Source organism: Talpa occidentalis, unplaced genomic scaffold (genome assembly GCF_014898055.3).
Source record: "Talpa occidentalis isolate TD23 unplaced genomic scaffold, MPIMG_talOcc4v2.1 talOcc4.9, whole genome shotgun sequence".
Lineage (NCBI taxonomy): Eukaryota > Metazoa > Chordata > Mammalia > Eulipotyphla > Talpidae > Talpa > Talpa occidentalis.
In genome coordinates this window covers 114,489,381-114,733,173 of record NW_023605305.1, presented here as the reverse complement: position 1 = coordinate 114,733,173, position 243,793 = coordinate 114,489,381, and the positions used below count along the sequence as shown (strand labels likewise).

The following is a 243,793-nucleotide window of genomic DNA, read 5'->3' as shown; positions in this document are numbered from 1 at the left end:
GAACGGTGACATTCCAGGTGGCATCTAGGGGCATAACCACAAAAGTGACCAGTAAATCGGCAGCTGCTAAATGGGCAAAGAGTCGCCGGACTGGAGAGGGGCGGAGCTGGGTGGGTTGCGGCCTCGTTACTGACCACAGCACGGCCAGGTTTCCTGCGGCCGAAGAAACAAACAGTACAATGGTCACTCCTACTCGGACCTTGGCTGCAGTTGAAAAGGTGGGCAGCTCTGAGCCCTCCACCTCTACTCCTGAACCCGCCCAGGCCTCCTCCCCCGCTGCTGATCCCCAAGGGGTGCTGTTGGCAGCAGACATGTTGCCCTGGAGCAGGAAGGGGCGGTGGGGGATGAAGAGGCCAGCTTCGACCCCTGATTCGTCGCCCTCCTATGTGGAATCTGGAGCTGGTTACTGCGCACTTCGTCCACTAAGGCTCTGTCTCTGCAGACTCTCCATCAGTATTCTGGAGGGCACCTGTCCTATGGTCAGGGTCGTTCAGGGAACGGGTCCGCTGCTGGCTTCTGCGTCCATCTAACTCTTTAGCCCCAAGTCCTGCACGCGCCCGAGCGTGCGGGCGTGCTGGGGTGTGTGTGTGCGTGTGCGTGTGCTGGGGGGATCCCGGGATGCACCCGGGGCCACGGTCCGCGCGGGTGGCGGGACACTGCAGCCTTCCGCCCCGCCCCCGCCCCGCAGCAGGCCCCGCCCCGGCAGCAGGCCCCGCCCCCGTCCCGCAGCAGGCCCCGCCCCCGGCAGGGATTTAAAGGAGAAGGCCCGCGGCGGCGCGCTGAGGCCCGGGAGGCCGGCGGGGAGGAGAGCGCCCCGGCGGGGACGCCCCGCAGTGCCCGCCCAGAGACGGCGCTTTCGCCCTGGAGCCCCGTTCAAGTGGCCGCGCCGCTCGCTTTCTGTTCCGATGACGTTTGTCCCTCGCGCGGCCCCGTCGGGCGGCCCGGGAGGCGTGCCCAGGGGCGGGGCGGCGCTGCGGAGCCGGGGCCGCCGCTGTCATGGACTCCTGGGTCCGCTTCAGCGCGCAGAGCCAGGCCCGCGAGCGGCTGTGCAGGTGCGGCCCGGCGGGCGCGGGCGGCGGGCGCGGGCGGCGGGGGACCCTCGCGGGCGCGGTCACGGCGCTCCGGGGCGAGCGCGGGTCAGCCCGGGCTACGGGGGCCCGCACGGCCCTCGGGGCGCGACCCGGGCGGCCCTGAGGAGACGCGTGTTCGCGCCCGCGGGGAAGATGGGGGCGCTGAGGCACGCGCGGGCCGGCGGGGAGGCCGCGTCCGCGTGAGGCCGGCACTTCCCTCGCGGGGCGGTGGGGAAACGCGCGTCCGCCCGCCGCGGGAGCGGCCCAGGCTCCGGGACGCCGAGTTTCCGCGCCGGCTGCCCCCGGGACGCCCCGCCCCGCCCCCGCGCAGGCCCCGGGACCGCCCGCCTCCCGGTCCGGAGAGTAGCCCGCCGCCCGCGGCCCCCGCCCTCCTGCCTCACGCGCGCGACGGACCCCGCGCCGCTTCCCTGTCCCTTTAGGCCCCCTCGTTGCCAAACCTCCCGTTTTCTCAGCTCCGAGCAGTGCCCCCTGCTACCTTTGCGCTCTCTTCCATCCCTAAGCTTTTCCCTTCCTCTGGCCGGGAGGAGAAACGGTGAGATATGGGCTTGGCGAGGAGGCCAGGAGATGATCTCAGCTGGGGAAGGGGAAAGGCCGTGCTGGAGGACATTTTTGGGGAGCCCGGGGAGGTCTCCGTCTTACCTGTCTGCTCTCTTCTCCAGGGCCGCGCAGTATGCCTGCTGCCTTCTTGGCCACGCGCTGCAGAAACACGGGGCCAGTCCTGAGTTGCAGAAACAGATTCGTCAACTGGAGGGTCATCTGAGCCTAGGAAGAAAGCGTAAGTAGCCGTGCCTTTCTTACTAAGAGCTGGGGTACAGGCCAGAGATGCGGGGGTGTGAGAGGATTCACCAGAGACAGAGCAGGGAACAGAACAGGCAGACTGACTGAAGTACACTGATGAGGGGAGCAGCAGCCAGTGAAGAGAGGTCTGCCTCACCATGTGGGTTGCTCCTTGGCTGGCAGGGGGATCAAACTCGTGCTGCAGAGGCTGCGGATTGCCTCATAGTGCTGTGCTTAATCCCTTGTGCCACCAGGGAGGCCCCTCTGCTCCCTTCTTTACCCTCCTTCCCTGCCTTCACGTTTACCCCTCGGTGCCTCCCAGTTGGGATATGAGAACAGGGTAGGGGAGCCCTAAGGGATTGAAGAGTATGGGGCAAATTGAGGGAAACTGAACTGTGACACTAATTAAAATTTGAAGTTAAAAAAAGGGTTTCTGCTCTTTAATTTTTTTAAGTTATGCTATTGTTTCTGTCACTGCTGGACTTTTACCCTCTTGCCTTCTCTCTGTGTGATTTGCTCTCTGTTTGCCGCTCTACTTCCAAATCCTTACTTTTCCTTGCCAATTCCACCAGTTCTGCGCCTGGGTAATTCAGCAGATGCCCTTGAGTCAGCCAAGCGAGCGGTGCACCTGTCAGACGTTGTCCTGAGATTCTGCATCACCGTTAGTCACCTCAACCGAGCCTTGTACTTCGCCTGTGACAATGTTCTGTGGGCTGGAAAGTCTGGATTAGCGCCTCGTGTGGATCAGGAGAAGTGGGCTCAGCGTTCATTCAGGTTTGATATCTTTTTATCCTACAAGACCTTTTTCTCCATATTGCATAGCTTGCCTTTTTTGAGAGAAGGATCTCTCAAGTTCTTCCTAAAATATATACATCTTGGGCCTCCCTGGTGGCGTAGCGGGTTGAGCGCAGCGCTGTGAAGCTGTCCACAGCCTCTGCAGCACGGGTTCAATTTCCGGCCGGCCAGGGAGATTCCCACATGGCGCGGCAGACCTCTCCTATCTTGCCCGCTGCTCCTCTCAGCAGTGTGTTTCAGTAGATCGGCCTGTTCTGCTCCCTGTTCTGTCTGTGGTGAATTCTCTCACCCTCCTGCGCCTCTGGCTTGTATCCCAGTGCTTGTATAAATAAATAAATCTTAACCAAAAAAAAAAAAAGAATTAAAAAAAAAAGAAAATATATATTTAAAAATATGTTTTTTTAAAAAAAAATATATATATACCTCTTAACCAATCCCTTAGCTTTCAATTTTCATTTAGATCTTAACTATCAGAGAATAATGAATGGGAACAGATGGAAGACAGATGCTCCCCTGTGATGAATGATGAAGATTGGGCAAGATAATATTATACATTGCTTTAATTCTGCTTCTGTCTATTCTACATGTTATGCCCCTGACTGCCTGCTGATTCATTCACTCTAGAAATACTAAGTAGGAGCTTTTGTGGTTTAGGAATTCAAGCAAAACATCAAACACATATGGTTTTTGCTCTCACGAAGGTTCTAGTGTAATGGGGAAGCCATATAGTAAATAACCACCAAACCAACTACTGGTGGAAAATGACATACAGAATATTATGAGATATATAACAAGGGAAGTTAATTTAGATTGAAAGGCAAGAGAAGAACTCTTTGAAAAAGCAATGATTTCATTCAGACTTGAAGTCTGAAGAAAAGAAGACATTTCCAACCAGAAAATAGTATGTTCTAAAGCCTTTCTCTAAGAAAGACTTTAGGAAATAGAGAAACAGAAACCCAGTGTGATGAGCAGTATTGAATATGGGCAATAAATTCACACTGTAGGGCCTCCCCTGGTGGCGCAGCTGTTGAGTGCTGGGCTGCGAAGCTGCCCGCAGCCTCTGCAGGCTCTGCAGCCTCTGCAGCACCGGTTCAATCCCCGGCCGCCAGCGAGGGTCCCACATGGAGAGCAGACCTCTCTTGCCACGCCCACTGCTCCTCTCAGCAGTGTACTTTGTCTGTCTGCCTGCTCTGTTCCCCGCTCTGGCTCTGGTGAACTCTCACCGTCCTGCGCTTCTGACTGTACCCAGTGCTTGTATAAATAAATAATTAAAAAAAAAAATCTTTAAAAAAAAAATAAATTCACACTGGAGAGCTACCAGACATTTTAAGCAATGGTAAGGTTTATTGTTTAGTTTGGTTTTTGTTTAGTTTGGTTAAATTTTACCCTAAGCACAGTGGATTCTGAGCAGGGATGTGACGATTCAAAGTGTGTCTAAAGAAGGTCTCTTCTGCTGCAGTGTGGAGGATGGATTGTGTGGGGCAAGAGAAGAGGAGTGGCCTGATATGGCCAAGAGATGGTATTGGCTTGAACTAAGGAACTGCCTGGTAATGAAGGTGGAGAGAAATATGATTTGGGAATGAAATTATCTGTGTACATATCATCTGTACTACTTTTTGTTTCCCTGTGATTGTCTTTGTGCTTTTATATTAGCAGCCATTCTTTTCTTCTTTCTCAGTGATTTACAGCAGCAAAATAGCTTATACTATATGATGGGTGAGCCACGCAGGTCTAGGGAAAAGCAGCTTCCTGGAAGAGTTTATCTCCTATGTTCATGCATTCATTCAACAAATTTATCGAGCTCTTACTATGGTGTAGGCACTGGGCTAGACACAGGGATACAGTGAGAAAAACCAGCAAGGTCCCTGCTGTTATGGAGCTTACATTGTAATAGGAGGAGACAGACATGAAGAAATAGTATGTATGAGAAATATCAGGTAGTAGTTAATGCTGAGCAGGAAATTAAAAGAAGGTCATGTGATACAAAGTAACTGGCTTGCTACTCAGAATGGGGAATTAGAGAAGGCCTCTCTTGAAGAAGTGACATTTCAGCTCAGTTCCAAAGAGCAGGAAAGAGCCAACCATGTGAAGATTTTGGAAGGGAGAATATTCTAGGTAGAGGGACGAGGTGGTATAAAGTCCCTAAGCAAGAACAAACTTGATGGGATCAAGATATAGAAAGAGGGCCTTCCCTGGTGACGCAGTGGTTGAGTGCTGGGCTGCGAAGCTGCCCGCAGCCTCTGCAGCGCCAGTTCGATCCCTGGCCGCCGAGCGAGGGTCCCACATGGTACGCAGACCTCTCCTGCCACCCGCTGCTCCCCTCAGCAGTGTACTTCGGTCCTTCTGCCTGTTCTGCTCCCCACTTTGGCTCTGATGAATTCTCTCACCCTCCCACGCTTCTGACTGTACCCAGTGCTTGTATAAATAAATAAATCTTTATAAAAAAAAAGATATAGAAAGAAGCTAATGTGATTGGAGCACAGTGATTGGGAGGAAGAAGGTGTGAGATGGAGTCATAGAGGCAGCACTAGGTGCTGCGTTCTGTAAACATGCCTGAGTTATCTAAATTTTATTCTAAATGTGATAGGAAGGAGTTAATGTTTATGACAGCTACTATTTGAGATTAGATCGGTGGGGTTGGGGGCAATGGTGACCATGGAGATGTCAGTTGAAGGGCTAAGACAGTAGTTCAGGCAAGAGGTGATGGTGGCACAGACGATGGTGGTGGAGTGTCAGAGAGATGTGGTTGGGTTCAGGACATGTTCTGGAGGTAAGACAAGTATATTCACTACAGACCACAGTTGTCAGAGAACATTAAAAATCAGAACCATAGGCTGTTCTTTTTTTTTTTTTTTAAAGATTTATTTGTTTATTTATACAAGTACTGGGTACAGAGAATTCACCAGAGCCAGAGCGGGGAGCAGAATAGGCAGAAGGACCAAAGTACACTGCTGGGGGGAGCAGCGGGCGGCAGGAGAGGTCTGCGCGCCATGTGGGACCCTCCTCGGGTGGCCGGGGAGCAGCCGGGATCGAACCGGCGCCGCAGAGGCTGCGGGCAGCTTTGCAACCCAGTGCTCCACTGCTGCACCACCCGGGAGGCCCCATAGGCTGTTCTTAAGGAATTTATAAGCTAACATGCTTAATACCTCTCTGCCTCGTTTTTTGTTAAGGATTGGATTTAGATGATCAGTAATATGTCTGAGTCTCTGAAACAACTGAAACTTGTTCTTTCCCAAAAAATTAAATTATTATAGATCAAATTTCTTTTATTTTTAAAAAAGATTTATTTATTTATGCATACAAGAGCTGGGGTACAGGCCAGAGATGTGGGGGGTGAGAGGATTCACCAGAGACATTGTGGGGAACAGAACAGGCAGACTGACTGAAATACACTGCTGAGGGAAGCAGTGGGGAGACAGGAGAGGTCTGCTGTGCCATGTGATTTCTCCCTGGCCGGCTGGAGATCGAACTCATGCTGCAGAGGCTGCGGATTGTTTCATAGTGCGGTGCTTAACCCCTTGTGCCACCAGGGAGGCCATTATAGATCAAGTTTCAATGTGTGTATGCCAGTGAGTTGCCAAATGGAAAAGTGAAACTTGAGGTTGATCTTGGAAGACTTCATGATGCTCATGAATTTTAAGCCGGGACCCTAAGTTGTACATAAACACATTAGTTATAGAGAGATGGAGGACATTTCTAATTGTGGGTAAAATAGCGTTCACTTCTGGTGTTATGATCTGTATGATCCCTTTGTGCCATGGGGAGAAAGGTTTAAGCATTCTGTTGGCTAAGCTGCAGGGAATACGAGCTCTGGCTGACCCTTCTACCCTGTCTATCCCAGGTACTACCTGTTCTCCCTCATTATGAATTTGAGCCGTGACGCTTACGAGATTCGCCTACTGATGGAGCAAGAGTCTTCAGCTTGTAGCAGGCGACTGAAGGGTTCTGGAGGAGGAATCCCAGGAATTGAAAATGGGGAGCCTGGGGGTCCAGGAACTCCAGGAGGAGGCCTGCCTCAGCTGGCTCTGAAGCTTCGACTCCGACTCCTGCTCCTGGCTCGGGTCCTTCGGAGCCACCCCCCTCTTCTCCTGGATGTGGTCAGAAATGCCTGCGATCTCTGTATTCCACTGGACAAACTAGGCCTCTGGCGCTGTGGTCCTGGGATCGTGGGGCTCTGCGGCCTCGTGTCCTCTATCCTGTCTATTCTCACTTTAATCTGCCCTTGGCTACGACTCAAGCCCTGATATTCTGGCACAGGATAAGGAGGGAACCTGAATTGGTGAGATGGACTCTTAGATCATCCCCATCATATCACCCTCATTCTGCTTCTACTCCTTGGTCAAAGTTACAATCCAGAGATGAAGGGTTACGGGTGGATGAGGTGAGGAAAGGTGACTTGTGAAGTTGATTCTAATGTTCAAATCTGCCAGAGCTTTTGTCCTCTTCTTCCTTCATTACATTGTCTGTGTCTCACTAACTCTTTTTCATCGTCTCTCCTACATCTATTTAAGATTCTGTTTCTGCATCTCTCCCCCTGCTTCGTTCTCTGTCTGAGGAATTTAATCGGCAGAATTACTTTTTAGTAAGGGAGACAGAAGCTGTGAGCTGTAGCCTCTAAACGCCTTCTTTTCCTCACAAAGGTGACGTGTGGCAAACATGACCCCCTTCAAACTCCATATCATAATTTTAAAGACTTTGTGTCCAGTGGACTCTTCCCTCATGCACCAAAGGCGGTTTGATGCTTCCTCTTCCCTCCTCGTGTCTACCTCACCAACCCCTCCCTCCTGACTTGGCCCCTAACCTCCCTCCACTCATCCCTGCAGATTTCCGCTTACACTTCGATTTCAGGACTCCGTTCCCTAGTCTCTTCTTACCCCCTCTTTGCCTATCCAGAGTGATGCTGTGTCTAGCATCTTGCTGTAAATATTGTACAATGATTCTGTGTAAATAGCTGTGGCACATGCCCAAAATGTAGAGAAACCTCCGGGGTCAGCAAATTAAAGATCAATTTGCTCACTGATGTTTTGTCTGGTCCTGTGTGTTCTGGTCATCTGAGGCCTCTTCTCCGCTTGTGGTTTGGGTTTTCCATGGGATTAGCCACTGGCATCATCACCTAGACTCCCCTATTGAGTACCTGTAGTGTGCAGGAGTCACAGAAAGCCAGGAAGCCCTGTGTGCCCAATTTCAGAAGCTTATAGCTTTGTTAAGGAGACAGGTTCTAATGTGAAAGTAACTATCCTGGCTGTACAAAACCTATCCCATACCAGTTTATAGTTCATAGTCCCTCCAAACACTGTAAGGCCGCAAGGAAGCATAGGCGAAAATCACAAACAGAACTACATGGAGCGGGCCAGGTCAGACTTCGCGTGTGGGCTGTCTTTACATGTCAGGGCTCCCCTGGGTAGGTGAGGAGATATTTCTCTTAGCAACTCTTCCCAGGCCCCAGGTTGAGCTAGAAAAGGCTATGGAGGGAGGACGTCCCTGGTGGCGCAAGGGATTAAGCACCGCACTATGAAGCAATCCACAGCCTCTGCAGCACGAGTTAGATCCCCAGCCAGGGAGCAACCCACGTGGCGCAGCAGACCTCTCCTGCCTCACCCACTGCTCCCCTCAGCAGTGTAATTCAGTCAGCCTGTTCTGTTCCCTGCTCTGTCACTGATGAATCCCCTCCCGCATCTCTGGCCTGTACCCCAGCTCTTGTGTGCATAAATAAATAAATCGGTAAAAAAAAAAAAAAAAAAGACAGGCTATGGAAGTACAAGGAGTCTGTCTCCTATGTCTCCCTTCTTGTTCCAAAGCGGGGAGGGCCTGACTGGCCACATGCAGGACAAAGACAGCAGAAAGGGTCACGAGCTGGGTGTAGATGACGCCTCCAGGGGGCAGCACCAAGGCAGAGAAACTGAGTTTGCTCAGCGTCCTTGCCTTGGTCTGGGGCTCCCCACACTTCCCCATCATCACTCCTCCCATTCCTTCCAACTTTATTTTTAGCTGCCAGTGGGAGGGGGCAGGATGGGAGGGAAAGTAAAGAAAACAGAAAAGGAGAGGGACAGAGGCTCGGAGGACTTCTCACACGGGCAGAACCACCGGGCATGGAGCACCCCCTCATCCCTCACCTGTTCTTGCCCCTGCTTTTCCTGACAGGTGAGGGAGGTTAGCTTCTTGTTTCTGGTGGGAATGGGCGCGCTCTAACCTGTTTGACATTGGGACTTTTTTTTTTTTTCAAACATTTAGTTATTTATGCATACAAGAGCTGGGGTACAGGCCAGAGGTGCGGGGGTGGGGTGGGAGGATTCACCAGAGACAGAGCGGGGAGCAGAACAGGCAGACTGACCGAAATACACTGCTGAGGGGAGCAGTGGAAGAGTCAGGAGAGGTTTGCTGCTCCCTGGCCGGCCGGGGATTGAACTCGTGCTGCAGAGGCTGTGGACAGCTTCATAGCGCGGTGCTTAACCCCTTGCGCCACCAGGGAGGCCGGACATTGGACTTTTAGGGTTAAAGGTTCTTGAGAAGTTATGGTGAGAGTCTACATTTCACGCCGCGTGTGTGGAAGTGCGTGTTTGAATGCTTGTGTTCTTAATGCCCACATTCGACTGCTTCCATATTGAGGCTGGCGGAGCCTTGTGTGAGATTTGTGGCCAATGATCTAAAGCCTTTGTCCTGAGCCCTGGAGGAGTGAGGTGGCCAAAAAGAAACAATGTGAGCTTCCACATGGCTCCTCTGACTCCCATTATCCTGCTCCCTACTTCGCCCTACCCTTGGTGTTCCCCTGGCCTGAGCTGTAACTGCCTAACTGTGTGGCCAGAAGTCTGGGTTTATCTAACCAATGAGCTCCGAGCTACAGCTCTTGCTCACACAGCCCGGCCGGTTCCCGGGATGCAAACAGCCTCACATTCAAAACACCTTTCTGAAAACGAGCATGACTTAAGAAAGAGTTATAGTCATGGGTAGTAGCTGGGGTGGGGTGTGGGGGGGGGGCGCAGTTCACCTGAAGGGGGTTGCCTGAAAGGAAAAAAGACACAGTTGGGGAGAAAACTATGGGAGGGACAGAGGCCTGGAATTTTTCTACTTCAGTGCCCTGTAATCTTTGTTTCCTAAAATATCAACTCTGCTTGTAAAAGGATGGGATTGCAAGGGAAGAATCAGCCTGGATGTGTTGGTGGGGGGTTGTCTTTAGGGTGGGCGGAGGCTTGAGGAAGACATGCAGGTAGGCAGGGCACACTTGGGGCGGTGGATGAGTTAGAACGGAAGCGGGTTGTGAGAAACTTGGGGCAACGAGACCCTTGGTACGGGTGGATTTCAAGCCCTGTGTGTGGGCAGGCAAGTGGCTCCACCCAGTTAATTACCACTGAGGTTTCCAGGGCTGGAGCCAAGCAGAGCCCTTGACACTGGACAGAGAGTGAGCGTGTAACCATGATGCTGAGAGTCAAGAAGAGAGAAGGAGAGACCCCAGCACGCAGAGCCCGCGAGCCTCCTTTCGTTCCCTGCCTTGCTCTTGGTGGGGGGAATTTGGAAGGAATAGCTGCTCTGGGCCTTCAGGAAGGCCCGCTCCCTCTTTGGACCCTTACAGCTCAGGGACGAGGATGTGTAGGAGGAATGATGTAGGAAAGAGGAACTTGACCCTTCCAGACGCGTCTGTAAATGAGATTTCAGGGTGGAAATGGAAAGACAGTTATGCACCAGCGTGGCAAAGCGCCACCAGCTAGACATCAGGCCCCGACCCACGGAAGAGGTCATGCTGCTCGGCGCTCTGCTATAGGACGTTGACAGAGGCCAGGGGAGCGCACGAGCAAGGCCCAGGGAGACAGATTGAGGTCAAACTTTCTTGGTTTCTCTCTGGGGGTGCCTTTCTGGACACCCCTTAGCCCTTCTGCTTCCTGTTAACCTTACGCTCCTGCCCCCAGGTCTCAGCTCCCCCTTTAACCTGGACGTGCATCACCCACGCCTATTCCCAGGGCCACCCGAGGCTGAATTCGGATACAGCGTCTTACAGCATGTCGAGGGTGGGCAGCGATGGTGAGGAAGACGCCAGAGGGCCCCGGGAGGGCTGTGCTTGACTTCCGAAGGGGGAGGCAGGGCAGAGAGGAATCTAAAGCCATCTGGGGGTTGGCAAGTGTCTGGGCGCTAGACTTGCCATCCCCATGTGCTTTCCTTCTGGCCCACCTCGAGGGGCACATTCATGCTGTGCTTATATTCACATCCTTCTCCCAGGATGCTGGTGGGCGCCCCGTGGGATGGGCCTTCGGGTGACCGGAGGGGGGATGTCTATCGCTGCCCTGTCGGGGGCTTGCACAGTGCCCCATGTGCCAAGGGCCACTTGGGTAAGAAGATGCCGTACTCCGCCACACCCAACTCCTGACCTTTCTAGACTAGTAGCTTTGACCCCCTCGCACCCCACCGTCTTCACCCCTATAACCCACTACCCCCATCCCTACATGATCCCGATCTCTCTTCATCCTCTTCCCAAATCAGCCTACACTCAGGCACCCCACAGTTACCCCATAATCTCATTCTCTTTTACCTCCCTCCAACCAGGTGATCATCCCCTGGGAAATTCTTCTCGCCCTGCTGTGAATATGCACTTGGGGATGTCTCTCCTAGAGACAGGTGGTGATGGGGGGTTCATGGTGAGTTCAAGAAAGGGGGTGGTGGGGTCTCTGAAGAATTGTGGCTGAGAAAAGAGCAAGGGGGACCGTCTGTGTGGAGGGGCCAAGCGTGAAACTCTAGGAAGAAAGGGGGAGCACCTCAGGGAGCAGTCCCATGCTCCTGGAGGAGGGGTGCGTGCCGCAGGGGCCCTCCCAGGCTGGGGGTGACTCTCTCCTCCCCAGGCCTGTGCCCCGCTCTGGTCCCGTGCCTGCGGCTCTTCTGTCTTCAGCTCTGGAATATGTACCCGTGTAGATGCTTCATTCCGGCCCCAGGGAAGCCTGGCACCTACGGCACAACGTGAGCCAAAGGAGGGGCCCGAGGGTTCATTCCCTGAGCGGGGTGCAGGGTGGGAAAAAGAAGAGGCCACAGGGTATGATGCCTGGCAGGGGCCTTCACAGCTGATGCCACCCAGTGTGCCTGCGAAAGGTCCGTGTTTCCTGACGGAGTAGAGTCAGACTCTACCCAGGCATCAGGACACCACGACCTGTTCGACCCAACTTCAAAACCTCAACTCTCGCTTCCACCCGTTCTCTCTGCATCGCCTGCCTTTTGGCCTCCATCTCCTTTTGCTTGAAATGTCTCTGCCCAGATGCCTCTTCTTATATCCTTCCCTCCTCGGGCATCTTCAGCCCTCAGTGTGTTCTCAGTGGCTGCTTGGCGCGCCGCCATCGGACGGACCCTCCTTTGGGGCCACAGCACAGAGTCGGGCTTTGTTTCCTCCTGTGCTTCATTCCTTCTTTGTCTTTTTAGAAAATTGTATGCGGGCCCATTTCTACATCTCTGCAGCCCATTTCTACATTTCCCCAGGGCCTTACCGTCCTTGCCTGGAAAAGGTGCCCTAGTGTGACCTCTCCCCTTGTCGCCCCCATACCTAGTGTCCTTCTACCCCTCTGTGCCCCGTCACCACACCCCTCCTTCTAGGCTGCCCCACATACATGGACGTTGTCATCGTCTTGGACGGTTCCAACAGCATCTACCCCTGGTCTGAAGTCCAGACCTTCCTGCGAAGACTGGTAGGGAGACTGTTTATTGACCCGGAGCAGATACAGGTGAGAGCGGGCCCGTGGATGCTCGGGGTGGGGCGGAGACAGAGAGGGGGTAGATACAGGGAGTGACTCTGGTGGTGTCCAGATGCTCATCACCCCGCCCTGACAGGCCCCCGGGCCCCCATGTTCCATGTGGACTGTGTGCACACCTTATTCTCAGGTGGGGCTGCTGCAGTATGGGGAGAGCCCTGTCCACGAGTGGTCCCTGGGAGACTTTCGAACCAAGGAAGAAGTGGTGAGAGCAGCAAGGAACCTGAGTCGACAGGAGGGAAGAGAAACGAAGACTGCCCAAGCAATCCTGGAGGCCTGGTGAGGCATCGCGCAGGGGCACGTGGGAGGCAGAGTAAGGAGGCCTGGAAAGACCGGGGAGGATTTAAGTGTGGTGTGTGTGTTCCCAGGAGTCTCTGCGGCTTGTCTCTGCACACTGCTGGCAGGTGCGGGAGGGCTGAGTTGGCCGTTATTGCTCTCCCTCGCACACATTTCCACAAGGCGTGTTCCTGCTTTGTTTGTCTCTGCAGACAGGGCGTTCCACCCCTCCATGCCCTCGGGGCTCTGGGCCCTCACACTCCCCAGCGGTCATGTGCTAGCTAACTCTCCAATCGTGATTCTGAACTCATCCCTGGGCATATTCCTTTCACCTGACCGTTCTCCTTTATTCCACATCCACTTTAATATCCGCCCTCCCCAAAGCAATATTTGCGGAATGAACCTGTGAATGGGTGGGTTTTGTGTTTGTGTCCATCAAGGGTGTGGCATTCAAACATGTGTGGCGTGTGTGGCAACCTCCACGCCAGAAGCTATGGAGGAGACCCGCTGAGAGACAAAGTGCCTGGTCTTGGTGAACTGCTGATCACACCTCACTCCTTTCTCTCTTCTCAGCACAGAAGGGTTTAGTCAGTCCCGGGGAGGCCGGCCAGAGGCCGCCAGGCTGCTAGTGGTTGTCACGGACGGAGAATCCCATGATGGAGAGGAGCTTCCAGCAGCGCTTGAGGCCTGTGAGGCTGGAAGAGTGACACGCTATGGGATTGCAGTGAGGACCTACTCTGGGCCTGGGAGGGCGGGGAGGGATGGAGACTGTGGGCTGGGAACTTGAGGAAACGAGGGTGCTGACTACAGCCCGGGGGCCAGCCCTGTGTCTCTTTCCTCGCTTTGGCTGGCTGAGTTCCGCACCAGCTGCGGCACCTCACCCCAGGCTGCCACACGCCCCTCCTGGGTGTCCTCACTCTAGGTCCTCGGTCACTACCTCCGGCGCCAGCGAGACCCCAGCTCTTTCCTGCGGGAAATTCGAGCCATTGCCAGTGATCCAGACGAGAGGTTCTTCTTCAACGTCACAGACGAAGCTGCTCTGACGGACATTGTGGACGCACTAGGAGACCGGATTTTTGGCCTCGAGGGTAATGATTACCCTGGAGAAATAAGAGGACGGGGAGGGGTATTCCGGAAGTGGAGGAGGGTGCTGGAGTGAGTTCAGTAAGTCAAAGGGGAAACTCTCTTCCCTGATATTGTCTCCATTTTTCCTTGGCTTGAGGGTCCCATGAAGAAAATGAAAGCTCCTTTGGACTGGAAATGTCTCAGATTGGTTTCTCGACTCATCGGTTAAAGGTAGGACAGACTCTGGCCCCTCCATGACCCCTTTCAACCTCTGACCCTTTCTAACCTCTGACTGAGAAAACTTTAACCCTAAGGCTCTTCTAGATTCCTCCTTTAACCAGTGTCCATGCAAACCTTTCCAGGCCTTTCCGGCTGACCCAGCAAGCCCTCGGTGACCCTCTCGCTCCTGTCTTGCTCCTGTTCCTCCCTGTCTTTCCAGTGACCCTGTCTGGTTCTGCCCTACAGGATGGGATTCTCTTCGGGATGGTGGGGGCCTATGACTGGGGGGGCTCCGTGTTGTGGCTCGAGGAAGGTCACCGCCTTTTCCCGCCGCGGGCGGCTCTGGAAGACGAGTTCCCCCCTGCCTTGCAGAATCACGCAGCCTACTTGGGTGAGTGGAGAGAGCTGCAGAGGAGTGGGGTGGGGGCCCAGTGCAGGCTGTGCGCTCCACCCTCTTAACTCAGGCCATTTCTGATCTGCTAGTAGCCCTGGGGCTCCTCTTGTGCCTCTGCGGCCCTCCACCTTGATTCCTGATTCCCACCCATTTCTAGGTTACTCTGTTTCTTCCATGCTTTTGCCGGGTGGACGCCGCCTCTTTCTCTCAGGGGCGCCTCGTTTTAGGCATCGCGGGAAAGTCATCGCCTTCCAGCTTAAGAAAGACGGGTCTGTGAGGGTTGCCCAGAGCCTCCAGGGGGAGCAGGTAGGGCATTAGACTCTTGGTTCTGGGGGGCCTCCAGGCTGTGGGGGAAGAGAGTGGAGGGACAAGAGAAGGGTCCAGAAAGTCCGTGCTGCATCTTGGCTGACACAGTCCGTCAGGGGTGTGAGGACCGGACTGCAGGTTGCTGGCGCTCCCCACTTGTCCACTCACCACCCGCTTTCTCCTGGGCCCTCACTGTCCAGATTGGCTCCTACTTTGGCAGTGAGCTCTGCCCGCTGGATACGGATGGGGACGGAACCACTGACGTCTTGCTTGTGGCTGCCCCCATGTTCCTGGGACCCCAGAACAAGGAGACAGGACGTGTTTATGTGTATGTAGTGGGCCAGGTAAGACGTGCGGGAACCCCAAGAACTTGTTTGGAAGGAGTGGCAGGGAAGGTAGATGCATATCAGCATCTTTTGTCTCTCCTCACTGCACCAGCAATCCTTGCTGACACTCCAGAGAACACTGCAGCCAGAGCCCCCCCAGGATGCTCGGTTTGGCTTCGCCATGGGTGCCCTTCCTGACCTGAACCAAGATGGTTTTGCTGATGTGGCTGTGGGGGCGCCGCTGGAGGATGGGCACCGGGGAGCGCTGTACCTCTACCATGGGGCCCAGAGTGGAGTCAGACCCCGGGCTGCCCAGGTGAGAGGTGCTCAGATGCCCAGGGGCATCACAGAGGGAAGGGCAAGAGAGGGGTGTTTTTCACTTATCCATGGCCCCTGGGCTTGAGGCCCAAACTGAGCAGGTGCTTTTTTATCAGTAGTCACAAAGGTGGTGGTGTGGGATAGCTGCTGTGGCTGTACTAGTGACCCCAGACACAGCAAGTTTCTCTTATTCCTTCCCACTCTTTTTTAAAAAAAGGTTTATTTTTATTTATTTATGCATTCAAGGCCAGAGGTGGAGGTGAGAGGATTCCCCAGAGACAGAGCGGGGAGCAAAACAGGCAGATCTACTGAAATCCACTGCTGAGGGGAGCAGCGGGGAGACAGGAGAGGTCTGCTGCGCCATGTGGGTAGCTCCCTGGCCAGGGATTGAACCGAGGCCTCAGTGGCTGCAGATAGCTGAGGCTTTAAGCCCTGCGCCACCAGGGAGGCCCTTCTTCCCACTCTTGATGGGAGAACTAGAGAGAGCCAGGCGGAGGCCTGGCAAAGCAGGCGCGGGAGTCCCTGCTCAGTCTCCCGTCTTCCTGTCAGCGGATTGCTGCGGTCTCCATGCCGCAGGCCCTCAGCTACTTCGGCCGGAGCGTGGATGGCCGGCTAGATCTGGACGGGGACGAGCTGGTGGATGTGGCTGTGGGTGCCCAGGGCGCAGCCGTGCTGCTCAGGTGAGCCAGGTGAGGGGTCCTGGCTCTTAAAGCAGTGGGCAGCGCAGCGCAGCTGTTAAGCCGCGACTCTGCAGTGTGAGACCCAGATGTGGACGTCTCCGTCGACTTTCTCTGTGTTCATCTCCTAATTATGAAAGGGGCCCAGCAATAGGCCCTACCTTAGTCTCGTCTTCCAGCAGCTCGCTGTGAGGACTGAATGCGACGATCCATGCACAGAGCTTAACACGGCACCTGGCGCGGGGCAGGGGCTCCTTAAACCTCAGTCTTTCTCTTGCTCTGGCCGGCGGTTCAGCGGTGGGTGGCCCGCGTGCTCCTCACCCCTCTTTCTTCCCTTTGACCCCAGGGAGGCCGGGGTGGGCATGACGCCTTCCTCCATGGCACACGCCCCACTGCTAGAATGTCTTTCCCACCCTGTCCCCAGCTCCCGGCCCATTGTCCACATAGTCCCTTCACTGACTGTGACCCCGCCGGCCATCAGTGTGGTTCAGAGGGACTGCAGGCGTCGCGGCCAAGAGGCCGCCTGCCTTTCTGCGGCCCTTTGCTTCCGAGTGACCTCGCGCACTCCTGGCCGCTGGGACCGCCGATTCTGTGAGTGCCAGGCTGACCGGGCGGCTGGCCACCCTGCTGCGGCCTCGGACCCCGGTCCACTCACTCTCCCGCCTCCTCAGATGCGCGGTTCACGGCTTCCCTGGACGAGTGGACGGCCGGGGCGCGGGCGGCGTTCGACGGCTCCGGCCAGAGGCTGTCGCCCCGGCGGCTGGGGCTCAGTGTGGGGAACGTGAGCTGCGAGCGGCTGCTCTTCCATGTGCTGGTAAGCGAGGGCAGGAGCTGCTCTGGGAGGCCTGGGTCGGGGGTTTCTGCTGAAGACGGGGGAGCCAGCAAGTTCACTCTGGAGCGGGGCTGACCCCAGCTCCACCATTTGCCGTCACTAGCGGCGTATCCCGAACCTCAGCTTCATTACCTGCAAAGGAAGGATGATGGTGACGACGATGATGATGGTGATGATGATAATACATGCATCAGTGGGATTGATGAGCCTGGCCTGGCCCCCAGCAAGTGCTTGATAAACGATCACCCCAATGATACATTCAGCTGGGGGCCTGGGTTGTCCCCCCCACCCGGGCTTCCCATGATTCTTGACTCATTTCCTCAGGACACATCAGATTACCTCCGGCCCGTGGCCTTGACTGTGACCTTTGCCTTGGACAACACCACGAAGCCAGGGCCTGTGCTGGACGCAGGCTCCCCCACCTCCATTCGCAAGCTGGTCAGCGGCCAAGCCCCGCTCTGGCCCCCACACTGCCCTCCCCAGTGAACCTGAGAGAAGGGGGGGCAGGAGGTCACGGTGCAATCTGGGGGCCCATTCTCCTTCCCACCTCCCCCAGTGCCATTCATTCCTCTCCTTCCCCTCCGGTCAGCCCTCGGCCCCTTCTCTCTCCCGCAGGTGCACTTCTCCAAGGACTGCGGCCCGGACAACGAGTGCGTCACAGACCTAGTGCTGCGCGCTAACATGGACGTCAGAGGCTCCAGGTGGGACAGACAGGAGCTCGCCAAACGGGGGTCACCTGAGACACATCGGAAGGGGCTTGAAGGGAGATGGGGGAGGGTGTTTACCCAGGAAAACAGGAGGGAGACTCGGGTGCCCCTTCAACTGCTGGGCTGTCCCTTATCGACACATCTAGGAAGACCCCGTTTGTGGTTCGAGGTGGGCGGCAGAAGGTGCTGGTGTCAGCGACTCTCGAGAACAGGAAGGAGAACGCCTACAACACCAGCCTGAGCCTCAGCTTCTCCAGAAACCTCCACTTGGCCAGTTTCACGCCTCAGGTGCCCTTGGGAGAAGGGGCTTTGTGGGGGGAAGGAGGAAGGAGATTGGGGTGTTGCCTGGGCTGTGAGGGGCTCTAGAGAAAGGCTCAGCGTTTGGCTGCGCCCCATCCTCTGCTTTCAGAGGGACAGCCCGGTGAAGGCGGAGTGCACAGCCCCTTCCCCTCACGCCCGGCTCTGCAGTGTGGGGCATCCTGTCTTCCAGACTGGAGCCAAGGTGAGTTGGGGCCCAGGAGAGAAAGGAGCACAGAGGGGGTTCAGGGAAGGAGGCCCCAGGAGTCCTGCTCCTCCTAGCTGCTCTGGGAAGCCCTGACACGCCTCGCCCCCTGCTCCAGGTGACCTTCCTGCTGGAGTTTGAGTTCAGCTGTTCTGCCCTCCTGAGCCAGGTGCTCGTGCGGCTCACGGCCGCCAGGTGAGAACAACCTCACTTCCTGTGGTGCCTCCTGTTGGGTCTTGGGATTGGGGTGTGAGGGGTGGAAACAGCTCTGACTTGTCTACTCCAGAGCGGGGTGTCTGAGAGGGGGCTGGGATGTGAGGCTCTCCCCCGCCCCACAGCAATAGCCTGGAGAGGAACGGGACCCTTCACGACAACGCCGTGCAGACCTCAGCCTACGTCCAGTATGAGCCCCAGCTCCTGTTCTCTAGGTACGGCTCGGCTCCCCCTGGAACCCCATTCTAATCCCAGACTTATACTGTCATGTTTCCTCCCCTCCCTCTATGTCTTCTCGTGTTCCCCCAAATCCTTGGGGACTGCGCCACCATTTTGCTCACACGCCCTCACGCTAACCCTCTCTCTAAGCCCCTTCAGGGGCTTCAGCTCTCGGGTCCTCGGGGCTGGCGCCGAGGGGAGGGTTATGGGGTGTGACATACGCTTGTGCCAAGTCCGTGTGGTACCCCATTTCCTTCTCCATGGTGTGTCCCCCTCTCTTCACCCCTGTGCTGGCCCTGCCTCCCCGCCCTCGTGTGCGCCCTGCTGTGACCACCTGCTTCCGGGCTCGGCGTCCGCCAGTGAGTCCACGCTGCACCGCTATGAGGTGCACCCGTATGGGGGCCTCCCCGCGGGTCCTGGCCCTGAATTCAAAACCACTCTCAGGGTGAGACACTGGGAGGGGGGCGGTGGGGCTTGGTGGGGGTGGAGGGGGCTCAGCATGAGCAGAGGGAGGGGGAGGAGTCCTGGGCAAAGGGTGGGAAGAGTCTCTCAGGTTTCACTGGGATTTAGGATCAAGGGGGACCGATGAGGAGAGACTGTCTGTGCCCCTCCTCTGCCCACTCCCAACCCTCCCGCAGGTCCAGAACCTTGGCTGCTACGGGGTCAGCGGCCTCATCATCTCCGCTCTCCTTCCAGCTGTGGCCCACGGGGGCAGTTACTTCCTGTCGCTGTCCCAGGTCATCGGCAGCAATGTGAGTGCAGCTGGGCTGTGGGGACCCCCACCTCATGGGTGTGCTCAGTAAAGGCGGACCCACCTCCCCCCTCCTCTGCCCTCTCCCCCGCCCGCCTCCATCGGCTGGGTCACTGCTCTCCTCCTCCACCCCGGGGACCCTTCTTTCACACACCCGGCTTCTCTGAGAAAAAAAGAGAGGGATTCCCTGGGGAAGAACATCGGGGTCCTGATTCCTGCTCAGCCGGAGAAGCTGGTCTCGCCATCAGGAGGCCCCTCAAGTTGGCTCCTCCTCTAGGCCAGCTGCATGGTGCAGAACCTGACTGAGCCCCCAGGGCCCGCTGTGCACCCCGAGGAGCTCCAGCACACTAGCCGGCTGGTAGGAGACCAATGGGGAAGGTCCGGGTGGGAAATGCAGAGGGGAGCAGGAGGCGGGAGGAGGGGCCCTTCGCAGTCCAAGGTGCCAACCCGGCTCTCTGCTGGCAGAATGGGAGCAACACTCGGTGTCAGGTGGTGCGGTGCCCCCTCGGGCGGCTGGCCAAGGGGACCGAGGTCTCCGTGGGACTGCTGAGGCTGGTTCATAATGAATTTTTCCGGAGGGTAAACGTTTCCCTTTCTACTCTTCTCTCCTGCTTCTCTCTGGGCCTTCGCCGCGGGTTTTAGAGGCCGACGGTTCCGGGTTCACTTTCCAACTTCGCGTCTCACTGGTTTCAGACCCTGAGCAAGTTATTTCAACTCTTTAAGCTTCTTTCTCCTCATCTCTGATACAGGGAAGATAATATATCTTCATGGAGTTGTGAAGAATAAGTGAACAATGAAATAGATTCATTAAAAGCTAGTTATTATCCTTGTATTTCCCTCCATTTTTCAACCCTTAGTGCAATATCAATAATCAATTAATTCAATCAATTTATGACCTATCAAATGTCTACTACATAAAATGCCCTGTACTAGGTAGACACCGAGGAGAATTTTCCAGCATTTACTCCCCTGGTAATGCCATGCCTAACTCATCGTAGTGACTTCATACATTTTTGTTAAATGAATGGTTGATATTATATAAAAAAATAGCTGATATTACATACAGGAGATGTATTATTATGTGCGTGTGTCTGTGTGAGTTAGAAAAGAAGATTTATTGTAGGTAAAGTACACATTCAAGAAAGAGCGTGGGCAGAGTCAGAGAATCACCCAGCTGTATTAGACAGTAGTGGAAGTGAGGGCCTCCCTGGGGGCCTAGGGGTTAAGTCTCAGCACTGTCACCTCTACAGGTGAATTTGATCCCCACCCTGTCGGCCTACACCCCAGTTCTTCTACACAAAAATAAATAAAAATTTTTTAAAAAAAGAATGTATAGTTAAGAAGGATGTTCTCTAAAATGAGGGAGATAAAACTGAATTTGCTGAGATGGCAGTCAGGAGTCAGCGTGAGCGCCTAAGTAAATGGCGCCTGTAGAACAGTAGCTCAGTACTGGGGGTCATAGTGTCCTTCCCTTATACCATGTGCTTTGAGCGAAACAAGATCCCTGGTATATGTAGGCATATGTTTTAGGGACGTTAACTCCAACAAACCACCCTTCTTGAAGTCTGGTTCTATCTTCCGTGTCCTTCATTTCTTTATTCCTTCAATAAAGATTTATTTATTTATTTTTATTTATTTATTTTATGCAGGCAAGAACTGCGGTGTAGTTCTGAGGTGTGTGTGTGTGTGTGTGTGTGTGTGTGTGTGTGTGTGTGAGAGAGAGAGAGAGAGAGAGAGAGAGAGAGAGGATACACCAGAGACAGAATGGGGAGCAGAACAGGCAGATCTACTGAAATACACTGCTGAGGGGAGCAGCGGGGAGACAGGAGAGTTCTGCTGCGCCCTGTGGGTCAGCTCCCTGGTTGGGAATCGAACTCGTGCCCTGTCCCAATGGCTGGTGAGAGCTTGATAGCACTGAGACTTTAACCCCTGTGCCAGCAGGGAGGCCCTCAACAAAGATTTGTTGAGAAGCCACTATGGATGTGGCGCTGTGCTAGGCCCGGGGCACTAAGGACAGACACACAGGCCTTGACCTTAAGGATTTTATAGTTTAGGGCAAGAGAGGAGTAAACACAATATTATAACCTGACCAGGATGGTGGAGGTAGGAGGAAATGCTTCCCTCTTCCCAGAGGGGATGACATCTAAACTTTGACCCAGAGGGGTTAGCCTAAGAAAAAAGGCCTGCGATGTGTTTCAAGCCATGCAAACAGTGTGTACAAGGCAGAGGCTTCCCACCCACTGCCCTTCCCCTCTGCCCCCACTGGTCCTAACCTCTCTTCGGACTTGAGGGTCATGGAAGTTGTGCCTCTGAGCTTCTTCTGTCTTACTGGGGTTCCGAGGGCCACACCACTTGGTGATGGCTCATTTAAATACCTTCCCAACTACTTGTTCCACAGGCCAAATTCAAGTCTCTGACAGTGGTCAGCACCTTCGAACTGGGGACCGAGGAGGGCAGTGTCCTACGGTTGACTGAAGCCTCTCGTCGGAGTGAGGTGGGGCTGGCGTTTGGGAGCTGTGAACAGTGATGGTGGCCGTGGGGACGGGCGCCTGTGGGCTTTTGCAGGACAGCGACTTCTTTCAGCAGCAATTGGTGATTCTCCAGTGATGGCTCAGGATGCTGGGGTCCCCCTGCCTCCATTTCTGCCTCAGTTTCTTTCCTTTTGTGCCGCTATTTTTTTTTAATGATTTATTTATTTATTTATTTATACAAGAACTGGGGTACATGCATGGGATGGTGAGAGGATTCACCAGAGACAGAGTGGGGAACAGAACAGGCAGACTGACTGAAATACACTGCTGAGGGGAGCAGCGGGCGAGACAGGAGAGGTCTGCTGCGCCATGTGGGATTCTTGCCGGCCGGCCAGAATTGAACCAGCGCTGCAGAGGCTGCGGACAGCTTCACAGCGCGGCGCTCAACCGCCTGCGCCACCAGGGGAGGGCCTATGCTGCTATTTTGAGGCTGACTTCGCTATGATGTGGGGTGAAGCTGGCTGGGTTGGGGGGGTAAGTGAACATGGGTTCTCTTCCCAACAGAGCCTGCTGGAGGTGATTCAGACCCGCCCCGTCCTCATCTCGCTGTGGGTCCTCATTGGCAGCGTCCTGGGAGGGCTGCTCCTGCTCGCTTTCCTTGTCTTCTGCCTTTGGAGGGTAAGCGCGGCTTCAGTGGGGTGTACGGACACGGTGCCCTGGAATTGAGGATTCCTTCATCCCAGCAGGGGGACCAGGGTTTGCACTGGGCAGCTGCAGGCTGCGGTGTTATGCCAGCTCTCCTTCACTCTGCTCCACACATGTGGGTTGAATTAAATTAAGCCAAATAAAATAAATGTGAATCTCCTTTCTGGAAGCAGAACAAAGGCGAAGACTTCAGATTCATCTGAGGGCTGTTGGCAAGGTCCTCGCACCGGGCTGTGGTGATGACCTTATCTCTTCCTTTCCAGCTTGGCTTCTTTGCCCGTAAAAAAATCCCCGAGGAAGAAAAAAGAGAAGAGAATTTGGAGCAATGAATGTAGAATAAAGAGCTGGAAAGTCTTCCCTGGCAACTTCTCCAAACAACTTGCACAAGAATGGAGGTTTGGGGGCTCAGATAGAACCAGAAGAAGCCTCTGGACTGTCTCCCCAGACCTGCAGTCTTTGAGTCTGGAGGATGCTGCTGGCTGGAGTGAGGCCTTACCTCAGACAAGAAGGGCGGGCACCAACAGGAGGAGTACCCCCACCCTGCAGGTCCCTCCTCGGGGTCCTGGTACCCCAGCCGGCCTGGACACCCTGTTCCCTAGCTCCAGAAACCAGGACCAAGGTCCCTGAGGCCTTCCAGACGCCATGCACATCCTCCCTCACCATGGGGACCAGCTGAGGATTGCCTTCCTCTCTGTCTCTGTCTCTCACCTCCTGCCTGCGCCCAGCTCCACAGGAGGCAGCCGATGTTGGCTTGAAAGAAGTAAAGTCAACATCTGCTGCTTTCCTGTGGAGTCTGGTGATTCAGAGCCCGGATGGGGAGAGTCAACAGGAAAAAAGGAGGGAGGGGAAAAGCCACAAGAGACATTCTGTACAATTCCAAGGAACAGAGGAGCCTTTAGACGGGGAGCTGCCGGCCGCTGAAACCTGAGCCTCGCGGGCGCTCGCTGCCCTCAGGTGCTGGTGAAGCAGCCGCCCCAGACCTGCCGGGCGTGGGCCCGATTCTCTGGAGCCAGGGGCCCCCAGGCGGCCGGGGCTGGGATAGCAGAGGACCCTGGCTCCCCCAGAGTGCTTTCTCCTCTCTGGTGTCGTCCACTCTTGAGCCCTCCCTGGGGCCGCCTTAGAGAAAACGAGAGTGAAGGGAGAGGGTTGTGCTCGTGGGTGGGGAGCCTTTTCACCTGACCAGCTTTGCGCCACGCGGCCCGTGGGGTAAGAACTAGTGGGGGGAACTAGTGGGGTCTGCATTAAGGAGGAAGCCCATGGAGTGACAGGCAGTCTCTGAGGATCAAGTCCTTAATTGCTCAGCAATGTTGTGCAGCATTCCGGTTTCTAGGGGATGTTTCTGGGGCACCCCCAGACACACCTTGCAGGACTTCCCCAGCAGAATCGGCTTGCCCGCCTTTACCTGATGTTTACTGGAAATTCCCAAGTTGATTTCCACCTCTGGATCACCACTCTCACCCCCCGCCTGATTTTTGGTCACGGCCAGTAAGAGAATTAGGTTCTCATGTACAAGTGGATGGCTTTTGTTTCCTTGTATTCAAGACTCTGGATGCCAAAGGCAGTTGTTGATCTCTAGCGTGCAGCTTTGACAGCCGTTGGAGGAGTCAGGGCTGAGAGGAGAGGACAGCAGAAGGGGCAGGTTTCTGAGGCCATGGAATACCCCCCACCACCACCACCACCAGGCTGCTGCACTTGAGGCCTAGCCACAGTGTTTGCTTTGGGTGTTTCTGGCCTTTTGCAGAAGGCATTGTCTCTGCTGTCCAGCAGGGTGGACAGCATATCAGGTGGTCAGAGCAAATAAAGTTCAGTGTCAAATGACTTCTGGCTCTGTGTGAGTTCCCTAGGATATGAGCTGGTAAGGGGTGGTGAGGGGTGGATTCTTGGTTCACCTGAGACCTTATACAGCTGAGTCTCTGGAAGGCAAAAGGTGCAAAGTGTTTGAAATATTTCTCTGTCGCCCCCACAGGTGATATAGTCTAGCTTCCTGCAATCCTCACCTATTTAAGTGACCAGGAGTGGGAAATGTGTCGTTTGGGAAGTACACAGGTCTGACTGAAATCTCAGGTCTGCCACGTATTAGCTGTGTGGCCTTGGGCAAGTCCTAAGTCTTGGCTTTCTTGTCTTTACACTTACTGTGATGTGAAGGACCAGATGAGATGATTCAAGTAACCTGAGCATAGAATAAGGACTCAGTAAATAGTAACTATTGTTATAAAAATAGTTTGTTATAAAATGATCTACCTTACTTGTATGTTGTGAGGATTAAATGAGAAGGTATGTTGCTGTGTATATCACCCCTTCACAGATGCCTAAGAGTTGCCTCTTCTAGGCGCTATAAGCTCATCCTGTGCCTTCTTCCCCTTAAATCAATCCTAAGCTGATAGTTGGTTAGCTTAAGATCTAATGGTAGAGGGCCTCCCCGGGGGCGCAGCGGTTGAGCACTGGGTTGCAAAGCTGCCCGCGGCCTCTGCGGCGCCGGTTCGATCCCCGGCTGCTTCCCGGCCACAGGAGGAGGGTCCCACATGGCGCGCAGACCTCTCCTGCCGCCCGCTGCTCCCCTCAGCAGTGTACTTCGGTCCTTCTGCCTGCTCTGCTCCCCGCTCTAGCTCTGGTGAATTCTCTCACCCTCCCGCGCTTCTGACTGTACCCAGTGCATGTATAAACAAAACAAAGAAAGAAAGAAAGAAAGAAAACATGCCTCTATAAAAAAAAAAAAAAAAAAGATCTAATGGTAGAAATCAAAACTGATTGATTCTTTAGACACCCAGGGTTCTTCTAGTATCCTCAGGAACATGTGCAGTTAAGCAGTGGCTTTCTTAGAGGTCCTGCCTTAACCTCTCTGGCTCACCCCAGAGAATAATGGTCTGTCTGACCTATGAGTCAGGGTCAGCCGTCTGTGGCAACCTCATGAGGTGTTATTTTTGGTGGCAGGAGGAGCCCATGGTGGCCCTCAGCACACTTCACATAGGTTATAAGTTGATCAACATTTCTAGGACAGAAGGTTTCTGGGGCTGGGCCTGAGGCCATGGTTTTGATGGCAGAGCTCCCCTCTTTCTCCTCATTCAGCCTTCTCGGGTGCCAGATTTACTCGGGGACTGGTTCATCTAATTCTTAAAAAAAAAAAGAAAAGAAAAGAAAAGAAAGAGGGCCTCCCCGGTGGCGCAGCGGTTGAACACTGGGCTGTGAAGCTCTGCAGCGCCAGTTTGATCCCCGGCTTCTGGGCAAGGGTCCCACATGGCGCGCAGACCTCTCCTGCCACCCGCTGCTCCCCTCAGCAGTGTACTTCATCACTCTGCCTGCTCTGCTCTCTGCTCTGGCTTTGGTGAATTCTCTCGCTCTCCCAACCTGCGCTTCTGACTGTACCCAGTGCTTGTATAAATAAATAAATAAATCTTTTAAAAAATTGATTTTATTTATTATGCATACAAGAACTGGGGTGTAGGCCAGAGGTATGGGGTTGAGAGGACTCACCAGAGATGGTGGGGAGCAGAGCAGGCGGATCAGGTGGATCTACTGAAATGCACTGCTGAGGGGAGCAGTGGGGAGGCAGGAGAGGTCTGCTGCACCATGTGGGTAGCTCCCTGGCCGGGGATTGAACTGTGCTTCAGTGGCTATGATAGTTTGATAACGCTGAGACTTAACCCCTGTACCACCAGGGAGGCCCCTAGTTCATCTAACTCTTTACCCAGATGATTAAAAGAACACTTTTAATTTTTTTTTCTCCACTTAGAGATCCTACTCCTCTCTAGCCCCAGCTCCAGAGTGGGATTTCTCTAACCCCAACCTCTGCCTTAAAACGCCTCTTACTTTTTCCTTTGGAGCAGAGCTGGCTTAAGAAGCAACTATAGGAGCCACAGACTTTCACCAGACTCCCAAGTATTCCTTTCTTCTCATTGTTGCTCCTTCATTTCCTCATTCATTCACTTGGCAGGTATTAAGCACCTCATATGTGACAGGCAATGGGAATAATATAAAATGCAGCTCCTACTATCAAAGAGCCCAGTCTAATAAGGGGAACAAACATGTAAACAAACAATGGCGGGCCTCCCTGGTGGCGCAAGGGGTTAGGCACTGCACTGTGAAGCAATCCACAGTCTCTGCAGCAGGAGTTCGAACCCCAGATCCCCAGCTGGCCAGGGAGCAACCCACATGGCGAGGCAGACCACTCCTGTCTCACCCCTCAGCAGTGTATTTCAGTCAATCTGCCTGTTCTGTTCCCTGCTCTGTCTCTGGTGAGTCCTCTCACCCCCCGCATCTCTGGCCTGTACCCCAACTCTTGCATGCATAAATAAGTAAATCTTTTAAAAATAAATAAATAAATCGAGGGAGGATTTATCACCAGTTGGGAAGGGGATTGTAGTGGATTAGAACAGCTTGAGATTGGGCTCTTAGGTGAAGTATTGAGAAACCAGGCTGGAGAAGGCGCCCTGCAGCTCCTAATAAGCCTCGTCAACTGCTGCAAGCACTTGAGGCTTCATCCCGCAGGCCTTCGGGGCGGCTGAAGGGGTAGACCAGTTGGCTGCGACTGGTTGCTGGTTCAAGCAGGGCCGGCGGGAACGCCAGTCTGAAGGGCAGTGGAAACGGTGCACCCCTTTTGCAAGCTTTCTTTTTCTTTTTTCTTTCCCGGCCCCTCTGCCCTTTGCTAGCAGACGCTGTTCCCCCAAACCCCCCGGGGCCATGCACCAGCCACCCCGAGCCCCCCGCAGCCGGGCGCTGCCTCCTCCCGGGCTTCCCGCCTGCTCTGTCCCAACTCTCTGTTGTCACCGGGACTTTGGCCCGGGAATGGAGGGGTGCAAGTCGCTAAGCTGGCCGAAGCTCTCGGGGTGCAATAAAAGCGCCGTCACTAGCAATAATAAAGAAGAAACGCACCGCGGGAGCCCCCCGGAGCCCCCCGGAGCAGCCCGACCTCCGCTCGGGGCCGGGGTGCTCCGGCGAGCCGCGCCGGGAGCTGCGGGGAGGGGCGCGGGGTCCCCACGCCCGCCCGGGGCAGGTCGCAGCCGGGGCGCTGGGGTTGGGGCGCGGGGTGAGCACCCCGCGGCGGGCGGGCGCGCGGCCTCTGCGGCGGCTCCGGGGCGGGGCGGGGCCTCGCGGTCCCGGCCCCTGACTGGGCGGGCGGCCCGGGGGCGGCCCTGGGCGGCCGCGGCTTTGACAGCTCCTCCCGCAGCGCCCCGAGTCCGGTGGGTGCGCGAACCTGAGCCCCGTCTCCTCGCGGCCCGTCCCCCCGCCGCCCGCCCGGCCATGAAGCGCATCTTCTCCTGCTCCAGCTCGCAGGTGGCGGTAGGTGCCGGGCTGTGGGGGGACGGGCAGGGGCTGGGGTGCGGGTCCCGGGGTCCCGAGCCCCTCTCCGCGCCCCGCCGCCCTCCCTCTCCCCGACTTCCAGCTCCCCTGCCCCCGCAGTGCGGCCCCAGCCCGGCCTCGGGGTCCTGTCCCCAGCCTCTGGCTCGCCCTCCTCACCTTTGCCCTCCCGAGGTCGCGCCCCTCTGCGCTCTCTGGTCCCCCCAGCACCCACAGCCCCCAACTTTGGGCGCTTCCTGCAGTCCCGACCCCCCTGCAGTCCGCGCACCCCTGCGCTGTCTCCTAGGGCTGAGGCACCGCCAAGCGCCTGGCTGACCCCTCGCCCCGCTCCTCGGCACCCCGCTTAGCTCCGGGGTCCTGCCTCGTCCTCACAGCCCTGCCTCCCAGATGCCCTCCCCGCGCTGGCTCCCGCCAGTCCCAGCACCCCTCCCAGCCCCAGCGACCCCCAGCCCCTCTTCATGGTCTCCCTGGCCTGCCCCCTCCCACCCCATGCCTCTCCCTCTCCCAACCCCCTTCTCGCGCCATCACCGCTGACCCTTAGGTGTCACTCCAGACCTCTCGCCACTGGGCGCTCCCAGGTCAGCCTTCTCCTGTTCGCCCCTCTCTCCCTCGCCCTCTGCCCAGCGATTGTCCAGCCTTGCTTCCCTCCTTTGGCTGGACCCACTTTGGCCTGTCCTTTGTGGGTTAATCTTGCAGCCTGGTCAGCCTGGCAGGCGCTGCCAGAGGAGGCACAGTTGCCTGGCTGCTCCCCAAAGATCTGGGTGAGTTCCTGCAGAATCTACCCTGGCCAGTTCCCCTGCAGTGCCTGCTCATCAGACTGGTTCTTGGGTCAGTCAAGGTCTTCTACCTTATTCTCCAGAATCTTCCTTCATTCCAAATCCTCACCCACTTGTTTAGGGCTTGTACTGTCAGCTTCCTTTGACTGAGTTAGAGAAAAGCATCCTGAAAGAAGAGGCGAGAGGACTGGCTCGGAGTCCCCCGCAGGAGTCACTCTACTCCCTGCGCTGTCTCAGAACAAAACACAAGGAAGGTTAGAGAAGGTGGCGTCTCAGGGAGAGGGTAGCTTCTCCCAGCCTGGAGATCTCTCACAGACAGATTCCCTGTCTGGGGATGGAAGTGTGTGTGCGTGTGTGTGTCAATTTGGATTATGGCTCATTTAGAAGTGAAGTAACTACCTACCTGTAGTGGTATCACTCAGTCTAACCTGACTGAGGGTGTCATTTATAAGTAACCGTGAGAAATGCTCACCCTTCAAGGGCAGGTCACAGAGGCTTGGAAGGCAGCTATGAGGCAAGAGCAGGAGTTCTGTTGAGACCTGTCCTTGTCCTACATACATTTGCTCCTCCACTTAGTTTCTGCACATTGACCAATCAAAAGGCATTTATGAATGAATACCAGAGGACTAGAAACTGAGGCTACCCAGATGCTGCCTTAACTCATAATGATTTTTTTTAATTCACATGGACTCTCCCTAGTTACTGAAAGTCCTCTGCATTGCCCTTCCCTTTCTGGGCTGTGGAGTCTGCGTGCTCCCTAGGGATGGGAAAACTACCTCCTCTTGCTAATTCCTGGCCAATGCCTCCTTTCTAAGATGCTGGATGAGCAATGGGTAGATGCTGGGATTTGAAAGCATTGTCTGTCCTCCTTTACCCCAACCCTCGAGAGGCTTGGCCATGAAGAGTTCCCACCCATTCTAAGCTCTCCATAGCATAACAAGATTATACGAAGTCCCTTGGGTAGATTTAGAGCTATCTAGCTGGAAAGAAAACTCTTTCCTCAGTCAGGTTGAGTTCTGAAAAGTCTGAAAACAGGCCAGTTGTAAAATGTTTCCTCATGAGACTTCCCAATACTTCTCATGTTCAATTCCTCCACTCCTGGGCAGCTAACTACTCTGCACCCACTTGTCAGGAAGCAGTGTGACAGCCTTCCTGTCTGCTCTTAAAGCCTGGCTTGCCAGTCTGACATCTTCGCAGCCTGGCTGTTATGTAACAATGACTGACAGGAGCAAAATCCCTTCCTCTCACTCCCCTGGATGAAGTATTCTGAGCCGGGAATATTCAAAATGTGTCCAGCAAGTCTAGGAAGCCTGGGGAATAGAATTAATATTTATTGTGCTGCTATTATGTGACAGACACAGTGCTAGGTGCTTTATAGAGGGTTCTAGCACTAGGACGTTCCAAGAAATTGTTGCTCAGGTGTGTTAGAACTGGGGTTTTAAGCACAGAATTTGCAGGTTGAGGGCTACTGGTGGCAGTACCCTGTGGGAGAGGTGTAGCTCCAACAGCCAAGAGATTGCTCCGACCCGTCCCACCCCTACTCGGGCTTCAGGCCAGAGTCCTGTACCCTCAGATTGAGGCAAAGACTAAAAGATCAATGATCATTTTAAAATTACTCTAAGTTATCCAGAACATCATAATATCAACAATGAATAAATAAAAACCAGCTCCTATAGTCTCATGTTATTTTAGTCAAGCAGAGGCTGTCTTTGAGAGTGTCTTGCTTAGTCGCTTGCTCTGCCTACATAGGAAGTGGACCAGAAAATAGCTACGAGCAGTTGGCACTGGCTCAGTTAGAGGAAGGTCAATTACATTTTAAAAATTGAGAGTCAGCTCCTGTCCCTCCAGGGCAGTCTTTCCATCCCACTCACCTGTCCCAGAGCAGCATTGCCTGTTCTCTCCACACTGCCGGTGCACTCCACCTTGACGGTGCTTAGAGATGTGCAGCCAGAGATAAGGAGAGGATGCAATTACTCCCACAAAGGTCCCCTAATCGTGGCTACAGAAATCCCAGGCTTAGTCTTGTTCTGAGTCTGCCTATTAATTTGGTGATCACTCCCTTGCAGCTATGCTAATCCACTGCCTCTCATCCAGGGTGCTGGATAAGGGGCGCACTGCAGTACATTTTGGAATGTGGTCCTGCTTCACCCCAACTCTGCACAAGTTTGGTCATAAAGAATTTCCATCCCTTTAAACTCTTCTCAGTATCACACAGTTATAGGCTGAAAATGGGGGTGGATTTAGAACTATCTAGCCAAAAAAGGCAATTATTTACATTGCTAAGAAGTACCTTTACATCTTCACAGCCAGGCTGTTATGTAACAATGACTGACAGGAGCAAAATCCCTTCCTCTCACTCCCCTGGATGAAGAATTCTGAGCCGGGAATATTCAAAATGTGTCCAGCAAGTCTAGGAAGCCTGGGGAATAAAATTAATATTTATTGTGCTGCTATTGTGTGACAGACACAGTGCTAGGTGCTTTATAGAGGGTTCTAGCACTAGGACGTTCCAAGAAATTGTTGCTCAGGTGTGTTAGAACTAGGGTTTTAAGCACAGAATTTGCAGGTTGAGGGCTACTGGTGGCAGTACCCTGTGGGAGAGGTGTAGCTCCAGCAGGCTACCTCTCGAGGGCAACCCAGTCCCCAAGGGACAGTGGCTAATGTGTTCTTACAACATAGAGTCTGTTGGTATGTGGAGCGGCCATTTTGCTTATTTTGTCCTTTGAGAATTCACCTGTTTGGAGACTCTTCTCCATGCCAGGAGCAGCATCAGGGCGGGCAGCCCTGCCTTGAAGGCAATCCTCGGCTCTTTATTTGGAAATAGTCCTGTCATCGTGTTGACCTGGTGGTGAGAACTAGGGCTGGGCAGCAGGTCACCTGGCTCTAATCTCCATTTTACCACTATTTTGTGGTGTAACCCTGGACAGTTATCTCACCTCAGTGAGCCTCAGTTTCTTCTTCTGTCACATAGATACAATAATATCAGCCCTGACTACTCTTCAAGGATGTTGAGAAGCTGACTGCACACGGCCCTCGAAAGGCACAGAGGAAGCCCAAGTGCTGTCCAGGAGTAGCACCTGAGAATCCCTCTACCCTCGACAAGTTTATGATTTGGGCCTTGACATCTTTCCTGTTTTTCATGAATAACTTGCCCTAGCTATGTAAACAGCGTGTGAGTTATTTGGCTTCCACGGACCCTATTTTTCCCCACTTGGTCCCCAGCCTATCGTTGAGATGACACCTCATAAAAGGCAGTGTGCTACCACCAGTCCCCCGCCACTTCCTGTGTTGTTATAAGGATGCCACACACTCTGTGACTCTTTGCAGTTTACAGAGGGATTTTATGCACATTACCTCATTTAATACTTACAACATGATGAGGTAGTTATTATTTGCTCCATGTTATAGATGAGAAAACAGGTGGAGGTGTTGAATGGTTTGCTCTAGGTCACAGAGGTGAGAAAGTGCCTGGCCCAGACCCCAAACTCAGGTCTGCTGATGAAACATCCATCTTGGACCCTTTTCATCGTACTGCAGATTTTTGAGTCTCGTCTTCCTTTTCTTGTCCTGCTCTGGATCAAACCAGTTTGCTCTGTGCGATCAGCCCTGGCTGTTTTACACGGCTCTCTCTTTCACACCCTGTGAGACTTCAATTATTGTAATTACCCCGCCACCCGCAAAACCCAAGTAGAAATGATCGAACAATGCCTGCCCAGGTGTGGCTGTTGTCTGGGACAGCTGCTCCCTGCCAGGAAAACCAGGCGGGAGGGGTGTGAGGAGAAGGGGGAGCTGCCTCTTGCTCCTTCAGCCTGGCTAGGGAACCATCTTGGCCTTTTGGCTGTGGTTGCCACCCGGGGGAACAGCGGCAGCCATAGGGCCTGGGTATCTGAGGGAGAAACCAACTGTGCTTCTCCTCCTGGTTTTGGGGCCCAAAGCCCGTGGGCAGAGACGGTGTTTTCCTAGGCATTTGGTCTCTGAGCTGTGACCTGGAGCAAGGTGCCTTGATTTGTCAAAAATCTGAGCACAAGAAAGCAGGGCCTCCTGGGGAGGTGAGAGGTTGGGGAGCTGACCTGGGAGTGGCCAGTTTGGTTCTGCTGCTCCAGTGAGACCTAGCAAAGGGGGAAGGGTTTGCTCCGAAGCTGGGTACCTCATGGCAGTATCACAGTGATGATGAAACAGATGTTTGAAATACTGTGTATTCAGCGCTTAGAATCCACGCTCCTTTTGGCCCACGGCTGGCAATAACTGGCACTAGTTCTTGGTGGCATACGAATTAAAGATGGTGTAACCGGTCCACTGAAGCAGGACTACATGGTCTAGGCTGAGTGACTTGGCATCCTAACCAAGTCCCTCCTTTCTCCATCTCACCAAATATTCATGCGACGTGTGGCTCTCGACAGGTGGAGAGATGGAACCGCCGTGATCAGAAGTTGCTGGAGGCAGTGCAGCGGGGGGATGTGGGACGCGTGGCCGCCCTGGCCTCCAGGAAGTCTTCCCGGCCCACCAAGCTCAACTCGAACGGCCAGTCCCCGTAAGTAAGTCCTGATCCTACCCTGAATATGTGGTTCCCTCTGAAAGCCCTAAGCCCCAGCCTGATGTAGGATTGGGAGATGCCTACAACTTCAGAGCCCTTTTGCCTTAGTTAGCCAGCGTGTCAATACATTTCTCTAAGTCAAGCGCCGCATGCATTGAAGGATGAAGGCCCACCTTCCAGCCCAGGTTGGCGGCATGGACAAGAATCGGCCATAAGGCCGTGAAACAGCCATGCGCAGAGGACACACACACTAAAGAGAGTTCTTCATTGCATAAGTAGGGGGTGTTTATGCTTGGGAAATGAGCAATGAAGCGGCAGCCTCCAGAGTCACAGGGGTAGGAGTTGTTAGGATCAGGGGAATTATCTCTTGCCTCTGCCCAAGTCGGTGTGCAAATGGCCAGCCTCCTGCTGCGCTCCATGCACCTCCACGCGGCTGAGGGGGCTGTGCTCCCTGGACACCCCTGCAGTAGTCCAAGATTATTCAAGACCTGTCGCTCCTCTTTCTGCTTTGCTTCCCCCTTCCTTGGACTTCCCGGGAGGAGGCCATGCATACAGTCTCCTTCTCAGTCAGGCTGGGGGGGTCTTTCCTCTCCGCTTTTGGGGTTGGCTTTGGGGTGGAGGCGCAGAGCAGGCAGTGCTTACGAAGATCCTCTCACTGCTTGAGCCTGGTCCCTTCATCCTTCTGCCTCTGGGCCTCGATTCTGGCAGGTTTCACCTGGCGGCCTCCAAGGGCCTGACCGAATGTCTGACTGTTCTGCTTGCAAATGGCGCCGACATCAACAGCAAGAATGAAGACGGTGAGTTCACTGAGCCCCGGCCACGTGCTCGTTCCTCGCTCTACAGCAGCGGTGGGGGCCAGTGCTGGCTCCTTTCCAGCTGTAGCCCCCTGCTTCTTTCCTCATAAGCTCTGGCCTGGATCCTTCCAGGGGTCCCTGCCCTGCAAGCTGAGCATACCTCACCCCAATTCCCATCTCCACCACAGGTCCCAGCCACCGGGGGAACAGGAATTTCTAGCCTGGTGTGACTGAGAGCTTCTCTCTCTAATCTCCCTCTGATTATCTGTGCGTCTCTTGCTTCCCTCCCTGTGAGTCACCAGCATGCGTGGGGCCACCCTCTCCCTCTCTCTTTCTCTTTCCAGGAAGCACCGCCCTGCACTTGGCCACCATCTCCTGCCAGCCACAGTGTGTCAAGGTCTTGCTGCAGGTAAAACAACCCCTAGATGTTAGCCCTGGAAGGGAAGAGGTGGATCCAGAGTGCCCTAACTTTGTCTCGTAGCCATAAGCATTATTTGGCCAAGTATGTCCCTCTGATCTCCGGGAAGAGAGCTGGTAATCATCTCGTCATCAAGTCACAGGTCTCCTAACACCTACTATGTGCAAGCACGGTGCTTAATGCTGCCCCGAGGACAAGTCACAAAGCAGTCACCAGGGGTTGACGCCAGTCTGCCATGGCAGGCCCTGCAGAGAAGCCTGCCTGATAATGGGCAGGCAGAGGAGGGCAGAGGCGTGTAAATTACACCCGGACCCGACTGCCTGTGTTTGAGGAGCTTCTAGCCTAGGAACACAAGGCGAAATATACATATGAAATGACATGTGGACAAGTTATAAACGCGTCTCCAAAAGTATAAAAGGCACAGCTCCGCGGGCCTTGGGCAGTCTGTCCTGCTTTTGATCTTCTGGCTCTTTCCCAGTTTCCCAATTAAGTTCCTAAAATACCAGTGGTGGCCTCGGATGTCATTTTCTCTAATGTGTTTACTTAGTTATCGTCCAATTTTTCTTAGGCCCTTGAGGAGCCAGGGCTGAAATTCCAGGCCAGGTATCCTCTCAAAGAATAACTAGGCTTGCCCAGCAGCTGGCCAGAGCCACGGTCCTTCTGCCCCTCCCCAAAGCACTATGGGAGGTGGTGACCCAACACAGGGGATGGATGGGATGTTCACGCCATGCTCCATGCTGCTTCCCTTTGTGGCTCTTTGCAGCATGGCGCCAACGAGGACGCTGTGGATGTGGAAAACCGCAGCCCGTTGCACTGGGCAGGTCTGTGATGAGGACTGGGGGGGAAGCAGGGCCGCAGGGAGGGCACCTGGAGGGACTGCCGAAAGGGTCAGAGGGATGCGGGGTCACGGTCTGACGAGCATCCTTCCTTCTTCCTTGAACCCAATCACCCCTCCACCCTCCCAGCCTCCTCTGGCTGCGCCTCCAGTGTGCTCCTGCTGTGCGACCACGAAGCCTTCCTGGACGTCCTGGATAATGTGAGTGTCCGCTGGGAGGTGCCCCCCCAGGTGGGTGCTGCTCTCTCCAAACTTGACTGGCCAAGTTCTGTGATCAGAGGTGGTACGGGAGCACCCCCTCTCCCTTCTCCTCTTGCTCCTCCTCGCCCTCTCAGAGGGACTGAGCCTTGTCTTGTGGAGAGCATGTAGCCCGCTGGAAAGGAGCATTTAGCCCTGACATCTGGGTTTTTTCTGAAGCAATATGGGGAGAAGGGAGTTGGTAAGATTGTGTCACGCCCTGGCACTCCTTGACTGCTGCTGAGCCCCTTTCACGACCTGTGCAGGATGGACGGACACCCCTGATGATTGCTTCGCTGGGTGGTCACGCGGCGATTTGCTCACAGCTGCTGCAGAGAGGCGCCCGGGTTAACGTCACAGACAAGGATGACAAGTGAGCGTTCCCCAGATCCAGACCCTGGCCCCCCGAGAAAGGAGCCACTGAGCAAAGTGTGGTGTGCGTGTGTGCGCGCTGCATGCCTGCACATGTGCTTATGTACTGGGGAGGAAGGCACGTTGGTCTCCGTCCTACTTCCACGATTTCCTCTTGGGGAGTTGAGCAAGTTTTCCTGTCCAGCTGCAGCTGCACCTCCCTTGCCTGGCTGACTCCGAAAGTAGAATCATTATCTCTAGACCCATTAGTTTAACTTTCTGGTTTTCAAATTATCTTCTAAGCAATGGGATCCTTTTTTTTCCAATGAAGAATTTATGCAAAACCTCAATATATGAAACAGCTGAAAATGGAGCCCTTCCAATCAGTCCACTGATTTCAGATGCTGCAGCTCCAAGAACATTTGAAAAGTTCCGATCTGTCCTCACGCTTTGTCGTTGTTGGTCTGTGGGTGTCCTGGCCACGCTGGGCGCTGCCAGCCCTGTGAGTGGGAGTTCTGGCACCAGGACTTCGGATCCGCGGGAAGGGCCTGTGTTCATGATTGTTCCAACCCCCAGGTCGGCTCTGATCCTGGCCTGTGAGAAAGGTAGTGCAGAGGTGGCAGAGCTGCTCCTGAGCCATGGGGCCGACGCAGGGGCGGTGGACAGCGCGGGGAACGACGCCCTGCACTACGCCCTGCGCACGCAGGACCGCGCGCTGTGGAGGCTGCTGAGGCAGGCCCTGAGCCGGCGGCGGCGGGGAGGTAAAGCCATTTTTTCACTTCAGGCTTCTTTGAACCGAGGAAGATTTTAGGGTCCCATTTCTTCCCATGGAAATAACCCATTTGGCAAATAATTGGCACTTTAGTTGAATGTATTTTTTTTAGATTTATTTTTATTTATGCATCCAAGAGCTGGGTTGGAGGCCAGAGGTAGGAGTGGATTTGCCAGAGACAGAGTGGGGAGCAGAAGAGGTGGATCTACTGAAATACACTGCTGAGGGGAGCAGCGGGAGACAAGAGAGGTCTGCTGTGCCCTGTGGGTCAGTTCCCTGGCTGGGGATCGAACTCGTGCTGAAGTGGCTGGAGATACCTTGATAGCGCTGAGACTTTAACCCCTGTGCCACCAGGGAGGCCCTAGTTGAACATGTTTCTTTCAACCATTGTAAAAAGATCCCAACTCCCAAAGCGCAGCCTCAGTAGCCCTGAAGGCAGCCTTGTCTCTCACTGAAGGCGATCCTGGCTAGACCATTGAGAAGCTGCTCAATGGTATGTACTTGTGTGACTTGCTGGTCAACCTCTCTTGCCCTCTTAGACCATAAACCCCTTGAAAGATAGCTCATTTCCACTTTGCTTACCATGGAGCTCCTGGTGCCTCAAACTGCCTGGCACAGAGTCTAATAAATACATGAGTGGCCAAAATGGATGAGCTGGAATAGCGTTGGGATAGAGCACCAAGTCTGCCAGACCATTCGGGACCCCTGAGGAGGATGTGTACTCCTCAGCTTACTTCACAGAGCGGCCGCTCCTCTCAGGGGATGTGTGAAGACAGAGGACAAGCTGAGGCACATGGGCCAGTCTTTGCCCTCATTTCCCTGTGTCTTTTTGTCTAGGTCATGGGCTAGTTCAACACCCGGATGCTGCATCCAAGGTAAGACCCCAGGAGCGCCCCTCTTTTGCTCCTGACCTCCCTGTCTATCTCACTGGGATGTCTTCTAGGGAGCGACCCAGGGGTACTGAGACCTTCTGAGAGAGGAGAGGCCCTGCTGGGGCTAGGTTAGCCGCCCCCCTTTATTCACTGCTCTGTGTTCTACCTAGGCCTCTCTATTAGACTCTCAGGTGGGTTCTCCACCCAAGAGTCCATGGAAAGCAGAGCCTGGCGAGGAGCAGGAACAAGAGGAGGATGAAGTCCCATGTTCAGATGAGTGGCGGTGGAAGTTTGAGGAGGAGCAGCAGAAAGTGTCTCAGCTGGAGCAGGAGCTGGAGCAGAAGATAGAAGAGTGTAAGGCCCAGGCGGCAGCCTACCTGAACCTGGAGAACCAGATTCGAGAGCATGTGCAAGATCTGGGAGTCCTCTTATTCCAAGACACTGGCGCTGCAGGGGGACAGGGCTCTCATCTCCGATCTGGGGGAGATGGCATGGAGCAGGGGTGTCCCCTGGACATGCTGGCTGAGCGCATACAAGAGCTGAGGAAGCAACAGCAGGCGGCAGCTGCAGCCTCGGCCACAGCAAAGCCCGTATCAGAGTCCAAGAAGCCTGAGGATTCGGCCCCAGGAGAGACCCAGTATGAAACCAATGGAGAGTCTCATCCCGAAGAACAGGTCCTCCCCCAGAGCCCACAGTCTGAGGCCATTGGGAAAGCCACAGGACAGCAGCTGGCCACCAATGCAGGACAGGTCCTTGGCCCTGATCCTACTGACCAGCTGCATGCAAGCCAGAAAGAGAGACCCCAAGCCTCAGGGGCTGGACCAGCAGACACAATGGCTGAACCTGTGGGCTCAGCAGCCATGAACCACGCTGACCAGCTGTGTGCAAACCAGGAGAGACCCCAAGTCTCAGGGGCTGGACCAGCAGACTCAGTGGCCGAACCTGTGGACTCAGCAACCGTGAACCACACTGACCAGTTGTGCGCAAACCAAGAGGAGAGACCCCAAGTCTCAGGGGCTGGACCAGCAGACTCAATGGCCAATCCTGTGGGCCAAGCAGCCGTGAACCACACTGACCAGCTGCATGCAAACCAGGAGAGACCCCAAGCCTCGGGGGCTGAACCAGCAGACTCAGTGGCTGAACCTGTGGGTTCAGCAGCCATGAACCAACTCCTGCTACAACTGAGGGAGGAGCTGGCTGCCGTGTGGCAAGAAAAGGATGCTGCCAGAGGGGCTTTGTCAAGACCAGTCCTAGAGGGAGCCATGGGGACACCTCGGGCCGAGGCTGCAGCAGCTGCCTGGGAGAAGATGGAGGCCAGGCTGGAGAAGGTGCTGGTGAGGCTGGATCGGGCAAAGGCAGGACTACAGGTGAAACCTGAAGCCCCTGCCCAGGAGGTTAGAGAGGCACCCCCAAAGGCACCTCGGAGGCTCACTGCTGCCTTGGATGAAGGGAGGGAGAAAAGGGCTCCGGGGGCGCGGGGGGAGCCTCTAGGGGCCCCTGGAGGGGAGCCCGTGTCAGGAGGCCCTGCAAAGGGACAGCTGGAGAAGGAGGTGTCAGCGCTGAGACTGAGCAACAGTAATTTGCTGGAGGAGTTGGGGGAACTGGGGCGGGAGCGGCAGCGATTGCAGGGCGAGCTGCAGACCCTGAGCCAGCGGCTCCAGCGGGAGTTCGTGCCCAAGCCAGAGGCGCAGGGCCAGCTGCAGCAGTTACGGCGGAGTGTGGGGCTTCTGACCCATGAGCTGGCCTTGGAGAAGGAGGCCACCGAGAAGCTGCGGGAGCGCCTGGCCTCCCAGAGCAGTGGCCTCCGGGGGCTGTGGGACTGCCTGCCCCCAGACCTCGTGGGCAAGGGGCCTGTGGGGAGCAGCACCGCCCAGCCCCTGGAGGAGCTGCAGGCCTGCATCAGCACCCTGGTGGACCGGCACCGCCAGGCCCAGCAGCTGCTGGCCCGGCTGGAGGAGGAAAACCAGCAGCTGCGGGGGTCCCCTGCCCCACTTGGGGAGCCAAGCACTTCTTCAAAGGCCCCAGCGGCTCCCCAAGTCGCCGCTCTGGAGCAAGACCTGGGGAAGCTGGAGGAGGAGCTGCGGGCCGTGCAGGCCACCATGAGCGGGAAGAGCCAGGAGATCGGGAAGCTGAAGCAGCTGCTGTACCAGGCCACGGAGGAGGTGGCCGAGCTGCGCGCGCGGGAGGCGGCCAGCTTGCGGCAGCACGAGAAAACTCGGGGTTCGCTGGTGGCTCAGGCCCAGGCATGGGGGCAGGAGCTGAAGGCTCTGCTGGAGAAGTACAACACGGCCTGCCGCGAGATGGGCCGGCTGCGCGAGGCCGTGGCCGAGGAGCGGCGCCGCAGCGGGGACCTGGCCGCGCGCGCCGCCGAGCAGGAGCGCCAGGCCAGCGAGATGCGGGGGCGCTCGGAGCAGTTCGAGAAGACGGTGGAGGTGCTCAAGGAGAAGATGGAGCACCTCATTGGGGCTTGTCGGGACAAGGAGGTCAAGGTGAGCAGGAGAGGCAGCCCGGGGCGCACGGTGGAGGGTTTCTTTGTGTCTAGGGATTTGCCAAGGCGGATCCACCTGTGGCCAGTCAGACTAAGACCCTGCACATCCTCATCTGTTCCATGCAAGGACCACACTGTTCCTCTGGGCCTGGAGGGTTTGGGGTTCAGACTGACAGTGGGACAGTGGAAACACAGAGGCTTGGGCACTCAAGTCTGGGACTCCGGAGCAGTGTGGTCTGGCCACCGCGGCTGAGCACTGTGGTTTATTGGCGCTATGGCCTGGGAAGAGGTCTAATAACATGGTGGGTTGCTGTGGTTTGCTGGGCTTCTGAGCGTGACTCAGTGGCCAGTGGGGTAAAGAAAGGCCACCAGGCTGTGCTCCTCCCCTCCCACCCCAGTCAGGCTCTACAAAAGAATTCCTTGGCAGAGAAGGCGCCATTGCAAAGGGGAAATGTGGAAAATCACTTAGATACCCGAATTCCTAATGACTGCTACGTCTGGCTTCTAGGAGATAGGTTTTATGAATTCTAGGTAATCCATTTACAAATGAATTTAGTAATTCTAGAACTGTGACATGAATGAATTCAGACACATTATAATTTATGTACGTGATCACATTTAGAACGATCAAAAACAGAAAGTGCGTGAAAAGTGAACAGAACAAGAATCGCGTGAAGTGGGGTTAATGAAAGAAAGGAGGGGTTCGCGTTGGTGTTAAAGGAAAAGATGCGTTCAACGTGGGCTGTGGTTGTCTGGATTTGAATTTTAGTTTCAAAAACTCCTGGATGCTCTTGGGCGAGTTATTGACGCCTCAGATTTCTCATCTATAAAATGAGCACAGTGATGGGATGTTTGTGAGGATTACATTAAATAAAGACACGGTATTTAACATACCCACCATTTTTGAAAAGATTTATTTATTTATGCATACAAGAGCTGGGGTACAGGCCAGAGATGCGAGGGGTGGGGGTGAGAGGATTCACCAGAGACAGATTAGGGAACAGAACAGGCCGATCTATTGAAATACACTGCTGAGGGGAGCAGCGGGTGAGTCAGGAGAGGTCTGCTGTGCCATGGGGTAGCTCCCTGGCCGGCCGAGGATCAAACTCATGCTGCAGAGGCTGCGGATTGCTTCATAGTGCTGTGCTTAACCCCTTGCGCCACCAGGGAGGCCCGTACCCACCATTTTTTTTGCGTGTAGTAAGTACTCAGTAAAAGTTAGCTGATGTTAGGTTCAGAGAGTGGGGTCCTTGAGAAAAGTTTCATCAGAGCGCCCGAGTTTGCAGTGAGTTCCCCCCTGAAGCAGAGCCATTTCCAAAAGTGCAGGCTCATTATAAAGAGAAGGGCAGGGGCGGATGCTTGCACAGACCCAGCAGTTGGAAGAGCTGCCCCGGAGGGGACACGTTTGTGGAAGAGACGCCTGCAGTCCGCCTGCAGTCCGAGGCGGGCAGCCATGGAAGGGGAGCTGCCACTGCAGCTTTATAAAGAGAAGGTGGGTGAAGGGGCAGGAGGCTGCCCCTTGCCAGGGCAGAAGCAGCTCAGATAAGACTTCTCTCTGGGAGGGTCTGTTCCTTTGTTAACTGCTCTTAAGTTGTTTTTAGGGTTAGCACCTAAGGAGTTTTTCTGTATTTGGTTTGACTAGGTCGATTGGAAAGAACCAGTGATTATTTTACAATAGCCCTCAATCTCCATATCTCCTCCTCCGCCCTCTTCTCTGGATACTTCACTTTTCCACGCGTTAACAGCTATGTTAATCATTTCTACCCCCACCTCCAGGTTCTGGTTTTGTGCCTCCTCCCCCGATTTTCTACTCTTAGCCTCCATCATCAGCCATTGTTATTCTACCACCATTCTTATGACTGCTGGTTATCATTAACTGCATTTTTGCCTCAGCCTCCCAAGCCACAAAAACTCAACCCTATTTCTCTTTGTAACTGGCAGCCAGAAGTAGGCTCAGGATTCAGGGCCTGAACCATGAATTCAAAACGATCTTGGTTCAAACCATGAATTTCATCACTTGTTAGCTGTGTGATTTTGACAAATTACTCAGTCTCCTTATCTATGTGAATAATAATACTTCTCTCTGAAGAATATTGATCTTCTCAGAACATAAGAAAAGCTGTTTTGAGCTCTTATGAGAGAATGTGGTTAAGTATCTGGAACATATTAAATAGCCAATAAAAGGAAGCTGGCCTTGCCCCTGGGTGGTGGTGGGGTAAGAAATGACTTGGGCCCACTGGTTCCCTTTCTTTCCCTTTGGTCTCAGATCAAGGAGTTGTTAAAGAAGCTGGAACAGCTTTCGGAGGAGGTTCTAGCAGTTAGGGGAGAAAATGCTCGCCTTGCCCTGCAGGTGCAGGTATGTTTGGCCCCCCGAGAAATGGGCACTGCTGGTAGGCAGAGGATGTGCCTGGGGGAGATTATGGGACGAACAGGGTGGAGGGGCAGAGGTGCTGGCTGGCCAGTGCAGAGCCGCGGAGGCTTATCCAGCTCAGCTGACCACTTGACTGTATCGTCCCTCATACTTGGGGGTGGGATCAGGGTGTGGGGAGGGTGAGCCTAATCTCTCACTGATACTCCCAGGATTCACAGAAGAACCATGAAGAGATCATCTCCACATACAGGAATCATCTGTTGAATGCTGCTCAGGTGAGCATGGTAGAGATTTTGGGGAGGCAGAGACAGAAAGCGGGGCAAGGGGTGTTGCATTTGGGGGTCCCTTTTCTTACCAGCACACACTTGTCATTTCTCGGAGAGCTGGATTTTAGACATTGTGGTGTCAGCCAGGTCTCTGGGTCTTATTAGATCAAGAGAGGTTGTACAGGAATGTGGCGCTGGAGAGGGCGAGAGGGAGCTCTTAGCTCCTCCCTTTCAATTCCCTGCCCCACTATCAGGCCTTTTCCTGCATTTCCTTACCTGTCCCTGAAGCAAAAGGTCTTTTCCACGCCTTAGTTCTCTCATGGCCACTTACGCCTTACCAAGGAGGAGGACATGGGTGGTTTGCTCCTTCTTTATAAATAATAACAAAAGAATCAAATACCTGTTGTGCACCAGGTGGTTTGTTTCATATTCATAGTTGTAATACTCACAGCAATTCCAAAAAGCCAACCTCATTGTCTTCCTTGTAAAGATGAGAAACTGCCACGGAGAAGTTAAATACTACAAGGGAAGGCGCATGGTAAATAGCATGCTGTTCTGCTAGAACCTTCCCACCTGTGTGTCCTCTTTTTCTCTTCTTCATCTCCTTTCATTTCTTTCCTGTCACCTCCAGGGCTACATGGAACAGGACGTGTACAACATCCTGCTTCGGATCCTCAGCATGCAGGAGGGGTGAGGCAGTGTGTGCCCTGAGGGATGTGGGGTTTCTCTGTTGTGGGTTGTGGATCCAGGGTGTGAGGAAGGAGCTCTGAAAAAGCCCTTGGGAAAGGAGGCTTGAGGACTGGGGTTGGGGTCTCCTCTGCCCTTTGTGATGGCCGACAGCAGGGAGACCCAATCTGGGGGATCGTTAGGTGGAGCAGGAACCAGTGAGCAGGTAGCCTGGAGGTCTCTTATATATGGGATGCAAACAAAAGCGGGGTTGAGTGATTATCTTGAGGTCTGCAGTCCCGCTGTACCAGGAAAGATGAGTGGTGGGGGATGGTGGTGCAAAGTCGTTTTCTACAAATTCCAGAATCTCGTCTTCAACCCCATACCTCTCACTCAAAGAATAGCCATCAGTTTTCTTCCACCCCAGTGCAAGCGGCCATCACTCCCAGTCCAGATTGATGAGGTCCCCTTTAACTCCTTGGCATGGGTGGGAGACTGGGGATATGAAAGTGTGTGCATTTCACTCTTGAATTTCTTCTTTCAGGGAATAAGAGCGCCCTTGGTTGGCAGAGGCTCCATCAGGCTGTGGTGGGATGGGGTGGGGTGGGGAGGAGGGGGGTGGCCACTAGGGGAGGTGTGGGGAGCACCGCCTGACACTACCACCCGGTTCCGGAAGCCTGGAACCCACATGGACGTGAGCAGGGGTGTGGGTGGGGCCAACTCTGTGGAAAATAAAGCAGGCGGCAGGATGGCGCAGGATGTGATTCTTTCTTCTGTCTGAAGGGGAGCAGGGGACGGGATTTTTTTTATTCCTTTTTGATCACAATGGTCCTAGCGGTCAGCAAATTTCAAACTTTGATTAGGATTCATAATAACAAATACATTTTACACTGTTTTAATGCCAGTACCTGAAACACTATTTACCTTCACTATTTCTATTCTGTTCTTTACTGTTAAGCTACACTGACAACTACTGGCCACCGTAAATGCATTCGTGGGCAAGACAAGTTTGACAAACAGTCCTCCGCGAAAATGGGTCTTGAGACTCAACCCTGTCCCTGAAGGGCCTGCACAGCGCCCATGTTTCCCCCTCTACCTTGGGACTCCCGGGTCCACTGTCTTTGTTAAAGAAGAGAGATAGAGAGACCGGGATTTTCCTCAAGATGGACAACCCAGGATACAACCTAACACAGAATGTCTTAAACCACCTTTCTAGATGTGAGGCGCAGCGTCTCATGGATCACCGTTTGCCCCAGGTGCAAAGGGGATGAAAATGCTGGCTTTGGGGATAGGGATGCAGGAAAGGTCAGACTTGGCCTCTGTCCTCCAGTTGTGTTCTCCGGCTGAGAAAAATCCTTCGTGGCCACTTCTGGGTCTCCTCCCCTTCCTGCCCCATCCACCAGCCAGACCGCTAGGTGAGGGTGAGGCCGAGCGCCTCTGAAATCTGGAATTGCAGTTTGGCGGCCCTCCCGGCCCGCCCCCCGCTGGGTTATGCTGGGTCAGCCCGCCGCGGTTTGGCAGGAAAGAGACGGGCTGAAAGCAGAGCGAGGAGGGGCTGCAGGAGGACTGGGGGCCGCGCAAGGGCCGAGGTCTGAGCCGTGGTTCAGATCCCAGAGAAGAGGGGGGTCAGCCTTGGGGTTCGCATGGGTGGGACAGGCCGCGTTTGGGATGGGAGAGGGGGGAGTGGAGGGGTGATGGAGAAGGGGAAAAGGAGCAGCTGCCAGAGGAGCACCATAAGGTCGCAGCCGCTTTATGAGGGGAACAGAACCACCCTTTTTCTTCCTGCTCTTGGAGTTCCCAGAGAAGGACTGTTAAATGTCTTGCATATGGGGTGTGGGGTGGGAGGAACGAAGAAACTGATGAGAGCAGGGTCCAGAGAGGGGGAGATCACTTTGGCTCAGCTCAAGTGTGTGAGTCAGGAAACTGCTTTGCTCCCTCCAGGGCTCCTGGAAGCTAATTCCTGGACGGCTGAGCTGCTGAGCGTGGCAGTGTGAATGTGACGTTAGCACACCACCGAAACCTTCCCCAGTCCCCGGTGTTCCCCCAATTTTCCTCTGTACAACCCAGAAACTGTTACACCAACAACACTAGGGCCTCAAATGCTCCCCAAAGTAACACTCGTTCTAATATTCCCCCCATTCCTCCTGGGACTCCTGGTCCTGTTCCTCCGGCTCCAGAGGCAGTGCAGGGGTGACAGGAGGTGAAGGTGAGTGGGCCATGATGGGTGGGGCCAGTCTTTGCATGCCCTCAGCTTGAACTTGGCCCTGAGTTGCAGTTTTCTTCCTTTGTCTAGTGACATTAATTTGTTAAGTTGATATTTAAAAAACCTTCTGTGTGCCGGGCACTGGGGCTAGAACGTAGACAGTGCAGAAAGGTTCTTGGAGCTTGTTTGCAGGATCGGACTCAGGTGCCCTGGTTCCTAGTTTTCTATTACCCGCAGGAAGGCTAAAACTTGAAACCTCAAATTAACTATTAAAGGAGATCCTTCCTTTATGAAATCACTAGGAAACAAAGTGAGGTTGACTTTCTCCTTTTCTTTGACATTTTTACGATTTTGAGCTATCATTGACATATAATCAACTACATATACTTAAAGATTCAACTTGATGGTCGGACACATGTATGCCCCCATAAAACCATCACATGATGAAGATAATCAACATGTCCATCACTTGCAGAGGGCCCGCCTCTGCTTTTAATCCTATCGTTGTTCCCCTCAAAACACTGAAAATTCTGGAAGGTACATATTATCCATAAAAACTTTGGATCCATAGGACTGAACTGGACACAAAAAATGAGCTCAGGGTCTCAATGAGGGGGCAGTTGGGACTTAGGCCCAAATATGGAGCAGGAGTGTGGCTTGAGATCCCACTGGCAGCAGCACAGCAAGGAAAGAACCTGAGTCAGGAGAGGATGGACAGCTTTCCCGGGACCAGATCCACAAAGTAGCTGGGCCTGGTCCGGTCCAACAAGGACCTGGGGTTATGGGTGGACTGACTCTTCTGCCTCCTGCTTTGGGTGAGGTCCCATGGGAAGGATTATACTGCAGGTTTAGGCTAAATGAGGGGATTATTCATATTGTTTATTAAAGTACTCTTTGTATGCCCATTATGGGTTTAACCGCCCTGGTCTGCTGCTAGAGGGAGAGCTCCTGTAAGGGGTTTAGGTACTCGGCACCTACCAATCTCTGAACAGCATTCACATATTTATGGAACAAATGACATTGTCCCTTGTCCCAGCCAAGTAACAATAAAATGTTACGAGCTTTCCCAGGACCTAGAATGGGCAGACTCACCTAAAATGGGTGCTGCCACGGCTGGGCGTGTGAATGGTGATGAGCTTGGTTGGGAGAGGGGCCTCTGGGGTTCGAGGCTTTGGAGCAAGGAGAGGAGGTAGTTCAGAGAGAGACAGAAAGATGCCTTTTTTGGGTAAGAAAACCTCTTCTCTGTTCACATTCAACTACACCACGGTGTGGGATTTCTGGTGACAGACTGTATTTGGGGTGGATGATGGGGGAGGTTGCGCCAGGGCTTAGGCACACTTCGCATTTCCCACTGGACGGCCTCCAGCTGGCCCAGACGGTCTCCAGGAACCTCTCCACGCCGTCGGGGGCCTATCGGCGCCGTCTCGCCAGCGGGGTGCCTGCGCCCCAGGCCCGCACACCATGCAGGGGCCGGAGAGATCAGGACCCGAGGAGCTCATCTCTACAGACTAATCGAGGGCTTCATCTCTCCAGCCCCCCGACTCCGAGCCCCTCCCCGGCCCGCGCAGACTCCGCCCCCCCCCGCCCCTGCTCTGCGGTCCGGGCGGGCTCTCCCTGGAGGGGGCGGCCCCAGCCCCGGCTGGTCCGGGCGGAGCTCCCGCCCGGGCGGAGCTCGCCTGCAGCGTCCAGCCGCCGCCGGACCGACCTCGGGGCGTGCAGACCGCGGGAGCGGCGCCGGCCCCCCCTCGCCCCGGCCCCCCCAGCCTCCGCGCCCCCTCCCCGCTCCCCGCAGCCGCGCTGGTAAGTCCTGCGCTCCGCTGCAAACTTTGTTGGCCGCGGAGTTTGAGCTCGGCCGGGCCCCGCCGGCCCCGCGGCTGGGCGGGGGCGGGGGCCGAGGGTGGGCGCCCCGAAATCAGCTCTGACGCCATCGCCCCGGGCGTGGGCCTCGGGTCGCCCCCCACCCCGCCTCGGCGGAACCGGACCCCGCAGTCGGTGGAACTTGGGGCAGGGAGGGCGCCCGCCGCAGCCCCGCCGCCCCGCCCCGCCCCGCGCCCGCAGCCGCGCCGCCCGCGCCCCCCGGGCCCTGCGCCCGCGCCCCGGGCCCGCGGGCCGCCCCGCCCCGCCCCGCCCCGCCCGGGCGCGCGCGACCTTCCGGCCCCCCGGGCCGCGGGGCTCGCCTCCAGGCCGAGGCGCGGGCCGGGCGGGCGGCCGAGGCGGGGCCGGCTCGTCCGGGGCCGCGGGCGGGGCCGGGAAGGGGAGGTTTCGGGGCCGGACGGGGCGGAGCAGGCGGCCTCTGCGGCCGGCGCCGGGTGCGGAGTTGCGCGCCGGTCCCTGGGCCGGGGCCGGGCTCGGGCCTGCGATGCCTCAAGATGGCGGAGCTGGGCGAATTAAAGGTACCGGCCCGCCGTCCCGGCCGGGCGTCCGCGCAGCCGGCGGCGGGGGCGCCGGGGGAGCCGGCGGGGCCGCGGCGCCGGGGGCGGGGCCGGCCGCGGGGGGTGGGGCGGGGGTGCCGCCGGGGGCCGCGGCGCGGGGGCGGGTCGCGGGGCGGGAGGGGCTCGGTGGCTGCGCGGATGGAGGGGCGGGGGTGCCGTCGGGGCGCCGGGCGAGCCGGTCTGCCGAGAGGGGCGGCCGTCGGGGCGCGCGGAGGGCCGGGGCGGGCGCTGGCGGGGGCGCCCCGGGAAGCGCCGCCGAGGGGCGCGGGGCGTCGGGCGGGGCCGGGCCGGCCGGCGGGCGGCGGGGGGCGGGGCAGGCGCGTCATTGGCGGAGACGGGGTGTGTGGGGAGCCGGCTGGAGGGGGGAGCTGTGGGCCGCACCGACGGGGAGGCAGACGGGATGGGGGCTGGGGCGAGGGAGGGGAGTAGGTTTCTCATCACGTGCTCAAGAGGGGCCCCCGCCTCGGGGCTTCCAGCGCGGGAGGACGGAGCCGGCGGTCTGCCCTTAGGGTCCCCCGGGGTCCCCGCGGGGAGTCACCACGGGCGGGGAGCTCGTGCCCTGCCCTCTCGCAGCTTCTTGAGGCAACCGATGCTGAGGGTGTCTGCGGGACCTGAGGCTGCAGGCGTCGGCCCCAGCAGACTGGCTTCATCCCGCCCTTTTCCATGGAGCTACAGGCCTGGCGTCCTGTCCCCCGCGCCCGGGGCTGGCCACGCTGCGCCCTGGCTCGGAGCCGCAGGTGTCCTCTGCCAGGGCCTCTGCGGGGAGCTCCGGCCTGCTTCTCCCACCCTGTTGAGGGGGGTCAGGAGGACAGGGTATTAGGTCCCGCAGCTGGTGCAGACATAACCAGGCAGGACGCCTGGACTGGGTGACTCTGGTAACCCCCCGCCCTGTCTTGGTCATTTTTCCCTCCTAGAAAAATAGGCCTGAGGGGTGGGGTGGTTCTGTGAATGACACTGAGAAAGGCTTCGGGGGAGTTGGGAGCGCTGAACCCTGGCCTGGAAACCCTCAGAGGCTTGGGGGAGACAGCTGAGGGGCACTGAGGTGATGGGAGGACGTGGCTGTGGGTCTGACTCCCCCAGCCCCGCGGCCCCTTTCTTCTTGTGGGGCTGTCTGACCTGAATCCTCTTCTCAGCTCCTCTCCCTGTCTCCTCCCAGGAGACTGGGATGGGTCTGAGAGTCTGAGAAAGAGCAGGAGAGGAGATAAGCAGCTTAAGGGGAATCCAAGCTGGAGGGGGGGGGGTGATGGAGGTAGGAGGCCCTGGTGTGTACCCCGCCCCCACCTGGCCAGCTTCCAGGCCTGGGAGGCCACCCGGGTGCTAGGACTATGGAGGGTAGAGCGGTTGACTTGAGGGTTGCTAAAATGGGACTGGATTCCCTTTGGCTGAGTTGGCTGCCTGGCAGTCACCCAGTACCTGCAGGGCACCTTTCTGATCGCCGCCGGAGGGAAAGAGGTGGTGCCCACCTGCTAGCTCAGCCCCAGGCCTCGGCCAGGCCGTCCCGCGCAAGGTAGGCGTCTTAAGCATCCCTCTCGTCCACAGCACATGGTGATGAGTTTCCGGGTGTCTGAGCTCCAGGTGCTCCTTGGCTTTGCTGGCCGGAACAAGAGTGGACGGAAGCACGAGCTCCTGGCCAAGGCCCTGCACCTTCTCAAGTCCAGCTGCGCCCCCAGCGTCCAGATGAAGATCAAAGAGCTTTACCGCCGCCGCTTTCCCCGAAAAACCCTGGGGCCCTCTGATCTCTCCCTGCTTTCTCTGCCCCCCGGCACCCCTCCTGTGGGTGCCCCTGGCCCTCTGGCTCCTATCCCCCCTGCCCTCTTGGCCCCTGGCACCCTGCTTGGCCCCAAGCGTGAAGTGGACATGCACCCATCTCTGTCCCAGCCTGTGCACCCCGACGTCACCATGAAACCACTGCCCTTCTATGAAATCTATGGAGAGCTCATCCGGCCCACCACCCTTGGTATGGCTCTTGGTGGTCCCCACGTCTTCCGGGCTCTATACCCCTGTCCCAGGCCTCTCCAGGCATTAGTCTTGGGGGCTCAGCACCCTGGGGTGGGCAGCCTCTGAGTGCTTCTGTATGGGCTTGGGAGTCACTGTCCCTTTGCGTCCTCAGCATCCACTTCCAGCCAGCGGTTCGAGGAAGCACACTTCACCTTTGCCCTGACCCCCCAGCAAGTGCAGCAGATCCTCACGTCCAGGTACAGCTCTCAGACTTGCTTCATCTTCCAGGCACACCCTGGACTCTGCTCTCTCTCTCCTGCCCCACGCTCCTCACTGTCCCTCCTCCTGCACCTGCTTTGTCTCTCATTTTCTTCTCTGTCCCCTGGACACTCACCTTCCCCGCTCATTGTTCACCCTTGCCCTCTGGGGGCGCCTGCTCAGGTACCTTCCTTTCCCTCCCTATTACAGAGAGGTTCTGCCAGGAGCCAAATGCGATTATACCATCCAGGTGCAGCTCAGGTGAGGTGCTCCTCCCTCCCTGCCTCCCTGGGCTCCCACAGGGGATGGGATGAAATAGGGGTATTGCAGATTGACCTGTCAGGAGAGTCCCCTGCTCTGTCTGACTGCCTCACCCTGTAACTCTCATTGGGAGATGAAGGTTACAGATGCCCAGGACCGTCCCCTCAGGTCCCTGCCGCTGCAGAACAGATTCAGTTCCAGGAACCGCCTCTTAACCCGCTCCTCTCTTACCAGGTTCTGTCTCTGTGAGACCAGCTGCCCCCAGGAGGATTATTTTCCCCCCAACCTCTTTGTCAAGGTCAATGGGAAACTGTGCCCCCTGCCGGTAAATGCACCTCCCTTCTCCTGCGGTGGCCCCTCCCCTGTGTCCGCTCCTGTGTCGCCTGTAAACCTGTCATCATCTGAGTGACATGAGGAGACACTCCTGGCACAGTGCCTGGCACGTAGTAGGTGGTCATTTACTGACTGAATTGGTGTAGTCAAGCGAGTGCTAAGAGGACTGAGCAGGGTTCCTGTCAGCCCAGTGGAAGACATTGGTTCAATCCAGAGGTTCAGGGAAGAACCTCCGAAGTGATGACCCGGAGCGGGGAGTCGGGAGAAGTGAGGCGTCCCTCCTCTTCTTTCTCAGGGACTCAGTGAGTGGGTTCCTGTTTCCTTGGTCAGTGGATAAGTTCTGCTTTTCCTCTAGGAATGAACCCCTCAGATAACCCTAGCCAGTACCCCAGTTTAGTGTGGCCCTGGGTGGGCCCCATCTCCTTAGTGATCTCGCCTGCCTGTAAGGGGGTAGCCCAAGATGAAAGATCTTGACCAGCCCTTCCCGTCCCCAGGGTTACCTTCCCCCTACAAAGAATGGGGCTGAGCCCAAGAGACCCAGCCGCCCCATCAACATCACCCCCCTGGCTCGACTCTCGGCCACTGTCCCCAACACCATCGTGGTCAACTGGTCATCTGAGTTTGGACGGGTGAGCGTGGCTGCGGCGGCGAGCCTGGGGAGCCGGCACGGCATGAAGGGGTCAGCCAGTGTCCTGGGTGGGGAAATGCTGTCCTCTCTCTGGGTCTCTGCCTTATCCCGCTGGGTCCCCGTGGGACAAGGAGCGGTGGTGGTGGTGGTGGCCATGGTGGTGGCGGCAGCGGTGGCTTGCGAAGCAGAGGCTAATTCCCTCCCCCCACCTCCAAGTAGAATTACTCCTTGTCGGTGTACCTGGTGAGGCAGTTGACTGCGGGGACCCTGCTACAAAAGCTCAGAGCAAAGGGCATCCGGAACCCAGACCACTCCCGGGCGCTGAGTGAGTGCTGCCCCGGCCTCTGCACACGCCGTCCATTTCCCACGTCTTTCTGGCCCAACAGTCTTTATAACCAAAATAGCCATCTTGTGGCACGGACCTCCCCTCTCACTGGACCCCAGCCCCAAATGACACCCTTGCGTTCCCAGTTACACCTCTGCCTCGCTCCTCAAAGACTAGAACCGCGGCCCTGTGCAGTGTGGCTTCTCCGGCCTGGGGCCTTAGGGCCTTCTTAGCTAACCGACTTGTGATCTTTCAGTTCCCCCTATTTCCTCTCTGCCAGAGTATCACCCAGCTGTGTTCAAATATCTTCAGAGATGGGGAATCGCCCCTCTCCGGCCCCAGGGCCTTCGTAATTCAGCCCCCGCAGACACCTCGCTGGCCTTCGAAGGCTCTCTGCTCCAGCCTCTCCAGTTCTAGTCTTTTCTCTTCGGCCTTGCTGACCACATGGCTCTGGCCTCACTCTTGTTTCAGTTAAGGAGAAACTGACTGCTGACCCAGACAGTGAGGTGGCCACGACGAGTCTCCGGGTGTCACTCATGTGCCCGGTAGGTGTTGGGGAGCAGAGCAGGGGAGGAGGGTTGGGTTAAACAGCCTTGGGCTGTTAGAGTCAGACTTTCTGGGATGTGGGGACCTGACCGGAGGACTTGTCTCTCCTCAGCTGGGGAAGATGCGCCTGACTGTCCCTTGTCGCGCCCTCACCTGCGCCCACCTGCAGAGCTTCGATGCTGCCCTTTACCTGCAGATGAATGAGAAGAAGCCGACATGGACGTGTCCCGTGTGTGACAAGAAGGCTCCCTATGAATCTCTGATCATTGATGGGTAGGGCCATTCTACTTTCTGCTCCCTCTTACCTGGGACATCCGCTTGTCTGTTTCTTGCGTATGCGTGTGTGTGTACACACGCCTGGCTACAGAGAGCAGACTTCTGTCCCGTGAAGGTTGCTGTGTGGTTGGCATCGTGCTGAGCACTCTGCATGTCTTACATTACTGAATCCTCCTCATGACCCTGTGACATGGGTGCTGTTATCACAGATGAGGAAACTGAGGCCTGCTTGCTTGAAGGTAGTTAGTCCCCCACAGTGTATCAGAATGTGATACACTCCTGATAATGACTGAACCACGTGCTGAGCACAGCAGTAAGGGCCTTCGGAGGTTCTGGACGTGCCCTAGCTAGTGCGGACACCCCAGCACCTGCTCTGGAGTTCTGTCCCAGCCCTCTTGCCGAGATGGTCTGTGGGAGGCTGGATCGCTGCTCCCTCTGGCTTGTCCCTGGTACATGAAACAGGTGCCAACAATGGATTGTTTCAAAACTTAGCATTTAAAGTTTGCAAAACTCTGAATACCTTGTTATTTGATCCCAACAACAAAGAGAGGTCAGCAGGATGGGTGATAGCTCTGTTTTCCACATGAGCACACTGAGGTTCAGCACAGTGAGTCACAGAACCCCCTGACTTGTGTTCCTGCCTGCTCCCAGCCCCGCCAATCCTCGTCTCTTTCCTCCCCCAGTTTATTCATGGAGATTCTTAATTCCTGCTCGGATTGTGATGAGATCCAATTCATGGAAGATGGTTCCTGGTGCCCAATGAAACCCAAGAAGGAGGCATCTGAGGTTTGCCCCCCGCCAGGGTATGGGCTGGATGGTGAGTGACCCCCTGTCCCCTAGCTTAGCTGAGTCTTGGATCTCCTTTTCTCTGAGACGTGTCTTTATACCTCCACAGGCCTCCAGTACAGTCCAGTCCAAGAGGGCACGCCCTCTGAGAATAAGAAGAAGGTTGAAGTCATCGATCTGACAATAGAAAGCTCGTCTGATGAGGAGGACCTGCCCCCGACCAAGAAGCACTGTCCTGTCACCTCCGTGGCTCTCCCGGCCCTGCCCGGGAGCAAAGGGTACGAGGCAGCAGAAGGGGCAGAGGGAGCAGTCAGGAGTGCTTCCTGGTCGCTGGGCCAACCCCGGGCACACCAGGACAGAAGGACTGGGGGGCCGAGCTGGCTGAGGGCCTCTCTGCCTTGCTGGCTACCGCAGCTCCTGTCCCCACAGAGTCCTGACGTCCGCTCACCAGCCGTCTTCGGTGCTGCGAAGCCCGGCCATGGGCGCGCTGGGCGGGGAGTTCCTGTCCAGCCTCCCGCTGCACGAATACCCGCCTGCCTTCCCGCTGGGGGCTGACATCCAAGGTAGGACGCTCATCACAAGGCCCAGCACCAAGCCCCAACTCCTTGTCCAACCTTCCTGGGTCTCTAGAAAAGGGCCACAGTCTAGGGAACTTCTTTGTTTTTATGGTGGCGAACGATCAGAAAGGAGGCTGACTGTAGTTTTTCTTTTCTCACCAGGTTTAGATTTATTTTCTTTTCTTCAGACTGAGAGTCAGGTAAGAGGTCTCTTCCTTCTCCCGCAAAGATCTCAGATTTCTGAAGCTTCATTTCCAGCCATTGCCGGATCCCCTGACCCTCCATCCCTCACCACGCCTTTTTTTTTTTTTTTTTTTTTTTAAGATTTATTTATTTATTTATTTATTTATTTATTTATTTATACAAGCACTGGGTACAGTCAGAAGTGCGGGAGGGTGAGAGAATCCACCAGAGCCAGAGCGGGGAGCAGAAGAGGCAGACTGACGAAATACATTGCCGAGGGGAGCAGCGGGCATGGCAGGAGAGGTCTGTCGTGCCTTGTAGGACCCTTGCTGGTGGCCTGGGATTGAACCGGTGCTGCAGGGGCTGCGGGCAGCTTCGCAGCCCAGCGCTCAACCACTGTGCCACCAGGGGAGGCCACTCCCACCACATTTAAACCTTCCCCTGTGCAGACAGCTTAGTCCCTTCCTAGCCTCCCTGTTACTTCCTCCGATCCAGTGTCTTCCTCGACACTGTTACTGTTCTGTCTCCTTTTGAGTGTCCTGCCCTTGCCTGCTCACCTCCCCACCCCCGTGCTCTTGAGCCAACCATGCCTGCCCGACCGGACATTCCACACATTTCAGCCGCCCACAAGGCCCAGGGAACCTCGCAAGCCCGCAAGCCGGAGGGACTGTCTCAAGGCAGGGGGTGGGGTACGGTGGGAAGGGGAAGGAGTTACGGCTTTCCACTTTGTACCTTGGGATCAGAGGGGTTGCTTTAGCCCGTGTATGTCTGAGATGTGACTGGAGCTGAGGAGCCAGGAGAAAAGCCTAAACTCTGCCCTTGGTTCCTCCCAGCACTACGGCCCCTCCGTCATCACCTCACTAGACGAACAGGATGCCCTCGGCCACTTCTTCCAGTACCGAGGGGCCCCTTCCCATTTCCTGGGCCCGCTTGCCCCCACGTTGGGGAGCTCTCACCGCAGCACCACTCCAGCACCCCCTCCTGGCCGTGTCAGTAGCATCGTGGCCCCTGGGGGGCCCTTGAGAGAGGGGCACGGAGGACCCCTGCCTGCAGGTCCCTCTCTGGCTGGCTGCCGATCAGACATCATTTCCCTGGACTGAGTCCCCAGAATTCTGGAACCTTCGCTGCCTCCCAGCACTCAGCAAGTATATTGTGGAGTCTGAGTCTCTGGCCACTGACCCCTCGGGGCTTTGGCCAAAGGCCAGAAAGACCTTCCTGGACACTTTTTGGCTCATCGTTGCCTAACAAGGCCAGCACCCAGAGGGTTAATATTTAACCTTTTTTTAAGGACATTTGGGGTGTAATTTTGGAAACGCTCTAGATGGCGGCTGCAGTCTTCGGCTGTGTTAGCCGAGGCAGGCGAGGGGATGGGCCTTGGAGTGAGGCTGGATCTCAGCCCGACTGTCAGGAAGCTGGTGGGGAAGGGCCCTTCGCTGGTCCCTCAGACGCCCCCTCCGCATCCCCAGACACATGGCTCTGTTCCCCCAACTTCCACCGACTGTTTCCATGTCCATTCCGACTTCTTTGTCCAAACGGACAGGCGGACAAAGTGATACAGGCAGACAGATGGACAGAGAACTCTATTTTGGGTTGCAGATTTTTTGTATATAAACAAGAAAAACCAAAATACTCCAAAGATGACTTCCCGTGTGACTGAGGAGGAGATAAGGCCTTTGTCCTGATCCCCGAGGCTTGGGGGCAGGGCCTGGCCTATTGCCTGGGTCTCTATTTATATATTTAAGTTCATGTTGTTCCTTGTGCCCACCAGCCCAGGGCCTGAGCTTTTGGCTGCCCCCGGCCCTGAGGTGAGACTTGGCTCATTTTGCACCTTTCCTGGGAGGTGGGAGGACCCTCGTGCTCTCTCCAATCTCCTTTTTTTAAGGCTTTTCCAGAGCCTAGCACCTATGTTCTAATTTTACTTTTTATTCCCAAAGTTGTAGCAACGTTCTCATCCATAATAAAGATTGTGAATGTTCTGAGAGCGTCATGGCGGCGGGCAGGGAGGGGATCACGCGCTTCGCTTCCCAGGCCCCTGGTCTGGGGGAAGGTCTGTGTTCTGTTCTTCCTTCCCTGGTCCTGGACCCGACTGAGTTCCTCATCCACATGGTCAGAGCGCCACGCTGAGAATTTCCAAGGACACTTGTTTCTTCCTCCTCCCTCCACCCCACTCCGCCCAGTGCTGTCCTTCCTTGGCCTTACCCGCCCAGATGCTTCAGCCAGAGCCCGAGGGCAAACTTGGTCCCAGTGCTGACCCTCTCGTTGTCCTCTGCCGTGACTGGCGTGGTCCGCAGCAGTGTGCCCAGGGGCAGGGCCAGGGGCCGAGTGCCTCCATCCGCCTCCACACCTACGGCACTGCGTGGTGATAAGGCTGTCTTCATAACTGTCAGGGCCCCTCATCTTCCCAACTGTTGGGGGAGCTGGGGAGCTGGGTGCTGACCTTAACCATTTAACCCAAGGCGGGTTAAATGACTTGTGCCTGAGGGAGAGGGGCACTGGGTCTTCAGGGCTGTGCAGCTGGAGCAGGAACTCCTGAGTGGCAGGCTTCATTATCACTTAGCTGACTCCTGTCATGCCCTCCCGCCTCCCGTGATGCCCCCAGGAGGGGATAGCAGCTGCACCTCTCAGTGGGTAAGTGCTGGCGTGTTGGAGGCCCTGGAGAAGCTCTTACTTACGGGACTGAGGGTGGCAGGCCCTGGAGGCCTGGCCCAGGAGTCTTGGTTCCATCCTCTGAGGCAGCCACCACAGCGGCTACATCTGGTCCCAGCCACGTGAGGGCGCTCACCTCACTTGGGTTTGGCTGGATCCGGGCCTAGGGCCACACAAGTTTCTCCCTGAGTCTCCTCCCTTCCCTCTGGGGAAACCTGTCCTTGATGGCAGTTTATTGGCTGCTAAGGACAGAGATTTGGCAGGAGCTGGGGAGAGGCTCTAGGATTTCTGGATGATTTCTGACCTCCCACCTTCCCTACCCTAATTACAGTCAGAACCATCCCCTCCCCCCGGCACCTGCAGTTGCTGCTGGGACTCCTGGGAGACCACAAGTAGATAGAGGACGATATGATGGTATTTGGGGAGCCCCCAGCTCAGCCTGGGCGGGTAGGCAGACTGAAAGAAAAGAAAGTGAGGATGACTTGTGTGGAGAGACGCAGCTGAGGAAGTGGGTGGAGGTGGTGCAGCATCGACACAGGTGAGGGTGGTGGGCTCAGGGACTCGGAACCGCCCACCCTCCATTGTTACCCTGTGGCCAGGGCCTGGGCTGTTGGGAGTTGTTGAGGCTCTTGGTTAAATTGGCAAGGAGCCCGCCCAGGTTCCCTCCTCACCTCCCATAACCCCAGAGGGACCCAGGAGAACCCGCCCTGGCGCAGCCGCAGCCCAGTCTCCTCCCGGAGCTCTCGGAGGCCGCCATCCAGCAGCTGGGAGTCAGAGGACACGTCAGAGGTCAGTCCTTTGGCCCCTTCAGCCCACACCCAAGGTGTGGTGGACAGGTCTGGTGGACAGGTCTGGGTTCGGGCAAGGTGCCCTTTGGGTCAGCTGAGTGGTTACCTCTTCATCAGGTTCTGCGTGCCCACCTGGAACGACAGCAGAACCTGAAGGTGGTGGGTGGTGGTCTTGGCCCGGCCCCACCCTCTGTTCACACTGCCCCTTCCCCAGTGGACACGGGTGCAGCTGCAGGGCCCCCCTCGCCCCCCCGCCCCGGGGTGATGCGGGCGCCCTCGTGTCTGGCCCTGTTACAGGGCAGGGACTTCTCTTGTCCTGGGTCCCACCTGTTACAGACCCACTTCTCCTGAGACCGGCGCTTTGTCCAAGGGTCACTCACCTGGGGGTACCCAGAGGTTGGGGGAGACGCGGAGGGTGCCGGCCCTTCGGGTCAGCAGGACAGTCCGGTCGCTGGATTGGAGGACGACGGCCACGCCCAGGTCCACCCCGCGGGCGCCGGGCAGCTCGGCCGCGGGGCGCGCGGGCTGCGGGTCCAGGGCCGCGAAGGGGCAGAAGGGGGGGCGCTGGCGGGAGCGCGCGGTAAGGCTCGGCCAGTGGGGCGGGGCTTTCGGGAGTCGGGAGCCCCCGCCGCGCCCCGGGCCTGCAGCCTCCCGCTCCCACCGCGCCCCGGGGTGCCCCTCCCCGCCCCGGGGTGCCCCTCCCCGCCCCCGACCTGCAGCGGAAGCCTGACCGAGGCGCCGGGGAACGGCCGGTCCGACAGGACGAGCTGCCCCCGCTTCAGGGCGCAGTGCGCGGGCCACGGCCCGGGGCCCGGGGCGGCCCCCAGGCGGCCACACACGCTGCGCGCGAAGCCCACGGGCCCCAGGCGCGCGCCCTGGAGCAGCAGCACTCGCGCGGCCGCCATGCCGCGCCCGGGGTCCCCGCGCTGGGCGCCCCCTGCTGGCGCCGCGGAGCCTCCCCGCGGCGGGCAGAGCCCCGGCAGTTCAGGTGTGACCTGTCGGGGCCCCCCGCGGTGTGAAGCTGGAGACTGACCAAGACCACCTCCAAATCCCCGGCTCATTGCTCCCCATCTTCTTGGCCCCGGACAGTGACGCTCAGATGAATGACTGGACCCCCGTGCCTCCCACCGGCCGCGGCCCGCGCCTGCGAGGCCCCTCCAGAGCGGCGCGCAGCACCCCCGGGGTCAGTCCCATCTGTCTGCTAGCCAGACACTCGGGAGGCGGCCCTAACACCTCCCTTTCTTTCTTCTTCTCACTCAAATGGCACCCCAGTGCAGTGGATTCTACTCCCTAGCGCTTCTAAAGTCTATGTCTTGCTCTCCAGTCTCCACTGCCCTCGTCATCTTCTACCTTCAATCTACTGCAAGTCTCAAAAAAAAAAAAAAAAAAATTCCCGCCCCCTGTAAGAGGTAAGGGAAGGCGCAAGCTCCAAGCAAGTGCACCAGGCTAAAAGCCTGCTTGACGGAGCTTTTCAAACTCCACCCCAGTAGGGGCTGATGGGAGTAGGGCTGAGTCCAAGATGGGGGTCAGCAAAGTTCGTGGACTATGTCAAACTCTGTCAGGTGTATTCTGTGCAATAAGGATAAAGAGGGGGTTTCAGTATAAGGCTCTGCAACTTATCCCACCACAAGGAATGCATTCAAACACCTTTATTTTCCCTCCCACCCCCAATATCTTTTGAGGAAAATTCTTCTGGGTCATAGCCTCTTTATGGTGCTCTCGATGTAAGACTCCAGCAAGAAAATGGTTTCATCCACCTGGATCTCACTGGCATCCAACCTGAGTGAAAAAGTGAAAGTACTTGCTCAGACTGGTCATTAGCATATTTAAGATTAGCAGCTGGGCTGGGTGTGGCATGGAGAATTGCTTGATTACACTTGAGAGAAATGGGAAGAAAGCAGAACAAATAGATCATTCCCCCGTTCACTGAGCTCCTCTCTCGTGCAAGGTATGGTGGGGACTGCTGAGGATTCAAAAGGTACAGCCTCTGTCCTGGGGTAATTTCAGTCTAACTTGAGGCAGGAGAAAGAATAGCACATATAAAGGCCCAGGTATACAAGGATCTTGTGTGTTTTAAAATAGAAATTGGGGCCTCCCCGGTGGCGCAGCGGTTGAGCGCTGGGTTGCGAAGCTGCCCGCAGCCTCTGCAGCACCAGTTCGATCCCGGGCTGCTCCCCGGCCACCTGAGGAGGGTCCCACATAGTGCACAGACCTCTCCTGCCGCCCGCTGCTCCCCTCAGCAGTGTATTTCAGTCTTTCTGCCTGCCCTGCTCTGGCTCTGGTGAATTCTCTCACCCTCCCGCGCTTCTGACTGTACCCAGTGCTTGCATAAATAAATAAATAAATAAAAATCTTAAAAAAAAAAAAAAATAGAAATTGATTGTGGTCAAGGCATAAGGTGAGTAGTGATCAGGAATAGAGGGCAACTTCCTTAGCCCGATACAATCCGTCTTGGAAAACCCCACAGCTAACATTATATTTAATGGTAAAAGACGGGTAAAATTTTACTCCTAAGACCAGGAACAAAGTAAAGGTGTCTACTCTCACACTTTCATTCAACCTTTTACTGGAGGTTCTAGCTGGGCAACTAGGCAAGAAAATGGAAATATAAGGCATCCAGATTGAGAAGGAAGAGGTAATATATATGGGTATGATCCTATATATAAAAAAATCCTCAAAGAATCTACAAAAAAATTGCTAGCTAATGGCTGAATTCAGCAGTTATAAGAAATAAATTCAAGGGCCTCTCCTGGTGGCGCAGCGGTTGAACACTGGGCTGCGAAGCTGCCCGCAGCCTCTGCAGCGCCAGTTCGATTCCCGGCCACCGGGTGAGGGTCCCACATGGCGCGCAGACCTCTCCTGCCGCCCGCTGCTCCCCTCAGCAGTGTATTTCGTCAGTCTGCCTGTTCTGCTCTCCGCTCTGTCTCTGGTGAATCCTCTCACCCTCCCATGCTTCTGACTGTACCCAGTGCTTGTATAAATAAATAAATCTTTAAAAAAAAAAATGAGTTAAAAAAAGAAATTCAAAACACAAAACCAGCTTTATTTCTATATACTATAAATGAATAATTCAAAAATGAAATTAAGAAAATACTAAAATTAAAAAAAGGAATACATTTAACAAAAAAGTGCAAGACTTGAACACTGAAAATGACAAACAGCATTGAAGACACTAAAGACCTAAACGAAAAGACCTCCCATGTTCATGAGCTGGAAGGATTATTGTTGCTAAGAGGGCAATAGTCCTGAAAGCAGTCACTACCAGGGTGAACGGTGAGGAGTGAAAGGAAATGAAGATGGAGACAGGCTGTTGTGAAACTGTGCAAGGCCTTATATGAAACACCAAGGAGTCTGGTATTTGTACTATAGATAATATAAGGGGGCAATAAAGCTTTTAAAGTAGGAGAGGAATATCATCAGCCATTTTAAAGACAGTAGCTCTGTGAGCATTATAAGAGATGGTTTGAAGGGGGAGTGACTGTGAGGGTCTAGGAAAGAGGTGATGACGGTCGGCCTGGGGCCTCAGAACAAAGGCCAGATTTGAGAGAGATTACTGAAGTCAAATCAAGAGCTGTGAACAGAAGGGTGGGGTGGGGTGGGGTGAGGGAGAAGCTGAGGATATCTTCAGAGTTTTTAGCTAGGAAAATAAATGGATTGTGTAGGGTAAGTATCAGGCTTTTCTGCCCTCCCACCATTAGGATTGATGATAGATCCTTGTGGTCCTGAATGCATGCTTGATGGCAGGCACCTGGAGTGGGGTGTGGGCATGCGTAAGTGGGTACACCTGGGCTGAGATACTGAGCTTATAAGGGCGGCATCATGGGGACGCCAGCAGAAGCACAACCATGAGAGAAGCAGAGACCACCAGAAAGCCCAGATAGAGTGAAGGCTTGCTGGGGGCTGGGAAGCCTGCCAGCCTCCCGGCCCCCCAGCATTCCTGCCTGCTGTGTACCTGATAAATCCCAATAAAAGCCTGAAAAGCCACAGAGGGCTCCAGGACTTCTCTTTACCCCGTCTGCTGGAATCATAGAAAACCTCCCCTGTGCCATTCCTGCCGCTACAACTGAATTCGGTAAATTGTCCCGGGGAAGACAAGAGTGGGTTTAGGTTTGCTTGTGTTAAGGTGGAAACGTTGCAGGATATGGAGGCAGATTTGTCTGGAAAGGATTTTGAAACATAGGCCTGAGTTTTTGCTTACTTGTTGACATTACGTTTCAGGGTCTCTAGCTGCTGGCGTTCAGGGGCTGTGATCATCTCCTCTATTTCTTGCAGCTGTGCCTCTTCCGCACCAGTGGCCTGCATAGATGCGATGATGGCCTCTACCCTCTGAGACTTTTCTAGCAGACGCCTGTCAGAAACACACGATTCTGAGGCATGCTCTCTAGCCGAGGAGATCCTCTTACCGGTTAGCCTGAGGCCAGACTCCCTCTTTTACAGTTTCTAGTCAAAATGTGGATGATGTCACTCTTTAAGGATGCTTTTCACAATCTAAATTTTTTTCCATTTCTATCGGAAATTTCCCCTCAAGTTTTTGACCTTGAAAGATGTAATTATTCAACTGAAAATACTCACTTGTTCTCTTTGGTTTCAAATTGTCTCCTTTCTATCAAGTTGGCTATGCTCTGAGGGGAGAGAAGAAAAATAGGAAATGCACACAATTCTATTTAACTCAGGTAAAATGGCTAAAGAGGACATGGGTGTGAGATCTGTCTGTGGGCAATGGGGAGACGGTCTAGAAGTTACCTTGTAGCACCTGTGCAGCAACATGCGGGCAGCTGCCAAGATGTTCACAGTATATAAATAGAAGGTCCTGGATGGGGCATGGTCTGGTGTTTTGGGAATTTCCTACTTGTCCATAGAAAGAGAAAGAAAAGAAATTATACTGATCTTCACAACTGGCAAGGCGCACACCTGTCCCATCGGGGCTACTCAGCCCTCTCTCATACGGTCACTTGCATCTGTGTTTATGGCATAGTCACCACACGGAGAGCTGGGCTGAGCAGCTCTCAGGTGCCAGGTAGGTTGTACTTGGTCTTTACGGAGAGCCATGTTATTCTTTCACCTTTACAACAAACCATCCATCACCGTTTCAAAGACAGAAAAATGGGTAAGTTGCTCAATGTCACTGTGTTAAGAAGCAGAGTTGTGATTCTGACTCCAAACCCTGTGTCCTGTTTTCTCCTGGGGTCTGTACTACGTGGCTCTGCGGAGTGAGACCCCAACAGATGTTTTGATGGGCTTACTCTATAGTCAGCCTAAGGCTTGAGGAAAGGACGAATCACAGGGGGGAAAAAAGGACAGGGTGATTTCTTGGCCGTGCCTCTTTTTAAAAGGTCAGTTAAGGGCCTCCCTGGTGGCACAGGTGGTTGAGCGCCGCACCGTGAGGCTGTCTGCAGCCTCTGCAGCGCGGGTTTGATCCTGGTGGGCCAGCGAGAATCCCACATGGCGCAGCAGACCTCTCCTGTCTTGCCTGCTGCTTCCCTCAGCAGTATATTTCAGTCAGTCTGCCTGTTCTTTCCCCACTCTGTCTCCAGTGAATCCTCTTACCCCCCACACATCTGGCCTGTACCCCGGTTCTTGTATAAAAAAATAAATAAATCTTTAAAAAAAAAAAAAGGTCAGTTAAAGCTCCACAATCATCTTTCAAGTGCTTGTTATGTCTTTGTTACAATCACTTTTCTGCTTCAGAGCTAGATACAGAGTTTGCTTGGGGTTCAGGACATCTGCCTCGGGAGTTTCTCCACCCTAGGCCAGTCTGCTGGCTGGTGATTATCACACCATTGGTTACCTGGAGTGATATAAAATTTTCTGAGAGCATCTTATAAAGCATATCCTTTGCCTCCTTTGCTGGAATCATTGCAAAGTCTTCCACCTGTTTCTGCTCCAGGTGCTTCTTTTGCAAAACTAGACGGAATATTCTGGCACAGCGAGACCCAAATCTGGAAAGGAAGGAAGAAAGTAAATGCACACCAACATGGACTACCTTGAACTCCTAGTCCTAGATGGTGGTGGCTCTATTTCTGGGGGAGGAGCTAGCACCAGAGAGGAGCAGTGATGTGCGAATTTCTACGGCTCCATAGAGTGATGGTGGCACCGCCAATCGCTCGCCAGGCAGTCCCCAACCTTGACCCACCTGAGCGCCTCAGTTCCTACATTTGTGAGCAAAGACTTTACAAAGGGTAGTTAATTGGCATCACTGAGAGTCATGCAGTAGGGTATTCAGGGTTAAGAGTAAGGGACTCATAGCCATTCAGTGGAAAAATGAGGCAAGATATGCCATTACTGGTTGCTTAATGATCAAATTACTTGTTCAAATAAGGTATGGAAAGGAAGTATTTGACCCCCAGACAAGTCAGGGTGCCCCCCTTACCTCTCCTGTACGACAGACTCCAATGCGGCCGTGGCTAGGGACGTTAAAGCTTTGTGCAGGTCTTTGTGTAGAGGGTTAAGGTCACACAGTCTGTGTTTTGGCCTGGCCACTGTGACTTAGTTTTATTTAAAGCCTATAATTTGTAATTAAAATTTAAATGCTATTTTGTTTTGCACATTGGTTTCATTTGTGGTATTTCAAAACCTTACTTAACTAGGGTGGTTAAATAAGGGTTTTGCTTAACTAAAATTTGGCTAAAAGTCCTTTTTACTTCTTTATCGATGTATTTGTGAAATTTTCTAACTTATTCAACACACTGAATATTACCCTATCTTTTCTTTCACTAGTCGACATTGTGTTCTAGAGTTCTGACTGCCTGACTATAAGGAAATAACTGGCAAGGATACTGATGACATACATTCCTCCACCGCTGTCGCCAGACTTTCCAACAAACTCTAGCTATTAAAAGAAGAGAGAGAGTGTTAACTGAATGGAAAGTCCTGTGATTTTATTCCCAAGGGAGCAAATCTGGTCAAGTGTCTATAGCAGGTAGCTCTTCCTATCAGATGATGGTGGGGAAATTGTTTCATCTGGCTGGGTAGAGAATGAGGCCACAGGAGAATGATACCAGGTACCACTGGCAGAAATGAATCGTAAATAGAGCAGAAATAAGAAAAAAAAAAAACCACACTTACTGGATCATCTGCGAGCAGAGTGAGATACTGATCAAGGATTTGTTTAGAGATATTATAGCCAACAGGCAGGGATCTGAAGATCTATGGAGCAAAAAGAGAAACTGAAAATGACAAAATTGCTGATATTACTAAAATAAAGAAGTTTTAATTTTAGATATCATAAGCATAAAAATGTCCAAAAATATTCACAGCAGTATTGTTTCTAAGAGTAAAAAACTAGAAACAATCCAAATGTGCAATAATAGGGAATTAATTAAAATAAAGCACAGCATGGCTATTAAGTAGAATCTGACATGGCCATTAAAAAGAATGAGACAGAACTATAAACATCGACATGAAAAGGTTTCATATACTGTCATATGAAAAAAGCATATTAGGGGGCCTCCCCGGTGGTGCAGCGGTTGAGCGCTGGGTTGCGAAGCTGCCCGTGGCCTCTGCGGCGCCGGTTCGATCCCCGGCTGCTCCCCGGCCACTGGAGGAGGGTCCCGCATGGCCTTGCAGACCTCTCCTGCCGCCCGCCGCTCCCCTCAGCAGTGTACTTCGGTCCTTCTGCCTGCTCTGCTCCCCGCTCTGGCTCTGGTGAATTCTCTCACCCTCCCGCGCTTCTGACTGTACCCAGTGCATGTATAAACAAAACAAACAAACAAATAAAATAAATAAATAAAACATGCCTCTATTAAAAAAAAAAAAAAAAAAAAAAAAAAAAAAAAGCATATTAGAACAGTATGTAGTATATAATCCCATTTTAGGGGTTAAGAATATAGCTATAAAGCTATATATATTAGACTATACCTGGAATAAAAGATCTGAGTAAAGATATACACTAAATTATAAATAAAGATCTCTGCAGCTGGGGTTATGTAAAGCTATATAAATATTTTGAGTTGAAATACATGTTATATACAATAAGCAGCACAGATCTTAATGGTTGAGTATGATGAGTGCCGACAATTGTACACACCCATGTAGCCACCTCCCACAACAAGACACAGAACATGTCCACCATTCCTGAAAGTACGGGGAACTCTAACTTTTTAAAAATTGTTAATTTCTCTGCTGCTTGAATATAGGTCATGTGATTACTCTGTCACACAAAAAAGCTTTTATTTGAAATTTTTTAGTAAGTTAAAAAAATTTTAAATAATATGAAATAAAAAGAGTAACTATATTTCATATGGATAAATATTATAAAAGTAATAAAAATAAGCGTTTAATATATTAAATATTAGTATGTTAAGAAGACAATCTATTAAAAACAATTTTAAGGGGCCTCCCCGGTGGCGCAGTGGTTGAGCGCTGGGTTGCGAAGCTGCCTGCAGCCTCTGCAGCGCTAGTTCGATTCCCGGCTGCTCCCCGGCAACTGGAGGAGGGTCCCACATGGCGCGCAGACCTCTCCTGCCGCCCGCTGCTCCCCTCAGCAGTGTACTTTGTCAGTCTGCCTGCTCTGCTCTCTGCTCTGGTGAATTCTCTCACCCTCCCATGCTTCTTTTTTTTTTTTTTTTTTTTTTTAAATAGAGGCATGTTTTATTTATTTGTTTGTTTGTTTTTTGTTTATACATGCACTGGGTACAGTCAGAAGCGCGGGAGGGTGAGAGAATTCACCAGAGCCAGAGCAGGGAGCAGAGCAGGCAGAAGGACCGAAGCACACTGCTGAGGGGAGCAGCAGGCGGCAGGAGAGGTCTGCGCGCCATGTGGGACCCTCCTCCGGTGGCCGGGGAGCAGCCGGGGATTGAACGACCGCCGTGGAGGTCGCGGGGAGCTTCGCAACCCAGCGCTCAACCGCTGCGCCACCGGGGAGGCCCCCTCCCGCGCTTCTGACTGTACCCAGTGCTTGTATAAATAAATAAGTAAATCTTTAAAAAAAAAACAAACAAACAAATTTAAGATATACAAAATTAATACACTGAAAAGAACCAAATGTAAGGGGTTAGATAGTGGATTCTCTGAACAATTATGAATACCTTACTCTTAGACCAAGAGAATGTACAGGCTTTTATAGGTTGTACTGACCCCCTGAAGCCAATCCCTATTCCACTTTGAACAACAAATATTCTTTCTTCCAAGGCTCAGACCTCAACCTAATCCCAGGCTCCACATGTAATAATTACAATATCCAAGAGTCTATCAGAAAACTCGCAGCAGGAGCTGCAGCTCACCTCATTGGAAGCCAGCGGCTGGGTGAAGGGGGCACTAGAGGGCGTGGTGATCTCACTCATGCGGAGCATTGTTCGCACAATCTCGCTGCTGGTCTGGGTTTGAAAAGTGAACTGGAATTCAGAATTTATGCAATTGTGCTGGCTCTGGCTACATGCCAATGGTCATATCTGACAAATAAGTGACTGTCCCTGGTGGCCACTGACTCAGCCATTTAGATATCACCTGGTCCATCCTGTTGGCAACAGCGCTGACAATGGCTTGGTCCCGGAAGTGCTGGTGGAACCTGTCAAGGTTAGCCTGCCAATAAATCCCATCATCTGGAATGGGCTGAGGAAAAAAACGGTTAGAAAAAACATTTAGATAGAGTGAAGAGTTTTCTGAAGAGAAGCCTGGACTTAACTATTACTACTTCTTTTCCTAGCCAGTAGCAACTATGTTGGCAGGCAGAAAATCATATTGTGTTGATTAGTGTCTTCACAGTAACAAATCCACTGCCCCCAACTTGAAACAACTTCTCTAAGCTCACTGCCAACTTTCTATTTTAAATCTTTTCCATTATCCTCTAATCTCACATTTTCCCCTCCTTTCACACTCTTAGCAGATGACCTTGCTCTTGTTTCACAGAGAAAATAGAAACCATTTAGGCCAGAAGTCACACAAGTGTGTCCATACATCTGGCCCTTATTTAGAGAAGAATGCTGGTAGATCATTTAGGAGGGTATTGGCATAGTACTGACAAGAGAATGGCTTGGGCTAGGATGGTAGCAATGGAAGTGGTGAGAAATTGTTGGATTTTAGGTCATTTTGGTAACTAGGCTAACAGATTTTACTGTGAGACTGGATGGTTCCTAGGATTTCAGTCAAGGCAAATGGTGTCCTAGGTGGTTGTCTTGGGGGTGGTGACCTTTACTAAGACGAGAAAGCTTAGGAGGGAGCCAATCCTTGGGAGTGGGATACTTAATTTTTGTCCTGGCATACTTATTTTGAGATGCTTAATAGACATAGGAGTGGTGAGGAAGAATCTGAATGTAAGAGATAGGCCTATATATCTTTCAGCAGATTATTGAAGCTGATTTCTTTTTTCCTTTTTTTTAAGATTTAGGCCAGAAGTTATTGTATTTTTATACAATAACTGTGATACAGGCCAGAGGCGTGGGAGGGTGAGAGACAGAGTGGGGAGTGAACAGACAGATGGACCAAAATACACTGCTGAGGGGAGCAGCGGGTGAGACAGGAGAGGTCTGCCTCGCCATGTGGGAATCTCCCTGCCTGGTTGGGGATCGAACAGCGCTGCAGAGGCTGCGGACAGCTTCACAGCGCTGCGCTCAAACCGCTGCGCCACCGGGGATTTCTTATCACTGGCCCACACGGGTCTGGATGTTTCTTTTCCAGCCATACCAAACAACAGGCATGAACAACAGACCTCTTTTTGTATAACCTGTTTATCTCTGTTCAATGACTGAAATAAGTTAAGTCTCAGAAGGGAGAATGCAGTAGAATTCACTCTTTGTTAGACTCTCCTGGCCGACATTTAACGAAATTCAAAACTGTGCTGCTCCTCAGCCCAGGAACCTTTACGCTCTCCCGGGGCTTATTATCTTGGGGCGCATCTGGCTTGAGTCAGGGTGAGGATTCCTAATCAAGAAGCCCCATTACCTCTTTGTTATCTGGAGTATGTTTTGGTCTCTTGGCCTTGGGCTCCCCAGCAGCATCTTCGTCAGAAGATCTCCTCCTTTTACCTTTCCCTGCCAAATAAAAACAGTGAACAGTTGGCTACATCTCATGTGATGCCAAGAAATGACCCAACACAAGAGCATGTATCTCTCTACCCTGAAGGCATCTGTAGCTACCTCTAGGTTACAGTTGCTGAGGAGACTGAAGTGCAAGAGACTACATTTAAGCGTGAAGTTATCCCCAACTCAATATGATCAAAAGGAAACTTGCGATCTCTCCCCCTCAGACTGCTCTGCTCCAATGCTTCCTTTCACTGGAGCACCGTCATGCTCCTATACGTGCAAGTCAGGTGTACTGATGTCGATCTCTTTCTCATCTCCGCGATAATCTAAATTTTCACTGGTTTGTCTCCATTAAATTTTACCCCATTCTTTCTGCAGACAGGGAAATCTCTAAAATGCAAATCAGGTCCTGCCACTTTCCTGCTTAAAATCTTTTAGTGATTTTTCTCTGCTCTTCTATTAAAAAAAGATGCTTTATAAGGTCTTACGTGATCTAGCCCCTGCCTCTCTCTCTAATCTTATCTCAGGGCTCTCTTTCCTTTGTTTACTGGGCTTTGAACTATACTGACCATCTTTTACACTAGTCCCTTGGCAAAATGCTTATCCTTTGTACCCCTTCATACCTTTTCTTACTGGTTGGCTGCTACTTCAGCTGTAAGTCTTAGCTCAAATGCTACTTTCTCAAAGAAGCATGTGCCCTAAACTACCAGATAAATCAAGTCCCCTGTTATATATTTTCGTAACACCTTATACTTTTCTTTCACAGTATTTATCACAGTTTGTTATATACCTATGTGGTTGATTAATGTAAGACTCCTATACTAATGTCCCATAAGGCAGGGACATGACAGTTTTTCATCATTTTACCATAGAATCTCGCACATAATAAAGCCTTGGTATCTGCTCAATTGATTCATTTTTAAAACAATTCATTGAAAAAGAAGCCACAGTCAGGGCAATTCCTGGAACTCCAGGGATCAAAAGTCCTTACCTATTAAGCTTAGTTTAGGAACCAGGTACATATCCTTTTCATTGGTGACAAGAGTGGGGGCAGGTGGTGGTGGCCCAGGGTCTGCATTCTCAGTAGCAGGCACCAGCGGGCAGCGCTGCACAAAGTGTGTGTCTGCTAGTCGCACAAATGTGTTTGAGACCTCAGCATAGTCCATGGTTTTGCCATCTGTACAACAGGAGGAGAGAGGAAGGTGAGATGGGCTATGACAGCTGAGGGTCCACGCGCCGTGTCTGTGACAGTTGTGGATGTAGTACTGACCCTCCATGGTCTCTGTGAGCCGGTCTGCCACTTTCTTCACAACAGCTGACATTGTCATCTTGCCATTCAAGAGCAGCTCCTCAACAATCAGCTCCCCCGTGTCACTGTACAGTGTCTTGGCAGTATATATGTACCGGGGGTACCGAAGCATTCGCAGCACCCGGCTGCACTGGGCCTCATACTCTACCACGCCACGTTTGTGCACTTGATAGAGCACCAGATTATGTTGGATGAGGACACAAAGGGCTTTCTTCACCTAGAAAGGATCCAAAAGAAAGAGGGAAGAGCTGAGGACCTAATACATTACTGCTGGCAATTTTTGGCCAACAGTTTACTAAGCTTCAAGGGATCTCTGGGCACAAATCTGTGCTGCTTTCCTCCGTCTACTGGAGAGGCTAATGAAAATCACATGTTAGTGGAAGACATCAGGAAGATGCCTTGCTATGCTTTGATGGTCAACTGATTCTTACCTGCCACAGCATAACTTACTTCCCTTCTAATATTCTCATTCCTTACAGGTTACACTGGATGAGTGGACCGGAGTAAGTGAGGAGCGGCAGAGGATGAGCAAAGACTTGCTGAAGAGGCAAGAATGAGCTAAGAACACTTTGAGAAGCAAAACTTTGGGGCTTACGTCTCATCTTCTTTCCTCCCTCTATGTAACACTGTTGTGATACAGGGGCAGGCTTTCTCCCCTTTCCATTTGGGGAGTAACCATATTTAAGGTGGGCAAAAGGAACTGATGAAAGGAAAGCAAATTAATGTCATCCAAACATACCTGATCCAGGGATGTTCCTGTGTCATGGGCAATTACTCTCAGTGGCTGGCTGCCAGTTCTGATTAGGTGGACTCCAATTTTCTCTACAATCTCTCCAAAATGTTCTTGCAGCAACAAAGAACACAGCTTAATTTCTGCTTGAGTCATTGTACTGGGGAATCTCAGAGCTAGAAAATAAAAAGGCTTTACAATAGAAAGTTTTTCTTTTATAGTAGGAATAGACGTGTTGAGTGTAAATTCATGTACATTCTGGAGGACAATTTAACATTACATATCAAAAGCCTTAAAATATGCATGCCTTTGACCTAACAATTATGTTCCATCTAACAATAAGGGATTAATTTGATAAGTTATGACATACCCACATAATGGAATACCATGCCAAGATTTAAAATGATTAAGTATAATCTGCATTAACATAGAAAATGAAAGAATGGAATCGACAAATGTTGGAGAAATTGTAGTAAAAAAGAAACTATCACCCAGTATTGGCGGGAATGCAAGTTGGCGCAGTCCCTGTGGAAAATGGTATGGAGGTTTCTTAAGAAAATAAAAATGAAAATTCCCTATGATCCTGGAATACCTCTACTAGGTATTTATCCAAATAACATGAAAATTCTAATACAAAAAAGTTTATGTCAATGTACATAGCAGCACTGTCCACAATTACCAAGTCATGGAACCAGCCTCAATGCTCTTCAACAGACAAATGGATAAAGAAATTACGGGATATGTATGCAATGGAATACAACACAGCTGTGCAAAAGATGAAATAGTGGCAGTTGGGGCAAAATGGATGGAACTCAAGGTGATTATGTTAAGTGTCAAGTGAAAAAGTGAAAGGCAGATATTGGATGGTTTCAATCATGTGTGGAATCATAAGTAATCAGAAAGCATACGCAGGCAAAATGTAGCAGAAATAAATCTTGAACTCAGTAAAAGAAAAAAAATGTTTATGTTGTATTAAGTGAAAGAGGAAGGTTATAGGGCCTCCCCGGTGGTGCAGCCATTGAGCGCTGGGTTGTGAAGCTGCCCGTGGCCTCTGCGGCACCGGTTCGATCCCCGGCTGCTCCCCGGCCACTGGAGGAGGGTCCCCCATGGCGCGCAGACCTCTCCGGCCGCCTGCTGCTCCCCTCAGCAGTATATCTCGGTCTTTCTGCCTGTTCTGCTCCCCGCTCTGGCTCCCGCGCTTCTGACTGTACCCAGTGCTTGTATAAATAAATAAATCTTAAAAAAAAAAAGACTAAATTCCATTAAAAAAAAGAGGGAGGTTATAAAGCAAAATGTAGAGTAAAATTTAATATTTGTAAAAAAAAGTGCATACAAAAAACCCCATCACTGTTAGAACGTACATCCAATTTATCTTTATGGGATTATTTGTGATTCTAATTTTCTTTAAAGATTAGGGGTAGATGGTTTTGCGATCTGTCACAGAACGAGATTTTATACTTCATTGGAAAAATCAAGGTTACTGTTCATTGGGAGTGAACAGGGAGTGTCTCTCCAAGCCCATAAAGGAAATGCCAACTTGGAAAGATAAATTTAGAGTAAATGGAGAGCTTCTCAACCGGGTGCTTCAAACAGGAGATGAAGTATGTCGATTGCAGGGTGGTTTAATTCTGAAATTCCTATTTTTTTTAAAAAGATTTGATTTCTTTATGCATACAAGAACTGGAGTGCAGGCCAGTGGTGGTGTTAGGGGGGAAAAGGATGTCCCAAAGCTAATTCCATACAGGCTTTGTGGACTCCACGCCCACCCCAGGTCAAAGCCAAAGACACTGGGAACTCCAAATCCCATCCCCACCAAAGGGAAGGTGGCTGGGACCTGAGGGTGGGGTTAAGCAGCCAGGTTGGTATAAAGCCAGACACGTGGGCTTTGGAGGGGTCCCCCATTTTTGGCTCTCCGCCAGCTCGCAGCATCCGGCCAGCTCTGAGAGTGACTTTGGGTTTCCAGGTCGTCGGATCGGGTAGGACGCATTAAAGACTTTATTTCCCTATTTTCTCCCTGAGTTGTACATTTTCCTTATTTCCTTTTCTCTTGTAAATAAACCTTTTATTAACCTTTTGTGTGTGTCTGTAGTAGAGTATTCATAAGTCCCTTTAAAGCGCGCGGGTGAGGACCCACAGCCAGGAACCCGTTTAATATCGGGGTTGCTCTATAACAGTGGGGGTGTGTGTGAGAGGAGTCTCCAGAGACAGAGTGGGGAGCCCAACAGGCGGATCCTCTGAAACACACTGCTGCGGGAGGCAGCAGGGAGCCAGGCGAGGTCTGCCGCGCCATGTGGGTAGCTCCCTGGCCATGTGGGTAGCTCCCTGACCCTCGCGCAGCAGCGGCTGGCGACAGCTTGAAGGTGCCGAGACTTAACCCCTGCGCCCCATTTCAGGGAGGCCCCTGAAATGCCTATTTCTTGACAAAGTAGACATAAACAAAACAGACTGTTTCTTATGATCACAAACCGCTGCCCAAAACTGCTTTGTCCACTTACTCTCCCGGGTCCTCAGAAGCCGTCCCGGCCGCTCAGCCCCCGTCCCCCCACTCCCGCGCCCGGGGCGAAGCACCCCCAGACCCTCCGCCGTCCCCGGAAGGCCTCCCCCAGACGCGAGGCCCCTCGCAGGTCCCGCTCCCGAACCGGCCCCTCGGCCGGGCCCAGAGCCCCCTGGGCCCGCGCCGCCCACTGACCTCAGCCGACGCGGCCGCCGGCCCGCGGCGCAGGCGACGGGGCCCGCGGAGGACCCGGCCGGGACGCGCGCGCCGCTCTACCCCGCGCGTCGGTGGTTTCCGGGGACGCTCTGGCCGCGCTCTCGCTGGCAGGCTGGAGGACCGGCGGGGGCCGCGGCGACGGGCGCTGCTTCCTGCGCGGCTCAGGGGCCGGGGCGGGCCGGGGTCACCGTCCGCGTCGCCGCGGCTCCGGCCGGCGCCTCACGTGACCGACGCGGTTCCGGCGCGGCCGGCGCAGCGAGGAGGCGGCGGGCGGGCGGGGGCGGCGACCGCAGCCGGGAGGGAGCGGCCTGGCGGGGACGGGAGCGCTGCCCTCTCGGACGCCGCGGCGGCGCAGGAAGATGGCGGAGGCCTCGGCGGCCGGGGCGGGCGCGGGCGCGGCGATGGCGGCGCACCGCTTCTTCTGCCACTTCTGCAAGGGCGAGGTCAGCCCCAAACTACCGGTAAGCGCCGCGTCCTCTGCGCGCGGGTCGGCGCCGCCCTCGCCCCGGGGGCCGGGAAGGACCTGGGGGGCCCCCGCCCCCGAGGCCCCCGGACACGGCTCCCCGCGGTCCCGCGGGCTGTGCCGGCCCCGAGCCCCGCGCGTCGGCGGGCCCGGGCTCCGACCCCCCGGCCCCGCGGAGGCCGCCGCCCGCCCTCGGCCCCCGGCCCCCCGCACCCCGGCCCGCCGGCCCCGCGGGGTGCTGTCCCCCTCTGCGAGTGCCCGACGGCTCGCCCCGGTTTGCTCGCGCCCGCCCCACCTCGCCCCTTCCGCGGGCGACCTCGCCTCCCCCCTGCGGCTCCTCGCCTTCCTGTTCCTCGTCCGCCCGCAGCGCACCCCTTCCCCGCCCGGGGACGCGGAATAGCGGGGCGCCGCGGGCCCCCCTTCGCGGGTGTCCGGGGACGGGCGCCGGAGGCCCGGAGAGGGAGGCCAGGGAGGGGATGGCGGGGAGACGGTCGCCCCGGCGCCGGGGAAGGTGAGGGCGCGGGCGCTGGAGCATGACTTGCATGGCCTGCGGCCCCGGCGCTGGGGGAAGGCTTCGGGGGGACGCGGGGCGGCCTTTCAGCCGGGTGGATTCTGGTGGTCCTGCTGCCGGTGTCGTCAGCACCACCCCCGAGCGCCCCGGCCCCATTTCGCCCACTTCATCAAAAGATCCAGGACAGAAAATTGGTTGTGGCGGTGCCTGTCGGTCTGTGCGCCCCGGAGGCAGCCGAGAGCTGTCCCTGCAGCGTGTCGCCCGCTCCCCAGAGCCGGGCTGGGGTTCTGACTGCCGCAGGGTGAGTGGCCATCCTGCCTCAGGCCGCCTCTTTTGAGAAGTACTTGTGGGTGTTCTTTTTCTTTCGAGTAGCCAGGTCCAGCCTTAGACAGCGCGGCTCCATAACAACTTATATAATTTATAGGGTCTCAGATAGCGTCCCTGAGAAAGCCTGCTGGAGAAAGTCTGTGTGTCTTAGTTTAGAGAAGCGCAAATGGAGTTCAGTAAGTAAAAGCCTAAAGGGTATTTTAGCTTTTTCACCCCCAAGTTGTGCTTTGCAGCCTGTGGGGGTGTTTTCCTTTCTCCCTGTTTTTTTTTTTTTTTTTTTTTTTTTTAAGCTTTGCTTTCTGATTTAGCTGTGTGTGTGTTCCTGCTTCTTGCCATATTCCTGTGCTGGGAAGGGCAGATGCCTTCTTTTTTGTTATTGGACATCAGAGCCTCCAGAACGCTCTTACCGCAGTGAGGGAGTCTGGAATTCAGCCAATACGTGTGACCGTGTTGAATGTGAACTCTTTTAACTCTTCGAATCTTTAAACTGCTGCTCACTATTTGCCTTTAAGAGTGAGAAGCGTCTAACTTTCTATAACTTCTATCTTCTTACCTCCCCACATCATTTATTTCAAAGTGCTTTTGAAAAGGGATACTTTTGAAAGACTTTTAAGGTGTTTTTCTAAACCTTAGTTTGATGCCCAGAGAAGTTATTGATCTTTAGTTTGATTCATAATCTGTGTATAATTTGGGGTCCAACACAATTAAAATGTGTGCTATTCTCTCTGAACACCTGAGGCAGAGTATTGTTTGACATTAGCTTTTTTTAATGTTCATGTTTATTTTTAACTGAAGTGTGACATATATACAGCACGCAGATTCTAAGTGTCCAGCTCAATTCATTTTTTATGTATATACCATGCCCTCAAATCTCTCATCAGAGGTTTTACATTAGCTTTGAGTGAGCTACTGCTAGGTATTTTTCTTCACCAGTCAGTGGGAAGGCTGCTTCACAGCCATCTCATCTCTTGCCATTTTATTCACTACACAGGAGTTATAATTGTATTCAGTGGGACAAGATTGGGAGTTTTTTGACTCTTTATTTTTCTCCCTCTCCCAAACTCAAGGAGATAAGACTCCTTGATACATTTGGAAGTATGTGTAGTCAATAGCAATAGTGTACCCCATGTTTGGCCCTGTAATTACCCTTAGGTTATTTTTAATATTTATTTATTTTTCAGTTCTACTACTCTGGAAGATCTTGGGCCCAGCTAACTTTAATGTCTATATTGAAATAAATATTTTTGGTTGTAACTTCTGAGAGAGATTGGAGTCTGCATAATGTCTTTACTGCTAGTACTGATCTATCCATGTTAACTTTTGTTTCTTTGGTTTGGATCCTCCCTTTCATTTAGAAAGAAGGTATTAGGAAATGAGGGGAGGTCATGAAGGTAATATTACAATGAAAATATATTCATTACTGTTACAGGTTTCAAAAAAGAGTCATCATTTAAAGGTGAACATTGAGGGCCTCCCTTGGTGGTGCAGCGGTTGAGCGCTGGGTTGCGAGGCTGCAACCTCGCAGCGCTGGTTTGATCCCCGGCCACCAGTGAGGGCCCCACCAAAAAAAAAAAAAAAAAAAAGTGAACATTGATAGGATTTCCTCTTATTAAGAGTGTTTTCCTGGGCCTCCCCGGTGGCGCAGCGGTTGAGCGTTGGGTTGTGAAGCTGCCCGCAGCCTCTGCAGTGCCGGTTCGATCCCCGGCTGCTCCCCGGCCACCGGAGGAGGGTCCCACATGGCGCGCAGACCTCTCCTGCCGCCCGCTGCTCCCCTCAGCAGTGTACTTCGGTCCTTCTGCCTGCTCTGCTGCCCGCTCTGGCTCTGGTGAATTCTCTCACCCTCCCGCGCTTCTGACTGTACCCAGTGCTTGTATAAATAAATAAATAAATAAATAAATCTTTAAAAAAAAAAAAAAAAAAAGTGTTTTCCTATTTAGAGTGAAAATAATTTTGGTAAAACTACTATTTGGTTTTAAAAATAAGAGATTTTGGTAATATGGTTTGAATCCCTAGGGTTTCATGTTTATATATGATTGGGTAAAGTGACATTATATACTTTTTGGTCATCAAATGCTAGAAGAAATAATTAACTTAAAATTATTTTCAAACACAGCAGAAGCTTCCACCTGACCTATCCTATTAAGAGACAGTGTGAAACCAAGACAGTGGAGCTACTGTGCTACGTAGAAGGATGACTGGCTAGTACAGCACAGGGCTGTGTCATGGAGTGTAAAGGTGTCACTCTGTCTGCACGCTGCCCTCCCTTCCTATTAAGTAAAAGTCAGGGAATATTACCTTTTGAGGTTAAATCTGGTAGAGTCATTAAACAGGATAAGGTAAATCATATTAGGAGTGAACTCTGTTGGTACTGATGAGACTAGGATGGGTCTTTAGTGCTATGGAGATTGGGGCATCCAAATCCGGACAAGACACCAGCCTAAGTAAGGACTTCCGGTGAGTCGCTCATCTCTGAGGCTCTACCTGAAGGACTGTGGGTCTGCTAGACTTAAGTGGCCTGCTTAGCCACCTTTATGGTTACCTGCAGTTCTGCATTCCTATAGAAAGGTCAGAACTGTCCAGTCACAGTCATATGAGCCAAACCTTTCAAGGTGCCTTTCACATCAATCAAGAGCAGAAAGCTTGATCACTCTGGGAAGGGTATGCATCAAGAGGTATGACCCGGAATGCCCGGGGGGCTGAGGACGGATGCATGAACTTACTGCCGACTCATACATCATGAGGTATGACCAGGAACACCCGGGGGGCTGAGGACTGATGTATGACAAGGGACCCCAGAAGCTGATCAGTGGAATGCCTTATTGATAAGATTAGGACCGTGGCCGGGGGTCTGGGGTCTAGTTTCGATGACAACACTTGGTCATCAAGCTGATACATGGCCAGCAGACTCGTGTCCCCAAGCCCTCGATAACATTCCTGAGTTTCACCATCCTTTTCTCCTTGTCCTAACGCACGTAGCTGATGCTCTATGATTATTTTGTCAATAAAAGCAGCCAGGATCTTGCTCTCAGCAGCATCCTGCCTTGTGTAGCCTGCTCCACGTGTCTTTGTCAGTGTAGTGTTGCCCGACACAATAGAGGACCTTCTCTCCCTCTCACATCACCTTCTTTGATCTAATGAAGGCCATTGTAATCACTAAGTAAGGTTACCTAAAGCTGTACAAGTCATTATCACTGTGTTCCACTTGTGGTGACTCCAACACAGGAACACTCCCTACCACATCATAATAAGAGTAGCTAAAAAGTAGATTTCTTGAAGACTTTGTGACTCCTAAAAATTTAAGTTCACTGATCTTGCTTTTTAAGTTGCATGATTCTTAGAAAGATCCCAGGCAGTCTAAGTAATGTTAGTTAGTAGTGCAGTTGAAGCATATGAAGGAATTTAGTGACTTGGACTAGGTTTGAGGGTTTTTCATAATTAGATGTCTTAAATTCTGCTATTGGTGACTTACTAGTTAACAAATCTGCCTGACTAGTATCTAGTCTGGTGTTATGTAACCTTTGCATATTTAATATTTCTTTTTCTTTTAAAGATTTATTTATTTATGCTTACAAGAACTGGGGTACAGGCCAGAGGTGCAGGTGGGGGGAGCAGAACAGGTGGATTGACCGAAACACACTGCTGAGGGGAGCAGTGGGCGAGACAGGAGAGGTCTGCTGCGCCATGTGGGCCACCTCTCTGGCGGGTATCAATTTTGTGCAGCAGTGGCTGCAGATTGCTTCATAGTGCTGCGACTTAACCCTTTGTGCCACCAGGGAGGCCCCTAATATTTCTTGACATAAATGAATAAATGATCTGATGAGTTGAAAACTCAATGGTTGTGAGATCTTTATCTAAAAGGCTTCAGTGTAGAAAATGCAGGTGCAACCATGCGAAGTTGGAACATACATTGTCAGTAACTAATCTCCGCAGGCACCTAGAGACAAGACGCAGTTATCTATATGGGGAGAAAGCTTCTTTAGTCTTTAAATTCTAATAATGAGTAGATGCATATTTGGGGAACTCTGGGGGACTTTTCAGTATGAGGAAGAACAAAGATCATAGAATTTAACTCACTGCAGAGAAATTCCCTGTATTTTTGGTGAGGTACTGATTGCTGCTAGCGCTTTGTGTTTCTTTATGCTTACTTGTTTTTTATGGCCTTTGCTGATGCTCAGGGAGGGAGTGCTGATGTCTTCCCGATGGCCATCTTACTAAAGGGGGAAAGAAGGTGTGGATTGGTTTTTAATCTCTGCATTCAAATTAGAGGGGGGTCTAAGAGTATGAAGTCTGGGGGCCCTGGCTGCTTTGCATCTCTCCGCAGCCCGACCAGGAGCAGTGAAGGACATGGCGTAGTGCTTGCTCTACGGGGGTGACGGGGGTGTGCTTGCTCGAGGGAGGGCACCTGATGATGTCCAGTGGACATTTTTCATTGTCACAAGTGTGGGAGGGGGAAGGATTTTTGGCATTTGGTGGATCGAGGCTCGGGGTGCTACTAAACATGAAATGGCGCACAGCAAAGAATTATTGGGGCCAAAACGTTAAGTGTGCTGAGGTAGAGGAAGCCTGGGGTAAGGGATCGAGGGCCAACGTTTATCCTCTTGTATCAGTGAGCCGAAGGTTTTGCTTTGATAGAACTTTAATTCCTAATTTTGGGATCCAGATGGGAATTTTCAGTAAGATAGTTGGGACCATAATAGAATTTTTGCCAAAGCCCTGATAGACGGGACTGTCTTGGGTGGCAGCTAGTGGCTGCCATTCCTGTTATAGCCTCCGTTGGGGCCACTTTCCCTCCTGTAAGACCAGAGGAACTGGATCCCCTCTCTCAAGTTACCCACTCTAGATTAGAAGTTACAGCTTCTGAGTTAGAAGTTACAACTTTTAAGTGAAAAGTATCCAAATTTTTGTCAGCTGGAACTGACAAGGGCCTGACAAATGAAGGCTGCAACACTACATGTAACTTAGTAAGAGAGCTGGCTGTTCCCGTTTAAAAACAAAAATAGACAGCAAGCCTAACTTTTAGTTTTTCTATAGCTCATCATAGCTTTAGTCACATTTTACTTTCTCTTATAGCTCTTAGACATTTCATGAGCATAGGCGATTTTGTGCTTAAGCTTTTAATTTCTTTAAACTGTGGTGGAGAAGAGAAATTGAAGTTATTGCTACTTGTTCTATTGCTAATTCTTTATGAGACTGGAGCTGAATCATCTGACCCTCTCAGTTTACCTCAATATATCCTGCCGTAAAATGATACTGAGCTGCATCTCTTGGAAGCTTGACTGAGCATTCAGAGAAATGGAACTATGTGATCTTTGATTGAAAGGCAGGTAGAATGAACAATCCTTATTTTAGAGAAATAGGATCTGTGCCATATAGAAACAGCTTAGGTTTCCTTACAGTTTCACATCCAGGCGTTTAGATTAGATTTTAAGTTCAAGTGTTAGCAGGTCCTTAGAGGTCTCCAAATCAAATAGAGGTGAGTTGGCTCTGGTGAACTTAAACCAGGCCCACTTTTCATGTATGTTAAGTAGACTGTCCAGTCTCTTCCCAGGTTAGTTTTGTTTTACATAAAGATGTGTTAAGATAGCTGGCCCCTCTTGTTTTCAACAGGTTTCATAGGAAACTTCTCAGGGAAGGTATCCTATATTCTCCCCCTTGCCATTCACTCTGACGTGCAAATTTGAATAGACCTTAAACATGGAGAATGTTCTTCCAGTACAGGCTTCAGTATGTTTACTTTTCTTCCTTATTCTGAATTTGTTTTCTGGAAAGTAAGAAAAAACCCCCATGGTTACGTGCCCTTTTCTGCCTTTTTCTGGATTAACCTGCAGGTATTCTATAATGATGTTGACCTTCTCGCCAGGTGGATCACAAGCCCATCAGACCTAGTGCCCTCTTATTATAATTTTTTGAAGTATTCCTTTTAATGAAATGATTTTTATAGGTAATACAACTTTCCTATATATGCAGCTTTTTTTAAATTTATTTTTATTTTTAAAGATTTATTTTATTTATACAAGAGCCGAGGTACAGTCCAGATGCGTGGGAGGGTGAGAGGACTCACCAGAGACAGAGCAGGGAACAGAACAGGCAGACTGACTGAAATACACTGCTGAGGGGGGCAGCGGGCAAGACAGGAGAGGTCTGCTCGCCATGTGGGTTGCTCCACGGCTGGTGAGGTTTGAACCAGCACTGACGAGGCTGCAGACAGCTTCACAGCGCTGCACTCAACTGCCCGTGCCACCAGGGAGGCCCCTACAGCTTTTTTAAAAAATGATTCTCTATAAAAATAAAGTACAGTTGTCTTTGCCTTTTTCCAGTAATTGCTTTTTGGGACACTTAGTGTACATTAAAATTATTCAAAAAGACTTGGTATTTATATGTAGAATGGAGTTATGTCCTCAGCTTGATAATTACAATATAAAGATTTTTTTTCAAAATCTGGAGGGGCCTCCCTGGTGGCACAAACAGTTAACGTCAGCACTGTGAAGCTATCTGTAGCTACTGCAGCACGTGTTCGATCCCTGGCCAGGGAAGTGACCCACATGGCGCAGCAGACCTGCCCTGTCTCCCGGCAGCTCCCCTCAGCAGTGTATTTCAGTCAGTCTGCCTGTTCTGCTCCCCACTCTGTCTCTGGTGAATCCTCTTACCCCGCACCTCTGGCCTGTACCCCAGTTCTTGTATGCACAAATAAATCTTTAAAAAAAATAAATATACTTAGCTATCCACATGCAGTTTGAGAATAGAGACATTTCTTTTGTGCTTTCTTTTTTTTTTAAAAAAAGATATTTTTTTTAAATTTTCAATGAAATGCCATTATTTTACATCCTTGCTAATTTTTGGACAGTTTAGGATTTCTCCTCTAGTCACGTGGCTCCCCTATCACCGAAGCGCCCACAGTCCTCCACCGGAGCCCACTGTGCTCACCTCCCCCTCCTTCCACCTCTTCTCTCATGGCTGCCTCAGGTCTGTGATCAGCTTTCCAGGGTTGTTTTAAAGTTGGTCTTTGTCTGACCCTTTGTTTGGTTTCTCTATATTCCACCTCTAAGTGAAACCATCTGGTATTTATCTTTCTCCTCGGACTTATTTCACACGCCATAATCCCTTCCAGCGCCATCCAAGTTGTCACGATGGCATGAGTTTGTCTTGATCGCTGAGTGGTGTTCCATTGTGTGTACAGACCCCATCTTCTTGTTCCACTTACCTGTTTTTGGACATTTAGGTTGTTTCCATATCTTGGCAATTGTAAATAATGCTGCAATAAACACAGGAGTGCAGATTTCCTTTTGAATTAGTGTTTTTGTGTCCTTTGGATAGATACCTAGGAGTGGAATTGCAGGTCATATGGCAGATCTATTTTTAGTCTTTTGAGAAACCTCCACATTTCTTTCCATAGAGGCTGGACCAGTCTGCATTCCCATCAGCAGTGTAAAGGGTTCCTTTTTCTCTTTCTTGTGCTTTCCTGGCTCTGCCCATTAAATGTCTGTGACATTTCTTAATTATTGTGACAACCAAAAATCACTTCCATGGTTGTCCAGAATGTCCCTTCAGTGAGCATGTTGTCCTTTAGGCAATTTCTCCGATATGCCTTTAAATTTCTCATTTACTCACCACTCTTATTATTGCTACTTCCTTTTTCACTAGTGATTAGAACAGTGCCTGGTATTGATTCAGTATTTGTTGCATGAAGGAATTGTAATTGAAAGCTATTTTCTTGCCAGTTTCTGATTTTTATATATGTTGAATATCATGGTAGTACTACTAGTGTTCATAAAATCACCTTAAAACAAAGCACCAACCTGCAGATTAATGAGTAAACAGTTGGCTCAGAGCAATGGACTGATGAACCACTTGTCATTAGTAAATGACACGTGGAGTTGCGCCTCGTTTTGAGTATGGCTTTGTTTCTGCCTATGTCTGTTGTAAAGCAGGAGGCTTCCCCTACTTACCTGCCCTCCAGGCGGACATCTGATTGGCTTTTAAAGCAGAGTTGGCTTTTTTTTTTTTAAGATTTTATTTTTATTTGTTTATACAAGCACTGGGTACAGTCGGAAGCGCGGGAGGGTGAGAGAATTCATCAGAGCCAGAGCGGGGAGCAGAGCAGGCAGAAGGGCTGAAGTACACTGCTGAGGGGAGCAGCGGGCGGCAGGAGAGTTCTGAGCACCATGGTGGGACCCTCCTCCGGTGGCCGGGGAGCAGCCGGGGATCGAACCGGCGCTGCGGAGGCTGCGGGCAGCTTCGCAACCCAGCACTCAACCGCTGAGCCACCGGGGAGGCCCCTAAAGCAGAGTTGTCTTAATAATCATTTGCAGCTGAAATTGTCAAATGGAAATTAGCTGCTTATAGATTTTCGATAAATTAGGTGATTGTGTGAGGCGCTTTATTCTCAGACAAGCTTACTAGGTTGTTGGTTCCTTGATTTTAATTTATGGTGCTAGATATTACATCCTGGTCTGCATTATAGTCTCTGTTGGTTGTTTAGAGGCCTTAGTGCTAACTAGTTAAGACAGGTTGAAAGTAATAGTAACAAGTGAGAATTTCTTTAAATTTTTTCAACCATGTACTAATTACTAACATTACTGGCTTATTATTCTATGTCAAGTGTATATGCCTTGAAGGAAACTTGCTTTAATATCATACTAACATTAAATTTTAAGATAGATCAGTATAAATGCGCAGAGATGGCGGGCACCTGGAGTGGGGTGTGGGCATGCGTAAGTGGATACACCTGGGCTGAGAGACGGAGCTTATAAGGACCGCGTCAGGGAGACGCCAGCAGGAGTAGAAGCAGAACCACGAGAGAAGCAGAGAGAACGCGAGAGAACACCGGAGAGCCCAGAAAGAGTGAGGACTTGCTGGGGGCTGGGAGGCCTGCCAGCCTCCCGGCGGCCCTCCCCCCCCAACCCCCCCAACCCCCCCAACCCCCCACCCCCCGCACCCCTGCCTGCTGTGTACCTCATAAATCCCAATAAAAGCCTGAAAAGCCACTGCGGGCTCCAGGACTCACTCCTCCTTCACTTGTCTGCTCGGGTCATAGAAAAGCTGCACTGTACGCATTCCTGCCCTTACACAGACTTCTCAAGGTTTTTAAGCTTAGCGATAGAACATAGGTCTGTCTCATCTTATATCTCTAGTGCTGTAAAAGGTTCCAGAAGTCTACCTGTTGTTTTTTTTTTTTTTAAGATTTATTTATTTATGCATACAAGAGCTGGGGTATAGGCCAGAGGTGTGGGGTTGGGGGGTGAGAAGATTCAGGAGAGTCAGAATGGGGAGCAGAAGAACAGGTGGATTTGACTGAAACACACTGCTGAGGGGAGCAGCAGGCAAGACAGGAGAGGTCTGCTGGCTGCGCCCTTTGGGTCAGCTCCTAGATTGGGGATCGAACTCATGCTGCAGTGGCTGCTGATAGCTTCACAGTGCTGAGACTTAATCCCTTGCACCATCAGGGACATGCCAAGTCTACCTGTTTCTATTTCCGAGTATTTTCTTTAAGGAGACACACAGATATTCTGTATTTGTAGAATATAGCACTTTGATTTGTTTGATAATAACATTAAAATAATAGGTACTAGATCATGCAGTAATAACAGCAGTTCATTTGCTTTTGTTCAATCACTATTGGTGCTTATTCTATTCCAAGAGCTGTTTTAGTCCTTGAGCTAGTACCTTTTGGGGGAAGTGAAGAGATCGAATGTATTGGGAACAATGAGTAGTGGAATTAGGATTTAAATACTTCCCCTACTTTTGATTTTGTGTTTGAACATCCCCGGCTGCTCCCCGGCCACCGGAGGAGGGTCCCACATGGCGTGCAGACCTCTCCTGCCGCCCGCTGCTCTCCTCAGCAGTGTACCTCGGCCCTTCTGCCTGCTCTGCTCCCCGCTCTGGCTCTTGTGAATTCTCTCACCTGCCACGCTTCTGACTGTACCCAGTGCTTGATAAATAAATAAATAAAATCTTTAAAAAATAATATAGTGTAATTATCTTAAGATTAGAGCAAATGCCTCTTGGCCCACTTTAGGCCTGAGATATGTTTACAAATGGTAGGAAAGGCCTTTCAGAATAAGCAAACTGACTGCTAATTATAGAACTAATTATTAACTCTTATAAATGTTACTAGCTCTTTCTGTAGTTGATTTTATTTGTTTTAATTATTACATATAAATAGTGTTATAGAACTGTAGGGAAAAAAGCTTAACCTTTAAACAAATTATTGAACCTTCTGTAAAAGGAGGCATTTGTGTTTATTCCAATCTATAGTGACTTGAGCTCCTGGATATTTTTGGATCTTGAATTTTGTTCTGTTTGACATACAGTGAAATTAATCTTACTGGTTTGACATACAGTGAAAGATTGTTTGACATACAGTGAAATTAATCTTACTGGTATTTAAATTTTACCTTTGAAATGAAGAATCTACTTAGTAAGTTACAAGCTATATTGTCTCATATTAAAATAATGAACAATCTTAAAAATGATAGGATTAAGGACATTATAATGCAAAGCAGTGCCAAGATTCTGTTAAGTCAAACAAAACTATTCATTCGTAATGCTGATAATGTTGACTGAATAACTGGAAAGCTTTTTTCTTGAGGTCTTGGGATTCAGTGACAGGTAAATTTGACTTGGGATAATTTCTTTTCAGGACTACTTTATTCCTTCTGAAAGTTCTATTCAGTTAACTCATTTTGTAATGGTCAGTGACTGCTTTTATCAGCCAGTTTGTATGTGATCTTGCTGACCTGGAGGTCCTTGCTGTGAGGTGAATTAAGTCATACTTTTAGGTTCTATTAGCTCATTGATGGAAAGCCACTATTAGAGTTTCAAATACTATTAGTATTTCGATGAGAAGGTGTACCTCAGAGGGCCTGGATGGCTCTGTGGGCACAAGACAAGGAGCGTGGTGCTAAATTACTTTATTTAAAAGTTATTAAAGTTCTGATTTTTGGTGTTAAGTTGATACTTAGTTTTTTTTGTTTGTTTGTTTGTTTTGAGTATAGAGCTTAAAATATATTTGATGAGTGAATGATGTTGTCAGTTTATGTAAGAATAGAGTCTATCAGTCTACACTGATCCTGTCAGTGTAAGAAGTACATTTGTCCTCCAAACTGTGGTGGAACATATCAGAGTTAAACATGACTTTTTGGATCTTTTGCCATTTTATATGTATGCTGCTGTGTTTCCCTTCTTGCTGCCATTGGTGTGGGCATGTAAACAACTCTATAACTAAATCTTTTCTGGCTAGATGGTGTTATATTCACTTAACTTTTTCTCTGATGATTCTTATAGTCAGTCTGGTTTTTCCTTAGAAAATTTGGCTTCTTGTCCATCCGATCAAGCTTATATCAAGTAACGCTTTGTCTTATGACCTGATATCTGCCTTGTCACAGAATGAGCTAAAGAAGGTTGGTTGATTCTATGCACTGTTCGGCGTTCTCGATAATGTCAGAACTCAGCCATGGCCTGGATGAAGGAACAAAATGCTGAGGCTGTGGATGTTGCTGTTCTTAGGGAGTGAGACTGAAAGTCAGGCCAGATTTACTGGCCTGGAACGGAATCAGCTTTTCAGGCAGTATTTGAGTTGTGTAGGTGTGTGTGAGCCTAAAACTGTGACCTGATTTTTTTTTTTTTTTTTTTTTGTAAACTGGTTTTCTTTCTGACTAATCACTAGGATAGTAATTCCTTAAGATTTCTTGACATCAGAGAACTAATTTCAGAATGTTCAAACTGTAACTTTTCATTTTAAATGAGTAGTTGGTGACATGAATGGGCCAAGACAACCTCCTTGCTTTCCTGAAAGAGTTAGGGGAGACAGGTAAAGAGAACAGCATTTGTCTTCTAATTTTGCAGATGGTAAAACAGGTCTTCACAAAGATCTTGAAAGTTATGATGGAACTGGGAACAGAACCTCAGAAATTCTATTGTCTTTATTTTGGGGTTCACTTGATGCTTTTTGAAAAGACATAATCATAGGGGATTATGGGAAAAATTTCTTAAAGCAATATCTTTGACCTAAAGATGTGAGTTGGCATGAAATTCAGGGTGTGGCAGGTTCTGATCTAGGAGCTGTGATGTATTTCAAACAGCCTGTGTTCCTAATCCTCCTAACTAGGAGTTTCTGACCAGCTTTGTCATGTAATATACAAAGAGAATGTGAACAGGAGACTGTGACTAACTTAATGCAGTGATCTTAGACTTCGGCTCTTAGATGAGACAGAAATAGGCTCATTTCTTTTTCAGACAAAATTAAACAAAAAAAAAGACACTTTGACATTGATAGTGAAGATACAGAAATAAAAGCTGTGGAAATGGGAAATAAATAGTAAGCCTATATCCTGCATTTCCTACGTTGAATAAAGGTGGATACAAATTTGTATAACAGCTCAATGGTATATAAATTTCACATTATGGCACTCACTATAAATCAATCCTGGCTTGACTGTCCTGCCAAGGCATCATATTTTGTGATAAATGATCCCTTGAAATATAAAAAGGAAAAGAAAAGAGTGCATTAATCTCACCCTTTGCCTTTCTTTCCTGTATTCCAAGTGTTTTGTGTTTTCTTGTGCTAAGTGGCTACGCCTCAGGGCTATGCTAAGCTAGGGTGCTGTTCCTGATTCAGACTATTAATGGTAAAAGAGATTTCTTTGAGTGTTTTTAGGTGAAACAGGTGGTGGCACAGCTGAAGCAGTTCACTCAGGTGTACCTGCTGTGGCGCATCTTCACCGGTGTTGTGTGCAGTCACCGTTCAGATCCTGGGGAGAAAGCAGCTTAGTTTGGTGGAAACTACTGGGTTCCTGTTTATAATGATTCAATGTTAGTAACTTGGGTTTGTTGTGCTTCTCTTTTACAATGGGATGATAGCAGTGACTTAAAGAATTTTTAATAGACTGTGGCTGTGGGACTATAGTCTTGGGGGGGTTGGTTTGAAAACTTGACATATTAATATTTAAGCAGAAGAGAGATTTCCATAGTGCCAGATATATAACAGGCCTCTAGTTCATTATTGTTTGTCCATCCCCACCCCCCACACCAATATAAATCCCTTATGCTTAAAATTCAAAACTCTGTATCTTGTTATATCTGGATGATACTAAGGCCAAGGTCTGGGTGTGGCTGGAGTGTGGAGACAGAGAAGAGCGTGTTTGGTTTCTGTTTCACCCCTTTATAAATTTTCCTTAATTCATAAAAGTTCCCCCAAATTGATTATCTTTGAAAAAATAGGTAAAATTAAAATGTAAACAGCTCATTTTTATAAATGACCAAGAGATAAACACTTAAAATCCAATTTGTTTGTGATCACAGTGTAGAGCATGGCTACACTGTGATGGTAACTAAGAAAATATAGCCAAGTAATTGTATTATATTCTATCAGGAGAAAGAATGTTTCTATCAGAAGAGAGTGTGGGATTATGGTCACAGTGAAAGAAGAGATACAAACTGTGCTCCTCCTGGTGCTGCCTGGAGGAGCCAGATGTCAGGTCCTTGAGTTGGAGAATTTGGTTTATGTTCACGTGGGGATGGGTCTAGTAGGCTATCCGTGTGATGACGTGAGCTGTATATCATTGTGGTCTTTCTTAGATTCTCTGCTTATTGAGCAAGTGATTATAATCTGGGATAACTATATCAGATGTCTGCTAGTTAGGTAGTTAAGAATTTTGCAGCATCTCAGTCTTGACAATAAAACCAGTGAAGCTAGCATTTCCATTTGACAGATGAGGAAATTGAATTCCAGAAAGGAAATGTGACTTCCCTAAGGTCTTGCATCTAATAAGTGGAAATCTGAGGAATTAATTCAGGTCTCTGGTTCAAAACTTATATTTTCTAGGTAGATTTGCTATTGAGAAAGACTGGGCTGAGTAGTGAAAGTTAAAGTGTCACTTGGTGACTCCTTTTCATTGTAATTAAGTAAGTTGGCATTATGGGACACACACACACACAATTTGGTTTTATGTGAATCTTCCCTTTTGAGACAGGACTTCTCTTGGTCTGCCAAATTAGGTCTTTGGACTTGCAAACTGAAGATTTCTTTTCTGGGTTGTATGCTCTTCAGGGTACTTCTCCCCCTGTAAGGGAGAAGAGGCTGCTGAATTTTCCAGGGCCTCTTTTGGTCTTGTCACAGATCTCACAATCTTCAGCAAATTATAGTTCCTGTCCCATTCTCTAAAAAGTTATTTTCAATCAATGCGGTATGATAAAAAGAATATGGAATTTCAAATTCAAGAAAGACTGATTTCAAGACTTTTACATCTGATGAATGTAAAATTATTCTGGTTTTCTATCAGTGTCTAACAAATCATCCAAAATTTAGTGGCCTAAGCCAATAGCTTATTATTTCTTGTGTTTTTGCTGATTTCCACATTCAGCTGCTTAGTTCTTGCTTTCCAGATAGTGTCTGGAAAGGAACCATCGGAAGCCTCTACGGGGCTTGACCTCCAGGATGGTTTCCCCCGTCTGTGTCTGAGTGCCCTCCATGTGGCCTTTCGGTCCTGACACTTGTCAGATTCAGGAAGCATAAACTGTCAGGCAGTTAAGGGCCTTGCCTGGAACTGGCTCAGTTATCTGTCAGTGAAAGGAGTCACAGGATCTGCCTTCCAGAGTCTAAGGCGGTGGAGTAGAAGGTCACATTGCAGAAGGGCATGTGGGTTGGGAGACTTTGTTGGGGCCATCTTCGGAAAATCAAACCTACCACAAACAACTTATCTGTAAAACAGAAATAACAATATTCACTTTTACAGAATGGTTAAGAGGACTAGCACAGTGACAAGCACATCATAGGTGTTTAATAAATGTTAAGTGCCCTTCCCCTTCTTTAACACACAGATTATTTCTAATCTTCTGCTTTTACTTTGGGTCTCAGTTTGTTCAGTATGTGGTTTGGTTAACATTTTCCAATGTGACATCTCAGATTGATGTAAGTAAAAACCAAAACTGTTTATCATGAAAATTTTCAAATGTATCAAAAGTAGAGAGAATAAGAAATCCACATGTACTTGGCTTTAATAATTACCAACCCATAACCAAACTAATTTCATCTCTACCCTCACTCAACTTCTTGCCCCTGGATTAGTTCGAAGCGATGATGTAGTTTTTGAGTCTTTTGGAGTTAAAGGGTGCACCCTTGGCGTCGCTGGGCATCAAAGCAGTGACTAGGGTGACTCGAGGGGAGAAGTGCTGGTAGCGAGTGGTGTGCTGTCAGGCCTTATAAAAGAGCACCTAGAAACTGGAAGTATAGCAGAATATTATTTTGAATATTATTTTGGCGTTTGCAGGCTTCCAAGAAAATGGAAATGAGATGGTTTTATGAGACCAGACATTTGTTCTGAGATCAGACTGTTGAAGTATGAAAGGAACAAGTGCATTTTTTCCTTTGATAACTAGAAAATGGCACACTTGTGAGTTCTAAAAACTTCTCTTGTATTTCCTGTAATGTTGATTGATGGAGAGATATTCCACAGCAGACAGATTTGTTTATTTTATAATTAGCTGCTTTTGTCAAGAATAATTCACTAGAATGTTTGGAAAGAATTTGGGTTCTCTCCCCTGTAAGCAAAATAGAATTAATAGAAAGGTTTGGGGGTTGCAAATGGAAGGAGTACCAAGTGACGGGAGGAAGCAGGGGATGCGTCTGCATTTCAGTTTCTCCCTCTGAAACGTCTTGTTCCTGTGAAGGCACCACTGAGGCTAAGCCTGATTCCTAGAGCCATGCCTGGGATCCTGAAGAGAGGAATTGCATATTTCTCTTCTCTAAATAAGTGTGATTCTTGCTTCAGTGTCTTCTTTGTCTTCCCAATTGTGATGCCTACCTTTTGAAATCGATTTCTCTCCTCCATAACTTCAAACAGCATTTTGGAAGATCAGTTTCAAGGTAGATGACCCTTTAACTCCAGGACTTTCACCCCTGCTGGACTTTAGCTCTCTACTCCCAAAGCCATATCTTGGATCTTGTGATCAGCCAGAACAAACATTCTACCTCTGAGGTCTCAGGCGCCACTCCCCACGATCAGGCTGCAACTGAAGTTTCTGGCTCTTTTCATACTTTCCTTCCCCTCTGCCCATTCGCTGACTATAGCAGATTCATCTGGTGTCACTCCACCTTGTTCAATTACTCAGTAAATATTTGTTGAATACTTGTCTTTCTTAGGCACAAAGCAGTAAATAGAATTGATATATGGACCCTGCCCTTTGCAACAAAGCTTACTCAGTGAAGATATTTAAAAAAAACTTTCAACATAGAACCACAAATTCTGATAAGTGTTATACGGGATGAGGAGAGTGCTGTAGAAGGAAATAATAAGAAAGTGACAAAAGGAGGTTTTTCTAACCTGGCTAGAGACCTAAAAGATTGGCGGTGTCTTGCCATGTGAGAAAGTTAGGGGGATACAGTGTTAGTTACAGGAGTATTATGTGTGGAAGCTTAGAGACTGGGATGAGCCTGAAAGCAGGCCCTTGTGGCTGGGATGCCCTGAGGGAGGGAAAGGGCAGGCAGACGGGAGTGTGGCAAGGCGAACAGAGACCTGCGGAATCCGGGCCTGTAAGACGTGTTTAAGACTTTGATTTTATTCTAAGTATTTTGGGGACTATTGAAAAGGTTTTAAATCGGGAAATGGCAGGGTCTGTTTTATGTTTTTTTTTTTTTTTTTAAAAAGTTGTCCTGACTTCAATAATGCAGGACGACACTTAGAGGGAAGATGGTCACGTCTAGAGCCAGTGCTGACATGGATGGCGATGGAGCAAAGAATAGATTCGAGAAATGTGCCAGAATTTGATGTTTGGATGTGGAAGAAAATAGAGAGGTGTCAGGAGTAACTCAGGTTTCCACTATGAGCAAACAGGTATGTCCCCTCTTGAGGGGGTGTGTGCTCCTTAGGAGGAAAGAGAGCACCGAGAGGGAACGAACGTGAAGAGAACTGGAACAGGAGTTTAGAAGCGTGGCCTGGGTGGGAGCTGCTGGAATGAAGGAGACGCAGAGGGAAGAAAGCAGAAGGCCCAGCACTGTGATTGTGATGAATTAGATTTTTCAGTTGGTTCTTTTTTTTTCTTTTTAACCACAGACATTAGAATCAATTTGAAGTTAGCTTGCTAGAAACAATCTCCATTCAGCTCAGCTGTCTTTGTGGGAGAGAAAGTGATGGGGTTCCTGTGGCTCAGGGGAGGTGACGGTAGGGTAAAAGGAAGGAGTCAGGGATTTATATGGTCTCCAGATGATTTTATTTCTGGAGTAGTTCACAGTATGGTAAGTATCTCTCATCCTTCATTCATTTAGTTTAGGAAAAAAGATCGAGAAGGTAAAGATCAGGTAATCCTAAAATTACCTGATTGTGGTCATCATACCACACTCCTTTTCAATCTCCATGCAGACTATATTCTGTGGTTATGATCCTTAACCCATAATTTCCTTTTTTTTTTTTAAAGAATTTTCTAATTTTCTTTTTTTTTTTTTAAATTAATTTATTTATTTATACAAGCACTGGGTACAGTCAGAGGTTCAGGAGGGTGAGAGAATCCACCAGAGCCAGAGCGGGGAGCAGAGCAGGCAGAAGGACCGAAGTACACTGCTGAGGGGAGCGGCGGGCGGCAGGAGAGGTCTGCGCGCCATGTGGGACCCTCCTCCGGTGGCCGGGGAGCAGCCAGGGATTGAACCGGCACAGCAGAGGCCACGGGCAGCTTCGCAACCCAGCGCTCAACCGCTGCGCCCCCGGGGAGGCCCCATAATTTCCTTTTTCATTAAGCAAACACACTCATATTTTAGGTCTGCATTTTAGACAAAGCCTTTCCTCATTCCCTCAGGCAAACTTGGGATTTGTTTATTTATGTCCCCAAAATATATTTATTATAGCAATTACTTAAAATTTTACTGTTTCTTAGATTGACTGTCTCCTCACCAAACTAGTCTTGAGAGAAGGAGATTTTTCCTTAACAGATGTCTTTTTTTTTTCTTTGTGTCTCTTTTAGAAGAAAGCATTTGAATATTTGTGTTACCATTCTGTGTTTGAGTAGACAAATACAACTTAAATCTTTTTTTGATAAACAAAATCTAGACAGTACAGATTTAGAAAGTATAGGGAACAAGGAAATAATTGAAAGTGTTCCTCATATCTATTGTAATAGATAGTTAAAAATAATACCTTTCAAAGCTATGATAAGGCTATCTCTCAATTGTAGTCTTATCAGCCCCAAAGCTTGATATTTTTTATCTAAGAGGAAGAGCATTTACCTTAATACAATTGTTTTGTTTATTTGAATCAATATTTCTATAGAATAATACCTGAGAATATTGTTTTATTTGGAATCATTGGTAATCAAAAAATAGGTTAGAAATATAAAACTTCACGGTAAATTACTAGTCTGCAAATTGACTTACACTGTGTGATTCAGTTTATTTCTTCTCAGTGTGGTCAAAAAAATAGTTTCTGTACCCTTTAGTACTATGGTCTTTTGTTCCTCTGATATATCTAGTAGCGCTTCCCCACTAACTTTAGAGAGAAAAGTAGATCGTGGATTCATCCCTGTTTGAAAAAAATCAAAGCAAATTAAAATGAAAAGAATCTTTAACATTCTCCTATTTGATTCTTGTTGGGGTCACGTGTGAATCTGCCCTGCAAACGTGGGAGTCCTTATTTGCCAGAGTGTAGTGGGACGCCGTGCGGGGAGTCAGCAAGCACGCACGGTGTCCGCTTGTGTGCTGCGTGTGTTCTGAAACTGCATGCTTAACTTCCTGATGACTTTTTTCCCTTCTTTTCTTTTATAGGAATATATTTGTCCCAGATGTGAATCAGGCTTCATTGAAGAAGTGACGGATGATTCCAGGTATCGTGCAAGCGTGTGAATAAATCAGGCATTTCATTATCAGAGTCCTTTTCTCTTAGCATCGATGGAGTAGATTGAAAGGAATTTATTCCTGAAAGAAAGATTGTGAGAGAGTGAAAAAGAGAATGAACGAGGGAAGTGAAAAGTGGCAGATGGGAGGGGCAGAAAAGTGGGACTTTTGGACAGTGGCGTGGTCGTGGCTGTGAGGAGATTGTTGCTTCTGATTGTGTGTGGCAATTCCCGAGAACCTGTGTATCCTAAGAATCTGGTAAATTTTCATTTATTTTCTGAGACTTTGGAATTTTCTTAGATTATTGGTTGGTTTTTAGTGACTCCTCTGCTCCCTGAAGATAAATTTCTGTTATACCTAAAAAAGTAAAGTCTGTTCTAGTCAAAGAAGTCAAAGAAACTAGGTTATTACTCTACTTTGGGGAAGCCTCGGGACCCCCGTCCTTATCAGAATTATTGCTGTCAAACTTATGCCATTTGCCACTAATGTTAATACTTGGGTTTGTAATGCTTGAAATAGGCACTCATTGGTCTTAGTAAGGTATAGAACCTATAAAAAAGGGAACTGTTTCTAGAAATGAAAGTATTATAGATTACTTTTTCGCTAATATGAATAAAACTATAATAGATAAAAGAAGATTAGCGTTGATAGGATGGTGTTTTTTGGCCAAACAATAATGGCCTGTTCTTTTGTGGCTCTCTGGGTAAAGTTGGTTGGGTGATTTAAGTACTGTCTGTAAACTGAAGCTTTTATTCTTGGAGTGACTTTGGGGATTTTGATGACAGTAAATAATTCCTTTACTGTTGCTGTTGGCAGAATCTAAAGTTGAAGGTCCTTCCACAACCAAGAAAAACTACACATTTTACAGTATGTACTGTTAATTTAATTTTATTAAGGACTGGTGAGTATATGTGTACATGAGCTGGAGCTTCTAGGGCAGTTAGATGGCATGGGATCTAGTTTGGTCCAAACACTTAAATGTTGATCTAATAATCTTTGTTTGAAATAACCCAGTACCGGCTCTAAGCCTGTAAATTAGCATGACATCCAAATTAGCAGTTTTGTGTGGATGACCTACTAACTTGGAATAGCTTTTATTTGTGCTATAATAATTGCATCAAATACTTATTTCAGGCATGTATGCATGTATTTAATAAAAGGTATATTGGTTGTTGGGGGGGGGCAATAAGTAGACTTATTTTTTTCTAAGTTTCTAAATAGTAATTCTGATTTCTTTAGGCCTGTGTACAAAGTATGATTATAAGTGAGGTAGTGATTAATCGCAGGGTGAGTCTTTTCTAACAGGGAACTGTGTACTCTGTGGATCCTGCTTTCACTTGACTTGACAGTTCTTTTACCTTGTGCCTTTGCAGCTCAAAGATTGTCCTGTACAGGTGCTATTGGTGGAAAATACTCAAATGCAAAGATAATGTGTTGTTTTTTTAAAAAAAGATTTATTTATGCATACAAGAGCTGGGGTGCAGGCCAGAGATGTGGTGGGTGAGAGGATTCTCCAGAGACAGAGTGGGGAGCAGAACAGGCAGATGTACTGAAATACACTGCTGAGGGGAGCAGTGGGTGAGACAGGAGAGGTCTGCTGCACCATGTGGGTCACTTCCCTGGCCAGGATCGAACTTATGCTGCAGTGGCTGTGGATAGTTTCATAGTGCTGCATCTTAACCCCTTGCACCACCAGGAAGGCCCCAAAGATAATGTCTTTGGAAGAAATCTTTTCTTAGAATCAGTGTCTTAGAGGCAGCACTTCTATAAAGTTCGTAAACATTTCCTGATTTGAATTCTTAGCAATTAACAGTGGTAAGTAGGGGATAGTAAAAATTAATGAGAGGAAGTCCTTGCATGTAAATGCTTGATAATGTGCCCCATTTTGCTACCTGATATGCATGGAGAGGGGCACTTTGTAAGTTTTCTTAAGCTTTTTTATATTTCTTAGAATAATGTGGTGATTTTTATTTTCCCTTGTCTGTAGTTAGCCTTACCACTCTTAAAATACAAAGGAATTTTAAGGAAAGGAAATGCTAAGGGAATTTCAAGGGGAACAAACCCCAAAAGATAGATTGCCAAGGATGTCTGGATATGAGGAGCCATGCAGTAAAGGCAGGATCGAGCCCTGAAAGCCTGTGGAGGCTTGAGCAATGAAGTGGGGACGCAACCACGCTACCTTTTTGTGTGTGTGTTTAAATAGTGTGTTAACATAGGTATATTGGTACTTCTGGACTTGCTCTACATTTGAAGTGTTTTTAACAAAAGTGTTTTTAACTTCTGAGACAATATAGGTGTTCTTCATTTCTCATATGAGAATAAGGCTTGAGAATGATTCCATAAAGAATGGCCTTGGTTTTGCTTGCTCAGTTGTGGCTTCAGACTAACCACTGTGTTACCTCAGTGAGCTCAGCACAGTGCCTGGGTTAGTGTTGCAGTTCTGAAAATGAAAGCTACTTGTCGTTGTTTGTGGACTGGATATCATTGGTGTGAATGTTTGCGTACATGTTTGTGTGCTTGTATATGTCTCATAAAGTGTTCCGGCAGTTCTTGCGATTCTTTCCATCCCCCCAAAATATTTCCTCTGTTTATAAATTTCATGGGGACAGTGGGATCTAATAATTGTCCTTGCTCTTTGGGAATAGGTATATATTGTTTATACTTGTGATATTAATTCAACAACCTTTATTTTTGATTTATCAATATAGGCTATAGCATTGCGGGGCTTTTAGAGGTGATAAGTGCTCTGTATGGCGGATGACACATACTTTTCGTATATTTGTGGAATTACTAAAATAATCTTTGCCCTCTGAAGTTATATTTATGAGAGCAGGGAAAGGAGTGATGAGATGGGTGAGACAAATCCTAGACATTACAGTAGGTAGAATCCAAAATCAAGAACGCGGCGGGGCATGACCGAGTCTTGTTTCATTCGTGAGTTCAGAAAAAAGCTTAATAGAGGAGATAGCATTTGAGGTCAAGGATGGTAGGATAGTCAAAGAATAGGTAGGATAAACTATCCGAAGAAAAAATATTTATTGAGCCCTTTTATAATGTGCTTAATCTAGTACCAGACTCTTTTCAGTACTCATTTAGTCTTCCCCGAGAAATGTTAACCAGTTAGTCTTAGAAGCTGTCTTCATCTGTTTTTTTAATGAGACATTTATCTTGGGGATTTTGTTTGTTACAGTCTCTGTAAGAATAACAGTTTTTCTTCTTTTGCTAGGTCAAATTTGACTTGGTTGCTGGCTTATGGGTCCTCCTTCCTTCCCTGCGATGGTCCCTCGGCCCCATTTTTCACTTGATTTATTCTTGATTTTGTAGTTTGTTATATGACTTTTTCATAGATTAATCCCCATGCCAGTTCTTCAACATTTGTTTTGGAGGTGTCATGTTGGGATGAGTTATTTTTCCATATTGGGCTTTGCTCTCACTGTGCCATTCTATATTTAGCTTCTGGGAGGAAAGCTAGTTCCTGGGAATAGAATCACTACTCATTCCTATTTCTCTTCAGTTTTTTAGGTGGTGGAGGCACTCGGATAGACAGTAGCACATCAACACATTTTGCAGAGGTAAGTTTTCCTCTGGGTGTAGGGATTCTTCAGGTAGTGGACGCGTGTTAAAGATTATGACAGATTTTTACTGCCCGGTGCAGCAAGACATCAGAATGTGTAAGAAGAACCTGGGCAAGCATAGCCCTTAGAAAGATTTGTGTGTTATACCTGGGGGCCGTGGCTTGTTTTGGTGAAACCTTGCTTGGGAGAGAGTGAGAACCTCAAGCTGTGCGCCTTTAAACCTGGTGATGTTTTCAGCTTCTCTGTTGTGTTTATTGTGTCTGAATAAAAAGCTTGTGTTGTTTTTGAAAAGTGGTGTGATGGTCAAGGGAAGAGCAGACCAGGATGAGTTGTTAGAAGAGTTAAAATGAGGCACAGTCTTCATCTGGATGCAACCTTATACCACTGGTTTTTGGAGATTACCTCTACCAAGCATGGTAGTTTGGTATAATTGGAACCAGGGGCCCACGTTAAGGATAAGAAATTTACTTGCCTTCCAGATCTCAAGATAGGACCTATAATTAATGTCCAGTTGCTTGTGTAATGGCAGCATCCATATATTTTGGGAGAAAATGTTAATGTCTTAACTATGATTTCGAAATAAGATACTAGTTGAGTCCTTGAAAATTGTTTTCTGTTAAATTTGGATTAATTTTCTTTTTTCACTTTCTCCATTGACTTAAAATATCGTTTAGTTTATCTGAAATAACATTTTGACCATTTTAAATGAATGATTCAGTGGCATAACTCTTTGTTTTTAATTATTTAGAGACTATACCCATCTATAAGGGATAAATTAGCCAGCCTACAAAAAACACTGGTTTGCATTTTATACAACTTGCTTGGTTTTAGAAAGCTTATAGATGAGTTAAATCCCATAGTCAGAATTTCTTTGTGTTTTAGGATTATAGTAGTGCAAGTGCCTAGAGAGCTAGCGGATTTTTTTTTGGCATTCATTTGTGTGTAAATTAAAGCTGTTTTAGCAATATATTTGAAGAATGGTGTTCAGTAAGAAGCCCATAAAACTCTAGGCCTCTTTTATCCTTTGAAAATTATCTTAAGAACTGTAGGCCCCTAGACACTGCGTTGTTAGTTTGTAGTCAGGAAAACTTGATGAAATGTTTGGGTAATAAGTCTGTTTAATTAAGGATATTTTCTTTTACATAAGGTCTGTGGTACTTCTTAATAACCAGTATTAAGTTTTTGGGTAAATTCTGAATTACCTTGGCTCATGGGTTTATTAAAGTGAGATTCAAATAGATCATGTCTTTGAACTTCCATTTTTATTTTCTCATTTTAATGGATTGAAAACATTATTTAAAATTTATTCTGCTTGCTATGCCTGGAAGCGCTTCTGATTTTAGTATGTTTTTTTTCTCCTGTGTGTGCTATTCCTGATAACACAGCTTGGCACTTGCCGATTAGCATATGAAGAAGAAACATCATCTGATTTCCCTTAAGTGTTCTCTTTTAGGAAATAGAAATAACGTTGACCTGTCAGTTTTATAGATATGACTCAACAGAAGGAGATGCATTAAGAAGAAAAATAAACATATGTAGTCAGTTTCCTACTTTAGTAATGCTAAACCCCACGCTGCTGGGCTGGGCAGTCCTTAGAGGATAAAGCAATTTTGCTGAGTCATAGCCAGTGACTTCATGTTCATTAGGGCTATAAAGGGCATGAGTATGCCCATTTTCCTTCCTTATAATCCCCTTTCTCCATGTCTGAATATTTCCGTGTTCTGTTTTTTTTTTTTTTTTTAATGAACTTTACATTTAAAAAAATAGAAAAAACATCTGACTATAGCATTTCAAAAGTTGCCAGCGATTTTTAAAAATCAGTAAGTATATGTTGAATTATATATTGAGTGCTTTTATGCACAGCCCTCTGGCAGAAGGAGGGGCAAGAAACTTGTGTACAAGAAACTTTAATTTATTTGGGAAACAAGTGGCAACCCATGAAGCAGGAAAGCAAGGAAGAGTATGCAGAGAATAGACTGAACGCAGGGAGTGTCACAAACACAGTGTAAGGGAGAGCTTGGATGGACTCTTTGTGTCTTTGGGAAAACAAGTCTGTAGGAAGAAAGGTCGTGGGGCGTAATGAGTGATGTATGCTTAATTGTAGTGATTCTGAAGACTTCAAGTGCTGAAACCTTGAAGGGCAGGTGGACTGTAGATAGGCAAAGAGGTGGAAAAAAACTCTCTTAAGACAGTGGTCCTAGGCTATAATGTTGTACATCCACGTCCCTGGAGGAAAAATTAGAAAATTATGTTGTTATTTTTCTTTTTCACGTTTTAGTTGCTAACTTTGGTAGAGACATGCTCAGTTTTGCTCTGTTTTTCTTCAGCCAGAGCTGCTTGTGCAATGAAAAGGTTACAGGAGTCCCCGCTTACACACAGTTGCAGTCACCTTTTGCCAACCATGGTCCAAAAACACTATGTACAATAAGATATTTTAAGAGTGACAAAGAGACCACAGTCACATAACTTACAGTGTAGTATAGTATTATAATTGTTCTATATTTAGTTTCTGTTAGCCTCTTACTGTGTCTAATTATAAGTGAAATTTTGTCATGGGTATGTGTCCATATAGGAAAAAACAGTATATGGTTCAGTATGCACTATCTGTCGTTTCAGGCATTCACCGGGGGTCTGTATCCCCCTTGGATGAAGAGGGGACCACTGTGTTTTCTATAATTACCATCTACTAATAGCTGAATTCTTAAAATTCAAATATATTAGATATATTAAGAGGTTTGGTCTAAGCAAAATTTCTAACAAAATCAATATTGATTTTTCTTTTTAAACAAGGATCTGGGGTGTGGAAGTAGAGCAGATGAGGATGGGGTGAGGGTGGGAGGAGAGTTGCTGGTTATTTGAGAACCGTGTGTGAGGAATGTGTGCTGGCTAGTGGAGAGTGAATCAAATATGTTAGCGGCTAGTCCGGAGCGAGTGCGTCGCCATACCGATGTCCCTGGTGACTTGGGGACTTGAGTCTGCGACTACCTGAGGGTTTCACTGATTACTTGACAGCTTCTGACCGTGACCCTGGTGCCAGTAAGTCATCTGATCTGAGAGTCTCAGCTTACCAGAGTGGATCACTTCAGTGTAAGAGGGGCTGTGGCTGCCACCTCAGATTAGCAGGAAATAGGTGGCTTTCTGAAAACAAGCACAAAATTAAAAACAAAACTCCAGGGTATGCACAAGAGGACAGGGTGTTCTGAGACATCTGACTTGTATCTGTTTTAATGAAGTTTGGTGCATATGCCACATTTCTTTTTTAAGATTCATTTATTTTAAAGATTTATTTATGTATACAAGAGCTGGGGTGCAGACCAGGGGTACAGGGGATGAGAGGATCCACCAGAGACCAAGTGGGGAGCAGAACACGTAGACTGAAACTCACTGCTGAGGGGAGCAGTGGGTAAGACAGGAGAGGTCTGCTGTGCCATGTGGGATCGAACTCATGCTGCAGTGGCTGCTGGTAGCTTCATAGTGCTGCGATTTAACCCCTTGCACCACCAGGGAGTCCCCAGATGCTGCAGTGTAATAATAATAAAAGGATATTAAAATAATCTTGAGTCCCACTATTCTGAGAGTTCCCCTTTTTTCTATAGTTTCTTTCAGGTTTTGTCCTGAGGCATAGATACTGAAAGATAACTATAACAACTTTGTAAAGATTTTTAAAAAATGAAAAATCTTCCATATTTTCATTGCCCTTTTTTAAAGCTTTGTTTTTTGGCATAACATTTCATTTCTCATAAGCATGCTTTATAACTGCCTTCAGTTGCAATCTAGAGTATACTTATTATATTTCTGCTTAAAATTTTCTTAGCGTCATAAATCTTTCATTTAATATAGTTTTTTCAAGGTTCACTCATGTAGCATGTGTCAGTATTTTAGTCCTTTTTTATGACGTTGTGGCATTCTATTGTGTGGGTTCGCCACATACTATTTATCTACTTGTTCCTATATGGACATTTGGGTTGTTTACACATTTTAACTATTATGACTAATGACATGCTGTGAATGTCCCTTGTTGCTCTATTGAGTACAAATTTTGGTGTGAACATGTTTTCACTTCTCTTAGGCATAGAACTAGAAGTAAAATTGCTGGATCATCTAGTAACTTTTTGAGTAACAGACCATAATATTTTAAGAGGTGCTAATTGACCATGGTTAGTTTATAGTAAGTTTTGCTAAGTGAAAGACACTGTCTGTTTTTATTGTCTTTTTTATGTTGAAATATGTAAATATGTCAGCCCACATTTTCACAAGTTTTGCTTTTCACCTCTATTCTGAGTAATGTGGAGTTTTTCAATACAAAATTTATCAAATAAACTGTCTCTGTGAATGATTCTTTTGTATTCTCTATAAATAGTGTGCTCTATTAGTTTTCACTTATGTAAGCCGTGTCCTGAATACCCAGTTTTGTTGTATGCGCTGTTTTTCTCCCATGCTTGGCTAAGTCTACTGAGGCAAATGACCTGAAATTTTTCCTGTTTTTTTTTTTTTTTATAATTTTTTTTTTTTTAATAGAGGCATGTTTTATTTATTTATTTGTTTGTTTGTTTGTTTGTTTTTTGTTTATACATGCACTGGGTACAGTCAGAAGCGCGGGAGGGTGAGAGAATTCACCAGAGCCAGAGTGGGGAGCAGAGCAGGCAGAAGGACCGAGGTACACTGCTGAGGGGAGCAGCAGGCGGCAGGAGAGGTCTGCGCGCCATGTGGGACCCTCCTCTGGTGGCCAGGGAGCAGCCGGGGATCGAACCGGCGTCGCAGAGGCCGCGGGCAGCTTCGCAACCCAGCGCTCAACCGCTGCGCCACCGGGGAGGCCCCCAAATTTTTCCTGTTTTTAGTGTCAATTGGGTATAAATTTGTGTGCTGTGCTTTTTTATCCTATGGTCAATGGGTAGAATGCACCATTATTTTTTTTTATTGCTTAAAATTTTATTTTCTTAAATTGTTGTTCATTTTTGTACAATGCTTGATTTCTCCTCTCAGGTGTAGCCCCCGCAGATCTCCTATCACCACATTACTGGTGAGCCATCACCATCATCCCTAATGATCCTCCCTCCCCTGTTTTGACCCCCCTCCCTTACTCTCCCCTGCTCTATGCCTCAGATCTATAGTTTGCCTGCAAGTTTTGTCTTTTTTTTTTTTCTGACTCTTTGGTTTCCCCATATTCCTACTGTAAGTGAAACTATCCTTTATTTTTCTTTTTCCTTCTGACTTATTTCACTGAGCGTAACTCCTTCCAGCTCCTTCCATGTTGCTGTGAATGGCATGAATTTTATCTTTTTGATTGCCGAATAGTATTCCATCGTGTATATAGACCACATTTTCTTGATTCACTCGTCTGTTTTTGGGTATTTAGGTTGTTTCCATATGTTAGGAATTCACTATTATTTTGAGAAAATACATTGACTTAAGTCACTATTCGTTTGCATTAATTTGCAGTTTTCAAGCAAGTAGAAAAATGCCTCATGCTGATGTTGAAGCTGCATTCCTTCAGAATTTTGACATATGGTGGCGATAACAATTTATAATCATCTAGTGTATGTCATCACTAATACAGATTCACGATATTATGAGCATGGTGCTTGATTTTTCTTCTAGTCAAAGTCCAAAAACATTCAGTTTTTATGTTATTTATAATAGCAATAATGATTGCTTGAAGACTTCTGGAAGCAAAGGTGGAACACTTGACTCATGTAGTGATGGAATGGGAGAATTCGTTCTGTGGTTTATACAGGAGAGGTAAATGGTTGAGAACATTGAGTGGGGCTGTTCATGTGTTTTTACTTACTGAAGAGCAAGTACACTTTTGGACTTTTAAATATTGCATTTATTTTAGAATTTCAGGTCAAAAAAAACCTTGCATTGTTTACCAGTTTTCAGACTAGAAATTAGTGCTCTTTGAAAGATGGAGACTGTCACTAGGAAGCAAAGGAAAATAAATCTAAGTACTAATAGTGGTTAAAAATGAAAAAGGGTGTTTTACTTCATTAATATTTAGAGAAATATTGATTTTTTTAGTGTGCATATTATTGTTTACTCTTCAGATTCGATATTAGAATTTAAAAAATTTTAAGCAATGTTAGCAAGAGTGTGAGAGAATGTAAACTTTATATTCTGGAGGAGTATATATTAGTTTATGTTCTATTGATAGGAAAAAAATTAACACACTGTCTCTGAGGAAGTACGGATATTAGACTTATTAGACAAAGGTAATTTTGTAAAATTTCGTTATTTTATATTGAGGTAACACTGGTTTACAGCACTGTATATGATTCAGGGATCTTGGTTCATACCTCTTCTGATGTATGTTACCACACCACACCACACAAGCACCCACAATCCTCCACCAGAGTCCACTGGGCTCCCCTCCCCTTTCCGCTATACCCTCCCACCCTGTCTCTCTGGTGGCCTCATTTTACAGTCAGATTTCTAGGGTTTGTTTTGATTTAGGCAAAGACTTTAAATCAAGTGTCTCAAATGTTTTCAAAGAGCTAAGGAAACCGAGAGAATTTCTCAACCAACAAAGACTATCAATAGAGGTAGAAGTTTTAAAAAGGAACCAAATAGACATTTTCCTCCATTGACCGGGACAAAGTGTTCACTTACTGCACCTTCTGTGGCTCATTTTAAGTAGCGAGGCCAGGTTGGCTTCACGAGACACTGATTTTACGTATCAAATAATTGTTCCTTTCAAGACCTCAGCCAGCCCCACCATGTTGATCATTCCTTTATTCATTCATGCTTTCATTTAGAAACAGTTATGGATATCGATATTTCCAAATTAAAAAATCCAATCCTTGTATTTTTTAATACAAAGGGGGGTTGGAAAACAAAATGGAAAATTCTAGAGGAGTTCAGCACATTTAAGCATATGGACGAAAGATCCAGCAAGCTTGAAGATAATGTCAATTGAAATTGTTCAGCTTGAGAAGCAGAAAGAAAAAATGGGCAGAACCTAAGAAATTTTTGGGACACCATCAGAATGTACCATGGAGCGGAGAGGGAGAGAGGTATAGAAAAAATATTTGAAGAAAGAATTGACAAAGCCATTAAGAAATTTAACAAAGGACACGGTCCTATATATCCAAGAAGCTCAACAAATTCCAAATAGAATAAATGCAAAGAGATCTACACCTCTTTAAACTGTTTAAAGATTACGAGAGAACTTGAAAGTAAGGAGAAAAGTGAATTTTAATATACAAGGGATTTCAGTAAGATTTATAGTTGACTTCTCAAGAGAAGGTGATGGAGGCTAGAAGGCAGTGGAATGACATAAAGTGTTGAAAGAAAAATATTTGCCAACCAAGAATTCTAAGTCTGGCAATTCTGTCCTTCAAGAGTGAAGAAATTAAGCCATTCCTAGATAAACAGTAGCTGAAGGAATTTATTACAAACAGACCTTCTTTATAGGACAGGTTAAAGGGAGTCCTTAAGGTTCACTGAAGATTGAACTTATTTTCTGGAATAAGGAATATGGATTTTAAATAAACCCTGTTGATTCTTATACACCAGAGCAAAAAGCAAAAAATCAAAAGCCTCACAAGGAGATGTCTTTTTCTATTCTGCAGCTTGATTAAAAAAAAGTGAAAAATTAAAATTCAAAAGGGTATATAACAAGTGCTTTCCAGGATTTTATACAATGGAAAGTCTTCATCACTCCGTGGATGTGTAAATTAGTACAACGACTTTGGAAAACAACTTGGTATTATCTAGTACAGTTAAAGGTATGTAGACCAATATAGTAGTTGTACAGAGTAACCCCGTACCTCTATAGCAGAAGACATATACAAAAATACTCATACTGGCTGTCATAGAAAAAAACTGGAAACAACCCAGATGTTTATTGAGAAGAGAAAAGATCTTAAAACGTGTGGCATAAAGTGTGTGGGAAACCGAATGGGTCACAGCTCCATGCATCAGCACGTGGAGCCAAGAAAAGCCAGCACTGCCATAGACACTGTAATCAGGCACATCTTATTTGGATGTATACGTCTGTAGTAAAACTTGAAGGAAAGCAGGCAATGAAAACAAATTTAGGGTAGCGGTTTCCTTTGGAGATTGAGAGAGTGAGGGACACAGGATTGGCTTTGGTGATATAGGTTATGAGATGGTTGTGGGCATATTTTTTATTTTCAATATGGTATGATACTTTGCATGTATCTTAACTCTAGTAATAAGATAAAAACGTTAAGTACGGTGTAAAAAAAAGTCTATGCTTTGGTATTAAAAAAGAATGATACAACTGTGTGTTCTGAGTCAATATAAACATTTTTTTTTATTCCAGGGCATTTAGCCCTATTTAACATATCCTACAGTTTCTTCTTCCTTTTATTTGGAGCGTGGGAGGGGGTCTGTCTCTTCCCACTTGAAATGAAATCCATTAGGACAGACAGTTTTGTTTTGTTTTGTTTTGTTTTTTGGTTTGTTTGTTTTGCTTCAGTGTTTTTTCCGCTGGTTTATCCTAACACTTCCCAGAAAATGATTGGGGCTTTGTATATGCTCAGCAAGTATTTGGGTATGAATGAACATGTGTGTGTGTTTACTTGTGTGTGTGTTTTAAAGCCCAGTGTATGTGTAGACATGTGTACACACAGGTGATTAAAGATACAGAATTCTCCACACTCGCGGTAGGGAAGTATAGCTGGGGGGAGGTGTTGGTGAGGGCTGAGTGAATGAAGACTCTATTGTACTCTTTTATATGTTCTGCATCTGCACTTTATCATAATTTGTTTCAACTTAAAAGGGAGGAAACATCTTTGAAAATCAGTAAGTTGTAAACTAGAAAAAATGAGTAAAAGAATAGCATTTTTGGCAAACCTAAACTAACTTTGAAAATTGATTTGACAACTGTTGGGGATAGTAGGTTGAGACTAGAACAGGGTCTGGAATCAGCTCACCTTAATGTGCCAGGGGGCTGCTAGCCCTCTTGCTGGGAGTTTCTGGAGGATTCTGTTCTTAGTATGGGCCTCTGAAAGAAAGGATAGTCTGGGAATGGAGGGGCTGTGAGGATTAGAAGGCCTGTTTATAAACTGAGCAGTTATGTGTCCCTGTTATTATAGATGCAGCAAATAAGTTTTTGCCTGTTGTGAAACATGACAAAAACCAGGTTATGAACAAGATACATATATGGTTGGATAGAGTGAAATAAGGCATATTTGATGGAACTCTTGAAATATCTGGTGTACAGATACATAAAATTTAATTTTTTTAGAGGTGATTTGTTTTTTCCATTCACTCATTGCTTGGTGATCCCATGACTAAACCCATCCAACAGCCAAAGATACTTTTGCCCCCCGACCCCCACCCCTTTTGTGATAAAAGCAGGTTCTAGTCTAGTGGATGGTTTTAGTCATATTCCTGCACTGTTTTGCAGGGGTCTGTAGACCCCTGTCTCCACTTGGTGGTAATGATGCTTTTTTACGAGTGCGTAAATGCATCCGCTTAATTTAAATCTTAGATTTTTCTAAGTGTGAATGTGAATGTCATTTGTTATATTATTGATCTAAATGATTATGCTGAGGAAAGCTGTTCGTGATCACACTTGCCTCGTGTTTTTATTTCGGAAGGGTTAGCTGGCCACAGGCATGTGGACTTGAGCTCAGTGTTAAGTCATCAGCCATTGGCTTGTCCCTGTGAAGAAAATTAAGTTTTCAATGTTTTTCCCCTTTTATGCATGCACTTGAGAGACTTCTCTTTTTTTCCTCCATGAAAATGGACGGTGGGGGTAAGGACGTTTCTTTTGTTGGGGGCTACTGAATCTTGAACTGTCAAAAGTTATTCTCTTTTACCGATATTTCTTTTCCCCTCTCGCCCCTGTTAAATCAATAACATGGTTGATTTCTGGTTTTTATTAGCTCTGGGACCATTTGGACCATACGATGTTTTTTCAGGATTTGAGACCATTTCTAAGTAGTAATCCACTGGACCAAGACAATAGAGCCAATGAGAGGGGTCATCAACCTCACACTGACCTCTGGGGACCAAGTCGACCGCCACGACTGCCTATGTCTCGGAGATACAGGTCACGCGGAAGTACTCGTCCCGAGAGATCCCCAGCCATTGAAGGGTGAGTGCTGAGTTGTTTTTAAGCTCTCTTTAAAGACAGTTTCCATGAAGGGTATGTTAGTACAGTCTTTATGAGGTTCTAATACTTGTTACCTTAGTGGGCAGGATGGAGATACAAGGACCAGTACATGAGGTTAAATTGAATGTCAGTATTTAACTAGTATGGGTTAAAGGGTCATTGAAAACTAAGGTCATTAGACACTATGCTAAATGCCTCCGGTTAACGTTTTTATTATTGTCTCAGATTAATACATAGATGATGTGTTTATTAAAATTTCAGAAAGTACTAAAAGGGATATCAAATATGTTGGATAATGTTAGGGCTTAGGAAGACTTGGGAGATTGGAGCAGTGGACTTGCTGTGACATTGCATAGGCATAAACACAGAATTTGTGACTACCAAAAAAATTCATAAAACATATGGTTGTTGAGTGTTTTATGCCAGGACTCAGTCCTGGATGCTGGGGATGTAACGCTGACCAGGACAGATGGTGGTCCTTGACCTCTTGGACCCTATTTAGTAGGAATAATAAGCAATATTTTTCCCCCTGAGATTTGATTTAAGCATGTGGGGGGCGCTGTCCTTGACAGCTACCTTCCTTGTGGCAGCCAGGACGTTACCCAGCTCCCCTCTCTTCCCCACCCTTCTCTTGATGTTCTTGAGGGCCCGCTTGTCCTTGGCCACCAGGAAGCTCCATAGTGTGCTCCCGTGGGGCCAGAGCCTCACACCTCCTGGTCATGCTCTGCGTGAACTTGGGTGTACAGGGGGAGGTGGCTGTGTCTTGGCTTGCGTGTATCCTTGGTCACCTCGTGGTGCTCACTGAGGCCTCGGCCATGGGGTAGCACAGAGCCATGGCTGCTGCTCTTCAGTGGCTGCTGAGGTGGAAGGGAACAAGCATTCATTTTAAAGATATATTTGCCATACACACAGGATTGTGCTTCATGCTTCTTCTGCATGTCTTATTCAGTCCACTTGCGTTAGTGTGCGCTATAGCTGTTCTCATTTATGAGAATATGGGGCCTCCCTGGTGGCACAGGGGTTAAGTCTCAGTGCTCTCAGGCTAGCGCCAGCCACTGCAGCACAAGTTCGATCCCTGGCCAGGGAGATGACCCACATGGTGCAGCAGACCTCTCCTGTCTCACCCGCTGCTCCCCTCAGCAGCATGTTTCAGTAGGTCTGCCTGTTCTGCTCCCCACTCTGTCTCTGGTAAATCCTCTCACACACACACACACCCCCACCCCCCGCCCCGCCCATGCCACACCACACACCTCAGGCCTAGCTGATCTTGTATGCATAAATAAATAAAATAAATCTTTTTAAAAAAAATAAACTGAGACTCAGAAATCAAGTAACCTGGATCAGGTATATAAGACTCCTGTGCTATATTATCTGATATGGTCGCCACCCACCATTTGTGGTTCTAGCGATTTCAATTATTTATTTATTTATTTATTTATTTTTTTTTTAAAGATTTATTTATTTATTTATTTATTTATTTATTTAAGCACTGGATACAGTCAGAAGCGCGGGAGGGTGAGAGAATTCACCAGAGCCAGAGCAGAGCGAGGAGCAGAGCAGGCAGAAGGACCGAAGTACACTGCTGAGGGGAGCAGCGGGCGGCAGGAGAGGTCTGCGCGCCATGTGGGACCCTCCTCCGGTGGCCGGGGAGCAGCCGGGGATTGAACCAGCACCGCAGAGGCCGCGGGCAGCTTCGCAAGCCAGCGCTCAACCGCTGCGCCACCAGGGAGGCCCCCCGATTTCAATTATTTAAAAGCCAGTAACCACCCTCCCCCACACCCCCAGGACTATGTCAAAAGCCCTTCCTTTGTGCTCCCCTGAAGCACCTACATTCTAACCCTTTGTCATGAGCATATGCAGAAAAACAATGAAAGTTGACTGGGGCCCATGTTTGCATATTTAATCCAGTATTCCACTTATTTTTTTTTTTTTAAAGATTTATTTATTTTTATACAAGAGCTGGGGTACAGGCCAGGGGCGTGAGAGGGTAAGAGGATTCACCAGAGACAGAGCAGATTGTAGAACAGGCAGAAGGACCAAAATACACTGCTGAGGGATCAGTGGGTGCGACAGGAGAGGTTTGCTGTGCCATGTGGGATTCTCGCCTGCTGGTCAGGATTGAACCCACACTGCACAGGCTGTGGACAGCTTCACAGCACTGCGCTCAACCCGCTACGCCACCAGGGAGGCCCAGTATGCCACTTATTTAACTGCTGCTTCTGCAAGGAGAAACGTTTAACAGAATATCATTACTCTTAGGAGAAATGAGTAAACTTGGCAAGAAGGTTCTCTTGCAAGTGAAACAAATTCTGGTTAACCTAAACAAAATGGCCTCAGTCTCCACCATAGCATTGGAATTCACCTCAAAAACTCAGGTTCCTGATTTGGTCAATGCCTCCAGGGTGCCTGTAGAAGCCTGAATTGCACTTGGGCAGTGCTGGTATTTTTTCTGGTATCTCTCGAAACTGTTGGGAACTGAACATTAGGTAATGAGGAAGTTTGTAGACTGGTGATCAGTGCTGGGGTTGGGAAGCTGATAGCTGTCAAATAGGTTTTTCAAGAGTGTGAAAACGGAAATTTAAAGTTGGCTTTGATAAACAATTTAAACACTTTATCTGTAATGCTAATTTGTGACCATCTTGAATCCTATAGCCAAATTAGGTGGAAAATATGGTTGACTTTATTTAAAAGTACATCTTTGCTGAGTTCAGTCTTACAAGTCATCTTGGGTCAACTTTATCCGTAAGGCTACTGGGAAAAGTCATAAAGTTGGTGTCAATACAAGTTCATGGTTTCCAGTCCAATCTTATGTATTTACAGTTACTATTGTCATCCCTAAGAAGGAATGAATTTGGGAGAGAAGATTTGAGTTCAGTTGTGGACATAACTTTGAGGTGCTTAAGCATATCTAAGTGGTATTGGGTAGAGTTCTTGACTGGAGAGAAAATGAAGAATTTGTGGCTTATGTATGATATTTAAAATTATAAAACTGCGTAATTGCCAGAAGAATGAAGGCAGAAAAGAGAAGAGCTCAGAGGATCGAGCCCTGCGCTCATTGATTAGAGGTTTGGAAGATAAAGAAGCGGAGGAAAGGACAGACAGAGAAGCAGGAGGGAAGCCCCGAGAGAGTGCAGTTCTGGAAACTAGGTGAAGACTCTTATGTGATCTTAGTGTGTCTTTTCCCCTCCAGACTCTGTGGATTCATATAGACACCCCCCTTCCATTTTAGCTACCTTGTGTCTTAAGAGGAGAGGTTATGTTTTTAACAAAACAACAAAAGTCAATGGAGATGACTATAGGTGTCATCAGTTGAAGAGTGTGTCCTGACAACAGCTCGGACACTCACTGGTAGTTCTATTACTGCTGTAATGACCTGGAACCAATACCCAACTGCCACAGAGTGAGCAGCCAAGAGAGAACAATCAGCAGCTGATCAGATGAGATGTCCCTGGCAGCTCCAAGCTACAGGAAACAAAGCTTTCTCTCGAACTTGATTACCACTAACTTACTGCTCTATTCAAGGATGTGATGATTTGCTCTTCTAGTTACTAGAAAGCAGGGAGGTATACTAGTTATTTCTGCATAACATAATACCCCAGAATTTAGAAACTTGTTGCAACAAGTTTCTGAGGGTCAGGGATTTAAAAGAATTTTATGAGGTTAGAATGAAAATGTCAACTATGGCTCCACTTTTATCTGAAAACTTAGCTGGGGCTGGAGGATGCACTTCCAGGATGGTTCACTCATGGCTGTTGGCAGGAGGACTCTCAGTTCCTCCTCCCATGGGCCTGTCCTTTGAGCGCCTTCAGTGTCCCCGTTACTTCACGGATGGCTTTCCCCAGAGTAAGTGATCCAATGGAGAGAAAGGGAGAAGGAAAGAAGCCATAATGCCTTTTACATTCTGACCTTGAAAGCCACACACTGTTGTTTCTGGAATATTTTACCTGTAAGAAATACCACATTCAAGGGGAGGAGAATTGAGCTCCACCTTTTCAAGGAGTGAGTATTAAAAAATTTGTGGCCATTTTAAACTATCTCAGTTTACCCTCTGTCCACCACAGATTACTTATATTTCTCCATGTGCAAAATTCATTTCTTCCCAAGACCTACCCAAAGTTTTGTCCCGCAACAACATCAGGTTGAAATCTAGATTGTCATTTAGTTATGTCCGAGTGTGGATGAGGTTCCTTGGGCATCAGGTAAAAAGAGCAGCCTCATGGACTGGAGAGACCTGTGACTTAGATGAGGGTAGTGAAAAGAGATTCGATGCTAGTACCAGACACCTCTCGTTAAAGAGGTGTGAACCCCTTTCATCCTCTCCTCCTGTTGCTGTTGGGGACCCAGGAAGATAGTTTGAAAAACTATACCATATAGTCAGATCCCTGCACAGTTTAATTCACAAAAAAAAACCTATGAATTCCCAAGAAAGCAGCACTCAGGTGGGTAGCCATAATAGCGTACTAGTTTCTGGTGCTGTCGACTGGATGCTGGTCAGTGAAAGGCCACTGTGGTTTAGGGCAGGAGTTGGTGATTGGTCAGCCATGGCTATCTGCAGAATACTTTCGTTATCCTGTTGGCTTACCTGATTTTTTCTCCTCCAACAGAATAATTCAACAGATTTTTGCAGGATTCTTTGCAAATTCTGCAATTCCTGGATCCTCACATCCCTTTTCCTGGTAAGTAATTAATGCCTCCTGTCTTAATCTGCGGGACTAGTGTCATTTTAGGTACTGTTGTTTCTCTGCCATAGTGAGAAAGAGCTGCATAGGTGAGTATATAGATGTGCTTGGCAGGCTGTTTAGACTGCTGATTTTATCTGCTGAGCCCAAACTTAATCAGAACTTATTCCTTATTCAGACTCCAGAGCCATCCTGGCTGCCCAGATGTCTGGGTGTTGGATGTGTCTCGTTCCGCTCATATTCTGGTCTGAGGGTTGTGTCGAGGCCAGGAGTGAGATGGTCCCTGCTAGGTTTGGTATCCGATTTGTGGATTTTCTCCTTTCGAGCATATGGGAAGATTTTATTCCTTAGGAATTTCAGAAATTGAAAACATACTGCTTACCTTCCTTTTTTCTAAGTGGGTTTTTCAGAAGAAGCAAAAGGCTGGCCATATTAGAGTGACACTTGTGTGTGGTGGGGGCTAGAGAGGAAGTTCCTTCTTGTCTGGACAATTACTTAGCACTTCTGACTCTGCCCCAGGAGGCGTCTTTGCTCCGAGTGACCTCAGTCCTTCCAAATGCAGTTACCCTACTTTCCAACCTCTAGTTTCTCTAAACACGTTCCAGCCAAAGACTGGATACCCATCGTCCAGGGTGGTCATGCACCCGCAGCTCCGCAAACAGGTGCTGCCAAGGCCCTTTTGTAATTGTTCTGAGTTGTGATTTAAAGACGGCGACTGCTGCTTCACTACTTGAAGCTCCAGATTACCCACCACTGCAGGCAGCCTGCTAGAATCAGAGAAGTCTGTAGATGTTAGCCAGTCACGATGGGAAAACTCTCCTTAAAAAGCAGCTCCATCCATGTTTAATATCAGTGGATGCAAAGAAGACAAACTTCTTAACCAACAGTCAAAGAGTCACGCTTTTTGCTCTGGCATGTCAGGTGGTGTTCCGATAGCATCACATTTTGTGTTCCATTCAGTCAAGTAAGAATCCCTAGAGAATGAGACACTGTCTCTGGGTAATCTATTGAAAATATTCAGAAGTTCTTTGCCACTCAATTCTAGATGACCAGTTACTTTCCAGCTCTGAGAGAGAACAGGATCCCTCTGCCAGTTTTTTCTGTGGTGTAAGGCAGAGCCTGGTCACTCCATCTAATGCTGTCTGTCTCATCTCACGTATAGGAGCGGGATGCTGCACTCCAACCCTGGGGACTATGCCTGGGGTCAGACAGGGCTTGATGCCATTGTAACCCAGGTGAGGAGCTGCCTTTTGAGGGTGTCTGTTCAGTGTGTCTCATGGTTCCACAGGCTTCCTGCTTTCCTTCTGCTACTTTCTGAAATAGCAGTCACTCTGCTTTCCCTAATATTTTGAGCTTATGGATCTCTATTTTACTAAAGGGTTAATGGTTTATGGGTTTAGCTCAGCATTCATGTACGTTCTGGGTCCTAGGAACTTTCTCGAAGGTAACTACTTCCACAGGAAGAAATGACTTCTATAACAAACAGTATTTTGTATTTCGGGCTCTTGTTCAGTTGTATGAGGATCCTGTTATATGCACTTTACAAAAAGGAGGGTCTGCTTACATGTTGAAGCAGGGAATTCTGCTAGATGGAGCAAAGTAGGGGAAGGAAGCAGAGAAAAAGGTATTCCCATGCCATGTGTAAGTGCTTCCACTTGTTTGTTTTATTTTAATTTAATTGGATTTCATTTCCCTTGTGGACTGCTGAGAATAGAAAGCATGTCATTTATATTCAAGTCTTGTAGGCAGTAATTTACCTGTTTCTTGGCTTACCTTACGCTACTTTCCATACTCTCAATCCTTTTCTTCCTTCCGGCAGAACGAGATTTTTGGACCAACTAAATACCACTTTCTGTTAAACTGTAGTTTTACTCATGACATCACAGCCCTTTTGCTGCCTCTGAAGTTGTTTAATGTCTAGTAATGGGCCTTGCAGTGATGGGTCTGTCTGGAGACTTACAGTAATGTCACTCCGCAATTGTAAAGCACCCGAGTGTTCTGGCAGCAAGAAAGGGAAACCCAGCAAGCCTCTCAGTCTTGCAGAAGTAAGAGCAACCAACATCTCTAATACCGTCACTGTTTGTTCTCAGCTGGAGCAGCTCCCACCCCAGGGATTGGGAGGTGTCTGCACTTCTTCATTTTCTTTTTCTTTTTTTGTAGCTTTTAGGACAACTGGAAAACACAGGGCCTCCCCCAGCTGACCAGGAAAAGATCACATCTCTTCCCACAGTGGCGGTAACGCAGGGACAAGTCGGTAGGTTCATTTTCATACTTTGTGCTGTTTGTCATCAACTCCTACCACCTTTCTTCTTAAGGACCTTGGAGTGAAGCTGTCGCTCTCCTCAGACAGGAAGCCATCTATTCCCTCAATAGGGCGAGTCAGCAGGTACTTCCTGAGCATTAATGTGTCCCTTTCCTAGATGCAATACAGGAAATAAAACAGTACAAAGATATGTAAGACTTGATTTCTTGGAGAACTTACTAGGGGAAGCAAAATTCAGCAAACATTAGACAACGTTATAAAAAATAGCGTTGACAGATGGTCCTAGCTTGGGGAAAGAGGAGGTGATGAGCAGGAGGCTGGAGTCTGTATCACACCTGCCCCGCGCTGGGGACTTGAGACATCAGCATTGTGGTGTTTACAAGCACTGAAGGAATGTAGTGATAAGGAACATTATTTGGCCTGGAGTTTCTTTTCCCAAAAATTCTAGTTTATAGAGTCAGAGAAGATTTTAAAGACAGGATGAACCCTTGGGGAGAAGCCATTCTGTTCGAAGGAGAACATAAACCAGCACGAGAATGTCAGCATGGACTGATGTCTGAAGCTAAGAGCAACTTTATTAACCCTGAAATAGAATCCAGTTTGGGGAACAGTGTGAGGTGTAACTGCTTAGAAGAGTGGGGCTTCGTGGGTTTCTTTTTTCTTTTACCCTCTTCTTCCCTGAAGTGGGACTTTGTTAAGGCCCTGAAACTGGCAGAGTAGTTAGGGCTAGATGTTTTAGGTAGTAGGTAAGTTTTGTGGGTCCCCAAATGGAAGAATGAGAGAATTTAAGTAGTCTTTAGGGGAGGCTGGTTTAATGCTGTTTAAAATAGTGTTTAAAATAGCTTGCAAGGGGGAGAAAGCAGAAACAGTATCTAGCATTCAGGTGGGGTCCATGTGATGGTGTCAAAGGTGGAAAGAACAGACTCAGAAGGTCATTTTGGAAACAGGTCTTCAGCACTGGCTGCATGACGGTCTGAAGGAGGAGGGACGGTCTGAAGGAGGAGGGACGGTCAAGGACAATGTCAGGATTTTGCAACTTTGTAGCAGCAGAGATATGCTGCTTCAGCAGGGATGGGCATTTGTGGCAGGCCCTGGTTTGAACAGGGAGGTAATGTGATGTTTTCACTTTTGAATGTGTTGATTTTGGGGTGGCAGCTAAGAATTCAAGTGAAGGTGAGCTGGAGAGTGCCGTGAAGCTGGCCTTGGGAACATTAGCTGGTCGCAGTGTGTAGGAGATATAGTGGGAGGGTTGAAGCCCTGGTGCCTGGGTACTATCGGGGAAGCTATTGCAGTAGAGGAGGTGTAAGAAGTAAACACTAGTATTACCGGCCAAGGTGGTGGGAGTGGATTGAACCCATTAAGTGGTAGACTCGGGGCAATGCTGTGAGTGTTGTGGGGCATGAGCGCTAGAGAGAGAAACTAGCTGGTGGTGGTAGTCACAGTTGGGAAGCTCAAAAGTTTTTACTTGGTGCTGCCACTGTTAGTTTGCAGCCCTGGCCTCTCTGAGAAGAGGGGTTCCTGTTGTGAACTTGGAACCTGAGCTGTACTTGGGCTTTGTCATCCTGCAGCACCACCTGCTGGTGCAGCTTGAATGGAGGGCTTCTTGGGAATCCCCCTGAAAGAGGCTGTGTGGTGTGGAAACAGTGAAGCGAAAGTGACTGACTCTAGTTTATAGAGTCAGAGGAGGATAGGATGAACCAGAGACTGGAAGCCTGCTGGGACGAGTCCCTTGGATGTGATGGACAGGACACCAGTGTTTCTTAAGTGGGAACTATCAGAAGGATATTACCCACTTGCAAAATTTTTTTTTCTGTTTTACTTAATAGATCATTTAAGCCCTGGTTTATTTCTTCAAATTCTTCACATTGAAAAGTAGGCCTTACAGAGTTCTTGTCCAGGGCTTATCAGACAGGCCATTTTTCAGTCCTTTTCACGTCCCTGCCAACTGCTACCTCTACCCCATTTTGAAGTACAAAGCCGGCTTCTCACCTGCCTCACCGTGGGTGCACTTTGTGCATCCTTGGGCTGTTACAGACATTGGCCTGTTTTTTCTTCTTTCTTTTGCCTTATTTACCTTAAAAGGCATTTCCTCTTCCAACAGATATGGGTTTAGAGTGTCCAGTGTGCAAAGAAGATTATACAGTTGAAGAGAAAGTCCGGCAGTTACCCTGCAACCACTTCTTTCACAGCAGTTGTATTGTGCCGTGGTTGGAACTGGTAAGAGCCGTCGACTGTGATGGGAAGCCTGCGCCAGTCACGTCTCCTGTGGGGCGGGTGTTCGGAGTGAGGCTGTGCTTAATGCAGTTGCTGTTGGGACCAGAGATCAGATCTTAGTGCCTGGCTAGTTCCCAGTAGCACCATGACTGTTTTTTTTTTTTTTTTTTTTTTTTAAGATTTATATATGTATGCATACAAGAACTGGGGTACAGGCCAGAGGTGTGGGGGTGAGAGGCTTCCCCACAGACAGAGTGGGGAGCAGAACAGGCAGATCTACTGAAATACACTGCTGAGGGGAGCAGCAGGGAGACAGGAGAACTCTGCTGCACCATGTAGGTAGCTCCTGGCTGGGGATTGAACTTTTGCTGCAGTGACTGTGAATTGCTTCATAGTGCTGCCTCTTAAACTGTTGCGCCACCAGGGAGGCCCTCATTACTGTTTTTTTTTTTTTTGAGATCACTGTCAGGTTGGAACTTCTCTGACCAGGTGTTAGCAAACTGCAGTCCACAAGTCACCATGGCCTGCTGCCTGTTCTTGTAAATGATGTTTTATTGGGACACAGCTATGCTCGTTTGTTTGCAAATTGTCTGTGGCTACTTTTGTGCTACATCAACTGAGTGGAGTAGTTGTGACCCAGGAGGTTTGAAGCCTAGAACATGCACTACCTGTCCCTTGACAGAGTTTGCTGACCCTGCTCTCAACCACGGGGGAGTATTGCTATCCCAGAATTCCTTAAATTCTTTCTAAAGTTTTCTTTGGGAGATATCTGGTCATGTTACACCTTGGAATCTAGTGTGCAATTTTTAATTTTTCTACTTGCTGATTCTCAGTTTTCTTGAGGGTTTAGTTCCTGGCATCTCAGCTGGGCTGCTTACCCAGGCTGTTCACTTTCCGTTGCAGCATGACACCTGCCCCGTGTGTAGGAAGAGCTTAAACGGTGAGGACTCCACTCGGCAAACCCAGAGCTCTGAGGCCTCTGCAAGCAACAGATTTAGCAGTGACAGCCAGCTACACGATCGATGGACTTTCTGAAAACTATAGACCGTGTCTGAGCTAGGACCATGGAAGTTGTCTTGCCACAGCTGTAAATTATATCAAAACAAAAAAAAGTAGATGGATTTAGGAATCACATAAGAAACCCCAACCCATAATATAATGCAATGAGTGTTTTCTTCTCTAAAGTTAGTATCTACACCTGGAATTGTATCTACAACCAAATGCCTCTTATATGGGAATTCAGAGTGGTAATTTTATAAGTGTGAAATTTAATTATGTGGGTTCCCCCTGCCAGAGTAGCATCAGTCCCCAATAGCTAGGGTCCTGCTCTTTGTCCTGTCACCTTGTAATGGGTGTTCCCACTTCCTTCTCCGCCCTCTACCCTCCCATTAGTGTATTTTACAGTAAATACAGTGGAACCAGGCCCTAAAGTCCTGCTGACATAAAGTCCTTTTGTTTTAACTGTGTAGAAGTGTTTACTCCTGGCCACATGAGCCATGAGGTAAGGTCAGGATCACTCAGGAATCTGAGACTAATGATTTTCTTTTGTCTTGGATCCTCAGAGAGCAAATCAAAGAAAAAGTACAGTGGGCAGGAGAAAGTAACTTATCATTGTACTCTGTGGTTTTCTCATTTTAATTTTCACAGATACTTCACAAGATACAGTTTCCCCAGAAACCAACGTGACATGCCTTAGGAGTGTCGTGTTGGTAGGAATCTGATTTTATTCCTTTTTGGGAATGAGTCGGACAGCATGCTGGCAGAGGACAACAGATGTTTCTTATCTGTGATGCTAAGATTTTTTTTAATGACCCCCCCCAAACTCATGGTTTGCTGTCTTTTATTCTGAGAACCATAATTTGCTACGTGGAAAGAGAATTTCTTTGTTACTGCTACTACAGCTAGCTCACTGTTTTTAGAAATTCACTGGTCTTCAGGAATTGTAATTTTACATTGTCTCATGAATATTTTAAACCCCGTTTTCATCTCTGCAACTTCTCTGTTCTGCCTCATTCTGGCTATACTTGGCGTCAAATCGATTGTTGTGATCATGCCCAAAACAACTTGACTAGGAGAACTAGCCTTATTTTTTCAGTCTGACCGTGTCCCATGCACGTGCACATGCTTCTTGGAGCATGTAAATGTTTAAAGTTGAATAAATGAAGACGAACCAGAATGTTGTTGGAACTTCACCGTCTCAAAAGGAACTGCAGGGAAGAGGTAGCTGCTGGCGTGCCGAAAAGGCAGCTGATGGACACCGTTTATGTGGCAGGTCAGGCCTTCCTAGTTTTGGAGCGATCAGAGCCAGAAGGCCACTCTTCAGGGAGTCTCTTCTCGGCTAGGAGTCTCTACCCAAAATTTGTTGGCTGTCATATGCTGATGTGGGAGGTTGCATGTGATGTGAGGGTTAGAGATATCTTTGTCTCTACTTTGGTACAAGATGAAGGAGTAGAGGACAGAAGAGAAAGTGGGAGAGTGCCTTGCTGAATTAAGAGCCTGCATCTAATGTGGCCATAAGGTATAATTCAGGCTGGGCCCAGAGGGAATAACAGATGTTTTCTCTTCATTGTGCCTCTCACGTCACACATACCTTCTTTGCAGAAGATGAGCTATTTATTATAGCTTTTGACACGTAGCCTGAAATTCTATATTGGTTTTGAAGGGAGGATGGGTCGGAGGCCTGGGGGGAGAGGAGAGGTATATGAGGAATATTTCATGACCACTACTTAGATGGAGGAAAGCTGTTCTGAAGTGGGAGCACATTGCAGCTTTCAAGTACAATAATACCGGCTGTCTCAGAAAAATTAGGATGGTCTGGAAATTTTTGTCTGCCTATTAGTGTGTGTAGATGCCAGTGCAGGCAATTGTGATTTTACTTATAACTAGAGAGCTAGTAGGATCTGAGTAGCTTCACAAAGGGAGGGAAATTAAAGTGCTGGTAGGTTGGGATTTATTTACCTATTCAACACAAATAGCGAACAGTATCAGTCTGAGTTACCGGAAATTTTCTTCACTTATTTTGCTCTGACAGAGGATATAAGGTCATTTTTGTTTCCTTGACCCCTCCCAGTTAATGACTTGGTAGTATTTCTTCCTAGAATAAGAGGCATTGCAAACTTCCAGGTAAATTTAGGCTGAGGGAGTACAGTTCAGGTTCAAAGGCAGGAAAAAACTAATAGCCCAGGGCCTCCCCTGGTGGCGCAGCGGTTGAGCACTGGGTTGCAAGGCTGCCCGCATCCTCTGCAGCGCCGGTTCATTCCCCAGCAGCCGGTGAGTGTCCCTCGCCCCCCCAAAAAAAAACCACCAATATCCCAACTGAAGCAGTTGGGCAAGAGGCATCCCCCTTGCTAGCAGTAGTGTTGCCTTTTTGTTCTAGTCAGGCCTTCAACTGATTGGCTAAAGCCCACCCACGTAGTGGGGCAGTCTCCTTATCTGCTGGTCCAGATGTTATCTTACTTAAAAATACCCTCAGAAACACACCAAGGATAACGTTTTTATTAAATATCTGAGTGACGCATGGCCTGTCACATTGACATGTAAAATTTACCATCACAAAGAAGAAAAACAGAAATCGTGCCCACAGCAGTGATCCTCAACCCACTTAAAGTTTTGCCAAGTAAACACTGTGTCCTGTGAGAAACCTCTGCCTTGCCTGGAGCCCAGTGGGTGTGCTGTGCACCAGAGGAAGTGTCCGGCCCCCACCAGGTATCATCCTGTTTTTCGTCCTCAATCTAAATTAGCCTGAAAGGCCACACATTCTGGGAAGAAACTTGCAGATTCATTAGTCTAACATGAGACATAGTTGGGGTTGGGGACTTATTTCTAGGAATGCTTTGCATTCAACTCTGTGTTTCAGGCATCATTTAGATAGAGTGCCCATGGCAGAGGGCGGATCACCTGCATTTTTCAGGTATTCGTTTCTTTACAACTGGAGGGCTGACAGACTTGGGCTTCTGGAGCCTTTGTTAGCGTCAAGGGAGAGGTGATTCGCCCTTCCGCGACAGTCAAAGAGAAGGCAAATCTTACTAGTTCCGTTCTGCTCTTTGACTTGAAGCCTTTACACTCACATTCCATGGCCTACCCTTTGAGTTTCGTGCAGAACTGAGCGGGTTGATTTCTTATTCATGAATGTCTTTTCTGTAGCTCCCTCTTATGAATTATAATTTGAAATAAGAGAAAGGAAAGAGTTTTTTGTCTCAAAATGACTGCTGTTTTTCTGGTAGTTTCCAGGTAGCCCAACTCATGTTCAGTAAGTTAGTTCTGGCTGGACAGAACCACAGCAGTTAGATGGGAGGGGCATTTATTTAGCTGATATCTTTAACATCTTTAAAGTTTCTAACCTGTTGAGTTGGGAGCAGGGAGCAGGACAAATTCTGGTAGTAAACATTGTCCCTCAGTGCTTCTGTTGCCCATTCTCTGTCTGAAGAGTTCAGAAACAGGGAGAATCCAGAATGACACTTTGCCCTTATTGCTACAGCTCCTTGACTCTTTCCTTACAATAATGTTTTAGTTTACCAGAAAAATAAATCACTCTAGGTAGAAGATGTGGAAGTGGCTACCTTAGCTTATAGAACCTGTGAGTCAGTCATGGACATTTGCCAGATTGCCATTGGACACGTGCCTGGTAGGTCTGTCCCTGAGCAGTGCTCTTTTATCCAGGAGTGGTTCTCAAGTTAGAAGGAAGATTTGGGGAAAAGAATTTTTCCCCCCAAGTCGCCCTCTAATTAAATAGCTATTAGAAAGATTCCTTGTTCATGTCTTTGTATTGTACATTTGGGGGGGGGGTGTGTTCACAGAGACATAGATGCACATTTCACACTAGAGGAAGAAAGATTATGGGGGGTACCAGAGTGCCGGAGCCTCACAGTCTGATCTCTTGTCTTCCATGCATCCGGCCTTTGTGGTTCCATTATTCCATTTGGGGGTGCTGTTGGTTTTGGCAGGTACCCTGTTACATGGTGTGTGGTAAAGGGTAGGTAAAAGTGCTTTTACCAATGCAGGCAAAAGCCTAGTCACTTTTAAGGGTTTAAGGCTCTGAGGAGAGGGCATTGGCCATCCATTACTTCTGTATTCTAATTAGTTTAACTCTAACACAGTTACCTGTTCAAAAATTTTTTTCTTGATAAATAATTGACACCAAATTGAGTTTTCTCATGGCCTTTTGCATGCTTCCCTTTCCTTCTCTTTGGTGTCCTGTTTGTCCTGTTTCCTCAAGGAATGCGAGTTAAACATAACACTCAACACAAGCCAATCAGGAGGGACATGTCGTCTGTTGTAAACAGTATCAGAATGGCCTCTTGGAGGTACAGGGCCCTTCAGAGTCTGGTGTTAACTGCTGACCCTGGCAGACTGCTGACCTCTGTGCAGCATGAAGATCGTAGGAGGAGAAGGCGCATGGCTGGGAGTAGGTGGTTGCCAGAGAGCTGCCCTCTGTGGGTGCAGGTGGGAAGGTAGAGTGTAGTTACGAGAATTACCAGGGAAGAATTGGGAGTTTGGGAGACTTATGGGAGTTCCCCTCAGCCGGGGAACCACAGGGCTGGGTGAATACAGCGTGTGCAAAGGCCATGCTTTTTAGGTCAACACAGAGCCCTTGCGTGACCCAGAGGGCATTAGGAGGTTCTGATCTGTCCTGCCTCCCTGACAGGTAGAATTCCAGGCATTCAACTCTAAGATTTTGTAAGTATAAACTTCATGTTTTGCTGCCAAATTACACTTAGAGGTGTCCACAGAAGTGGAAACTATACACAGCCTTTCCTCTTTCACCTCAGACACTTCTCTATCTGTGAGTCCTGGGATGGAGGCTGGGAGTTGTTCACGTTTTCTAATAAGCTGTGCCCTTTTTAAGGTCTGAAAGTTATTAGCCCCCTTCCCAACAGGATGATAGTTGTAATTTTAAGTATCTTTTGATGAAAAAAAAAATACATAAACAGTTGCTATTTCAGTAATGCTTTTTTAAGAAGTCAATTTGTCTTTTTTTGTTATACCAAAACCTATATCCAGTTGACGTACACTATGTATGTACACATTTGTAAGATAGATTAATTATTCAGACTGAAATAATGCAAATGCAGATTCTTAGCAATAATTCCAGGGCTCTTCCACAGGTTCAAAATCCAAGGGTTGTAAATCAGTAGTAAAGATTGGGGCAAAGATGTGTGTCCAGAAAACTAACTGCTTGTATATGAAAACTCACAGACTTGTGTGGAATCGGTGGTATCAAATCCCTTTTAAAAACCGAGGTCTGAGCATTTCAAATTTCTGTTTAACCAAGTCTTGAGATAAGCAGAATAAATAAGTTATTTAGAAGTGGGACTTTGACTTACAGTTGCTTTGTTTATTCTGCTTAGTTCAAGCCGGGAGGGGTGGCCCACGCCATGAGGCCTCGGTGAACAGCAACCAACACGCGTCTTCTCGCAGAATGTTCCGTGGACTGTTAACTCGCGCCGCACAGAGGAGCTGGGTGGATTTCTCTGTGAGGCTGCCAGTGATTGTATCAAGTTAAATAGTCTCAGAAGATTATTTTAATAATAAAAAGCAAAAGCTCCCACGTGAACATAAAGTTTAGTTAGAAATAAAATTAACATAGGCCAGGGAGAGAGGTGACAATGAATATAATACAGTGGAGAAAACTTGGGAGATTTTGGAGGCAGAATTCAAGTGGTGCTGGATTTAAAATTTAGAATCTCATTGGATCCCGCGAACAGTGCTGGAGAGGCCAGTCGGCGTAGGCGACGGCCCGTTTCACAGAGGAGCAAACGGAAATCACGCCTGGAGTCTTCACGTGCCGAGACACGGCTGCTTCATTGTGGAGCCAGAATCAGGAGCCCTTTTCTTCTCTTTGGCTTTTTCACAAAAACTCAGGGTTACATTTCACTCCTCGTGTGTGCACGTGCTTCACCGAGTCCCTCTTTTCACTTCACACCCGGTCTCTTCACCTCCGTGAGACACAAAGTCCTGAATCCTTAGTTTGAGTGTGACCATCACTCATAAGGGTGTCCCCTCTCTCAGCTTTCTCTCTCTCTCTCTTCCCCAAACCTGAGCTCCCACATTTGGCAGGTGCTGACCGAGGATGACACAGGTAAGATCTGTTTCCTCATGTAGCTCCGCCCGCAGGGGCGGCCCTCTCCCCTCAGCTCACCTGCGACAAGAAGTCCCTTGTCCAGAGGGCGACAAGGGGCTTGTGAGTTTAGAAGAAGAAGGAAGGCTCCCGATACTGCTGAGGACTTTGATATACCAAGAGCGAGAAGTGACCCGAGAGGCTGACGAGGCCTTAGTTGAAGCGAGATAGTTGTGATCTCTGGCGTGTGCCCGGTTTGCACAGACCTTCCTCTTCCTCCAGCGGTGCTGACACCGCGGTCCTTCGCTGCCCATTTTCATGCCGGGTCAGTCCCTGGCTCTCGCCTTCTTTGCTCTCCCACGCACCTTTGCATGTCCGCTCTTCGCTGGGCAGTGGTAAATAAAACGTTCTCCCCCTCCAGAATCGGTGTTCTCACCTTCGTTTGCCTTGCGTGTTTGTTTTGCTGTGTTGGAGGGGAGGGAGGGACAGCTCCTTTGGGGTGCAAAACACATGTATTCACCAGTGTTTGAGAACGCCACACCGGCTGCCTTTGTGAAAGGTGCTCTTCCAGTTGGCGACGGGGTGGGAGAGCGGTGGGGCTGCTCTGCCGAGAGCAGGGAGTGCAGGAATGCAATTTTTTTGCCTCATGCTGCCAGCTATTTAGTATCTTTTCCCATGTCCTGTTTTTTCCTTCTCTGTGCATACATTGTAGTGTGAAAGGTACCAGGCTAAAGAGAGGCAGATTTATCAGGTTGCCACTTATTTTGAAAGTTTCTTCTGGCACAAGGCTTACAAAACTGTAAAAGAGAAAGTTTTCATTACTGCCGCGCAGTTTAGCAGACGGCCGGTTGTAATTCGTGCTGGGATGGGTATTCACTGGGCTCTCCTGACTAGAGAGGACATGGAAAAGAAATGTGTCCTGTTGCTAAAGTTGCAGTTGTGAGCTTTAGTGTCTAACATCCTGGTGACAGTGGGTGCAGGAGCCAGGCCTTGACCTCCCCTTGCTGGAAGGGGGGGCAATCAAGGACGAGACAGATGCCACTTGAGGCGGAGGCCGGTCTTCCACACGCGGCACTGACCAGTTGTCTGGTGGTGGGACGGCCATCCTCAGGGGAACGTGTGTGATCTGAGAAGATCAGTAACTAAGAGAGTTAGGAGTGTTAGATCTTGTTTCTGGAAATGGGAGGGAGGCACAGGGTGAGGAAGGCCGTTAAGGAGTTGAGAGAGATGGTGCTTTGCATACAGTAGGTTGTTACTGAGATCACAGGGTTTATATTAATTCCTGTGAATCGAGGCAACGTGTTTGTGTTCCAGTGAGGAATCGGGGCGTTCGCCTGGGTGGTTGTGTGGAGTTAGCGTCACGAAAGCCTAACCCATCATCGACCTCCTTTTAACAAAGGTAATAAAATCCTTCCATGCGCCTGGTGCTGTCTTTTTGTTGGGGTGGACAAGACAGTTTCTAGAGCTTGTGTGCTGGTGGTGGTCAGACAGCGATGGTTCCTGCTTTGAGGAAAGCCTGGCTAACATGGAAGCAGGAATACCCAGGACAGGCAAGAACCCGACTATGCAAAACATGTAATGACATCACTACAGCTCTAATGTCTGTTATCTGACAAACACTCTGACTCATACTGGCAAGCGACACACACAGGCCTCAGCCACTACATGTGTTTGATGGACTCATTCTGGCCACCAACCCTTGCTGAGGAGGTGCATTGCCCAAAAGCCACCCCCAGACCAAATGCGTCTCAGGTCTTGTTCATCTTCACACAGTAGCCAAATTCTGTTATTTCAACTCATAGCCTTGGTCGTTCCAGTGAGCAGAGGTAGCTCATTTACTTCTCCCGTAAGCTTTCTTTCCTAAGAGGCCTGACCTCTTCCCCAAAGGCACGTCTGATTCATCCATATCCCCTAGTCAGTATGGAGTCTCTAGTCCCTGAGGACCAATTTTGCCCTCCTCCTTGTTTGATGTTTTCCTGTGGACAACCAGGGTCGAGGGGCGTGTCCCTCCCCCTCTGGACTTCCGTTCCACGCTTCTCCTCCTGGAGAGTGACTAAGGTGTCGAGGGCCTGCACCCTCGTTGCTGGGATGCCGAAGGGCTGTGTGAGCATACCTTGCAGGGCCAGCAGGCTAGTGACCAGCACCACCCAGGTCTGTTCTTGCAGGAAGCCTGAGCTGAGCGCACTTCTGTTATGACTGAAATTGAGGTGTCTTATTAGCTTCACTCCGTCCACTGTGTAGTTCCCTGTTCCTGGTTCAGAAGATAATCATGGACAGAGGAGGGTTTTAGAAATCACTTGAAATTACTTTTGCATCATCTCTGAACATCTTTTTTATGGTCTCCAAGGATACCTCTCAGCTTAATTCATTGCCCGAGTAAGTATTTTTTAACATTTGTGGGTGATGATGTACTTAAGCAGCAATAAATAAATATAGAATCTGCTGTGTATCACATTGGGTATGCAAGTACGCCTACCTAGAAGTCTTGCCAGAGAGCTGGAATAGTTTAGTCACTTTGGAATTGGGTATTCCCAAATCGTATTGAAAACCATCTTCCGGAGTGGCCCAAACAGCGTAACTTAGATTAAAATCTTGAACTTTGGAATAGATCTGGATTTTTAGGCACCGATTATGAGTGGAGTGAACTCACACAGATGGATTAAATGAAATACTCATATAACTTAGCATAACAGCTGGCACACCAAAAACAGGTAATAAATGGTAGATATTGTTTATGAATACATTAATCCCTCTGTGTCCTATTAGTTTCACCTTCCAAAAGCAACTCTATATTTGGTACATCAAATGTGCTGACCCTGATACTTTAATAGACCGAGAGCATGAGATAGGTATGCTAACTTAGGGAGACCATCTCAAGTAGAGCTATCTAGGGCATATTAGGAGAACATAAATACTTGGTTGTAAGGAGCATTTTATTCTCCAACACGTAGCACTGCCTGCGATATACAATAACTATGTTAGAGGAAAAGCAAAATAGAAGAGTTCCCTCTAGTGAGATTAACTGGGACAGAATATTCACATAAATAATAGAATTTTGTAGCCTTCACTGCTGGGCTAAAGTAATCCAGACTTTGTCCCATAGAGAAAGTCATTAACACTCCTCAGTGGTGTGGCATATACAAATTAGCATGTTAGATAAGTCTGGTGGTGGTAGAAAATGGACTGGAGGCAGAAACTATTTAGAGTCCATGAATCATTTATTAGCAGCACAGTGACAGGCCCCGAGTTAGGTGTGGGAGAGTGAGATGCATATGACACAGCAGTTAGGAGACCATTGGAATATTTTAAGTGTGAGATGATGCAGACTTGGAAAATACCTTTGGGGGAAAAAAAATGAACGTGGGAAAGACCTAACAATACTTAATAACTGACATAAAGGGGAAGAAAAAAAAAGGAAGAACCAAAGTCTTGACTGTAAATCATAGAAACAGGGTGGAAGGTGGTTTGAGTCTGAGTTTGAGGACATGATAGGGTCTTCCGGAGCTAGGAGTTGTCCGTGGAAATGTTGAAACTTAGGAAAGAGATTAGAACTGGAGAAGGTGATTCGCAGGTGAATTGCAAGGAGGTGCAGGATTAAAATCATGAGGGTGGAGGAGAATGTAGGAAAGACAAAAGAGACTGAAGGGTTGAAGCGAATGAGTATGTCTGAGAGATGGGAGAAGGAAGTGGAGGCCAAGAAAAGAACTGCCAGAAAGGTAGAAAAACCAGAGGAGCTGTGGATTATAGAGCCCACTGGAGAAGAGAGTTCGATGAGGGAGAGAATGGAAGTGCTGACCGCCCTGGCTCCGTCAGATGGGAAGACACCAGGAAGCAAGGAGGTAAGTAGAAATCAAACTAGACTGAGGTAGAAAATCTGAATTCACTACTACTAAGCACAGATGATGAGAACATTTGTTGAAAGGCGCTGGGCTAGCGTTTTACTTGGGGACAGGGTGATTGGGTTAAAAAGTAAGATATTAATATTTGAAAGTTCATAAAGAATACTAGCAATGTCCTTTCACGCTCCTAGGCTCTTTCTCCAGAGACACTACCATCAACTCCTTGAGATGTTTCATCATATTTCTAAATATAAACAATTTAGTCATGTTATACTTCTTGATAAAGTTTAGACATTATGGGCTTTCTGACACAGAAGATAAAGGTATGGTTCTCTTCAACCTCTGCCTACTTCTCTCTGTCTTTCAGAAATTACTATATCACATTTCAGTTAATATTTACATAATTTGGAATCTGTACATGTAAACTTATTACATGAGTCGTATGCTTTGATTTTCTTCCTTTGTAAAATTTAGTGTTTTTCCTGGAGATAACAATCATCTGACTTTTGTCAAGCTGAGTTTTCCACTATCCATATCTTTAATCCTGCGTCCGATCAGTCATGGGCCTTCAGAAAGATGATTCTGTCATTCTATTTTTAGCCCCTAGGGGATCTTGCAGCTTCCCTTCTTTTGTTCTTTTCTGGCTAACTGCCTTTTGGAGCCTGTTTTCAACCTGGAATTTCCTTATTCCTTTCCTCTATTAGGTTCTTTGTCTCTTGGATGCCATTTTATCTTATTGACTCACCCATCTTGTTTGAATCACATCCTCTGGTCACTTAAGAAAAATCACACAAAGGCATTTTGTTGTTGCTGTGTAATTGCATGTCTGACATTGTCACTATTCTTCCCTCACATTTGATTGGTAGTTTAACTGGGTGTAGAATTCTAGGTAGAAACTAATTGTCAGTTTTGAAAGCTTACTCCCTTGTCTGGGAATATAGAAATGCAGAGAGTAACTTCTTACTGGACACTTAAATGAGGAAATCATATATAGCTGTAGCTGGAATGGGCATTCTTAGACTTGCCACAGTAGTGACAGGGCAGGGGGCATGCACGAAATGAAGGACACAGGCAGAGAGGAGAAGCCTTGTCCTAAAGAGAGTGAGACGAAGAACCGTTTTGGGTTCAATTGGCTTTTTGTTTTCTGATTTCAGAAGCTGTAAGTCATGAGCACTGGATGTAATTTTTGCTTTACTATTTTCCTCCTTTATGCCAGTGTGGGTTTTTGTTTCTTACAACGAAATGCTCCTTAAGATAATCTTCCATTTGTTCTTAAATCCCCTCACTGTGCCAGTCTGAAGTGTCAGTGCCCATATTTTGAAATATAGGCACATCTCTGAGAGATGCTCTGAATTTGGAGTCGGGAAGCCTACATTCCAGACCTCAACACCTGCTTTTACTGGCACTGCTCAGTGAGTGGTACTGGACGTGCTGCTTTTCCTTTTATGATTCAGTATCAATAAACATGGGGTAGCTGGCCTCCCTGGAGGTGCAGGGGGTTAAGTCTCAGCACTATCAAGTTATCGGCAGCCACTGCAACCTGAGTTTGATCCCCAGCCAGGGAGCTGACCCACATGGCACAGCAGACCTTTCCTGTCTTGCCTCCTGCTCCCCTCAGCAGTGTATTTCAGTGGATCTGCCTGTTCTGCTCCCCACTCTGTCTCTGGTGAATCTTCTCACCCCCTGCACCTCTGGCTTGCACCCCAGTTCTTCTACATAAAAATAAATCAAACAAAAAAGCTTCGGATAACTATGATGCAACTTAACTACCTCGGTAAGATTTTTTTAAATTAAAGACAAAACGAGGTTAGCTTTGTATTCCTATTTTGAGGAAAGGCAGCACTTCCCAGGGGCAGTGATGGAAAAGGATGGAATAATGGGAAGGACTCTTCCCGCGGAGACGGCCTATCTAGAGCCTGAAATAACCACTTCTGTCTCCAGTTGTCAGCCTTGCTTATTTTCCCACCTGGGGTACAGGGGTATAGGAGACTCACCTGTAACTGAAATGGAGAAAATATGGCCCTGTGCCTGCATATCTGGCTTCATGCTTCTGGCACTACACTGGTAGGTCCCACCATGCGCCTCTGTGACTGGGCTTATTTTGTATACCAGCTGCACCTGGCTCGCATCCCATTTAGGTTTCACTTGCATCAAGCTGGTCTCAGGTGACCTGCTCGAAGATACGTTCTTGTGCAGAAACACTGTCAGATTTTCCACCTTTTCATTCGTATAATTCACGGTACAGGTGATCCGCAGTTCATTTCCTTCCTGGATCAATAATGTGGTGATGTTCATGTTCATGCATCCTGGAATGGGAAGGGAAAATGACTCCTGTGGGCACGTACACACGGTAAACTAAATTCACTTACACAGAATGTTGGGGAGGTCCCCCTCTCAAAAGCCTACTCATGGGCTTTGCCCCTATCTGAGGGAGACCTGCGATCCCAGCTCATTTCATTCAGAAATGGTTTATATTCTATTTCTGCTCTCCCACGAGCTCCCACAGGGCCTTTAGCTATGACAGTGCTGTGATACACACCTAGTCCTTGGGGCAGCCCTAGAGACAGGCATTACTGTTCCTGTTTCGTACACAAGGAGATGGAGGCTCAGAGTGATCCAGTGGGTTGCTAAAACGGTCAAATGTGGTATCAGGATCTCAAGCCCGGGTTTCATAAATGCACAGTGTCTAAGAGGCTGAAGGAATCTTAGTGCACAGACCAGATGGCCGGGCTCCTCGGGACACACAGTAGCAGCAGAATGTCTGATGGGGAGGGCTCTAGTGGTTCTAACAAAACAAATGGTATTTTTTTCAGCTTTCATTAGCATTAAGGAGGGTGGACGCTTTTCTCCACCAGAAAAACAACATGGAATCCACCCTTCTCCGTGACTCTAAGATCCTCCCACGGCTGTCTCTCTCTCAGGGCCGGGGAGGGGTCGGCTCACCTCCGAGCTGGCTGTGGATGCTGACCAGCAGGAGGAACAGGGCAAGGCTGCCCCTGCTTGACGCTGGCCCCATCCGTGCACTGTCAGCAGTCGCAGACCCTCGAAGCGAAAGCTGGTTCTGCTGGTGTCCTTGACTCAGTCTCCTGAAAGCACATCCTAGATCAGTATCTAAAGAATTGTCCCCCTCTTTAAAAATTGCTCTACAGTATTCATGATTCTGTCAAATTATTCCCAAAGTGAGCATTCAGTTTATTTCCAGCATTTTCGCTTCTAAACCATGCTGCAGTACATGCATCCTTGTACGTACATCATCTTGCAAACGGTGCATCTCTAGAAGCCGCACTGCCGTCAAAGGACGTGTGCACTTGACGTGAGTAACTTGGCCTGCGCCTGCCACAGGGTCACCCCCTCACTTCCCCCCTGCACCACATCTCTTCCAATATGTTCTGCTGACTCGAAAGAAAACATTGGAAGTTGCGTGATGCGTTCTGCGTCCAGCTACAAAGCATCATCTGATTTGAAAAGGAAAATAAAGATGGATTGCAACACCTCATTCAGCCCAGGATTAGGGTTAAAAGCATCGACTCTGGAACCAGACTGCTTGTGCCCAAGTTCTGGTACTAAAACTTACTAGGTGTGTGACAGGCACATTTCTGAGGCTCCTGGAACACTACTCAGCCCTTCCTAAACGGAAGTATTTGGCAAACAGCTATGATGTGTCAGACACCAAAGGCTGCGAGGGATGCTTGCCCAGCAGAGGCCACCCTCTACTTGGACGTTTATCCTAAACGCAGGCTGTCGAGTCCTCAAGGACAGGTTTGTAAGCTGACTTTGAAACTTATGAGCTGTGAAATATTGAGCAAATTTCTTTCTCTCTCCAAAGGTTAGTTCATTAATCTATTAAATGGTGACAATAATATTCTCTTCCCAGGGTGGTTGTTAAGTCAGAACTTACAGGAAGCACATGTGGTGCCTGGCGTGGGGTCAGGCCTCAGTGTTAGTCATTTTTTTATAGCTCCTCATACTTGAGGCAACTCATACCATGTCCAACCCACCTGATTGTGTTTAGTTCTTGCAAATTACTGAGTTCTTCCGGTGTTGTTTTGATTGTCATTTGTGCTAAGCACGGGGAGGCTCAGGGAGGAGTTAGGCTGGCCTAACCCGAGTTTCATTTCCCCCCTTTCTGACGACCATCAGCCCTTCACACGAGCAGGGCTGTGATAACAGCAATAAAGTCATCAAGTTTATCCAGGAATAGGGAAGAAGCCCTGAGAGGGGGACTCAGCAAAGCTGCAGGCGGGAGCGGAGCTGGGCTCTGACACAGGCTGCGGACTTGGGGGGTGGAGCGGGGAGCGGGGAGCGGGGCGCTCTGGCTTCCAGGCCCGGCTCTGCACTGGCCGGCTGAGCCCCGGGGTCACGGGAGCCGGGGGTGGGGGGGGTGGGGGGGTCAGGGTGCTCTGGAGGGCGATCTTGATGCTCGTCGGGGGGACGCGGCGGCCCCGACCGGGCGCGCGCTGCCCGCTAGAGGGCGCTGCGCCCGCGGACGCCCGGTGGGCCCCGCCGGCTCTCCGCCCTGCAGCGGGGGCCGTGGAGGGGGGCGCGCGGGCTGGCCAGGGGGAACCCCAAGTACAGTGGCGGTGTGGGGGTACAGGATAGGGGCCGGTGGGTCTTGGGGCGCAGCCTGTACTAGAACTGACCCTTTACAGCTGGACGAGGAGGCGAGAGGGGCGCCCTGGGGACCTGCCAGGGGCGGTCTCGGCTCCACAAAGCGGGGTGCTCCCCGGAGCAGGCCAGGGTGAGGATGGAGATGGCGTCCTCGCCGTTGGGTCTCCCTCTGGCTTCCTAACCCCGTCCGTCGCCCGGGAGCTTGGGGCCCAGGGTGGAGGGGGGCGCCTGCGGCGACCCCTAGTCCCGGGACCTTGCAAAGTGGGGGGCGGCTGGAGAACTGGATTCAAACCCGAGCCTCGTGTGCTCGCCGCGGTACTAACCTTGCCCAGCCTCACGTTTCTCTTGTTTAAAGCTCCCTCAGCGGGTGGGTTAGTGACACATGGAACTGCAGCCAAAGGTTTCTGGGGGGCGGGGTGCAAGGCCCTCGGGGAGAGACTCGGTTCTCTGCCTCCAAAGCCCCATCCAACATATCAGAGGAACTGAAATTCAGCAATGAGCTCCAGAAATCAGCCCTGCCTGCCATCACACAGCGCGGAAAATGCGGCCCTAGGCTCAGAGATGGGGTCTCATCACTTGCTGTCACCCCAGCTTCCTTTAGGTAGATCCAGATTGCAAGAAGGCAGAAGGCAGGCTGGGGGTCCTTGGAGCAGGAGGCGAAGTCGTCCTGAGGCCCCAGTTCTGACGCCCTGGACACAGTGCAGCGGGCTTCGGCCCTCCCATCAGTGCACTGGGGACCCTCCCGCTGGGTGGAACCGTCGACCCCCAGCCCAGAATAATGTGGAGAGGTTTGTAAAATAAAATACGTAGAACAACTAAGGAAACAAACATTATCCACACAGTTGTCCAAACATTGAGAAGCCGCGGGACCCAGCAGCGTTTGTGCTGCTTCAGATGGAGCGAAATTCGAGCAGTGGGAGCGCGAGAGAAACCTGAGCTCTGAGACTCTGTAGCTGTGATTTCTGGTGCTAGGAGTTCTGGTGTCCTTGGTTGCTCCATTCACAGTTGAAGCAAGTGCTAACTTTCAATTAAAGAGTGATAGACGTCATATTTTCCCCAGATTCACAAGTCCCGTGAACGAGTTCATGGGCCCCCAGTTAAGAACCCCTGCACAACAGGCACCTCGCTTTGCAAGTAGGGGACTGAGGCAACCAGGTCCCCTGATTCCCTGGTGCAAGGTCTTCCCTCCTAAGCACCAGCTCTGGAACTGGGGGAGAACTCTCTCTACACCATTATTTTCACCCTGGAATTCCCAGGTTTACTGTGCCGGAAACGCAGCGGAAGGCGTCCTTGCTGGCATGGCCCTTGGGCATCGCGGGGGTGAGCTCCCCTCTCGGGCCAGCTCTGAGCTCCGGGCTTTCCTAGGCTCGGTGAGTGAGGTGTCCAGCTCTTGGGAGCTCCCCTTCAGTAACTGAATGACCCTTCTTTGTTCATTTATAAGAATGACCCTTTGCTCTGCCCCTGCCCCAGGAGCCCTGATCCAAAGAAAGGAGCCGGGAGGGTGGAGAGTGTGAGGTCCAGGCTCTGTCGGCTACAGCTGCTTCTCGAGCTCACCTGCGCGTCCCCCCAGGAACACACAGGGCGGCCTCTCCCACTTCCAGAAAGGGTCAGATGGCGCCCGCACTCCTCTGGAGCCGGGAGAGAGCGAGCAGGCTGAGCAGGGCTCAGGGCGGCTTCTCAGGCTGCAGAGGGGCGAGGACATTGCCCTCCAGGGAACAGCTTCTCCCGGGCCTCACCGAAGCCTGTTGGCCCGCACAGCTCGTGGCCCCCTCCCTGGCCCAGACCCCAGGCCCAGTGGGCTTGTTACCTGCGCTCAGGAGCTCTTCTTGCCAGCTGTCTGGCTGTCCGGCTGTCCTGTTGTATGACTGTCCTGCTGTCTGGCTGTCCTGCTGTCCAGCTGTCCTGCTGTACAACTGTTCTACTGTCCTGCTGTCTGCTGTCTGGCTATCCTGCTGTCCACCTGTCCTGCTGTACAACTGTCCTACTGTCCTGCTGTCTGGCTGTCCTGCTGTCCGACTGCTGGCTCTGGTGGGAGCACTTGAGTGAGCCTTGTTCAACTTGTGCTTTGGTCTTATTCAAGCCTCGCTTTCACATCCGGCTGCGTCTGCCCTCCTTACATGTCTGCGTGGTCTTTGGAAACCACAGAACTGGGTGGTTGCTTTTTTTGTAACTTTTCCTTTTTAGCAGCCAAGGGTCTTCCTGTCCCTCTTCCATCTACCCTCACCCCTGACTGTGGGACTCAGCCATCCTGTCCACCTCCGCCTGCTCTGCTGCTCCTTTTCGTGTGTGTGTGCGTGTGTGCCCGTGTGTGTGATTCAGAAACAGACGACGGCACTGAGCGGGTGGATAATGGAAGAAGTAGTGGACGTAGGACGGAATGTGCCCTCGCGCGTGAAGGAAGCTGCCGGGACAGCCAAGGCTGTGACCAGGAGGAGGACAGAGGGCAGAGCTGCTCAGGGCAGGGGGTAGAAGGGCGGGGGCTGTGCAGGGCGAGGCCAGGCGCGGGCGAGTAGCGCGGGCAGTAGGCCGTCCTGTAGGTGGGGGTGAGGGCATGGATGACAACCTCACCCCACCTTTGGTCCCCGCGCCCACTTCAGCCTGTGTCGGTCTGTTGCTGGGACCGCAGCGACTGTTTCTACCGCAGGGCTGTGCGCCGGGAGGAAACGGGCTGAGCACGGGAGGGAAGCTTTGGTTCTAACGCTGCAAGGCTGCGCCAGGCTCTGGCCCGGGAACCCGGGGCGCCAGGAAGACCCGCATTTGGGGCCCGTCAGCCGTGCCCGGCTACCCAGAGGCCTGGGGGGTCAGCAGGTGTGGGGCTGGGAATGCTTTCATGACCGAAGTGGGGTCCTTGTGCAGACAGGGGATCCTGCCTCTGCAGTTTTCTGCGGCCCATGACCACACTCTGGGGCGGGGGGGGGGCAAGGCCTTTCCACCGAGCCACCAGCGTCAGTCGTGTGGCCCAGGCCTGTGTCTTGATTCCCTCGATGCGTTCAGTGAATCCCCGGAGCCCCATGTTGGGGAGGGGGTCTTTCATCCCGACTGCATGTCGTCTCTACTCCCCATGGCCCACAGGCCGCCTGGCCCCACAGACATGAACTCCAAACTGGGTTCGTTCTCTGGTACCCCAGGACCCTTATTCAGGGCCCCGATGAGGTGGCCAAATGTACAACCCACTCTGTTCTCTGAAATGGAGATTTGCCGGTCCATGTCTCTGGGGTGCCCGGAAGGCTGGCTGGGGAGGCCCCAAAGCATCCCTCCACTCCGGGGCTCTGCAGCCGTGACTGTGGTGTGACACGGACCTGCGAGGCCGAGGGGGCCCCAGCTCCAGCAGGCGCAGCGTGTTCATGCTCGTGGTTGCACAGACCTCAGTGTTCTGCAGAGGCCTGGGGCTTGCAGTCGAGTCACAGAAGCTTGCTCCGGCCACACCGCGCCTGCACAGCCTGCAAACAGGTGCACACGCCGTTTTTGAAAGTGCTGCTTCTGATCCTGCTCAGAACTTTGTTGTGTGGTGTGGCAGGCGCGGTGGGTTGGCAGACCTTGCCGGTCCTGCCCTCCCCGGGGAGGCCCAGCCCGTGGTGAGAGGGCGGAATGTGCCAAGTGCTGTCAGGTCCCCAGAAGCGGCGAAGCTCAGCGGGAGTGAGGGGGTGGGGGGCAGTCCTGTGGGCCAGACGCTCGGGGCGGTTTCGTGAACAAAGTGACACAGGCATTGAACTTTTAAAAATACGTAGGACTTCAAAGGGGGAGTTTTGCAGAAATAGGAACGAGATGAGCCAGGAGCGAGGACACCATGGCTTGCTTGGAAACCGGTGAAGCAGCGGAGGCTGCTGGCGTGGAAGCTGCCCCCTGCCCCTCGCCACAGCCTCCTACGTCATCCTGCTGCTGGCCTTTGGGTCCCGAGGCTTCCCGAGTCCAATTATACTTAGCCACGGAAATATTATTTTGCAGCCATCACTACTAAGTGTGCACGTTAAAAGAAAGTCCGACGGGGTGTTCAATGCTGTTGTCTCTCACTTAGAGAATCGGGAGGTCTCAGGTGGAAGGGGCAGGGCCGGGATCTGGTCCAGTCGGGCAGAAAGTCCCGTGGCCGTGGCTCTCCACCCCGAGCGTGTGTCAGCGTCCCCAGGGCGGCTGGGACAGTCTGGGCGGCCGTGCCAGCCAGAGCCCTGGAGCAGCAGGCCTGGGTCCGAGGCCCATCTTCCCAATAAGTCCACGGTGCTGCTGCCGTACCCTCCTCGCCAACCCGCCCAGCTTCCACGCTCGAGCCGCCCAGTGTTCTTTGTCCTGTGCCTCCAGCTGCGGAAATCCCGTCCTCGCGTTCCCTCCAGGCTCGCGTCCCTTTAACTCCCAGCCGCTCCTGGTTCTGCCTCCACCCAGGACGTCCTGGCTCCACCCAGGACAGGCATCGACAGGGACCATAAGTCACGGGCCCGGAGGCCAGACGGCCTGGGCTGTCTCCTGCCTCCACCTTGGAGTGGACTCACCTCGGTCGAGTCACTCAGGTTTTCTCCTCCACAGCATGGAGAGAGTGACTCAGGCCACAGGACAGATGTTTCGATTAAACGAAAAAAAAATAGGCAAAGCAACCAGCCACGTGGCCCACCCTCCGCGCTCGATAAATCTGACTTGAGCGTCACCTGCTTTTGCCCTTCTACACGGGAGCCCTTCAAATCTCTGAAGCAAGTCGATCATTCGTGTCAATATTTCCCTCCTGGGCTGCGTGGCCCCGGTTCCTTCAACTGCATTTCCTCCGTCCTTGTCACTCCTCTGAGCTGAGTGCCCCTTGTCACGATCCCTTGTCCAGCGTGGGGCTCACGCCTCCCACCTGCCTCGGCCTACTCAGCGCCCTGCCCACTCGCTGCAGCCAACGCCGGCTCAGCGTCTGCGGCTAATCTCCACATTTCCCTCCCGCGCTGGGCTTGCAGGGGGAAAGATGCCAGGGGCCATGACTGCATGGAGAGAGGCATTGTGGTCATTCTGTCACGTTTCCTCTTGAAGCTCCCTAGCTACCTCCTCTTATGACTCAAGCTGTGTGTGACTTTGTGGGGTGCTGCTTGGGGAAAACCCCTGTGATCTGTTCTGGCTGGTGAGGCAGCAGCAGCGAGGAAGCATGAGGGCGAAGAGGGATCGACTACCCACCTCTGCCTTCGCCTCAGTCCCTTGGACTCCAGAGCTTGGTGGGAAAAACTGGTATCTTCCCTGGGGGAGGGTGAACTGACCCCGCTGGCACAGCCAACAGTTTTCGGGAAGAAACCACGCCTTAGAGGGCACTGAGAGCAAAGCTGTGTCATCCTCTGAGTCCATCCCTCCCCCACCGCTGCCCCCTGCCCGGGCACTGGCCCAGAGTCCTTGGTAACAGAACATGAGGAGGGAGTCAGGCCCGCTTTCCTGCAGAGACGGTTGGCAGCTTAGGGTTTGGGTGTCCAGATGACAGGGCAGGCCCTGGGAAGGGCCCCCCTCACGACCTCAATTCTAATTTCCTGTCTGTCCTAAATACTGACCTCAAGTTCTGTCATTATAAATAGTAGGCAGGGAAAACCTGCCCAGTTCCCGAGGTGGCCTGGCCTCCTGTGGTGGACACACAGCTTCCTTGGCAGCCAGAGCTCCTGCTGATGTGAGGCCAGGCCTGCGGGGCCACGGCCACCTGTTCCTCACTCATTTGTACGGGGCCGCGGGTTTCTCCAGGATGCGTGACCTGAGGCAGAAAGGACTCAGACAGCCCTGCCTGTCCCCGGCAGGGTCCGCCTCACCGCCACGGCAAAGCCACACTGTGGCGTGTGGACAAGCAGGAGGAAGATGCCTCTCGCTACCCAGGACAGAGACTCCACACTGCACACGGCCCTGAGCTCCAGACCCCCAGCCCCTCTGCTCCTGCCTCCCGGAACCGCCCTCAAGCCACGGCCATTGACTCCCGGTGCTGCCCTCCTGCTGGTCCTGATGCCTGATTCTTTGAGTCAGAGACTTAGGATGTTGCAATCCACGAGACTGTGCTGTGACTTGGGGAAAGGAAGACAGCTGTGGGCCCCCCGGGGTAGAAGTGCAGGCCGGGAGAGCCACTTGGGGCCACACTTCCTCCTGCTTGTCTTAAGGAAGATCAGATGGGACCTTCCTCCTCCTGACTTGGGCTTTTGAGAAGGAAAACATCTTTTCAGTCAATGATGCAGACCAGCATTGCTTCCTCTGTTTTTTCAGGCAAAGGGAAAAAACCAACGTGAGCACAGATAGGCTGATGCACCAGCTAGGATGTCAGGCGGTGTTGGAGCCATTCTGGTGGAGGCAACATTTTGGGGTAGGGGTCTTAGGCCCACTAGGCTGTTCCTGATTCCTGATTCTCTCTCGCTGGCCCTGCACCCTTGGGTGCTGTGGTAGGGTGAGGCTGAGGCTGTAGTCTTGAGGTGCCTGGCACGTTCCTTGCTGTTTCGCTGTTCCCTGCCTGGTCTCTCTGGGTCTCCTGAGAAGATGGACTTCAAGACAGGGTCCAAACTTCCTGAGGACTAAGGACCCCTAGCCCCTGTTTCTGAGTCTCTTAGACAGAGTTAAGTGGAGACACTTTTAATCCATAGTCCGAGCGCGAGCGCTGGCGAGAGTCTGCTCTCCTGCCTGCCTGTGCCGGGCAGGTGTCTCTCTTCTTTCTCCTTTTCCTCATAAACCTGTCCTTTAAAGTGTAAAAAAAAAAAAAAAATACATGTAGGGACTTAGGACATAGCCTGCTCTTGCTCCACACCCCATTTCACACCCCATTTTTCTTGTGGTGGGGAGGGACTGTACTCTGATTCTGGGGGGGTGGGGTGGAGGAGGGAGGAGGGCAGGGGATGGCTGCCCGGGCATCCTTTGCAGTTGCTTGCGAGTGTTAATAATTCACAGCTCCCCAGGGGTGCTCAGGCCTCCCCAGACCTGCCTCCTGGTTGCTGAAAAAAAGAAAAAAAGAGAAAGTTTAGGTCAGCACTCACGGGGCCTGTGTGATGCAGCCAAGAGAGGCTTCACCTTCTCCTCCCCGTCAACTCCACTGCTGTAAAGCATTTATCTGAGTTCTGTATCTGGACTCTGGCTAATAAATTCTTCTACATGCAGACCCAGGCTGCTCCTTAGTGGTGGGTGAGGCCAGAATGCAGGGGAATAAAAGGGAGTTTTCCATAAACATTGACACAGGACGGCACAGAAAACCATCAGCGTTTTAAATGCCAGAAGGAGTTAAGTTAATGAGTCATCGAAAAGACAAGGTAATACTAGGATGATGAGACCTGAAGTCGTAGTAAAAATTGAGGGATATCAGGGATGGCCGTCAAATGTGAAGGGTGGAGTTTGGAATCTTAAACTGAGCCAGGTTGACTGTGTGGTAGAAGGACATTAATCTTGGAAGTAAACGTGGGGGGTTTTAGTTATGAGCTTTGGGTGACTGTGGCTACATCCCTTCACCAATCTTGGTCTTTATTTCATTTTAGTTTCAGTTTTTTAAAAGATTTATTTATTTATGCATACAAGAGCTGGGGTACAGGCCAGAGATGCTGGGGAAGGGGGGTGAGAGACAGAGTGGGGAGCAGAACAGGCAAACTGACTGAAACACACTGCTGAGGGGCACAGCTGGGAGACAGGAGAGGTCTGCCGCACTATGTGGGTAGCCCCCTGGCTGGCCGGGGATCAAACTTGTGCTGCAGAGGCTGCGGATTGCTTCATAGTGCTGTGCTTAACCCTTTGTGCCACCAGGGAGGCCTATTTCATTTTAGAAAATTGATTTGGTATAGCTCAACGACAAAAATACAACTTGATTTAAAATAGGCTAAGGACTTAAGTGGACTTTTCCCCAAAGAAGATACATAAATGGTCAATAAGCAAATGAATAGTTGCCCAACATCATTAATTAGGGAAATGCAAATAAAAACTCAATGAAGGGCCTCCCCGGTGGCGCAGCGGTTGAGCGCTGGGTTGCGAAGCTGCCCGCGGCCTCTGCGGCGCCGGTTCGATCCCCAGCTGCTCCCCAGCCACCGGAGGAGGGTCCCACATGGCGCGCAGACCTCTCCTGCCGCCCGCTGCTCCCCTCAGCAGTGTGCTTCGGTCCTTCTGCCTGCTCTGCTCCCCGCTCTGGCTCTGGTGAATTCTCTCACCCTCCCGCGCTGCTGACTGTACCCAGTGCATGTATAAACAAAACAAACAAACAAACAAATAAATAAATAAAACATGCCTCTATTAAAAAAAAAAAAAAATTAAAAAAAAAAATAAATAAAAACTCAATGAAAGTTCCCCTCATACTCATTAAATGACTATTATAAAAAACAAACCCAGGAAATAGCAAGTGTTGGTGAGAAATTGGAACCCTTATGCATTGTTGGTGGGTCCGTGAAATGGTGCCGCTGCTATGGCCAAAAAAATGTGAGCTTCTCAAAAAAAAAAAAAGTTAAACTTAGAATTACCATGTGAGCCAGCAATGAGCCAAGCTTTTCTGTGAAAGCAGGGATTCTAGTAGATATTTGTCTATGTTCATAGCTTCATTATTCACAATCACCAAAATGGGGTGTTTATAGATACAATGGCATATTATTTATCTTTAAAAAAAGAAGGAAATTCTGATACATGCTACAATATCGATGAACCTTGAAGACTTCTGCTATGGGAGCCTTCCTGGTGGCACAAGGGGTTAAGACACAACCTATGAAGCTATTCACAAGCCATTGCAGCATGAGTTCAATCCCTGGCCAGGGAGCTACCCACATGGCCCAGCAGACCTCTTCTGTCTCGCCTGCTGCTCCCCTCAGCAGTGTATTTCAGTAGATCCGCCTGTTCTGTTCTCTACTCTGTCTCTGGTGAATCCTCTCTTCTCCCACACCTCTGGCCTGCACCCCAGTTCTTGTATGCATAAATAAATAAATCTTAAAAAAAAAAAGACTGCTGCTACGTGAAATAAGACAGTCCCAGAGGCTGCATGCTGTGTGATTCTGCTTGTATGCAGTCCTTAGCCTCAGGTTTATAGAGACAGTGAGTAGGTGGTGGCTGTTTAATGTGCATGGGTTTCAGTTGGGAAGATGAAAAGCTCTCCAGCGGACAGATGTTTGCAAGTGGAATATCCTATTGAGCGAGATAAGACAGACCCAAGAGGAATACATCAGAACAATTTAGTAAAAAAGACCAGCATTTCCCGCCGTTACTTGACATATTTGGGTGAGTCTGTTTGGGGCACTCTAGCCCACCCCACTGGGGTCCTAGTCAGCCTTGTGCCCCTGCCATGGTGCAATCACTGCTGTCATTCTACTCTTGCTATCCAGGGAAACACCTCCTTCCTCATCCTTATTTTTTAGAACTTTTCCCAGCCCTGACCCAAAAGAGTGGGTCCTTTGCTCTCCAGAGCAGGGATTCAGCGGAAGCCCTCGGTGTAGGGAACCAGGCAAAGCTTTATTGGAGGCACACATGCAAGGGACCAGCCAGAAAGGGGCATGGAGCTGGCTCCAGGAAGGGGGTCGGGAGGAGACATTTGAAGGTGGTGGGTGGGAGGAGCAGTCCGGTAGCCCGTTCTGGGCCAGGCTGCGCTGCACCGGCACAGTTACACTCCAGCGGCTCATGTGTGCCCTGGGCCTTCTCTCTCCAGGAAAGTGTGAGATAATCACTAGTTGGGATCTAATGCTTTTTGTCCAGCTTGGCACCAGCGGTCAGTGTTGTGGCCAAGTTGCTTGAACAGGACTCGCTCACTTTGCGATTCTGTCCACCTGTCCACACAGGATGGGAGGCTCTTACTCCACCTTCTTGCATTTCTTCTACCCAGGCTGTCTCATCACCAGCTTGTCAAATCCCACCAAAACCCAAACAAACTAGCGCCTCCCTGGTGGTGCAGGGGTTAAAGTCTCAGCCCTATCAAGCTATCGCCAACCACTGCAGCACGGAGTTTGATCCCTGGCCAGGGAGCTGACCCACATGGCGCAGCAGACCTCTCCTGTCTCACCCGCTGCTCCCCTCAGCGGCATATTTCAGTAGACACACCTGTTCTGCTCCCCACTCTGTTTCTGGTGAATCCACTCACCCCCTGCACCTCTGGCCTGTACCCCAGTTCTTGTATGCATACATAAATAAATCTTTAAAAAAAAAAACAAATTCTGTGGGAGGTGTGATTGGAAATACATGAATCTGTAGATAATCTGGAGAGAGTTGACATGTGATAGCTTTGAAATTTCGATTCATAAACATCAAATAATCTTTATTTATTTATATTTTCTTTAGTTGCTTTCAGTGATGTTTTACGGCTTTTACAAGTATGCAAAAATGGTGATTCTCTCAACCTTTGGGGATCTGAGCCAAGCTTGGGGCCCCTGGCCCTCAACTTGAAAAGCCTCATCCGTTCATCCTGGTGAACTATATAAAGGCTGTTTCAATTTCTCTGTGTGATGTGGCTGGAAAAATATTGGGGAGCTTTGGTAAATCTTTCTAGTTTTGCGTTTCTGTCCAGTTGCACAAACGCTGTGATGTGTGTGGGCAGCAATGTTGTCCCCAGTGTCCCCAATATCCTCAACTCCTGGCTTGCCCGCTGTCCTTCTCGTTCATTTATTTTCATGATCTTGTTTGTACAATGTGCGCCCACAAATTAAGAGGGCTAATTCTTGAAAAGATTAATAGCCATATTATGCACTGAGCATTCATCAGACCCTGGTATGTTGTCTTACTAAGTCTCCGAGGAATCCTCTGGGGTTGATAGCATTGTCTCTATCTTACAGATGAAAAAGTTGGTGCTCCCATAGACGGACAACTGCTAAGGGGCAGAAGTGTTTCTGGAAACATGAAGTTCAGGGGAATGTTAGGTAAACAACACCCAGCATTTTTTCCCCAAATAGACAGCGCCGTTTGGAAGGAAAGAAATGTCTAAAGTCCAGAAGTGAAAAAAAGCTGAAAACTAGTGAGACAGCCTGGGTAAGAGAACAGGGTCTGGCAGCGTGGCCCCCCGCGCCGTGTCCACGGTGGACTGGATCACGGCCCGGCGAGCCCTGTCCAGGCGATTGGACCCATGCATAGAGCAGGAGGCTCCAGGCCCGACTGGTGATTACCTCACCGTTTCCTGGAGGAGAACACCCAGAGCCCCACACGTGGCTGGAGCGAGGCCCATCTGCACAAGCCCGGCGTAGCCCAGCTCAGGACAAGCCGAGACACGGCGCCCCTTCTCCCGGCGCGTGGACCTGCCCTTTAGATATCTCCTCCCGGGTCCCTTCCTGGGCCAGGCTGGCACCGGCTCCCTGGTGCATGCACCTCCAGTGAAGCCTGCCTGGGCCAGCCACACCTCGCACTCGCGGTACATTCTTTCCCTGGAGGGCAGAAGCCCCCTCTTTTGGGAACACCAGGAAACAGCGTTTTTCCTCTCGCGGGTCACTTTGGGACAGCAAATGAGGCCTGGAGCCCCTGCGTAGAGCCGAGACTCTCAAAAAGCTACATTCCCCGTGAAAGGCTCAGCTGAAAACCTGTTGGCAGAGGACGCTCATTAATTCATTCAATAATGCGCTGAACGCTTGCTGGAAGTCAGGCTCATGCCAGGCGCTTGTGCTCGCGGGGAACAAAGGACATCATCCTAAAGCTTTCTGGGTTCCTCCAGGCTGGCAATAAACAAGCACCGGACAGATTGATGGTAGAAAAAGTCATAGGCGAGTTGGATGTTAACATGTGTACATGGGGGAGACCCAGCGTGACTGGGGAACTTGCCCACGTGGCTTTAGATGCCATCTTAAATAGCCTCGCTAGGGCAAAGGAGTTTGGGGGAGAAAAGGAAAGTTGAATTAGGGCATTTACTGGGGAAAGCAAAGGTACTTTTCTCCACAGACGAGAGCAGGTATCAGGTCTTCCTGGAATAGACCCATCTAGAGAGAAGTTTAGATATAAACCCCAAAAGCAGCCTCCACTTCCGAGCCCCTCCCTGAAATCAAGCTTTGGGGTGGCAGAGTTTTGGGGTGGCAGAGTTTTGTAGTGACAAACCAAACACCAACCCCTGCCTCTGGGGAATTTCTATTCTGCTGGGGAAGAGACAGAAAATAATTAATAAACAATACACAAGTGTGGTAAAGTGCCGCGGACCAGCACAGCAGTAGACGATGAGGCCACCTCAGGGTTGAGAGAAGCGTGCAGGGTGGTCAGGGCGTCGGCGAAAGAAATGACACACAGACACACTTCAAGAGTGAAAATCTGAGTGTAATTTTCTTTGAGTTTGTGACCAGTATATATATGTTTTCCAAAAGCACAGGAATGAATATCAAAGAAATTAGCTTGCCCAGGGGCTCAGTCTATCACCATCAGGGAGGTGATCTACATAACAAGCAATGACCATTATAGAAGAAGGAAGGAAGTTTAGAAAGACAGATAAGGGATTAAAGTTTGTAGTTCTAGAAAGACGGGATAAGATTTTTAGCATTCTTGTAGTGGTTCTTGGTGGTCGTTATCTATTGATAAGCTTCTGCCTTTTCAGGGAACTTCCGCTGCACTTCCTCTGCTTCAGGGTGTTATGCTGTTCTCCCCCCCCCCACCCCCCCCCCCGCGCGCTGGTTGCCCAGCTGGATCTAGGGACCGTGGCGAAAGCCATTCCTAAAGATCACTGCGGGGGGAGGTGCAGCAGGTAGGGTTTTGCTGTTCTCCCCCTGCGCGCTGGTTGCCCAGCCGGACCTAGGGCCGGTTAGCCCTAAAGGTCACTGCAGGGGGAGGTGCAGCAGTAAAGGGGTGTGTTTATGAAAGAGACAGAATGTGGGAGGGGTCAGCGGACCAGGGAGAGAACATGACACCTGTCTACCTTGGTTTGGACACTGGGAAGAGAAAAGGATTCTGTGCTGCGAATTCCCAGCCGCAGATCCCTCTTGGGGATGGGCCGTGGCTGGGATGCAGCTGACCTTTGCTATTTGCATGATCTAGAAACATAAAAGCAAGTAATGTCCATTATTGACCCCATTTTTTGTCTCTTTCCCGATCATCCCGGGGTGAAGGGTGCTGTCAGACAAAAACAGAAGCAAACCCTCCACCCAGGCTGCCAGGGTTCCCGGAGATAAAGCCCGGGCAAGCCTGAGCTCACGGCAACACAATCAGCCCAATTAACCACAGATGAAGGTTTCTTGGCGCGCTGGCGGCCGACGCCCAGGCTCGTGTAACTCTTACCTACGTGTTTTCTCCTCCCGCACCAGGACCTGCACCACACAGCCTTATGGTGTTTACAGTCTCAGAATAGCAGAGGTGGAAAGAACCCCCAAGTCACCTCTTCCAGTCTCCCTAACAATGCAGGGCGCCTTTCCTGAAACATGCAGAGGTCGTCAGCCTCTGCTCCGACACCTCCTTGGAACCGAGCACGTCCCTTAACCGTCGTAAAGGTAAAATAACACCACGCAGGGAGACAGACAGGCGGGGCGCTGTGGTCCTTCCAGCCAGGGGCCCTTGGGCGGGATAATTGACTGGAGGAATTTAAGTTTTCTTATCTGTAAAACAGAGGGGTCGTGCTGGGGGCTACCCAGAGCAATGGGCATAGAGGCTTCCCAGGCCATAATGGATAATGTTATTTTCCCTTCTCATTAATGTCTAGATCTAAGGAATCAATGAAAAGACTTACTCCTTTTTTTTTTTTTTTTTTAAAAATCAGATCAGATCCACTTAACAGGCCTGAGATTTTTTTTTTAAATCCAAACTTTAGCAAGGGCAGATCTCACTCAGTTCAACACGGAGACTGAGTTTTGTCATTAAGAAAAATTGCTCATTTTGATTTGATTTTAAACCAACACAGTCTCTGTACTCAAGCCTCTTCGGCTTGGAGCCTGAAGGTTTGTTTCATCTGTGCGAGGGTGCAGGGGCGTCTGAAGGTCTCTCTGTTTGGAACGGAGAACAAACTTTTTCTTTCATATTATTATTATTTTTTTTTTAACTTTAGAAGCTTCAATAATAAATGTTACTGACCTAGGCGCCTTTATTTAAAAATTGAGGTATTATTTACAGGCAACCTGTCTACAGGTGTATTGTTCGATGACTTTTGCAGACAATTGTAGACAACATGGGGCCACTCCTGCCCTCAAGATACAGCTCAGTCCCCACACCCTTAGGTACTTGATTTTACGAGGGCCCCTGAGCTGGTCGGTGGGACCCAGGACGAGAAGTCTTCCCTGGCTTAGCCAGCGAGTCATGCACGAGGGCACATGGGCGTTCCCGGAGCGAAGGAGGCTGATGGCGGCTCGTCCTGCTTCAGGCCCTTGCAGGGCTGCCGTGTGCGGAGCAGGCTCAGTTGGTGCCGCTCAGAGGCCACTGTGGGAACTTAGGGGAGGTGAGAAATGCCGTGACTCAATGTAAAAAAGAAATTTAAAAAACGCGTGTAAGAGCAGCTACTTACAGGGGCCGAGTGTGGACTCAGAGAGTTACAAGTGAATTACATCTGACGCCTGGGAGGTGGGGCGGGAGTTCTGATCCTAACCCCAGGCTTCCCAGCCCACCCTCAGCCGGAAGACACGCAGGAGGCCCGGGGGCCTCGGGCCGGCCAGAGTCAGCTGCTCAGGTGTTTGTCCTTTTCACCATCTACCCCCAGGCCCTGCCTGCCGAGACCCAGCAGAGTCAGGTGGTCTCCGAGCAGGGCTGGGGTGCGGGAGACTACCCCACCCTTCAGGGCGGCTGAGGTTCACTTTGCCTCACTGCCTGTAGCCATCTCCTGCCCTGGTTTCCAGTGTGGGCAGAGGATCCAGGTCAGCGGGAACCGTGCTGGGTTTGCCCGTGGGCTGCCTGCTGGTAGGGATCAGCTGCTCTCCTGGCTGGGGCTGGGGGCCAGGCCAGGGCACACCCCGCTGAGGGCGGCAGGGCTGAGGAGCTGGTGGAAGTGCCTCCCACCTACCCCGCTGGGCTTGCGGGAGGGGGTGTGTAGGAGACTAAAGAGACAGCCCTCAGGTGAGGGAGGGGTAGGGGGGAGGGGGAGAGAGAGAGAGAGAGAGTAGAGAGAGAGAGAGCTGAAAGGAAGAAGGACATTGCCGGTGGAATTCCTGGGGAGGAGCTGCAAGTAAGCATCCCGGGGCGAGGGGAGGGAGAGTGGGCACACTTGGCTGTCTCTTGGGCTTAATGGCCCTCTGGTCTCCCCTGGTGGGCGCCGCGGGGTCACTGCGCCCTGGAAGGCCTTGGCGCGCGAGGATGCTCTGACGGGGACCCTCCAGCCTGACCCGGCCCTGAAATGGAGGCTTCTAGTGCCTGGGCCGGGATGGGTGTGACCAGGGCATCTGCCAGGGAGCCACCCGAGGAGCAGAACACCGCCTTCCTGGCCGGCTTCCCTTCCTGCCGCGGGGAGTGCAGGCCGGCCAGGCGCCCGCAGCCGGGCAGGTGGGTCCGCGCGCGGGTTTGCTGAGGCTCTTCAGGCTTGCCCAGCTCAGGGTCCAGCCAGCTGGCAGGGAAGCAGGACAGAGGTCACTTGAATTCAGATCACACATCCCTGTTAAATACATCAGCTTTTAAATCAATCTTTGCTCAAAGTCCAGTGAGTTCTAAGACTAGCGCTCACTAGCCGACAGCCTTCCCGGGTGAACCAGCTCCTCTTCTTCCAGATCCAGGTAAGCGCAGACTCGGGTCTCCCTGCCCAGGGCTGGCCACTGGGCCCGAACCACCTTTATTTTCCTTTTCCTTTATCCAAGCTGGGGCTGGCGACCAGGTAGGGGAGCTGCTGGGGAGGGCCCGGCCCCCTGATGGAGGGTCCAGGCTGTGCACACTGGATTCTCTCTGCTCTGGACGCCTGGCCCTTTGCCAGATGGGGTCTGTGTGGCTAAGGACCTGGGAAACTGACCCTCCTGCCGCTTTCCCAGGGTTGTGAGCGCTCTGGCCTGCAGCCAGGGGAGTAAGCAACAGCCCTCACGGGTCACCAGGGAGCCGTCTGTCTGCAGAAATTCCCACTATTCTAGGGCTAGGGCGCTAGAGAGTTTTTTTCTGGAAGCAGCCCTGACAGGACACAACCTAACTCTCCCATAGATAATAAAAACAGGCATCTTTACTCTTTTCATCACATAGATTTCTAGGCTGGCTGAATTTTAAAACATAGGTCCCTAAGAAGGTCCCTACAAATGTCCTGGGGAGTTTCTGATTCTTTGGGTTGTTGTGGGTCGACAGTCTTCATTTTTTCAACACCCTTCCAGATGGTTCTGGTGAGGCAGGTTTGGGGACCACTTACTTCCTAAGGACAGGAGTCAGGGATTTTATTTATTTATTAAAGATTTATTTATTTCAGGCCAGAGATGCGGGGGTGAGAGGATTCACCAGAGACAGAGTGGGAAACAGAACAGGCAGACGGACCGAAGTACACTGCTGAGGGGAGCAGTGGACGCCGAGACAGGAGAGGTCTGTCCTACCATGTGGGTTTCTCCGTGGCCGGCTGGGAATCAAACTTGTGCTGCAGTGTCTGCGGATTGCTTCATAGGTTGCGTCTTAACCCCTGCGCCACCAGGGAGGCCCAGGAGTCAGGGATTTTAAATGTGACTTTCTTTTTTTTTAATATTTATTTATTTATTTATTTACACAAGCACTGGGTACAGTCAGAAGCGGGAGGGTGAGAGAATTCACCAGAGCCAGAGCAGGGGAGGTCTGTGCGCCATGCGGGACCCTCCGGTGGCCGGGGAGCAGCCGGGGATCGAACCGGCGCTGCAGAGGCTGCGGGCAGCTTCGCAACCCAGCGCTGAACCGCTGCGCCACCAGGGGAGGCCCCTTAAATGTGACCTTCATCTAAGGGCTCGCTGGCCCCACATTCCTCCTGAGTAACTGTCCCTGCATGTGATCAAACACACACTCGAGATATCCAGTATCAAGACGTTCCTAAGGCTGATTGTCTAGTTACCGGTCACATGTTCTCTCCTGCAGCAAATAACTCGGGGACTTTGAGTTTGTGCCATTATGACTAAGTAAATCATTCTTATCTTTGACTCTTTAGCATGTTCTTTGCACCATAGACTATGCAATGGCCAGTAAGCATGTCCCATGTTCATCGACACTGCTGCACAGCTCCTCGCAGGGAGAGAGCACACAGCCGGGGCGCAGTCCTCTGGGCTTCAGTCAGTCCTCAGCGACAGGTCACAGCCGAGGCAGCGACGGCAGCCTCAGTTTTGTCATGGATCAAAGCCTCTCATCTGTTTCCCGAAGGCTGTACTGGAAAGGAAATTATAAATATGATGTGTCTGAACATAAACACAAATACGCTAACATTTCAAATGTGTGTATCCAAAGACTGGGATGGTGGATGGTGAATGTGCTTTTCAGCCCTCTAAGGCTCGCTGACCTGGAGCTTTGACACTGGCTCCTTGTCAGTGTCGCTCCCAGGAAGCGTGTTTAACGGAGGCCTCCGCCTCTGTTCGTAGCCTTTATCATCTGAAGTCATCTTGTTTACTTTTTGGTCACCTTTGCTGGTGTTTAGCTTCAAGGGAACAGGGACCTTGTCCTTCACGTTACCTGCTGGAATCCCATCTCTTAGATAGGACCTGGTCTAAATATTTGGATAAGTGGAAGGCAGGGTGTCTGCCCAGGAGCTGCAAGAACAGAGTGGGGTGTTTTGACGAGCTGCCCTGAGGAGAGGGGGCTGGAGAACTCGGGGCCTCTCCCGGGTCACCCGAGGTCCTGCTTCTGCTCACGTGGGAATGGGTGTCTCAATTTTTAAATTGGAATAACATGGCACCGTGTCAGTCTCAGGTGTGCCTGGCTGAGGATGCACCCGTATCCGCTGTTGAGTTCTCTGGTTGCCTCTTGGCTAGATGGTTTTCACCTTTGTTACATGGGAATTGAGAAGAGGAAGGTAGAGCTGGGTGTGTTTTCCTCTCAGTGGCAGAATCATGGCGAGGCTGGCGCTGGCAGCCTGCATCCCAGAGCAGACCTCGTCTTCCTGTCCAGACTCCGTTTCCTCAGCGGCCTAGCGGGCACCGGCAGCCTGTTCCTGCTGTGCCTGATGCGTTCAGCGCCCGCTGTAGTCTGAGTGCTGCTGCTTGGCGTCTCTGGACAGCTTTGAGTCAGCAGGACCCCAGGGCAGGAGGGAAACCACATGGTGGCAAGGGTTTGGAAAGATGACCCCCTGCCTGCTGGATGGTGGCTGTGGAGGCTGTGGTCTTGGCTGAGGTGGCCCCAGCTTCTGAGGCCCCCAGCCTCATGTGCCGGCGATGCTGAGGCCCCTCTGTCATCCGCAGCAACGGGCCTAAGGCAGGCCCAGCTGACCTGCTTCTTTCCACACACGCCTCCTCCTTGGGCTGTCTGCGCCTCGCTGGGTCACACCTGTGCTGCTGCCTGTGCCGGGAGGCCTTTCTCCTGCCAGCTGACATCCTCCCCCAGTGGCTGGGGGGCCCGGTAGGCGGTGGAAGGGGCCCAGATGCAACAAACAAGCTTGACAATAACATGACGTTTTCTTTTAAATGTTAAGGAGACGAGGCCACCGTTGTTCAGCAGTTATGTCAGTCAGGAGGAGAGGCTGTCCTGGGCAAGCTCCACCCCCACTCCAGACCAAACCCATCCAGGCACTGGGAGAGACAAATCCCATCACCCCCAAAGGAGGGTGGCCGGGACCTGAGGGTGGGGTTAAGCAGCCAGGTTGGGTATAAAACCAGACACGTGGGCCAGGCGGCTCTCTTTCGGCCTCACGGCTGTTGGCTCCTCGCCAGCTCGCAGCGTGCCATAGGGATCCGGGTCAGTGGAACGGGTAGGACGCATTCAAGAGTTTATCTCCCTCTTTTCTCCCTGAGAGACTCATTTTCCTTTCTTTTGTAAACAAACCCTTTATTAACCTTCTGTGTGCGCCTGCAGTTGAGTATCCATAAGTCCTTTTTAAGTGCGTGGGTGAGGACACAGTCAGGCACCCCGTTTCCTATTGGGGGTTGCCCTGTAACATGTTCATAACTTTCCCCTCTGCACTCTGAGCTCTTTGAGGGCAGGATAGTAGCTAATCTGGGTTGAATCCCGGTGTCTGCCCCACAGTAGATACTAACACAACTTGTTTTTTCTTTTTTTAAGGTTTATTTATTTATGCATACAAGAGCGGGGGTACAGGCCAGATGTGCGGGGGTGAGAGGATTCACCAAAGACAGAGTGGGGGACAGAACAGGCAGACTCACTGAAATGCACTGCTGAGGGAGCAGCACGGAGACAGGAGAGGTCTGCTGCGCCCTGTGAATAGCTCCCTGGCCATAGCTCCCTGGCGGGCTGGGGATGGAACTCATGCTGCAGAGGCTGTGGATAGATTCACAGTGCTGTGCTTAACCCCTTGTGCCACCAGGGAGGCCCACAACTTGTTAATTATATATATGATGCTTGAAATTCAGAGGCTGGGGGTGGATAGATCCCTTCGGATGGAGATGGTCTGGAAAGCATTTGATATAATCCAGAGCTTGAACTGCGTCTTAGCAAGCGGCAGGTCTTGAATTCATTCACTTGGAAAAAGTGTTTGCTTAGCAGCTGCTCTGAATTTGTAATCAGAGGGTAGGAGCTCCCGGTGGAGCAAAGGGCAGGCTGGGTGTGGGTGGTCACCCAGGGCCTGCTGAGGAGCTCGGGCAGAGATAGGGCTGGGTTGTGCTGATCCTTGAGTCCTGAGCACAGTCTGGACTTTTGTTTCTTTGTTTTTTTTCCATTCCATTGGCATATTTTATTGACAGAATATAGACTTAGCATCATAAATGAATCAAAAATTCTGCCTTGTTTGAGTCATTTTGTGAGCTTATATTTTCTCATACCTTTTTTTCAATATTTTATATAATTCTTACATAATTTTTCATCTTTGCACAATGTATGCATTATCATTTTGGTTATATTCCCCATATAATTGCACCCCCCCCCCTTATTTTGACTCTAGTCCTTCCTCTCCCCTGGACTTCTGTTTCTTGACAGTGTTTTTCCACTGAACATGGGGAGAAAGAGACGAGGAGTTGGTCTTAAGGGAGGGACTGGAGAGCAGACCCTGGTACTTACGGAGAAAGTGAAGGGGTAGAAATGCAAGTTCAAAGTGTTTTTATAAAACATGTCAATTTGGAGGATACCCTGGGTTCAGCCAACCCTCAGGATGGTTTGGCGACATTCAGGGACCGACCGGTCCCGTCAACAGTCCGTGGGTGTCCTCTGTCCGAGGACGCCAGCTGCATCTCTCTCAACTTGCAAAAGTCTTAAATAAGCAAGTAAAGTGTGAGACCTTGAACTCTGTCCCCGGAGTCCTGCCCTGTAGGACAAAGTCTCTTTCCTGGAGGCAGGGGGTGAGGAGTGTTATCTAGTGACAGCAGATAAACTGATTCCCTCCCTTATCAGGGCTAAGAATTAGTGGATCCATGATCACTCCCCTCCGCCTAATTCTCAAAGGAATGCATTTGGTTAATTTTCCACATTTGAAATCTTTGGCTAAAATTGAACAGGGATTATCAAAGGGAGGGAGGGAGTCGTTAGCAAAGACATATTTTAGGGTACTGCTTAGTTTTCTATTGTGGATACAAATTTTTTAAGGAGGAACATACTTGAGTGTTTGAATTTTCGTAAATCTTGCATTTCAAAGGCGGAAACCAGCTGGCCTGAAGTATATTATGTGCAGCAAACATGTAGGATCTGCTGTAGGTAAAATGCTCTTGAAAGAGGAAATTGAATTGCTTTTCTGTCTTCCCTGCTCAAGACATCTGTAAATACCAGCAGGGATAGCGTAGGATTCCTTTGATGTTACTGGGAGAAATCGCATGTGCCAAAGGCCTGAGGCAGACTCTGAAGGAAGATGGACTGTGCGGGCACAGGACAGGACGTCCTTGTTCAGAGCTGATGACTGCAGCGAGTCCTCAGCTTGGCTGCAGTTGCTGACACATTACCCGTCTCCACCAACTGATTTTTTTTCCCAACAAAAAATCTCGCATTCTGTTTGTCTTCCTCATGACACAGGTGTGCACAAATGCCGGAGGGGCCGCATTCCTTCCAAAGCCATAAATCTCAGATGTGCCGTCAGCCTGCCTGGCGATGTTGTTTTCTCCTTGCTGCGTTCAGAGTTTTATAGACCAGCATGGAGTTCGGTGCAAAGTGAATAACATTCAGGTCGAATGTGACCCTAGCGCCCCTGCTCTCCCTTCCCCTCATGCCTCCAGGAAATGAAGAATTTGCTCTGTGGTTATCCTGGGTTACACAACCAAGAGCGCTCCATGGTCGCAGTGACTGGGGTTAAACACTGCTCACTCGCTGCCTTGCTGGGTTTTTACTGTTTCGTCTTCCTGCAACAGGGTGGTCCCCAGGAAAGGGGGAGGTTCCCTGCCCCACCCAAGGGAGGGTGGAGCTGAGCAGCAAGAGAAGAAGCTGCAAGAAGAGACTGAGGAAGGAAGGAGCAGGATGGAGCCAGGAGACCGGGAGGAGGCGCATGGAGCCTAGAGACACGTGAAGAAACTGCGCTTGTCTTTTGGTCGTGGACGGGGTGACACAGATGTGGGTGAGACCTGTGGGGAGGGGACAATGGCAGCTTTTATCTTGATGTTGATTTTGCTCTTTTCCTTCCGGGCTTGTCCGGTTGTTTGTGACCCTTTTCTGTGGGTCCCCACTGGAAAATGCTTTAGACTTGTGGCAGGCTTTGGGGCCTTGCTCTGGGCCGATCCCATATGGATGGACTTTTACCCACGAGGGGACGGGTCACTTTGGGTGCTGGTTTGGGCTGCCCCTCTCCCTGTCCTATAACATTCCCAGGGGTTGGTTATGTAAGTGCCTGTGGGGAGAGGAGGCGTCTCTGTGGTCTGTGCTGATGCGTGGCTGCTGGCTCGCCGCGGTTAGATGACATGCTGGGGGTCCGGGCTGCTTGTGACCTCACAAACAGCGGCGCTGTGGGAGACGGCAGAGAAGGGTGTGGGCCTTCTCCGTCCTCAGGGAATCGGCGCACCTGCCTGTCACCCAAACCTGCCCCTCCTGCTTCCCCACCTCAAGCAGAATGTTCCTCCCACAGTGTTTCTCTAATCTCTTGGAAATTCAGTGGCGCTACCTGGCGGGTTAGTTGTTCACGCGTGACCCCCTCGCAGCCAGCGTCCATACCTGGCCGGGTCACTGCCTTTCAGGGGACGCTTCCTCACGCCATCCTCTCCACCCTGGTCTGTCCTCGGTCCCCCTGCTGGTTGCCCTGTGTTCACACCTGTGGAGCCTTCATCTGCTCCGGGTGTTGGCTCTCAGGCCAGTTAAAGTTCTGTAAAAGCGCCCCAGAGTCCGATACATCCCTCCTTGTACAGGATGTTTTGTTCTACTTGTAATTCTGCAGTTTTGGGAACAAAGTGATACTTCAGAGACCAGGAACAAGTCAGTTGATTATTTGTTCCCCTTAGTTCATGGGGAGCAACCTCTTCGCCCTGACTTCTGCAGCTAAAACACTTTGTAGAGGTGGTGTAGAGCGAGCAGACAGGGACCCCAACCTGCGCCCAGGTGCCTGCCCATCCCAGGCCGGCATTCAGAAACCAGAAAGTGCCCCAGTGTCCTCGCAGAAAAGGGGGTTCTGGAGCCCCTCGAGAGGGCAGGGCGTGTGTGGGTCGGCTTCTCCATGTGGTGCACAGGTGCTTATTCTCTCTGACAGTGTCTTGTGTTTTTTTTTAAAGATTTATTTATTTATACAAGCACTGGGTACAGTCAGAAGCGCGGGAGGGTGAGAGAATTCACCAGAGCCAGAGCAGGGAACAGGACAGGCAGACTGATGAAGTACATTGCTGAGGGGAGCGGCAGGAGAGGTCTGCGCCCCATGTGGGACCCTCGCCGGGGGCCAGGTATCGAACCGGTGCTGCAGAGGCTGCGGGCAGCTTCGCAGCCCAGCGCTTAACTGCTGCGCCACCAGAGGAGGCCCATCTTCTATTCTTAATGCACCTTATGGTCCTCCTGTACCTTGTGTAAGGAGCCAGTGCCATCTGGGCCTGCGTGAGAACAGTGACATCCTCACCATGGTGTTGCCTGAGGACACGTTCCTGAGACCACCCCATCATGAATGACATAGTGTTTATTTAGAGTGTATCTAGTTGGAGATACGAAAGATTAGATAGACAAGAGATGTAATATAGATATTATATCATTAGAAATATTAGATATTTATATTTAGTTAGATCTAAGCACACAGACAACTAGATACATAAAGTTAGATCTAAATGAATAATTTGGTAGTCGTCTTCTCAGTAACTAAATCAGATAGATCTATACCATATACATTTTTTTCAACCTGAGTTGTTTTCCAGAAATTTTTATTCAGAGTTTGGACTTATAATTGAGGGTGTTGTGGTTCTGGGAATCTCTTTTTTTTAAGATTTATTTATGCATACAAGAGCTGGGGTGAGGCCAGAGATGTGGGGGTGAGAAGATTCACCAGAGACAGAGTGGGGAACAGAACAGGCCGACTGACGAAATACACTGCTGAGGGGAGCAGCAGGCGAGACAGGAGAGGTCTGCTGTGCTATGTGGGTAGCTCCCTGGCTGGGGATTGATCTTGTGGTGCAGTGGCTGTGGAAAGCTTCATAGTGCTACATTAACCCCTTGCACCACCAGAGAGGCCCCTCTGGGAATCCTGTCTGCCAGTGGCTATTAGCTGCTCCTCGCCGACTCAAATTCTGCCTGATTGACATGGAGTTTCTTACAAGTTTGAAATAGCTGCCAATTTTTAAAAACGGGCATTTCGTGTGAATCTAGATTTCCAGGTTCTCTGGAGAAATGGGAAGCTCTGGCTCCAAGCTCCTCCTTGCCGCCCCTCTGGCGCCAGCAGCATAGCCTCCCTGGCTGGCTGCTTGCTTGAGCCCAGTGGGGTGTTTCGTCCATATTCTCAGGTCTGGTTAGTTTCAGCTCTTCTTTGCAGGAGAAAACAAAGCCGAGGTAAGTGGCTTGTTTTACTGTTTGTCTCATGTTTCCACTCCTTTGTAGCCCAGTGGAGCCACCCGTCTCCTCACGGCTAACCCCGGAGTCCCTCAACAGACTTCCACGCTGAGAGTTTTCTTGACATTAGGCCATCCACCCCTGTGTCCCTCAGCTGGTCTCCAGCTCTCTCCTTTATTTCAAGATGTGTCTCTGTTCAGTGTCTGTTATTTATTTATATTTATTTTTTTAAGATTTATTTATAAAAGAACTGGGGTACAGGCCAGATGTGCAGGAGGGTGAGAGGATTCACCAGAGCGGGGAACAGAACAGGCAGTCTGACGAAATACACTGCTGAGGGGAGCAGCGGGCAAGACAGGATAGTTCTGCCGCGCCATGTGGGGCCCTCGCTGGCCAGCAGGGATTGAACCCGCGCTGCAGAGGCTGCGGACAGCTTCACAGCACTGTGCTCAACAGCCTGCGCCACCAGGGGAGGCCCACAGTGTCTGTTAATTATCTGCTTGCCCTACAGCCCCGTCCGCCCTGGACTTACAGAAAAACATTTTCTGTTTTAATCCTGTTTACCGCTTAGCTTCTCTTGGCATTGTTAACTGACCAATCTGGAAAATCTTCTTTCTAGTTTGACTACACAGTGAAATCCCGGCCTTCTGATTGTTCCTTCTCATTTCATCTTCTTGTCACCTGGATGTAGGGGTGTTCTCAGGCCTTCTCCCTGGCCCTCCGCCGCTCATATTCTCGCTCACAGGCTTCCTGAGCCACACAGACTCTGGTTCCTCATCCCCTGAGCTCTAAACCCACATGCTTGTCCAGCTTCCGATGTTCTGCCAGTCACTGCCTGTGCCATCTCATTCCTGACGGTACCACCTTCTCATGGGATCCCTTCTCTGCCCGTCACCCAGCCACAGACCAGGCTTTTCCTGACTCCTTCCCTTTCCTATACGCAGCCTACGCAGGCAGTTCTTTGCTGTGTTAGCTCCCCCTGCCATACCAGAACACCACAGGTTGGGTGGCTTAATTTCTTCACAGTTCTAGAAAGTGGAAGTTGAAGATTAAGGCGCCAGGAGCTGGTTTTGCCTGAGGCCTTCCTCCTCAGCCGCCCTCTTGCTGTGGCCTCCCGGGTGTGCATGCCCTCCCGGGGCTCCTTCCTCTTCTCACAAGGACACCAGCCCGGCTGAGCTCATGTAACCTTCTTTATCCCTTTACAGGGTCTTTCTCCAAAGACAGTCACCCTGGGGGCAGGGCTTCAGCGCGGATTTTGGGAGGGACACGTTTTGGTCCACAGGAGAGAGGCAGTGTAGACTTGAAGTAGGAAAACATCAAGGTTGGTTAGTAGAAAAATGCAACTTAAATTCCGAGAAAGTCTACAGCGGGGCCTTGCGGAGAGCAGACAGAGCGAGAGGATTGCTGCCGAGTCACAGGTTCTGGAAGCTCAGAGCTGAGAGACGCCAAAGGCCGACTGTGTTTGAAATGGGCTTTGTGACGACTTCCCTGCACACCCCACTCCGTGGGGTAGAGGCTCCTCCACACGGCAGGGAACCCCCAGGCCTGGGAATCCTTGAGGAAACTACGTGTGGAAAGAGAACGTGATCGGGCTTGTCACAGGGGCCCGTGGGCTCTGACAGCGCCCAGGGCTGGGCCTTTGCGCCTCATCCTGGCCGTGGGCAGTGTGTGGGGACATTCTGGACACTGTGTTGTCACACCTGTCCTCGCTGAGGCCACCTCTGCATGGAGAAATCTGAGGGAGCAGATTTGTCTCTGTCACCTCCATTCCGTCCTCACTGCAGGCCGGTCAGCCCCCTCTTGCGGGTGAGCAGGACGCCAGTCTCTTCCTGGCCTCCCTCCAGTCTCTCTCTGCTCCAGTCCATCCCACCTACTGTTCTTGGAGGTCAACGCTGACCCCTTTATTCCTCTGCTTAAACGCCGTCAGTGGTGCCAGCCGACTCCCGAGCTGAGGCCAGATCTCGGCTGGTGTTCCCAGGCCCTTACGGTCTAGCTGGCCACCCCTTCTCTTGGCTGTTCCTTCAGACTGTTGGGTTTTTAGCCCTTCTTTGGCAATACCCCAGACATTTCCCTCTTCCATGCCTGATGTCCACACTCTATTTTGTGTCTAAAATGTTCTTGTTCTACTTCCGGATCCGCTGTAATTCCACCCTCCTGTGGTCACGCTCTGAATCAAATCCTACCGACTTTCTGACGCCTCCTGCATCTCATGTTGTAGGTCTTATGGCATTTGTACCTATGGACCGACACCAGAACCTGCGTTTATGATCTTAAATAGACTTTACCCACTCCAGTGTGCTCAGTGAGCTGGTTGTTTGAGGGGAGGGAAGGGATTGGAAGGAGCTAGAAACTCTGAGACAGAGCCAGCTAGTAGCGCTTACTCAGGGGCTCCCGGGATGACTGGCAGTCGCGGGATGACTGCGGGGTCTCAGACATGCATGGAGCTTGGGACTCTACCCAAAGCCTCAGGTTCGGAGGTGGCGAGAGGCCCTTCAAATTCATAGGATCGTAAGCGCCTGTGGGAGTTGTTTAAGGTGATTTTTATCTGCCTGATTCTAAGATGCCTGGCTCAGAACTAGAACTTGGGGAGGGAGGTGCCAAGCTCAACTCTGAGTTGCACACACCCCTGGACTGCGGGCAGCGCTGGCCTCTGAGGACGGTGGAGGGTGACCAAGGGCCTCTCCTGCCCAGGCCGTCACCTTGCTCTCTCAAGCTCAGTGAAGTCGAGCTCAAGGAGGCTGTTAATAGTTCAACCAGCCTTGACATTCTTCTCTGGCCCATGAGGGTATGAGCTCAAGACTGGGGGGAGAGAAGAGTTAGGAGCAGCAGAGGGAGGCTTGAAGCACAAGTTTCTTAACCTTGTTGGGTTTCAAAATTGCTAAAACGATGTTCATATTTTAAGCCTGGAGATCCCGAGTGTATCAATTTGAGGTGACCCCTGGGCATTTATTTTGATCAATCTCTACAGGTGATGGTGTGAGCCGCACGGGTTGAGACTCTAACTTGTAAGGTGATTGTGAGGATTAAGCAGGGATTAAACCATGCCTGACTCCACGCCGGACAGTGACACGATGTATTCGTGCTGGCACCACCCGGTGGTCTGTAGATCGCCACCATTTCGACTCAGTCTGTCTCTTTTTATTCGGAGAAACCAGGGGGTGCCTTTGGGGGTGAGTGGTGCCTCCCAGGGTTGAGTTGTGAATGAAGATCCCATAATTTTTGCTGCCTTTTCTCTAGGAGTTGGCATTCCTTTTCCTTCTTAGAAGGATTTGCTGCCCTTTGGCCTGTGTTTCCTCTGGTGTTAACCACCTTCAGGATTCCTTTACAGAGTAATCCCTGGAAGCTCACAGGAGGAGTTAAAGACGGATAACTTTGCTTTAGGGCAGCAGATGTTCCAGGGAACCCAGGTTCACCGTTTCTTTAAAATTTATTTATTTTTGCATAGAAGAACTGAGGTACAGGCCAGAGGTGGGGGTAAGAGGATTAGCCAGAGACAGAGTGGGGAACAGAACAGGCAGATTGACCGAAATACACTGCTGAGGGGAGCAGTGGGCGAGACAGGAGAGGTCTGCTGTGCCATGTGGGTCACCTCCCTGGGCAGGGATCAAACTCAGGCCGTGATGGTGATGGCTGTGAGACATAACCTCTAGGCCACCAGGGAGGCCCATCCATGATATGTTTTATTTTATTTATTTTTTAAAAAGATTTATTTATGCATACAAGAGCGGGGTACAGGCCAGAGATGTGGGGGGTGAGAGGATTCACCAGAGACAGTGGGGAACAGAACAGGCAGATTGACCAAAGTACACTGCTGAAGGGAGCAGCGGGCAAGTCAGGAGAGGTCTGCTGTGCCATGTGAGTTGCTCCCTGGCCGGCCGGGGATTGAACTCGTGCTTCAGAGGCTGCAGTTTGTTTCATAATGCTGTGCTTAACCCCTTGTGCCACCAGGGAGGTCCCCATGATATGTTTTAAGCGGAGGGGCCTCCCTGGTGGCGCAGGGGTTAAAGTCTCAGTGTTATGAAGCTATCACCAGCCACTGCAGCACAAGTTCGATCCCTGGCCAGGGAGCTACCCACATGGCGCAGCAGACTCTCCTGTCTCCCCGCTGCTCCCCTCAGCAGTGTATTTCAGTAGATCCACCTGTTCTGTTCCCCACTCTGTCTCTGGTGAATCCTCTCACCCCCCACACCTCTGGTCTATACCTCAGTTCTTCTATGCATGAATAAATCTTAAGGAAAATAAAAACCAAAAAATTTTAAAAAATTAAATGGACATTTCCACAGGAACATTCTCAGCACAGAGACCTTGAGTGCCCACTTCTCAGCAGCCCACTGACATTAGGATCTAATAAAATGGACTCTCTTTCCCCAACCAGCCCTGTGAGGAAAGCCCTGCTGCTTTAGTCCCAAACACAAAGTGTGGGTTCGGAGCCTTCTTCTTGGCCTTCAAGCGCCTCAGCTGCTTGGGTCTCACTGGGTCCGGTCCCCTCAGGTCAGCTTCAGCTCCCAGGTCAACTCTCCACAGACCCGCTGCGGGGGAGATGGGTCTTGGTTCACTCAGGCTCACGTTCAGGCCCAAGCTGGTAGCTGCCTGGGAGCAGGCCCTGGTTCTCCAGGTGCTGACCTGTGGGAAATAGCTCCGTGGGCACAGTTCTTCCCTGGCCACCCCGACGGTCTTCCCTTGTTGCTCCCGACCTCACTACCCTCTAGAGTGCACCTAGTTTTTCTTTTTGACCATGGGCATAGCATTGTCCTTCCTGGTAATGATAGTCTAACCCTTTTAGAAGAATGTGGGGTCTAAAGGTATAATTAATAATTAAAATTGATTAAAAAATCTCCTTGGCCCTCACCCCTGGGTCTTTCCTGACCAGCAGCCAGCACTTTGTTCTCTTTCTCACAGACAAGCCACTTTGCTGCCAAGAATCGACTTTTTCCCCAGAACTCAGAAATGATTATAGCTTTCTTTCACTTCTAGTATTTTATTTTGGCTCTTTGAGCTGTGGAATTAAGCCCACTGAAGATTTAATGGACTCCAGCATCAGATGATTGCTGATATGATATAGAAACTCCGAGGCCTTCCCTAGTTATATGTCTGTCTGTAGCCATAGGGGTCAGATGACCAGATTTTGTTAGGAGGCAGAAGATGGGGGGAAGAGATGACTGATCTTTAAATACAAAGATCCTACTGTGGTCCATATACACCATGGAGTATTACTCAGCATTCAAAAAAGATAAACACATGCAATTTGCAGCAACATGGATGGAGCTGGAAGGGATCATGCTCAGCGAAACAAGCCAGAAAGAAAAATACCGGGTGGTCTCACTCATAGCAGGAATCTAGAAAACTTAAATAAGGGACCAGGAAAAAGAATAACTATAAGAAAGAAAATATCAAAATCAACAAACAACTATGAACCAGAGACACTCTATGGGGGGTGGAGGTGGGGAAAGGAGAGATTGGGGTCAAAAAAAGGCGGTTATAATTGTATAGGGAATATAAAAATAAAATTTAAATTAAAAAAAAATACAAAAACCCTTCCTAATTCAGTCCCATGTTCTAGAGTCCCTGGCATCCTTATTATGAAGCAGTGACAGGTCTGGCTGAAGGGATGGATCCAGCCCTAATTCAGGGGCCAGTGTGACCCCAGGAGATGGACCAGACAGACCCAGGACTGGAGCTTGACCAGAGCCCAGCTCTCGTGACTCCTAGTTGAATTGTTACTCGGCAAGATGGCAAAGCAAATCATTTCAAGGACTGGAGCATCCCATGTAAGGCCAGGCCTTTAGGGTCTTGATCAACTGTCTCCATTGGCACAAGTGAAGGTGTTAAATATTTTATCAATCCGGTGTGGGCACCGATGGATGGGCGCCAGGATTAGTCCTTTAGTGGCTGAATTGGCGGGAGGGAAATATGGCGGCTGGCGGCAGTGGGGCAGCTGGAGCAGAGCTGAGTAATTACCATCTGGCTACTTGAACACTTGAACCAAACAAACAAAAAAACAACTTGAGATTTTGCCCAAAAATAGTGATTTGTCTTTGTCAGGCTTGTGGGTCTCTACTGAGAACCCAGGAAAACCTTGTCTCTTTTTCCTCCCACAAACTAGCCCTCCTGGTAGGAGGCTTCACTTTCTACCCTCTACCTGCAGAGAGGGAGATTAAGATCGTGCAGCTGCACTGCTGGGTGTGAAGTCGGGTGCCTTAGAAATGAACCATCCCATCCGGCTCACAGACAGCCCTGCCTCTTGATGGAAATGTGACATCTAATGGTCTTTGTTTGGATGATAAGAACATGCAGTTTTGTAGCATTTGGATGAGGTTCTGTAAGTGCCATCAAATTTCATGGGTTTCACCCTCCTAAGCCCTGTCACCACCCCCAGGCTTTCAGCTCTATAAAGGGGAGAGTTGATAGGATCTAGGTTTGGACAGAGATGTGGATTCCAGCCAAAACCAGAAGTGCTCTTAGGCTAGAGGCTCTGCAGACAAAGGCGTCTTAACCCAGGGTGGATGCGACCTGGTTGAGGTCTCGTAAGTGCTTACTTGAGGTTTTGTTAGGATTGCAGCCTAGGAGATAAAGATTCAAGAATTCCTTGACTGACTGATGTTCTGGGGTCCAGAAAATAGAAGCTTAAACAGGCTAAAAACTGCCAAGCAGAGGTGGCATAGACACGCTAGGCAAGTCAGGTGAAAGTTTGTGATAACATGGAAATGAGCACCGTGGACGGCAGGAGGAAGCTGGTCAGAGGCTGTGATCCCTGCCGGTGTGGAACATGGGCTTGTCAAGAAGCGACTGGTCCTGGCAGCCCTGCGGGTGTTATTGGTGTTCATCCCGGGGCGGGGGCAGCTGCAGCAGGCTCAGTTCCTTCCTGCAGGTGACACGCCCGCTCGTACCCGGGGCCATGCCCAGCAGCCGTCTAGACGCCACGGTGGTTACCCCAGCAGACGCCGCTGGCTGCGCGAGAGGCCGCCCACTGGCTCCCCAGCGCCCGCGCCTTTCCTCCCAGGGCAGCGTCTTCCTGGTGGCCGTGCTGGCAGCGCTGCTGGGCTCCCCGGTGGGCACCTGCACCCTCCTCTTCCCTTGACACCCAGGGAGGCTCAGGCCCGGGCTTTGGGAAGACACCGTGTCAGTTTGTTTCCTGCGTCTGGCTGCTTGGCCATGCGCGCCGCTGGCAGTGGGGCTGCCAGGAGGTGAGGCCTGGCGAGGAGGCCAGGTCACCGCAGTGGGAGGTGTCTGCCCCGTTGGCACTGTACGTCTGTGGCCACAAGGGTCAGAGATGACTCGCCGATAGGAAACTGTGACACCGGGAACGAGAGGCCTGCCCCGCGGGCAGCGTGACCAGCCAACCCAGCCGTCGGCTCCTTGGCCGCGGCAGACGCCAGCAGGGCTGGGCTCTCAGCTCGTCGAGGAGGGGCTGGAGATGCCAGAGACTTCTAGAAACTGGGCGCCAAAGCCCAGCTGTTGGCCTTCCTGTTGCTCCTCCAGCCGGGCGGCAGGAGGGCGGGGAACGTGCGGCTCCTGCAGGGAAGCTTGACCCGATGACAGGAGGATTTTCCGCTGCTGAGCATCCCTCCCTGTTCTGGACGACCACCCGGGCTGCCTCTCCAAAGGGCAGCGCTGATATTTTTAACTTGTTTGAGGTCTCCTTGTCCTGACCCACTTTCCCGCCCACTCCTCCTCCTGGTCTCGGAAAAGCCATTTCTCCGGGGAGTCATCTTTGATTCTTCCCAGCGCCTCCCCGCTTCTGAGACCCTTTGTTCTCGTGGCCCGCATCGCCCTCTTCTTTCTCACAGTATCATTCACCCAAGTTGTTGTGAAGGTGTGTTCTCCCCGACGGGAGAGGCAAAGCGGTGGGTTTGTCTCGCCCTGAGATTTAACCCCCGTGCCAGAACTTGTGGGGTTCTTCAAGTGTTTGAGGGGATGGCGCTGGGGCGGCGTGGTTATGTGGCTTGTCGAGCTGTGAACCAACACCCTCAGGTACACCTGGCTCTTCCTCGGCGTTGCCTCAAACAGCGCAATTACACCAAACATCTGAGTGAAAGCGGCTTGTGTTTTCTTAATATTTTTAGCCCAGTTGCTTTAGGTCAGGGGCCTAGGAACGTGTTTCGGGGGCTATGGAGAGGAAGCCTGTGTATCCAGGCCCCAGCCGTGTACGTGGGCCTGAAATTCCAGGGAAAGTCCACTCTGGGGGCCTTGTATAGATTTAGCCATCATGAGCGAGTCATGGAAGGGGTCCCTAGACCCACCCCATGCCGTTCCCAGCCTTCCAGACGCGATGTGACTAGAAGAACAGAATTGTAGGAGATGCGGGACAAGTTCTCACTCCAATTCAATTTTTTCCCATGACTTTATCCATTTGTTTTTCTCGTCCCAGAAATGGCTTCCTCTTTCCACCCCCGCGCATGTAAGCTCTCCAAACAAGAAGGACAAAGCTATGGCTTCTTCCTGCGAATCGAGAAGGACACCGACGGCCACCTGGTCCGGCTGGTGGAGAAGAACAGCCCGGCGGAGCAGGCCGGCCTGCAGGACGGGGACAGGGTTCTGCGGATTAACGGGGTCTTTGTCGACAAGGAGGAACATATGCAGGTGAATGAGACACGGGTGTTCCGCTTGCAGGCTCTCCCCAGGCTCCCCATCTCTGATAACTGGAGATTGTGAGATCAGTGGGGCTTCCCTGGCTGCCCCTGGTGAGACAAGACACCCTGAGGGCCAGCCAGCCAAGCTTCCTGCACCTCCCCAGGGCTGCGAGGCTCACGCCTCGACTAGAATAGGAGTGCCCAGTGCACACTCGCATGGTGTCAGGTCTGAGTGCATTGCTTGTTTGCGACAGGCCAGGAGCGATGCTAGGTCCTGTCATAGCTGTTATTCTGTTAAATCTTTACCAGAACCCATGAGGTACAACTTGCCATTTTACAGAGAAGCAAGTGGCTCCTCAGATAACCGAGCCTGCTGGAATGTTCGTGCAGGAACACATGGAAGGGTCTGACCTTACCCCAAATGTGTCTGCCTGCGAGCGGGAGCTCTTCTCATGGCGCTGGGCTGTCCCCGTAGACCCAGGAGGACTTTTGTGCTCCAGCATTTATCCCTAGAAAGGACCAGACCTTGCGAAATCCCCTGGTCTGGGTGGGGCCAAATTCTAGACAGCGAGGGTGCGCCAAGCCCAGCCTAGCTCCACCTGGGCCTCAGGAGGGCAGGGGTAACATCTGCCGACTGCTTGGGTGTCGGGGCCTATCGGAGCCTCCAGAGCATCGCCTCTGGCCGTCGATAGATGATTGCTGGTTAAAGCGACCTTTTGCTTCCTTTCTCCGAGGTGGTGGATCTGTTCAGAAAGAGCGGGAATTCAGTGACTCTGCTGGTTCTGGACGGGGATTCCTACGAGAAAGCCGTGAAAAAACAGGTCAACTTGACAGAGCTGGGTCAAAGCCAGGAATTGGATGTGAATGACAAGAAGTTGCCGCCTGTGCTGAATGGAGGGGTGCATGCCTGGGCCCAGCCCCGCCTCTGCTACCTGGTGAAGGAGGGCAGCAGCTACGGCTTCTCTCTGAAAACTGTCCAAGGTGAGCTTGAGGATGGGCATGGACGCTGCTTTCCAGAAGAAGGTAGTAAGGACAACCATCAGCAGCTCCTCCCCGGCCCTCCCCATGAGCTCAGCACAGTGAGCAGTGTGAGGGTTCAGCACAGTGGGCAGCAGCACAGGGCTGGGGGCGCTGACACTCCTGTCCCCCTGTGTTCCGCTAAGCCTTAGAGGGTTGATACTACTTTCTTCTTTTCTAGCTTCCTTAGGGTAGGGGTGGAGCGTAGAATAGGGAATAAGAAGCAAGAAAAATGAAGATCTTCCTAATAGCTACTTTTGAGTAGGAATTTTGAGTAAGAATATTTCTGCGGCGTCACTCATTGATTCAACAAATTCTGGAGCACCTACTGATGTCGGGCGCTGTCATGGTGGCCGAGGACAGTACAGGATCCCCACCCCGTGACATTTAACGTAGGCTCAGCCTGAGCTGTGTCCCTGACCTCTAGCTGAGAGGTACGTAGTGATTTGAAAAACCTCAACCATCGGGAAGTGCTAGAAACCCCGTTTCAGGCCGACTTGGGGCCTGTTGACACTGGTTCTGTAATGGTTTCTGGGGATCGGGATTGGAACCTTAGGCGCTGCGTCAGCCTTTTGATCCCACTGTAGTGTTGCTTGTCCACAGTCTTGTTTGGGAGAGGTCCTGTGGGAGGTCTTGACTGGTAAGTGATAGCAGTTTAGTGGGAAACATACATTGTTCCAATTTAACCTGTAGCTCAGAGATGCAGACTCCCTGTGAGAGGAATTTCTCCAATCTGCCACTTGAGGACAATGTTTTAGGTGATCGAGGAAGCTTGGCATTTCTTAGAAGTCCATTATCAGTAAAGTGGTAACAAGATTCAAATTATACTCATTTGGCTCTTATGCTTATGTAAATGGTGAATGGTTTAGATTAATGAAAAAATGTTTTCTTCCCGATAATATATAACCAGGTAATAGGAGAAACATTAAGTGTTTAAGGAAGCAGAGTTTAAGTTACCGCTATTTCTTACGAATGATTTATGTCATTAATAAGCTACCCTTTGACTGGATTGAAATACGAATATCTTGAAAGAATTGACATCATTCCTTAAAGAAGCACCTAAACCACACCCCCAACCCAAACCAGCGTCTCTGAACCCTTCCCTTCCTCCTGCTGCTCGGTCCTTCTCAGTCTGCGTCAGAGAGATTTATTACCCCGGTCATGGTCGGCAGCAGCACGAATTCAAGGGGACAGATGGAGTGGCCACCTTCTAGTTCTGCAAGTACAGAGAAAGGAAATAGGACGCAGGGATGCACTCGGGAGAGTTTGGTGCTGTCTGGCCACTGAGATTCTTTTCTTGCCTTTACTTAGGCTCAGAAGTTCTATTCATGTCAACAAAAAACAGCAGCATAATGGCCATGTCAAGCTTTGTGCTAGAATCTAGTATTGTAATTCTAGATCAGAAGCCAAAATCTACGTGAGTTAGCCCTAAAATTGGAGGCTCTGGTTTTACGATGGGGAGAAAATCCTTGATGGCTGCGCAGGTGATCGATCTGTCACACTTGTCTGTTGCCTTGACTTTCAGGTAAAAAGGGAGTGTACATGGAAGATATAACGCCTCAAGGTGTGGCTATGAGAGCTGGGGTCTTGGCTGATGATCATGTCATTGAAGTGAACGGCGAAAACGTAGAAAATGCCAGCCACGAGGAAGTGGTTGAAAAGGTATAGTCCCGAGAGGTGCTGTTCTCACCTTTTCTTGCATTCCACTCTCACTAGAAGTGGCAGGAAGACGGGAGAGCAGTCTAGGAGGGAGGAACATCACGATGGGAAGTTGCCCCTTTATAATAAGCGTGAGCAAACTCGCTGCTGGCAAAAGCAGTGTTCATGTGGGGGTTTGGAATAAAGCCTTTGCTAGTTTCATGTTACCTTGAAGTGTTCTAAAGACCCTTCACTTTGCCGTTTGGACCTTATTTGGATCTGCTTGGCAGCTCCCTCTGCATTTAAAATAAAGTCCATCTTACTAAAATGCTTTCATACAAGCTGGAAGATAACCAGCGTGGCAACGAATACAGATACACATGGGGGGTGTCGGAAGTCCTGTTACCCCAAATTGTATGTCCCAGCTCCACTGCACAGGGAAATCGTGCCGAGGTTTTCTTTGAGGTCACAGGGAATGTTGAAAACTGACCAACACCGCTTCTCTTGGTAGAGATTCTCCTTGGCAGATCTGTCCATGTAAACTACTTCTTCCTCTTCCAAGTGGGTGTCCTCGCCTCCACCTAAGCACCGGGGTTTTCTGGATCCCAGCTCCCACTTGGTTTCTGGAGCATGGATGTGGAGGAGCTCAGACCTAAGGGGAAAAATGACCATGGAAGTGAGACAAATGCCCGTTAAATCCCCCCGTTCCCGCTGACTCCCGAGACCGCGCACCTCCACTGCGACACTCGTGCTTCTCAGCGTCCTTCTCGGAGGCTGACGTCGACGCGCTGTGTGTCGTTGCAGGTGAAGAAGGCGGGAAGCCGTATCATGTTCCTGCTGGTCGACAAGGAGACGGACAAGCGCCACAGCGAGCAGAAGATACGATTCGAGAGAGAAACGGCCAGTCTGAAGTTGCTGCCCCACCAGCCCAGGGTCGTGGAGATGAAGAAGGGCAGCAACGGCTACGGCTTCTACCTGAAGGCAGGCCCGGAGCACAAGGGTGAGGCAGGAGATCTGGCAGCGACACCGTCCAATTTTTTTCCCGGGTCTGACTCCAGAGCTCTGATAGACTCCGACTCCCTCGCAGATGCGCGAGGGGCCAGGAAGAAACTAAAGGCATACTGGGGTCAGCCCCCATGTCCAATGGGGGTCTGATGCTTGGTACCCCAAATTTTTACAGCTGATTGATTAGGTGGAATCTGGGATTTGAGCAGTACTGTTGGTAAATTGGCCCTGTGGGGGTGGGTGGAGTCCTGTTACAGCTTTTTGTTTTTTGGGGGGGGTAATGTAAATAAATATCCCCACCACCCGGAGTTTAAGCTACCCACATGCTGTCACGGAATGCACACTCGAGAAGTCTACTGCGGAAGCGGTTCTTGTGAGCTGGCGTAGCCAGTCACCCACCACTAACTCTGAGGCAGAGCGGGGTGGGGGGGGTAGGCGCTAGGGCTCAGAGAACCAGGAATCCTTCTGACTCCCTGGGACTCGGCAAAGAAAGAGCGGCCGGCCTCCGGGGCGAGTGAACGCACGAAAGGTCGGCAAACGCACTTGCCTAGAAGCTGCCCTTCTCATGATGTATGTTTACAGTAACGGGCCAACTACTGAGCTGGTTAACATGTAAAAAAAAGTGCTCAGGGCTTTTGCGAATATAAGGCAACAGGACGGGAGTTTTTCAGTCAAGGAGCCTCCTAGTGAGCACAGGAGACGGGACGCGTGTGCGCAGCTGAAGAGCGCCAGGTGCGCCTGGGTGCAGGGCGAGGGAGGCCCTGTGGGAACTCGGGTGGGAGCTCGCCTCACTGGAAGGTCCTGGAAGGCCTCATGTAGAAGTGGCCCCTGAGCTCAGGCTTTCGTATGACCGGGATTTGGTCAAGTAGCTGGAGCAGGGACAAGGAGGACGGGAGTTGTGTGAGCAAAGCAGGGAAATATGGGCAGCTTGAGCAGCATCTACCGGAGAGGGCAGGAGACCAGACTAGAGGTGGGCGGGAGAGCAAGACCACGAAGAACCTCTGTCAGGCTAAGGAGCTGGGGCCTGTGTGGTCCCAAGTCTGCCCACTGACTGGGAATTTATTGACCCTTAATGCTTAGGATGCTATTTTGTTGAGATTAAAAGCCAGACACTTAGAAACATCATTCCCTTGAGACCCTTTCCTGGTTGGCTGGGTCTGTTGCTGGAGCGAGTTCTGAGCAGGGCTGAGGCTGGCTGGGGCGCTCTCGGGCTTTCTGGAAAGGCAGCGGGAGGGACAGCAGCGTTTTGTGTCTATTTCATTAGGGCTGTGGGCCCCACCGGAAATCCCGTGGCCTTTTTATTTCTTGGGTAGGTCAAATCATCAAGGACATAGATTCTGGAAGCCCAGCGGAGGCGGCTGGCCTGAAGAACAACGACCTGGTGGTTGCGGTCAACGGCGAGTCCGTGGAGTCCCTTGACCACGACAGCGTGGTGGCGCTGATCAGAAAGGGCGGGGATCAGACGTCGCTGCTGGTGGTGGACAAGGAGGCTGACAACCTGTATAGGCTGGTGAGTGACAACAGGCCACGTCTTAACACGTGAAGTCTGGCACGATTCTCTCAAGTCCTCACACTTGGGCTGAGTTACTACTCTGTTCTTCAAACTGGAAGGGGTATAACAAATATCATTAAGGCTGAATTGAAGCTCAGAATGGCAGTGATAAGTTTTTAAGATATTATGTTTACAACTTTCAAATATGCAATATATTGTTAAATACAGTCCCTATGCTGCACATCACAGCCCCAGAACTTACCTTACAGCTGAAAGTTTATACTTTTTAAAAAAGATTTATTTATGCACACAAGAGCTACGGTACAGACCAGAGATGCAGGGGGTAGAGTATTCACCAGAGACAGAGTGGGGAACAGAACAGGCAGACTGACTGAAATGCTCTGATGAGGGGAGCAGCGGGCGAGTCAGGAGAGGTCTGCCTCACCATGTGGGTTGTTCCCTGGCTGGCCGGGGTTAGAACTTGTGCTGCAGTAGCTGCGGATTACTTCCTAGTGCGGTGCTTAGCCCCTTGAGCTACCAGGGAGGCCCCAAAAGTTTATACCTTTTGACCCACTTCATCCATGGTCTCCACTCCCACTCTACCTGGCAACTTCCCATCTGTTCTCTTTATCTATGAACTTAGTTTTTTGCTTTTAAGGTTCTACATGAGTGATATACAGTATTTGTCTTTCTCTGCCTTATTTCACTTAGCATAATGCCCTCAAGGTCCAACCATGTTGGAGCAAATGGCAAGATTTCATTCTTTTTTGTGACTGAATAATATTCAACTGTTTGTCTAGAATATTCTCTTTCCCCACTCATCCATCAGTATACACTTGGGTGGTTTGTATATCTTGGCTACTGTAAATAATGTGGCAACGAACATAGGGGTGTGTAGATCTTTTTGAATCAGAAGTGGAATTGGTGGATCATATGGTAGTCATATTTTTAATTTTCTGAGGACTCTCCACTGTTTTCCCTAGTGGCGGCACCAATTTGCATTCCTACCGACTGCACAAAGATTCTCTTATCGCCACATCCTTGCCAACACTTGTTATGTCTTACTTTTTGACAATAGCCTTTATATAAGGTGTGAGGCAATCACATTGGGCTTTTTATTTGCATGTGCTTGATTAGTGGCGCCTGCTGGTCATCTGTGTGTCTTAGGAATAATGTCTATTCAGATGTTCTACCTCTTTTAAAGCAGTTACTTGCTTGTTTTGCTACTGAGTTATATGAATGCTTTCTATATTTTACGTATTAACCCCTTATCAGATATGAATTACAAATATTTCCTTCTATTCAGTAGGTTGCCTTTTGGTTCTGTTGGTGGTTTCTTTTGCTGTGCAGCAGCTTTAGTTTGATGTAGTCCCATTAGATTTTTTTTCTTTTGGTGTTAAATCCAAAAATATTAAGATTGGTGTCATGGAGTTGACTGCCTGTTTCCTTCTAGGTGTTTTATGGTTTCAGGTCTTGCATTCAAGTCTTTAATCCATGTTTTCTTTTTGTGTACGGTATCAAACAGTGCTCTAGTTTCATACTTTTATCTGTGGCTTTTCAGTTTTCCCGGCACCATTTATTGAAGAGACTGTTCTTAATGGTATATTCTTGGCTTGTTTGTCATAAACTGACCATATATATGGGGGTTCATTTGGGGTTTTCTCTTTTGTTCCATTGATGTGTGTGTCTGTTTTACTCCAACACCTTACTTGTATTCAACACATTTTTTTTTAAAGATTTATTTATTTATTGATTGATACATACATACATACAAGCACTGGGTACAGTCAGAAGCGCGGGAGGGTGAGAGAATTCACCAGAGCCAGAGCGGGGAGCAGAGCAGGCAGAAGGACCGAAGTACACTGCTGAGGGGAGCAGCGGGCGGCAGGAGAGGTCTGCACGCCATGTGGGACCCTCCTCCGGTGGCCGGGGAGCAGCTGGGGATCGAACTGGCACTGCAGAGGCTGCAGGCAGCTTCACAGCCCAGCACTCAACGGCTGCGCCACCAGGGAGGCCCTGTATTCCATGTGGGACCCTCCTTCGGTGGCCGGGGAGCAGCCGGGGATCGAACCAGCGCTGCAATGGCTGCGGGCAGCTTCGCAACCCAGCGCTCAACCGCTGCGCCACCGGGGAGGCCCTGTATTCAACACATCTTGACTAGATCTTTCAAAATACTTGTCTAGAGATTAAAAGAGTGAACTGGATAGACAATGGGTTTTTAGTTAGTGGAAAAACCAGACATAAAATATTGTTGCTGTTAGAACAATGTCAACCTGAACATATGTGTAGTGGCCTGCAACTTGTTCCTACCCTAAGCAAATTTATTATCATATTTGGATGGAAAAGTAAAACACATTTAATATGCATAAGTCCATACATAAGACAATGTGTTGATGGATAATTTACTAGTGTATAGTTAATATTTAAAATATCTAGTTAGGATAGAAAGAATAAACAAACTAAGAAGTTCAAGTTTAAATAGGAATTCATACAAGATTATCTTAAAGGAAATTACATGAATTCTAAATGAGACTTGATTTTGATGACTATAGAAAAGCCCAGAACTTGATGATACTCTGCCTCCACACAAAAAGGCAATTTAATATTATACTGACATTGCTTCGGGAGATGATCATATTAGTCTACTGAATTGGTTGGACCATACTTGAAATTACTAGTCACCTTGGGCAAGCTGTGTTCTTTGTGCCTCAGTTTCCTCAGCTGTGAGATAGCTACTGTGAAGGGTGGCAGTGAGGGTTAAATGAGTTAATCATCGCGCTGTACACCTTGGGTAATTTTGTCAATTATACCTCAATAAAGCTAGAAAAAAATATATGAAGCAAAATTGACAGAATTAAAGGGATGAACAGTTTTTACACTAATCATTGGAGACTTCAATATGTCAGTCTCAATAGTGGACAGAACACAGGAACAAGAGAACTCGAACATGACAAACCCACTAGACCTAACCCCACATACAGAACACTCTGCCCAACGACAGAACAAACATTTTGGCCACATGCAATCTCACTGATAGTCACAACAGCCAATTACACTGGCTTATACTGAGAGGTGAATGTATTTTATTTGTGAAATAAAAATTATACATTTAAAATTATACCTGTATTGCAAAACTTTCAAACTCTTTATATACAAAGAGGATTAGACTTATTTTTGAGGTGTTTTGTATTGCACAGATTGACCAACTCGAGCAGATCTGTAGGGAGCGAGCTTCTGTCCTAGCACAGCTGCATCGGCCAGGAACAGGGTGCCGTATCTGCAGAGTGGTGAGCTCTCGGCTGGTGGAAAAGGCCATGCAGAGTCAGGTCACTGCTCAGCTGCTGTAAAGGGGATTCTGGCATCCAAGCCCGTCCCAGCTCCTCCTAATCTCACGGCAGGATGATTGAACTCTGACTTTGTTTTGGTTGGTGTTAGAGAGCATCTATCCATAGGTTGCCTGTCTTCATTTTCTCTCCTCTCTCCTCCTCCTGACAGTAAGGCCCGTAGGTAGGTGCGGATGGAAGTTGGCTCTTTGAGATAAATGCCCTCGGTGAATAAAGTTCCAGGCACCGACTACACCCTCATTCATTTGAATGAATAATGAATAGAAACTCTGTTTAATGTCACTGTACTTTGCCTCAAGATCAGCTCCACTGTCAGCTGTGGTTGACTTGCCTGTTTGGGCCGTGCTGTCAGAGGTGTTTCTGCAGACAATGAGTCACTGTGATAATGTTCACACTTGAAAGAAAGAAATGAGGAGCTTACACAAGTGTCACCGAAAGTTCTGAAGTTTGCTTAGCTGGGTAAGCAGGAGGTTCTGAGACGCAGCTATTCGCAATTAGAAAGGAAGATGTGGTCTGTGATAAGGCCAGGGGCCTGAAGTCTAATTTTAGCCAGGTGCGTGTGCAGGCTCACCCGGGGCAGAGTACACATCGGGCTCACCTTTAACTGCTTGATTTCTACCCAAGCCCAGCAGATGCCCTGGACACTGTCAGCAGCAACTTAACTAACGGCTGCACCAGAATCAAGCATACCACAGTTAAAGGGAGAAGCACAGTTTGACACTAATAGTTGGAGACTTCCCTTCTAGCTCTCTCAACTAAACCCTGTCAATCAAGTTCTTAAATCTTTAAAAAAAAGTCAGATGTTTCTGTTCTACGCGTCGTCTGTATTCAGGACCATCCCAGGGGAGGTGAGGACTAGAACTATGCAAAGACGGCGAGGTGTTTCGCTCGGCAGACGTGCTGGTGGTGACAGGAAATAGCACATGGAGTACAACAGAGCCAGGGCATTAACTTCTGTAACCATGTGTGGTCTCCACTCTTCCTCCCGGCTCCCCAGTTACAAGCGGGTAGTGGCTGGTCTCCTGTGTTCAGAGAGTTATAAAAAGTTATCTTTCATTTTTTCTAGAGAAAACGTTTCACTTTCTCAAGTGTGTTAAGCAGCTCTGAAGACCTTCTCCCTGGGGGCCATGCAGATGAAGTGACTCTGCATGATTACTGGGCAGGCCCTCAGTGTGCATAATCATCCCACAGGGAGGCGGCTGTGGCCATCCGGGGCCCTGTTCACGCTCACAGTCCGGCACCTCAGGGACACCAGCAATTCGATTAGGCTTATTTTGGGGTCCTCGTTCCACAGTCTGTGCTTTCGTTTGTTTCCATGTTTCTATCCATGACGCTATCACCAAGCTCAGCCTGGGTCCTTTTCCTGGAGGGAGAGCAGAGACAGCCCAGGTAGATGTATCTGGGAAGGGAGTGGAACATGTATGGCCTCGCAAATTGAACAGCATGTTTAATGAAGCGGAACGACTCACGAGTACCTTTCTCCCGCTTTTCTCAAAGGCTCATTTTTCTCCAGTCCTCTACTATCAAAGTCAAGAACTGCCTAATGGTTCTGTCAAGGAGGCTCAAGCTCCTGCTCCTGCTGCTCTGGAGGTCTCGTGTGCAGACGCCACAGAGGAAGCAGGAGATCCCAGGCCTAAGCTCTGCAGGCTGGTCCGAGGAGAGAACGGCTACGGCTTTCACTTAAATGCGGTTCGGGGTCAGCCAGGGTCGTTCATCAAGGAGGTGGGTAACCTGGCTCCGCCGCCCGGGGGCACAGCCAGGTAGGGGGCTCCTTTCCTCCCCCCACGGAAAACCTAGTAAAGGGCTTGCGCTGAAGCCCCTCAGTGAGGGTCTCATTTGGGTTCAAACAAAGTGTCCCTTCAAGACAGCCCCAGGACAGCTGAAACTCGCCCCCCCCGCCCCCCTGTCTGCTCTACCTCTTCATGTTTTCAAATCAGATGAAGTGACTGACGTGACTATCTGGCAGTCACTGTTAACTCTGGGGGTGATATCGTGTGCTTCCTGGTCTTTGACGCCCTGCCCGGCAGGGGTGGACAGCGAGGCTGTCCCTACAGCTTCCAACCTGGGAATGAAGGGGACCTAGGAAACGGAACGCCTTCATCCAGAAGACGGAGAATGATTTGCACCCGTTAAAACACTCATTCGAGACGGAAGCTGTAGCTTTCATAAACAGGAATGCCTGAGTGTCTTCCTTAATTTCTTTTTTTTTTTTTAAAAGATCTATTTATTTGTTTATACATGCACTGGGTACAGTCAGAAGCGCGGGAGGGTGAGAGAATTCACCAGAGCCAGAGCGGGGAGCAGAGCAGGCAGAAGGACCGAAGTACACTGCTGAGGGGAGCAGAGGGCGGCAGGAGAGGTCTGCGCGCCATGTGGGACCCTCCTCCGGTGGCCGGGGAGCAACCAGGGATCGAACCGGTGCTGCAGAGGCTGCGGGCAGCTTCGCAACCCAGCGTTCAACCACTGCGCCACTGGGGAGGCCCTTCCTTAATTTCTTAAGGAGAAATAATTACCAGTTAAGAATAAATTCTCAAACTCAACTCGTTTCTAAAGGGAACTGGTCTGACATGCCTTGTCTGGGTCTGTTCGCAGGTACAGGAGGACAGCCCAGCCGGCCTGGCTGGGCTGCAGGACGAGGATGTCCTCATCGAGGTGGACGGGGCGAACGTGCAGAGCGAGGCCTATGAGAAGGTGGTGGAACGAATCCAGAGCAGCGGGAAGGAAGTCACACTCTTAGTCTGTGGGAAGAAAGCCTACGATTATTTCCAGTCTAAGAAAATCCCCATTGTGTCCTCCATGGCTGACCCACTGGACGTCAGCCCTGGGCCCAAGGAAGCCGATCCCGGGCAGTCGGAGTGCGAGGCGGCCGTGCCCAGAGAACGAGTAAGTGGCTACGCGTTTCTCCTCCTGACCTAACTCAGCAGAGGCCCTCACTGAGCACCACATAGCTCCTAAAATACTAACTCATAATGTAAAGAGAATAAAGCAAGTTATTGTGAGGGAGGTGATGTAGCGTAAGGACAACAGGTTTCTTATTTTTCCCAGCAGTGAAGCTGACAGCAACTTTCTAGGGTAGAGAAGAAATAAGTTTATTAAAATTATAGTGGGGACCACCAGAATAACCTAAATCAGGCTACTAAGTACAAATTCCGGAGCTGCCATTTATCAGTTTTGGGCAAAAAGATTTATTTCCTCAGCGCCTCAAAATTTCCCTCCTATAAGACTGGGATAATTTGCAGGCTTCTTATCAAGATTATGTTAACTAAGATTATGAAAGTGGCTCAAACAGCTCCCGGTTCATTGTAAGCCTGAGAATGGATGGTGGTGGTTAGAGACAGTATTGTGCTTTACATAGTCATCAGGTATTAAAGTTTTAGCACTAGGAAAGAATAAACATTATTCTGTATATATTTGCATTAGGCGAGTTCCTTGGTAAGTCTCAGATTTTTATTTTTGTTGAATTTCTTTTCATAGATGAAGTTCAAGAGTGACTTAGTCAAAGTCAAGACTCTACATGTTTTATAGTATTCTTTTTTCCATTTCATTAACTCTACTGATTGGTAATATAAATAAGAAATGCTGATTTTTAATAGAGTTAGTCTGGGCTGCTGTAAGAACATGCCAGAGCCTGGGTAGCTTATAAAAAACAAGCACTTACTTCTAGTTCTGAAGGGCGTGGAATCCAAAATCCTGGGGTGACCATGGCTCATCTCCGGTGCAGACTGTTGCTTTTTGCCTCATATGGTAGGAGGGCCAGTGAGCTTTGAGGGGCCTTTTGTAAAGGGGGCCAATCACCTCCCAAAGGCCCTACCTCCTAACACTATCACCTTGGGTATTAAGATTTCAACATAAATTTTGGGGTGATACAGACATTCAGACCATAGCACATTTAACAGCCTCCAACCTTGTAGTCTGGACTGTTTATTTTAAAAAAGCTGGCTTTAAGAATTCGATCATATGACTATAGGAGGGTAATTATAGTGCCAAGCTGGCTTTATGAAAAAGAAATACAGACATTAAAAAAATTGCTAAGTGTGTTAAACAACATTCTGGGACAAAGTCAAGTGCAGAACTCACGTGACCTGGCTTGCTTTTGAGTCAGGCGACTGGAGAAAGCGCACCTGCCCTGGCCTCCCCCGCGGCCACTGACGCTGCCTCCGCTCTTCCACACAGGCCCACAGCACAGCCTCCAGCTCGGCCTCCAGCTCCGAAGACACAGAGATGTGAGAGCAAATACTGGCTCTGGCTGGGATTTAATAGGAATCCTTCAAGGAATAAGCTGCCATCCGTTCGCTAGCTGCTAGAGAGATGCCCGGACACCAGCTCGTGCGGCCCTCTCTGCTGCCCCTGGCTGGGCAGCCGCGCTGACGGCTCACTGCCCATCTGCTGAGAAGACTTAAGGCAGGAGTCGCTTCTTCTCACAGGATCTCCTTCGAGCTCCTACTGAGCTACACTTGTCTGTGACGGCATCGCTTTCTCTGCAGGCTCCTTGAGGACCAAAGATGATTAGTAAATCTGTATATGTGAGAGCTACTGATTAAAATATCTGTGCAGACAAGCCTATTAAATTCATGCTTTTGTAAGAACGCGGTTGCTAAAATAAATACCAGTAAACGTCTTCTGAGTGTGCGTGGACCTTCGCGGTGGTGGCTAGACCTTCACGGTGCTCTCGCTCTGGCCAGCTTTGTAGCCTTTAACCGTCACTGGGTCTCTAGAGACCTACCAGTAAAGTGCAGCATGGGGGCTCAGTAGTAAAGAGACTTCCTGGTAATCACACTCAGGGTTCTAACTGGCATTTCTTCCTTTTACAGATGAAAAACTGAGTTCCAGCACAGGAAAGAGACTTATTCCAGTTAACATTATTCATTTTTTATCCCACAGCATAAGGGGCAGACGGAAAGGGAAAAAACGAGGCATACTGAATTGAAAGTAATCACAAATACTGAAAGGACATCATGAAAAATCACATACTGGACGTCTTTCTTGGTAGACTATTTCTGTGGCACACCTATCCCCTTCCAGAAAAGAACAGTTTAATGGCTCGGCACCCACCCCTCATGCCTGCCCACGTCACCTCCCACAAGCATAGCACCAAGGCACATGCTGATAAAATGACTCTAAGGCCAAAGTGTTATAATCTCTGATTTTAATGACAGTCCACGTGACCTTGACTTACACAGAAGTCCTGTTTGGTCCAGCTACCTGATTATCTTACCCAGAGTTCCAGTGTGTTTTCTCCCCAGTGTCTTCTCTTCTCTCCACGCTGCTCCAGCCCCAAGCCCACACAGGACGCTCTCGGCTGAACACCCACTTGCCTTACTTCACCATTTTGTGTTCAGGCCGATGCTACTCGTGAGCCCAGCACCGTCCAAGCAGGGAGGTGGGAGCTGGAGGTAGAAGGCGCTACCACAGCATTTTGTTTGTTTAAAAAACATTAGGCCCTGATCTCCATTTTTTCCATTTTACATCCAAATTTTGACACCTCCGGCACAGAGCAGCCTGCAGGGGCATGAGTTCAAGGTGTCATGTGCTTCTCTGGGGCCTGCTTGTGAGCCAGGTAGAGGAAGAGGATGCTGGAGAGAGCACTGACCAGGAAGATCACATCGAACCAGCGGTGGTAGAAGTTGAATTGCAGCTCCCCGAGGACCTCGGTGATGATGGTGCGGTACTCGAGCGGCATGCTCATGCGGATCAGCAGCACGGAGGAGACCAAGTACATGCCCTGCAAATCAAGGGACCCGGAGTCACTGGGCACTCGGGAGGTCAGAACAAGCCACTCAGCAGGCAGACGTCTAAGCGCGCCGCTGGTGGTGTGTGGCTCAGGCACGAGGCTGCTGGCTGAACTTACCATTATCTGTGCTAACAGCAGGACAATGACATTGGAGGACTTACTGCTGGAGATGGCGTAAAAGAACTGTTAAGAGAGGGGAGAGGGTGAATTCAGGTAGCACTCTGGCGCGGTCAAGAACATTAAGTAGCATGGGAAACCACTAATTAAAAATGTCCAAAATACTTCAGCACCACCATGAAGGTTACAACAGACCATTACAGGCTACCCCACATCCTTGTAGTTGCTACCGGGCGCCTTAGCTCTTTCCAACATTATAACAGATGCCTAGAGACCCTTTCAATGCCCTCCGCTTTCTCCTTTCAAGCAATTCCTACCTCCTCTAGCAAGATAACTCACCCTTACTTCCATGCTGCCTGCTTATGCTGATCAGAAGGTAGCTGAACATTCTACTTCCATTCCTCCTTACCGGTGAGGACACACCTAGCTCATCTGTTCATTCCCCAAATCTGCTGAGTACCTACCAGGTGCCAGGCTTTATCCCAGAGGCTGGTGACACAGTGGAAAAAATACCTTTACCTCATTCTATTACCTTTGGTAAATATACCTATCTGATAAGTACATCATCACCGATTTATGTCAGACTTTTTAAAAAATTCTGTTGTATGTCTTAAATGTTCGTGACTTCTATTTAAGATCTCAGAAGGCAGAAATCTTAACTGAGTAAAATCACCTCAGGTGCCATACATAATTACACACATTTTAATTCTGTGACACAACACACCTTGGTAAGCGTGATGAGCAGCCCTCGGATGGAGGTGACGATGATTATTCCAACCAGAATGAAGGAGATGTGTTGGGACCAGAACTTCACCTGCCACCATCAGAGGGAGAAAAAAACTCAGTTAAATCTGTTCAGAGAGCAGTGGAGGCCGTGAAGCCGCATTCTCACGACAGCAAGGGAGCTTCACCGGGAACTCGCTGATTTTCAAACATCTTTTAGAGAAGGGAACGAAGGACCTCTTAATTAGCAGTCAAGTCTTCAGGACAAAAGAAAGCAAGTGCAGTGAAGTGATGGAAATAACACCAATAGATCAGAGCAGAGCTAATGATATCAATGATTGCATTTAATGTGACACATGACAAGCGTGACTTAAAGGGAAGCTGAACAACAGCTAGATTCTTTTTAATATCTGTGCATGAAACATCACCCAAGACTTCAAGGAATTTTTATAATAAAAGAAAATATAGACACTCTCAGCTATGTCTGAAAAAACTGACCTTCATTTGAACTACATGATGATACCCTTTTCTCCTGTACGCTTTATAGCAAGCAGCAGCTTTGGGGACCTGTGCTTGATTCAGGTCTGAAAATTAACTGATGGGGAGCTGCTGCTACTGACATCTAAAAGATGTCACTCAGAAATATGAACTCTGAAGATCACACACAAATTACAGATAGAAAACACACACACACACACACAGAGCAACTAAAGAGCCTGAGAAAACACTGTTAAGGAAAAGCATTTCTGAAAATTCAGCCCAGTAAAAAATGTAAAAGGAAAACATGCAGCAGCAGTGAGCATACTTGAGGGTAATCTGCACACCGCTTGAGGGAAGATACCCCCTCCTGTCACATATCCTAGTGATCTATAACAACAACAAAAAGGAACTGTTGTTGACTCGAGCTGTTTCCCAAGGGTTGGCACTCAGTTTGCTCTGCTCATTTGTCCAGCTCCCAGGGCATCTGAGATGGCGCTGGAGGTGGCATGCAGCCTGTGGCGAGGGCGCAGCCTAGTGACACGGCACACACACGGACTGAGAACATGATACTGGTCTTATCAAAGTGCTACTCAGCCAGAATCATTGGTCATCAATGGGTCAACAGTGGTTAGACAGTGGTATTATAAAACAGGGAGAAAGATGATTAAAACAATTGTGCAAAGGTTTGTTACTATCTTTAGCTCAGAGTTCACACTAATTGATAAATATTTATAGCAAAAGTTATTTCAGTTCTATCATGGAACATCAATTAGGAGTTAAATTTCTACCAGAGGAATCGAAGGTAAGTTGTATGTTTGAAGAGGTCACCAAGCACCACAGAGAAGTATACACATATTTAATGAGTAGTCACTACAGAGAAGCAGAGAAGGAACTCTAGAAATAACAAGCATTCATGACAATAAATGCCAGCCATTACTTAAGGTTTTATGGCCTTTATAAATCTGCTATGTAAATATGCAAAATACATAGAGGAGAGTGCAAAGACCAAAAGCAGAACTAAGCACCTACAGTGAGGAGTCAGAATCTTCACATTCATAACTTAGAGCCAATCAAAAAGAAATATAAAAGGCAGGATTTTGATACAACTCTTACATCAAATTGGATCCCCAGGTAATTCACAGTGATCTCAATGCCTCGTGTGACAGGATCAGTCTTCCCAACTCGGTCAAACACGATATTGATGGTCGCCTGCAGAGACAGACCCTTCGGTTATAATCGCTATTTCTAAAAGTGATTTAAAATAATAAATTAATTACCACAACATATGCTACAGGTGATGCTCTTAAAAATGCAGTTCTTTTCTTAATCCAAATCATGTAAGAAATCTCTTTTGATTCTTCATGTATAGGCAAAGAAAAATACCCTTTTCTTCCTGTGAAGAGTCAAGGGGACTACTGCTGTGGTCGATATACCTGACTTGATTAGGAGGCGCTAAGGTAACATTCTGTCAGGTGAAATCAGAGCAAAAGAGAATTAAGGAATTCCAGGGTCATTACTTGTGGTTACTTTCTGAATGTTCTAAGAGTAATTTTTTTTTTTTAAAGATTTATTTATTTTATACAAGCACTGGGTACAGTCAGAAGCACATGAGGGTGAGAGAATTCACCAGAGCCAGAGTGGGGAACAGAACAGGCAGACTGACGAAATACACTGCTGAGGGGAGCAGCGGGCGGCAGGAGAGGTCTGCATGCCATGTGGGACCCTCGCCTGGCGGCCGGGGATCAAATTGGCGCTGCAGAGGCTGCGGGCAGCTTCGCAGCCCAGCGCTCAACCGCTGCGCCACCAGGGGAGGCCCTCTAAGAGTAATTATTAAGATAATAAAGAGTTACAGTTAGCAAGCTGATGGAGATGAAATGGAATTTGGAAGCCACCCAATTCATCCAAACTAGTCTTTTCTACAATTACGCTGGAATCTACCAACAACTGCTGATGAGTCCAAGACAAATAATGTCCATAAAATGGACAGAAAGAATAAAACACTGAGGGAGAGCCACAAAAGAATAAGAGCTGACAGCACAGATGCCAAGCTTATCTACAGAAATGGATTTTAGAATTTACAGAGTTAAAGGACCTATTTTTCAGGTACACAGGTCTTTATAAAGGACAGGTAGTGTCTGTTCTGAGCGGAAGGGAAGAACTGATGGGAAAGAGCACATTCTATGTTGGCTCGGTCCCACTTGGAATTTAGTTTAATGTCTTAATCAAACCCATTTTTTTTCCCGAAGGGATAACTTTTATTTTTTTAAAAATTTTTAAAAAAATATTTATTTATTTATTTTTATAAGACCTGGGGTGCAGGTCAGAGGTGGGGAGGTGAGAGGATTCCCCAGCAGAGACAGAGCGGGGAACAGAACAGGCAGACTGATGAAATACACTGCTGAGGGGAGCAGCGGGGAGACAGGAGAGGTCTGCCGCACCATGTGGGACCCTCGCAGGCTAGCCGGGATCGAACCTGCGCTGCAGAGACTGCGGACAGCTTCATACTGTGGCGCTCAACCACCTGAGCCTCCAGGGGAGGTCCTATTGTTTTAATTTTTATATTCCCCATACAATTGCACCCACCTTATTTTGACCCCAATCTCCCCCTACCCCAACCCCATAGTGTGTCTCTGGTTCATAGTTGTTTATTGATTTTGATTTTTTCTTTCTTATTCTTTTTCCTGGCCCCTTATTTAGGTTTTCTAGATTCCTGCTATGAGTGAGACCATCTGGTATTTTTCTTTTTTCTTTCTGGCTTATTTCGCTGAGCATGATCCCTTCCAGCTCCATCCATGTTGCTGCAAACTGCATGTGTTTATCTTTTTTGAATGCTGAGTAATATTCCATGGTGTATATGTACCACATCTTCTTGATCCAGTCATCTATTTTTGGGCACTTGGGTTGTTTCCAAAGCTTAGCTATTGTAAATAGTGCTGCTATAAACATAGGGGTGCAGTATGATTGAAATGGAATTAATGTTGGAATTAATTTGGAATTAATGTTTCTGTGTCCTTTGGGTAAATACCTAGGAGTGGAATTGCTGGATCCTATGGAAGCTCTATCTTTAGTAGGTTGAGGAATCTCCACACAGCTTTCCACAGTGGTCAAACCCATTTTTTTCCCTCTCTGCCATTACCGGGGAAAATCACTTATACCTTGACAGTTAAAATTAATATACGTACCATGAAAATTTTCCAAACACAGTAAATAGAGAAAAAGTAACCCAGAAAATTAAAATATTTCCCCTTGAAAGTTTTGGAGTATTCTATTCTCTCCTGAGGGAAAACAAACACAAAAACTGGTTAGTCTCAGCAAGTATATATCTATACAACAAAAAAATTTGTCTTTATGAATCACTGCTCATGTGAGTAACAACAACAACAACAAAAACCTGTAACAGCATCAGACAACACTTAGTGAGTGCTTACTTTAAGCCGAGACTGGGTCAAACACCTTGCCTGAATTATCTACTTTTTTTTTTTTAATTATCTACTTTAATCTTCCTAACAACGCTTAGGAGCTATGCTCTATCATCTTACTTTTACAGATGGGAAAACAGGCTCAGGTCTGTGTCCAAAGCCTATGTTAACCTTTGTCCTACATGGCCACCCAGGTGAGGTGATCCTCAGAAAGAATTTAAACAGCGTCAACAACCGGAACATATTTTGTAGATTTAAACTGTCTTGCATTGTAGATGTAACAGCAAAGTTACTTCTTGTAATTAGGTCACTTCTGAATTTGGTCTTTGAGAACAGGACTAGACCACGGCAGAGTGTCCATCCTTCTCACACTATTTCATTCGTAAGGGGATGAGAAACAGTCAGAGGAGCTGCCATCTTGAAGGCCTCTCCTTTCTGTTCCACCGGTTTCTATTATTAACCGTGTTCCATGAAGGATTCTGCCAGTCGCGGGAGCAATGCTGTGAGGAGTGTAGGCTCCTTAGCCCCAGAACTTCATGGGTGACATGGAAGCCTTGCGGAATCTCTCTAAAAGACACTCAAAAACTATTTAGTCTTGTTCTCTCTTCAGTCATACTGGCATTTAAAAATTTTTATTGAGGTAACATTGTTTTTCAACATTGTGTATGATTCAGATCATTCCCCTTGGGTGCTGATACCACACTGCATCCCCAGCAAGTCCCCTACCACAGTCCTCTACCACAGTCCACCGGCAAAAGCCACACGTCAGTTTCCTTGTGCTGTACCTTGGTAGCATATAGGTCAACTGTTTCCAGAAAAAGCTGCCTGCTTAATTCTTCCAAAGCATCCACTTCCTGTTGAATAAGAGTAAGATCTGGCACAAAATGGACATCAAGGTTTAAATCACGTAGAAGTTTCAAGAAATAGCAGTGAAGAAAGCAAATGCTTTTGGTTTCTCCTATAGTGGATTCTAGGAATTGCCTGCATTTGCAGTTTCCAGCCCCACAGCCAGCAGTACTGATTCAGAGCAATTTCCTAACCTCTGGCTACCAAGAGCTTCTTCCCCTAACACCTACCACTAAGTTTCTCACTAGCTGAAGTGATTTTGTTCATTTTTTTTTTTTTTTAATCTAGTTAGACTGTCAATGTAATCGGTGAAATCTTCAAATGGTTACATGGTAGAAAATTATAACATACCAGAGATTTCCCCTGTATCATCAGAGTGCAATGATAGGAAAGGGAACTAACCTTTACCAAGATCTTAGACAAGCTGAGATTTGCAGATGTTATTTTGTTTTTGACAGACATTATCTCTTGTTATTGTCAAAATAATCCCACGAGAAAGGTGCTTTATTATCTATTTTGCAGAAGAGGAAAGGAAAGCTCAGAGAGTTAAAGAACTTGCTCAACATCACACAGCAAGGAGCTGTGGAAGTCGCCAGCGCTCACCCACTCCAAGGCCTGCTCTTTCCACTCCACTCACCACTTTGCACGAACTCCAAGTGTTGTTGTTCTCTCCTTTTGGGCGCTTAGGGCGGTTTAATAATCCTGATACTCTTGCTGACTTTACTTACTGACTCTAATAAGCTGAAACCTAAACTTTAGCTTTTATGGATTTCTAAGTACTAACATTAATAGAGTGTTGACTTTAAGCCAAATCCTCATTCCTCTCTGATGTTTCTCTGTGATTTTACTCAAATCAACGCGTGCCCTTCAGCACTTTCCTCAGCAGTGGCTGCTGCCGGCAAGTCCAGGCCTGAGCAACAGGGCTCAGCTAGTTAGACACACGCCCCCCATCAGATAGTAGATGTCTTTGAGGGGGCTGTCTTTGCTCATCATCTTATCCCTTAGCACTGTCTGGAAACAGGAAATGTTGCTTGAGGAAATGCAGCTAAATGAATGTTTTCCCCCTCTTTCCTATACTCATCCTACCCTCCTTTGTCTAATTCTTACCTGCGTTTGACACCAGAAGGCTAGGCCATGATTTAGAAACAGGACAGATAACATCCTTTTCATCTAAGTGAAACAAAAGGGAGCTTAAACTTCCTGAGGTGGGAAAAGGAGGCATGAGGAATCCATTTCACCTCCTTAGCGCCCAAAGGTGTGACTTGATAGCCTGGTAGCTATAAAGAGGTTTGGTAGGTACTCAATTTTGGAAATAGTTTAATACTCTAACCAGCCCGGGCCAAAACCAACCCATTAACCTAGTCTCTTTGATTCTTTCAACCAAAATGATTTTAAAATTTTAAGATGCAGAGCTGCTTAAAATTTGGTCAGAAATACTGACTGCTTTCGAAATGGGCTCTGCCTTCACCACCCCAGACACAAACCATCCATTTTAAGAAGCCAGTGTGTGCTGAGCTGTTTCAGGTGGTGGAATGTAATAGTACAGTGGAGAGAACTAAGAAAAGGAGACCACTGTTCTGGTCCTATTTTTGCCACAAACTATTGTGTGATTTAACCTCTCTGAGTCTATTTTCTTACTGTGAAATGCAAAGATTGACTTATTAAGACTCTTTCAGCTCAGATAATTATTTCATTATCTGCTATGTTAGAAAGACTGACTGTCCACACAGAATTACCGATGTCTGGCCCTGGCCAGCTGGACTCTGACGCAGTCAGGTGCCTCAGAAGACACTCTTCCAATACTACTTTCTACCTGGTCCAGAGTCGAGATAAAGAGGCAAGCAGAGAGGTAAAGGATACTTTCACTTCCTGGCACTGAAGTGGTAACACTCTTTATCATTCCCCAGAATCCTGATGGTTTGTTATGCACCTCCCCCTTCTGGAACATAGTTCTCCGTGTCATTGCCATCCTGAAATGAAAGAAAATATAAAATCTCAGCAAGGAAGCATGGACTCTCCTAGTCCAGTCTCTTAACTGCTTTTCTCAGTTGCTGAGCTGCTCAGGGAAGGATGCAAATTTCCGCGGCCCACTTCCCCACGACTCACAACTGGGTACACTATGCACCCAGAAGCAGTGTGGCCTAGGCAAAGCTCACAGAATTTGAAGTAGGCAACAAAGTGGAGGGTTGGTCCTGCTACTTATAAGCTGTGAGACTTAAGAGCTCTCATTTCCTCATCTCTGAATGGTTGTGAAGATCAGTGAAATAAGATAGAAGGACTCACGTTACTGTCCACTATAAATTGCTATACATATATTAATTTGTGATATCATTTAAGGAAAAAAAGCTAGCACACCTAAAGGACCAGGCATGGGGCAGGAACTCAATAAATGTCCTTCCCCCCACTTTCTTTTCAAAAGCAGATGAAGGAAAAAACAAACAGCAAAATCGCATAAAGTTGGCCTCATCTAACACATCATCCTCCCTCTAACTCCAATCCCCCCACTCCTGAGTAAATCAGCAGGACCCTTGCTATTCCCTCCTGGTCTCTCCAGTCCCTGGAGGCCCCACCGCCACAGTGGTAGTTGCTGGCACCTTCCAGCTCACCACCTGGGTATCAAGAACAGTCTTTGTGAGGAAAACTAACATGATTTGTGCAAAAATGGTTACTTGAATGACATATTGGGACTTGAGACAGAAAGTAAACCCGGATGAGTCTAATAAAAATAGTAGGACTAAAGAAACATTTAACTCAAAGAGATTTTTTGGGCAACAAGAGATAGAAATGGGAAGGCAACAGCAGCAGCACTAGTATTTATGGCTGGAACCAATGCCAATGGCATCAAATACCAAATGGAAGTTCTTTAGCTGAATTCCTTTAAAAAAAAAAAAAAAAAAAACCAAAAACAAACCCCAGGCAAGGCACATGCATGAGGGAAGCAGTGCCAGAAAGGGGAGTTTAGCCTGGCCCCTCCAGGGGCGGTAGGCGATGTCTGCAGGATAGGCCCAAGCGCTGGGTGGAGAGGGGCAGCGTCACAGCCTGTTCTGGCTGGGAAGCCTGCCTGGGCACATGAAGATGGGTTACATTCCAATGGCACACACCAGGCTCTCGGCCCTCCAGGAAATGGCAAGATCTATGAGCCAGGATCTAACAGTTTGTCTAGTGTGGCACCTTATGGGGGGCCACCCTGTTTAGACACAGCTGAGTCCATGACTGAGTCCATGTGTTCCCGTAGGACGTGGGGCGACACATCCCACTGCCTCATGGTTTCCCTGACCAAGGCTGTCTCAACAGCACTGCACACCTGTGAGAACTACTGACCTAAAAAAAAATGACACTACCAATCACAGGAGGGCGAGGAGCAAGGGCGCCTCTTCACTGATGGTGGAAGTCACGTGCAAAACACTTTGAAGGCAGATCAGCTGTTTTCCCCAAATTAAGCAAATCTCACCTCAGGATCCAACAACCCACCTCTAGTATTTAGACAACTCCTTTGAAAAATACGTCCAAACGAAAGCCAGCACACAAATACACACACTCCTGTGTCCCTAGCGGCGGAAGAGAAATCAGGAGGGCCCTCAACAGAGGAAGGCACAGCCACTGGGGTGCGTCTGTGTGAAAGGCAGCAGGACACCCACGCCACTCCAAAATTTGCCTCTGTTACATAAGGATTATTTTGGTCTGGTTAATTCAAAAATATTAGCTACAAGCAAATCTCTGGAAAATGAAGAAGTTGCCCTTTTGGGAGGATAACTTTTTTGTGTGTGAGAAAAATCTTTTCTGGATGGGGATCCCAGTCATGTGGTCTGGGAGGACAGAAGGTCCTCACTCCAGGTGTCCTAGGAGCCCCCCAGCCTGGGGGCTCGATTCTTTAAGTCATCGGCTAAAACGGTATTAACAGTAGAGTGTCAGACGTGCTGGCCACATCGACCTAAGTGTTTCCTCCTCAAAATGGCCTGCCTGGGCGCTGAGGGAAAGGACTGCAGCCCCAGTTTTAGCTCTCTTCTGCTCACCATAACTGCGCCTTGGTAGGAAGATGGCACTGCCAACCAAGACCCTGATTTCGTGAGACTCGGAACCCCCAGTTTTCCTTTTCTCACAGCTGGAAAGTTGGGACAAGTATACAAAGAAGGAAGCAGTTTTATCCCACTCAAAAGCTCACTTCAGCTTACTGTGCTGGATCAGAGAAGAGGCAGTGAGGAGGGGCACACAATCTCTACCATATAGCAAACACCACGACTGGCTGTGGGGTGAGATTGGGTGAACTGTAAAGGTGACAGAGCCACGTTGTGACCCCAAAATAGGCAGGGGTTCAAGTGCTAGAAGGAGTGCAAGTTTGCTGCACACAGACCAGCGAGGCCTTATTTGAAACAACTCACTTTCACTTTTGTTATGTAACCAATCTTGCAATTATCAAATAAGTTACAGGTGAAGGACAAGTATTTTTAAAAAAGATAATAATAGGGCCTCCCCTGCTGGCGCAGCGGTTGAGTGCTGGGCTGCGAAGCTGCCCACAGCCTCTGCAGCGCTGGTTCAATCCCCGGCTGCTGGCGAGGGTCCCGCATGGTGCGACAGACCTCTCCTGCTGCACCTGCTGCACCCCTCAGCAGTGTATTTCAGTCTGCCTGTTCTGTTCCCCACTCTGGCTCTGGTGAATTCTCTCACCCTCCTGAGCTTCTGACTGTACCCAGTGCTTGTATAAATAAATAAATAAATCTTAAAAAAAAAATCTCAAAATAGATCATTTAAAAAAAATTAAAAAAATAAAAAAATTTAAAAAAAAGGTAATAATATCAAACTTCCAGAGATGTGACAAAAAGGAATAAAAACAATGAGGTACTGCAGAGACAGCCGACTTTCACTTTGAACTGTTCTATCATCCACCATCACTACCAAGATCATTATCACTATTGTCTCTTTTTATAGTGAGTCTAGAATAAGAAACTATCTATTCATTGTTAACTGAAAGTCTTTTAAAAAAAAAAAAGATTTATTTATTTATGCATAGAAGAGCTGGAGTGCAGGCCAGAGATGCAGGGGGTGAGAGGATTCACCACAGACAGAATGGGGAGAACAGGCAGATGTACTGAAACACACTGCTGAGGGGAGCAGCGGGGAGACAGGAGGAGTCTGCTGTGCCATGTGGGTTGCTCCCTGGCAGGGGATCTAACTCGTGCTGCAGCAGCTGTGGATAGCTTCATAGTGCAGCGTATTAACCCCTGTGCCACCAGGGAGGCCCCCTGAATGCATTTTAAAAACCTACAATCTGGAGACACACATACTTGGTCGAGGGCTGGGGAGCGGTTTGCAAGTGAGGAGGCTGAAGACTCTCCTACCTTCTCAGCCCCCACCAGCTCTGGCAGGAAGTCACAACTACCTTCCTTCCCAATTAAACATTTTTTCTCTTTGAGTCATGGTAGATTCACAAGTGGTTGTAACCAAAAAATACAGAGACCCTACACGCCCTTTACTTGGTTTCCCCCGATGGAAACACCTGGGAGGTGTGGAGCACGGCTGCGCAGCTGGGGACTGACAAGTCACAGAACATTTCCTCAGTTGCGGTATAGTCAGCCAGCCTCCCGCTTCTACCCCCCTAACACCTGGCAGCAATGTCTGCTTCCATTTCCATTTGGTCATTTCAAAATGTTACATAGAATTATCTAGTCTGTAACCTCTGTGAAGATTGGGTATTTTTACTCAGCATAATTTTCTGGTGACTCATCCAGGCTGCTGCATCTAGCTACCGCCATCCTTCTAGTTACTGAGCAGTGTTCTGCGTATGGATTTGCCACAGTTTGTTTCCCCTTCATCCATCAAAGGACATCTAGAGCCTTTCCATTTTCTGTTACTTTGAATACCACTGCCATAAGCTTTAGTTTACAGGCCTTTGTGTGAATAGAAGTTTTCTTTTAGAAAAATACCAGATGGTCTCACTCATAGCAGGAATCTAGAAAACTTAAATAAGGGACCAGGAAAATGAATAACTATAAGAAAGTGAAAATCAAAATCAACAAAAAACTATGAACCAGAGACATTCTATGGAGGGTGGGGAGCGGGGAGGGGAGGGATTGGGGTCAAAATAAGGGGGTTGCAATTGTATGGGGAATATAAAAATAAATAAATAATAAATCCTAAAAGTTCAAGTTGCAAAAGTAAAAGCAGCTTTATTGAACTAGCTTCAAATTTAAAACTTTGGGGCTACAAATAACATTATTTTGAAAGGGAAGTGGTAATCCATAGACTAGGGGAAATATTGCAAGTCATATATCTTAAGATACTTTTCCAGATAAGAGACCTGTATCCAGGATAGATAAAAAAGATCTCTTGCAATTAAATAACAAAAAGATAAGTAACCAATTTTAAAATGAGCAAAGGGTTTGAACGGACATTACTCTAAAGAAGATGTACAGATCACTGATATGCACTAAAAAGATCATTAAACATCATTAGTCATAACAACAAGGAGACACTACTCATGTCCTCTCAGGATGGCTACAATAAAAAGACAGACAGAAACAAGTATTAGGAAGAATGCTGACAAGTAGAATATACCTTCATCACTGCCAGAAATGTGAAATAGGGGCCTCCCTGGTGGCGCAAAGGGTTAAGATGCAAACCTATGAAGCTATCTGCAGCCACTGCAGCACAAGTTCCATCCCCGGCCAGGGAGCTACCCACATGGCACAGCAAACCTCTCCTGTCACACCCGCTGCTCCCCTCAGCAGTATATTTTGGTCAGTCTGCCTGTTCTGTTCCCCATTCTGTCTCTGGTGAATCCTCTCAGCCCCCACACCTCTGGCCTGTACTCAAGTTCTTGTATGCATAAATAAATAAATCTTTTTAAAAAATGTGGAAAAAAAAAGTTTTCTTTTCACTGTCATTTGTAACAAAATGGATGGAACTGGAAGGGATTATGCTAAGAGGAATAAGTCAGAAGGAGAAAGACAACTATCAGGTGGTTTCACTCATATGTAGCATATAAAGAAAACACAAAGGAACAGGCAAGCATAAACCAAAACAACCCCAGAAATAGGACTGCAGAATTGAAGCTGCTGGGGGTGGAGGTGGATAAAAGAGGTGTGGTGTATCAACGGTCTATGGTGGAGGACTAGGGTGCTTTGGAGGTAGGCATGGTGTGGTTAACATTCATTTGAAGAGGTGTGAACCTATTTCTCTAAATTACATTGTTGCAAACCAGTGTTACCTCAATATAAAAAAAAGTTACAAAAAGAAAAAAGAAAAAAACAACCCCAAACTTGAAACTTGTAAGTTCCTTGCTCTGGCATCATTTGTTGAAAAGGCTAGCTTCCCTCCACTGAATTGCTGTGCACCTTTGTAAAAAATGGCTGGGGCGTATTTGTCAGTCTATTCTGAGTTCTCTGTTCTGTTCCTCTAATCTATTTGACACATAAACCTGACTACTGCAGCTGGATAATAAGTTTTGAAATCAGACTAATTTTTTTCATTTTATTCTTTTTCAAGATTGTTTTGCCTTTCCACATAAATCTTAGAATAATTTTGTGTATATTTACCAAAAAAAAGTGCTGGGATTTAGAAATGAATTACATTGTATACCATCGTGCAGAGAATTGTCATCTTACACTCTGTGAACATGGTATATCTCTCCATTTAGAGCTTCCTTGAGTTCTTTCATAGCATTTGGTAGTTTTTAGCATGTAAATGCTGGACACATTTTGTTAGACTTACACCTAAGTATTTCATTTTTGGGGAGTGGTGTGCTGCTCTTAAGACTTTGTCTTTTAGCCCTTTCACTCTATGAACCTAAGTGTATTTTGCGTTTATCTTCTTTGGGAGTCCCAAAGTTTCTTATATCTGTAAATTCATGTTTTCTGCTAAATTGGAGAGTGCTGGTCCATTATTTCTTCTAATATATTTGTGCCCCTTCCTTCTAGAACTCCAACTACAAGTGTGTTAGACTGTTTGATATTGTCTCATTCTGAGATTTTATTCATTTTTCTTCAATCTTTTATCTCTATTTTTCAAATTGAATAATTTCTATTGCTCTGTCTTTAAGATCACAGATTCTTACTTTTGCCATTTCAATTCTGCTAGGCCTACTTAGCAAATTTTTTATTTCAGGTACTGTAGTTTCAAATTTTCTTTTGCTTTTTTTTTCTTCAATATAGTTTCCGGGGTTTTTTTTTTTTTTTTTTTTTGGTATTTCTTATTTATTAAATCATGCTTTCCTTCATTTCTTTGCCCTTATTATTTATAATGCTGCTTTCAGGCCTGTTTGCTAAATGTTATCTGGGACTACCTGGCGTTAAATGTCTATTGATTGCTTTTATCTTGCACATGAATCTCACGATCCTGTTTCTTTGTAGATCCAACAATTTTTGGTTGAAAGCTTGGCACTGTAGATATTATGTTGCAGTAACTTTGGAATCTTCTTTGGTCTTGTGACGTTTTTGTTGTTGTTGTTGTTGTTGTTATAGTGGGCAGTTAACTCACCCGGGCTCAAACTGTGAGCTCTGTTATATTTACAGGGTGCAGTAACTTATGTCTGCTCAGTTTTTCAGTTTCCGGTTGCCCCCCTTTCAGCCTAACTCTCTAGTAATCTTCTGAGCCTGAGCCTGGGTAGGTTAGTGGTCAGCCATGAATTGTGACAAATTTTAGAGTCAGATGTAAGGGGTTACCCTCTCTGTGGTTCCTTTGTTTATAGGGATCACCCCTAAATTTCTGAATGTTTTGTCATCCTGAGTTCTACACCTGATACCTCAAGTCACTACAGCTTTTACTGTTATTCAAGTTAAATGTCCAACCTACACACAGTTCAGGCAGTGTACTCAGTCAGAGGCCAATACACTTGCTAATCTAATGTGAGAGCCGTCGTGGCTAATGTGGAAATATAACCAGTGAATCTATTTTCCCCTCTATCTCTTCACATTTTCAAAAGGGAGCCAAGAGAAAACCCAGCCCAGGGATGGGGGTTCAGCTAGTTTCCTCACAGTAATAGCTCGCATTTAACTTTTACACGTCATATCACGCTGGTTTTTTTTTTTTTTTTAAAAAAAAAGTCATGGTACAAGTTGTGTGAAAATCATAAACTCAGAATCTGTGGGTTGTAAGGGCTCTTACAGACCCTGTAGTCAACCCTTCATTTTAAAAATGAGGAAATGACAGTCGAGTATTGCTGAAGCTAGCTTAGTAAGTTTATAGTAAAGTGACGGCCTAGAGCAAGTTCTTTTCATTGTACCACGGTATAGGTGCAAAGCTGTATTTTTGAACTGTCACAAAACCACAATTTCAAAATTGTACTAAATAATGTTTGTGAACAGACACTATATTTCAACTACATCATAGATCACCATGACAAAAGTTTTTTATATCTAATTCAACAAACCAAACAAAATAACAGGTCTCTTCATTCTCTCAACCTGAAAGCTGAAAGGCTTTGATCACTAAACCAGCAAACTCGTATTACCCGAACTAGGTTTCTGACCAGTGCGTTCCAAATACTACAGACCTCATGTGCTTGCAGTGTTCCAAGTGAAAAGCCAGTGTGCCTCTTTCCTGCCCCCGTTGCCAGCCATTAACTCGTTTGCACATAATGGATGCTTTTTATCGCATGTCATTGCACTACAGCCCTCTGCTGTTAAATCTAAAGATGGTTATCTAGTCCCTGCTACTTCACAAGTGCGAGTGTTTGTGAGAACAGCTGCTCTATATTTTGGTAGAGAGCAATCCTAAAGCCCCAGGTTGGTGTCCACAAAGGACGGGATAACTCGGTCAGGTTGAGAGGTGGGATCTTCTGAGAGTCACTTGGGTAAGACCCACTGTGGGACGACAAGCCGCCCCAGATCCTGACGAGACAAGGACGAGCAGGACTAGTAATGAAATGGCTTAAAAGTTCACATCTACACTTGACATGAGTCATGGCTACATTCATGTCCTCATATGAGTTAAGAAATGTAGTAAAAGAGAATAATCTTGGGAATCAAAATAGTACTGTTCCTATATAAGTATCTTTCAATATTAAGTCATGTTGCTCATATTGTTGTATTTTAAAAATCTGCATTCATATTCATTTATGTAAGGTAAACTGTATATAATTAATGTAAACAAAACATAAAAGTAAATAAGTGTATACACGTATATATACTTCTAATAACCTAACAAATCTGTATAGAAAGGGTGACAAATATTTAGCTGGTGAATTTGGGCCTCTATCAATCTACTGTCTTGTGATCTTGTCTTTAAGACTTCTTACTAAAGTGTCAAAGAAAGAAACATGAAATACAAAATCACCTCATACAAGTTAAGACCTCTGTGTTACATTTACATTTTATGTAATAGCGATGTTAATGAAGGCAGGAGATTAGTAAGCTTCATGAAGGTAGGGACTGATTATCTTGCTCATCATTCCACCTCCAGCATCTAGCACAGTGCCTGGCATAAGGAGTCTTTCTAGAATTTATCAGTGAAAAATATGAAAGGATAAATGAAGGCAAAGCATTAAAATAATGACTGTCCTGCTGGGATTATTAATAAGCTCAATAGTTTCCTTAGCTGTGTATGGTTCACTATCCTAAGAGCTGTACTTTGCAATTCATTATTCCATTTCCATTTTACAGATGAGGCACAAGGGATAAAGCACCCAGCTGGAGGCCACACTGCAAGATGGAGACCAGGATGCAAATTCAGAAGTCTACGCTTTCATCCACTGTGATAGATTCTAGAAATGTCACTTTGAAAACATATTTACTAGTACTTTTTAAGTAATAAAAACAACAAGGGCTTGAAGATTTGAAGGAATTTTAAAAGTAGTTGGAGCAAAGCAAGTTGAATAGATCAAAGCGAGGCATGAACAAGTTTGTAAAAATGCAGAACAGATTTGAAAACATCCAGTGTAGAAGACCTTCAAATACAAAAGCTAGTCTAACAATTTACACCAAGAGAATTTATCTAAAGTGAGGAAATAAACCTGAATTTGAAACTTTTCTTTCACACTAGACACTAAGTCTTTGATGGTACCTTAACTTGTAATAAAAATGGGTAAGATGAAATTCCCTGACAGCACCAATCATAGATTTTCTTGAGAGATTTTAACAGTACAAGTTTTTTAATGCGCTGATCTCTTACCTTTTCTTTTTGCTGATGATCATGTCAATGGTTTGGAGCAGTCGCCGTTCCAGGGCTAGAATGTCTGTGTCAGTCACATTCCTGTAATATGTGTAAACTATTAGCAATGTGTTGGGGTCACATAAAGCATAATAAACCTCAACGGCTACCCTATAACTGAAGGGTCTTTTTCTAGAGAATAATGACTATCGTAAGAAAAATGCTTTTGCTGTGATTTTTTTTTATAGCTGATACTTCTGGGCTCTCAAGGCCGTGGAGGGTTAGCTAGCTCTCTTACAGCCTTTCTCGCTTTGGTCCAGTGACATTTAGGGGGCACGTGTACATATACCTATAATTTGGCATTGTCTTCTTTTGGGAGGAACTGATTTACTAATCCCAACTTAGTTGGGATTAGTTCACGCACTACCCATTAGAAACGTGCTTTTAAAAAGTGGGGATGAGGAGGTGGGTGGAGAGGGCCAGATTTAAATTGCCGCTTTAGAAATAAATAAAAGGGGCAAGCAATATAGGTGATGAGTCTTACTTATAGATATTTCTAGTCAAATCCCATAAGGAAAGAGGGAGAGAATAAAAAGGCCGTGTCATGGATTTCACACTTAACTATAAAGCTGGTAAGAACAGACTCTACACTTGATCTTATCCAAGAGGCTGAGAAGAGGTTCATATTTAACAATTCACGAGGGTGGTGTGACATGACATGCATTTAAGAAGCAATGGGAGAAAAGGAAGAGTCACAGTTGTCTGTACCTGAGGAAGTAGGACATGTACGTGTACGGGCAGTTGACGGCACCAAAGCCAGAAAGAAGAGCCATGAGGGTCACCCCGATCACGCCGACCCGGCTGATGAGCTGCTCTATGGACAGGATCCCTGGAAAACCACACATATCAGCACCGGCTGGCTTGCCTTTTTTTTTTTTTTTTTTTTTTTTAAATATCCAAAAGGGCAGGTTATTGTATTAAAAAAAGAAAGGAAGAGAAGATGCTCGCACAGACACACATGGGCAGGAGAAGCTGCCTCTGAGAGGGACAGGGGTGTTAAAAGAGATGCCTGTGTAGACACAGGCAGGCAGTCTTGGCACAATTGCTGCCGGTATCCAGCTTTCAAGGGCAAAAGGCAACACCACTGACATCACCAAGATGATTGGCTCACACTAGCCAAATTTTTATATATAGTGATATATAGCATGTACTCCATAGTACATTAAATATGTCAACATATAATTCCATAGATGTAGATTTTCTATAATACATGAAAGTTTACTAATTTTCTCCCTAGCCCATATGCTTCCAGAATTGTCTGTATTATTGGGTGATGCTAATAGTAAAATAACAACAATAACTATAAATAACACTTCATTTATCCAAGGAAGTGTGAACTCCAGCAAGGCAACATACTTTTAGCAAAAGCTTTGGCAAAAATAATTGGGAAGTAAACTTGCTGGAAAAGTATAAGTAACTATTATAGTGCAATTATAGATCGATTTATAGTCTATTATAGATAGATTCATGTATTTATTTCTGAAATAGAAGAACTTATTAGCTGAGGGATTTTTGGTTATTATTTTCAGCACAGAATTTAGGGTTCTGTCCATGACCTATTTTTGTACTTAAACTTTTTGTGTGAGAAGAGATACTGATTCCTAGAAAATTTTTCTTTATTTACTACTCTTCCCCAAAATATATGCCCTTGATAAAGACAATCTCTATTATCACTTGACTAGAGGACATTTACCTTTTGGGTCAGAGAACCCTTTGGGAATCTGATAAAAGTTACGGGTACCTCATGTCTAGCTGCACCTACAAGTAGCTCCCCACAAGTCTGCACATAACACCAGGAAATTTAACCTACAGACACCTTCCTCTAGCCCTCACACTCAGAGTTTATTCACTAACCTAAGACCAAAACTCTTGTTTTACAATGACAGAATTCTGACACTACGGTGGGGAGAGGTCGGGGGCGGGGGGGGGGGGGAGCGGAGATCGGGGCGGGGAGAGGAAGGACTAGAGTCAAAATAAGGGGGGGGGGGTGCAATTGTATGGGGACTATAACCATAATGAAAATGCATACATTGTGCAAAGATGAAAAGTGATGTAAGAATTATATAAAATAAAATATTAAAAAGAAATAAAATGATGGAAGTCTGTTCCAACACTGGCATTTGACATCTCCTATGATGATGAAGAGAAAATTTGTTTCAAAACCAGACTTTTTTTTTCAGAGAAATCACTTACTACATTTCCCACAATCAGAAGTTTAAAGGAACAATTTTTTTCAAAACCAGAAAATTATAAACAGTCCTTTCCTCCTTACTACACATATACTTACCATGTTTAGGGCTGAGAATGGGAAATGGATCTCCTAGTTTCCAGAAGAAATACATAAAGGTCAGCCACAAGAGACAGGGAAAACAGCAGCCGCTGTTTCCGCACTAAGGAAGGAGAGAAGAGCGCAATCAGCTCAGGGCGTGTGTCAAGAGCTTGCTTTACTTACAGGCCGGGTATCACGATAATTACCATTTGGCTGGCTTGCTCGTTTGGGAATCGAGTGATGGAACAATACAATTTCAGAAACAGCATCCTTACCATACTGTAAATAAACTATAATCTGGCTGAGATTACGATGTGGGTTGAGTTCAGGGAGACATTAGAGCAGACACAGAAATAAAGCCAGGGCCGGACAAGCAGCCTAACCATCCATTCCACATCTACTTCATGCTCATCTCTAGGGTGTTCCTTGCCCCCCGGCAGCTACTGAAAATAATGGAGACAGGAAGCTCCCAATCATCTCCATCTCTGCGAATACGCCTCTCCACCCATGCACCGACATGGAGGATAAAATACTCACAGAGCTGGATGTTGCTCACGATGAAATAGCCGATGTAAAAAGGCACCATGAAAACGAGGATGAGCAGAATCACACACAGGTTCATTTTCCAATGAAAATAACGGGAGCTGAAACACAAGGCCCAGACCATCACTGGGAGGCAAGGAAGGTGGCACTTTTCAGTATCTTTCGCCTTCTCCAGCGTTCTTTGCTTTTTCATTATTAAGTTGTAACAGTTCTTCATCTATTCTAGACAGAGCCCCTTATCAGATACGTGATTTACAAAAATCATCTCCCATTCTTGAGATAGCTGTTCACTTTCCTGATGGTGTCCTTTGTATTTACTGACTTTTTGAACTTAGGCCTTGTTTCAAAAGAGGTTAAGTGGCTTATAAAGATTAAAAAATATAGGATGACGAAACAAAACATAAGGAGATATAAATGAAAGGAAAAGCAATGGTGAACAGTTGAACTATCGGCCCAGGTCTCGTGGCTGTTATGAAAATACACACCAAGCACACGATTCCATAGAGATCTAGAAACTTTCTATGGGTGGGGTGGGGACCATAAATCTAAGTTTTTAAAACATTTTTAGTTTTCTAATGGTTGACATGAAATAGAAAATGTCATATTTAAGTTGATGTACTGCTTTCTGAGAAATTCTATGAATGCGCTACTACTCTACAATCTATCATTTTCTTCATTAAACTAGTTAGAGTAGATTTGGTTTTCTGTTATAAGGAACCAGATAGATACAGCAGGATAGTGTAATGAATAGATATGATCAGCCAGATAAATCACAGTGTCCGTAAGAAAAACAAACTGAGTGCTTAAAGGGAGCATAATTACTACTGCTTTATTACTGCTGAATTATTACCAAGATCATAATGAAATTTCTCCAAAGATTTCATAAAGCAGAAAATGTGGGGGCAACTAACATGTCCTCCACCACATCCTTTCTAGAGAAATATCAGTGGGTTTTTGGGGGCCGTTTCTTGCTCTTTCTCCCTCAGTACATATGGCAGGAAAACAAAAAGCTCTTCAGGAAATGCTGCCCTACAGGGAGCCAATACCATTAAGTCTAGATATACTGACAGCTTTTGCTCATCTGGATTAGCCCAGTTAGGAGCAACTAGAGAAACAAATGAGTTACATCCTCCAGGCAATCATGATTTCAGCTAAACTGTGAAAGATCCTGGGAGGCAGCGCGTTTGAAATGACAAGTGCAATCCAGGTTGCCAATTAAAAGTGAACCATGTATTTTCACTGTCTTTTTAAGCTGACAGTAAAGTAACATTCTCTTGAGAAAATTAAGAACCCTTACAAGATTACATGTTTGAATAAAAGGCCATACTACATCTGCTCAGTGGTGAGTCGAAAGAATACTGTTCATCAAGGGCAAGGCTCTCCTTTGAAAACTATTCTGAATGCAGGGCTATTGCCAGCCACTGCTGCCTGAGTTTGAACCCAGCCAGGAGCTGACCCACAAGGCATAACAGACCTCTTCTGTCTCACCCACTGAGCCCACTGCTCCTCTCAGCAGTGTATTTCAGTAGATCTGCCTGTTCCGTTCCCCACTTTGTCTCTGGTGAATCCTTTCACCTCCCCCCACCCCAACGCCTCTGGCCTACACCCTAGTTCTTGTATGCATAAATAAATTTAATATCTTTTTTTTTAAAGAAAATTATTCTGAACGTAGTCAATGCAGATAGATGGTCAAGGCTCATATTTCTGTTATACAGTAGGGCCAAAAGTATGAAAAATATAGATATAATTAAAGACATATCTCAGCCTATACAGACTGAATTCCCCATAAAGCGCCCAAAGAACCAGACTTTAGCAATGTGACATCCTATACCATTTAATATAAACTGTTTAAGGAACATCCATCAAAGTAGCTGAGTGATGTGCCTTACTATGTGGGATTATTAGTTATAAAGAAGTTAAAAGTTGGAGGATATCATCTACCAAAACCAGTAACTTCGGTTTTAGAAGATATGGGCGGCAGTTTCTTCTATCACTGCTTAGATCAGCAGCCAGCAAACTACGGCCTGCAAGCCACCTGATTTTATACATCAAGTTTTATTGGGATACAGTACCTAGGGGTGCTTTTGCCCAACAAGAAGAGCTGAGAGAAAGAATACGGCCCACAGAGCCTACAAAATTTACTATTTGGCCCTTTATAACAAAAAGTCTGCTGACCTCTGCTTAGATAACAGTGAAACTTACGGGTTGTGAAATAAAATAAAATAGTTGCCGAAATAACTACTAGGCAAAATAACACTTGCCTATTCTTGATCTTGCCCATCCCAGACTGGGCAGGTTCACTGTTGACTTGGGCAGATGGAAAGAAAATTTTGAGTCTTTGGTATCTCTAACGTCCCTTCAATGCTGAATCAGCAGACTGGACTCACAGGCAGGCCAGCAGGCAGGGGGGCAGCAACTGAGCCCCCCTGATCTCCGGGGTCCCTCTCTGTCCTCTCTTCTCTCTCTCCCCTCTCAATCTTCTCTTTCTCTCTCCTGTAGTTCTGGCTTCTTGGCCCAGGTGTCTGTATTTATATATGCACAGGCCCCATGCTCGCTGGCTTTTTGGCCCGGAGTCGCAATCACAGGTGAGCAAGCCCCGTGCGTATGCTCCCAAGCGCCCTGCCTCCCACAGCATGATACCACATGTAGGTAATGCAACCTGGGAGGAAAGCAAGGCCACAGGCAGCTGTATAGACTAGCAATGGGAAGGTGGGAAAGAGTCTGAGTTACTTCATTTTCCTTACAGATCTGTATCCAGCTCAGCCCCAAAAAGTGGATAGATAAATAACAAGCTTAAAAGCAGAGAGGCAGAACATATCCATTTTAATATACTATAATTTCTTTTTTTTTTTTTTTTTTAAGATTTATTTATTTATTTATACAAGCACTGGGTACAGTCAGAAGCACGGGAGGGTGAGAGAATTCACCAGAGCCAGAGCGGGGAACAGAACAGGCAGACTGACGAAGAAATACACTGCTGAGGGGAGCAGCGGGCGGCAGGAGAGGTCTGCGCACCATGTGGGACCCTCCTCCGGGGGCCGGGGAGCAGCTGGGGATCGAACCGGCACTGCAGAGGCTGCGGGCAGCTTCGCAACCCAGCGCTCAACCGCTGCGCCACCAGGGAGGCCCTATACTATAATTTCTTAATTTATCTATCAAGAAATCACAATTATCAACTCCGATTATTAAAAAAGATATTGGAGAATACAGTCTCTATAAATTCCAAATGTTTGGGGGTCTATATGAGTTATACAGCTTAGCTCAGCACTGACTCCTGATTAAGAGTCAAACTCCAAATTCATATACTTCATTTATATTCATATCGCTTTGTTCTTAAAAGTTTTTCTACGTAGTCATAAAAAAAGGTACTTAAGTTTAATAGAATAACAGAAGTACTCGACACATAAACATTGGCCTAAAAAACCTTAAGCTCAAGTCTAACAGGCAAGAAATATATTAGTCTGTTTAATGAGCTAACAAAAAAATGCCTTAAAGAACACTCTGAGTTCAATCAGACTTGATCATCCCTGGGAAAGAAAAAAGGCCACTAAGAACTCATGTTCAGACTTCAGAAAATTCCTTAACTAGCTCTAAGGAATTCTGATTGCTCCAGATAGGTAATTTTTAATCAGCAGAACAATGTGAAGGGCCATTATTAGGAATCAGTCAGAGAGCAGCCGAGAAAAATAAAACTTCTAGGAGAGAAGTCTGGGACCAAGGCACTCAAGGTCTCATTCTCAATGAGTCCTTCCGAGCAAATGGTCAGCTATTTCCTCCTGCAATTTCACAATCTTTGTCAGACCAGTGACTAGAGACCTGATTTGTTGTGATTATTATAGTTGCAACTAACATTGGATTTTCTTAGCTATGGGATCCAGGTAGGTCTACCACTGTAAAGAGAGTAACATCCGTGGCTTGAAGAGGGGAGATAGTTAGCACCCTTACTCACCTGCTATTTAGCACGCCTAAGATTTCGAAGATGATGAGCTCAAACATGGTGCAGGAAAATGCAAAAGTCACAGAGAAGATCACCTGCACGACATACTGGCGCACCTGTTAAAAGCCAAATAGACTAAAAGTCATTTCCTCGTCTGAAATACTGAGCTCATAACTCCTGATTAAGGCCAGAGAACTTATTTTGAAGGAATTCTCTAGTCACTGGAAACAGGGCCATAACAGCAGAGCTAAAGAAAATCTCTAGAGTAAGGGGGCTCCAGAAACTAAACCAAAACTCCCTGGGGAGGGCTAACGGAGAACACCTTAGAAATTACCTCAAAGCAGTCTAACAAATGAGGGTTAATTATGAAATATTCAGTCTAGCTGGTGGAGTTTTCTAAATTCAAGGCTTAAGAATTTTGGTATTAATTTAGGATGTATGATTGGTAATTCACATTGACAGTCAGATACCCGGTTGAATAGGGATTTATGAGACATTAATTCTCTCCCGAAGACTATCTGCTATGGGTGTATTCACTGATATGAGTAAGGTGTGGCAGTTCTTATTCCAGGCTTCTGGGCTATAAATGACTTGCCTTTTTCTTTTTAAATTAACTCAGTCTAATCATATTCTCTAATTAAAGAATTATACAGTACTCATGGAAAAACTTCCTTATCTTTGACGTGAACGTGATCTTTCTTTAATGTAGGTATTTTTATTGCTCTATTTTAAAACAATCTAAATTCGGGTAGTGTGAGCATAACCTAAATGATGTTTTCTCACCTCATAGTCCTTAAACAGTTGGCGCATGAAGAAAAGCCACCCAAATCCAAAGAAAAGAATCTGGAAGAGAAAGAAGATAAAATGTTATGTACATATTGTTGTGAGAACTGCTTTACACAGACCATCTTATAGTAACATGCTAAAAAGACGGCGAGCTCACTTCAGAGATTACATTTTTGAGGACTTACTAAAGTGATGCAAGTAGATGCTGAAATGCTCTTCAAGTTTTAAAATTATTCACATTTTAGAATACTTCAAGTCGGACGAAAATTTAAGCTGCCTATTTTTCTTATAAAACACAGCTCATGAGATTAGAGAAGTTAGCCAATTAAAAATGTACCCGGTAACATGCTTCTTACAGATGACCGTATTTGCAAATATTTTTTAAAAAACCAACTTCATGGGAAAAGGCACAGTCAGGTTTGTTTCCACAGAGCAGTATTTGGCTCTGTGGAAGATGTATTTGAAGGAAACAACACTGCAGAAAGAGAAACATTATAGGTTATTGCAGCAGTCCAGCGAGAGACAGAACGGGATGAATTAAGATGCTACTGGCTGGAGAGGAGGCAACAGATTTGAGTCCTACTTAAAAGGCAAAAGCAGGAAGGAGAGGTGAAAAACGATGAGTCTGGAGCACAGGCTGATAAGACCACCCAAATTCTATAAGAATATTGGAAGGAAAAGTTTGGCAACGGGGGTGGGGAAGATGAGTTCACTTTTATTATTTTTTAATTTTAATTTTTTTAATATTTCAGAGAAAAGCCATTCAGGATTCATGCCATAGGTTTATTTAAAGAGACATTTAGTATGCTGAGTTTACGAGTTTGGCTTTTCAAAGAGACTGCATTTCTTAACACGATCCTCTCAGGGATGAACTAAAATGTCCTTATTTCTTAAGTAGCTGGTGTCTTGTTACAAAGTCAGGTGCAGCAAATTCAGAAGCAAAGCACACAGTCATGGTAATTTGGAACCGTTGCTTGTTTTCCACTGAAAATGGCAAATTCTTCCCTGGGCCCTCCTAGCAGTGGCTCCTCCCGACCATGGTCTCCGGATACTCATCCCCAGCGCAGCGCAATGGGAAGCTCTGGAAAAGATGCAGAGCCCGGAGCTTGAAAAAAGGTGGCACCGCTGGTACAGTCCTTTTCCCACGACCTTGCTGACCATGTTAAGGGCCAGAGGGCCATACGGTCAACATATCCAGCAAGTATTTGAATAAAAGATAAATTATGTAGACAAGCCTGAGATACACCTAAGAGATGAAGCCACCGGGAGTGGGATGTGCAGTAAGGAGCAATATGCCGAGGAGACAAGATGGTAAAATCGGAGGAAGAAAGCAGGAAGAAGACAGAAGTAATGGTGAGAGGTATAAGAGATACCAGGAGAGTGGGGTCCTAAAACCAAGGCGATAGTGTTTAAAGGAGTATTAAATGAAGCAGAGAGGGGCAATAAAACAAGGACCCAAAAATGTTCAGAAGATCCGGTAACTTGGAGGTCATGATGAACTTAAGGAAAAAAGTTTGCATGGTGCGATGGAGGCAGGAAGCCGGCTGTTGCGGGTTGTAGGTGAATGGGGTGGGGGTGGAAACACTAGCGACAATAAGCATGTTACTCTAGGGAGAGCAAGAACGATAGAGAACATTCCATAGTAGCCTAGAGAAGAATGAAGGGCCCAGGGAAAGCTGGGAGCCCAAGGGGAAGCAAGGAAAGTGGGACCCACGTGAGAGAAGGAAAGAACACCGAAGGGCGGAGGCCGCTGTCATTACCTGGTCTGATTACTAGTCCCCCACGGCTGAGCAGAGCATTCCCATGAAACCTTCCCAAGTCCAAACGGCATAAAGTGATGAAACATAATTTATGTGGGACAATTTTTGATGGCTCCCAGAGCCCCAAAATAACCTACCAAATCATACCAAAATAACACATGAAACCGAAAACAATGCCAGCACACAGTGAAAGCAGGAGCGAGCAGATGAACAACGTGTACAACGCGTTCCCAGGGCAGGAGCGGCAGCCGGCTCTCGGTGCCGCTGTTTCGGAGCTGCTGCTGAGCGCTGTTTTCTTTCTGTCCTTTGTCATAAAAGCAAAAATCTCCTTGGCTTTCTTTGTTAATGAAAACAGCTACTAATGTAGGTCTGTTGGGCAAACAGGCAGCAGGCAGGCAAGGTAGGGGTGCCAGGCAGGGGTGCCGGGCAGGGGTGCCGGGAGGTTCAGGAGGCAACTGAGCCTCCCAGGCCCGAGAATCTTAACCTGTTCCCTGGGCTCTCTCTGGCGTTCTCTCAAGTCGTCTTGGGCCTCCCTCTTCTGTAGTCACGCCGCTCGTCCCATGTAGCTGCCACAGCTGCTGCGTTTAGCCTGGCCTCCAGGGTCAGGTGTGCACACTTACACAGGCGCCCACGCTCCCAAACGCCTTCTGACCAACACGATGGAGGCCGCAGGTGAGAGCCATAGAGGCTAGTGGCGTAACAAGCATGATTAATTTATTTACCCTACAAGGCCTTTTGTAAAAAGTGACGTAAAACAAACTTTTAAAAAGCAGGGAGTACATGAATTGACCATTTGCTATGCTCCAGGCACTCTGAGTATTTAGCGTTGTAATCTCATTAAATCATAAAACTCTGATGTGTTACGTTTGATTCTCATTTCACAGAAAGTTGAAGCTTACGGAGTTAATCCACTGATAGTGTCAGAATTAGGATTCAGGCTGAGGCCTGTAAGCCTGATCCCAAAGCTTGTGTTTTTAATCACAAAAAGCTGCTCCACAGCCAAGTGCACAGGCAGAGAGGATGGCCTTAAACAGGAGCAGGGCACTTTTTCTGACACCAGATGCTTGTAGATAGAGATATATATAACTAATCTAAGTAATCTTCTACCTGCCTATGTGTAGAAAGGAGGAAATCACACCTTTTGGCTTCAATTTTGTTGAAAAATAGGCGGCAAAGTCATCTGCTGAGAGGAAGAAAAGTGATGATGGAAAAAGGGCTCTGAGGAAAGTGAAGGATTATGAGGGGAATGGAGCAAATCAAGGTCAAGAAAATGAACCGTGCAGCAAGCTGAGGGTGTCCACAAACGCCGAGCGCCACAATCTGCATGCTCATGAGATTTTCCACAGTAGCCTTCTGAGCCTGAATTAGTAGTAGACAAACTCTAGCAGTGACCCAAGTGTGGCCCTTTGTATGTAGGTAAAGAAACAAGAGGGTATGAGTGTGGACTAGAAACCCAGACTAAAGAGGAGAGGAATGGAACAAACAGAAGAGGAGAAAATACACTGAGGGCATCCACGAGATCCTTGGGTTATTCTAAATAATCACTAGTAGAGACATTTAAATCCAGAGTTTAGAGATCATGTTGATATGACTTACGAAGTCATGACTGAAGTTGGGCATTTAGAATGGGATTGGTGGACATGGATGATAAAAAACAGAATAACAAATATCACCAGGATCACCCTGAAATGGGACTTCAGACAAGAAAAGGAAATAATTAAGAGTGAAGTCTATATGAGGGGTTCAGAAGGGAGAGAAAAAGAAAAGAGAGAGAAATATCTTTAATATTTCATTGTGGACTCCTTCCATATTGACAAAAAGTTTAAGCAGATACATGAATGTGAAAAACAGTAACTGGAGAATTCATTACATCCAAGATTAACATGAATTCTAGTGAAATCACAGAGCTTTCAAAAGCATATAGAAGGAAAAAACATTTTTAAATATTTTATAAATAAAAAATGGAAAGTGCTCATCTTATTTTAACAAGGGAATTAATATCTTTTAAAATTATGCAGAGCAGAATCTTAACCTTGGAACTTACGTGCACTTTGGAACTGATAAATCTTTTGCCTGTACAGAAAGCTCAAAACATGAGTTAGATAACAGCTGCTTTTAGAAAAATGACTCCTCAATTGAAAATTAACTACAGATTTGGCGGGGGGGAGTCTCTGCAGAAATTAGTACAGAACTGATGGGAAAATACCCCTTTTGTGGATCATTTTAGCTTTTTATTCACTTAAATGCTTCTTAGTGACTAATATGTACTGGGCACTAGGGATAGAATGGCGAATATGGGAGCAGACATTCTCAAGGAGTTGATAACCTCTGGAGGAGATAAGTTATTACAAAACAATGTGATAGGGCTATTATTAGGGAAGTGAGCAAAGGGCATTAAGAAAGCATGTATAGGGACATCGAGTTCAGTCTGGGGAGGCCCCGTGGGTATCCACGCTAAGATCTGAAGACTGAATAGGAATTTGCCAGGAGAAAGAAGTGGAGGAGGATGGGAAAAAGACACGGAAGAGAGAAGTGACTGTGTGTCAATCTAGAGGCATAACAGCATGGCCAGGTTAAGGAGTTAGAAGAAATTTAGTAAAGCTGAGCATAAAGTGGAGTGAGGAAATGGTGAGAGCCACTGCTGAAGAAGACCGAGCCAGGGAGTCAATAGAGGACCCCAGAAATCACAAATCTGCACGTCAAGATGTTGCCTGGGGCTGACCCATTTCAATATATAACCTCTGATTCTGATTTCATTTCAAACAAATATTTCAATTCATAAACACAGGGAAAAGGAGGGGCGGTGTTGTTTCCAAGGAAACCACGCTACACTGGAGGGTACTTTTTTAATTAAATGCTTACCAGGCCTCTACTATGTGTCAGTAACTGGTCTGGATGCTGGGGAGGACAGCAAGGAACAAGAAAGAAAATATCCTGGATTTCAGGGAGTACACAGCTAACAAACCCCCAAACACCAGTGACAGATGCTGAAAATAAAATAAAATAGGAAAATGAGGTAGAAGATGGCTGGAATGGGGGCTATTTTGACTGGGGAGTAGGGTGTTAGGCAAAGTTTTCCTGACATTTTTACTGGTAACTAAATGATGATAAAGTAGCCACAAAAAGTCTGGACAGAACATTCCATACACAGGATTCTTTGGGTCTTCGTTCTCCATTTTTTTTAAAGATTTATTTTTATTTATTTATGCATATAAGAACTAGGGCGTAGGCCAGAGGTGCGGAGAGTGAGAGGATCCATCAGAGACAGTGGGGAGCAGTCTTGGTTCTCCATTTGTAAAGAGAAGGTTTTGAGAATGACATTAATACTGCATGTAAATTCAGGCGTGGGAATTAAAATGTTATTTGACTGTAAGGCATAAAAGATTAGAAAGTCGTTTTCTTGGTTCAACTTATCAATCAATTTTATCCATGTTAAAAATCTTAGTGCAGTGACAATTTCCTCACTGGCATTCTTATTTTTCTTTTGAATGAGTGGAAAAAAAGTTACTTAAATAATATTATTTTTGTTGCGCTTTCTTAAATAGTATAATTTTTCTTGAGTCTTAGAAAAGTTTTAAGCAAGGTAACTAATTACATGCCCAGATTCTGTACATCAATATTTTTGAATATTAAGCAGCCAATACAAACTACAAATTATGAAAGCTGTGCAAAGGACAGTAAATAAACACAACTGAAAAAATTATTAGAGTGTTGTTTGATATTTTTAAAAGTTATAATAAAAATTTTTTGAGAGACAAGCACAATGAATGCTCTGTTCTAAAGACAGAAGCCAAAGGAGGAAGCAAAATGAAAATTGGATCAGAAAGCAAAGATTTAGTTTATTTTTTAAAAAAAAATTTAATGCTTTGTTCATTTTCTTGTTATAAAGACTTGCTGATTCTGAAATGGGATTAATTATATTTTGGTATGGTGACTTAATGTCTCTTAAAAGACTGGGGAACAGGCCCTCGATAAGCGTGAGTGCCAGAGTGGAACACAGACCAAGCCTCATGGAGAATGAAGTCCCGAGTTAACCAGCCACTACTTACACTTAAGTGTCTTCTGCAGATTTAGTTCACTTTAGACCCCCTAAAAGGGGGAGGAAGAGGGAGGGCTCAATATTAAGTATTCTGAGCTGCTACTGATATTAACAGCCGTCCAGCTAATATTTATGGCATGCTTGCACCTGGAGGGGGGATCCAGCTATGAACAAGACAGGATCTCATCTCGAAAAATAAATTCATAAATACCTAAGTGATATCAGTGCAATGAGGAACGCTAGGAAGATAACAGAGGAACTCAACAAATGACGTGGCAAAGTGGGAGGCTCCCTGGACGACGCTTCCTAAAGCCGGGACGGTCGGCGTCTGCTGCATGCTCTGTGCTCAGTTTTACCCGACGGTTGACACAGACCTGCTGACTGCACGAATGAATGAAGGCGGTCAAGTAGGAAGAAAGGAAGGCTCGGAGCGCACGGGCAGCAAACAGAGGGATAAGACCGAGGTGTGAGTGCACAAATGAAACTCAGATTTTGAAGATCTCTGAAGTGACAGCGACAAATGCCTCCGCACCCGGATTCAGGCTTTGACAACCGGACGCGCAGCCCTCACGTGCCCCCAGGAGCCAGTACCCATTGGCGCAGCGTGCACGGGGCGCGCGGACCCGCCCTTCCCGGAGCGCCGGGTCCGCGGGGCGCAGTCCAGGAGGCCGGGGTGCTCCCGGCGCCGGCTCGGGGCGCTGAGGCCCCGGTCCTTCCCGAGGGGGACGCGGCTGCTAGGGTGGCGGCCGGGTGGGGCCGGGGCCCGCAGGAGAGGGCGCGCGCCCCGGGCGCAGCGAGCCCGCCGCCTCGGATCTCGGCTGTGGACCGGCGGGCGCAGGCCGCGGGGCGAGCTCCCCGCCCAGCCCCGAAGGGCGGCTGGAGAGCCGGAGGCGGGCAGGGCCGGGGCCGGATGCTGCGCTCACCTGGGAGGTGATCATGATGCTGGAGTCGATCAGGAAACTCATTGGGAAGTGGAAGGAGGGCGCGCGCCTCCGCGGCCCGCACTAGCGCGCTCGGGCACCGGCCCGCTCCAGCAGGCGGCCTTCGCCCGGGGCCGCCGCCGGGACTGGCGCCCGCCCGCCACGCCATCAAGCTGCGCCCCCGCCAGCCAATCAGCGGCCGCGCCAGTCTTCCCACCCGGACCGAGAGTGGGCGGGGCGCCGGGGAGGGGGCGGGGCCGGGCGTTCTGGGGGCGGGGCTTTGTGGGCCTCCCACGCTAGAGCGGCGAAATAAACAAACCCAAAGCTGATGCAAGGTGGCGCTTGCTTTTACAAGGCTGCAGGAGGTGGGGCGTGAGCTCACATTTAAAGTGGTATTCCCTTCTGTCGCTATAATGAAATAGAGCCTAAGTCAGGCATTAGGTTCTAAATGTTACACCTTTTATCTGATGCCACAAACTGCGCAACTACAGGTGAGGAATGGTTTGGATAGGCAGGTGAGATTTTAACAAATGGAACTAACAAGTACATTTCCGCTGTGATTAAAAAAGGGCACCATTTATAACAAGAGTGATAATCTCATTGTACTCTGTACCCATCAGACCATATATGGAGTATGACACAAAAAACTTGTTTTTCTTTTTTTTCAGGTAACATTGGTTTACAACACTATATGATTTAAGAGCACAGGTTCACACCTCTTCAGAGGAATGTTTCCACACCACTTCCACCACCAAACCACCCATCATCCTCCTCCATAGGCCATAGAGCCACCTTGGAGCGTGCTCAGATGTGAGTCAACAGTTGAGGAACAAAGAAATTGAAAAAGGAAGACTCAGCTGTCTTCCTGTAAATGAGTGTCTCTGGTGAATCCTCTCAACCCCTGTACCTCTGGTCTACACCCCAGCTCTTCTATGCAAAAATAAATAAAATCTTAAAAAAAAAAAGAATTGGTAGAATTCATATGGTCCCAAGGGCTATTTATAGGATAAGGGACTGGAAATTAAATGAAGATAGACTTAGTTGAAAGGGGTGACTGTTACTGCTTCAGTATACATTTTATATTAAGGATTTCTGACAAATATGGGTAAAGCATTTTCCCTTTCCTTTCATGTCCAAGTTAGTGAATTTTGTTTTTTAAAACCCCACTCATTTCTTTTAGTAATCACATAGTGTTTCTTGGGTATCGGTTCACTTCATTCATCTTGTGACAGAAGGGCAGAATCTATTGCCCTTGATAATCTATGAGAAATTGTGACATGGAAGAGTTTAGTGACATCCTGGGGTCCAATCAAAAAGGGACAGTCACTCATCTGGCTTGAACTTCAGTGCACTTCTTAAAAAGTTTTTATAGAAGTAACATTGGTTTATAACATTCTATAGGTTTGAGGTGTCTAGCTTTATAAATCAACATGTGTCTACTACTCTATGTACACTCATAAAACTCTGGTGTCCGTCCTTCACCATATAATCGACCCCCTTTACCTGAGTGAGCCCCAACTCCTTCCCCCCTTCCCATGTGGTAACCACTATTTTGTTTTTATAGTTAAGATGTTGTTTTGGTTTTATTTGTTCATTAGTTTTGTTTCTTTGAACTTCAGTGTTCTTCATGGGAAAATCTGAGTCATTCTGACCTGGGTCGGATGCTTCACCTGTGTTGCAAGTGACAGTCATGTTGAAAGCAGATAAGCCTGTTTATCATGCTCAGAATGCTAGGACTAGGAGCTGGGAAGAAAACTTTCTAACTAAACTTTGAGTAACTGTCCCTCCTAGTCACAGATCTCCCCTGCTGAAGGTGCTGTACCTGCTGTTAGGCAATTAGCCCTTTTCCTTGGGAGAGGGCTGCGCTCTTGATATCCTGCTGCCGATGCTTCTTTTTATTGGTAGGTCCATGTACCCTGAGGGTTTAATCTAACAAGGAAAGGATTTGGAGACAGATTTAAAGTTGAACCTAATGGAGCCCAGGGGGCTATTATCCTCAGTCAGCCACAATTATTCGCCTCAACACAGAAACTGGGGGGCCAGCTCTACAGAATGAGCCTCCGCAGACATCATTGCCTCTCAATGGAAACTGGAAGCAGTGGTGTGGCAGCTTCAGATGGGGCATTAAGGGACCTTTTCCAGAGAATGAAAGCATTTGCCAATCTGTTTCTAGTTATTTCTCAAGGTTAAAGACCCTCAGGTTCCTACTAACACACAGGGTCAAGATTCTGTTCTGGGGTTTCGCTGAGAAAACTGATCTCCAGAGTGTCTACTCAACATGGAAAATTCTCACCCAGTAACTGGAAGGCAGGTTGGGAGTTTCAGATGGAAACTGCCTACCTGCCCCTCTCCCTACTCTCCCTGGTGCTGGAGGGGTCTCTCAGGAAGTGGCCTCACTCAGCAGGCTCTGGGCCTGACAGCCAGCTCATTAATCCTATGACATCCCTGGGGTGGGTTGGTGGCAAATGCCAACCTTAATTTGTAGACAGAAAACTGAGGTGCAGAGAGGTTAAGAAATAGCAATAATATAGCTACTAAACGGCAGAACTAGAAAAAAAAAGTCCCCAGGCCCCTGCTGTCTGTGTCTGTTCCTTCCAAAACAGGCTTCCTTTTTTTGTTGGAAGACTAACGGAAAATGGCGACTTCTATGGGGGCAGGGTAGGTACAGATATCAAAGGAAGATGCTGCTTAAGTCCTAGTTGAGATAGATATCTTATTCTGACAATGATTGCATTATTTTTAGGTTCTTCTTATATTAGCTTGTATCTTCTTAAAATGGCTCTTCTGCAGCAAATCTGTAGGAGCAGCAGTTGAAGTCACCAGGCCAGTGATGTTTGTCTGATTCTCAGGTCCGGGAATTTGCTGCCTTTCTCACCATCCAGGACTCAATGAACAGCACTGACAGTACGGGGAAGAAGATTCATGCAGTAGCCAGAACATCGTGTGAGTCCAAGATACATATATGTCTTCTTTTTAGCTGTTGCCTGATACATTCCTTTACTAAAGGTTTGTCATTTTTCATTAACTTAGGTGAAATGTTTGAGGCTTTCTCTTTTAAAATGTTAATTTCCCCTGGACTAATGAATAACAACCCTGTCTTAGACTGAATTTAATCCTTAGATCACTTGGCTTTAAAAATTGGGCACCAAGGAATGGAAATACCATCACCAGGGGCGGGGTGAGGGGGTAGGGGGGAGAGGTTTTGGAGGAAGCATTTACAACAAAAGTGTGCCTGGAACAAATATCTTAAATGGGAGGTGTAACTGAAGGTCAGCACAGGGATTTGCATATTTAGTTGGAGCTGATGGGGGGCAGAATGACGGCAGTTTTCTAGGAACCTTTTCTGTGCCCCTGATTGTCTTCTGCCCAGGTCCCTGCCATGTCCACTTGGTTTCGATCCCTGCCTTGACCTTGATGTGATAGCCATGAAGCATAGCTGTGGTTTATATAAACGATCTTGGTTGTCCCTTTTCCCTTTTGCTCTGGAAATCAACTCCAGGTAAAATTGCTCCCTGCATGAAACGTGTACTCGTACTGAGGGTTTCCCGACTGGACTCTGTGCTTGAAGAGTGTTGGTTCTGTAACACGTGGCTAATTTAACAGCTAAAATGGGTCAGTGAAAAAAACAACCGCCTTAAAGATGTAACTACCTGATGGCCCAGCAACATCACTGACCAGGGGAACAGGGGTGGGGCCAGAGGGGTCTGAGCAAAACTCATTTTCCTGTGCAAACCTGAGCTGCAAGCCGATAACCCCTGAAGGTCTGTGATCAAAACTTCCACCTCCACCTGGAACTGATGTCTGTCCAGCCTGCATGTCTCTAGAGTGGAGAGTGGCTGTGGCTTCTGGCACAAGGAGGAGTTTTTTTAGGAACCGGGAATTGGTAGGGGGAGAGGGTCTTCAACTTGGAGCCACAGTTCAGAATCTCAATATCACAAGTCTAATCATACTTCTGCTCGACGCTCCTCAAACTACAACTAAGTCTAGTGCAACCATCTCATATCCTTCCCGAAAAGTTTGAAAACATCACAGTCAGGTCACAGTCAGGGTGCAGAACTGGGAAAATCTGGCCCAACAGTTCAATCTGACATTCAAGTTAAAACAATGTGTGATGGATTCTGTGAGGTCACCTCTGGTTTTAATGCGTTGTTGTTAATGTCTTACCCCTTTTGAGTGGCAGGTAGTAGCCCTCGGGGACTAGGGGGCAGGGCAGAAGGTGACGAGTGCTACTGGAAACGAAAAACCACGGCCTAAAGCGGATTGGGAGGGTCAGCACCGGGAGGCAGGAGACACGTACACCCCACTGGGAACTGGCAGGTGAAGGTGAGCGCGGCCAAGGCCCCTCCCGATAAGGAGGCCAGAGGGGCCGAAAGAGAGCGGCCGGGACGAAAGCTGAGGAGAGATGGAATTTATGTTTCTTGATTATTTATTTACCTATGGTTTGTTCACCCGCAGGTCTTTAAACCCGACACGAAGAAACGAGAGTGCTGTAACCAGCGCCCAACACGCCCTCTGCCCTCCCCTCCTGCCCTGGACATTCCCTAGCGCCCTTGGCCGTCTGTGGGCCTCGCCTTGGGGTCCCGCCCCGCATCTGGCTTCGGGGCTGGGCCGCCATCTTGCTGGCCGCCATCTTGAGCAGGAAGTGGTTCCCACCAGGCTGCGGAGTCGACATCCCTCCAGCCTCACCTGACCTTGCACAAGCGACTTTCCTTGTTTTCGCCTCAGTTTTCTCTTGTGAGAAACCGGGACCGTCGCTGTGATCGCGAAGGGTTGAGGACTATTGGAAAGAGATCAAGGTTTCCTTGCTCCACCCGCATAAGGATCAATACTTGCTGCTTTTAGTTTGAGCCACCTGGAGAGGGCCAAGGGATGAGCCAGGCTGTCTCTGGCCTCCTCCCTGGCCAATTTGGTTACGAGCCAGAGCTGCCTCTGCAGCGCAGCCATTAGGCTGAGGTTCAAGGGCTCGCGGCTCTGAGGGGCATGGGAAGGGCTTGGGGGGTGGGGACACTCACACTCTGGCACGGGTCGGCCATACACACGGCTGTCGGGACAGGGTCAGGCTCTCTATTCAACAGAGCAGCTCACCCGTGAGAGCAGAGCCTGCCAGTTCATTGCCAGAGCACCACCCTCAGCCAGGGCTTCTCAGCTGACATTTCTCTCTCCCGACCTGCTTAGGCAGAGGGGCGCCCTGTCCTTGTGCTGAGCACCCAGCAGGCAGGACCAGGCCCGGCCTTGCCTGGCCCCTCCCCACACCCGGGCTCCTGCTAAAGGTCTTGGGGTCTCCTCTGTTGCCGGTCACTTTGGAGAGAGGACAGACAGCAGAAGCTGAGCATTGGCAAGGTGCAAGATGAGGGAGTGTCCTGGGAGGTGCAGAGAGAACATTCCAGAAGAGGGCTAGGGAAAGAGGCCGTTGCAGGCCCCAATTCACTGGGTTGGGAGCTGCTACTGATGTACGGTCAGTGGGTCTCAAATTGTGCCACCCCACCTCCCAGGCTAGTAGCATTAGCTGGGAACTTTATAGGAATGCAGATTTTCAAGTGAAGACCTGCAAATGAGAAATTCTGGTTATGGAGACCAGCAAACTGCCTCTTTAAAATGGAAGTTGGGTTTTTTTTTTTTTCCAGTTTTATTGAGATAAAATTGACATATAGCACTATCTAAAGTGTACAGCCTAATTATTTGAGTTACATATGTTGTGAAATGATCATAAAAAGTTTTATTAACATCATTCATCTCTTAATAGACACACAACATGAAAGAGTTTTTTAGAACTCTTAGTATCTATTCTTTAATTTAAAAATATACTTTACAGTATATGTTAACTATAGTCATGTTGTACATTTTCGCTCTAATACTTTATCTTATAACTGGAAGTTTGTACCCTTTAATCACCTTCATCCAATCCTCCACCTCACCTTCCCACTCTGGCAATCACAAATCTGACCTGTTTTTCTGTGAGGTTTTTTTTTTTTTGATTCTATATACAAACAAGATTATATGGAATTTGGTTTTTTCTGTCTGACCTATTTCACTTAGCATAATGTCTCAAGGTCCATCCATGTTGTTGCAAATGCAGAAATTCTTTTTCTTGGCTGGATAGTATTCCACCATATATGTATTTTTAAGTTAATTACAACTTCTGTATTCATTCATCTATCAATGGACAAAAGTGCCTTTTTATGTCTTGGCTGCTATAAATAATGCTGCTTTGACTATGGGGAGGAAGCATCATTATCTCTTCATTTTCTTTGGCTATATTCCAAGAAGTAAAATTTCTGGATCCTATGGTAGTGCTATTTTTAATTTTTGAGGTGCTTCACCAATTTACATACCCACCAGTAGTGCACAGGGCTCCCCTTCCTCCACATCCTTGCCAACATCTGCAAATCTTGTCTTTTTGAAGATGGACATTCTGACAGATATGAGGTGATATCTCACTTGATTTTGATTTGCATTTCCCTGATGATTGAGCACCTTTTCATGTACCTGCTGGCCATTTGTATATTATCTCTGGAAAACATCAATTTGGGTTCCATGACCCTGGTAAAAAGCCCTCCAGGTGATTATGATGCATGTTAAAATTTAGAGCCACTGCTCAGGGCACCCTTAGCTACTGGGATTGTTTATTTGTCCTTGGATGTTCAGAACTTCTGTATTTCAGCCCTCTCCCTCATGCCACTGCAATCGGTGATTCTGTGCCACCATGACAAAGCTCTATAAATATTCTTTTGGGTCCATTCAGAAAACAAACAACAAACAAACAGTAGTTGTGGCATTCCCTGCAGTCCTTACTATCATATTAGCTCATTCTAAATATGCAATATCATAAATCAGAAGAGTAGCAAAAGTTTTATATAAACATGCTGCATATATCACAATAGAGGGATAGGCACTATTTTTTTAAGGTTTATTTTTATTTATGCATACAAGAACGGGGGTGTAGGCCAGAGGTGCAGGGGGTTGAGAGCATTTACCAGAGACAGAGTGGGGAGCAAAACAGGTGGATCTACTGAGATACATTGCTGAGGGGAGCAATGGGGAGACAGGAGAGGTCTTCTGCACCATGTGGGTCAACTTCCTGGCCGGGATCGAACTCTGGCCACAGTGGCTGGCAATAGCTTGAGAGTGCTGAGTCTTTAACCTCTGCACCACCAGGGAGGCCGAATAGGCACCTTTTTATCCATTTTATCAAGACTCAGTGAGATTAAATAATTTGTTCATGTCACAAATATTTTCTAAGTAGGCTAATTCACTCTGCCCGTATCCATATATATTTTTAAAATTACAAATGTTTTGCACAAATACTTGCACATTAAAAAAATCAAACAACATAGGAACATATAGGTTAAATAATAAGACTCTCTCCTTACTCCCTTCTTTCTATCTCATCATCACTGTAACCATGTTTAATAGCTGGTGTGTTCTTCCAGAAATCTTTTCTATGCATATATGTATGTAAATATAAATATTAATGAGATCAATGCATTGTATATTATTGAATGACTTGCTTTTTTTCACTGAGTATATCTTGGCAATCTTTGCAGTACACCTAGATCAATCAACCTTGTCTTACTATGTCTGCAATAATATTCCATAATAAGGACAGCCTGTAATTTGTTGTCTGTTCTCCACTGAAGGACATTTAATTGCTTCCATTTTGTTTTTGCAATAACAGACTCTGAAAATAATAAACATCTGTATGTACTTAGTTTTGAACATGTAGGACTCTTTTGGAGGTTGTATTCCTAGAGGTAGAATTGACTGTTCAAATGATAAGTAAACTTGAAAAATTGAGGCATACTCTCAGACGGTACTGCCAACCTAGCTTTCCAGGGGCCTGACTACATGATACACTCGCTATCACTGGCCATTGTCTATCTTTACATTTTTTGACAATAGGATGGGCTGAAAATATCTTGCTGTTTTAATTTGCATTTTTCTGATTACTAGAGAGATGGAGAGAGTTATTATATGCTTTTTAGTCATATGCATTTCTTTTTCTCTGAATTGCCTGCTTTGTCGATTTTGGGGGCTTATTTGCTCTTGTTGATTTATAAGTCTCTGTCTCATATGTTGTACATTTTTCCCCCCAAACTATCATTTGTGACTTTGCTTTTAGTGTGCTTTTTAGTGCAGAGGATTTATATTTTTATTTATCAAATCTGTCCTTTAAAATGTGTGTTTTTTTAGCAACAACAAATGTTGGTGAGGATGTGGTGAAAAAGTCACTCTCCTACATTGCTGGTGGGAGTGCAAACTGGTCCAACCACTATGGAAAGCTGTCTGGAGGTTCCTCAGTCTACTAAAAATGGAGCTACCATATGACCTGGCAATTCCACTACTAGGGATCTACCCAAAGGACACAAAAACATTGATTCAAAAGAACACCTGTACACCTATGTTTATTGCAGCACTATTTACAATAGGTAAAACCTGGAAACAACCCAAATGCCCCAAAATAGATGACTGGATCAAGTAGATGTGGTGCATGTATACACAATGGAATATTATTCCGCAATCAAAAAAGATAAACTTATGCCATTTGCAGCAACATGGATGGAACTAGAAGGAATTATGCTCAGTGAAATAAGCCAGAAGGAAAAAGAAAAATATCGGGTGGTTTCACTTATAGCAGGAATATGGGAGAACCAAATAAGACATCAGTGCAAAAAAATAATAACAACACAAAACACAACAAAGCAAAAATGGACAATTATAAACCAGAGACATTCTGCAGGGGAGGAGGCCGGAGAGGGATCAGAGGGAGGAAGAGAGGCGCACAGGGCACTGAGGTGATGGTGCACGGGTGCATTGGGGAAGGAAACTCTATGGGGACTCCACCTGAGGGGGTGGGGGAAGCAATTAATGTTTAAAAATGAACAATGATGTAAAAAATTTAAAAAATTAATATAAAAAATGTATTTTTTTGACTTTGTGCCTGTCTTAGAAAGCCCTCTACATTTCATTGAAATTCAGGAAACCAATTAGAAACAAAATTTGCCACAATAGATACTGTTCAGTTCAGCTTTTGAGACTGGATTGTTGAAGAACTGAGTAGTCAGAGCAAGAAGTGCGGCTGGTCGCCTCATTTTTAGCTCCCCTTTTCTAATGGCCTTTTAGTTTGAATAATACAGGAGTTATATAAATTTTTTCATCCATCTTTATGTGTATGGCACAAAAAGATTTCATAGTCATCACCATTTTGAAGGGCTTATTTGGATTTTCCAATGAGAAAACCAAACCTGGCCTCATCTGTGTCCTTTTGCTTCTTGTAAGTATTTTGCTTTGTCTTGTTAAGGTTCTGGGTGCTTCGTCTTCCATGCAGATATCATGTGTGGGTGGAGAAAGCGAGACTGAGAGTGATATTTTTTTTCTTTACAGGCATATTTTCTACGCTTTTAAGGAGAGGGGCTTATTTCTTTTTCGTTTGCCATTGTCTTTTCCTTGTGACATCGAAAATAGATAAACTCTGGGCCAGTCACCCTGAATTCTAACAAAGCCTGTCTCTTCCTAAACCTGAGATGGTCTGACAGCAGGAAAACCTCCCTGTCTGTGGCTTAATCTAGTTGGTTTCTCAGTCACCAAGGACTTCAGTTTCTCCATCTCTGAAGTAGGGATAATGCCAGTTTCATGTAAATCATCTTACAGCTGTCTTAGATCAAAGAATATTCAAAACAAATTTGTTCCCTTTCTGTCCCCTGGTTTCCCGACCTGTAGCATAGACGTAACAATAGGACAGACCTTGTTGAGTTATTCTGAGGGTTAAAAAAGATAATACAGAAATTTACAAGTAATTTTCAGAAGCGCGCTCGGCGCCTTCTGGGGTCATGCCGCACTCCTACCACCAGGTGGCGTCATCATGCAGCCCGCCGGTTGAGGGGCTGAGCCCCAAGTCCAAGTCGGGGGACTCACCTCATTTTCTGGCCTATGAATGATAAGAGTTCAACAGCCATTATCATAGGTGCATCGAAGAAGCTTTTTTCTGCGATATTTCTGAGGGCAGAGAGTGTGCCTTATGTCTGATTTAGGAAGTGAAAGGGCCAGATGAAAGATCTCAGTGGGTTTTGCTGAATGATCAATCGAATTAGTGAGAAACAGGGAAAAAAAAAAAGGCTTTCCAGGCGGACAAGACAGTAGGAGATGGAATTCAAGTGTGAACGGGAAAGCGTGTTTCTGGAGTGGATGGTCTGAATCTGGCAGTAAGGGGCGGCCTTCCAGGGCGCCCTGCTGAGCCTGCACAGGAGATCCGGGACCACTCTCCTCTCAAGGAACCACCCCCAGGGCCCACGGGTGGCCGAGAGATTGTAGCTCCCCACCCCCCCCCCAGCCACTTGGCAGAAGCCCTGCCAGTGACCTTGGTGGGAAGACCCCTGCCAGAATTATACCATTTTCCTTTTCTTTCCTTTTCCCTCTCTGAGGCCGGAAGAGACACCAGCAGGCCCAGAGAGGGTCCCTGAGGAAGTCGGACAGGGCCCCCGGAGGGGCAGATACAGGGCGAGCAACCCGCAGGGCCCCTAGGGGAAGAAGCCGCAGGGCAAGGGAGCAGAGCAGGACGCAGGTGGTTCTGGTTCCTCAGACTTCAGCCCGGAAATGGGGTTATAAAGGACCAAAAAAGCTTCCTCTGAAGGTCCCCGGCGCCTCCATGCCCCACCCCACCTTCCAGGCTGCGGGGTTCCTGCTCCGAGGGCTCTGGCTACTGAGGGTGCTGGGATTCCCTCTGGCAGCGCTTCCGATGGAGCTTTCCAAGTCCTCTCGCAGGCACCAGGCCCCTCTTCCACAGACAGTGTCCCCAAATAGGTCAGAGGCAGGTTACACGCGGGCAGACTTGGAGGGACTCTGGCCCAGTAAGGCAGGGGTGGGTGCAGGGCCCCCAGAGGCCAGGTTTCTAACCCTTCTGATACCCCAGCCACAGAGCTTGACCTGTGTGCTGGGGACCGGCCCAGGTGTGTTAGCTGCGTTTCCTCCAACTGTGTGGGGGGCATCCTGGTAGCAGGTCCGATTTATCTGAAGTTGAGAACTTGCAAAGGCTAGGGAAGAGCTGAGGAAGCAGGGAGTAGAGTTCTATGTTCTCCAAGAGGGGAAATTCTACCCACGGGCAAATGCTGCTGGGTCAGCCTCGCTGATTACACCCCAGGGCTGGGGGAGAAATGCCCCTTGGCCTCTCGCCCAGGGTGACCCTCCCGAGGGCACTGGGCCCTCTGGGCCTGACACTGGGAAGGAAATACAATTTTTTTTGGAATTGCTTCTTCATTTTGCTTCTGAGGAGGTCCCCAGGCATCCAAACAATGCCTCTCCTGGCAGCCTGGCACGCGTCATAAAATGCAACTGAAACCCGTATCTATGGAAACAGTCTGGCTCCCTTTGCTGCTCTCACTCCCCGCCTCTGTGCTGGCCAGGATGGGGCGCCACTCCGGGTGTAGGAGGATGCAGGGGTGCTCCAGGTGGGCCCAAACCAGCCATGGTGCCCCCTCCTAGACAATGCTCTCCAGAGAGACATGCTGCAGGAGGGTGACCCCAGGCTGGTGAGACAGAGAGACAGGGACAGAGAGGAGGAGGGAGACTTCAGCGGATGGACATCAGGCCGTCATCATCTGGGCCCCGGGTGTGCGGGCTCTTATCCTGGTTTTTGAGTTCAAGGCTGCGACCTTTACCCATCAACAAAAATCCATTCCCTGCCTCCTCTGCTCCCCCTAGTCTCGGCAATATGAGTCTCTAGACCTTTCTTTCCTTTGCCAAAAATAGGCAATTCACTATTCCTTAGGGGCAAATATGTGATGGTATTGGGTTTGAGAAGGTTTTTTTTTAAACTTCGCTTTGGATTTAAAACAAATGAGTCCGTGTACTTCAACATGGTAGGGGGGCTGAAATGGAAACAAAGACATCAGAACTCTCTTTTCCTCCCCAGACACAATTTGCTGATCTACCAAACCAAGAGTTTTCTTGCAGGGCAACCTGACTTCAACTGGCCTCGCGAGCTGTCCAGCTCACAGTTGCAGGAAGTTGATTGGGAGGCAGGGGGCCGGGTGACGACGTCCGGGATTGCACCACACTGACAAAACACGAGTCATTCAACAGTCAGAGCTTCCAAGGAAAGCATTTCCTCTGACAGAGCGTTTCCTCTCCCCAGCAGCCCAGGAGAGCTGCCACACCACCAAGGAGAGCCGCCTGGCGTCACTAGGGGGCGATGCTGTCTCTGTTTTGCTCCTTGCGCGGGCTCACAGGACATTTTCAGAGACTGTGGGCAAAGAAACAGGCCAATTCCAGGCAGGTCTGCAACAGAACTGAGTAAATTCTTTTATCACAGGCGAACAGATGGGCATGGTCTAAATGGGAGGGGCTTAGCGGGTAGGAAAGGAAAAGGGTCCTTAATTTGGGGCAGTGTTTATGGATGTCCTGGTTTCCTAGCTGGCCGCGTGGGGCCTTCCTTCCGGTTCTGTTTCTTTATCATGACATTGGTAGAAAGTTGACCTCCCTGTTCCACCGTTTCTCTTCTTACTCATTGCCCCTTTCATCACTTAAATGTTTGCCAAGGTCCCCAGGCCTCCCCAAATCCAAAACTTCCCAATCTGAATGTCTCCAGAGTCTCTGCTACATCTCCCTCCCCTTGCCCTGAACCTGTCTCTATTTCCCACAGTCCCGCACGATTTTACTGTTTTCCTGATTGTAACGGGGTATATTTTCTCACGAAAGGGCAAGAGTGAATTGTATAGTGCATTGGTTCTTGTGATGGCAAAGCAAAGGCCAATTTCAGCTGATTGCAGAGCCTTTCTTTGATGATGAGCAGCTCCCAAGACAGAAGCATCTGGGGCCATGCTGGCCAGGGTAGCGGAATGTCCGTTTCAAGTGTTACAGCTGAGAATATGTGAGTGTAACTCACCTCCCTGCATGGCAGAGACAGCCCTGGCTGCAAGAAACCTCTGTGGCTGGGGGCTGGGTTGGTGGCACTCCTGGGGTCTTTTCTGCTTTGAATTGCCTAGCCATGGTGGGCAGCTGGCCGCCTGCTGGTCGGCAAAGCCAGCATAGCAGCCTCGCCAGCAGAGACACAGGCTCCTACTCAGAGGACCAGACCCCCTTGGCAGGTCTGCAAACCCACTACAGTGTAGATACCAGAGGAAATTCTCTCCCTACTAGGCCCAGCAAGCACATTTTCGTGTCCTTCTCCAGAACATGCAGTCTTGCCCGGAAGGCTCTGTAGCTAGTCTTCATCGCTGGCTTTCTCAACATGCTTTGGGATTTTCCTTCCTCTCAGTCTCTCTAACCAAACAGCCCAACTGAACCTAGTGCTTGCCAGCTATGCGCTATTTGGCAAATTAACTCTTTTACGTCTCTATTCTATCACCCAACGGTGGGGATGGTTGCTGTGGGGATTCAATGAGATGCTCTTGCAAAGCACTTGGCCCAATGGCTGGCACAGACATGGCCACTATCATTACCTCACAATGCAGCAGAATGTTGCGGCTAAGCCAGCTGGCTCCACCCTGGGCTTTTCCATGCACTCGCTGTGTGATAGCTGACAAACTGTGCCTCAGTTTCCTTAGATACAAAATACAGATTAGTAACACACCCCTGCCCTAGGGTGTTTGTCCGGATTGGGTAGTTAATGTTGGAAAACTGAAAAAGGTTCCTGGCCCACAGCAGCCCCCACAGAAGACTAACTCACGGCCTGCAGGGCGGTCTCTTGATTACCCCAAAATAAGCTGCATTTGCCTCTGGAATACTATGTGTGTTCTAGGGGAATTACAAGTGAATGTGTATTTGTTGCTGGTACAACTGGCAAATGCTGGGGTCAGGGACTCAGAACATCCACGAGGGAAGCTTGTTAGCGATGCAAGATCTGACACAGAGTTCAGACAACAGAGCATGCTGAGGTGCCTGCACAGGCCTGCAGAGTTTATCTTTCACTATATGTCAGTGTGGGGAGAACGGTTCATTGTCACGCCAATTTAATCTGCAACTGAAGAAACAGGTGAAAGAGACAGACGGGGGGGCCCTGCCCACACCTTGCAGAGGCGGGGTCTGTACCCCACTCACACACACTGGCACTGAACAATATAGATTACTCAAAGCTGTTCCTGGCACTGCCGGCAAAGTAGGTGACGAGCAGTGTGTCTGCATGTCATTCAACTGTGCTGGCAGTCAAGGCACTGACTCTGGGGTGATGCCAGAAATACAGCACCTCTCAGGGCTCCTATCACACCTCCTGGATTATTTATTTTAGGGTCTCCAATGAGAAGCTAATAAGAGAAAGAAGGAAAAAACTGTGATAGGAACCAGGAAAGGCCCAAACCCCGAACATTTACTAAACTTTAAAAAAAATTGAATTATGGATTTGAAGATGCTTTCAAAGCATTTTAAAATGTTTTGCTATCTTCTAGGAGAACAATCATGAAGATTAGAAAGAAAGATCAGAATCAGAGAGCGGTGTCATTGAGTATTCTCAGAAGTGAGAAGAATTAATTTGGACAAACAAGTGATGTGGCTTAGTGACTGTGTAAGAAAACCTGACGAAATGGGAAGAAGAAAATGCTGCTGACTTCTTAAATGGGATGATGATTCCTTCAGGGTGAGAGTTCAGGGTGTCTGAGTTCCTTTCTTGATTATCTGGGGGGCAGTAGGTAGGATTATCCAAAGAGCTATTTGCTTTTGGCTTGGAAAATGCCATGGTGTTTGTTTTGGGAGTAGATTAATTTCCCAGCCAAACCTGGTAGCTTGATTGAAAACAGCTCATTAGCTAGTGACGGGCAGGTGAGTGCTGTAGCACCGTCTCATTCAATAAATATTTATCGAGGACCCAGTCTGCCCTACACTAGGAGCTAGAAATACAATGTCACACTAGTTAGACATGGTAACTGTCCTCCTGGAGAGAGACATTGGACAAATAATATATCCAAGTAATCCTTTAATTAATATTGTCATGATGAAAGAGAACATATAGAGTGTGAAATAAGCATATAATGAAGAGTTGGCCTTCCCCGAGGGCTAGTAATAAGAAAACCCTTTGAAAACTGTGAAGTATTAATTAAAAATGGCGCAACCCCCCCCACCCTGTGCCCATCTGGAGTCCTGGGTAGTTTCTGAATGGGCATAAGATCGCTCCTGCCTACTGCCTGGGCCACTGTTTCTGCTGGAACTTCCTCTCTTGAAGGACACCAACTTCCTTCTCCAAACTTTGCATGTTAAGTGGGAAAGACTTAACTTGGCATGTTAAGTGGGACTAGGTGGGAACAGGTTGAGAAATGGTTCTGCAAATGACTGGAGCAGAGAGGCAGGTTCAGCACCATCCACCTTGGTTGGAAATCTGATTCCAAAATGAAGAAGAACAGCAACTTCTTAGTCAAAACTGTAAGCAGGAAGGTCTGCTGCTGTCACTCGCAGCATCAGGGACAGACATGATGTGGTTCTTATTAACCGATGATGTCCTGAGAGTTAGACATATGTGGACATGAATGTCAGTGTTATTATGAGAAATGAAAGCAGGATGTACCTTGGTTGAAGACTCTTCTAATAGTTAGGACTTAGGAAATGCACATGATGTGACTTGACATGTATTACTTCATCGACTCATCCTTTAAGCCCTGCAAGTGGTTCTTTTATCCCCACTTTACAGAAGAGGGTATGGAGGTTAAATATATTAATTTGTTTGTCCAAGGTCACAGTGCTAAGAAGTGACAGAGTCGGGATTTATATTCAGGCTGCCCTCCACTTTCAAACCTATTTCTTTCCAGCACGTGGTAGAGTCCCTTGGAGGAGGACCCAGTTTAGAGAGAGCAGTTGAGTTTCAAGACTGGGGTGACAGGGCCTCCCCAGTGGCGCAGCAGTTGAGCGCTGGGCTGCGATGCTGCCCGCAGCCTCTGCAGCACCGGTTCGATCCCCGGCTGCTCCCAGGCCACCAGAGGAGGGTCCCGCATGGCGCGCAGACCTCTCCTGCCGCCCACTGCTCCCCTCAGCAGTGTACTTCGGTCCTTCTGCCTGCTCTGCTCCCCGCTCTGACTCGGGTGAATTCTCTCACCCTCCCACACTTCTGACTGTACCCAGTGCTTGTATAAATAAATAAATAAACAAACAAATAAAAAAAAAAAGACTGGGGTGACATTATTTGCTTTGTCTTGATAAAAAAGAAGGGAGGGGAGAAAGTGCTTAAAACTGAGCTTTAAACCGAGGGTTAGTGGAAGCAGATCTCATGTCATTTTAAGTTCAGCCTGATTTATGAAACGGGCCCTGGAATGACAAGGTAGGAAATAAGTCGTCTCTTCTGAGAAGTGGGTGGAAGGTCCTGCACTTCCACTCGCCTATTAAAGTGAGAGGTGAAGTATGGTCAGTGAGGAGAGAGCTTGGATAAAAGAGTCTGAGACTCAGCTGGCAGGTGTGAAAGGGCATAAAAGAGACCAAGCCCCAGAGGGTCGGGGGAGGGACTCGCAGCTCATCTCCACACCGGAGTTATTTCTGCTTAGAGAGACACCAAGGTCCCCCCCCACCCATCTCCTCAGACCTGGTCATGTGAAACTCTGGGGTCATTCAAGCTCACTCTGTCCCCTTTACAGCTCCTGTATAATTAGTTCTAACTTTTTAAGGAAGAGGGCCAGGCAGATATGGCTCATGGTTTATGCATAACCCGGCTCCTTTTATGTTTACGGCTATAAATTTTTGCTTGGAAATTGCATTTTTGAAGCCCCGTTGTAACCATTCCTGGAGTAGAAATTCCTCATAACTAGGCCGGTTGGCTGAGGGTCGGCTGACTGCTGAGAGTGGAAGCAGAGGCTGTGGAAGACATAGAAGCAACAGGGGAGAACGTGCATAGGACTGGCGTTCAAGGATTCTGGTCTCCAGTCTGTATCTTGCACTGTCCACAAGCATCCAGCCTCAACAACCCTCCACCGAGTTCTCTCCAACTGACCCCAGACTGTTCAACTTCCAATCGTAGGATTTGTCTGTTCCCATTTCTTCCATTCTCAGAAATAAAAAGGTTTTGGCCCCATAGGGATCTTATTTCTCCCTCATGTTAGTTTAAAGTTTAATGATTTTCATAACCTCTTTAAGCTGGTCTTTTTTCCACTAGCATAGTCAAATGGCGCTCGTGCCCATGCCTGCTTAGGCGTTAATTAGCTTAGTTTAAGAATGGACTTCTTGTGGCTCTAACTGTAACTTAAGAACAATTAAAATAATAACCACAAGAACGACAACACTGAATATAATCAAAGAATGAAGACTGTAATGCAGTAGGTGATAGTGGTTGATGCATTCACAGTATTTGTTTCAATACACAGTTAATTATCCCCCTCTTGGCTGAGCTGATCCTACCCTAGCCACACCTTTTTATAGGATTTATTAAATTGCATGATGATAATTAGTTAACTTGGCAGGGTCCTTCAATAGAATGTAAGCTCCTTGAAGGCATCATGATGAAAATTAATATTAATAAAATCTTGCTGATCCTTGATTAAATAGTGTCCCAAAGCTTTATTCCTCTGGCTATAAGCATTGCTTGATTGTATTTTAAACCATCCCAGATAGATCAGAATCTATCCTATTTTTTTTTTTTAAATAGAGGCATGTTTTATTTATTTATTTGTTTGTTTGTTTATACATGCACTGGGTACAGTCAGAAGCGCGAGAGGGTGAAAGAATTCACCAGAGCCAGAGCGGGGAGCAGAGCAGACAGAAGGACCGAAGGACACTGCTGAGGGGAGCAGCGGGCGGCAGGAGAGGTCTGCGCACCGTGTGGGACCCTCACCTGGTGGCCGGGGAGCAGCTGGGGATTGAACCGGTGCCACAGAGGCCGCGGGCAGCTTTGCAACCCAGTGCTCAACCACTGCGCCACCGGGGAGGCACAGAATCTATCCTATTTTAAAAGATTCATAGGCATGTTATCCAAATTATAAAACCCCTGTATTTAACAACTGAGCAAGCCTTTCCTTAGAGCTAATGTGAATCCTCTGTGCTAGAGCCCAGGTTTATTTCTTCTCATCACTTTGCTTGATGGGAAATTCCTCAAGGAACCATGTCTATTTTGCTCATTAGGGGATTTCCAGCTCTTGGCATAGAAGAGGCTTTCAGCATTTGTTGAGTAAATGAATGAAAGAGAGAGAATGCCAAAGCTCTGAAATGGAATTGTAAAACACTAGAGTTTGATGAAAACACAGATGATGGCTAGTCCATCCTCATACCAAATATAAGACCATCTTCTCCAGCTTCCCGAAAAGGAGTTTTACTGCTCCTATTTGAATACTTCAGTACCAGGAAACTCACTTGAGAGAGCTGTTTCCTTACTGAACAACTCTGGCTACTGAAATGAATTTTTTTTTTAGGCAGGGCTAAAAGATTTAATTATTATCAGAGACTTGTGCATTTTCTTTTCATGAGTCCCTCCTGAGTTCCCTTCTTGTAGTATGATGATTCTTTAACCTTCCCTCATCACTCTATTTTTGTAGACTATTATCTGGATATCTAATCTCAATATTCTCTAAAGACTTCATTGCTTCATTGCTTTCTAAGCTGAGAAACTGTAAAGAACATGAAAGGAAATGTTTCAAGCAATCTAACTGAAATCTGAAAACACAGATCCAATTCCAATGTTCATCAATTCAATTACTGTTCATCAAATTATAGTCAAAATGCTTAAAAATAAAAAATAAAGAGTAACCTTTAAAGCTGCAAGAAGTGGAAAGGGGGTAGCTTATAAACATAGGATCTAGAATACTGAGTAGAACTGACTTCTCATAAGAAACAATGGAAGCTAGAAGAAAATGGAATAGTATATTTAGACGGTGGAAAGAAAAGCAAAATCTGCCATCTTAGCATTCCATGTTCTGTGACAATATCCCTAAAATATGAGGTGGAAAAAGAATTTGCAGATAAATAAACACTAAGAGAATTTTTTGCTGGCAGACTTATATTACAAGCAGTGCTAAAGGAGAGAGACTAGGTTGAAGGAAAATGGTACCAGATAAAAATTTAGATATACAGGAATGAATGAAGAGCATAAATATGTGGGTAAATATAGAATGCTATCTTATTTGTTTTCTCTTAGTTTCTTTAAAGATAAGTGACCACTTCATCAAAACCCATAATGATATGTTGGGGGGTATGTAGTATAGGTAGACGTGTAATAGATGCCAACACCTAGCACAAGTGATAGAGGCATAGAAGAAGGTGCAGTGTTGCCAAATTCTTACCTCTCATGGAAAATGGTTCAATATGAATTCTAAGCAGACTATGATGATAAGTTAAGGATGCAAATGGCAATATCTTGAACAACAAAGACAAAAGACCCAAGGAGATGTAGGTTAAAAGCTAATAGAGGAATTAAATAGAATACTAAAAAAGTTCAATTAATCAAGAAAAATCCCTGAAAGACAGGCAAGGAGAAATAAGAGGGAAAAAACCCAGATGGAACCAACAGAAAAGAAATAGAAGGATGTAGATTTAATCCCAATGATCTCAACAATTACATTAAATGACTATGGATTAAATATTTAAAAACTAGATTTTTCACTTGGGATAAAAGAAATCTAGATTCAAGTACATGATCTCTAGAGGACACACTTAAAATACAAAGAACACACATACAGATTCATAGCAAAGTTTGGGAAGAAGATATACAATTAAACAGTAGATCTGAGCAGCTTGGTTGGCTACATTAATATTGGTAGATTTTAAGTCAAGGAGTATTTCCAGACAGAAAGAGAGACATTTCACAATGATAAAAGGTCAAGTCATCAGGAAGACATAAAAATTCTAAACATAAATGTATCTATCATAAATGTATTTAATAACAAGCAAAACCCTAGTGGGAGATTTTAATAACTTTCATGAAATAATTTATAGAACATGTACATTTAAAAAAGTAATAAGAACGAAGAGCTTTGAACAACACAACTACTTGACTTAATTGAAGTAAATAGAATATTCCACCCTATAACAGCAGAATAAGGATTCTTTTTAAATACTCTGGGAATATTCAACAAGTTGGCTCATATGCTGAACCACAAAAAACTCTCAATCCATTCAAAAGATTGGTGTCTACAGAATACATTTTCTGACCACAATAAAATTAACTAGAATCAATAACAATAAAGTACTAAAAAAACCCCCAAATGTTTGGAAATTAGACAACACATTTATAAATAACCCATGTTTCAAGAAATCACAAGAGAATTGGAAAATATTTTTAACCAAATGAAACAAAATATTGTTATATTCCTAATGAAATGCTTGAAGGAAAGTTTAAAGGTTTACATATTCTTCTCAAAGAAGAAATGTTTAAGATGCCAGAAAAAGAACAAATTCGACAAAGAAAAGAGAAGGTGGGAAATAATGAAGAGTTGAAGTTGTTTAAATAAAAAAAAGACAAATAGGAGAGAAATTAATACAGCCAAAATCTGGTTCTTTGAAAAGATTAATAAAGTTCAAAACCCCCTGATAAGACTGATCAAGGAAAAAAACCCCAAAATCAGGAATGAAAGAACATCATTATAGTGGTATAAATATTAAAGGGACAACAATAAACAGTCATGAGCAATTCTGTCCTAGCAAACATGACAGTTTAGGTTAAAATAACTTAATTCATTAGAAAACATAAGAAAATTGGCTTAAGAAAAATAAACAATTTAATAAAAATCTAAAAACTATAAGCACAAGCCTGCTCTTAAAGAAAACTGTAGTTCAGATGGCTTTATTGGTGAATTTTATCAATCATCCAAGAAGGAAAAATACTATTCTGACAGAAACTCTCTCTGAAAACAGAGGTGAGAACACTTTCCACATTATTTTAGACATCAGTATTCCAAAACCAGAAAAAAACTTTATAAGAAAAGAAAATAAAGACCATGGATCTTTCAAGAGCAGAGAGAAAAAAAAAATCCTCAACAAACTTTTATCAAACTATCCAGCAAGCTATAATAGGGATAATTAAAAAATAAAAAGGAATTAGTAAAGATAATATATTAAGACCAAATGGAACTTATCCCCCTGGATACAAGAATGGTTTTAGTATTCACCCCATTTATAGAATAAAGAAGAAAAGTCCTAAATACAACTCAATAAACACAGAAAAAAGATTTGAACAAATTTGCCAGTCATTCATGATTAAAATGCTCACCAGAGAAGGAATAGAACTTTCTACACTTCTAGAAGGGGGACCATGAAAAATACTACCGTTAACACCATAATTAATAATCAGATGCTTTTCTCCTAAGATCAGGAAAAAATGCTCTCACTTCCTCTGCTCAACATTGTGTTGAAGGCCCTAGCCAGCACCTAGGGAAATAAAAAGAATAAATGGTATAAATTTTAAAGTCAAACTGCCTTTATTCTCAGATGATGTAATTGTGTATGTGGAAAATTAAAAAAAATCTATCAGAACTAGTAAAAGCATTTAGAAAATCATGGAATACAAAGTCAATATACAAACATCAGTTGTATTTGTGTATAATAGCAGCCCAAAATTGGACAATACAATTTAAAAATATCACAATAGTGTCAAAAACATCAACTACTCGGGAAATAAACACCTGCACTAAGCAGCACAAAGCTGTTGAAAGAAAGTGAAGAAGACATAATCAAACGGTGGGAATGTCATGGGCGTGGATTGTAAGAATTAATATTGCCCGTTCTCTGTAAATTCCGCTATAGATTTCATGCAATTCCAAACAAAAACTTTTCAGAGTTTTAAAAATATAAGTAGACATGTGGATTTTAAAATTTATGTAGAAATGCAAAGAAGCTGGATAGTCAAAATAATCTGGAAAAAACGATTTGGGGAATTGCTGTTACTGATTTAATAAATACTTTAAAGTTATAGTCATTAAAATAGTGTGGTATTGATGTCAGCCTAGCAAAGTAGATCAGTGTGGCAGAATATGGAGTCCATAGAAAGATTCAAGCATACATGGTTGATGATTTTTGACAAATTATCAAGTCAATTCAGTAGAGGAAAAGAAAATCTTTCCTCAAAAGGTAGTGGAATTGGATAAATGGACCAAAAAAGGGAAACTTTACCCTTGCTTACCTCATAGTACACACAAAATCAATTTGTGCTGGATCATAGACTTAAACATAAAAGTTAAAACTATAGAATTTCTTAAGAAAACATAAGAGAATGTTTTTGTGAACTTTGGGTAAAAAATATTTCTTAGAGAGCTCACAGAAAGCGCTAACCCCAAAGAGAAAAATGTTGCTAAATTAGAGTTGTCAAAATTCAGAGCTTCTGCTCATTACAAGACATCATTAAAATGAAAAGGCCAGTTAAAATCTAGGAGAAAAGCACTTGCAAACATATGTCTGACAGAGAATTTATATCTGATATATATTAAGAGCTTTTACAAATAAATCATAAAAAGATAACCCAGCAAATAGAATGGGAGAAAGACAAATAGACACTTCACAAAAGAAGATCTGTAAATGGCTAATATGCACATGAAAATGTGTGCAACATCATTAGTCATTAGGAAAATAAAAGTTAAAACTGAAATATCAGCACAGGCCCAACCAGAATGGATAAAATTAAAACACACCAAGTATTGGCAAAGACTGGAATAGCTGGAATTCTCTTTGTCGGTGGTGGAAGTGTGGACAGCACAGCCACTTCACAGCAGTGAAAGTGGTTTTTGTTGTTGTTGTTTTTAAGTTAAACAGATACCTACTCTATAACCCAGGAAGTTAGCTCTTAGGTATTCGCCCAAGAGGAAAAAATCACATTGGTAAAAGATTTGTGCACGAATGTTGATGGCAGCTTTTTCATAAAGGCCAAAATCTCTGAGCAGCCCAAGCGTCCATCAACAGGAGAGTGAGGAAGCCCAGCATGGTACGTCCACACCATGGGCTTCTACTCAGCGCTATAAAGGAAGACACTACGGTTAGATGCAAAGTAAATGAATTTCCAAAGCATTGATTCTATGTTAAAGACGCAGGCACAGAGTGCTGTGATTGTATGATTTTGTTTCTATGAAAGACGAGAAAAGACAAGCTAAGCTCATCCTGATGGGAATCCGGTCCTTTGTTGCCAGGGCACAGGGGCTGGGGCAGCTGCGGGAAGTTTTGGGGGACAGAAATGTTCGTGGTGGTGTTGACATGACAGTACACCCTTGTGAAAATGTACCCAATGGCAAGCTTTTAAAAAAAATGTTTATTTTATATATTTTTTACATCACGCTTCATTTTTGTACAATGTATGCTTTCTCCTCTGCGTTACAGTCCCTGTGAAATTCCCACCACGCATTCCCCTGTGGCCCATCACCATAGTCCCTTGTGCTCTTCCCGCCCCTGTTTTGATCCTACTCCTTCTAACCCCCACCCCGCAGAACGTCTCTGCTTTACAGTTGCCTGTTGATTTTTTTACTTTGTTATAATTACTTTATTTTTTGCAAGTTTTTAATTGACCAACTTTGATGTGTAAATGACGCTTCACTAAAGAGGACAGAGCACACAAAGAGACCTGCCCGACATCCCTATTTTACAGAGAGAGCAGAGAGAGGTGATATTAATTTGCCTAACTTCATACATACAACAGGGAGAGGCAGAGCCAGCTTGGATCTCCATATGTCTTTGAGGCCAAAGGTCATGTCTTTCTGTTACAGAAAGATCTTAGAAATGAGTGTGTGTGTGTGTGTGTGTGTGTGCGCGCGCGCGCGTGTGTGTGTGAGATTTATGTCTGCAGGCATCTTCTGTTTGTTCCTCTAGTGTGGAAGCTCTTCCACAGCAGGGGCTTCCATATCCACCTCTTTTCTGTCCCAGCTCGAGGAGCGCTGTGGAAGGGAGCCAGGCAGCCTGCGGACTTGACCTTGGCCCCTACAGCTCTGTGCGGTGACTGAATGGATTGCAGGCCTGCCTGAGGTACTGGTCCCTGTCCTGGGGACATTTGGAGCCCCAGGCTGGTGGGTCTGGCCTGCATTTATTGCAGGGAGTGCAGCACAAACGCGATTGTTTTCTATTCCATGAGAAAGACAGGGAAGCATGGCCTCCACGGAAATGCGGTGGATTTGCAAGTGATAAAGGGCAACTCTGACTGAGGAGATCTGGGTAAAGGGCTTGCTGGGGGGCAACTTACTAATCAGAGAGGAGGGCGAGGCCTCTGTGGAGGGGAAGGCTGATTGGTGTGACTGGGCTTGACACTCTGGGGACAGTGAGCAGAGCAGCGCCCCAAGCTGGCTCAAGGATGTATGTTTGAGGGGGCGAGGTGGGGGGGCGTGTTTCTGGTGGGGGCCTGCCACCAGGGCCAAGGAATTGGAACGAGCTCTGTGGCACCAGTTGCCCCTGCAGATTTCACGCGGGATGTAATGTGTGTGCACAGGGGCTGAGGCGGTGGGGACAGTGTGTGTTTCAGAACAACCTGCTGTTCCTGGGCTTTGCCGCGAGGGTCCTAGACACCAGGAAGGCCAGTCCTGCAAGCTGGGGCCTCTGGCGAGTCCGGCTTCCTTCACAGAACACTTGTTCCCAGCCCCTGGCTGTCTCCTGCAGGAGGCCGTCGTGGGGACGGTTCCTGTTTCCCTGCCTCACAGGCCCTGGCCTTCCTGAGCGTGATATGATTGTTTCTCTGGGCACAGCGCAAAATATGCCAGCGGAGAACGGAAGTATCTCATGCCTCAGCAATTTTTTTAAGGCAAGAAATAAAAGGCTATTGAACTTGGGAACCCTGGGCCTGAAGTCCTCTCTTCCTGGCGTGGGGGCAGGGACATTGTACAGGGCCTGTCTGTCAGCCTCGTGGGCCAGACACCCAACCTGGACCGTGTGAGCCCACCCCGGGCTCCGCGGGGACAGTAGCGCTAGACTCCTTGCCCTCAAGTGGCTACATCCACACTGTTGCCCTTGGGAATCTTGGGACACGGAAATGGGGGACTTTATGCTTTACTTTCTCCCCCCCATTAATTCCCACATGCTCAACCTCCTTGTAATATTCTTTCATCTGGCATGGAGCCCCCCATCCTTGACCTCACGCTCACACAGTCTAGAGAGAGCCCCTCCATGGGGGAGGGGGCTGTCATCACAGCAGGCGTGACAGACAGAAATACAGAAAGAGGAATGACAGTTTAGTGAAGAACATGGCAAAGCTCTCGGAAGCCCGGGCTGTGTCTACTGTGCACCAGGCCCTGACGATGCGCTCCGGGGTTTGTTATACGGCGTACCCATAGCAGGGCAGTGTGATGGATTAATAAGGGGTGAATGAGAAATCCCACATCACATGGAAAGAGCACAGACTCCGGAGTGACTTGAATTTGACCTCCAGCTTCTCCATTTCTCTGCTGATTCAACCTTGGAGCTTTGCACACCCTTTCTGGACCTCAGTTTGCTCATTAGAAATACGAGGGTAATCATACCTACTGCCTGGGATCTGGGAAGGATTCACGCCGAAGGGTTAATGAGTGTGCAAAGTGCTGGCACAGGGTGAGCAACAGTTTTTTTTTTTTTTTAAAAGATGTATTTATTTATACAAGAACTGGGGTACAGGCCAGAAGAGGGGGGAGGGTGAGAGGATTCATCAGAGGCAGAGCGGGGAACAGAACAGGCAGATGGACCGAAAGCACTGCTGAGGGGAGCAGCGGGAGAGACAGGAGAGGTCTGCTGCACCATGTGGGTATCTTCTTGGCCTACCGGGAATTGAACCGACGCTGCAGAGGCTGCCGACAGCTTCACGGCGCTGCGCTCAACCTTCTGCGCCACCAGGGAGGCCCCTGAACAACAGTTTACATAATTCTTTGGTGTCATCATATGAAGAATAAAGATGAATGAAGAGGAGAGAAAAAAGTCACAGCATGGAGGAAAGAAGGGCTGAAGCTCTGAGAGATGGGAGTCCTGAGATGTGCGGGAAGGTCCCCCTCACGAGGGCGCACTTGTTGGAGAGGGTGGGCCTGGCCGTTCCCGGGGCACGGAAGAGGGAGCCCAGAGGCCTGGAGGGGTGACCCCGTGAGGGGCTCCCCAGAGCCTGATTCTGGGCCAGGAGGCCTTCAGGTGGTGCTGTCATGAGCTGAGTTTAGAGTCATCATGTTGGGTGGTGTGTGGGGCGCCTGAGGGTACAGCAGCAGGATGAAAGGAGTGTGACAGGCTTTGAGGTGGAAGAATCAGCAGGACCAGCTCTGTGTGCCTCTCCGCAGAGATCCCCCAGGGTAGAATTAAGTATCAGTCAATTTTTAAAATCACCTTGCCCCACTGCAGCGCCTGACACAGAGCAAGCAGTGAAGCATTTGTTGAGTCGCCTACAATTGTGAGGCCTGGAGCCCAGGGTCTGGGCAGGTGGAAGCTGTTAAGGGCTGTGGCGGAGAAAGGCAGCCCCGAGCTTCTCAAATAGCCCCACGAGACGGGCTTACATGCCAGCAGCTGCTTGGTGGTGACTCCGGGGATTAGCTAAGGACCAGGAGACTCTCAGGGACTGTGGGCTGCTGGTGACCCAGCCGCTGAGAGCTGACCTCTGCCCAGGAGTGTCTTATTCTTGTTCCATGTAAAGGAACTCTCCTCGTGGCCTCGGCAGTGCCAGTGAGCGCCATATCAGAGGGGAAGGGAACGAGTATTTTAGTAAGCGATGGATTTTGCTAGCATTTAATACTCAGAAAATTCCCTATAAAGTGATTATTAAATATCTCTTTTAAAGACACAAAAACTGAAATTCAGAGGGGACCGGAACTGGATGGCAGTGAGTCAACAACTAGACAATGATTCCAACTCGAGCGTCTGCAGAACCTGAGCTCCATCCAGCCACCAGAGTGCCGGCATGTGGGGAACACCAACACGCGAAATCTCTGTGCTAGAGGATCCAGGAGTTAAAAAAGTCTGCGATATGGATCTTATCTCTCAAGAAACTATACTCTAGAGCTGAGTTGGTTTAATTCCAGGCAGTGAACAGCCTACACAGACAGACAGACAGACGGATACACATTTGTCTGTCTATGGAAATATGGTGAAAAGTGACTTGGTTGCAACTGGCAAGACTTGGAAGTTCCTTAGTGGAGACGGAGATTAAAGAGACATGAGGATTCTGAGTTTGAGAAGGAATACTGACGTTTCTTCTTAGTCCCACTCACGCCTCGCTCCTCCTGGGGAAGCTCGTACTATTGATGATCTCAGGTGTGATGAGGTTTAGACCACATCAATACTTGGTCTTACACCTGAACTTGGACTTAATTAAACCCAAATCAGGAAATATTGAATTTGTAACCAGAGGATAAATCAGAGTAAATTTTTATCTGCCACGTTGGATTCCCAGGCGCGAACTTCCCAGGTGATTAAACGAGACCCAAGTTCTCTGGTTTATAGCTGCTTGTTGATTTTAATTTTTTCTTTATTGTAATTAGTCTTTTTCCTGGTCCCTTATTTAGGTTTTCTAGATTCCTGCTATGAGTGAGACTATCTGGTATTTTTATTTTTCTTTCTGGCTTATTTCGCCGAGCATGATCCCTTCCAGCTCCATCCAAGTTGGAGACACACAACAGGAGGGAGAAGGGGAGAGGAAGGATTAGGGTCAAAATAAGAGGGGTGCAATTGTATGGGGGAATATAACCAAAATGAAAATGCATACATTGTGTAAAAACGAAAAATGATGTAAGAATTATATAAAATAAAATATATTAAACATAAAAAAAAAACCCCACTTCTCAAGTGAGATGCTAGAAGGGTTGGCAATCCTTCCGACGTTTTATTTGTGTTGCAGTGCAGCTAACCTGGCGAGCCCAAACAGGGGACTTTACCTTGATGACATTTCTTCTCCTATCCCGAGAGGTCACGCTAGATCCTGACTCAACTTTCGTGTTTTCTATCGGTGGCTTCCTTCGTGCTGTATGGCGATAAACATCTTTCTGTGTTTTCAGCCAATTTTTTATTTAAAATGTTGAACAGGGACCCTGTTCAACGCTGGGTTGGGTTACCTGGGTAAGCAGGGTGCTGGACTTGTGACCCAGGAGTCCTGCCACCCAGGAGGTCAGGGCCAACTAAGACACTTCAAGTGTTGTGCAAAGGCTGCCACAAGAGAAACTCACATCTCTGAATTTTCACATCGATTGTCTCATTGGGGTACCCGAGAACATCCTGAGAGGGGCTGTGCAGATGTGGCTCCTCCAGATGTTCAGACAGTGCTGATGAAACTAAGGCTGTGGGCCTGAGGGGGCTGCTCAGGCTCTTGTGGCAGTAGCAGGAGGGCTGGGTCCCTCATCCTCCTCTGAATTCAAGACTTAGGACTGATTGACGCATTGGCCGTTGGAAACAGATTCAATCTCCAGCTCCTCTTCCCTCCCTGAGGTCTGGGGGTGAAATGCAAATCCTCACCTGCTATTACTGTTGGTTTCCCAGGCAACCAGCCCCCTCGCTCAAGAGTTTTCTAAGTTACCTTCATTAGCATAACAAGAGCCCCTTCGTCTGACTCTCAGGCCTGTGATTTCTCTCCTAGCCTGATAAAAGTCGCTATTATCACTGAGAGTCAAAACCTTTCTTTTTCTGATTGTTACCTCTCCTGTTTGTAAGGCCCAGCCCGGCTGTGTGGCTCCATACTCGATGGTATGCTCAGTGAGGGCAGGGTTCGGAGCTGTCCTGTCACAGAGGTGTCCTTTGTGCCTATTTATACCACACAGTGTATGTGCTGAGTGAACACATGGCAAATAACTGGATAAGTGATCAGCCACATACTGTTATCTATGGTGTAATTGTTAATAGCAGTCCTTATTTTATTTAGCAGGCCTAGGGTTTAAATTGCTCCCTTCCACTAAGCACTGAATAAATACAGCAATATGGCTATCCACTGTTCTCTTAATAAAGAGCTCAAGACACTCTCTAAGTAAACTCTGTTTATCCTCACATACACCTTGACAATAGGTCCGGGCTAGTGGTGTTATTATCCTATCACCCAAAAGAATACTGAGAATTTTTATCTCACCCAAGACTGCACAGACATTTGCAGGAGCAGCTGCTAATAGATTTTATGTTTCTTTATATTCAGTCCATTGCTGAGGCTGCTAAATCTTGCTAAAGCTATCAGGCTCCAGAGCCTTCTGCTGCTTTTCAAGGGTCTACAATGCTCCCAAGATAATTCATGGATTGTGGAGAAACAGCTGGTTACCTCCCAGCAGAATTAGCTGTAACCAGTTTAGTCACTTGCTGAGGGAAGGCAGGAAATCTCATGCGAAAGTCAGCAACATTCTCCCTGACATAATAGCAGGGAATCTATTTCTGAGGAGACCCAGGTGCCCAGTTGGTTTAGGAAGATTCAGGGGCAGACAGTGATCCGCATCTCAAGAATGTGAGAGATTTTAGAGCCAAACCTGGGTCTTTGATTTGGTGACTGTGACAGATGGAAGAGATATTTTGAGGGGAGTGAGAATGATCTGTCAGTGAGGTTCAAGCAGAAATGTGGACCGAGAGAAAACCTCAAGCCCCACGCAGCAGCTGCCACTGTGCTGACAATGGCGGTTCCTTCCCCAACCTGAGAGCCACAGCCGGCCGCTGCCCTCCATCCCCACAGGGCAGAAGTGGCCTTTGGGGCCAGGAGGGAGGACAGTGGACCAGGGCCTCAGGCCACAGCCTGTGGTTTTAGTATTACACTTCCTTATTAGATATTTTTGGAAAAATGACAAAGTTCCAGGAAAGCTACAAGTACGAGAAGTCACTATTTTTCCTTACCTATTTGAGAAAAGGTTGCAATCTGATTCCTGTCACCTTGAAAACATTGGTGTGTGTGTCCTATAAAAGAAGACATTCTTCTCTCTACCAAACAACACAATCAACAATAGCAGAAAATGAACCATAATATTGTACACCACTGCCATTGTTCACCATTCAAAGTTTGTCAAGTGTTGCAATGATATTTTTACAGTAGTTCAATGCCACGTGGTGCACAAGTCAGTGTCTGCGGTTAACTGCATCTTGGAAATGTTCTTAGATTTTTCTTTGCCATGCCCTTGTACTTTTGAAGCTTACAAGTCAGTAATTTTTGGCGTGTCTCTTGATTTAGGCTTACCTGCTATTTCTTCAAGTGAGATTCATGTTATAGATCTGTGGAAGGAGCAGCACAGAGAGATGCTGTGATCTCTTCAGTGGGTCGTACCCATGGTGCAAAGTCCCATTGTCTGTCAGGTTTCTCTGGTCTCAAGTTACCTTTTCTCCTCAATTAAAGATTTGGCTTATTCAAATATCTGAAAACATCCCATAGCAGAAACTGTTATTAGATGACGCTTGGACTTTCCTGGCAACCACACACACGCATACACACACACACACACACACACACACACACTGCCATGCTCTTCTCAGAAGACTTAAAATGCCCCTAACAGTACAAAAACTACATACCTGCTGGAGAGACGAGGAAGACAATTTAATGTTTCATCCAGGTCCAGAGGCACATCAAGTTAAAGGCGATTGGAACTGTCAATGGGCGATTGACTGATTCATGATGGCGTCCAAGGAGAACTGGTTGGCAATGGACGATTCGGAAATGCTTCCCCAAGAGGCAGATGGTTCTCCAAAGAGTTTCAGGTCACAGCTGTTGCAGAAAGCACTGATCCCCAAACACTGATTCTCAGTGCAGGAAACGTGGCCTTCCAGGCTCTGTGTGGTTGGGGTGCCCCTAAAATCCTGTAACTGGACAGGCTCCAAGTCCTCTCCTCTTGGGTATTTATGAAGCCTTCATTGCATAGGTATTAATTTGCTCATTGGCCATTGGAAACTGATTCAATCTCCAGCTCCTCTCCCCTCCCAGAGGTGTGGGGATGAAAATCAAACTCTCACCTGCTATTATTGTTGGTTTCCCTGGCAACCATCCCCCTTCCAGAGAGTTTTCCAAAAGTTACCTTCATTAACATAACAAGAGACACCTTTAACGCTTTCTACAGCTGAGGAAATCCCCAGAGCTCTTAGGAAATGTTGGGAGCTCTGTGTCAGGAGGTCTAGATAAAAACCAAATATATTTATGAGATTTTTTTTAAAAAAAGATTTATTTATGCATACAGGAGCTGGGGTACACGCCAGAGATGCAGGGGGTGAGAGGAGTCACCAGAGACAGAGTGGGGAACAGAACAGGCAGACTGACTCAAATGCACTGCTGAGGGGAGCTGTGGGCAAGACAGGAGAAGTCTGCTGTGCCATGTGGGTAGCTCCCTGGCCGCCTGGGGATCGAACTCGTGCTGCAGAGGCTGGTGATAGCTTGATTGCGCTGAGTCTTTAACCCCTGTGCCACCAGGGAGGTCCTGTGATGACATACTTTTTAACTGTAATCCCATGAGTCCCTGAGACTCTTTGTTCATTTTATTTCTCAGTTTATTTTTTCTCCTTTGTTCAGATTTGGCAATTTATAATTTCTATCTTTCCACCTTCAAGGTTTGTTTTTATTTTCTCTCTGTCCTTTCCATTCCTCTGTGGTCTATCCATTGCATTTTTTAAAAAGATTTATTATTTATGCATACAAGAGCTGGGGTATAGGCCAGAGATGCAGGGGGTGAGAGGATTCACCAGAGACAGAGTGGGGAGCAGAACAAGCAGACTGACTGAAACACACTGCTGAGGGGAGCAGCAGGCGAGACAGGAGAGGTCTGCCTTGCCATGTGGTTATCTCCCTGGCCAGCCAGGGATCAAACTTGTGCTGCAGAGACTGCGGATTGCTTCCTAGTGCCGTGCTTAACCCCTTGCACCACCAGGGAGGCCCTATGAGATTTTTTTTAAAGATTTATTTATTTATGCAGAGACATATGCTTTGGTCAGATGAACAAATATATATTTCACAATCACCACAGGCTCTCATAACCAAGTGTCACTCAGTGAGTGTCTTAAATAGCAGACATTTCTGTTCTCACAGTTTTCGAGGCTCGCGCCCAAGATGGAGGTATTACAGGTGTGGTTTCTTCTGGGGTTGACATTTTGATTGAGGCCTTGTGAAATGGTGAGCAAAGGATCCAGGTAAGACACGCCCAAACCCCTGACCCTCAGGAACTAGGTGACAGTAACTGGGTGTTGTTTAAGCTAAGTTTGTGGTCATTTGTTGCACAGCAATGGGAAATTAATACACGGTCCAAACTTTCCAGCCATCTGCTCTAGGCTGCCATTCACTGCACTTGGGGCCCATAAGACCTAACCTGCGTTGGATTTCCTACCGACCAATGGATACTCAAGCAGATCAAGACAAATACTTTTGCAAGAAATATTGGGGTTCGTGAAGCTCACTTTTGCTTCCTGGGAACCTACCTTCACAGAAGGAGTCAGTAGCTGGTGCTAGTTTGTCATCCTATCTCCATGACCCAAGATTTGCTTTTGAAGATGACTCTCGATTTTATGTGGTGAGAGAATTGTCACGATGCGCTGTGGGATTGTAACAGGGTGGTCCCCAGGAAAGGGGAGGTTCCGGGTTTCCTGCCCCACCCAAAAAGAGGGGGAGCTGAGCAGGGAGAGAAGAAGATGCAGAAGAGGCTGAGAAGGAAGGAAGCAGGGTGGAGCCAGGAGACCTGGGGAGGCGCATGGAGCCGAGAGACCCATGAGGAAACTGCACTTGCCTTTTGGTCGTGGACTGGGTGACACAGATGTGGGTGAGAGACCCGTGGGGAGGTGACAATGGTGGGTTTTGTCTTGATTTTGATTTTGCTCTTTTCCCTCCAGACTTGTCTGGTTGTTTCTGGTCCTTTTCTGTGGGTCCCACTGGAAGATGCTTTAGACTTGGGGCAGCTTTGGGGCCTTGCTCTGGGCCAATCCTGCTTGGGTGGACTTTTACCCACGAGGGGACGGGTCACTTTGGATACTTGATATAAAACTAGATTCTTTGCCTTTCCTGTATTGTTTACTAATTGTATGAATGTTCCTTTTCATTAAAGTCTCATACGTTTTGTGTTGATGTGGCGGGTGGCAGAACCTATTTAGAGCAGGCAGCTTTGCGGGGTCTGGGGTGCCCCTCTCAGGATGATGGGTCAGGAAGCTGCTGTGAGAGATGGCGACTTGACAGGGAATCTGGGAGAAATCACTCTCAACGCCAGTGTCCAGGGAGAACAAGCGTTGATATTAACATCGACCATGCTAGCATTTTCGTGTGGCAATACTTTCTGTCTTCTTTTTCTAGATGGAGAAATATGTACATGTAAAAATAATTCATTTTTTACAATGTTGGTAGTTTGTCGTATTTCTAATTTTGAATCTTATTATCCTTATCTTGTTGTGACCAGTTATGTGAAGCATTAAATCTTATTTTAAAATATTATTTTTAATAAGTAATTTGCCTTTTTCATGGTCTTTGGAGCCAAACCAAAACATATTAGTGGAAAATACCTAGAAGAATTCAGGAGGAAAACTGCAGCGAATAAAGCTGTCTGACTGTGAGAGAGGGTAGGAATGGTGCTACCCGTGTGGAACTCGTCATTAGGGGGTGTGTGTTTTGGGGGGCACGATCTGGACTCAACGGTCAGTCCCTGACAGCAGTATACCCCAAACCCTGTATCGGCCATGGCTCACTGTCCCCAACTACCCATTGCTGGTTATAACCTATAGCATCCCGTACCTGTCAACAAGTTTGTCACATTACCGGGTGCTTGGGGTGCTGGAGCATGCCTGAGAGCACATTTCCAAATGGTCTTTTGGAAGGAAGCAAGAACAAGTTGGGTGTTAGTTGAGCACCTGGCTGCTTACGAGCCCATTACAGCGACAGATCAGTCACCCGGAATCAGTCATCAGTCTACAGGCTCCAACTCAGGCCAGGCCAATGACCCCGCGGGTCTCAGAAACTGCTGTCTGCTCCCCAGGTGTCCTTCATACACGCACTCACACATGCACTCACACATGCACACACACATGCACACACACGCACGTGCACACACATGCCATGCACACTCCTCTTCTGCCCCTCCTCTGAGTCCCTCTCCCTTGAGTGCAGGATAAGCAGAGCAAGTGGTCAAGTCAAGTTAGTGGAGTCTTCTGGGCCCTTCCCCTCCCAGACCCCTCCTACACTTTGCATTCTGCAGCCCCCTATCTAACCGTCACCTTCCCCCAGCATGGCCAAACCGGTGGCTCTTTCCCACACAGGCTTGGAAAGTTGTCAAATAATTTAAGCCAAGGTGTTTGCTGATAGCAAAGGTGCTGTGGCTGATAAGGAAAGTGTTAGCAGACAGCCTCACACCCCCGAAATATCTGCATTTTCCTAGGGGCCTTCTAAGGAGGACTCAGAAGAAGCAACATGTTAGGTGGCTTTGGGGGGCTGAGATTTGGGCGCAGAATTCCCAGGCGTGCTCTCAGACCACGGCTTCTCTGTAGATGTTTCCCATCCCCTATACCACCCCCTTCCACAGACATTCTAATTTCTACTGGGGTGGGGGGGGAGGTTGGGGGAGGTCAGAGCCCCGAGGCCCAGCTGGTCTTCCCTGGGAGCCAGGAGCTGGGATAGAAAGGGGAGTGGAGGAGGTGGGAGAGTGTTTGCTGCTCTCAAAATGGGGAGAATAGCATTAGGAGATTATTTCCTTTATTTTGTCACATAGATGTATGAGAAACGATAAACGATTTTCTCAAAAGACTGTGATTTGAAATGAGGTACTTAAATACGTCGGGCTATCAAACTCCACTTTTATTGCACAGTTGAATATCAATTTCCAAACTGGCAAACAATTACATACCAGGTAATATCATAAAAATTGATTTTGTCTTCTTTTCTGAGGCTTGCCTTTATAGGTTCCAAATATCCTTTTATTGGAAGAACTTTCTTTTATTCTGAGATTCTTTCCTAACATTTAAAACATCCTTTTCTGTATTTGGTATGTTTGGTGCTTAATATATGTTTTATATGATCAATTCCTGCTCTTTTTTCATATGTTTTATATTACAATTTTTATATTCGGAATTATTGTTATCTATGTATGGCCTACTGCTTCCCATATTTTTATAACCACACACTTTTTGAACATCGTTTTGGCTTTAAAATATCCTTGGTATAAAACATCTTAAATAATAACGACAAGAGGCCTCTCTGCCCGTGGCCCCTGGACAGTGCCTGG

The 243,793-nt window shown here is 48.1% G+C and overlaps 9 protein-coding genes across 24 annotated transcripts; 6 read left to right on the top strand and 3 right to left on the bottom strand.

Annotated features, from left to right (window-relative positions):
* Positions 1–985: 985 nt before the first annotated feature.
* On the top strand, positions 986–7,690 carry PEX11B (peroxisomal biogenesis factor 11 beta). Its single transcript, XM_037498492.2, has 4 exons — positions 986–1,052; positions 1,751–1,866; positions 2,441–2,642; positions 6,505–7,690. The coding sequence occupies exons 1-4, from the start codon at positions 997–999 to the stop codon at positions 6,905–6,907; spliced, it is 777 nt and encodes a 258-aa protein (XP_037354389.1). The 5' UTR covers positions 986–996; the 3' UTR covers positions 6,908–7,690.
* A 961-nt stretch (positions 7,691–8,651) lies between these two features.
* ITGA10 (integrin subunit alpha 10) lies at positions 8,652–24,173 on the top strand. The gene is made up of 30 exons (XM_037500182.2): positions 8,652–8,804; positions 10,565–10,676; positions 10,872–10,981; positions 11,196–11,287; positions 11,489–11,603; positions 12,228–12,355; positions 12,513–12,661; positions 13,232–13,382; positions 13,581–13,746; positions 13,881–13,954; positions 14,189–14,333; positions 14,494–14,642; positions 14,843–14,986; positions 15,081–15,284; positions 15,836–15,966; positions 16,388–16,554; positions 16,635–16,777; positions 17,120–17,233; positions 17,411–17,496; positions 17,649–17,790; positions 17,912–18,004; positions 18,123–18,199; positions 18,343–18,432; positions 18,797–18,881; positions 19,075–19,188; positions 19,465–19,545; positions 19,653–19,766; positions 21,586–21,681; positions 22,223–22,336; positions 22,627–24,173. Exons 1-30 carry the CDS (start codon positions 8,753–8,755, stop codon positions 22,690–22,692), a joined length of 3,504 nt encoding a protein of 1,167 aa, XP_037356079.1. The 5' UTR covers positions 8,652–8,752; the 3' UTR covers positions 22,693–24,173.
* Positions 24,174–27,601: 3,428 nt separating this feature from the next.
* ANKRD35 (ankyrin repeat domain 35) lies at positions 27,602–43,624 on the top strand. The gene is made up of 15 exons (XM_037499195.1): positions 27,602–27,640; positions 32,835–32,965; positions 33,677–33,765; positions 34,107–34,171; positions 34,944–35,001; positions 35,146–35,216; positions 35,519–35,625; positions 36,180–36,364; positions 37,213–37,250; positions 37,418–38,053; positions 38,345–39,736; positions 42,002–42,091; positions 42,316–42,381; positions 43,004–43,062; positions 43,583–43,624. Exons 1-15 carry the CDS (start codon positions 27,602–27,604, stop codon positions 43,587–43,589), a joined length of 3,033 nt encoding a protein of 1,010 aa, XP_037355092.1. The 3' UTR covers positions 43,590–43,624.
* A 3,929-nt stretch (positions 43,625–47,553) lies between these two features.
* On the top strand, positions 47,554–57,358 carry PIAS3 (protein inhibitor of activated STAT 3). The gene is made up of 14 exons (XM_037499335.2): positions 47,554–47,634; positions 49,213–49,630; positions 49,784–49,868; positions 50,080–50,130; positions 50,365–50,455; positions 50,958–51,092; positions 51,311–51,416; positions 51,888–51,961; positions 52,075–52,235; positions 52,922–53,055; positions 53,134–53,302; positions 53,454–53,587; positions 53,744–53,781; positions 54,598–57,358. Exons 1-14 carry the CDS (start codon positions 47,611–47,613, stop codon positions 54,862–54,864), a joined length of 1,887 nt encoding a protein of 628 aa, XP_037355232.1. The 5' UTR covers positions 47,554–47,610; the 3' UTR covers positions 54,865–57,358.
* On the bottom strand, positions 55,297–58,103 carry NUDT17 (nudix hydrolase 17). The gene is made up of 8 exons (XM_037499337.2): positions 57,912–58,103; positions 57,579–57,762; positions 57,305–57,330; positions 57,082–57,174; positions 56,768–56,866; positions 56,437–56,573; positions 55,964–56,116; positions 55,297–55,884 (listed from the first exon to the last, which is right to left on the bottom strand). The coding sequence occupies exons 1-8, from the start codon at positions 58,101–58,103 to the stop codon at positions 55,872–55,874; spliced, it is 897 nt and encodes a 298-aa protein (XP_037355234.1). The 3' UTR covers positions 55,297–55,871.
* A 714-nt stretch (positions 58,104–58,817) lies between these two features.
* Positions 58,818–72,924, bottom strand: POLR3C (RNA polymerase III subunit C). 3 transcript variants are annotated; one of them, XM_037499853.2, is made up of 15 exons: positions 72,885–72,924; positions 70,205–70,371; positions 69,427–69,682; positions 69,148–69,333; positions 68,077–68,165; positions 66,643–66,747; positions 66,420–66,530; positions 64,264–64,344; positions 63,976–64,027; positions 63,569–63,629; positions 62,987–63,137; positions 61,942–62,043; positions 61,771–61,820; positions 61,397–61,546; positions 58,818–58,977 (listed from the first exon to the last, which is right to left on the bottom strand). In XM_037499853.2, the coding sequence occupies exons 2-15, from the start codon at positions 70,349–70,351 to the stop codon at positions 58,896–58,898; spliced, it is 1,623 nt and encodes a 540-aa protein (XP_037355750.1). In that variant the 5' UTR covers positions 70,352–70,371; positions 72,885–72,924; the 3' UTR covers positions 58,818–58,895. The 3 variants fall into 3 exon arrangements, with proteins under 3 accessions (XP_037355750.1, XP_037355752.1, XP_037355751.1); XM_037499855.2 differs by having other exon boundaries at positions 66,420–66,512; XM_037499854.2 differs by lacking the exon at positions 72,885–72,924 and adding an exon at positions 72,691–72,730.
* A 145-nt stretch (positions 72,925–73,069) lies between these two features.
* RNF115 (ring finger protein 115) lies at positions 73,070–117,300 on the top strand. 2 transcript variants are annotated; one of them, XM_037501351.2, is made up of 10 exons: positions 73,346–73,366; positions 90,850–91,035; positions 92,952–93,010; positions 96,535–96,592; positions 106,450–106,661; positions 111,284–111,355; positions 112,521–112,593; positions 113,519–113,612; positions 115,723–115,838; positions 116,739–117,300. In XM_037501351.2, the coding sequence occupies exons 2-10, from the start codon at positions 91,024–91,026 to the stop codon at positions 116,868–116,870; spliced, it is 828 nt and encodes a 275-aa protein (XP_037357248.1). In that variant the 5' UTR covers positions 73,346–73,366; positions 90,850–91,023; the 3' UTR covers positions 116,871–117,300. The 2 variants fall into 2 exon arrangements, with proteins under 2 accessions (XP_037357247.1, XP_037357248.1); XM_037501350.1 differs by lacking the exon at positions 90,850–91,035 and having other exon boundaries at positions 73,070–73,366.
* Positions 117,301–144,557: 27,257 nt separating this feature from the next.
* PDZK1 (PDZ domain containing 1) lies at positions 144,558–176,778 on the top strand. Of its 13 annotated transcripts, none has more exons than XM_054690823.1 (10): positions 146,278–146,304; positions 147,514–147,623; positions 163,456–163,667; positions 164,392–164,638; positions 166,200–166,336; positions 167,117–167,312; positions 168,631–168,827; positions 173,651–173,875; positions 174,746–175,036; positions 176,327–176,778. In XM_054690823.1, exons 3-10 carry the CDS (start codon positions 163,458–163,460, stop codon positions 176,378–176,380), a joined length of 1,557 nt encoding a protein of 518 aa, XP_054546798.1. In that variant the 5' UTR covers positions 146,278–146,304; positions 147,514–147,623; positions 163,456–163,457; the 3' UTR covers positions 176,381–176,778. The 13 variants fall into 13 exon arrangements, with proteins under 13 accessions (XP_037357235.1, XP_037357230.1, XP_054546798.1 ...); XM_037501330.1 differs by lacking the exon at positions 147,514–147,623 and adding an exon at positions 146,769–146,845 and having other exon boundaries at positions 146,286–146,304; XM_054690821.1 differs by lacking the exons at positions 146,278–146,304; positions 147,514–147,623 and adding exons at positions 146,648–146,845; positions 152,492–152,690.
* On the bottom strand, positions 174,510–208,988 carry GPR89A (G protein-coupled receptor 89A). Its single transcript, XM_037501340.2, is given in 15 exon segments — positions 174,510–177,875; positions 178,002–178,067; positions 178,726–178,815; positions 180,318–180,413; positions 182,387–182,479; positions 183,409–183,497; positions 185,330–185,439; positions 194,573–194,653; positions 195,320–195,440; positions 196,899–196,974; positions 196,976–197,001; positions 197,418–197,524; positions 201,373–201,476; positions 202,144–202,203; positions 208,869–208,988. Coding segments are annotated over 15 exon segments (1,368 nt in total). The 5' UTR covers positions 208,911–208,988; the 3' UTR covers positions 174,510–177,668.
* Positions 208,989–243,793: the final 34,805 nt, after the last annotated feature.

Excerpts from the sequence above, each read along its gene's own strand:
- POLR3C (XM_037499853.2), bottom strand. The coding sequence starts at position 70,351 with ATGACTCAAGCAGAAATTAAGCTGTGTTCTTTGTTGCTGCAAGAACAT. Across the intron at positions 66,531-66,642 it reads TTGCCAACAGGATGGACCAG|TTCACTTTTCAAACCCAGAC; the intron begins GTGATATCTAAA and ends TCTGAATTCCAG. Across the intron at positions 63,138-63,568 it reads GAGTCTGTCGTACAGGAGAG|ATTTGGGTCTCGCTGTGCCA; the intron begins GTAAGGGGGGCA and ends CTTCCTTTCCAG.
- RNF115 (XM_037501350.1), top strand. The coding sequence starts at position 73,265 with ATGGCGGAGGCCTCGGCGGCCGGGGCGGGCGCGGGCGCGGCGATGGCG. Across the intron at positions 96,593-106,449 it reads CATCAACACATTTTGCAGAG|CTCTGGGACCATTTGGACCA; the intron begins GTAAGTTTTCCT and ends GGTTTTTATTAG. Across the intron at positions 113,613-115,722 it reads GGTAACGCAGGGACAAGTCG|ATATGGGTTTAGAGTGTCCA; the intron begins GTAGGTTCATTT and ends CTCTTCCAACAG.
- NUDT17 (XM_037499337.2), bottom strand. The coding sequence starts at position 58,103 with ATGGCGGCCGCGCGAGTGCTGCTGCTCCAGGGCGCGCGCCTGGGGCCC. Across the intron at positions 56,867-57,081 it reads TCCCTCTGGGGTTATGGGAG|TCTGCCTACCCGCCCAGGCT; the intron begins GTGAGGAGGGAA and ends CTTTTCTTTCAG. Across the intron at positions 56,117-56,436 it reads GGCCTGCCACCCTCAGTCCC|TGCCGTAGGTGTGGAGGCGG; the intron begins GTAAGTAAGAGC and ends ATCACCACGCAG.
- PDZK1 (XM_037501328.2), top strand. The coding sequence starts at position 153,184 with ATGTTCCTCCCACAGTGTTTCTCTAATCTCTTGGAAATTCAGTGGCGC. Across the intron at positions 153,242-163,455 it reads TCAGTGGCGCTACCTGGCGG|AAATGGCTTCCTCTTTCCAC; the intron begins GTTAGTTGTTCA and ends TTCTCGTCCCAG. Across the intron at positions 163,668-164,391 it reads ACAAGGAGGAACATATGCAG|GTGGTGGATCTGTTCAGAAA; the intron begins GTGAATGAGACA and ends CCTTTCTCCGAG.
- PEX11B (XM_037498492.2), top strand. The coding sequence starts at position 997 with ATGGACTCCTGGGTCCGCTTCAGCGCGCAGAGCCAGGCCCGCGAGCGG. Across the intron at positions 1,053-1,750 it reads GCCCGCGAGCGGCTGTGCAG|GGCCGCGCAGTATGCCTGCT; the intron begins GTGCGGCCCGGC and ends TCTCTTCTCCAG. Across the intron at positions 2,643-6,504 it reads TGGGCTCAGCGTTCATTCAG|GTACTACCTGTTCTCCCTCA; the intron begins GTTTGATATCTT and ends TGTCTATCCCAG.
- PIAS3 (XM_037499335.2), top strand. The coding sequence starts at position 47,611 with ATGGCGGAGCTGGGCGAATTAAAG. Across the intron at positions 47,635-49,212 it reads CGGAGCTGGGCGAATTAAAG|CACATGGTGATGAGTTTCCG; the intron begins GTACCGGCCCGC and ends TCTCGTCCACAG. Across the intron at positions 53,782-54,597 it reads TTCTTCAGACTGAGAGTCAG|CACTACGGCCCCTCCGTCAT; the intron begins GTAAGAGGTCTC and ends GGTTCCTCCCAG.
- ITGA10 (XM_037500182.2), top strand. The coding sequence starts at position 8,753 with ATGGAGCACCCCCTCATCCCTCACCTGTTCTTGCCCCTGCTTTTCCTG. Across the intron at positions 8,805-10,564 it reads GCCCCTGCTTTTCCTGACAG|GTCTCAGCTCCCCCTTTAAC; the intron begins GTGAGGGAGGTT and ends TCCTGCCCCCAG. Across the intron at positions 11,604-12,227 it reads CCTGGCACCTACGGCACAAC|GCTGCCCCACATACATGGAC; the intron begins GTGAGCCAAAGG and ends CCCTCCTTCTAG.
- ANKRD35 (XM_037499195.1), top strand. The coding sequence starts at position 27,602 with ATGAAGCGCATCTTCTCCTGCTCCAGCTCGCAGGTGGCG. Across the intron at positions 27,641-32,834 it reads GCTCCAGCTCGCAGGTGGCG|GTGGAGAGATGGAACCGCCG; the intron begins GTAGGTGCCGGG and ends GGCTCTCGACAG. Across the intron at positions 35,626-36,179 it reads GTCACAGACAAGGATGACAA|GTCGGCTCTGATCCTGGCCT; the intron begins GTGAGCGTTCCC and ends TCCAACCCCCAG.